The following is a 288,358-nucleotide window of genomic DNA, read 5'->3' as shown; positions in this document are numbered from 1 at the left end:
TTCATCAGCTGAAAAATCATAATTCCACATTTGTTCTTTAACTGGAACTAATCTACTTATTCTAGCAATCTAAAATCAAGAATTTAAGATGGTCTCCAATTAACTTTGCAAGATAGAACTGCAAAAATTAAGATCCACACATAACATACCCTGTTAGGCTGCAGATCCCCCACAAATTTGGCAACCCCCACGAATTTGTTGCTATAGGCTGCAGATCCACTTGCACTGCTGGAATTCAGAAAGGATTTAGGAGAAAACAGTGAGCATACACAATAAGTAGATGGGGATTTAGGGATTGGATTGGGAGGGGACTCACGTAGTTTATCAGGGAGCCGGGGAAGTAGGGGACTAGTGGAGATGGGAGGATCCAAGGAGGAAGAATACCTAGCCAGTCAGGGGAGGAGGCGAGGAGCAGTAGCGGCAGAAGTCACCATGGCCCATGGGGGCGACCGGAGGAGCAGTGTGGAGGAGGTGAGGAGCAGTGGAGTGCGGAGGGGGAACAGGCGAACAGAACAGGGATGGGGCGGCTGCTCCCACGTGACGCGCTCACGATCGTTCAGGTAGCGCTCGGCGCCTGGGCCTCTCAGTTTCCGCTGCTACTGGGCCACGAGATGGGCTGTGAGTCCTATAAAAAGATATTTGGGCTTTTGGAAGGGGTGGCCACAGCCCGGAATTGTCCCTACAACGCTCCGCCAGTGGTTAGCTGGAGTTGAACATACTATTGCGGCTCGTATTCAGATTGGAATATGTGCGCTTTTGTGGGCTATATGGAACTTTCGGAATGATTTTATTTTTAACAGACAATACAATGTAACTTTCTTCCAGGTAATCTTCAGAGCTACTGCTTAGATCCGTACGTGGTCCTTACTCACTCATATGGACTCCAGGGAGCCTTTGGTTACAGGATGCAATCAATGAGAGATGATAGCACAGATTATTTTCAACCGGTTCGGATGGCGGTCACATAGCAGGATAGGACTCTAGGGGTCTTATCATACACATTATCGGCCCGGTTGTGATTGCCAGCATGTACTTTTCTCTTTTTCATTTGCGTTTCTTCGCTTGCGAGCTGTAATACTTTTATGACTTTGTGCTACTTTATGAACTTTTAATAAGATGTCTGCATGCATCATTATGATGTAGAGGCCGGGGTTAAATCTCCATTTTCAAAAAAATGTGTACTTGTAATATACAAGTTAGTTTGTGGTACGCATATTTTTTTTATTGGCCAACTTAATTTAGTAGACTGGTTTTGTTTGCATTTTCAATCAACTGAACGTTTTTGAACATGATAATAGTAAGAAACTAATTTGTTGTGTACCAACTGGCTAACAGTCTAGAAATTTGCATAGTATATATACCAAGACCCGTGACCTCACCTATTATTCCAAAACGAACAATTATAAATTGTTTTTGCCTAAACAAGGGCATGAATTCTCGCACTCTTTTTTTGTGAGTGAATGTGCTCTTGCATTGAATATATGTAGAAGTTAGTTGTCTAGTTATTTTCAGATAAAAGGGCCGAAAAAGCATTAAAACATGGGGAAAATAATACATGCAAGACTTTAGCGACAAAGTTTATGCTAGAAGTAAATAAAAAAATCATGTACATCATCCAAGCATCCATTATAGTTTATAGAAGTAAAATTGATGAGAGAAAATAAATCAAATTATGAAGCCAGGTAAATTTGCATAAGCACCTAGACTCCCACATGAGTAGCGGGAAAGGAAACATCGTCTTATAATCTACCCCCTCCGTCCCATAATATAAGAGCGTTCTTGACACTAGTGTATAAGTGTGTGTTTTACACTAGTGTCCCTCCATCCCATAATATAAGAGCGGTTTTGACACTACAGTAGACACTGTCTACTGTAGTGTCAAAACCGCTCTTATATTATGGGATGGAGGGAGTATTTACGTAGATGACTACTCCCTATAACGATGTGTTTATTTGAATTAAGCCATGTTGCCTGAACTTTGGGACTTTGACGGGCGGATGGCGGCGCTTCTTCTTTGAGTTTGTCTTCCTAGAGCTCTAGTGTAGACTCATGCCGTTTTTTTGAGGCGGTGAGGTTAGGGTTTCTCATCATATGACAAGATTTGGTGTCAGGTGCTTCATATCCACGCAAGGGTTCAATAGCGACAACTTTGGCTCGAAGACTTCCTAGCTGTAATCGACAATGTCAAGCATGCTTCGGTAGGGAAGCGGCCACAATGGCTCGTTCTGACAGTAGTAGTGGTCGTTTGGTGGCCTCAGAATCTTGACGTAATTTTTATTATGTTTGAGCTGCTTTGATGAGCTTTTAGAAGTGTTGACGAAGAAGCATGCCTTTTCCGTAGCCGAAAACAAAAGAGATGATGATGTAGATTCAAGCAATACTAAAAATATGGGCGACGTGACTTAATTGCCTCCAACAGAACTAACAATTTTTTTAAAGATATTCACTGATTCATTCATCACAAGTCGCGATACAATGCACACACATGGAATCACCCAGAGAGAGCGAAGAAAGGTATGAGTCCAAAAAAATTGCAGAAAATCCCCCCCAGTAAATAGAAACTACAAGAAAGTTCCTAGAAATCACCGTAATTGCTGTCTTCGCCACATGCCATTGTCGGAGTTGAGGAAGTTCCATTGCCAGTTTGGGCTTTGTGAGCCGATTGAGAGGATCACCGTTGGCGGAGCCGAAGTCACTGTGGCGCATCGACCGGGGGACATATCCCTGTACTCCTCGCATCCTGGAACCACTGCTTGCCATCGACATCGTCGAGGCACAACACATGAACCATCATCCATGGACCACCATCCCAGTTCTTGGATCATAGCCTTCTAACACAAATGAATGGTGCCACTTAGGGCAACCATGCACCACGAGCCCACTAAAGGAGAACAGATCCGTTGCACCAAAAGAATAACAGAAGACAAATTCCCACGAATCCGTCGACCTCATTGCCATGGCACCGTCAAGATGGAGCCGGGATCGGGGAAATTTTATTCCAACTGCCGAGGTCGCTGCCATCCAAACGACGACGAGGGAAAAACATATCTAAATCCTAACTACTCAATCGAGGAGAAGGACCGGGGTCCCCTCTCCCATCCATCGCCGGAGCGGTGGAGGGGGAGAGAGCCCACGGCCTCGCCGGCAGATGAAAGAGAAAACCGGGTCGCACTCCTTTCGCCTTACAGGGAGGAGAGGAAGGAACCGCTCGTGAGAGATTGGAAGGGCCATTTATCAAGCGCTCCTATAATATACTCCCTCCGTTCCGAATTATTTGTCTTGGATTTGTCTAGATACGGATGTATCTAGACTCATTTTAGTGCTAGATACCTCCGTATCTAAACAAATCTAAGACAAGTACTCCCTCCGTTCGGAATTACTTGTCTCGAATATAGATGTATCTAAAACTAAAATATATTTAGATATATTCATTTCTGTGAAAAGTAATTCCGAACGGAGGGAGTAATTCGGAACGGAGGGAGTAAAACCTCCCAATCTCCATATACCATCTTTCATCATCTCAACTTAATTGCGTGGTACTTCTAACCAAGATGGAGAGCATGGTCAAGTGCATTAAAAATTACTAGAGTCGAATTGCTTTTCGGTGAGTACCCAAATGTTTACCGAGACTGAACTGATCTTCCATGCAGTGAATGCGCCAGCAATACATAACGAAACAATTAAAGAAATACTCCTACGATCAGATCTTAACGAACGAACTTTAATTAATAACGAACTTCAGTTGGTAGGGTGGCGTGCCAGCTGGCCCCTCCCCGTGTAAATCGGCCGGGTGTCCTTTTCTCGGCCGCCGCGTCTCTTCCTCCACTATATAAACAAACACACAGTGCAAGCTCTCGTCCAATTCATTCAATCTCCATTTCCCCAATCCCAGCCATCCGAATCCAAAGAGCAATCGCAACTAGTACAAGCCATGGATCCGAGCAAGCCGTCGCTCCCCGCGCCCTCCCACGCCGGTGGCCGCGCTGCCAGCCACGGGGAGGCCTCGTCGTCGTCGTCCCCGCGGCCGCCGCAGCAGCAGGGGTGCGCGATTCAGCCCGTGCCGCCGCCACCGCAGCAGCAACAGCAGCAGGGGCACGAGATTGAGCCCGTGTGGATGTGGGTGTGGCGACGAGGAGATGCACAAGATGGTGCTCCACGGGTTCACGCAGTGCGGGGACGCGATCATGGGGAGCAGGCAGGGGCATGCGGTGTTCCAAGCGCTGCTGCGCAGCATCCAGGCCATCGTAGTCAACGACAGGCAGTACGAGGAGCTCCAGATCATCGTGGATGCCGCCGTCACGCCAGAGCTCATCTCGAGGTCCAAGGACGGGTACGTTCACAGATCAACGACTCCCAGCCATTTCAGTACTGCCAGTTTGAACCAAACTAATTTACCACTGTGATTCGCATGTCCAAATTACAGACTACTATGCTAAATTAACATCTCCATAGCATAAACAGCTAGCTAGCTAGCTGATCAAACAAACAGTTTCGATAGTCTTACCCGCTGTGATTATTCTGTCTGTCGTGAGATTATTATTATGGTGGGTACTAGTACTACTAGGAAAAGGGCTATAGATGAAATTGACACTAATGACGCACCAGAGAAGTGGTGCGCCACTACTATATACTAATGGCGCATCATGTGGTGACGTGTCATTAGTGTAGAAGACACTAGTGGCGCACCAGGCACAAGGTGCGCCACAAGTAACAATTTTTTTTCATTTTTCTAAACATACTAATGGCGCATCCTGAAAAAGTGCGCCATTAGTAGTACTAACTAGTAATGGCGCACCAGCCATGGAGTGCGCCACTACTGTATTTTTTTATTCTTTTTTTTACAAAACTGCTAATGGCGCACCGTTGCAAAACTACTATGCCACGGTGCACCATATATATATATATATATATATATATATATATATTACTTTTTTTACAAAACTACTAATGGCGCACGGCCAGGAGGTGCGCCATTAGTATGTTGGGTTACTAATGGCGCATGGCTGTGTGGTGCGCCATTAGTAACCTGGGACTAGCTAGATATTTTGGACAGCCACACCTACACACTCACTTTCCCCACTTCATTCCCTCCACCTCCTCCAAGCTTGTCGGCTGCCTCCTCCTCCTCACCTCATCTGCACCATATATTCATCAAAATTAAGTGGTGAAATTACCTTTTTTATAGGTAAGTAAGGGAAAAGCTATCTTCATGTTGTAGATCTACTTTTTTTCTCCCTAACTCGCTCCAACAACGTGCACATGCATTTTTTTATGGCCTAGCTAGATCTATGTATGTTTGTGGTGTTGCATATGTTTGTGGTGTTGCATATATGTTTGTGTTTGCAGGTACCGGTATTTGAAATGCGATAGTTGCCAATATTTTGCCGGAATGTTGATTCATTTCCGTTTCGGCGAGAATTTTGGCACTATGCATTCTTTTTGGTCCTATTTTTAGGGGAAGTCATGCCAAATTTTTTCTTGGTTCTAAATTATCATTTTGCTCTACCCCACAGGCGACCATGGTCCGCACGATGACCGAAGGCATCGTGAATAGGTTTTTGAGCTCCGCGAAGGCCGAGATGCTTCAAAAGAACGAGACGGAGATAAGATGTCCGTGTCGAAGATGCAAGCTGAAGAGCCTTATTGCGGACCCGGATTCCGGGCAGGTGCGGGACCACCTGCTCTTGCGTGGTTTCATGGATGGCTATCGGTGGCAAGGTGATGAAGATGACTATGAAGTTGTCCATGGGGGCCGGGCAAGAAATGAGGAAGGGCAGCAAGACAACCACCACGGCTCGGGCGGGCCAGAAGACGAAGAATCTCCAAGACACGATCACGACGGTGATGCTGTACACATTCATCATGTAGAAGATGCCGGACATGATGATGAGGAAGATGTCGGAGCAGACGAAGGGCATGATCATGAAGATGAAGATGCCGGCGGAGCAGATCACGATGGACCATCGATGGGCTGGGTGCAGGACCCTCATATTCAAGAGCTGCTTCTCAAGCAAACGAATAACGCAAGAGCTGCCACCCGAGAGAAAGCCAAGCTGGATCAACTGGAGATAGACGCGGTTACTCCATTATATGAAGGATGCAGACCCGAGGATACCCGCCTGAAAGTAACGCTCATGGCTCTGGAGATGAAGGTAAAACACAAAATGACCGACGCATGCTTCGACGAGAACATGTCATTCTGGCACGAACGTCTTCCTAAGGGGAACAAGTGCCCGACCAGTTTTGAGGAGGCGAAGAAAGTCATGTGTCCTCTGGATTTACCGCACGTGAAATACCATGTGTGCATGAACAATTGCATCATTTATCGGGACGAGCACGCGGAGTCTACCATATGTCCAGTGTGCGGCGTCACTCGATACAAGAAGAGGAAGAAAGCTCCTCGAAAAGTGGTGTGGTACTTTCCGATCACTCCTCGTCTGTAGCGGTATTTCACGGACCCTAAGGTAGCAAAGCTCCTGCGTTGGCACGCGGATAGGGAGGAGAAGAAGCGAGAAGATGACACAAATGACCCGGAGGTAAATAAAAAAGACAAGATACTGAGTCACCCTAAGGATGGGAGCCAGTGGCAAGCGTTGAACTTCGAACACCCATAATTTGGGAAGGATCCAAGGAACATCGTGCTGGGTGCGAGCACCGATGGAGTCAATCCGTTTGGCAGCGAGAGAAGCACACATAGCACATGGCCTGTGTTTGTGTGGATGTACAACCTTCCCCCTGGTTGTGCATGAAGAGGAAGTACATTCACATGAGTATGCTAATTGAAGGGCCGAAACAACCAGGGGACGACATCAATCTGTATCTGGGGCTACTGAAAGAGGAGCTAGACACGCTGTGGAAAATGCCAGCCAATATGCGGGACGCCGCAGAGAAAGAATATTTCCCTATGAGAGCCGCACTGCTCACGATGGTGCACGACTATCTCGGTTATGGATATCTCGCGGGGCAGGTGGTCCACGGATTTTCTGGATGCGTTAGGTGCATGGATGACACAACGTATCGCCAGTTAGATAGAGATCCCGGGTCTTCACAAACCGTGTTCATGGGACATGGAAGGTGGCTTCACGACGATGACCCGTGGAGGAAACGCAAGGATCTGTTCGATGGTGAAACCGAACCCCGAAGACGCCCGCGTACGAGGAGCGGCGAGGAAATAGACGTGCTGTTGAAAAATTGGAAAGATTGCCCACTGCCGGGAAAGAAGTAAAAGGCGCCAGAGCCGGGAAAGAAGCGAAAGGCGCCAGAGCCGCTGCTGAAGGTATGGAAAACGAGGTCTGTTTTCTGGGACTTGCCGTACTGGAAGATCCACCGTGTGCCTCACAACCTTGATGCCATGCATATCACGAAGAATGTATGCGAGAGTCTGCTTGGTACCCTGCTCAACATGCCAGAGAGGACCAAAGATGGGCTGAAAGCAAGGGCAGACTTGAAATAAATGGGCATCAGGCAGGAGCTTCACGCTAATGATGATAATGATGATGATGATAAGGCGAAGCAGGACACAGAAAGTCGTCGCAAAGGCAAAAAGGCCAAGAAGACGGGAAATGACTACCCTCCCGCGTGCTTCACTCTAAGTCAGGAGAAGATCGAGCAGTTTTTCACCTGCCTCGTAGGAGTAAAACTTCCTTACGGTTACGCGGGGAAGATAAGCAGATACCTAGACCCAGCGAAGCAGAAGTTCAGCGGGATGAAGTCTCACGATTGTCACGTGCTGATGACGCAGATACTTCCAGTTGCAATCCGTGGGATCATGGACGCGCACGTCCGTGAAACGTTATTCGGCATATGCAACTTTTTCGACGTCATCTCTTGGAAGTCGGTTGGCGTGAGGCAACTCAGAAGGCTACAGGAAGAGATCGTGGTGATACTATGCGAGCTTGAGATGTACTTCCCGCCCGCATTCTTCGATGTTATGGTGCATCTGCTGGTCCATATCGTGGAGGATATCATCCAACTCGGGCCGACGTTCCTGCACAGCAAGATGCCATTCGAAAGGATGAATGGTGTCATCAAAGGATACGTTCGCAACATGTCACGTCCAGAGGGAAGCATAGCCAGGCGCTTTTTGACCGAAGAGTGCATCTCCTACTGCACGAATTATCTAGGCATCGAACCCCGTTGGTCTGCCCGTCAACAGGCACCTCGGCAGGCTCGCTGGATGGGGTCACCATGAGGGTCGCCGCAAAATGCATGTCAACTTCGAGGGTTGACTCGCCGACTTTGAAAGAGCAAACCTAGTCGCGCTACAACACATAGACATGGTCGATCCTTGGGTGGTAGAGCACAAAACCTTTATTGAGAAGACGTACAATGACCGAGGCCAAGAGAGGACGGACGGAGATATAATCAAAGAGCACAACTCATGTTTCACGCGTTGGTTCAAGCAGAAGCTTCTGTCGTACCCTTTACATGAGGATTCTTCTGCGGAAGAACAACTCATATTCGCCTTGTCATAGGGCGCCGAGCACAACCTGATGACCTATGAGGCGTACGATATCAACGGCTACACATTCTACACCGAGGACAAGGACATGAAGAGCGATGGTTATCAGAACTCCGGGGTAACGATGGAATCCTACACCGGTAACGACAAGGACAAATACTACGGAAGGATCGAGGAGATCTGGGAGCTGAGCTACGCTGGAGAGAAGGTCCCGATATTCCGTGTCAGATGGGCCAAGAGCGTCCTAAAAGAAGACCGGTATTTCACCACCATGGTTATACCCGAAGCCAAATCCAAGACCGCGGGCGGAAACGTCACCGCGAAAAATGAGCCATGGGTACTGGCTTCCCAAGTGGACCAATGCTTCTTCATTACCGACCCGTCAAAGCCCAGTCGTGTTGTCGTGAGGAGAGGCAAAAGGAAGATCATCGGAATGGATGGAGTAGCCAATGAGCAAGACTTCGACAAGTACGGCGACCCGAAGATCGAACATGACGACGACGATGAAGTAGCAGCATACACCACAAGAAGAAGCAGGACCACCCTACCTAAAGGACGTCCGTTTCACAGAAGAACTCCATTTGCAAAAAAGAAGGGCAAGAAGATTGTGAACAGATAGCTAGCTAAGATCGATTGTATTTAAATCGTAGCCTTCATTTCTCGATTGTATTTCATGGGCACTTTAATTTTGAACTCATGTATATTTTTAAAATTTCATGGACACTCGATCTCGACCCCCCTCCATCTCGATCGCTATCCCACCTTGCCAGATCCGGCCCCCCTCGCCGCCGAGCACCCCCCGCACCCTCTCCCCCGCTCCATCGGCCGCCGCCGCCGACCCCGCGCACCCTCCCCGGCCCGCTCCACCATCACAAATGAATGCAACTAAAATTGCAAAAAAAACAAATTTAAACAAGTTATTACTGTTTTTTTAAAAAAATATTACTGTTATGATTTAAACAAGTTTGAACATATTTAAACACAAATAAATATCAAACAACATTTAAAATGTTGTTAACATGGCAACAAACTGCATATTATTTTTCTACATGAAATTCTGAGCATCTAGCATATGTGACATGTTATATTTGGATGCATGGATAAAAAGATATGTGCAAAGAAAAAAATGCATAAAAACAAAAATTGGGGAGCCTGGGAATCGAACCCAAGACCTCCTAGTGTGTGTGCTACGTGCTGACCAGTCGGGCTAGTGTGTGTGTTGTGATGGGGATACGGTTAGGGGGAATATAACCTGAGTGCTCGAACTGTAATCAAAACAAAATTCTAATGGCGCACCAGGGGGAGGTGCGCCATCGCTATCGTCGTACTTATGGCGCACTAGGGGGAGGTGCGCCATTGCTAACCCTCCCCACTCCACCTATTCCCCTCCCTCGCCAGATCCCCACTCGACCTAACTTTGCCCCCTCCGCCCCAACCGTACGCCACCGCCCTGCGTTGCTCCGCCCCCTCGGTCCGCCGCGCCTGCACGCCGTCGGCGACGCCGCCGCCTCTCCTTCTCCGCCTTCTTCTTCCCTGCCTTCCCTGCCTCTCCTTCCCCGCGAAGAAGCCGCCCGTCCGGGCCCAGATCGAGCCCACCCCGTCGCCCCCGTGCCCCCCACCACCGCAGCTCCCCCGCGCCGCCGCCCCCGCGCCCCCTTCACCGACCTCGCCGTCCGCGCGCGGCTGCGCCTCCTGGCTGTGGTCTTGCGCAGGCCCCGATCCCTAGGGTTCCGGCTCCAAGGTGGGTGGCAAGCTCGCCGGCGCAACCCCGGCGCCGTGTACGACCTCGACTACATATTCGCAGGTGAGCCCCTCCCCTCTCCTCCCCCTTCCCCTTCCTTCTTCTTCGGGAACAATCAGTCATTCGGGAACAACAGATAGGTTTTTGGTGATAGGTTTTTGGTGATAAATCAGTCATTCATGAACCGTGCAGTACCTGGATGAGAACAAGAAGCTGATCCTGGCCATTGTCGACAAGCGGAGCAAGGGGAAGGTGGATAAGTGTGCATGGTGAGCCCGATCTCTGATCTGATCTAGTATCCTTGTGAACTAGTAGCAACTGTGCTGTTGTAGCTGTGCACTCATGATGGAATGCTGCAGTGCTTTATGTAGTTTTTGCTATCTTAGCTCTTATGGTAACATCAGTTAGGAGTAGTGTTAGCAACAACTAGAATATGCTAGGAGTACTATGTTTGGACAATCAAATGTGTTCACAAATGAAATGATCCACGTAGGTCTTAATGGTGACAATACTAATTTTAGTATGTTGGTTGAGACCTGAGTTGATTTGTGCTAGTTCTAGGCTGATGAAAAAGTATCCTTCTGATATACACGTGATTACTGTGTAGAAAAGTACTACTGTTTCTTGTTCAGTGAACTTCTGATATATATCTGTCAAGGTGTTCGCGGTAGTGCCCAAACAACAGATAATGGGCTGTAGTGCTTTCTGTTCTACCTTAGTATGCTGTCACTTAGCATGGCAGATTAATCTGCCCTATGTATGTGTTTAATTATATTCATGGTTGCTTTATGTGTTTGTTGATTATGCAGGTACCCTGGCTAGGCCTCTGGGTGAGTGCATCATCGGCTCCTGCTGTAGCTGCTCCTGCTGCTTCCAAGGTTTGCTCCTACATGTCCCTTTGAGAGTTTGAGCACTTGAACTGTGGCTTTATTTGCCCCTTGAAGGCTTTTATTGTTACGTTAATAACTTCTATAGTGGCTGCAGCATGTGCTATAAATCCAGATTGTACTTTAGTTCCAGATTTCTATGCATGCCACCTTGTTGTGATTAGTTAGGTTAGTTTAGTTCCAAATGTCTGAAATATACTTATTGTTCAGGGTTGATTGCAAATTAGTTTTGGTGCCTCCAGTGGAGTAGAGTGTGGAGAGCCAAGAAGCTTTATCTCTTTAAATTCAGTTAATTTCCTTACTGAAATTAGGTTGTTGCCTTGATACAGTATTGTACACTGGCTCTGCCTCTGGAAATTTTATTTGATTGTGAGATGATTGGATTTTGAAATGTAGGCATATGGTACTGAACTATAGTACTGCTATTGTATATAAATGGGCTGCTGTAGAACTGTTCTTCATCTTTACAGTGCTGCTGTATAGAAATATGCTGAATTCTCTGCTCTGATTGTTGCAAAAAATGGGGTCCTGGGAGACGCCACTGCTGCTTGAGGCCCTTGAGAGGCCCTTCGTGTCGTGATGAATTTGTAGGTACCCCGAGAGGCCCTTGAGTTTGCCGGAATGTCGATTAACTTCTGTTCCGGGAAATTCGGGTACTCCATATGTCCTATTTTCAGCAAAGGTCATGCTGAAATTTTCCGTGAATTTTAGCATTACTTTGCTAAAAATCGGACATATGGGGTACTTGCGACTAATGCATGGGCCGGGGTATCTTAGTACTTAGTTAAGTAGGATCAACTGCCCCGCCATTCTTGCTGCATTAAACCGTAGGTGGCAATAGAGCCAAGTGATTAGGCCCAACTTAGAATTCTCCTTAGCATCGATAAACCCTAGATGATAAACCCAACATAGGTGGCAATAGAGCCAAGTGATTAGTGCCAAGTGATTAGGCCTAACCTAGGGTGCCTCAACATCGATAAACCCTAAATGATGAAAACTTAACTTGGCTTCTATAGGGTGCCTCGGCGTCGATGAGAACCTAAATGATGTACGCTTAGGCTTTTAGGGTGCCTCGGCGTCGACAAACCCTAAATGATAAAAGCTTAGCTTTTAGGATGTCTCGGTGTCGACAAACCCTAAATGATGAGACCATGATCTTGTTCCTTGACAATAACCAACTTTTTGACCAATTTTTTTCCTATTTAGAGCGAAACATGGCCCACAACGATGAGGCCGGCGATTCGGGTGGCAAGCAATTCTGGGAGCTGTCCCAGGAGTTGGAGGAAGAACCTCACCGCTATGAGGACGCCGCAGAAGACACCGATCCTGACTACACAACCCCTAGTGGCGTCGGGGATGACACCACTGATGATGGCGCCGCGGATGCCACCACTGATGATGGCGGCGCACGCACAGATGGCAGCCAACCGAAGAGGCAACGGAAGGACCAGCGCCCGAACGTGCTCGGCACCGTCAGGGAGGAATTTACTGAAGTGAACTCCGACGGGCATCCGACGGCGCCCAAACACGTAGTCAAGGGGTACTCGGTTCAGCTCGGGTGCATTCTCCGGAGCACCGTCTCGATCAACACCAAGAACCTAAGGCATAAGGACCGAGGGAATTTGCACAGCCTCCTCTTCACAAAGCTGCACGAACGATACAAGTTCCCCGCTGAGTTTGCAAACACACGCCTCTCGGGGAATAAAGTGAACGGTGTCGCCCTCACGAGGATGAGCACGGCCATGTCTACTTGGAAAAGCACGGCGAAGGCAATGATTGACAAAGGTGATAGTTATGAGAAGATCAAGGCGAAATATCCTTTGATGAGCGAAGATGACTACAAGGAGTTCAAGATCAAGTGCGAGAGCCCCGCAACCTCCGAATCAAGTCAGTGGGGGAAAGAAATGCGGCAATTGAACTTAGGGGTCCACCAACTCGGTCCCGACGGTTACAGAGTGGCGGAGCCTATATGGGACAAGGAGGACGCGGAGCGTGCCGAGCAAGGCCTACCGCCCCGCTTTGAGAAATACCGTGACAAGCAGACCAGGAACTTTCTCAAGGCCCAGTACAAGGAGGACCCGGTAATAAAGGAGCTTACCACGGATCTGAAGACCAAGGCGCTTGAGCTTGTTTTGGTAAGGAATACACCCCCACGTAATTAGCTCCATATGGTTGCATTCTAATTAATCCCCAATATTTCTAAATGATTCACGTTCCTTCCACAAGACAAAGAAAGCAGTAGCGCGGGGTCGTCTTAGAGCTCCCCTTTCGACACCCCTTTGAATAGGGCGTTGAACGTAATGAAAAACAAGGATAAGCTCAGTAAGCCGACGTCAGCTGGTCGTGTGGCCGGCAAAGGCTTGTCCACAAAATGGTCGTCATACTATACCGCTGGTGGGCGAAAGGGGAACAAGACCAGCTCGGAAAGCCAGTCGCGCGAGGTTGAAGCACTCAAGGCGCAAGTGGCGCGGATTCCGGAGATGGTCCAAGAGCAAGTGCAACAACAACTGGGATCGACGCTCACCGGCATTATGCCTACCTTGATTCATGGGATAACGACGTGGATTACGGGTGGCCAACAGGGGCCGCCCCCGATTCCCAGCTTCACGGCCAGCAACTCGCACAACGCACAGGCGGCGCCATTGGTGTCTCCGGCGGCAGCGGTATTGGTGTCTCCGACGCCGACATTGGAGTTTAATGCACCCGGGTGTACGCCGGCCCGCACCTCGCCAGCAAGCGGCCCCTCCGTCAGTTGCACGCCCGCCGTTGGCGGTGCCTCGACATTAGCCGAGCTCGACGCCATCATCACGGTAACTAATTAAGCCTCTCGGCCGAGGACTTCATCTCCTTGCCTTTGATTGGGCATCTCTGACGCCCTACATGTTTTCGCAGGGCGCCGCCGACGTTCCGTGCACTCTCCTGCACTTCGTGAACAACGAGTTGGTCGATGTCGTCAAGGGCAAAATCGTTCAGCCGAGCAACCCCGTGTTCCACGGTAAACCGATGCCACCCACCGTGTATAGGGTTCAACTGGTTCGGGTGCTGCCAGGATGCGACGAGTTGTTACCTCCGATTCAACCCGCCGGGGCCGACGAAGATGATCTGATGACCCTCAGCACCTGCCTAAGCTGGCCCCTGCTTTGGCCGAAGAGCCAGATTCGTTTGGGGGCGGGGGACACCACCCAAAAGACAACACCGCCAGTCGTGCCGGCGCCAAGCCATGGCAAGACCGCCGCAATGCTATCGGACATGCCGAACATCCCTATGGCACAGGATCCGAACATGCATATGGCACAGGATCTGGACGACGACGACAACGACGACGGCCGTACATTTAGCAACGTCGATAAGTACTTTGCCGAACATGGGTACGATGACGAATTCTGCGGGCCTCTTTCTCAAGAACCCAACCAAGACGACCGCGGTCTAGCTGGTATGGCGGAGAAACCCAGTTGCAACAGGCGTCGTCTGGCGTTCAGTTCTCAGGAGACGCCTCCAGCTGCCGACTTCACCGAGCCTCAGATAGCCGAGGTGCCAAATATTATCAGCTCCAACACACTCAAGAAGGCGGTCTGTGAGCAGAACTCGGTCCCATTACAACAGAAGAAGAAGGGACGAAAAAGAAAGAGTAACAAGGCTGCGAGCCAGCCGGCACCGAGTACAATCCATGCTCAGGACGGGCCACCTTCACCTAAGGATATCTCGAGGAGGGTGCATGTGGTGGGTAGGGCGATGCTACCGACAAATATGCTCAATGATGCAACCGGTGCTATGCAGAGTCTGTATGACAGTGTTCTTTCTTTGGAGAAGCGGCGTCTCAGAGAGAATGATGTGGCATACCCGGTTTTCGTGGCCAAGGTGCCAGAGGGCAAGGGCTTTGTGGATGGCGCCATCGGGGGTACGATCGTCCTGCGGTTTGATGACATCTTTGCTATGTTTAACCTTCATCCGCTGCACTACACCTTCGTTCGGCTGTTTTCGCTGAGTATGGCGATGCGGATCATTAGAGACAAGACCCTGGACATCGTGATAGTCGACCCCTTCTACATGCGTGCCAAGCTCTTGGGCAGCGCTGGGGACCGCCAAGTCGCGAGTTCACACCTCGAAGGCGTCATTCTGGCAAACCCAGATAAGGATAACTTCCTCGTGGCTTACTTTCCCGAGTAAGTCATCCCTTAACCGCCCCGTAACATATGATTTCTTAGATTTCGATCGTTCTTTTTTTTTCTAACATTCTGTGTTCTGTGCAGTGACACACATTGCACACTCATCCTCTTAAGCCCGAAATATTTCATGGCCACGTATTTCGACCCGAACCGTGACTCCAAGATGGACTACACAAATATCAAAAAAGTTCTTGATGATGTTCTCCCCGGCTAAGCCAAATCTGGAGGCACCTTCACCAGGCCAGTTCGTAGGTACGGCAAGCACGTGTTTGCCCACAATACTAAGTTCTGCTGCGTCAAGCAGCCGCCTGACGGTCAGAAGGATGCCTACTACGCCCTCCATCACATGCGGGCGATCATAAGGGACCATCATCACCTTCTGCTACCAGATAATCTCAAAGATTGGGTCGCGAGCTTGTCGGCAATCCAGGACGCGGACATCAGACAAGAATTCTTTCGCATCCAGTCGGAGTTTGCGGACATCATCCATCAAGATGTCCTTCATACCTCGGGGCAGTTCTACCTCAGATATCAACCGTCCAACAGGGAGATAGACCGAACGCTACAAATGCAGGCTGACAACGCCCGCGATTTCATGACCATCACGACAGACGGCGGCTTCATCCACGCTCCGGTCCCATGAGTCGAGTCGACAGTAGTGATGCTATGTGTAGTTCTGAAACATTGATTGGCTCATGTTGTAACTAAACTTTAATGAACTTGTATGTCTCTTTGGTTTGGACAGTCGTTCAACTTAGATGTAATCGATGCTATTTATTAGTAGGACCATGAATCATGCTATTAATGTCATGTCTTGCTTTTCTCTTCCGATCCTTTTGTTGCATACTTATATATTGCTTATGTATGTATTGTATGTTGTTTGGCTTGTGCATAGAGATGCCGTCGTATGTCGTGTACAAGGGTAAGGTTCCCGGAGTCTACGACGACTGGGAGGAGTGTCGGAGACAGGTTCACCGTTTCAGTGGTAACAGTTACAAAGGGTACACCACTAGGGCGGAGGCGGAATCTAGATACGCCCGCTATCTAGCGGGAGAGAGGAGGGAGCGTTGGAGGAACCGGATGAAGACCAGTTTCATCGCGATGATGCTCATCGTGATGACCGCAGCTCTCTTCTATGTGATGGTAGTTTAGATGATCGATATCGACTTGTAATGTGAAGACAAACTCGATACTCGCGGTCTCGAGACTTGTAATATTTTATCTTTGTTCGGTCTTTTGAATTCGGAGACTAATATGATGAATTGTATTCGGAGACTAATCTTCTATTGTATTCGATGAATCTGCTATTGCTGTGTGCTGTTGTCTATATTCTGTCAAATAATATATTTTGTAACCTGTGCAAAAATCAGAAAAGTAAAAAAGAATAAAACCTAATATTCATACTAATGGCGCATCACTTCAGAGTGCACCATTAATATGCCAAAGTATACTAATGGTGCATCACACAACAGTGCGCCATTAGTATGCCAAAGCACATGGTTAAATATGGCCCCCTGGGACGGAAGTACCTTTCTACACCCAGGAGCAAATGCTCCTGGTATGAATAGTAAAATTTAAAAATAGAAAAAATGTTCAAAAAATTCAGAGATTTTTTTGTGACATGCTTTCACAAATGTTTGTTGTGCATGCAAAATTTCATTGCGAAATCACATTGGTGGAAGGCATGCCAAAAAAACAAAATCAAAGCTCTAAAATGCTTTTGTAAGTAACATTTTCATAGCATTGATTTTGTTTTTTTACCACGCCTTCCACCAATGTGATTTTGCGATGAAATTTTGCAGGCACAACAAACATTTGTGAAAGTATGGCACAAAAAAATTCAGAATTTTTTGAATTTATTTGATTTTACTGTTCACACCAGGAGCATTTGCTCCTGGGTGTAGAAACTCTACGTCCCCCCTGGGAGGCATACTAATGGCGCATGGTGTTCTATACTAATGGCGTACTAGTGGTGTGCCATTAGTAAGAAATACTAGTGGCGTGATACTAATGACGCACCAGTAGTGTGCCATTAGTAGGCAAAATTGATGCGCCATTAGCAGGCCTTTTTCTAGTAGTGTAGTGCAGTGCCCTCTGTGTATTGTGGCCTGCTGCTGAATTTGTTTTGAATTCATCTGTGCGTATGATGCAGGGTGACTTCTCTTATGCTGCTCATCACGGCGGTGGCGTGGAACCCGGTCCTGTGCACCAGGCTCGTCAACTGCTTGGTGCGTGATCGCGTGATGGACGACTTCGGAGGGGACGAACTGATTACCCACTGTTTCACCAGGATGGATTACGATGTGACCAAGGTAAGTGCTGTGCTTGGAATGTGGGATCACCGACAGTGACACTGAATTTTGTATGCATGCATGGATGCATCATATGCATGTTTGGCTCCCTATTTTGTAGTACCGATCGGTTTAGAATCCTTTCAGGCTCTGGTCACGGCTAATTTTTTTAAATAATACACTTTTTTATGAATTTTTAGAAATATTACGCTGGATATAATTTTTTTTAAATAATACACCGTCGGCCCTCTGCTGACCGACTGGGCCTAGTCAGCCCACAGCTGGCCGACTGGGCCTAATCAGCCAACAGCAGACCGATTAGTAGCCTTTCGGCCTAGGGGTGGCCGACAGGCCTCTCGACCGCAGGCAGGGGGCCCAGTCGGCTTATGGGAAGCTGACTGGGACTAATCGGCCTCCCGTAAGCCAATAAGTGCATGGCCAATGCAATCGTACATGGGTTCGAGTCATGCGCTGGTTAGCGTGGCTTGTGAGGCCAGCTAGGTCGACCGACGAAAAGTAATCGCGAGGAGCGATCGGGACCTAGTCAACAACGACATCAGGCCACGCACGGATAGCCGCGCTCATGCACTCGTCCTTGATCCCCGTCGCCGCATGCACCATATGGTATTGCCAGCTTTTTTTATTGTTTGCCAGCTAGCTAGCCTCACAAGCCACACTAACCAGCGCAGGACTCGAACCCACGTACGACTGCATTGGCCATGCACCTATCGGCTTATGGAAGGTCGATTAGTCCCAATAAGCTTTCCATAGGCCGACTGGATCCCCTGCCTGCGGTCGAGAGGCCTGTCGACCACCCCTAGGCCGAAAGGCAATCGGCTTGCTGTTGGCCGATTAGGCCTAGTCGGCCTGCTGTGGGCTGACTAGGTCCAGTCGGCCAGCAGAGGACCGACGGTGTATTATTTTTGAAAATTTTGTATACAGTATAATATTTCTGAAAATTCATAAAAAATGTATTATTTAAAAAAAATTAGCCTGGTCACGCACGCCATGGACACCATCGATGACAAGCTGAACTCCCCGTACGGGGTTGCGTGCTTGGGTACATGCTTCAGGTACGCGAGAGGCGAGGAGCTCCACCTTTTCCAGGATACCCTCGTTGAGCGAGCCGTGCCTATGGCCGTGGGACGAGACAGGTAATTAAGTTGTCGATCGTTACACAATTCTCGCCTCAACTAGCTTCTCGATCGCTGATTTTACTTACCCAATTTGCATGATCGCCTCGCCACCACATGCAGCAACCGCTTGGTGCAGAGCCTCCTCGACCGCGACCCCGAGATGGACAGGATTGACTTCAGGCGGCGGCTCCTGTCCAGGCTCATGCAGCACGTCGTTAGCCTGTCCAACGACTGGTACGGGAGGTTCGTCCTGCGGCACTGCTTCACGAGCGAGGACAAGGAGCTGCAGCCCATCGCGCTCACGGCCTGCGCTGACCTGCCCCGAGGAGACTTCCAAACGCTAGCGAACCACCTCCTGCCCCTCCACAGGGTGCTCCAGGGAGGCAACACTGTAAGGGCATCTCCAGCCGTTCGGCACCCTAGGGCGTCTAAATAGAGCGGTCTGGGGGCGTGCCGGCGCTAGTTCGGCCCCTGGGGCGACCTAGCTCCCAGTTACGCCCCCAAGCGCCGGTCCCAGGATGCGGGAAATTTAAAACTTGTCGTTCCCGTCGTCAAAAGACATCACAAATCCGGCGATCGGACGTAGTCTGGCATTACAAAAAACAGAGCGTCGCACGCCGCAAGTTCGCGTGCATGATTCACTCGGCGGGGTCGGCTCCAGGCGTTGGCGGAGTCGGCGTGCTCGGGCTCAGCGGTGTCGGAACTGCTTCGGTGCTGGGCTGTGTAGGCATGGCTTCGGCATTGCTGGGCGGCGACGTAGAGGCGTCGTTCGGGTTTGGCGTCCGTGTGGTCGTGGGCGCGGGAGCTTGCGTCGTCGGCGTCGTCGGCGTTGCCGTCCGCATCTGATTCAAGATGAGGCCGTGCTCCGCCATGTACCACGCCCTGAGCTCCTCGTCGTCGCTCTGAAGCATGTCCGCCCCGCCCATCAGAAAAGCCATGTCGGTGTTCCTCTTCTTCGCGGCGACGTTCGTCCAGAGCAGGTCGATCTTGATGGCGCTGTTCTTCATCAGCGACGACCACCGCGCCTCGGTCTTCTCTTCACGTAGGACGGCCCGGGCCTGGGCGTCGGCGAGGCAATGCTCGATGGATTCCTGCACTCGCGCGGTTGCCGCGTCGGCGTTTTTCCCCTTCTTTGCCAATTTGTGACCGTCCGGCCGCCCCTCACTCGCGCCCGGAGTCGTCGCGTCCGGCTTGTATGTCTCCTTGGCCTTGTCGAGGGCACGTCGGACTTCCCCCCACTTCTCGCACTTGTCAATACGCTTGTAGACGTGGAGGTGCTTGAAGTCGGCGTCTTGGTTGTCGCCCCGATACATGGCGAACATACGCAGCAGCTGCGCGGAGGAACAAACAGTTGGCGGGCGGCGGGCGTAGCCGACGAAGATATGCGGGCGAACGGCGTGCGTACCTGATCCTCAACGCTGGCGCCGCTCTCCGGGCGAGCCGCGACCTCCTCGACGATTACATGCCATTTGTTGCACGCCAACTGGATACGCCCCCAATGGTTCGCCATCGCCTTGGAGCCGCGCTGCATGTAGACGCCTTTGAAGTACGGGTCGACGAGCTTCCGCTCGTCGAACTCGGCCTTGATGCGGTCCCAGTACGTCTCCAAGCTCTGGTTCGCGCCGGTGGTCGGGTCGAGGCAGACGACTTTCCATGCTTCGGCGAGGCATTCCTCCTCCTTGGACGTCCACTTGATGCGCGGTTCGCCTGACCTAGCCGCCCGCTTCTTCTTCTTCTGGCGCCCCTTCATCGGAACATGAGCCGGCTCCTCCTCCTCATCCTCCTCGTCCTCCTCCTCCTCCTCGGGCTCCTGCGCTTCGTGCGCGTCCTCGCCGTAGAAGTAGCCGAGCTCGACCTCCATGTCGCCGTTGAGATCCACTACCTCATCCTGGGTGGCGAGCCCGGGAGACACGGCGGCCGCGGTCGATCCTGTCGTGATGATGTCGTCCATGTCGGCTCCTGTGTCGTCGGCGTCGCCGAGGTGCGAGAAGGGCAGCGGACCACGTCGGAGATGGGGCGTCGGTGTGGACGCGTAGGCGGCGGGCGGCGAGTAGTTGTATGGAGGGTACTGCACACCGACGAAGGCGGGCGAGGGTGTGCGCGTCGCGGGGTGGCCATGGGGGAAGGTCACGTTTGGGTTGAACCCCCCGTGCGTGTCGCCATCGGCGTAGCCGGGCGACGACGATCCCCATGGAGAGCCGACGCCTTGCTGTCCCCAGGGCGCGTACTGGGCGTGGCTGACGGCGGGTGGATTCATCATCCCCGCGTGGTCGACCGATGAGGAAGATGCCGCCGCACGCGCCGCGTTGTCGCGGGCCTTCTTGGCAATGGCCCTGTTCCGCCGGTCGGTGGTGACCGCGTCGCGTCGCTGAACTTCCACCCTCCACTCGGCGCTCGACATGCCCGGTGGCTTCGATGGCGGCGCCCTCGGCTTCCTCTGCTTCGGCTGGGCCACGGTGCCAGTCGTGGTTGCCGCCGCGCGCGGCATGGCGTACTTCTTCGGCGGCATGGCGGCGACTGGAGGGCGAGCTGGAGGGGGTTTGGCGGGAGAAAGGGAGAGAATGGTGGGAGGAAGGCGAGCGAGCGGGAGAGATGCGAGGGAAAAGCGTCAAGAAACGGCGGGAAAAGGCCCTCGGGTCGCCGCCAGAGCGGGCCCACGCACCTTTTTCGCTTGCGCCGGCTTCCCAAGCGCCCCCCAAGGCGCCGGGTTCGGCCTGGGTCCGCCGGCACCAGTTTTTGCCCGAGCCGACGAAAAACGGGCTTCTGGAGACGCGACTGGTCCGTTTTTTTGGCGCCGGCGCGATAAAATTGTCTGAGAAGGGTCTGTTGGGGATGCGGCTGAAGATGCCCTAAGTACCCAGCTGCTCTCATATGACTTATCTCGACCTCTTAGTCTCTTATCCTAGTTGAAGTACAGGACACATACGTCTCTCCGTTGCCCGACTTTGTTCGGTTTGATACTGACATGCTGTGAGGATGCCCGACGTTGCAGGACTACCCGGTGACGGCGAGGAGGTTGGCGCGGAAGATTCAAGCACTGCCTCCATATATCCGGGAAAACCGTGACATTCACATGAGGCTGGCGATGTCGGCCGTCAGGAGGGTCCTCGCCGATAACCTGGTCGACTTGGCCAATTAGCTTCTCTTGATCAAATTAACCTCTACGTACATATGTGTTGTCGTTGCGCCATGCTTGGAGTTGTTTTCGGTCGATTGGATAGATGTGCATGACTGATAACTTGCATATATGCATGGTTGTGGATCTGGAGCTGGATAGCTGTCTCGGATGGATGCATTGTTATGCATGTTGCTGCAAGTTTTTGGCGTCTTATATGGCCTCATTGAAACATGGTCACTTATATCTCTTTTGTGTAGTGTGTCTGTGTACCGGATAAAAAGTCGGTTCGTGAACAATATTTGCAGCATATGTCAAAGTTTACCTCCCTTTGCATGAATGCTTATCTGAAGGATAAAATGCTGTCTTATAACATTTAAAATGCATAGCTGTTTGGTCTATATTTTGGAAATCGGGATCAAACTGGTCGTCAGTTCTTCCCCTTCTTGTCAACATTTGATTACCTCATGACAATATGGCTTGCTTAACATAATCAACGGCTCCACTACTCTTCTTTTTTTTCAGGGGAAAAACTTCTGATCTATTCAAATTCAATCATGGTAGTACAACGAATACTAAAAATAATAAAACTTACATCCAGATTCATAGACCACCTAGCGACGACTAGAAGCACTGAAGCGAGCCGAAGGCGCGCCACTGTCATCGCCCCTCCCTTGCCGGAGCCGGGCAAACCTTGTTGTAGTAGAATGTCGAGAAGTTGTCGTCCTAAGAACCCATAGAACCAACGCACCAGAACAACAACCGCCACCGGTTAAGAGTGTAGATCAAAAGGATCCAAGCTGAAGACACAAGAACATAGAGGAACGACAAACAGATCCGAGCAAATCCGTCAAAGATAGGTCCGCTGGAGACACACCTCCACACGCCCACGGACAATGCTAGACGCATCGCCGGAACAGGGGCTAGGCGGCTAACGAAGCTATGTACCTAGGGTAGGATCATGGACCTGTCCCAACTGCCCTACCCAAGGACATCTCTAGAAGAAATCACCTTTCAATTGACTTGGAGGTGTTCCACTCGACAGACTCGAAGACACTCGACCAAGAAGCAATCACTCGACCAAGATCCAACCACTCGATGGCCAGGAGACCTAAAGTCACTCCGCACGCTAACGGTCGGTCATTAAGTAGCTTTTATGGTTATCATAGCACTTTATTAGGGGCGTTACCAGTAATGCCCGACCTTAATATATTTAAAACCCTGCATAACTGAGGGCCGGAGGGGTCCGGTGAACTCTATATAAGCCACCCCCTCCTCAGTGTAAAGGGTTCGCACCCCTGTAATTCATACACACATAATCCAGTCGACCGCCTCCGGGCTCCGAGACGTAGGGCTATTACTTCCTCCGAGAAGGGCCTGAACTCGTAAACCTCATGTGCTTACAACTACTCCATAGCTAAGATCTTGCCTCTCCATATTTACCCCCCTACATTACTGTCAGACCTAGAACCACGACATTTGGCGCCCACCGTGGGGCAGGTGTTTTAGCGATTTGTTGGAGGAGTTGCGATCTTTTTCGATCCAAATCATCATGGTTTCTAGCGGAGTTTTGGTGGAGGGCCGCGAGATCCGTCTCGGCGCGCTCACGTTCATCGCCGACGACTCCGCTTGGCTTCAGGAGGCTCCGCTCGACGTGGACGCACTCCCTGTCCGCGGGGCAACGCACTTTCGCGCGTGCGTCCGCGGCGTCCTCTTGCGGCAACCGTCGACCCATTATCGGTCGGATCCTGTGTTGTCCTCCTATGTTGTCCTCCCTCCCTGTTTCCCGCCGGCGCAAGCGCTCCGGTCGGTCGAGACTTCAGCGGTGGGTGAGACACGCGGTGGCACGCCAGTCGGCCACCCTTCAAGTCGCGGCGATCGAGCCCGACGAATCCCTCTACGGCCTGTTCGACCTGTCGACTGGCTCCGCAGAGACCGCATCCGAGTGCGACAGCAGTGATCCGGCGGCGGAGGTTCTGATGGTCGATGGACCGCCCAGTCCTCCCGGTTTTCCCCGCACCGATGGAGGCGCAGGTGGAGGCGACCCGTCGCGTCCCCATAAGGAATATCTCCCCGAGCCTCTCACGTCGCTGCAGAGAGAAGAACTTCGTCGCCGGAACATGGATGCACTGCACACTCCTATCGTTGGAGAAACCCCCGAGGCTCGTGCCTTGGAGGACGCGTGCCTGGCAAACTTTGCCGAGCGCACTCGACTGGAGAACCTCCAGCGAGCACTCGACGAGCGTGCGCGACAACGGGTTCCAGAATCCAGTCGACGTCAGCTCTTTCCGCCCCCGCAGGTATATCGAACTCCGATTCAGAATTTAGCAGCTGCAGCCCGTATAGCAAAGTCGATTCAGCCTTTCCAGTCAGAGGCTGGCAGAGGCTTGATGCAGATCATAGCATTACTTCGGGCAGCAGGAGACCAGAATTCCGCTGTTTCTCAGTCGCGGAACAAGATTCATAGCAGATCCATTGCTGCAGACATAGTCCAGTCGGCTCATAGCCCTAGATCGCCCCCGAGGCGTGAGGGACGTGGGGACCGGCGTAATCAGTACGGGAACCGTGAGCAGTATGATCACCGATTCGATCATGACGATCGGCGTCGAGTGCCCACCCCTCCCCCGAGGAGTGGATCGTATGTGCCTCGACAGCAGGATGACAGGCTCCCTCATAGTGTTGGGTGAAGGTTTCCAGTCGACCCCAGGGAACCAGGCTTTGATGCGAGATCCATTCTCGTTTAAGGTTTGGTCGACAGGAACAGAGCTCACTGAGAAGGTCACGACAGAGATGCACCTACCAGCAGCAGAGTACATGTATCGGGGCCAGAGTGCTTTAGTAGAGCCATCAGGGCCGCTGTGATTCCTCCCAACTTCAGGTTGGCGACTGGAGTCAGTAAGTTTACTGGTGAGTCCAAGCCCGATACTTGGCTTGAAGACTACCGAGTGGCTGTCCAGATTGGCAGTGGCAATGATGAAGTGGCCATGAAGCACCTGCCTCTCATGTTGGAGGGTTCGGCCAGAGCGTGGCTGAATCAGTTAGCACCCAACAGCACTTACACTTGGGAAGATCTCGCCCGAGTGTTTGTCACCACGTTTGAAGGAACATGCAAGCGACCGGCAGGGCTGACGGAACTGCGGTCTTGCGTGCAGAAGCCGAATAAAATTTTGAGGGATTACATCCAGAGATGGATCACGTTATATCACACGGTAGAGAATGTACCTGATCACCAAGCAGTCTATGCCTTCAAAGAAGGCGTCAAGTACAGAGAACTGAATCTGAAATTCGGTCGAACCGGAGACATGTCTCTGAATCGGATGATGGAGATTGCCACCAAGTACGCTAATGGTGAAGATTAGGATCGACTCCGGAGTGGCAAACACAAGTCAGTCGCCCAAGAAACCGGAGGAGGAAATTCCAATCGGAAACAGAAGCGAAAAGCCGAGCCAGCTGCTCCTGGGGAGGCCTTGGCTGTGACTCAAGGAAAGTTTAAGGGGAAACCCAAAGGGCCTTGGAATCCCAAGAAAGTTAAAGGCCAAGACGGAAATGATGTGTTCGATTTGCCATGTCACATCCACACCAAGAAAGATGAAGAGGGTAAGTTCATTTATCCGAAACATACCACTCGACAGTGTCGTCTCTTGATGCAGCAGTTCCAGGGCAAACAGCCCAAAGATAAGGAAAAGGAGTCGGACAAAGTTGAGGACAAGGAAGACAGTGATGATGGATACCCCCAGGTCAATTCCACCTTGATGATTTTTGCTGATGTTGAAAGAAAAAGTCGACTGAAAGTTATCAACCGTGAGGTGAATATGGTTGCTCCGGCGACACCCAGTTATCTGAAATGGTCTCAGACTGCCATCACATTCGACCAGTCCGATCACCCAACGCACATTGCCACCCCTGGGAGGCAAGCTTTGGTGGTCGACCCAGTTGTTGAAGGCACTCGACTGACCAAAGTCTTGATGGACGGTGGCAGTGGTTTGAACATACTATATGCTGAGACACTGAAAGGGATGGGCATTCCGATGTCCAGACTCAGTACCAGCAACATGAGTTTCCATGGAGTCATTCCTGGGAAGAAGGCTGAGTCGCTCGGCCAAATTGCTCTTGATGTGGTTTTCGGTGATTCCAAGAATTACCGCAAAGAAAAGTTGACGTTCGAGGTTGTGGATTTCCAAAGTGCTTATCACGCTATTTTGGGCAGGCCGGCTTATGCCCGCTTCATGGCTCGACCATGTTATGTGTATCTCAAATTGAAGATGCCTGGTCCCAAAGGTGTGATCACTGTTACGGGCAATCAGAAGAAAGCAGAAGAGTGTTTTCAGAAAGGTTCAAAGATCGCTGATGCTCAGATGGCAGTGGTGGAGTTGCAGAAATACCAGAAGACTGCAGACCCGAGTGATTTGTTGCGAGCCAAGAAGCCCGCTACAGAATCAGCTTTTCAGTCGTCTGGCGAAACGAAGCCGGCTCACATTCACCCGACCGATCCCAGTGCTGCTCCGACTCATATCTCAACAACACTCGACTCCAAATAGGAAGAAGCGCTCATCCAGTTCCTCCGTGAGAACTGGGACATTTTCGCATGGAAGCCTTCTGACATGTCGGGTGTTCCCAGGGGGTTGGCTGAGCACCGCCTACGAGTCGACTCAAAAGTAAAACCTGTCAAAGAACATTTCCGATGGTCCGCCGTCCAGAAGAGAAAGGCTATTGGTGAGGAGGTGGCTCGGCTCTTAGCAACGGAGTTCATCCGAGAGATCTACCACTCCGAGTGGCTCGCCAACGTTGTCATGGTCCCCAAGAAGGACAAGTCACTTTGCATGTGCATTGACTTTAAACATATCAATCGGGCCTGTCCGAAAGATCATTTTCCTCTCCCCCGCATCGACCAGATAGTCGACTCGACTACGGGATGTGAGCGACTGTCTGTTTTAGATGCCTATTCCGGGTACCACCAGATCCGTCTGTACGGACCTGACGAGATCAAAACAGCTTTCATCACTCCATTCGGGTGCTTCTGTTATGTTACCATGCCGTTCGGCCTCAAGAATGCCGGAGCCACATTCATGAGGATGATTCAGAAGTGTTTGCTCACTCAAATCAGTCGGAATGTGGAAGCATACATGGATGATATTGTGGTCAAGTCACGGAAAGGTTCCGACCTGCTGACTGACCTTGCTGAAACCTTCGCCAACCTCAGGAGGTATGATATCAAGCTTAATCCATCAAAGTGCACATTCGGAGTTCCTGGCGGAAAGTTACTCGGTTTTCTCGTTTCCGAACGGGGAATCGACACCAATCCAGAAAAAGTCGGTACTATACTCCGAATGAAAAGTCCTGTGCGAGTGCACGACGTCCAGAAGCTTACTGGTTGCTTGGCCGCTTTAAGTCGATTCATCTCTCATCTCGGTGAAAAGGCATTGCCTCTTTACCGATTGATGAAGAAGTCAGACAAGTTCGAGTGGACTCCTGAAGCTGATGCAGCGTTTGCAGAGCTCAAAGCTCTGCTCTCCACCCAGCCGGTGCTTGCTGCCCCGATCAGCAAAGAGCCTTTGCTGCTTTACATCGCAGCCACGGGACAAGTCATCAGTACAGTACTTACAGTCGAGCAGGAAGAAGAAGGAAAAGCCTTCAAAGTTCAGCACCCAGTATATTATATTTCTGAAGTCTTGACCCCGTCGAAGCAAAGATATCCTCATTATCAGAAGCTTGTATATGGGATTTATATGACCACGAAGAAGGTTGCACATTACTTCTCTGACCATTCCATTACAGTCGTCAGTGATGCTCCATTGTCAGAGATTCTGCACAACAGAGATGCAACTGGTCGAGTGGCAAAATGGGCGATTGAACTCCTTCCTCTAGATATCAAGTTTGAGGCAAAGAAAGCTATCAAGTCCCAAGCAATAGCAGATTTCGTTGCCGAGTGGATTGAACAACAACTACCGACTCAGGTTTACTCGGAGCATTGGACCATGTTCTTCGACGGTTCCAAAATGCTGAATGGTTCCAGTGCCGGGGTAGTATTGGTCTCCCCCCGAGGAGATAAGCTCAGATATGTTCTTCAAATCCACTTTGATTCCTCCAATAACGAAGCAGAATATGAAGCACTTTTATATGGGTTGCGCATGGCCATTTCACTCGGCGTCCGTCGCCTCATGGTCTATGGCGACTCAGATTTGGTGGTTAATCAAGTGATGAAGGAGTGGGACATCAGAAGTCCGGCCATGACTGGTTATTGCGATGCAGTGAGAAAGCTGGAGAAGAAATTCGAGGGGTTAGAACTTCATCACATACCCCGACTGAAAAATCAAGCAGCTGATGATTTGGCGAAAATAGGTTCCAAAAGAGAAGCCATCCCTAGCAATGTGTTTTTGGAACACATCCACACACCATCAGTTCAGGAGGATCCCTTCACTGAAGAAGCCCCGCAGCCAAAAAGTGCCACGGATCCGATTGAAGTTGAAGTTCCAGCTGTGGTCGACCTGATCATGGAAGTTTTGGTCATCACTCCCGACTGGACGGTACCGTACATCACGTACATCCTAAGGAAAGAACTCCTAGAAGACGAAGAAGAGGCTCGACAGATCGTCCGTCGATCCAAGGCCTTTATAGTCATAAAGGGATAGTTGTATAGAGAAAGTGCGACTGGAGTCAGTCAGAAGTGTATAACACCGGAAGAAGGTCAGATAATCCTTGATGATATCCACTCGGGGACCTGTGGTCATCATGCGTCCTCTCGGACCATTGTGGCTAAAGCATACCGAGCGGGATTCTACTGGCCAAGGGCGAATGAAATGGCGAAAGAGATAGTCGACAAGTGTGAAGGATGTTAGTTTTACTCCAATATGTCGCACAAACCCGCGTCAGCCCTAAAAACCATTCCACTCGTCTGGCCCTTCACTGTTTGGGGACTGGACATGGTTGGACCACTGAGAACGGGCAGAAGCGGTTTCACTCATGTGCTAGTGGCAGTCGACAAGTTCACAAAATGGATCGAAGCTAAGCCTATCAAGAATCTTGATGCTTGCACTGCTATCAGTTTCATCAGAGAGTTGATATTCAGATATGGAGTTCCGCACAGCATCATCACTGACAATGGGTCAAACTTCGATTCTGACAAATTCAAAGCCTTTTGCGCCTCTCAAGGCACACGAGTCGACTACGCTTCAGTCGCTCACCCCCAGTCGAATGGACAAGCGGAAAGATCAAATGGCTTCATTATCAAAGGATTGAAACCCCGACTGATGCGCGACCTCAAGCACGCAGCAAGTGCATGGGTCGACGAGCTTTCGTTAGTTCTTTGGGGATTGAGGACAACCCCGAACCGATCGACCGGAAGAACCCCATTCTTTCTGGTCTATGGAGCCGAAGCAGTTTTGCCGAGTGACCTGCTTCACAACGCACCCCGAGTCAAGCTCTACTCTGAAGATGAAGCAGAACAAGCCCGGCAGGACGCAGTCGACCTCCTGGAAGAAGAAAGAGAAATGGCCATGATCCGATCGACCATCTATCAGCAAGACTTGCGTCGATTCCATGCCAGAAATGTGAAGAGTCGAGCCTTCCAAGAAGGAGACTTGGTCCTCCTAGTGGATCAACAAAAACCACACAAACTCGCTCCTACTTGGGAAGGTCTCTTCATAGTCACCAGAGTCCTCCACAATGGAGCGTACCACCTTTATAATGTCGATCGCCAGATTGATGAGCCACGAGCCTGGAATGCGGAGCTGCTCCGCCCCTTTTATACTTGAATTCTCACTCGGATGAGATGTAATAAGAAAAACTTCTGTAGTTTATTTATCAAAGACAAGAGCGTTATAATTTTCCCAGTGATTGTTATTGTTTTTGTTTGCGTGAGAAATCCCCCAGCGGGTGGCTTAGCTGCGAATCCGTTTCGCCTAAGTTTGTAAAAATAATTTCCTACCGAGTGTTGAGCCAGCCTCCCACTCGGGGGCTTAGCTACGAACCCGTTTCGCCTAAGTGTTTGAAAATCCTACCGAGTGGTGAGCCAGCCTCCCACTCGGGGGCTTAGCTGCGAACCCGTTTCGCCTAAGTGTTTGAAAATCCTACCGAGTGGTGAGCCAGCCTCCCACTCGGGGGCTTAGCTGCGAACCCGTTTCGCCTAAGTATTTGAAAATCCTACCGAGTGGTGAGCGACCCTCCCACTCGGGGGCTTAGCTGTGAACCCGTTTCGCCTAAGTGTTTGAAAATCCTACCGAGTGGTGAGCGACCCTCCCACTTGGGGGCTTAGTTGCAGTCCAGTACTCGCCTAAGTATTTGAAAATCCTACCGAGTGGTGAGCGACCCTCCCACTCGGGGGCTTAGCTGCAGTCCAAGTACTCGCCTAAGTTTGAAAAATCCTACCGAGTGGAGAGCGACCCTCCCACTCGGGGTCTTAGCTGCAGTCCAGTACTCGCCTAAGTATTTGAAAATCCTACCGAGTGGTGAGCCAGCCTCCTACTCGAGGGCTTAGCTGCAGTCCAGTACTCGCCTAAGTATTTGAAAATCCTACCGAGTGGTGAGCGACCCTCCCACTTAGGGGCTTAGCTGTAGTCCAGTACTCGCCTAAGTATTTGAAAATCCTACCGAGTGGTGAGCCAGCCTCCCACTCGGGGGCTTAGCTGCAGTCCAGTACTTGCCTAAGTATTTGAAAATCCTACCGAGTGGAGAGCGACCCTCCCACTCGGGGGCTTAGCTGCAGTCCAGTACTCGCCTAAGTATGAAACACATCCCAATCCGCAAGGACGACGAGGTGCAGGTCGACTGCCACCTTCTCCTTGGGAGATTCGCCACAAATACAACGTGCGCTCCATCTCAATCCGCAAGGACGACGAGGTGCAGGTCGACTGCCACCTTCTCCTTGGGAGCTTCGCCACAAATACAACATGCGCTCCATTTGAAAAATCCTACCGAGTGGAGAGCGACCCTCCCACTCGGGGGCTTAGCTGCAGTCCAGTACTCGCCTAAGTACGAAACACATCCCAATCCGCAAGGACGACGAGGTGCAGGTCGACTGCCACCTTCTCCTTGGGAGCTTCGCCATAAATACAACGTGTGCTCCATCTCAATCCGCAAGGACGACGAGGTGCAGGTCGACTGCCACCTTCTCCTTGGGAGCTTCGCCAAAAATACAACGTGCGCTCCATCTCAATCCGCAAGGACGACGAGGTGTAGGTCGACTGCCACCTTCTCCTTGGGAGCTTCGCCACAAATACAACGTGCGCTCCATCCCACTCCGCAAGGACGACGAGGTGCAGGTCGACTGCCACCTTCTCCTTCGAAGCTCCGCCACAAACACAACGTGCGCTCCATCACCGACCTGCAAGGACGACGAGGTGCAGGTCGACTACTACCTTCTCCTTCGGAGCTGTGCCACAAATACAAAAGTTGTCTCGAGTGAAGAACGAGTTCCACTCGACGGAGGATTCATGAAGATATTCAATGATAAACCAAGTTCAGATAAATCCTAAAGGTTCCAGACCACAGATCGAAGTGCTCGGGCATTCATCCCGAAAGAGTTTAACGGTTACAAAAACCACTCGGCATTCCGAGGCAAATTTAAGGTGGGGCATAAAAGTTTGTTCACTCCGCAGGAGGAGGACTGGCAGGCTCGACAAACTCGTCCCGGTCGACGCCGTCGGTGATCCGAGTGGCTGCAGCAATAAAAGTCTCCATAAAAGATCGGAAGTCATGCCTCTGGGTGTTGGCGACCTTGATTGCTGCCAGCTTATCTTGTCGCACCTCCTTGCAGTGGACACGAACCAAAGACAGAGCCACATCAGCACCACACCGGGTAGAAGATTTCTTCCACTCCTGCACTCGATCAAGGATCTCGTTAAGTCGAGTCATCAGGGACTCAAGATCATTCTGGAACGTGGCCTCTGGCCAAAGTGCCGTGTCAATCCGTGACGTGGTGACCTTCAGTCGAGCCAAGTAGTCCACAACACCGTTGATGCGGGATTCCAGTCGGAGCAGATTCATGGCAGTTTCATCTTTCACGGAAGAATTGATTGGGTCCATACCTGGCTCAATCCGCCCAGTCTCCTCCTCGAAGTTCTGGCAAAACTCTGCATTCACGATCCAAGGATAAGTCAATTTTCGTATGTTGAGTCGACAAAAAAAACATCAGCCGGAACAAAATGTATACCTTCAAGCTTGATGAACAACTTCTTGGCAAGGCTCCTCAGATAGCTCTCCAAATCGTCCCTCCTACGAGCGATGCCTTCCATCTTCTCGTACAGGTTGAGATTGTCCTTCTTCAAGCGCGTGCACTCCTTGTTGGCTTCGTTCAGGGCAGATTTCATCTTGGTGTTCTCTTCTTCCAATTGGCCGACTGAAGCCAGTTTCTGTTCAGCCAGAGCGGTTCTGTCGTCAGCTTCCTTTTGAGCAGCAGCCAAATCCCGATCCTTCTTCGCCAGAGCTTCTCTCAGTTTTTCTGCAAAGAAATGGTGCTTGATTCAGAAAGAGCAGAAGGGTACTCAATCCTAAGACAAACCAGTCGACAAGCTCGTCTTACCATTGGCGTCATCCTTGGCCTTTTGTAGCTCTGTCTTGGCCAATTCCAAGTCAAGGTTTAGTTGGATCTGCTGTTTCTCCAAGTCAGCAAAGCGAGCTCCAAGATCACAAGATTTCTACAATCAGGGAGGAGAAGTTATTTTACAGTGAAAAATGACAAAGACAATAAATACTAAGACTACGGTCGACTGCCCACAGTCCACCATAGTCTCGGGGACTACACCCAGTGGGTGCACTTTGCGTGCCCCCACCAGTTCTGATCCCACTCAACCGGCCCGCCGGAGTCGAGTGCAGGGAGTAAAAAAAGAGAGAAAGAAGAACTCAGACCATGGAACTCAGACCATAGTCGACTGCCAGCAGTCGACCGCGGTCTCGGGGACTACACCCAGTGGGTGCACTTGGCGTGCCCCCACCGATTCTGATCCCACTCGCCCAGACCGAGTAGAAGAGACAAACTACCGGTTCGGTTTACACTCGACGCGGCCAGACCAGATCGAGCGAAAGAATCAAAATACAAAGACTACAGTCGACTGCCAGCAGTCCACCGTAGTCTCGGGGACTACACCCAATGGGTGCACTCAGCGTGCCTCCACTAGTTCAAAAATTCAATCGACGCACCCAGTGGGTGTACAGATGCAAAGATTTTCAGAAAGAGAGTCTTCAGATAGCATATCCTAACAGAACAAGCGGTGACCAACTAACCTGAATGTTGCTTTGGAGAGCCGAGCTGGCGTCGTAGGCGGCCTGACTGGCGTCCCGCACCGTCTTCATCTTCTCCATCATAATGCCCGCCTGGCGTATGGCTTCCTTGGCAGCATTCACTTCGTCCTCTGGGACATGATGGGTCACAAAAACTGAAGGTGGGTCGGCAGGGGCCTGAGCAGTCGACGAAGAAGGCAAGGCACTCGACAATGGTACGGCAAAGGTAACAGAACCCCGATTGGCATCACTGGCGTCCTGAACGACTGGTTCCTCCCTCGGCGTCGACTGTGGCACCTTGCTTGCAGGAGCTTGCCTATTTTTCCTCGTTAAAGGCCTCTCAGGCTCTTCATCATCATCATCGGGGAGGTCAATAATGTTAGGAGCTGTTCAAAGATCAATCGCCAAAATCACATCACCCAATGGTACACATTGTAGTTGAGTCGACCGAATAAAGACAGAATGTCAGAAATCATACCCAGATTGGAAGTGACCACATCCTCCATTACCTCATCCTCGTCCCTATAAGCTGAGGTCCCGGAAGTAGCAGCACTGCCAGTTCCAAACTTCGTCTGGTTAAATCAAGAAAAAACAAACAGCACGGGGCGTCGAGTGAATACAAAGGGAGACACTCATGCAGAAGTGACAGGGATGTCAATCTTAATCTTCGACAACGCCTTCCGAGGCTTCTGCTCTGCAACTTTGGGATGCTTTGACGCTTTTTCAGTTGGGGTTGGTGAAGAGGTCTGAGGACGCTTTGAAGACTGACCAGCCTGAGCAATCGCCTTTTCACGGGAGCTCGGTCATTCTTGGTCAAGCTTGGATCGCCTCTCCCTGCGAGGAGGCGACTCGACTTCTTCTTCGTCACTTGGGTCATCACTTTCTTCATCCCCTTCACCGTCAGAATACCATTCGCCACTGTCGCCGCCGCTCGCCTCTCCTTCCAGGTCTTGCTCTTGCTCTCCGTTGGGCATTGAATACATTTCAATAAGGGCCTAAAAGAAAGCAGGAAGAATAAAGTCAGTCGACGCAGTATAGACAGCTACGCGAGTGAATTCAGATTACAATCAAAAGCTCAGAATTGGACCTTTTCTGGTTCATGGGACTGGTCAAATGGAGGAACTCTCCTGGCTCCCCTGGGGTTGTCCTTGTTTCCGGTGATGCCCGACAGGCACTTCTCCAGTGTGTCGTCATCGACCTCCTCCAGGTGAATCCGAGTGGTGTCGTCAAGACCCGAATACATCCACATCAGATGGTCTCGGGCTTGAAGAGGCTGGATGCGCCGCCGAAGGAAAACCTCCAAGAGATCCATACCGGTGAACCCGTCACGGATAGGCTGTACCACTCGTTCGACCAGCACCCTAACCTGCGCCTTCTCCTCCGGGAGCACCTTCAAAGAGGAGGGTTTCCTCACTCGGTCCATGGTAAAAGGAGGGAGGCTAGTCGACTGCCCTGGCATCGGCTGGTCTTTGCAGTAAAACCAGGTCGACTGCCACCCGCGAACCGAGTCGGGAAGAATCATGGCTGGAAAGGAACTTTTCCCTCTCATCTGAACACTAAGACCCCCGCACATCTGAATCACTTGTGTTCTCTCGTCACTCGGATTGGCCTTTTTCACCGTCTGAGAACGACAGGTGAAAATGTGCTTGAAAAGACCCCAGTGAGGCCGACAACCCAAGAAATTCTCGCACAAAGACACGAAAGCAGCGAGATACACGATTGTGTTGGGAGTGAAGTGGTGGAGTTGTGCCCCAAAGAAATTCAGAAATCCCTGAAAAGAAGGGTGAGGAGGCAAGGAAAATCCACGGTCGACATGGGTGGCAAGGAGAACGCGCTCCCCCTCCCGAGGTTGCGGCTCGGATTCCTTCCCCGGAAGCCGCGCCGATCCATGGGGGATCAGCCCTCCGTCGGCTAGGTCATCGAGGTCTTCTTGGCGGATCGCCGAGCGGTTCCAGTCGCCCTGGATCCAGCCCTTCGGCAGGCCGGCTCGCGAGGAAGATCCACCCCGACTGGTCGCCTTCCCCTTCGCCTTTGCCGTCGCCTTCTTCGCCGCTCCAGAGCCGCCGTCTTCTCCTTCCCCATCGTCGCCGGTGAGACGCGTACGGAGCGGCGGCACTGGGGTGAGAGCGAGCGCGATGAAGAAGCCTGAAGAAGGAAAGAGGAAATGAGAACGCACTGTTCAAGAAACCCCGGTCCGACGCCTTATATGAGGTCGCTTCCGAGTGGCTGACTGGTAGGCCCGGACGGTCCTGTCAAATCCTGTAACAATCGCGCGCGTGATACGTGGCGAAAAAGGTGGCGCGGAGATCGAGGCAGCTCCACCCTGTCCCATCCGATTACTGCGGCCTCCCCCGTCCCGCGCGCTTCCCAAAATTCGAATCCCGCGAAATCTGCGAGTAGCAGAACAACTTGTCAGATGGAAGATCTCCTCCACACCGTCACTCGGAGCTTTTCAAGTAAAGAAACTCACTCGACAAAAAACTAAGAATGGATCAAGGCGACTGAAAAGGAAGTTGCTGTCATCACTCAGGTTCATTGATCCGAAACAAGATATGCTCATGGCATGAAAAATGAGTCGGAGAAGTTCTCAACTCCTTCCCCACTCAAACCTTGATCCATTCGGGGGCTAATGATGAAGCTATGTACCTAGGGTAGGGTCATGGACCTGTCCCAACTGCCCTACCTAGGGACATCTCTAGAAGAAATCACCTTTCAATCGACTTGGAGGTGTTCCACTCGACAGACTCGAAGACACTCGACCAAGAAGCAATCAGTCGACCAAGATCCAACCACTCAACGGCCAGGAGACCTAAAGTCACTCCGCACGCTAACGGTCGGTCATTAAGTAGCTTTTATGGTCATCATAGCACTTTATTAGGGGCGTTACCAGTAATGCCCGACCTTAATATATTTAAAACCCTGCATAACTGAGGGCCGGAGGGGTCCGGTGAACTCTATATAAGCCACCCCCTCCTCAGTGTAAAGGGTTCGCACCCCTGATATTCATACACACATAATCCAGTCGACCGCCTCCGGGCTCCGAGACGTAGGGCTATTACTTCCTCCGAGAAGGGCCTGAACTCGTAAACCTCGTGTGCTTACAACTACTCCATAGCTAAGATCTTGCCTCTCCATACCTACCCCCCTACATTACTGTCAGACCTAGAACCACGACAGCGGTCGCCGCCTCCCAAAAAAGCTAGGGTTCCTCTGCCTCCCGCCAGCCCTGTCACCGGTCTGCCCTGTCTCCGGTGGCCTTAGGGCCATGGGGGCGGAGTGGATCCCGGCTCTTGCCGGTGGGAGGCCTTCATTTTTTATCTTATTTTTAGTTCTGTTAGGGTTTGTGTCTTTCTCAAGAAGGCGAGATGGCAGCGGCTTCCTGAAGATGGAATAAAGGCGCCACTACTCTTCTGAAGTAAAAAATAAGTACAATAAAGGCCATCTTTATCCTTGGTACCATCACCTAGAAATTGAGAAATTACGAAAGGCTAGACTTTTTATATCGCCCCGTCGTTCATCATGAATAAAATGTCAGCCCGGACAAGGATGGTCAGCTGTGGCAAATGATTGTACAATCATGACGACGTGTTTTATAACCGTTAGGAACGTGTGCCACCATCTAGAAGGTAACACCCTGTCCGTGATGGCCTCTATCTGTATTACAAATCATTTTTCACGCTAACAGGAATATATCCACGATAAGTCGCTGGTTTTGGGGGTGATTTTTCACTCACGAGGAATAAAACATGCCAAATTATTGACTCGGATGGTTTTTGCACCAGTGTTGTGCCTTGATTGTGATCTGGATCGCGCCATTATCACGAGAGACCAGCCAAAATCCTTAAACTACTGAGTTCAACAGGTAGCCCTCTACATCGATTCTTTCCATCGTAGTTCGCATCCCCATGATGGCCGCCACACATAACGACTCATCCCGTCCGATGCCGCCTCTTTCCCCGTACATATCGTCTAATTTTGACTTACGCCCCCTTACCTTCAGGCCTAACTCCCTCCCCATCGAGCGTCACCAACATGTCCATTAAGTGTCTCCCCTTTCGTCGTCGACATCCAGGAGGGCTGTGATGCCTCCGATTCGACCGTACACTAATTATACACGCAAACGTGTACGATTAAGATCAGGGACTCACGGGAAGATATCACAACACAACTCTACAAATAAAATAAGTCATACAAGCATCATATTACAAGCAAGGGGCCTCGAGGGCTCGAATACAAGAGCTCGATCATAGACGAGTCAGCGGAAGCAACAATATCTGAGTATGGACATAAGTTAAACAAGTTTGCCTTAAGAAGGCTAGCACAAACTGGGATGCAGATCGAAAGAGGCGCATGCCTCCTGCCTGAGATCCTCCTAACTACTCTTGGTCGTCGTCAGCGGGCTGCACGTAGTAGTAGCCACCTCCGGTGTAGTAGGAGTCGTCGTCGACGGTGGCGTCTGGATCCTGGGCTCCAACATCTGGTTGCGACAACCGGGTAGAAGGGAAAGGGGAAAAGAGGGAGAAAAGCAACCGTGAGTACTCATCCCAAGTACCCGCAAGCAAGGAGCTACACTACATATGCATGGGTATATATGTGTAAATGGCCATATCGGTGGACTGAACTGTAGAATGCCAGAATAAGAGGGGGATAACTAATCATGTCGAAGACTACGCTTCTGGCAGCCTCCGTCTTGCAGCATGTAGAAGAGAGTAGACTAAAGTCCTCCAAGTAGCATCGCATAGCATAATCCTACCCGGCGATCCCCTCCTCGTCGCCCTGTTAGAGAGCGATCACCGGGTTATATCTGGCACTTGGAAGGGTGTGTTTTATTAAGGGTGTGTTTAGTTTTTGTCATTGGGTGGAATGTAATGGGTCGGTTCCGTCCCGACGGCCCATTCCCGTGTTTAGTTGGTCGAAGGAACCGGAACCCCTCCGTTCCAGAGAACGGCATATTCCGTGTTTATGCGGAACCAGGTAGTTCCTCGAAAACGAACGGACAACGCGGAACCACCTCTGTCGCGCGTCTCTCCCTCTCAGCGCCGCCACCCTCTCGCGCCTTTCCCTCTCAGCGCCGCTCCCTTTCGTGATCTGGGCCGCCGCCGGCCACACCACCTCGCGCTCCGGCGCCAGCTGTCCCTCGCGTCCCCGTCGTCTCCCCTCTTCCATGGCGTGTAGCAGTAACTTGGTAACGACCTAGCAGCGGGCGACGGGCTAGCGGTGAGTTATCGGCGGTGTGGCTACGACCTAGCAACGGGCGGCAGGCTAGCAGCCAGCGGAGCAACATCATCAGAGAGCGGGGCGCGGTTGCCGCTGTTCCTGTTCCTCTCGTCGTGGCTGACCGCCGCGTCGTCCCGACAGGCTGGTGGATCTTCTTCTCCTGCGCCTTGTTCCTATCGTAGCTGCCGTTGATGCCTGTCGATTTCCTTGAGCAGCAACCTTGATACTAATTGTTAGTACTAGTTTATTGATTTGCCTGAACTGATACGAGTACTTTTGAATTTGACGGCGAGAGCATCGCAAGAAATCAATTCCTCGCTTCCTTCCACCCTGATTGATACGAATTATTACTACTAGTTGATGATGCGCCTCTGTTGGTGCTTACTACAGTTGCTAAATGATGTTACCACTGGTACTAGCACTCGGAAATAAGTGATATTTAGTGGTACGTATTACATCCTACTCCTCTAACCAAACACCGAGATGGAACCATTCCATTCCATCTCATTAGCTCTACCAAACACGAAGACGGAACCATTCCATTCTAGTGGAATGGAACCATTACATTCCATTCCACTTGGTTCTACAACCAAACACACCCTAAGTATTCGGTTATAGTTGTCATAAGGTCAAGGTACAACTCCAAGTCGTCCTGTTATCGAAGATCACGACTATTCGAATAGATTAACTTCCCTGCAGGGATGCACCACATTTCCCAACACGCTCGATCCCTTTTGTCCGGACACACTTTTCGTGGTCATGCCCGGCCTCGGAAGATCAACACGTCGCAGCCCTACCTAGGCACAACAGAGAGGTCAGCACGCCGGTCTAAATCCTATGGCGCAGGGGTCTGGGCCCATCGCCCATTGCACACCTGCATGTTGCGAGGGCGGCCGGAGAGCAGACCTAGCCTCCCTTATACAAGAGCAGGCGTTCCAGTCCAACCCGGTACATGCCGCTCAGTCGCTGACGTCACGAAGGCTTCGGTTGATACCACGACGTCGAGTGCCCATAACTGTCCCCGCGTAGTTGGTTAGTGCGTATAGGCCAGTAGCCAGACTCAGATCAAATACCAAGATCTCGTTAAGTGTGTTAAGTATCCGTGAACGCCGACCAGGGTGAGACCCACCTCTCTCCTAGGTGGTCTCAACCTGCCCTGTCGCTCTGCCACAAAGTAACAGTCTGGGGCCGTCGGGAACCCAGGGCCACCTCTACCGGGATGGAGCCACCTGCCCCTTCAGCCCCCATCTCCGAACAGTATCATAAGTAATGTAACAGTATAATGTATATAGCATATGCCCGAGATCACCTCCCGAAGTGATCACGACCCAGTAGTATAGCATGGCAGACGGACAAGAGTGTAGGGCCACTGATGGAACACTAGCATCCTATACTAAGCAGTAGGATAGCAGGTAAAGGTAACAACAGTAGTTGTAAGGACAGGCTATGCAGCAGTATAGGATTAACTGAAAGCAGTAACATGCTACAGTACTCTAATGCAAGCAGTATAGAGAAGAATAGGCGATATCTGGTGATCAAGGGGGGGCTTTCCTGGAAGCTTTGTTGTACAGGAAGAAGGGTCGTCGGTGACGTAGTCGTACTCAGTGTCATCAGCAACGGTCTCGGGGTCTATCGGAGAAGAAGAGGGGGAAGAAACAGTAAATACGGAGCAAACAAAGCATCACAAAACATAACGAGGTAATACACGGTGTTAGGTATGCCCTAATGCGGTATTAGGTGATACCGACGAAGGGGGAAAACATCCGGGAAAGTATTCCCGGTGTTTCGCGTTTTCGGACAGATGAACCGGAGGGGGAAAATTGCGTGTTTGTTATGCTAGGGATGTGTGGCGGACGAACGGATTGCGTAACCGGATTCGTCTCGTCGTTCTGAGCAACTTTCATGTAGAAAGTATTTTCATCTGAGCTACGGTTTATTTTATATGATTTATCAAAGTTTTAGGCAATTTTGAAATTTATTTAATTATTTAAATCAAACATTATCCAGAACAGTGAAAGGTGATGTCAGCATGACATCACCATGACGTCAGCAGGTCAAACGCAGCTGACCAGAGTCAAACCTGGCCTGTGGGTCCAGTGGGACCCACCTGTCATAGACTAAGGCTAACTAAACAGGTTTAATTAGTTTTAGTTAATTGATTAGGTTAATTAAATAAGATTAATTAAGTTAATTAATTATTTAATTAATTAATTAATATTTTTTTTATTATTATTGCTTTTTGTTTCCTTTTTTTGTTCTAAATAGCACAGGGGCATGGGCCCCGTTCGTCAATGGGCCAAAGACTAATTAGGTGGGGGTTAAGTTAATCGGGATTAGCCCCCAAATTATTGGACCGGGCCCAGCGGTAGTGGCCGGCGGCCACAGCCCGCACGTAGCCACTGGCCGAGGCCAGGGCACGGCGAGGCTGGCTGGTCGGCGCGGTCGCGAGCGGGAGTGAGCAGGGGGCGGGGGGGAAGCTGGCGAGGAGGGGTGGTTGGGGCGCGGCTGCCGGCGCTAGTAGCGGTCGAAGGCGGGCTCTGGAGTGGAGCTCCGGCGGGGCTAGGCAGAGCAACTCATGCGGAAGCAGCGGCGCAGCTGGGTGGAAGCAGCGTAGCATGGGGGCGCGGTCTCGCGCGCAGGGCGTCGAGGAGCGGCGCTGGGCGCGACAGGCGAGGTGAGCGCGGGCCGCGGGCGCGCGGGAGCGCGTACAAGCACGCGTTGGGCACGGCGGGGAAACGACGCCGGCGACAGAAAGGGGGTAGGGAGGAAGCTCACGGCGGGGAGTAGGGACCGTGGTAGCGGTGCGCGAGGAGGGAGACGAAGACGACGTGCGTAGGGGTAGCAGGCCGGTAGGGAGGTGCTCCGGGCGGCGGCGACCAACGGCGACGGGCGGCGGTTGGCGCGGCGAGCGTCGTCGAGGGAGAGGGAGATGGGAGTGTGAGGTGGCGAGGGACGGAGCCGACGAGGGCGGTGACGTGCGCGTCGGGCGCGGCGACGGGACCAAGCCCTCCCCGATCCAGATCGGGGGGAGAGGGGAGCGAACGTGGGGGAGGGGGCGAAGGAGAGTGGGGGTGTCGGTGGGATGTGGGGTTTGACCGAGGGGTTTGAGGTGACCTAATAGGGCGCCGGGGTGGGCCGGCCTGGCTGGGACATGGCCCAGTTGGGCCAGGGTCTGCTGGGCCGGAGCCCGGGGGTTCCTTTTGTTTTCTGTTTTCTTTTCTTTATCTATTTTCTTTTCTATTTTATTTTTTTAATTTTTGTTTTATAAAATATAAATACAACTCCTAAATTAATGTTATAACTTATTCTACTGTCCCAAAAAGTTTGACACCTACATAAAATCGTTTGCATTATTGTAATTTCTAAAAGGCACTTAATTAATTGTCATAGCTGCTGTTTTAATTACTTTAGAGCCTTTAAATTTTTTATAAAAATGTGGTTTCTCTACTAGTATTATCCATGATTTATTTGACACATTTTGGACATTTTAGTTTTAATGTTTAAAAACTTTTATTGTTTGCCTGATTTTGAATTTGAATTTGAATCGGCTTCGAACTAACTCGAGTTTATCAACAGTAACCGAGGTGACGTGGCACCATTAGCAAAGGTTTACTGTAGCTTGATTATCCGGGCGTCACAAGGGCCACCTACTAGTACCATGTAGAGGTGCCTCCCGCGCCCGTCAAGTTTGGAATACGTGGTATTAGTTTGAGAGGTACTCTTTCTGCATGGTCATCTATTTTGGAACGGAGGAAGTACATTCTGAAAAACTATAACATTGTTTACTGATATTAAATGCATTTACTTCATTGCTTGTTTTTTATTCATCAATATTGAAAAGCTTAGATAAAAGGTGCGTGGCAAGTCACTGAGTTGAGAGATCACTATCTAAACTCTAAAGCTTACCGTATTGACGAGGCCACCAATTTTTCTCTCTAGATATTTTAAACTGAGTGTGCATTTTGGCCATCTGGGCAGCTGAGTCACGGACCAAATCACTCATGTGCGTCTAACAACGATCATATGATCAGTGTGACGCTGAGCACAATAGAATTGATACCATGAGCACATCCATACACTTAGACCATTTACTTATATTGTTGCGACCCTTTCTGGTCGAAGTTGTGAACACTAGATAAGTATTGCAGCAAAAACTCCAATTAACACAAACAGACCTATCCGGTATGCCGTAGTTGACCGACTGCGATTGCACCATAGTTCTCACACTTGTTATCCTAACTTTATCTTCTTCCATGTCTGGTCAAATGTACATGCAGCAACATCTTTTTGCAAGAAAATGTGGTCCATATACTAGGTTTTCAGGCTGCGAGAAGCTATATTTAACTTGGTAATATCATAAATGCATAAGTACATTGTAGCAAAGTAGTATCTCAAAGTGACTCTACCGGTCATACTTCTCCTATCACCATGGTATATTTTCTTTCTTGCCATTTTTCAGACAAGAACCTTCTCTACATGGCTTGTCCCATAATAGCATATTTTTGATACTTAGAACAGTTCTAACCGATCCCTATAACCGGTTCGAGGAGTAAAAATATGATTTTACTTCTCTAACCGAGACCTAGCCGATCCCTTATCCGCCGTAATGGAGTAAAAAATTTCTCTTCTCCTTAAAAATCTCCCTATAGTTACTCCACCGCACGGTGGCTGAGTAAAAGTCGCGCCTCTCGCCCACTCCTCCCGCCTTCCCTCCTGCATCGCATCTGCGCCAGCGCCGCCCCTCCCAATCCCACCTCCCCCCCCCCCCCCCCCCCCCCCCGCCGGCCGGCCGGCCGCCCCCGGGGATGCTCGGTAGGCTCCGCCACTGTCCCCTGCCACTTGGATTTGCGCAGCCTCGTCCTGTGGCCGGCAAAAAACCGGTGGATTTGCGGCCGCCGCCGCCGCCTCGGGATTTGGCGATTCCGTCCGCCCCCGGCTGCGCCTTGCCATGGATTGGCCAGGAAGCCAACCGCACAACCACGGCAATGCCTTCGGGCCGCATGCAAGTACCGGTTCCTCCCCTAGCCACTCAAATCTCTCCCGTCGGAGGTTCACCGGCAAATACATGCCCGGGCTCGGCACTGGTGCAGCGGCTTACCGGCTCGCCGATGCCGGTCATACAGCGTGATGACTGCACGTGAAAGGTGGTGCACCGAGTTTCTACCACGCCAAAACACTCCGGATGGGTGTTCTTTGAGTGCACAAATGATGGGGTATGTGCTTGTTTTGATTCGGTTGTTCACCGCATTCGACGCAATTTCGATAGCTCATTGTTTGCTCATCTAGCTATGTGTATAGGATGGATGCAAGTTTTGGTATTGGGAAGAAGAATACATCGATCCATTGATAACATGAAAATTGATAGATGTTTTGTGCACTCGTTGCTAGAATTGAGGCTAGAGATGAGACTAGAGATGAGATTAGATGTGAAACAACATCTACTTCTTTAGAATCAAAGAAGAAAGAAGTTTCGAAGCTCAAGAACTATGTAGATCAACAATGAAAGCATAGAGAAGATATTAATCCAACTAGTGAGAGCAGTTATGGAAGTTGGATATCTTCTAAAATGTCTAATTGGGGTTCTTGTCTTCTTTGGTCTTGCTCTCGTGGCAAAGAATTAGTGAATTATGTACTCCAGTATTGTTGAATGAAATAAAAAAGCAAGAAAATGTGTTTCGGTGGCCAAATATGTGATGCAAATGAAATTTTTTTACTCCACTAAGTTTAGGGGATCGGCTAGAAACGACCAAAACTTAGTGGAGTAAATTTACTCCACTAAGGTTTACCCTGTCGTTTTACTCATTTATTTTTAGGGGATCGGTTAGAATTGCCCTTAACCAGCCCACTTTTTCATGAAAACAGTTTTGTAAACCACAACTCAGATTCTAGCAAAGTTGGACGTGCTAGCTCGTCGACCATGTACACCGTTATTCAAATAGTTTTACACATTGATGAGGCTGCACACTTTACCCACAAAAGCTGAGATGCTTATCATGGCTGCCATGATAAACCAAATATCAAGATCCAAGATGTTTATCCAAGATACCTGCTCGATGGAATTGATCTCTCATACCACATATATAAATCATAGCTCCCCAATCGGGCAAAAGATCATCACATCTCATCATCTCAACTTATGAGGGTACTGTCGTTGTGTCTAGCAATGAACAGACAATCATGACCACCCCAATCAGGGATGGCTCCATCCCAAGAGAAGCTACATCATCCATTGGCATGTTGTTCCCGCCATTGCAGGCTCCATGCTAAGTCGGTCTGGCTATTAAGTCTAGGCGAGGTGAGGGTTTCTCATTGTGCGTACGCTATGATGAGATCTGGTAGCGGGTTCTTCTAATCAATACAAGGGTTCAACAACGAGAACTGCGGTTCCGAGGTGTTAATCCTTAGGGGCACGCACTCTTCTGCCATTGATAATATCACACCAGCTCCAGTATTGGGTCAACCATAGCGGCGTGGCTACGGCTCGTTTTGACGGCAACAATGGTCGTTAGGTGGCTCAGGGACCTCGATTTTATTATGTTTCGACTGCTTTGTACTTCCAATGAACTTTTATACTCCCTCCGATTTTACTTACTCCTCATATTAGTTTTGGTCAAAGTCAAACTTTCTAAACTTTCACAAAGTTTGTAGACAAAAATATTAACATATACAATAATAAATCAATATCATTAGATTCATTATTGAATATACTTCCACATCATATAGATTTGTTATGGTAAATATTTATATTCTTTTCTCTAAACTTGGTCAAATTTTAGGAAGTTTGACTTTAGTCAACTCTAATATGCGGAGTAAATAAAAACGAAGAGAGTATTAGATTTAGATCTTTTTGTAAAAGGTGTACTAAAATTATGGAATGTTTTTTAGAAGGGAATGGTTCTCGGTGAGTACCCCAAATGTTACCGAAACTGTCTGGTTGACCATGTGGTGAACGTGTCTGTCAATGACGCAATTATATGATGATCAGATCTTGGTAATCTTATAGAGCGATCCAGGTGTTTGTTCATTATGATTTCCGTTAGATCTTTATTAATTAGTAACGAACTTCAGTTGGTAAGGTGCCGTGCCTACTGGCCGGCCCCACTCCTCCCCGTGTAAATCGGCCGGGTGTCCTCCTCCTCCTCCTCCCACCCCGGCCGCCGCCTCTCTGCCACTATATAAACACGCTCGCCCAATTCATTCAACCTCCATTCCCCCCAAATCCCAGCAAGCCGAAACCCCAGAGCAATCGAAACTAGTAGTACAAGCCATGGATCCGAGCAAGCACAAGGTGGGCTCCCCAAGCAAGCCGTCCCGCCCCGCGCCCTCCCACGGCGCTGCCTACCGCGGGGAGACCCCGTCCTCGTCGTCGTCGCTGCGGCCGCCGCCGCCGCAGCAGCAGCAGGGGCACGTGATTCCGCCCGTGCCGCTGCGGGAGGCGAGCCTGCCTGTGGATCATGAGGCGGACGCGTTCCCCTCCGAGCTCGAGTCGCAGGGGCGAAGGATGCGGGAGCTGTACTTGAGGGATTCGCCGCGCCGCGTGCGGGTGGACGCGTCCCGGAGCGCCGTGTACGGCTACGCGTCGGCCCATCCCACGCCCCCGCACCCCCGCGTCCACGACGAAGAGACGACGCGCGGCGGCGGCTCGGTCGTCTCGTCGATACAGCGGCAGCAGGGACCGATCCCGCCGCTGCACCCGCAGTTTGGGTCTGCGCAGCGCCTCTACGGGGGAAGCGAGACCTCCTCGAGCGGCGCCGCTCCAGCTGGCACCGCGCGACCGTCCGCAGTCGAGCTGTTCTACGGGCGGCGCGGGACCTCCTCGAGCAGTGCCGCTCCAGTTGGCACCGCGCGACCGTCCGGAGTCGGTCTGTTCTACGCGCCGCAGACCTGGCCGCAGCCGCCGCAACGCCATGCAGGGGAGGAGACCCGGAGCTCGCACTCGGGGGCGCCAGAACCACCGATTCACCAAGACTCGAGGCTGGAGAAGATCCGATTGGAGTCGCTCCGTTCCCCGATGACGCTTGAGCAGCTGCTGATGTCCTGCTCGGCGTTCGTGGTCCAACTGCTGGAGCAGGGTGACAAGGAGATACGCCACAGGGTGCTCGGCTGGTTCGTGCACCGCGCGCACGAGATCATGGCGAACAGGCAGGGGCATGCGGTGTTCGCCACGCTGCTGCGCATCTGCCGCTGGCGGTACGAGGAGCTCCGCAGCATCGTGGAGGCCGCCGTCACGCCCAGCCTCGTCTCGAGGTCCAACGACGGGTACGTTCACCGATCAACGACTCCTCCCTGCTATTTCAGTGCTACCAGTTTGATCAGAAGTAATTTTACCATTGTGAATCGCATGTCCAAAGTCCAAACTCCAGTTACTACTAGTATGAGTATGGTACTAGAGTTGTGTCTTGTGTGTGGCGAAAACCTGCTGCTGAACTTGTGTTGCCTGGTGCAATGCAATGCAGGGTGACATCTCTGAAGATGCTCATTGCGGAGGTGGCGCGGCATTGGGACCTGTCCGAGCGGCTCGTCGGCAGCTTCGTGAATGAGCGCGTGATGGACGAGGCCGGAGGGGACGAACTGATTGCCCACTGTTTCACCACGATGCCTTACGAGGTGACCAAGGTAATTGGTGATGCAGAATTTTCATGGACGCAACATACATATGCTTGACTATCTCTGCATTTTGTTTGGCTCTGTGCACAGTGCGCTACTACTCCTACATGACATGTGTATTGATCGGGGTTTACTTTCTTTTGGTTTCAGGCTCTGATCCGGCACGCCCTGGACACCATCAATGACAAGCTGGAGTCAGAGTACGGGTCGAGGTGCCTGGCAGTATGCTTCAGGAACGCGCGAGCCGACGAGCTCAAGGACTTCGAGAAGGTGATATGTGAAGGCGCCATAGACATGGCCAAGGGCCAATACAGGTTAATTCTCAATCCTCGCGTCAACCTTCTCGATGATTCTGAACTTTCGTTCGATTACCGGCCCGCTCTGAGCTCTGAAGTCTGAACTGAATGCCAAGCTAAAACTGACAGAGGTCTCTCGATCGGTACCCCGCATGCAGCAACTACTTCATGCAGGGCGTCCTGGAGCACGGGGACATAGGTGTACAGTACGCCGTCGTGGATCAGCTCATGACGGAAGTCGCCAGTCTGTCCTGCCACCACTACGGGCACTACGTCCTGCAGTCTTGCATCCTGAAGACCGGCGATTACCGGGGCGAGCTGCTGCGGCGTCTGATCCAGGAGCTTGAACGGCTGGGCGATACACAGCTTGCCGGGCTGGTGAAGAACCGCTTCGGCAGTCGCCTCCTCAGCCGCCTGCTCGACACGGCCGAAACTCCTGTAAGTAGAGCACCCATCGCCGTGTCCATGCATCTATTTGTTTGCTCCCTGGCCGGATGCCCGTCTGATAGTGACGACGACTTGTTGTGAGCATGGCGCAGCGCTTCAGGAAGGAGCGCTGGGGGTGGGAGCTGGCCCAGAGGATCCGGCGCGCATCGGCGGCCCACCTGGGGCCTGACCTGGAGAAGACTAACGCGAAGCGGGTGATGAAGTCCGTAGACCGGATGGGGCTGTCGTAGCTATCGTTTCTGTAGTTCGGTTCTAGATATGGACATGGTGTCGAATGTCGAGTGCGAGCCTGATTTGGAACGCTGCTGTAAATAACATTCTCAAGGTCCTGATGGTCTTATAAATTTGTTAAGGAGTACTACTACAGTATTTCTCGAAATTAGGATGAAATGGCCGTCACTTTTTTGTTCTGCTGGTGGTTTAAGGATTGCCGATGATATTTCACGCAGAAGAAGGTTTCAGCTTCCTTAGCAAATTCCATTTTCGAGACCTAGCTTATACTCTCTCTGTCCAGAAATACAAGGGAGTACCGTTGTAAACGTCTTAACAGGATTCACTTTTTGCTGGCCCAAAAAGGCAAAAGGGGCGCAAGTGGGCTATTTGAGGCATTTTTCGGGCCCGCCTGGAATGTTTGAGGCAACTGCATTCGTAGCGTTTCAATGCAGGAAATTGCAGATCTGTACGACAGCCACCTGAAATGATGTCCAGAAGTGGTTTGTAAAATCATATACGATGTCTTTCCAGTATGCGTAGGCCTAATGCAACCAAAGGAGGAGCCCCACTATGGGGGGCGAATGTACCTCGGCGGCATGCCAGATTAAGCCGTAAAAATCCATGGAAAATCATACGATGCTGGAAATCCTCGGGACCTGGCACAATGTCTTCGTATGTCCCTTTTAGGGTGTGGTAAAAGTTTGAGCGCATTTCGCAGAAGCCTGACCGGAGGCCGCTTGTAAACTACGGCATCTCCGAGTAAGTATCTAGCTATCGAGAGAGAACGTGTCTGGTTTGTGAATGAAATGCGCTGCCTGTTGCTCCATTGACCTCGAAACTTCTCGTGCACTCAAAGGGGACTTTTGCATGACACGTTCTAGGACATTGCATGACACCCCCAAGGCCCCCGACCGGCCTAACCCTGCCTCCGTTGACCCGAAGATCTACGCCTTTTACTTTCATCGGATGGCCTCTGACCAATAGGCTTTTCCACCTGGTTGTGATAGGTCAGCCCATAGGAACATTCCCAAACATAGTCTGGGCCCAGCTCACCACTAGATTCCCTCCAGCTCGACCTGACACGCACGTTTCCCCCCTCCAATGATGGTGGCAGTGCCGTCCGTGATGAGGGGGGCCACACCTCGGAGCTGTGCGACGGACGTCTCTGCATGCCACAACACTTTCAGACATGTAAGAGGACCTGGTGTGATATTTTGGTGGCACCCGACCGACCAAACCCTAGCCCTGTTAACCCATAGATCTACGCCTTTGACTTTCACTGGACAGCCTTTGACCAATGGACTCTTCCACCCAATTGTGATAGGTCAACCCATAGGAGCATGCCCGAACATGGTCCGGGCCCAACCCATCACTAGATTCCCTCCGGCTCTAAATTTCTCTAGGTCAACCCATATGTAGATATAAATTTTTGTCTCATTTGGCCAAAGAATGAAAAATATACAAAAAAGTTAGAACAAAAGTGTGTTTTCTGTAAATCTGAAGCAAACATGGTTTTAGTTTGTTCAAATTTGAAAACATAGTATAGCAACAGAATCCTTTCAAGATTCCGATAAAAAACCATATAAAAGTTGTCAAAATGACGCAAGTATCAATTACTTGTGATTTTAACAAAGTACAAGGACTTATTTGCAAAATTACATGAGGTCACATTTCTAACATACTCAAAAGCAAAAACAAACCGGATACTCATAATCTATGGAAAATTCTACCCCAAATCAATATACAATTTGTATATATTTAAGTTTAGATAAGTCAGATTTAAATTAATCAAATTTCAACTAAAAAACAAATTAAAATAAAAAATAAAGATAATATATGCCGACGGCCGCTGTCAGGGCCGTCGGCATAGCTTTGACGGCGTCAGCCCATCATCAACCCCGGGATTGCCACGGCCATGTCTATGCGGACGGCCGTCCTATGCCTACGGCTGCCGTCGGCATATATGGAGATATGCCGACGGCTTTTCTATGCCTACGGCTGCCGTAGGCATATCTCCAGCTATGCCGACAGCTTTTCTATGCTGACGGCTTTCTGCGGGCCTTAGGCATATCTTCGGCTATGCCGACGGCCCCGACAAAAAGTTGTCGGCATAGACAGTTATTCCGATAGTGCTAGGTTGGGAAATTATGTGTCAATGAAAATTAGATGCGACACATGTGTGCTAACTAAATGGAAACTTATGTGTCGATGAAAGACTGAAGCATAAATATTGACAACATTTAAAAAACAAAAGGCAATTCCAATGCAGTCCTTCCATGGAACTAAAATATGAAATGTTACACATTACGGACCCAAAGCACCAAACTTCCGAGGAGCTACAACCAAGTCCAAAGTAAATGGCAGGTCCATACATTCTACTATTGCAGCAACAACATCCCAAATTATGGTGCATGAGGAGTTTAATCCTTCTCCAAGATACTAGAAACTGAACGAGAAAAAAAGGCAATTCTCATAAGATGCAGCACTACAAGCTACAGAAAACAACAAAAACATGCAATGAGATTAATAGCCAAAGAACATGAACTAATCTAAAGAATAGTATGCCAAGCAACATCAACGGGCTAGTTCAAGTTTTGAAAATAGTGCAACAATATCAAGGAAAAAACTCATCAATGGAATTTCATTTTTGACAATTTGGCATTATGATTAAAACAAATTGAGCATCGTCTCCCAAAAGGGAACAATGGTAGGATGACAGAAGTTATTAAATGAAACATGTCAGGAGCATATAGTTTCATCTCTAACAGTGCATCCTCCTTCACTGTACTTCAAATTTAAAAAACAGCCATATACGGTTTCAGAGCATTGGTAGTTGATTGATCATAAATGACACTAGTGCTTCAATGTCTAGCGAAATTTGAAATCGATTGCCCTAACACTTGATAATATGTCAATACGATGCAAACCCACAAAGTGATGGGAAAAGACAAGTTGGCAGATTTGGATCCAGATTCTAGTTGATAAACTAAAGATTCATTACCATGCAGAAACATGCAACCGTACAGATTGTAAGAATACTATAATGCTTGGACCTAATGAAACACTGAGGACACTGATGAGTAGTGAGATCAAGCATTACCTAAATCAAATTAAATTTATCTACGTACTTGATGGGGTACTCAAACCAGCAGGCGACGCCTAGCAGGTACAATATATTTCGCGCTTCCCTGGCCACACTCTCCCTTGGTCAAACCAACATCTTCTCCCTTTGCCAAACCAGCACGCACTCTTGCACCATCCAATTTTACCGGAGCAGGGCACTGAAAGAGAATCATTTCAACCACACAAAATACCAACCACACAAAATACCAACCCCACAATAGACTAACCCCACAAGATATAAAAGTACCTTGTATATACTCCCTCAATTCCAAAATATAGTGCGCCCGCGCTTCCCGAGGTCGAACTTTGACCATAAATTTAACAAACGAGACCGACTGCGGCGGGAGAAAAAGTTACATAATTAAAAACTTCTTTCGAGTACGAATTCACTGATATAACTTTTGTTCCCGCCACAATCGGTCTTGGTAGTTAAATTTAGGTCAAAGTTGAAGCACGGGGATAGAGGAAGCACTACATTGTGGAACGGAGGAAGTATATCTTAACCTAGCCTCCTCCTCTGCCAGCCTAGTCTCCTCATCCTCGATGTATGCAGGTACATCTATGCCAGGGATAATATCACACCGTAGATCAAAACCGCAACATGGTGAGCGCGAGGCAGCGTGCCCACCTTTGTATTTATCAGTATCAACAGGGTGCCTCAAATCAACATTTCCATAACTCAGGCAACCATAGCATTGGCCTTAGGCAAAAACAGTGTGTGTAAAAAGTCAATACATATGGCTGGGCATGAACTACCTTAGATATTAAAAGCTCAAAGACAACAAATAAGATGAAGGGCAGATAAATGTGACCCCAAACTGTATAACAGAACTTAATCTAAAGTGAAAATAATACCGTGATTTATCATTTAATTACCAAATAACCAACTAGGCAAAAGAATCATGTTTAGACTCTCAGTACATATGGTTGCCCACCTAGCTTATGTAATTAAACTTTAGTAAAGCCTGGGACTATGACACAAGGAGCAACCAAACAGGTCAACCAGAAAAAATGTGACCCCAAATTATATGAACAGAAGTTATCTAAGGTGGAACAAAAACCATAGAGTAGTCATTTCCTTACCAAATAATCAAGCAGGAAAAATAACAAACATTTGTAGGAACTAGAAAGTCACTACTTTATGGCTGGGCGTGAACTATTTTAGACATTAAACAGTGGATGAGATGAAGGTAAAAATGAAACAAGGAGCAACCAAACACGTCAATCAGATAAATGTGAGGCCAAACTGTATGAACAAAACTTAATACAAGGTGGAAAATATACCATTGTCAGTAGCTTTAACCATACATAAACAACTGAGTACATATACATTTTCTCCTTTAATTTGTCTGACTTCAGCAAAAAATAGATTGTTGACGCCACTGTGCAAACCATCTTCTCCTTTGGTTTTTGTAGCCAGATTGATATGATAGAACCTAGTCACTTTCCCCCCCTCAACAAATTCTCGGAAGATAACAACACCATCAAGTTCATATGCAAAATCCTGAAAAGGAGGCATGGATTTTGTCAGCAATTAGAACATGAATATAACAACAAATAAGACAATCCTGGTAAGAGGACTGGGAGTGAGAGCGGGCAAGAGGGAGAGAGAGTAAACCCCCAAAAGATGATGATCTTCATTGTATTTGTCTAGTAACGCTTGAACCAATAAGCTGATATTCCTATGTTCTGCATTGCCTTCAGAAGATTTCTTCCTTGTGCCATCAGGCCAGTGAAGGGCGTGTAATATACCAATCTCAGCATCCGAAAGCCCATCTGTGCACCTAGTTCAGGTCAGAGTATTCTATCTGTTGGTACATTGTAATTTCTATTATGATGAAAAACCATAACAAAGTTGAGAAAACTCACATCATTGGAGAGCGCAACTCATCAAGATGGCTAGTGATAGCGTTCTCAGCTTCCTGCAAGCTCTGAAATGGCCCGCCCAAACTAGGATACGTGTGGAAAGAACCCTCGACATCTATTCTGATGAAAAATTGTAGATGCCAACCAGAAGGATTGCGAGCGAAAATAGGTGGAGACGATTGCCTTGACACTGGCAAGATGTCACGAGTTAGCACCTCTGGCTGTGTGGAGGAAGAGGAAGTGCTGGTGTTCTTTGACTCTAGCACATCATAAGAAGGGTACTCGCACCTGAAGCGGACACATGGTCAGAAGGTTAGTAGAGAGGGAGCAAAAAAGAAAAAGGAAAAAAAAGTGTCGCATGCTCAAGTTTGAATTGGACGACACGCTGGACGAGTTCAAGAATAACTTAAATTATAGGAGATGCATAAAATAGAACACTGAGAGAAAGGAAAAGAAGAGTTAATTTTTCTTCAGTGCCTATCTATACACGAGAACTGGCCCTCCATGCCTTTAGACTTAAATTTATTTTCTTGATAATAATAAGATGTAGTGGGGGGGGGGGGGGGGGGGGGACGAACCACAAAGACGCAATTCTATTACAAAATATATACTTTTTCAGTAAAGAATTAGTATGGATGGCACATCTAGATGTGCTTTAACAAAACTGAATTAGTATTCTAAATGTTTTGTATTTTTTTACAGAGGGAGTAGTACATAAACACGTTAGAAAGAAAAAGAAACTAAAGCTATCGAACGAAACAGTGCCGCTATCTCGACTAGAGAAACCAAGACAGATTTAGGTTTTTCTAAAAAAAAAAGATAGTGTCGAAGAGCAACTTGATCGTGTCCATATAAGGAAATTCATGACGAAGCAATGTTCGAGAGAGGCGTACTGGGTGGGCGACGACATGTTGGCTTCCACGCACATAATAAAATAATTTAACGTGAGGCTAATACGTTTGCCCCGTGACCTCCGTATATAACCTTTTTTTTAGAGTGCCTCCGTATCCGTATATAACTTGCAGAATAAGAACAGTCAGTCCATGACTCTGAGTTGGACTTGGAAACGTTCTGCTACACGTACGTCTAGAACTAGGGAACACAAAAAAGGGAAAATATAACGCGCGGCCGTTCAGCGTGTCGTCTATAGGGCGACTGGCTCAGCACTGCATGATCAGCTGCAAGGCCCGCGGTGTTTGGAGGGGCAAAGAAAAAAAACACTATATTAGTTGTAGAGCGGCCGTTCCGCAATGATGATGGCTCAGAGTGGATGAGGCTTTTCACTGACGCCGGCATTAAAGCATCGTGCCGGCTGAGAGTGCCGTCTGTGCCGCATACCCGGTGTCCGTGTCTGTTCGATGCGAGAGCGATGTTTATTATACAGGATAGGGCGGATATCTATCACTCTTGCTCAATGCATTTCGCCTGTATAAGCCATTAAGCAGGTTCGCCGACCAAGGAACCAACTCCGGCGCGGCGCATTGACACACTTGGACGCTTGGCCTCACCGGAATCCGCTATTTAAACGCGGCCACACCCCGCTAACTCCACACCACAACACACCCTCCTCCTTTGCTCCACATCCGCCTTGACTGCGAGCGGTCACACTTTATGGGATAGTCAATCGCCGGAGATGAAGCACGAGGTGGCCGCCCTTGCAGCCGCCTGGCAGTCCTGCCATGCCAGGCGGATCGAGCAGGGCATGCCGGCCAGCTAGCCCGAGATCTTCGATAACGACCCCATGGGCTCGAACAACGACACGACGTCGTACCCTGTGCTGGTGTGTGCCGGCCTGACCATGGAGCAGGCGCAGACGCACTACGACACTGTCATGGCAGAGGAGGAGGAGCCTGCGCCGGCTCCTATGTCGGTGTTCCGGCAGGTATAGGAGGAGCATATTGATGACCCACAAGTATAGGGGATCTATCGTAGTCCTTTCGATAAGTAAGAGTGTCAAACCCAACGAGGAGCAGAAAGAAATACTAAGCGGTTTTCAATAAGGTATTCTCTGTAAGTACTGAAATAAGTGGTAGCAGATAGTTTTGTGACAAGATAAATGGTAACGAGCAACAAGTAACAAAAGTAAATAAAATGCAGCAAGATGGCCCAATCCTTTTGTAGCAAAGGACAAGTCGGAACAAACTCTTATAATAGGAAAAGCGCTCCCGAGGACACATGGGAATATCGTCAAGCTAGTTTTCATCATGTTCATATGATTCGCGTTCGATACTTTGATAATTTGATATGTGGGTGGACCAGTGCTTGGGTGCTGTTCTTACTTGAACAAGCATCTCACTTATGATTAACCTCTATTGCAAGCATCCGCAACTACAACAAAAGTATTAAGGTAAACCTAACCATAGCATGAAACATATGGATCCAAATCAGCCCCTTACGAAGCAAAGCATAAACTAGAGTTTAAACTTCTATCACTCTAGCAACCCATCATCTATTTATTACTTCCCAATGCCTTCCTCTAGGCCCAAATAATGATGAAGTGTTATGTAGTCAACGTTCACATAACACCACTAGAGGCTAGACAACATACATCTTATCAAAATATCAAACGAATACCAAATTCACATGACTACTAATAGCAAGACTTCTCTCTTGTCCTCAGGAACAAACGTAATTACTCACAAAGCATATTCATGTTCATAATCAGAGGGGTAATAATATGCATATAGGATCTGAACATATGATCTTCCACCAAATAAACCAACTAGCATCAACTACAAGGAGTAATCAACACTACTAGCAACCTACTAGCACCAATCCCGTACTTTGAGACAAGAATTGGATACAAGAGATGAACTAGGGTTTGAAGATGAGATGGTGTTGATGAAGATGTTGATGGAGATTGCCCTCTCCCGATGAGAGGAGCGTTGGTGATGACGATGGTGATGATTTCCCCCTCCCGGAGGGAAGTATCCCCGGCAGAACAACTCTGCCGGAGCTCTAGATTGGTTCCGCCTCGTGGCGGCGGAGTCTCGTCCCGAAAGGTTCCCTCTGATTTTTTTCTCATCGAAAGACTTCATATAGCAGAAGATGGACGTCGGAGACCCACCATGGGGCCCACGAGGTAGGGGGCACGCCCCCCACCCTCGTGAGCAGGGTGTGGGCCCCCTGGCCTTCATCTTTGGCGAGGATTTTTCTTTATTTATTTTAAGATGTTCCATGGAGTTTCAGGACTTTTGGAGTTGCGCAGAATAGGTCTCTAATATTTGCTCCTTTTCCAGCCTAGAATTCCAGCTGCCGGCATTCTCCCTCCTTATGTAAACCTTGTAAAATAAGAGAGAATAGCCATAAGTATTATGACATAAAGTGAAATAACAGTCCATAATGCAATAAATATCGATATAAAAAGCATGATGCAAAATGGATGTATCAACTCCCCCAAGCTTAGACCTCGCTTGTCCTCAAGCGAAAAGCCGATAACAATAAATATGTCCTCATGTTTAGAGGTAGAGGCGTCGATAAAAATAAAATACAGACATGAAGGCATCATGATTATTCTCATAATAGCAACATATATAGATTTTGTCATATGATTACTTATGTTCAAGTGATGATCTATTCGCAATGCAAAAGTATAAATCATAAACCTTATTGGGCTCCGACAAACTATAATCTCAGTCATTGAAGCAATTGCAATTTATCATAACATCGGGAAGAGTCTATGTCAGAGCTAAAAAGCAAGTCCACATACTCAACTATCATTTAGTCCTTCATAATTGCTAACAGTCACGCAATACTTGTGGTTATGAAGTTTTAATCGGACACAGAGAAAGATAGGGGCTTATAGTTTTGCCCCACAACCTTTTACCTCAAGGATAATGTCAACAATAATGGTTCATGCTCCCCTACATCCAATTAGATATATATATATATATATATATATATATATATATATATATATATATCATGTTCTTTCCAACATGCTGAGCTTGCCAAAGGATAAAGTGAAAAAGAAAAGGTGAAGATCACCATGACTCTTGCATAAGGTAGAAGATAATAATAAAAGATAGGCCCTTCACAGAGGGAAGCAAAGGTTGTCATGCGCTTTTATGGTTGGATGCACAGAATCTCAATGCGAAGAACGTCACTTTATATTGCCCCTTGTGATATGAACCTTTATTATGCAGTCCGTCGCTTTTATTACTTCCACATCACAAGATCGTATAAAGCTTATTTCTCCCACACCAATCAATCATACATATTTAGAGCAATTTTTATTGCTTTGCACCGATGACAACTTACTTGAAGGATCTTACTCAATCCATAGGTAGATATGGTGGACTCTCATGGCAAAACTGGTTTAAGGGTATTTGGAAGCACAAATAGTATTTCTACTTGGTGCTGAGAATTTGGCTAGCATGAGGGGGAAAGGCAAACTCAACAAGTTAGAGGATCCATGACAACATACTTTATCTCAGATATAAGAAAGACATAACTCATTACGTTGTCTTCCTTGTCCAACATCAACTCTTTAGCATGTCATATTTTAATGAGTGCTCCCAATCATAAAAGATGTCAATGATAATATATCTATATGTGAAACCTCTCTTTCCTTATTACTTTCTATTAATTGCAATGATGACCAAGGCTATGTCTACCAACTCCCAACAACTTTTAATCATCATACTCTTTCTATGTGAAGTCATTACTCTCAATAAGATCAATATGAACTCTTTGTTTCTTTTTATTCTTTTTCTCTTTTCTTTTATTCACCAAAGATCATGGCAAAATAATCAAGCCCTTGACTCAACACTAATCTTTATTATATATAACTCACGGACTCGATTACAAAGAGAGATCAAAAGGCAAAACTCAAAACTAGATCATGCCATAAACTTTATTCTACTAGATCAAGATACTACTAATAGGATCGAACTAAGAAAAACGGTAAAGATAGGAGATGTGATTGTGATACGATACCGGGGCACCTCCCCCAAGCTTGGCAGTTGCCAAGGGGAGTGCCCATACCCATGTGATTATGTCTCCTTGGTTGGTGAAGAAGGTGGAGGTGTTGTTGATGATGCAGGCTTGTCGTCCATCTTCCAAGGCATAGGCTCACCATCATAGAAGGATGCTCGAGTCTCCGGGATCCTCAAATCTGCAGCCAAACTCGTCCTTTTGAATCTATATTCATACTCACAGTTTTGGTTTTGCAGGTCATAGATTTGGGCTTGGAGGTGCTCGATCTTCTCATGAAGCTTGAAGATGGCCTCCCCGATGTTGTCAGCATCCAACTTGTGGTTGCTAGTGAACTCCGCGATCATCATGTGGTTGGAGTTGAGTCCACGTTCCACCATCCCTTGGCACTTGAAAACTTGTTGCTCCACTGCTTCGAGCCTCGTCTCCACGCTTCCGGTCCCCTTTGGTCCCTCTTCATCGCGGATGTGCAGCAACCCATCACGCAACTCAATGGTTTGAGGGTGTCGCAGCACCTCCGCAAGGTAAGGGTTGATGACCTTCTCGAAGAACTTGTCCTTGGAAGAACTTGGGGCCGTCATGATAACCTAGATCTGTCAGAAAAACAGCTCGAAACAAGAACAGAGGAGATTTGCGTGATACGGGAGTCAAAACCTTTGGGAGGTTATATAATGAATTTTTACCGACCAAAATACGTATCGTGCAAGAAAACGGAGTCTGTAAGGCACACGAGGTGCTCACGAGGTAGGGGGCGCGCCCAGAGGAGTAGGGCGCGCCCACCACCCTCGTGGGGCCCTCGTGTCCTTCCCGGACTGCTACTTATTTTTCTATTTTTCTAAATATTCCAAAACGGAGAAATATTGCCTTAAAAATTGTTTTGGAGTCGGTTTACTTACCGTACCACATACCTATTCCTTTTCGGAGTCTGAAACGTTATGTATTCCTCCGGGGTTATGGTTTCAATAATATTGGTTTCAACATTTATGGGATTACCTGAGATATAATGTTTGATTCTTTGACCGTTTACCACCTTCGGATTAATTTGTGCCTTCAAAGTTGTTGATCTTTATGGCACCGGAACGATGGACCTCTTCGATAACATAGGGGCCTTCCCATTTAGAGAGAAGTTTGCCTGCAAGAAATCTTAAACGAGAATTGTATAGCAATACATAATCACCTACATTAAACTCACACTTTTGTATCCTTTTGTCATGCCATCTTTTAACTTTTTCTTTAAACAACTTGGCATTTTCATAAGCTTGGGTTCTCCATTCATCAAGTGAGCTAATATCAAATAACCTCTTCTCACCGGCAAGTTTAAAATCATAGTTGAGCTCTTTAATATCCCAATACGCCTTATGTTCTAGTTCGAGAGGTAAGTGACATGCTTTTCCATAAACCATTTTATACGGAGACATACCCATAGGATTTTTATATGCAGTTCTATAGGCCCATAATGCATCATCAAGTTTCTTGGACCAATTCTTTCTAGACCTATTAACAGTCTTTTGCAAAATTAATTTGAGCTCTCTATTGCTCAACTCTACTTGACCACTAGACTGAGGGTGATAAGGAGATGCAATTCTATGATTAACATCATATTTAGAAAGCATTTTACGGAAATCACCATGAATAAAGTGTGAACCACCATCAGTCATTAAATATCTAGGGACTCCAAACCTCGGGAAAATAACTTCCTTAAGCATTTTAATAGAAGTGTTATGATCAGCACTACTAGTTGGAATAGCTTCTACCCACTTAGTAATGTAATCAACAGCAACTAAAATATGAGTATAATCCATTAGAGGCAGGAAAAGGTCCCATATAATCAAAGCCCCAAACATCAAATGGTTCAATAACAAGTGAATTATTCATAGGCATTTCTTGATGTCTACTAATATTACCAATTCTTTGACATTCATCACAAGACAAGACAAACTTACGGGCATCCTTGAAGAGAGTAGGCCAATAAAAACCAGATTGCAATGCCTTATGTGCAGTTCTATCTCCAGCGTGGTATCCTCCATAAGCCTCGGAGTGACACTTGCGTAGGATCTGTTCTTGTTCATGCTCAGGTACACAACGTCTAATAACACCATCTACTCCTTCTTTATAAAGATGTGGGTCATCCCAAAAGTAATGTCTTAAATCATATAAAACCTTTTTCTTTTGCTGGTATGTGAAGCTAGGTGGTATAAACTTAGCAATAATATAATTAGCATAATGAACATGCCATGGAGTACTACGAGAAGTACTTATAACATTTAATTGTTCATCAGGAAAGCTATCATTAATAGGTAGTGGGTCATCAAGAACATTCTCTAACCTAGACAAGTTGTCTACAATGGGGTTCTCAGCTCCCTTTCTATCAACAATATGCAAATCAAATTCTTGTAGCAAGAGAACCCATCTAATAAGTCTAGGTTTAGCATCTTTCTTTTCCATAAGGTATTTAATAGCAGCATGATCAGTGTGAATAGTTACTTTAGAATCAACAATATAAGGTCTGAACTTATCACAAGCAAATACAACTGCTAAAAACTCTTTTCAGTAGTAGCATAATTTCTTTGAGCATTGTCTAGAGTCTTACTAGCATAATGAATAACATTTAATTTCTTATCAACTCTTTGCCCTAGAACAACACCTACAGCATAATCACTAGCATCACACATAATTTCAAAAGGTAAATTCCAATCAGGTGGCTGAACAACAGGTGCAGAGACTAATGCTTTCTTAAGTATTTCAAATGCTTCTACACAATCATCATCAAAGACAAATGGTATATCTTTTTGTAATAACTTAGTCAGAGGCCGAGAAATTTTTGAAAAGTCCTTAATGAACCTCCTGTAAAATCCGGCATGACCAAGGAAACTTCTTATACCTTTGATGTCCTTGGGACATGGCATCTTTTCAATAGCATCAACCTTGGCTTTATCAACTTCAATACCTCTTTCAGAAACTTTGTGCCCCAAGACAATACCTTCATTAACCATAAAGTGGCATTTTCCCCAATTCAAGACAAGATTAGTTTCTTCACATCTCTGCAAAACTCGATCAAGATTGCTCAAGCAATCATCAAAAGAGGAACCATAGACGGAAAAATTGTCCATGAAAACCTCACAAATCTTTTCACAAAAGTCAGAGAATATAGTCATCATGCATCTTTGAAAGGTAGCAGGTGCATTACATAAACCAAAAGGCATACGTCTATAAGCAAAAGTACCAAAAGGGCATGTAAAAGTAGTCTTTGATTGATCTCTAGCCGACACAGGTATTTGAGAGAAACCAGAATAACCATCTAGAAAGCAATAGTGTGTATGTTTGCATAATCTTTCTAGCATTTGATCAATAAAAGGTAAGGGGTAATGATCTTTCTTAGTAGCTTTATTTAATTTGCAGAAATCAATTACCATCCTATAACCTGTGATAATTCTTTGTGGAATCAATTCATCTTTATCATTAGGAACAGCAGTAATACCTCCCTTCTTAGGGACACAATGGACATGACTTACCCACTGACTATCAGCAACGGGATAAATTATACCTGCCTCCAGAAGATTGAGTATTTCTTTTCTTACCACTTCTTTCATTTTAGGATTCAGACGTCGTTGAGGATCACGAACTGGTTTGGCATCTGCTTCCAAATTTATTTTATGTTGACATAGAGTGGGACTAATGCCCTTAAGATCATCAAGAGTATATCCAATAGCAGCACGATGCTTCTTCAGAGTTTTCAATAATCTTTCTTCTTCATGCTCTGAAAGGTTAGCACTAATAATAACAGGATATATCTTATTTTTATCAAGATAAGCATATTTAAGATTACCAGGCAAAGGTTTAAGCTCAAACACAGGATCACCCTTGGGTGGAGGAGGATCCCCTAAAATTTCAACAGGCAAGTTGTGTTGCAAAATAGGTTCCTGTTTAAAGAATACTTCATCTATTTCCCTTCTTTCATTCATGAACATATCATTTTTATGGTCTAGCAAATAGTGTTCTAAAGGATCACTAGGAGGTACGGCAATAGAAGCAAGACCAATAATTTCATCCTTACTAGGTAATTCTTCCTCACGATGTTATTACTAAATTTAGAGAAATTAAACTCATGAACCATATCATCCAAGCCAATAGTAACAACATTCTTTTCGCAATCTATCCTAGCATTAACAGTGTTCAAGAAGGGTCTATCAAATATAATGGGACAAAAGCTATCTTGCGGAGAAGTAAGAACAAGAAAATCAGCAGGATATTTAGTTTTCCCACACAAGACTTCAACATCTCTAACAATTCCAATTGGTGAAATAGTATCGCTATTGGCAAGTTTAATTGTGACATCAATACCTTCTAACTCAGCAGGTGCAATTTCATTCTTAATTTCTTCGTATAAAGTATGTGGTATAACACTAGCACTCGCACACATATCAGCCATGATAACAATGATCTCCTATTTTAACAGAAATAACAGACACGCCTACCACATGTCTGTGTTTATCTTTAGCACAAGGTTTAGCAATTCTAGCAGTTTCACCTTCGAACTGAATAACATGCCCATCAATATTATCAGACAAGAGATCTTTAACAATAGCAATATTAGGTTCTATTTTAACTTGCTCAGGAGGTGTATAAGTTCTAATATTGCTTTTACGAACAACAGTTGAAGCTTTACCATGATCCTTTATTCTAACAGGGAAAGGTGGTTTCTCAACATAAGAAGTAGGAACAATAGGATCATTATAAGTGACAGTCTTTTCTTCAACTTTAATAGGTGCAGCTACTTTTACTTCTATGGGAGGATGATATTTAAACCACTTCTCCTTAGGGAGATCAACATAAGTAGCAAAAGATTCACAGAAAGAAACTACTATCTCAGAGTCAAGTCCATATTTAGTGCTAAACTTACGGAAAATGTCGGTATCCATAAAAGATTTAACACAATCAAACTTAGGTGGCATACCTGACTCCTTACCTTCGTCGAGGTCCCAATCTTCAGAGTTGCATTTAATTCTATCCAATAAATTCCATCTGAATTCAATAGTCTTCATCATAAAAGAGCCAGCACAAGAAGTATCGAGCATGGTTTGATTATTATGAGAAAGTCGAGCATAAAAACTTTGCATAATTATTTCTCTCGAGATCTCATGATTGGGGCATGAATATAACATTGATTTAAGCCTTCCCCAAGCTTGAGTGATGCTTTCTCCTTCGCGAGGCTAGAAATTATATATATATAATTGCGATCACGATGAACAAGGTGCATAGGGTAATACTTTTGATGAAATTCCAATTTCAATCTTTTATAGTTCCATGATCTCATATCATCACATAGCCTATACCATATCAATGCGTCTCCCTTCAAAGATAAAGGGAAGACCTTCTTCTTAGCAACATCATCGGGTACACCTGCAAGCTTAAATAATTCACAAACTTCATGCACATATATTAAGTGCTCATCAGGATGCTTTATTTCATCTCCTGTAAAAGGGTTAGCTAGCAGTTTTTCCATCATACCCGAAGGAAATTCAAAAGGAGTTTCATTTTCAATAGGTTCAGTGGGTTGAGGAGAAACTCTTTGCTCTACTGGACGGGGTGGAGATACCCCGAACAAGCCCCTCAAAGAATTACTTTCCATAGTAGCAAGTGACAGTAAATTTCAGCATACTATATAAATTTTTCCTTACCAAATTCCACCTACCAAAGGCGCTACACTCCCCGGCAACGGCGCCAGAAAAGAGTCTTGATGACCCACAAGTATAGGGGATCTATCGTAGTCCTTTCGATAAGTAAGAGTGTCGAACCCAACGAGGAGCAGAAGAAAATGATAAGCGGTTTTCAGTAAGGTATTCTCTGCAAGTACTGAAATAAGTGGTAACATATAATTTTGTGACAAGATAAATGGTAACGAGCAATAAGTAACAAAAGTAAATAAAGTGCAGCAAGATAGCCCAATCCTTTTGTAGCAAAGGACAAGCTGGAACAAACTCTTATAATAGGAAAAGCGCTCCCGAGGACACATGGGAATATCGTCAAGCTAGTTTTCATCACGTTCATATGATTCGCGTTCGATACTTTGATAATTTGATATGTGGGTGGACCGGTGCTTGGGTGCTGTTCTTACTTGAACAAGCATCCCACTTATGATTAACCTCTATTGCAAGCATCAGCAACTACAACAAAAGTATTAAGGTAAACCTAACCATAGCATGAAACATATATATGGATCCAAATCAGCCCCTTACGAAGCAACGCATAAATTAGGGTTTAAGCTTCTGTCACTGTAGCAACCCATTATCTATTTATTACTTCCCAATGCCTTCCTCTAGGCCCAAATAATGGTGAAGTGTTATGTAGTCGACGTTCACATAACACCACTAGAGGCTAGACAACATACATCTTATCTAAATATCAAACGAATACCAAATTCACATGACTACTAATAGCAAGACTTCTCCCTTGTCCTCAGGAACAAACGTAATTACTCACAAAGCATATTCATGTTCATAATCAGAGGGGTAATAATATGCATATAGGATCTGAACATATGATCTTCCACCAAATAAACCAACTAGCATCAACTACAAGGAGTAATCAACACTACTAGCAACCTACTAGCACCAATCCTGGACTTTGAGACAAGAATTGGATACAAGAGATGAACTAGGGTTTGGAGATGAGATGGTGCTGGTGAAGATGTTGATGGAGATTGCCCTCTCCCGATGAGAGGCGCGTTGGTGATGACGATGGTGATGATTTCCTTCTCCCGGAGGGAAGTATCCCCGGCAGAACAGCTCTGCCGAAGCTCTAGATTGGTTCCGCCTTGTGGCGGCGGAGTCTCGTCCCGAAAGGTTCCCTCTGATTTTTTTTCTCATCGAAAGACTTCATATAGCAGAAGATGGACATCGGAGACCCACCAGGGGGGCCACGAGGTAGGGGGGCTCGACCCCTCCTGGGGCGCGCCCCCCACCCTCGTGAGCAGGGTGTGGGCCCCCTGGCCTTCATCTTTGGCGAGGATTTTTCTTTATTTATTTTAAGATGTTCCGTGGAGTTTCATGACTTTTGAAGTTGCGCAGAATAGGTCTCTAATATTTGCTCCTTTTCCAGCCCAGAATTCCAGCTGCCGGCATTCTCCCTCCTTATGTAAACCTTGTAAAATAAGAGAGAATAGCCATAAGTATTGTGACATAAAGTGAAATAACAGTCCATAATGCAATAAATATCGATATAAAAAGTATGATGCGAAATGGACGTATCACATATGTACAACATGTTTCTCCTCGAGCAGCACCGGCTGGCGGAGGGCCAAAATCTACAACGTGCGCGAAAGCGAGGCGGTCGTGGCTGCCATGGTCGTGGCGAGCCCGAACTTCATTGCAGAGCAACGTGCGTTCTATGAGGCCGCGCGCGCCGCTCGCAACGAAGTCCAGTGCAACCAGACGCAAACCGTGGCCACTAGCTACGTGTCCTACGCGTCGCCGTCCAACTTTCATGGCACATGTTGCAGGTGGACAATGACGAACCATCCACGTCCATCATCGATCTCATGTCCACCGTCGCTGGTGACAGACATGTGCAGACTGGTCTAAGGATGAGTAGGGCATGTGTGGCAGCAAGGCATTGTGTCCCAAGTGGGTTGGTTCGTCTCTCATGTTCTACTCTTCCTCACGTGGAGACCGCACCTCCACTTCACAAGTCTTGAACCCAGTTGCCGTTTATGAAGACGATAGATGGAGGACGTGGTCGTCGATGCGGAATACAAAGGAAGTGAACGACGACCGCAGTCGTATCATAGGTTTAGGGCCAGAACGCTTTTTTTGTTCTAAATATTTGAAATGTAATGAAAATTCGCCGTATCTGCGTGAATCTCGTCCGGTTTGTACGAAAATCTAATGTGTTTGCATGAATTTCGCCCTGTTAGTTGAAAAGCGTTTGAAATGTATGCGGGCAGCATTGGATGGCCTCCTCCGGCATCCGTGTCCGCGACGAATTTGACAAAATTTATCCAAAATAGCTCCAAACATGAACATGAAATTGAACATTTACGGTCGACGAAACTACAAACAGATCGTCTAAATGAAACCACAACATCAATGTGCATATTTTTCATGTAGACTTTATCTTAAATCGGAGCATCGTTTTATAGATTAGAAGATGAAAAAGATTAAAAAGGAGATTACACTGAAACGGTGCAAACTCACCACAGGGTGCACCCACCCTAGAGGATCATAAATACACCGGGAGTCACAAAACTAGAGGATCATAAATACACCGGGGGTCACAAAACTTACACGTGACAGTTAGTTTGATGCACAAACTTACAAAATATGTGTTTTTAGTCATTGAACATGTCCTCTTTATTCATATACGGTGCTTTCTACCGTATCCAGTCATATCCCATGCACGCGTGGTATGCCAACGTGGCGGTGGCCCATTGTCAGTGGCCGAGGCAGTGGTTAATCTGCGTGCAAATATTTTTCTTCATAAAGCACCCTTGTATTTAATTTATTTAGGCTGAAAATCCTTAAAACGAAAAAAAGAAATCTGAATGAGGGGGTAAGACTTGAACCCAGGAGATTGGCGTACATAGCACTCTGCCAATTAATGTTTGTCACTTAGTGTTAGTCCACGTATTAGATTTGTGTCAAGTCAAACTATATAAGGTTCGATCAAATATATATTTAAAATATCAACATACAATACCAAATATATATTCGATGAAACTATATTTCGTAGTGAATGTAAAAATATTGATTTCGCATTGTGAATGTTGATACTTTTTTTTATAGATTTGATCAAAGTAGAGATATTTTAACTTCGGACAAAAACGTAATTATATGCAGACTAAAAATGATCGGAGAGTATAAGATAGAGACCATACGAATTAAAGTAAAAATCAAAATGGAAAAAGTGTGTGCAAAGAACGGGATGCCCCCGTTACAACCTATGACCTCCTGATAAACCCGCCATGTATGGGGGCGCCAACCCGACCACAATGACACTAAGAGAGGTATACACAATTTATCTTAAGTATTCTCTTTCGTTTTTTCTATGTATAAGAAAATAACTTATATTCTTGATAAACTTTTCGGACAAACCAACTAATTGTTTCTTTGAATGCGAATAATTTCGAATTTCAAAATCTAGAGAAAATCAAATATAGTGCAGAATGAATATGCATAAATTTTTCAAACAAATGAACTAAATTTTTGGTTGAATTCAAATAAATTGAAATTAAAAAATCTAGATAAAATAAAATATAGTGTGGAATGAGTGAAGTAAAAAAATTGAACAAATCAATGATTTTTTTGAATTTGCATAATTTTAAATTTGAAAATCTACGTAAAAGAAAATATAGGTCAGAAATGTATGTAAATATTTTTGAAAAATCAACTAAAATTTGTTTGAATTTGAATAATCTAGATAAAATAAAATATATCATAGTGACTGTACGTAATTTCTTTCGGACAAATCAACATAAATTTTGTTTGAATTTAAATAATTTTAAATTAAAAATCTAGATAAAAACATATAGTGCAAAATGACTGAACATAAATTTCTTTCGGACAAATCAGCGAAAAGTTTGCTTGAATCCGAATAATTTTTAATTTCAAAATCTAGATAAAATAAAATATAGTTCAGAACATGTATTTTTATCCTGAAGGATATATATCTTGGAAGTCCGTGTTAAACACAAGCAAACATGTGACGCAGTAGTTAGGACACTTGCATGGTCGTATCAGATCGTCGGTTCAAAATCCCATCATCCCACTGATTTATTTTCGGTTCAAAATCCCATTGTCCCACCAATTTTTTTTTATTTTTTTGTAAAAAGTCCCACCAATTTATTTTACGCACAATGTGCCACGTACGTAGCAAATACACCAGCGTACAGAAAATGTGACCGTATTTACACATTAACGCAAGTTTGATAACAAGAAACACTTATTTTGTAAGTTTATGCATCAAACTGACCATTACGTGCAAGTTTTAAGACTATGAGTGTACTTACCTCCACGTAATGCACAGCACCTAAGCTACCCAGGTGCGCTTTATTGCATCGCTCGGGCCTGATTTTTGAAAAAACTGTCAAATCAAGGATTTTCAGGGATGCAGGCAAACATGCAAAAGTCTACCATAGCTTTCTAGTTGTATACGTGTAGCAGAGCGTTTCCAAGTCCTAGTCCAAGTCCGAGTCATGGATGGACTGTTCTTATTCTGCAAGTTATATACGGAGGTTGTACGTTGGCACGGTCGTGTATTAGCCTCAGGTTAAATTGCGTTCGTGACCGGCTGGTGAAAGCCAACATGTCGTCGCCTACCGAGTACGTCTCTCTCGATCATCGCTTCCCCATGAATTCCCTTAGTATATCGAGACGATCAAGTTTTTCTTCGACACTATTTTTTTTAGAAAAAACTAAACATAAACTCTGATAGCTGCATGTTTTTCAATCGCAAAAAAAGCTGCAGGTTTAGGGCATCAACAGCGCGGCGCTTAAACGATTTTGATCCTTGTCAACTGGCGGTTGGAAGGTCTGATCCCAGTACGGGCGATTTGATTATTTGCCATCATTTACTTCAAACTTTAACATTTTGCCACTCATTACATTGAAATTGATCTGGTGACACTTCTTAGTTTGCATTTTGATTTTGTTACTTTTCAACACAAAAAAAACTTTGTAAATGATAGACAAAATAAGTGAACAAAACAGAGAACAAAACTACCCTATTACCCGTTTAACTGAAACATAGCACAACCTCCTCCCAAATTAGAATGAACCCTAACTCATAACACAGCCGTCGCCTGCCCCTGCCGCCCTGCTGCCCCGCCGATGCCGCCTTGCTGCTCCCCGGCGGCCCCTGGTGCCCTGCCGATGTCGCCCCTGCCGCTCCCTGTCGGCCCCTGCTGGCCCGCCGCCATCGCCCCTGCTGGTCCCGGGTGTCCCCTGCAGATAGCAAATTTGGGTGAAACAGTAAAAACAGAGAGGGGGCAGCGGAGGAGTGCATGTGTGAGATGCTTATCAGTCGAGTCTAGCCCACATGGCCCCGTCGACGTATGTCTGCTCGGTCAATCAAGAACATGGGCAAATTCGCGATTTCACAGGGGTGAGGGCAAATCCTCTAAGTTCCAACTAAGAAGTAGCAAAATATCAATTGCAAAGTAGACAGTGGCAAATCGTCAAAGTCCCAAGTAAGTGGTGGCAAGAAATCAAAATCCCCTTCCAGTATTGCCCATGCCGTCGAATTTTTCTGGTTTGCGGCATGAAAAGCGGAGGCCGCCCGAGTTAGCGGCTTGCGACTTTTTTTTTTTGAGTGCTAGGGGATCGAATTGATGTGGCGCGACCTTTGTTCCAGTAGCAACGATCAATGAGTGACGGCCCATTTGAGACAACTGGTCGAGATATTTTCCCCTCGTCTCCCTTCCCAGGAAAGCTCCTTCCTTTTCCCCTCGCCCATCTTCTTCCCCTTTGCCTCCCCAAGTCGCCGGCAATTCTCTATGCCGCTCAGACGACTCCTCGCCGGCGAAAATTCCATATTTCGTCGGCCTGGCCATTCCACGATTTGTCTTCCCGATGGCCAATACATCGATGTCTACACTGACGACGATGGGACTCTCGTCACCGGCGGATCGGAGGGCCGGCCGCCACGGCCTGTCCAAGAAATCTTCGCCGACATCCGGCGCCGTCAGGCGGCCGCTGGGGACGCCTCCCGTCGCCTCCACTACCCGCAGCGTCGTCCACAACCCCGTCCACCATCAGATGCGGCCTCCACGACCCAACTACCTCCAACCCCCTCCACTCCACTCCCCTCCACCGTCAGCTGCAGCCTCCACAACCCGAACCCATCCCCTACGCTCCAGGCAAGCCTCGCCCCTTTACACTCACCGACCTGGATGCGATACGTCGACGCGTAGCAGATGCATCTAAGGAATTCGCCCACTCCGACTACGCTGTCGGGGATGGACAACTCTTCACGGACGTCGACGAGATATCTCGACGCGTAGCAGATGTACGCATGGAAGTCGCCTGCTCCGACATCCAGACGAGGCCCTACGATCGGCCGCAACCTCCACAGTATGAACTTTATCGACCTGTCCCTCTCTCGACTGTATCTCAAGCAACATGCCCCTATGGTGGTTGCTCCAGCCTCCCAGATTTATGCATGCTAGGAATACTGGAGGCAACAGTAGCCGTCTTTCTCTCTTCACACATCTAATTATCAAGAAAACAAATTTAAGTCTGATGGGATGGAGGGTTCTGGTATATAGACAGATACTGAAGAAAAAACAATTCTCTCTTTTCTTCTTTCTCTTGGGGTTCTGTTATTGATTGATTAAACATCATGTATTATGCATGCATCTCCCGTGATAAATTAAATTATTCTTCAACTCATCGAGCTTGCTCCATTGAGCATGTAGCATCTGTTAAAATGTCTATTCCTGACCCCCATTATGATGTGCCAAAGATTTTTTTTTTGTCTACTTAACTTTCTAACCATGTTTCGCTTCAGGTGCGAGTACCCTTCTTATGATGTGCCTGAGCAGTTGGAAACGCCACTGCTAGAGCCAAAGAACACCAACACTTCATCTTCCTCCACACAGCCAGAGGCGCTAACTCATGACATCTTGCCAGTGTCAAGGCAATCGTCTCCGCCTATTTTCGCTCGCAATCCTTCTGGTTGGCATATACAGTTTTTCATCAGAATAGATGTCGAGGGTTCTTTCCACACGTATCCTAGTCTGGGCGGGCCATTTCAGAGCTTGCAGGAAGCTGAGAACGCTATCACTAGCCATCTTGACGAGCTGCGCTCTCCAATGATGTGAGTTTTCTCAACTTTGTTATGGTTTTTCATCATAATGGAAATTACAATGTACTAACACATAGAATACTCTGACCTGAACTAGGTGCACAGATGGGCTTTCGGATGCTGAGATTGGTATATTACACGCCCTTCACTGGCCTGATGGCACAAGGAAGAAATCTTCTAAAGGCAATGCGGAACATAGGAATATCAGCTTATTGGTTCAAGCGTTACTGGACAAATACAATGAAGATCACCATCTTTTGGGGGTTTACTCTCTCTCCCTCTTGCCCGCTCTCACTCCTGGTCCTCTTACCAGGACTGTCTTATTTGTTGTTATATTCATGTTCTAATTGCCGACACAATCCATGCCTCCTTTTCAGGATTTTGCATATGAACTTGATGATGTTGTTATCTTCCGAGAATTTGTTGAGGGGGAGAAAGTGACTAGGTTCTATCATATCAATCTGGCTACAAAAACCAAAGGAGAAGATGGTTTGCACAATGGCGTCAACAATCTATTTTTTGCTGAAGTCAGACAAATTAAAGGAGAAAATGTATATGTACTCAGTTGTTTATGTATGGTTAAACCTACTGACAGTGGTATATTTTCCACCTTGTATTAAGTTCTGTTCATACAGTTTGGCCTCACATTTATCTGATTGACGTGTTTGGTTGCCCCTTGTTTCATTTTTACCTTCATCTCATCCACTGTTTAATGTCTAATATAGTTCGTGCCCAGCCATAAGTAGCGACTTTCTAGTTCCTACACATGTTTGTTATTTTTCCTGGTTGATTATTTGGTAAGGAAATGACTGCTCAATGGTTTTTGTTCCACCTTAGATAACTTCTGTTCATTCATACAGTTTGGGGTCACATTTTTTCTGGTTGACCTGTTTGGTTGCTCCTTATGTCATGGTCCCAAGCTTTACTAAAGTTTAAATATGTATAAGCTAGATGGGCAACCATATGTACTCAGAGTCTAAACATGTTTTTTTTCGCCTAGTTGGTTATTTGGTAATTAAATGATAAATCACGGTATTACTTCCACTTTAGATTAAGTTCTGTTATACAGTTTGGGGTTCACATTTATCTGCCCTTCATCTTATTTGTTATCTTTGAGCTTTTAACATCTAAGGTAGTTCATGCCCAGCCATATGTATTGACTTTTTACACACTTTTTTTTTTTGCCCAAGGCCAATGCTATGGTTGCTTGAGTTATGGAAATGTTGATTTGAAGCACCCTGTTGATACTGATAAATACAAAGGTGGCCACACTGCCCCGCGCTCACCATGTTGCGGTTTTGATCTACGGTGTGATGTTATCCCTGGCCTAGATGTACCTGAATGCATCGAGGATGAGGAGGCTAGGCTGGCGAAGGAGGAGGCTAGGTTAAGATATATATACAAGGTAATTTTATATCTTGTGTGGTTGGTATCTTGTGTGGTTGGTATTTTGTGTGGTTGAAATTATTCTCCTTCAGTGCCCTGCTCCGGCAAAATTGGATGGTGCAAGAGTGCGTGCTGGTTTGGCAAAGAGAGAGGATGCTGGTTTGACCAAGGGAGAGTGTGGCCAGGGAAGCGCGAAATACATTGTGCCTGCTAGGCGTCGTCTGCTGGTTTGAGTAACCCCTCAGGTACGTAGATAAATTTAATTTGATTTAGGTAAATGCTTGATCTCACTACTCATCAGTGTCCTCGGTGTTTCATTAGGTTCAAGCATTATAGTCTTCTTACAATCTGCACGGTTGCATGTTTCTGCATGGTAATGATTCTTTAGTTGATCAACTAGAGTCTGGATCAAGTGTTAGGGCAATCGATTTCAAATTTTGCTAGACATTTAAGCACCAGTGTCATTTATGATCAATCAACTACCAATGTTCTCAAACCGAATATGTTTTTTTTTTAAAATTGAAGTATAGTGAAGGAGGATGCATTGTTAGAAATGAAAATATAAGCTTCTGACATGTTTTATTTAATAACTTCTGTCATCCTACCATTGTTCCCTTTTGGGAGGTGACGCTCAATTTGTTTTTATCATCTACTACATGCCAAATTGCCAAAAAAGAAATTCCATTGATGACTTGTTTTCCTTCAGAACTGCTTGATAATGTTGCACTATTTTCAAAACTTGAACTAGCCGGTTGATGTTGCATGGCATAACTATTCTTTAGGTTAGTTCATATCCTTTGGCCATTAATCTCATTGCACGTTTTTGTTGCTTTCTGCAGCTTGTAGTGCCGCATCTTATGAGAATTGTCTTTTTTTTTTCTCATTCAGTTTCTAGTATCTTGGAGAAGGATTAAACTCGCCGTGCACCATAATTTGGGATGTTGTTGCTGCAATAGTAGAATGTATGGACCTGCCATTTGCTTTGGACTTGGTTGTAGCTGCTCGGAAGTTTGGTGCTTTGGGGCCGTAATGGTGTAATGTTTCATATTTTAGTTCCATGGAAGGTCTGCAATGGAGCTGCCTTTTGTTTTTTAAATGTTGTCAATATTTATGCTTCAGTCTTTCATCGACACATAAGTTTCCATCTAGTTAGTACACATGCTCCGCACCTAATTTTCATCGAAACGTAATTTGCCATGACGTTAGCACACAGGCGCCTCATCTAATTTTTCATGACGGTAACAAGCATGGAATGAAAGGAAGCATGCCATATGATATGGACACATGGAATGAATATTGGAACCATATGTACGCAGGGTGATTAAAGGAAGTTTGCGAGGGAACTTTGCAATTATTCTGGAAGCATGTTTTTATGGATTTGAAGCAAATTTTAGTTGTCGTCGCTTACAACTCATCTGCATGCCATGTTCGAGCAAATGAGTCAAGATGGATAAATTCAAGAAGAAAAAAGCCAATGTGGTCTCTCCTGGATCAGACGCCGCAGCAGCTCGCCCCGGTAATCGCCGGTCTTCAGGATGCAAGACTGCACCACGTAGTGCCCGTACTGGTGGCAGGACAGACTGGCGACCTCCGTCATGAGGTGATCCACGATGGGGTACCGATCGACAGACTTATGTCAGTTTTAGCTTGGCATTCAGTTCAGACTTCAGAGCGGGCCGGTAATATCCAACGGAAGTTGAGAATCATGGAACAGGTTAACGCGAGGATTGAGAATTAATTAACCTGTATTGGCTCATGGCTATTTCTACGGTGCCTTCACACACGACCTTGTTGAAATCCTGGAGCTCATCGGCTCAATGGCGGATTCAGGATTTGAAATTTTTAAACGAAACAAAAAAATAGAACCCACAATACACTTAAATAAGACAATCAAGAAAATTAATTAGCCAAGTGTATGCATTCAGGCAAGACGATCAGCGTAATAAATTGTTCAAAGTGGTTTCATTCTCAAGAACTAGGCGAAAATAATATAACACAAAAACCACATAAAGTCTAACTTGGACTCCCGCTTGCTGAATCTTCCACACTATATTGTCATCCCCCTAGACCACTTTGAGCACCTTAGCTCCAAGGGCCCATTTCATTCCCTCTTCTCCAAGAACCCGAAGTTTCTGTTCGGCCTCAGTTTTAGCCGTATGCTCAGTGATGTTGAGCAAGCTCAGCTTTCAGATCTAGTTCATTAGTCAGTTGAGTGAGTCTTTCCTTTTCTCGCTTGTAAATCCCACTTTCTTTTCTGGCCCAACCCCTCAGGAATTGTCGCAGGTGACTAATCTTATTCTGCCATCGTTCAACACTAGTGTGCCCACCAACATCCTTGGACCACTCTCTTGCGATGATATCTAAAAAAATCCTCTCTCTCGAACCACGCTAGTCCGAAGGAAAAGGTATTCTTATTACCTACATGGGTCGCTTCGCCTGAATCGACCAACAAAGGTGTATGATCTGAGACTGCACGTTGCAGCGCCTGCACAATAACAAGAGGGAACTTTGTTTCCCAATCAGCACTGGTAAGGACACAATCCAACTTCTCATAAGTCAAATTTGGTAACGAGTTCGCCCATGTGAACTATCTACCCGAAAGATCAATCTCCCTCAAATTAAGACTCTCAATAATCGCGTTAAACATAAATGACCATCTTCCATTGAAGTTGTCATTATTCTTTCTTCCCTTCTCCTGATTATGTTGAAATCCCTCCCACTAGGATCGGTAACCTCTCATCCCCGCAGACCCTTACAGGGTCCGCTAGGAAATCAGGTTGCGCCACTCCATAAATAGCCACCAAAGGCCATCAAAACCCATCAAGTTTCGAACGGACCCGAAATTTAACGGTAAAATCTCCTTGAACGATGTTCATGACCTCTAAAGTCTCGCATTTAATCCCAAGTAAGATCCTTCTGGATCGTCCACGTGGGGGTAAATAGTACCAATCGAAGTTGACACCACCTGATAAAGTGCCTAGAAACTGTGAGTGAAGTTGTCCCTGCCGGTTTCCAGTAAAGTAACAAAGTCTAGTTTGTATTCAAGTGACGCTTTCGCAAGAAACCTTCTTTTAGCCAAGTCAGCTAGACCTCTGCTATTCCAAAAGATTCCTTTCATTTGTCATCATGGATTTTTTTCTTGAATTTGACTCTCGCACTTCTATGCACTGCCGATGCAGGATAAACCTTCCTCTTACAGGAACGTTTTGGTTTATCCTGCACCTCCTCCATGTCCATATGACCTGACATAGTTTGTAAAGTGTCATCCGGCTGTAGAGGAGCCACATACCCATCGTGCCCCGATTCATCTACCTCATCTTCTTGTCCCGAATTGGGCACAACATCCTCACAGAGACTCTCAAGAGCATTAATTCCTAAGTTTTTAATCTCCTCATCGTTCATAGGCTTCACAACCGCAATGTTACGAATAAACTCTAAAGCCCTCCCAGGTTGTAAGTCCAACAAGTCATTAACTAATTTCGCAATTTCTTTCTCGTTAGTACCGAGAGAATCCCCAGGTTGCTCACATGATCAATAATATCTTGTTCAGGAAAATGAAGAATGGAACAACTCGTGTATTAGATGTGTCAATCATTAGTTGCAGTGGTGTGAGAGCTAAATTTTCATATTGAAAATTTTAGGTTCTTACCTGCATAGGCAACTTGTGTATCTGCTCGACTATTGTGGGTGTCTTCGTTGACGTTATCATCATGCTCATGGTCCAGCACCACTCGTACCGGGAAGGGATCAACAATGTGCTTGTTATTCTGATCAGAGGGATGCCAACAGTTTTTTCGGTCATGCTCGCAATAGGTTCTCATCACTTATCTCAAACAGGTGTGTCTGGATATTCTCATCACCTTTCTCTAGTTAACGGACGTTGTGTTATATACCACTAAATTTGTTTTGAACTTTGCAAGGTGCCATCACCAAGAGAATGTTGGCCATTGAGGAAATGGCGGGAATGGATGTTCTCTGCTACGACAAAACCAGAACCCTCACTCGTAACCACCTTACTATTGAAAAAACCCTAATCAAGATCTGTTGGGGGATCTGGTGCACCCACAACAAAGTTACTTTTGATAATCATATTATCCGGTCTCCTCTTGAGGCAGTTTTTACCGCTTGTGCACTGATGAATTACTAGACAAGGCTGCTGAAGATGGAAGACAAAGCTATGTTTCAGGCCGAGATCCAGAGGGTGATGCATGTCGCAACATTGCTGGCAGATAGGTCAAGGTTGAGGATTGCCAACGGCCCTGGAGAGTCGCTCATGTGAGGTTGGCTTGCTGCTGGATCCTCACTCTTCTTTCAAGGCGTGGCGTGGATCTGGTCCGTGCCATCCCTGAAGGAAATATGCCCTAGAAGCAATAATAAAGTTATTATTTATTTCCTTATATCATGATAAATGTTTATTATTCATGCTAGAATTGTATTAACCGGAAACTTAGTACATGTGTGAATACATAGACAAACAGATTGTCACTAGTTTGCCTCTACTTGACTAGCTCGTTGAATCAATGATTGTTATGTTTCCTAGCCATAGACATGAGTTGTCATTTGATCAAAGAGATAACATCATTAGGAGAATGATGTGATTGACTTGATCCATTCCGTTAGCTTAGCACTTGATCGTTTAGTTTACTGCTATTGCTTTCTTCATGACTTATACATGTTCCTATGACTATGAGATTATGCAACTCCCGAATACCGGAGGAACACTTTGTGTGCTACCAAACGTCACAACGTAACCGGGTGATTATAAGGTGCTCTACAGGTGTCTCCGATGGTGTTCGTGGAGTTGGCATAGATCAAGAATAGGATTTGTCACTCCGATTGTCGGAGAGGTATCTCTGGGCCCTCTCGGTAATGCACATCACTATAAGCCTTGCAAGCAATGTGACTAATGAGTTAGTTGCGGGATGATGCATTACAGAACGAGTAAAGAGACTTGCCGGTAACGAGATTGAGCTAGGTATTGAGATACCAACGATCGAATCTCGAGCAAGTAGCATACCGATGACAAAGGGAACAACGTATGTTGTTATGCGGTTTGACCGATAAAGATCTTCGTAGAATATGTAGGAACCAATATGAGCATCCAGGTTCCGCTATTGGTTATTGACCGGAGATATGTCTCGGTCATGTCTACATAGTTCTCAAACCCGTAGGGTCCGCATGCTTAAAGTTCCGTGACGATCTGTATTATGAGTTTATATGTTTTGATGTACCGAAGGTAGTTCGGAGTCCCGAATATGATCACGTACATAACGAGGAGTCTCGGAATGGTCGAGACATAAAGATTGATATATTGGAAGCCTACATTTGGACATCGGAAGAGTTCCGGGTGAAATACGGATTTTACCGGAGTGCCGGAGGGGTTACCGAAACCCCCCGGGGGTTAATAGGCCTTGTTGGGCCCTAGTGGAGAGAGAGAGGGGCTGGCCAGGGCAGGCTGCGCGCCCCCTCCCCCTCTGGTCTGAATTGGACTAGGAAGGGGGGGGGGCGCCCCCCTTTCCTTCTCCTTCTCCCCCTTCCTTTCCCCACTCCTAGTAGGAGTAGGAAAGAGGGGAGTCCTACTCCTACTAGGAGGAGGACTCCTCCTCCTGGCGCGCCGAACAGGGCCGGCCGGCCTCCCCCCTTTGCTCCTTTATATACGGGGGCAGTGGGCACCCTAGAACACACAAGTTGATCATTGATCTCTCCCAGCCGTGTGCGGTGCCCCCCTCCACAATAATCCACCTCGGTCATACCGTAGCAGTGCTTAGGCTAAGCCCTACGATGGTAGCTTCATCAACATTGTCACCACGCCATCGTGCTAACGAAACTCTCCCTCGAGCTCTACTGGATCGTGAGTACGCGGGATGTCACCGAGCTGAACGTGTGCTGAATGCGGAGGTGAAGGAAATATGCCCTAGAGGCAATAATAAAGTTATTATTTATTTCCTTATATCATGATAAATGTTTATTATTCATGCTAGAATTGTATTAACCGGAAACATAATACATGTGTGAATACATAGACAAACAGAGTGTCACTAGTATGCCTCTACTTGACTAGCTCGTTGATCAAAGATGGTTATGTTTCCTAACCATAGACATGAGTTGTCATTTGATTAACGGGATCACATCATTAGGAGAATGATGTGATTGACATGACCCATTCCATTAGCTTAGCACCCGATCATTTAGTATGTTGCTATTGCTTTCTTCATGACTTATACATGTTCCTATGACTATGAGATTATGCAACTCCCGTTTACCGGAGGAACACTTTGCGTGCTACCAAACGTCACAACGTAACTGGGTGATTATAAAGGTGCTCTACAGGTGTCTCCAAAGGTACATGTTGGGTTGGCATATTTCGAGATTAGGATTTGTCACTCCGATTGTCGGAGAGGTATCTTTGGGCCCTCTCGGTAATGCACATCACTTAAGCCTTGCAAGCAATGCAACTAATGAGTTAGTTGCGAGATGATGTATTACGGAACAAGTAAAGAGACTTGCCGATAACGAGATTGAACTAGGTATTGAGATACCGACGATCGAATCTCGGGCAAGTAACATACCGATGACAAAGGGAACAACGTATGTTGTTGTGCGGTCTGACCGATAAAGATCTTCGTAGAATATGTAGGAGCCAATATGAGCATCCAGGTTCCGCTATTGGTTATTGACCGGAGACGTGTCTCGGTCATGTCTACATTGTTCTCGAACCCGTAGGGTCCGCACGCTTAACGTTACGATGACAGTTTCATTATGAGTTTATATATTTTGATGTACCGAAGGTTGTTCGGAGTCCCGGATATGATCACAGACATGACGAGGAGTCTCGAAATGGTCGAGACATAAAAGTCGATATATTGGACGGCTATATTCGGACACCGGAAGTGTTTCGTGTGATTTCGGAGAAAACCGGAGTGCCGGAAGGGTTATCGGAACCCCCCGGGGAAGTATTGGGCCTTAGTGGGCCTGAGGGGAGAGAGAGGGCAGCAGCCCAGGAGGTGGCGCGCCTCCTCCCATGAGGAGTCCGAATTGGACTAGGGGAGGGGGGCACGACCCCTCTTTCCCTCTCCCTCTCCCTCTCTTTCCTTCCCCCTTCTCTCTTCCTAGTTGGACTAGGAAAGGGGAGTCCTACTCCTACTAGGAGGAGGACTCCCCCCTCCTTGGCGTGTGATGGGGAACGTAGTAATTTCAAAAAATTTCCTACGCACGCGCAAGATCATGGTGATGCATAGCAACGAGGGGAGAGTATGATCCACGTACCCTTGTAGACCGACAACGGAAGCGTTATGACAACGCGGTTGATGTAGTCGTACGTCTTCACGGCCCGACCGATCAAGCACCGAAACTACGACACCTCCGAGTTCTAGCACACGTTCAGCTCGATGACGATCCCCGGACTCCGATCCAGCAAAGTGTAGGGGAAGAGTTCCGTCAGCACGACGGCGTGGTGACGATCTTGATGTTCTACCGTCGCAGGGCTTCGCCTAAGCACCGCTACAATATTATCGAGGATTATGGTGGAAGGGGCCACCGCACACGGCTAAGATTATGATCACGTGGATCAACTTGTTTCTCTAGGGTGCCCCTGCCTCCGTATATAAAGGATCAAGGGGAGGAGGCCGGCCGGCCCCTATGGCGCGCCAAGGAGGAGTCCTCCTCCTAGTAGGAGTAGGACTCCTACTAGGAGGGGGAAAGAAGTGGGGAGGGAGAAGGAAAGGGGGGCGCCGCCCCCCTCTCCTAGTCCAATTCGGACCAGGGGGGAGGAGGCGCGCGGCCCACCTTTGGCTGCCCCTCTCTCTCTCTCTCCACTAAGGCCTATATGGCCCATTACTTCTCCCGGGGGGGTTCCGGTAACCCTCCGGCTCTCCGGTTTTCTCCGAAATCACCCGGAACACTTCCGGTGTCCGAATATAGCCGTCCAATATATCAATCTTTATGTCTCGACCATTTCAAGACTCCTCGTCATGTCCGTGATCACATCCGGGACTCCGAACTAACTTCGGTACATCAAAACTCATAAACTCATAATATATCTGTCATCGAAACCTTAAGCGTGCGGACCCTACGGGTTCGAGAACAATGTAGACATGACCGAGACACGTCTCCGGTCAATAACCAATAGCGGAACCTGGATGCTCATATTGGCTCCTACATATTCTACGAAGATCTTTATCGGTCAGACCGCATAACAACATACGTTGTTCCCTTTGTCATCGGTATGTTACTTTCCTGAGATTCGATCGTCGGTATCTCAATACCTAGTTCAATCTCGTTACCGGCAAGTCTCTTTACTCGTTTCGTAATACATCATCTTGCAACTAACTCATTAGTTGTAATGCTTGCAAGGCTTATGTGATGTGAATTACCGAGAGGGCCTAGAGATACCTCTCCAACAATCGGAGTGACAAATCCTAATCTCGAAATACGCCAACCCAACATTTACCTTTGGAGACACCTGTAGAGCTCCTTTATAATCACCCAGTTACGTTGTGACGTTTGGTAGCACACAAAGTGTTCCTCCGGTAAACGGGAGTTGCATAATCTCATAGTCATAGGAACATGTATAAGTCATGAAGAAAGCAATAGCAACATACTAAACGATCGGGTGCTAAGCTAATGGAATGGGTCATGTCAATCACATCATTCTCCTAATGATGTGATCCCATTAATCAAATGACAACACATGTCTATGGTTAGGAAACATAACCATCTTCGATTAACGAGCTAGTCAAGTAGAGGCATACTAGTGACGTTTGGTTTGTCTATGTATTCACACAAGTATTATGTTTCCGGATAATACAATTCTAGCATGAATAATAAACATTTATCATGATATAAGGAAATAAAATAATAACATTATTATTGCCTCTAGGGCATATTTCCTTCAGTCTCCCACTTGCACTAGAGTCAATAATCTAGATTACACAGTAATGATTCTAACACCCATGGAGCTTTGGTGCTGATCATGTTTTGCTCGTGGAAGAGGCTTAGTCAACGGGTCTGCTACATTCAGATCCGTATGTATCTTGCAAATCTCTATGTCTCCCACCTGGACTAGATCCTGGATGGAATTGAAGCGTCTCTTGATGTGCTTGGTTCTCTTGTGAAATCTGGATTCCTTTGCCAAGGCAATTGCACCAGTATTGTCACAAAAGATTTTCATTGGACCCGATGCACTAGGTATGACACCTAGATCGGATATGAACTCCTTCATCCAGACTCCTTCGTTTGCTGCTTCCGAAGCAGCTATGTACTCCGCTTCACATGTAGATCCTGCCACAACGTTTTGTTTAGAACTGCACCAACTAACAGCTCCACCGTTTAATGTAAACACATATCCGGTTTGCGATTTAGAATCGTCCGGATCAGTGTCAAAGCTTGCATCAACGTAACCATTTACGATGAGCTCTTTGTCACCTCCATATATGAGAAACATATCCTTAGTCCTTTTCAGGTATTTCAGGATGTTCTTGACTGCTGTCCAATGATCCACTCCTGGATTACTTTGGTACCTCCCTGCTAGACTTATAGCAAGACACACATCAGGTCTGGTACACAGCATTGCATACATGATAGAGCCTATGGCTGAAGCATAGGAAACATCTTTCATTTTCTCTCTATCTTCTGCATTGGTCGAACTTTGAGTCTTACTCAATTTCACACCTTGTAACACAGGCAAGAACCCTTTCTTTGCTTGATCCATTTTGAACTTTTTCAAAACTTTGTCAAGGTATGTGCATTGTGAAAGTCCAATTAAGCGTCTCGATCTGTCTCTATAGATCTTGATGCCCAATATGTAGCCAGCTTCACCGAGGTCTTTCATTGAAAAACTCTTATTCAAGTATCCCTTTATGCTATCCAGAAATTCTGTATCATTTCCGATTAGTAATATGTCATCTACATATAATATCAGAAATGCTACAGAGCTCCCACTCACTTTCTTGTAAATACAGGCTTCTCCAAAAGTCTGTATAAAACCAAATGCTTTGATCACACTATCAAAGCGTTTATTCCAACTCCGAGAGGCTTGCACCAGTCCATAAATGGATCGCTGGAGCTTGCACACTTTGTTAGCTCCCTTTGGATCGACAAAACCTTCCGGCTGCATCATATACAACTCTTCTTCCAGAAATCCATTCAGGAATGCAGTTTTGACATCCATTTGCCAAATTTCATAATCATAAAATGCGGCAATTGCTAACATGATTCGGACAGACTTAAGCATCGCTACGGGTGAGAATGTCTCATCGTAGTCAATCCCTTGAACTTGCCGAAAACCTTTTGCGACAAGTCGAGCTTTGTAGACAGTAACATTACCGTTAGCGTCAATCTTCTTCTTGAAGATCCATTTATTCTCAATTGCTTGCCGATCATTGGGCAAGTCAACCAAAGTCCATACTTTGTTCTCATACATGGATCCCATCTCAGATTTCATGGCTTCAAGCCATTTTGCGGAATCTGGGCTCACCATCGCTTCTTCATAGTTCTAGGGTCATCATGATCTAGTAGCATGACTTCCAGAACAGGATTACCGTAGCACTCTGGCGCGGATCTTACTCTGGTTGATCTACGAGGTTCAGTAGTATCTTGTTCTAAAGTTTCATGATCATGATCATTAGCTTCCTCACTAATTGGTGTAGTTGTCACAGAAACTGGTTTCTGTGATGTACTACTTTCCAATAAAGGAGCAGGTACAGTTACCTCGTCAAGTTCTACTTTCCTCCCACTCACTTCTTTCGAGAGAAACTCCTTCTCTAGAAAGTTTCCGAATTTAGCAACAAAAGTCTTGCCTTCGGATCTGTGATAGAAGGTGTATCCAATAGTTTCCTTTGGATATCCTACGAAGACACATTTCTCCGATTTGGGTTTGAGCTTATCAGGTTGAAGCTTTTTCACATAAGCATCGCAGCCCCAAACTTTCAGAAACGACAACTTTGGTTTCTTGCCAAACCACAGTTCATAAGGCGTCGTCTCAATGGATTTTGATGGTGCCCTATTTAACAAGAATGCGGCCGTCTCTAGAGCATATCCCCAAAACGATAGCGGTAAATTAGTAAGAGACATCATAGATCGCACCATATCTAGTAAAGTACGATTACAACGTTCGGACACACCATTATGCTGTGGTGTTCCGGGTGGCGTGAGTTGCGAAACTATTCCACATTGTTTCAAATGTACACCAAACTCGTAACTCAAATATTCTCCTCCACGATCAGATCGTAGGAATTTTATTTTCTTGTTACGATGATTTTCAACTTCACTCTGAAATTCTTTGAACTTTTCAAATGTTTCAGACTTATGTTTCATTAAGTAGATATACCCATATCTGCTTAAGTCATCTGTGAAGGTGAGAAAATAACGATATCCGCCACGAGCCTCAACATTCATCGGACCACATACATCTGTATGTATGATTTCCAACAAATCTGTTGCTCTCTCCATAGTACTGGAGAACAGTGTTTTGTCATCTTACCCATAAGGCACGGTTCGCGAGTACTAAGTGATTCATAATCAAGTGGTTCTAAAAGCCCATCAGTATGGAGTTTCTTCATGCGGTTTACACTGATATGACCCAAACGGTAGCGCCACAAATAAGTTGCACTATCATTATCAACTCTGCATCTTTTGGCTTCAATATTATGAATATGTGTGTCACTACTATCGAGATTTAATAAGAATAGGCCACTCTTTAAGGGTGCATGACCATAAAAGATATTACTCATATAAATAGAACAACCATTATTCTCTGATTTAAATGAATAACCGTCTCGCATCAAACAAGATCCAGATATAATGTTCATGCTTAACGCTGGCACCAAATAACAATTATTTAGGTCTAATACTAATCCCGAAGGTAGATGTAGAGGTAGCGTGCCGACTGCGATCACATCGACTTTGGAACCATTTCCCATGCGCATCATCACCTCGTCCTTAGCCAATCTTCGCTTAATCCGTAGTCCCTGTTTCGAGTTGCAAATATTAGCAACAGAACCAGTATCAAATACCCAGGTGCTACTGCGAGCATTAGTAAGGTACACATCAATAACATGTATATCACATATACCTTTGTTCACCTTGTCAAGTTGGTGCTGTTTTAACCTTCGCAAGGACCGGGCGTAGCCACACTCGGTTCAACTAAAGTTGGAGAAACTGTCACCTGCTAGCCACCTTTGTGCAAAGCACGTCGGGAGAACCGGTCTCGCGTAAGCGTACGCGTAATGTCGGTCCGGGCCGCTTCGTCCAACAATACCACCGAACCAAAGTATGACATGCTGGTAAGCAGTATGACTTATATCGCCCACAACTCACTTGTGTTCTACTCGTGCATATAACATCAACACATAAAACCAGGCTCGGATGCCACTGATGGGGAACGTAGTAATTTCAAAAATTTTCCTACGCACACGCAAGATCATGGTGATGCATAGCAACGAGGGGAGAGTATGATCTACGTACCCTTGTAGACCGACAGCAGAAGCGTTATGACAACGCGGTTGATGTAGTCGTACGTCTTCACGGCCCGACCGATCAAGCACCGAAACTACGGCACCTCCGAGTTCTAGCACACGTTCAGCTCGATGACGATCCCCGGACTCCGATCCAGCAAAGTGTAGGGGAAGAGTTCCGTCAGCACGACGGCGTGGTGACGATCTTGATGTTCTACCATCGCAGGGCTTCGCCTAAGCACCGCTACAATATTATCGAGGATTATGGTGGAAGGGGCCACCGCACACGGCTAAGATTATGATCACTTGGATCAACTTGTTTCTCTAGGGGTGCCCCCTGCCTCCGTATATAAAGGATCAAGGGGAGGAGGCCGGCCGACCCCTATGGCGCGCCAAGGAGGAGTCCTCCTCCTAGTAGGAGTAGGACTCCTACTAGGAGGGGGAAAGAAGTGGGGAGGGAGAAGGAAAGGGGGGCGCCGCCCCCCCTCTCCTAGTCCAATTTGGACCAGGGGGGAGGAGGCGCGCGGCCCACCTTTGGCTGCCCCTCTCTCTCCACTAAGGCCCATATGGCCCATTACTTCTCCTGGGGGGGGGTCCGGTAACCCTCTGGCTCTCCGGTTTTCTCCGAAATCACCCGGAACACTTCCGGTGTCCGAATATAGCCATCCAATATATCAATCTTTATGTCTCGACCATTTTGAGACTCCTCGTCATGTCCGTGATCACATCCGGGACTCCGAACTAACTTCGGTACATCAAAACTCATAAACTCATAATATATCTGTCATCGAAACCTTAAGCGTGCGGACCCTACGGGTTCGAGAACAATGTAGACATGACCGAGACACGTCTCCGATCAATTACCAATAGCGGAACCTGGATGCTCATATTGGCTCCTACATATTCTACGAAGATCTTTATCGGTCAGACCGCATAACAACATACGTTGTTCCCTTTGTCATCGGTATGTTACTTGCCCGAGATTCGATCGTCGGTATCTCAATACCTAGTTCAATCTCGTTACCGGCAAGTCTCTTTACTCGTTTCATAATACATCATCTTGCAACTAACTCATTAGTTGTAATGCTTGCAAGGCTTATGTGATGTGAATTACCGAGAGGGCCCAGAGATACCTCTCCGGCAATCGGAGTGACAAATGCTAATCTCGAAATACGCCAACCCAACATTCACCTTTGGAGACACCTGTAGAGCTCCTTTATAATCACCCAGTTACGTTGTGACGTTTGGTAGCACACAAAGTGTTCCTCCGGTAAATGGGAGTTGCATAATCTCATAGTCATAGGAACATGTATAAGTCATGAAGAAAGCAATAGCAACATACTAAACAATCGGGTGCTAAGCTAATGGAATGGGTCATGTCAATCACATCATTCTCCTAATGATATGATCCCATTAATCAAATGACAACACATGTCTATGGTTAGGAAACATAACCATCTTCGATTAACGAGCTAGTCAAGTAGAGGCATACTAGTGACGTTTGGTTTGTCTATGTATTCACACAAGTATTATGTTTCCGGATAATACAATTCTAGCATGAATAATAAACATTTATCATGATATAAGGAAATAAATAATAACATTATTATTGCCTCTAGGGCATATTTCCTTCAGCGCGCCACAAGGGCCGGCCGGCCTCCCCCTTGCTCCTTTATATACGGGGGCAGGGGGGCACCTCTAGACATAACAAGTTGATCTTCGTGATCGTTCTCTTAGCCGTGTGCGGTGCCCCCCTCCACCATAATCCTCGATAATATTGTAGCGGTGCTTAGGTGAAGCCCTGCGACGGTAGAACATCAAGATCGTCACCACGCCGTCGTGCTAACGAAACTCTTCCCCGACACTTTGCTGGATCAGAGTCCGGGGATCGTCATCGAGCTGAACATGTGCTAGAACTCGGAGGTGCCGTAGTTTCGGTGCTTGATCAGTCGAGCCGTGAAGACATATGACTACATCAACCGCGTTGTGCTTCCGCTTCCGCTTCTGGTCTATGAGGGTACGTAGACAACACTCTCCCCTCTCGTTGCTATGCATCAGCATGATCTTGCGTGTGCGTAGGAATTTTTTTGAAATTACTACGTTCCCCAACAGTGGCATCCGAGCCTAGGTTTTATGTGTTGATGTTATATGCACGAGTAGAACACAAGTGAGTTGTGGGCGATATAAGTCATACTGCTTACCAGCATGTCATACTTTGGTTTGGCGGTATTGTTGGATGAAGCGGCCCGGACCGACATTATGCGTACGCTTACGCGAGACTGGTTTTACCGCCGTGCTATGCACATAGGTGACTAGCGGGTGTCAGTTTCTCCAACTTTAGTTGAACCGAGTGTGGCTACGCCCGGTCCTTGCGAAGTTTAAAACATCACCAACTTGACAAACTATCGTTGTGGTTTTGATGCGTAGGTAAGAACGGTTCTTGCTAAGCCCGTAGCAGCCACGTAAAACTTGCAACAACAAAGTAGAGGATGTCTAACTTGTTTTTGCAGGGCATGTTGTGATGTGATATGGTCAAGACGTGATGAGATATAAGTTGTTGGATGAGATGCTCATGTTTTCTTGAAGTTATCGGCAACTGGCAAAAGCCTTATGGTTGTCTCTCTATTGCATAAGATGCAAGCGCCAAATAATTGCTTTACTTTATCGCTATGCGATAGCAATAGTTGCAAGAGCAATAGTTGGCGAGACGACCATGTGACGACACATTGATATAGATCAAGATGATGGAGATCATGGTGTCATGCCGGTGACGATAGAGATCATGACGATGCTTTGGAGATGGAGATCAAAGGCACAAGATGATGATGGCCATATCATGTCACATATTATGATTGCATGTGATGTTTATCTTTTATACATCTTATTTTGCTTAGTTCGGCGGTAGCATTATAAGATGATCTCTCACTAAATTTCAAGATAAAAGTGTTCTCCCTGAGTATGCGCCGTTGCCAAAGTTCGTTGTGCCCAGACACCACATGATGATCGGGTGTGATAAGCTCTACGTCCATCTACAACGGGTGCAAGCCAGTTTTGCACACGCATAATACTCAGGTTAAACTTGACGAGCCTAGCATATGCAGATATGGCCTCGGAACACTGAGACCGAAAGTTTGAGCGTGAATCATATAGTAGATATGATCAACATAGTGATGTTCACCATTGAAAACTACTCCATTTCACGTGATGATCGGTTATGGTTTAGTTGATTTGGATCACGTGATCACTTAGATGATTAGAGGGATGTCTATCTAAGTGGGAGTTCTTAAGTAATATGATTAATTGAACTTAAATTTATCATGAACTTAGTCCTAGTAGTATTAACATATCTATGTTGTAGATCAATAGCTCGCGTTTAGCTTCCCTATGTTTATTTTGATATGTTCCTAGAGAAAAACTATGTTGAAAGATGTTAGTAGCAATGATGCGGATTGGATCCGTGATCTGAGGATTATCCTCATTGCTGCACAGAAGAATTATGTCCTTGATGCACCGCTAGGTGACAGACCTATTGCAGGAGCAAATGCAGACGTTATGAACGTTTGGCTAGCTCAATATGATGACTACTTGATAGTTTAGTGCACCATGTTTAACGGCTTAGAATCGGGACTTCAAAGACATTTTGAACGTCATGGACCATATGAGATGTTCCAGGAGTTGAAGTTAATATTTCAAGAAAATACCCGAGTTGAGGGATATGAAGTCTCCAACAAGTTCTATAGCTAAAAGATGGAGGAGAATAGCTCAAGCAGTGAGCATGTGCTCAGATTGTCTGGGTACTACAATCGCTTGAATCAAGTGGGAGTTAATCTTCCAGATAAAATAGTGATTGACAGAATTCTCTAGTCACCATCACCAAGTTAGTAGAACTTCGTGATGAACTATAGTATGCAAGGGATGACGAAAACAATTCCCAAGCTCTTTGCGATGCTTAAATCGACGAAGGTAGAAATCAAGAAAAGCATCAAGTGTTGATGGTAAACAAAACCACTAGTTTCAAGTAAAGGGACAAAGGGAAGAAAGGGGAACTTCAAGAAGAATGGCAAGCAAGTTGCTGCTCAAGTGAAAAACCCAAGTCTGGACCAAAGCCTGAAACTGAGTGCTTCTACTGCAAAGGGACTGGTCATTGGAAGCGGAACTACCCCAAGTATTTGGCGGATAAGAAGGATGGCAAAGTGAACAAAGGTATATTTGATATACATATTATTCATGTGTATTTTACTAGTGTTCGTAGCAACCCCTCGGTATTTGATACTGGTTCAATTGCTAAGAGTAGTAACTCGAAACGGGAGTTGTAGAATGAACAGAGACTAGTTAAGGGTGAAGTGACGATGTGTGTTGGAAGTGGTTCCAAGATTGATATGATCATCATCGCACACTCCCTATACTTTCGGGATTAGTGTTGAACCTAAATAAGTGTCATTTGGTGTTTGTGTTGAGCATGAATATGATTTGATCATGTTTATTGCAATACGGTTATTCATTTAAGTAAGAGAATAAATTGTGTTCTGTTTACATGAATAAAACCTTATATGGTTACACACCCAATGAAAATGGTTCGTTGGATCTCGATCGTAGTGATACACATATTCATAATATTGAAACCAAAAGATGCAAAGTTAACAATGATAGTGCAACTTATTTGTGGCACTGCCGTTTAGGTCATATTGGTGAAAAACGCATGAAGAAAATCCATGCTGATGGGCTTTTGGAATCACTTGATTATGAATCAATTGATGCTTGCAAACCATGCCTCATGGGCAAGATGACTAAGACTCCGTTCTCCGGAACAATGGAGCAAGCAACAGATTTTTTGGAAATCATACATACTGATGTATGTAGTCCGATGAATATTGAGGCTCGCGGCAGGTATCATTATTTTCTGATCTTCACAGATGATTTGAGCAGATATGAGTATATCTACTTGATGAAACACAAATCTGAAACATTTGAAAAGTTCAAAGAATTTCAGAGTGAAGTGGAGAATCATCGTAACAAAAATAAAAGTTTCTACGATATGATCGCAGAAGGAAATTATTTGAGTTACGAATTTGGCCTTCAGTTAAAACAATGTGAAATAGTTTCACTACTCACACCACCTGGAACACCACCGTGTAATGGTGTGTCTGAACGTCGTAACCGTACTTTATTAGATATGGTGCGATCTATGACGTCTCTTACTGATTTACCGCTATCATTTTGGGGTTATGCATTAGAGACAGCTACATTCACGTTAAATAGGGCACCATCTAAATCCGTTGAGACGACACCGTATGAACTATGGTTTGGCAAGAAACCTAAGCTATCGTTTCTTAAAGTTTGAGGTTGCATTGCTTATGTGAAAAAGTTTCAACCTGATAAGCTCAAACCCAAATCGTAGAAGTGCATTATCATAGGATACCCAAAAGAAAATGTTGGGTACACCTTCTATCACAGATCCGAAGGCAAGGTATTCATTGCTGAGAATGGATCCTTTCTAGAGAAGGAGTTTCTCTCGAAAGAAGTGAGTGGGAGGAAAGTAGAACTTGATGAGGTAACTGTACCTGCTCCCTTATTGGAAAGTAGTTCATCACAGAAATTTGTTCCTGTGACTCCTACACCAATTAGTGAGGAAGCTAATGATGATGATCATGTAACTTCAAATCAAGTTACTACCGAACCTCGTAGGTCAACCAGAGTGAGATCCGCACCAGAGTGGTACGGTAATCCTGTTCTGGAGGTCATGTTACTTGACCATGACAAACCTACAAACTATGAGGAAGCGATGATGAGCCCAGATTCCGCAAGATGGCTTGAGGCTATGAAATCTGAGATGAGATCCATGTATGAGAACAAATTATGGACTTTGATTGACTTGCCCAATGATCGGCGAGCCATTGAGATTAAATGGATCTTCAAGAGGAAGACGGACGCTGATAGTAGTGTTACTATCTACAAAGCTAGAATTGTCGCAAAAGGTTTTCGACAACTTCAAGGTGTTGACTACGATGAGTGTTTCTCACTCGTATCTATGCTTAAGTCTGTCCGAATCATGTTAGCAATTGCCGCATTTTATGAAATCTGGCAAATGGATAAACAAAACTGCATTCCTTAATGGATTTATTAAAGAAGAGTTGTATATGATGCAACCAGAAGGTTTTGTCAATCCTAAAGGTACTAACAAAATATGCAAGCTCCAGCGATCCATCTATGGACTGGTGCAAGCATCTCGGAGTTGGAATATACGCTTTGATAAGTTGATCAAAGCATATAGTTTTATACAGACTTGCGGTGAAGCCTGTATTTACAAGAAAGTGAGTGGGAGCACTACAGCATTTCTGATAAGTATATGTGAATGACATATTGTTGATCGAAGATAATGTAGAATTATTCTGCAAAGCATAAAGGAGTGTTTGAAAGGACTTTTTCAAAGAAAGACCTCGGTGAAGCTGCTTACATATTGAGCATCAAGATCTATAGAGATAGATCAAGACGCTTGATAAGTTTTTCAATGAGTACATACCTTGACAAGATTTGGAAGTAGTTCAAAATGGAACAGTCAAAGAAGGAGTTCTTGCCTGTGTTACAAGGTGTGAAGTTGAGTAAGACTCAAAACCCAACCACAACAGAAGATAGAGAGAGAATGAAAGTCATTCCCTATGCCTCAGCCATAGGTTCTATAAAGTATGCCATGCTGTGTACCAGACCTATTGTATACCCTACCCTGAGTTTGGCAAAGGAGTACAATAGTGATCTAGGAGTAGATCACTGGACATTGGTCAAAATTATCCTTAGTGGAATAAGGATATTTTTCTCGATTATGGAAGTTACAAAAGGTTCATCGTAAAGGGTTATGTCGATGCAAATTTTGACACTGATCCAGATGACTCTAAATCTCAATCTGGATACATATTGAAAGTGGGAGCAATTAGCTAGAGTAGCTCTGTGCAGAGCATTGTTGACATAGAAATTTGCAAAATACTTACGGATCTGAATGTGGCAGACCCGTTGACTAAACTTCTCTCACAAGCAAAACATGATCACACCTTAGTACTCTTTGGGTGTTAATCACATAGCGATGTGAACTAGATTATTGACTCTAGTAAACCCTTTGGGTGTTGGTCACATGACGATGTGAACTATGGGTGTTAATCACATGGTGATGTGAACTATTGGTGTTAAATCACATGGCAATGTGAACTAGATTATTGACTCTAGTGCAAGTGGGAGACTGAAGGAAATATGCCCTAGAGGCAATAATAAAGTTATTATTTATTTCCTTATATCATGATAAATGTTTATTATTCATGCTAGAATTGTATTAACCGGAAACATAATACATGTGTGAATACATAGACAAACAGAGTGTCACTAGTATGCCTCTACTTGACTAGCTCGTTGATCAAAGATGGTTATGTTTCCTAACCATAGACATGAGTTGTCATTTGATTAACATGATCACATCATTAGGAGAATGATGTGATTGAAATGACCCATTCCATTAGCTTAGCACCCGATCGTTTAGTATGTTGCTATTGCTTTCTTCATGACTTATACATGTTCCTATGACTATGAGATTATGAAACTCCCGTTTACCGGAGGAACACTTTGTGTGCTACCAAACGTCACAACGTAACCGGGTGATTATAAAGGTGCTCTACAGGTGTCTCCAAAGGTACATGTTGGGTTGGCGTATTTCGAGATTAGGATTTGTCACTCCGATTGTCGGAGAGGTATCTCTGGGCCCTCTCGGTAATGCACATCACTTAAGCCTTGCAAGCAATGCAACTAATGAGTTAGTTGTGAGATGACGTATTACGGAATGAGTAAAGAGACTTGCCGATAACGAGATTGAACTAGGTATTGAGATACCGACGATCGAATCTCGGGCAAGTAACATACTGATGACAAAGGGAACAACGTATATTGTTGTGCGGTCTGACCGATAAAGATCTTCGTAGAATATGTAGGAGCCAATATGAGCATCTAGCCTCTATTGGTTATTGACCGGAGACGTGTCTCGGTCATGTCTACATTGTTCTCGAACCCGTAGGGTCCGCACGCTTAATGTTACGATGACAGTTTCATTATGAGTTTATATATTTTGATGTACCGAAGGTTGTTCGGAGTCCCGGATATGATCACGGACATGAGGAGGAGTCTCAAAATGGTCGAGACATAAAGATCAATATATTGGACGGCTATATTCGGACACTGGAAGTGTTTCGGGTGATTTCAGAGAAAACCAGAGTGCCGGAAGGGTTACCGGAACCCCCCGGGGAAGTATTGGGCCTTAGTGGGCCTGAGGGGAGAGAGGGAAGCAGCCCAGGAGGTGGCGCGCCCCCTCCCATGAGGAGTCCGAATTGGACTAGGGGAGGGGGGCGCGGCCCCTCTTTCCCTCTCCCTCTCCCTCTCTTTCCCTCCCCCTTCTCTCTTCCTAGTTGGACTAGGAAAGGGGAGTCCTACTCCTACTAGGAGGAGGACTCCCCCCTCCTTGGCGCGCCCCAAGGGCCGGCCGGCCTCCCCCCTTTCTCCTTTATATACGGGGGCAGGGGGCACCTCTAGACACAACAAGTTGATCTTCGTGATCGTTCTCTTACCCGTGTGCGGTGCCCCCCTCCACCATAATCCTCGATAATATTGTAGCGGTTCCTAGGCGAAGCCCTGCGACGGTAGAACATCAAGATCGTCACCACGCCGTCGTGCTGGCGGAACTCTTCCCTGACACTTTGCTGGATCGGAGTCCGGGGATCGTCATCGAGCTGAACGTGTGCTAGAACTCGGAGGTGCCGTAGTTTCGGTGCTTGATCAGTCGAGCCGTGAAGACGTACGACTACATCAACCGTGTTGTGCTAACGCTTCCGCTTCCGGTCTACGAGGGTACGTAGACAACACTCTCCCCTCTCGTTGCTATGCATCACCATGATCTTGTGTGTGCGTAGGATTTTTTTTGAAATTACTACGTTCCCCAACAGGAGGTGCCGTATGTTCGGTACTGAGGATCGGTCGATTGTGAAGACGTACGACTACATCAACCGCGTTGTCATAACGCTTCTGCCTAACGGTCTACGAGGGTACGTGGACGACACTCTTGTTGGAAATATGCCCTAGAGGCAATAATAAAATGGTTATTATTATATTTCCTTGTTCATGATAACTGTCTATTGTTCCTGCTATAATTGTGTTATCCGGAAATCATAATACATGTGTGAATACATAGACCACAACATGTCCCTAGTGAGCCTCTAGTTGACTAGCTCGTTGATCAATAGATGGTTACAATTTCCTAACCATGGACATAGGATGTCATTGATAACAGGATCATATCATTAGGATAATGATGTGATGGACAAGACCCAATCCTAAGCATAGCACAAGATCGTGTAGTTCGTCTGCTAAAGCTTTTCTAATGTCGAGTATCCTTTCCTTAGACCATGAGATTGTGCAACTCCCGGATACCGTAAGGGTACTTTGGGTGTGCCAAACATCACAACGTAACTGGGTGTCTATAAAGGTACACTACGAGTATCCCCGAAAGTATCTGTTGGGTTGGCACGAATCGAGACTGGGATTTGTCACTCCGTATGACGGAGAGGTATCTCTGCGCCCACTCGGTAGGACATCATCATAATGAGCTCAATATGATCAAGGAGTTGTTCACGGGATGATGTGTTACGTGAACGAGTAAAGAGACTTGCCGTAACGAGATTGAACAAGGTATCGGTATACCGATGATCGAATCTCGGGCAAGTATCATACCGATAGACAAAGGGAATTGTATATGGGATTTATTGAATCCTCGACATCGTGGTTCATCCGATGAGATTATTGTGGAGCATGTGGTAGCTAACATGGGTATCCAGATCCCTCTGTTGGTTATTGACCGAAGAGTTGTCTCGGTCATGTCTACGTGTCTCCCGAACCCGTAGGGTCTACACACTTAAGGTTCGGTGACGCTAGAGTTGTAGAGATATTGTATGTGGTTAATCGAAAGTTGTTCGGAGTCCCGGATGAGATCCCGGACGTCCCGAGGAGTTCCGGAATGGTCAGGAGGTAAAGATTTATATATAGGAAGTCCAGTTTCGGCCATCGGGAGAGTTTTGGGGGTCACCGGTATTGTACCGAGACCACCGGTAGGGTCCCGGGGGTCCACCGGGTGGGGCCACCTATCCCCGAGGGCCCCATGGGCTGAAGTGGCATGGGAACCAGCCCCTGGTGGGCTGGTGCGCCCCACCCAAGGGCCCAAGGCGCCTAGGGTTCGAAACCCTAGGGGGTCGTTGCCCCCCGAGGGGGCATGCGCCCCTTGGTTGGAAACCCTAAGGGGCCGTTGCCCCCCAAGGGGCCGCCGCCCCCCCTCTAGATGGGATCTCCAAGGGGGCATGCACCCCCTAGACCCTATATATAGTGGAGAGGAGGGAGGGCAGCCGCACCCTAAGCCCTGGTGCCTACCTCTCCCTCCTGTGACACTTCTTCCTCCTTCAATAGCACTTGGTGAAGCCCTGCTGGAATCCCGCTGCTTCCACCACCACGCCGTCGTGCTGCTGGATCTCCATCAACTTCTCCTCCCGCCTTGCTGGATCAAGAAGGAGGAGACGTCTCCGCTCCGTACGTGTGTTGAACGCGGAGGTGCCGTCCGTTCGGCGCTAGGATCATCGGTGATTTGGATCACGATGAGTACGACTCCATCAACCCCGTTCTCTTGAACGCTTCCGCTCACGATCTACAATGGTATGTAGATGCACTCCTCTCTCTCTCTCTCTCTCTCGTTGCTAGATGACTCCATAGATTGATCTTGGTGATGCGTAGAAAATTTTAAATTTCTGCTACGATCCCCAACAGTGGCATCATGAGCTAGGTCTATGCGTAGTTTCTATGCACGAGTAGAACACAAGTTGTTGTGGGTGTTGATTTTGTCAATTTACTTGCCGTTACTAGTCTTATCTTGATTTGGCGGCATCGTGGGATGAAGCGGCCCGGACCGACCTTACACGTACACTTACGTGAGACAGGTTCCACCGACTGACATGCACTAGTTGCATAAGGTGGCTAGCGGGTGTCTGTCTCTCCTACTTTAGTCAGATCGGATTCGATGAAAAGGGTCCTTTTTAAGGGTAAATATAAATTGGCATATCACGTTGTGGTTTTGGCGTAGGTAAGAAACGTTCTTGCTAGAAACCTATAGCAGCCACGTAAAAATTCGCAACAACAATTAGAGGAAGTCTAACTTGTTCTTGCAGCATATGTCATGTGATGTGATATGGCCAAAAGGATGTGATGAATGATAAATGTGATGTATGAGATTGATCATGTTCTTGTAGTAGGAATCACGACTTGCATGTCAATGAGTATGACAACTGGTAGGAGCCATAGGAGTTGTCTTAATTTATTGTATGACCTGCGTGTCAATGAAAACGCCATGTAATTACTTTACTTTATTGCTAACTATTAGCTATAGTAGTAGAAGTAATAGTTGGCGAGACAACTTCATGAAGACACGATGATGGAGATCATGATGATGGAGATCATGGTGTCATGCCAGTGACGATGATGATCATGGCGCCCCGAAGATGGAGATCAAAAGGAGCAAAATGATATTGGCCATATCATGTCACTATTTGATTGCATGTGATGTTTATCATGTTTTTACATCTTATTTGCTTAGAACTACGGTAGCATAAATAAGATGATCCCTCATTAAAATATCAAGAATTGTGTTCCCCCTAACTGTGCACTGTTGCTAAGGTCCGTTGTTCCGAAGCACCACGTGATGATCGGGTGTGATAGGTTCTAACGTTCGCATACAATGGGTGTAAGCCAGATTTACACACACAATACACTTAGGTTGACTTGACGAGCCTAGCATGTATAGACATGGCCTCAGAACACGGAAGACCGAAAGGTCAAACATGAGTCGTATAGAAGATACAATCAACATGAAGATGTGCACCGATGATGACTAGTCCGTCTCACGTGATGATCAGACATGGCCTAGTTGACTCGGATCATGTATCACTTAGAGGACTAGAGGGATGTCTATCTGAGTGGGAGTTCATTAAATAATTTGATTAGATGAACTTAATTATCATGAACATAGTCTAAAACTTTGCAATATGTCTTGTAGATCAAATGGCCCACGCTAATGTTGCCCTCAACTTTAACGCGTTCCTAGAGAAAACCAAGCTGAAAGACGATGGTAGCAACTACACGAACTGGGTCCGTAACCTGAGGATTATCCTCATAGCTGCCAAGAAAGCATATGTCCTTGAAGCACTACTAGGTGATGCACCTGTTTTCCCAGCAACTCAAGACGTTATGAACGCCTGGCATTCACGTAGTGATGATTACTCCCTGGTTCAGTGCAACATGCTTTACAACTTAGAACCGGGGCTCCAAAAGCTTTTGAGCAGCACAGAGCATATGAGATGTTCCAAGAGCTGAAAATGGTTTTCCAAGCTCATGCCCGGGTCGAGAGATATGAAGTCTCCGACAAGTTCTACAGTTGTAAGATGGAGGATGTCGGTGTCAAAACCGGCGGATCTCGGGTAGGGGGTCCCGAACTGTGCGTCTAAGGCGGATGGTAACAGGAGGCAGGGGACACGATGTTTTACCCAGGTTCGGGCCCTCCTGATGGAGGTAAAACCCTACGTCCTGCTTGATTTATTCTTGATGATATGGGTATTACAAGAGTTGATGTACCACGAGATCGGAGAGGCTAAACCCTAGAAGCTAGCCTATGGTACGATTGTATGTTGTCCTACGGACTAAAACCCTCCGGTTTATATAGACACCGGAGAGGGTTAGGGTTACACAAGGTCGGTTACAAAGGAGGAGATATCCATATCCGTATTGCCTAGCTTGCCTTCCACGCCAAGTAGAGTCCCATCCAGACACGGGACGAAGTCTTTAATCTTGTATCTTCATAATCCAACAGTCCGACGAAGGATATAATCCGACTGTTCGGATACCCCCTAATCCAGGACTCCCTCAGTAGCCCCCGAACCAGGCTTCAATGATGATGAGTCCGACACGTAGTATTGTCTTCAGCATTGCAAGGCGGGTTCTTCTCCAATTTCCAAGTGTTTGTAAGCAGTGTCCGGCCCCACAAATGTTGAATCTCTTGGCTTCTGTGCCCAATAAGGGCTATCTCCCACGCGTCGAATGAATACGAGGCGCCAGGGTGTTTTTACATTCGCCCCCTAGACAGATAAATAAATTGTCTATTAAAGGGATAGGGATTCTTAGATCTGATCCACACCATCCTCCCCTCAGCGAGAATCCATCAGAGCGCGTTTCAAAAAGATCCATTCCAGCATGGCCGACCTCCGCAGCTCCTCCTCCCGCCCCCGTAGCCCTAAGCCCGGTGATTGGGAGAGGTGTTCAGTCCCACACAGTCGATTGGTCGAACTGCAGACCAAGGGATTTCTCCCTCCGGCGTATATGGTGCCCGTTCGAGCCGGGCTTGCCACCTACAATGGCGGGGAGCAAGCGGAGAGCTTTCCCTGTCCCTCCATGGGGGAATGGGTCTGCCTTGTTCCTTATTTACTAAGGGGACTCGGATTTCCAATTCATCTGTTCCTCCGCGGGCTCATGGAGTTCTACGGCCTCCAATTACACAATTTCACCCCTGCCTCCATTCTACATATCACCGGCTATGTTGCTCTCTGCGAGTTGTTCCTGGGCTGCTAGGCTCACTTTGAGCAATGGAAAAGGCTATTTTGCCTCGTCCCTCGCACACAGAGGGGGTCACTATATCAAGTGGGCGGAGCCAAAATATGGCGCATCGCCGGTACCGGATACCTGTTCGGTACCCCGAAGATGTCGTCCGAAGACTGGCCTTCAGAATGGTTTTATATGGAGGACGTTCCCCTTCCGGACCCTGTTCGGGGGGTCTTCCCGAGTTCAACAATGCTTCTCTGAAGAAACGCCGAAGTTGGCACCCACGGAGCCCCCAGGTGGAAGACAACAGAGAAGTCCTCTATCTGATTAACCAGATCAAAGCACTGGCTGAATCAGGATTGACAGTAATCGAAGTTATGTCGATTTGCATAATGCGGGGAGTGCAACCACTTCAATACCGTGGGCACCCCTTGTGGTGTTTTAACGGGGCGGATGATGCCACCCGCTACGGGCGTAAGGGTCCGGGCAATGCTGTCGCTTTAGCAAAAATTCTGTCCGAATTGTTCAAGGGAGAGGAGGAGGAGGAGGAGTTCACCCGCATCAAGCCACGGGATGGATTCTCCATGTATAATCCTCCAAGCTGGGTAAGCTATATCCCCTTACTCCCATTTTTCCCGCATTCTTTGTCGTAAGTATTCACCTTGCCAGTTTGCGGCAGAAACTGCGAAAAGCCATAAAGGAGGTCAGCAGCCCCTCTCCACAACCAGAGGACCCTGACCGGGCCCTCGACTCCGGACTTGAAGAAGATCCGGTTATCTTCGTGGAGCTGATAGACCGGCAGTTCTATCAGTTAAGCTGCGATGATGCCATGGTGGCCATTACGGCAGACTATCCCGGGCTGCTCCCTGCATCGCATGTAAGAAAAACCAAAAATCCCAACTCCAAAAACTGGGATCCCCTTTTAGAGACTTCACCCACCATATACACATGGCATTTTTACAGGAAAGGCATTCGGGACGCCCTGCCGAACCCGCAACAACTCGCCAACAAGAGGCACCAAGGCCGGGTAGGCCAAAAAGGAAGGCGGTCAGGATGGAGACGCCGGCGCAAAGGTATAACAAAAACGCCGCTCCGTGGTTGTCGTCTTTCTCAAAATGTAATGACGCCCGTGTTTCTTTAACAGAAAAAACACTTGCCGGAATATGTCCGACGATGTTGCTAATCACGCTTCAACCAGTCGGGTGCCAGGACCGGACATAGAGGCGGAAGCCGATATGGGGCGGGTGCTGGATAATCCCCCTACAGAGGATGCGGATAGATTATCCGCTACAAACTCAGAAGTGGAAAGCGCCATGAATCATAGGCGCTGCCGGGCCATACTCTGTGACGCTTGTTTCTCACCAGAGGCATTTGATGCCTTTAATTCTGGAGAGGCGTACCTCCGTGATGCTCAAGATGGTCTAGCCAGAGCCGCGGATCAGTATGTAAAGGATGTACGGGCAAGTAAACTGACGATTTATATGTATCAGTAGCCCCTGAGACTTGAAACAGTTAGCAGAACTGATTTAAGGATCATCTTTATTGTGCAGGTTTCTTACAGAGAAGAATACTAGGCTGTCACAGGAGCTGGAGGAATGCAAGACCCAACTGTGGGCCGTTGTTACCGCATTGCAGGAGCCAAAAAAGTCTCCCGCTGGTAACATTTACTTTAAAGAATGATGGTTACCATATAGTGTGCGGCGTGACTGCAGATCTAACAATAGATTTTGTAGATGAATTCGGAATAAATCCTGAGGACCAGCATGTCGTGCGACAGCTAGAGGTTGGCAAACACGTGCTGACCGAGGTTAGGCGGGAGAAAAAAAATCTCCAAAATGCCAATGTCAAGCTGAGCGTGGAACTAAAAGACGTTCGAGCCCAGCTTGCAGACTCTGAGAAGGAGAAAAAGCGGCTTCGGCGCGGCATTTTCAGTAAGTGCTTGAACGAATCCTTTTGAAGGAGTTCGGCGCAGAAGCCGACTAACAGCGTTATGTCTGTAGGTATGCTGACGGGTCGTCCCGCGGAGGAAATGCCCGGGTCTGCGGGTGATCTTCTATCTGAGCTCTCACATCTGCACGAACAAGTTCGGCAGGTGATGCAAGGTGTTTCCCAGGCCTTGTGGCCATCCACCTCCCTGCCAGAAGGCGTTGCAGAGCTTACGGAGAAGCTCAAGGGAGCACAGAGGCGCTTCCGATTATGGAAGATATCGGCCTGCCGACAAGGTGCCAGAGAAGCCTGGGCCATGGTGAAGACGCGGTACACCAAGGCTGACCCAAATCACATGGCCGAGGTCGGACCTGTGGGGCCCGACGGAAAAGAGATCCCCGTTAGCTTACCTTATGGGCAAGTAGAATTAGCCGCAAAGTATTCCCAACAGGATTGTAGGCTAGACCGCCTGTTGGATGGTATAGAAGAGGAATTTAGTCAGTCTGCATGACTATGTAATTAAAGTGACATGTATAATGCCTTCTAGCCGGATTGTAGATCATTTGTCATGGCGGACCTTTTTGCTTCAACCTCGGGACCCAATAGTCTGGAGTGTATCCGAATACCCGATCAATTATATAAGAACTGGGGTATGCGTGGAGACCAGGCATAGGGGTCATTAGTGCTTGAACAGACAAGTGCCCAACTAGTTATGTTATATTACATGGGTAGTAAGAAACATCTTCTAGGGAGAATAGTTCCATTAAGGGTTCCTTTCCCTAGGTAAGCATGCCCTAAAGTGCATGTCAGGACAACGATAGGAAACGCAGGAAAAAACATCTGGGGGCAGATATGGAAAATAAATAAAAATCATCTTTTGTTCGCCGACCGAATATTCCCTTAAGAACGCTAGCTTTCGGCTTCACCCAGTCTGAGGTATACATCCGGCTGACCTGGCAGTAATAATCGCAGAGGTGCTCCCCTTATGGCCTAGCCGAATTAACGGGAACGTAGGGCATAAATACAAGAGCCAGGCAACCCAGCTTGGCCAAAACTTAAGTCATATCGATGCATATAATGGCGAAAAAAGGTACATGTGGAAGCGTAACACATGTGCGGGGCATGAGGCCCAGATAAATAATCAAGCTTCTGTGAAAGAAGCCCCCAGGTATGATGAGCGCGGCTAGCGCATCTGTAATGTGAAACGAGGTGCAAGTTGGCCTTTGAAGGCCTAGAGAAAGAATAAAAGAAAGAAAGAAAAACAAGACAGATAATGTATATGCAAAAAATGGACACAGGAAGGGGACGAACACCGAGTCCGGCGCTAGGCGTAGAATCTTCGGAGCCTGGCCGCGTTCCATGGGTTCGGCTCGAGTCGATTAGTCGATGCATCCCGCAGTCGGTACGCTCCACCGGTCAGAACTTGGTCAATAATGAAGGGACCTTTCCATTTGGGCTAGAGCTTGTTCTTTTTCTTATCCGACAGATGTAGAACTAGTTCGCCAACGTTATAAGTTTTGGCCCGTACTTCTCTGCTTTGGTATCTGCGAGCCTGTTGCTGATAAAATGCGGAACGAGCTTTTGCCACGTCGCGCTCCTCCTCCAAGGTGTCCAGACTGTCCTGCCGATCAAGCTCGGCTTCTCTTTCTTCGTACATGCGCACTCGAGGTGAGTCATGAATTATGTCACAGGGCAAGACTGCCTCTGCGCCGTACACCATAGATAACGGTGTATATCCGGTGCTACGGTTCGGCGTGGTCCGCAGCCCCCAGAGTACGGAGTCGAGCTCCTCTACCCAGTGCGTGTTAGACTCCGTTAAGGACCGCACTAGCCTGGGTTTAATGCCGCTCATTATAAGACCGTTCGCTCACTCCACTTGAGCATTGGTTTGTGGGTGATAGACCGAAGCATAATTGAGCCTGATGCCCATTTTATTGCACCAGAGTTTTACCTCATCGGCAGTGAAGTTCATGCCATTGTCAGTGATGATACTGTGAGGGACGCCATAACGGCGTACGACCCCGGATATGAAGTCTATCACCGGTCCGGATTCAGCTATTTTAACAGATTTGGCCTCTATCCATTTGGTGAATTTATCCACCATGATCAGTAAGTATTTTTTCTTGTGGGTTCCCCCTTTAAGGGGTCCAACCATGTCAAGCCCCCAGACCGCGAAGGGCCACGTAATGGGGATTGTTTGGAAGGCGGTGGGTGGCATGTGGCTTTGATTTGCAAAGAGCTGGCAACCGGCACAACGTTGGACCAAGTCCTGTGCATCTGCCCGGGTCGTTGGCCAATAGAATCCTGTACGGAAGGCCTTGCTGACAAGAGCCTGGGCTGCGACATGGTGACCGCCGTGTCCGGCGTGAATTTCTGCCAAAAGGTTCCACCCTTCCTCTTCGGAGATGCACCTTTGAAGGACTCCGGTAGTGCTTTTCTATACAATTCTCCCTCATGGACCTTGTAGGCCTTAGATCGCCACACTATGCAGCGTGCCTCATTTTGGTCCTCCAAAAGTTCCTGCCTAGTTAGGTAGGCCAGGAATGATTCTGTCCTCGGGGCTATGATGGCCATTATTACGTGGGCTGAAGGTGTTATTTCGGTGGCAGAGCCTCCGATTGTGCCAGAGTGTTCGGTATCAGGTATTTTGGCCGGGTCCGGACTATTGTTACCGGTGTCCCCTTCCCATACTACGGATGGCTTGAACAGCCTCTCCAGAAATATGTTGGGGGGGACCGCGTCGCGTTTTGCGCCGATGCGGGCGAGGATATCCGCCGCCTGATTGTTTTCCCGAGCCACATGATGAAATTCGAGCCCCTCGAACCGAGCTGACATTTTGAGGACGGCGTTTCGGTAGGCCACCATTTTCGGATCCTTGGCGTCGAAGTCTCCATTTATTTGGGATATTGCGAGGTTTGAATCCCCACGCACCTCCAGGCGTTGAATGCCCATGGAGACTGCCATCCGAAGACCATGCAACAGAGCTTCGTATTTAGCTGCGTTGTTGGAGTCTGTATACAATATTTGCAGTACGTACTGAACGACATCTCCGGTCGGGGACGTCAGGACGACGCCAGCCCCTAGACCAGCCAGCATTTTAGAACCGTCGAAGTGCATGATCCAGTTGGAGTATGCACCGTACTCTTTAGGGAGTTCGGCCTCCGTCCATTCAGCGACAAAGTCGGCCAATACTTGCGACTTAATGGCCCGTCGAGGTTTGTGTGTTATGTTGAACGGGAGGAGCTCAATGGCCCATTTAGCAATCCGACCCGTAGCGTCGCGGTTGTTTATAATATCATTAAGTGGCACTTCTGAGGCTACTATAATCAAACACTCTTGGAAGTTGTGTCACAGCTTCCGGGATGCCATGAATACCGCATAGGCTATCTTTTGATACTGTGGGTACCGTGATTTGCATGGAGTGAGGATAGTGGATACATAGTATACCGGCTTTTGAACAGGGAATTTATGTCCGTCAGCTTCTCGTTCGACGACAAGCACTGCGCTTACAACTTGATGAGTTCCCGCAATGTACAACATCATTGGTTCGCCGATGTTTGGCGCGACCAGGATTGGGTTGGTTGCCAAGATGGCCTTTATTTCCTCCAATCCGGCTGTGGCAGCGTCCCTCCACACGAAGTGTTCGGTGCGCCGAAGGAGGCGATAAAGGGGTAAAGCCTTTTCTCCTAAGCGGGAGATAAAGCGGCTTAGAGCCGCCACACATCCAGTTAACTTCTGGATTTGTTTCAGGTCCGTTGGGGTAGCCAACTGTGAGAAGGCTCGGATTTTGGCCGGATTAGCTTCAATACCTCTACTGGAGACAATGAAACCCAGGAGCTTTCCGGCTGGTACGCCGAAAATGCATTTTTCCGGATTGAGCTTGATGACGTATGTTCGGAGATTGTCGAATGTGAGCCTCAAGTCGTCTATCAAAGAGTCGACGTGTTTGGTTTTGACGACCACGTCGTCTACGTATGCCTCTACTTTTTTGCCGATTTGTTTCTCCAGACATGTCTGAATTATGGGCTGATATGTTGCGCCGGCGTTTTTGAGCCCAAAAGGCATTGTGTTGAAACAGAAGGGACCGTATGGTGTTATGAATGCCGTTGCGGCTTGGTCAGACTCCACCATCTTGATTTGGTCGTAACCGGAGTATGCGTCGAGGAAACACAATGACTCGTGTCCTGTGGTAGCATCAATAATTTGATCGTTGCGGGGGAGGGGGAAGGGATCCTTTGGGAAAGCTTTATTGAGGTCTTTGAAATTGACACAAAGGCGCCAGGATTTATCCTTCTTTGGTACCATCACCAGGTTTGCTAGCCAGTCCGGGTGTTTTATTTCTTTGACGAATTCGGCCTCCAATAACTTGGCTAGTTCCTCTCCCATGGCCTGTCTCTTAGGTTCGGAGAAACGTCGAAGAGCTTGCTTGACCGGCTTGAATCCCTTTAGGACATTGAGGCTATGCTCGGCCAGCCTGCGAGGGATTCCTGGCATGTCTGAGGGATGCCAGGCGAATATGTCCCAATTCTCGCGTAGGAACTCTCGTAGTGCGGCGTCCACGGCGGCATTTAACTATGCCCCAATGGAGGCTGTTTTTGTAGGGTCCATTGGGTGGACTTGGAATTTGACTATTTCATCCGCTGGTTTAAAAGAGGTGGACTTGGATCTCTTATCGAGTATCACGTCGTCCCTGTACATTGTGGAGCGTAGCGTGGTTAATTCCTCGGCCGAGAGGGCTTCAGATAATGCCTCGAGGGCTAGTGCGGCTGTTTTGTTTTCAGCGCGGAGTGCTGTGTCCGGATCACTAGCGAGGGTGAGGATTCTGTTGGGCCCGGGCATTTTTAGCTTCATGTACCCATAATGGGGTACGGCTTGGAAGATCGTAAACGCCTCACGTCCTAAAAGGGCGTGGTATCCACTGCTGAACGGGGCCACCTGGAATGTAATTTTTTCGGACCTGTAGTTCACTGGCGTACCGAATACCACATCTAGTGTGATTTTCCCCGCGCATCGTGCCTCCTCACTAGGTATGATTCCCCTGAAGGTTGTGCTACTTTGCTCAATGCGGTTCCAGTCTATTTCCATTTTTGAAGAGTTTCCTTATAGATGAGGTTTAATCTGCTGCCGCCGTCCATGAGTACTTTGGTGAGTAGAAAGCCGCCCACGATTGGACTGAGGACCAGTGCGGCTGGTGCTCGGGCTGTTCGGAATTTAGGTTCGTCACTGTCATTGAAGGTAATAGCCGTGTCACTCCATGGATTTATTGCTGCTACGTGGCAAATTTCGGCCATGCTGCAGAGTGTTCGCTTGCACCTATTATTTGACGCGAAGGTCTCAAAGACTATTAACACCGTATTGTTATTCACGGGATGGTGCTCTGTGGCATTTGTGATAAGAAGATCCTCACCACTTTTGGCCACCTGCCGGAGTATCCAACATGCTCTAAGGCTGTGCGTTGGTATTGCATCCGCTGTACTATGAATTTTGCAGGGTCCGTTAAGCCATCCCTCTAGTACGGTTCCATGCCCTGTAGAGGGTTTTTGTTTCTTTGCAACTAGCTCGGGTGTCTTATGATAGTGCATCCTTTTACTTCGGACTGGGTGTATATTCGGAGCCGGATTATCCCAAAATTTCGTTTCGGTTTTCCAGGCGCTTTCCATCGCACAGTACTTTCGTACTATGGACGCCAAGTCAGCGAAGCATGATATGTCACGGCGACTTAAGGCGTTAAGGATTCCCTTGTCCGTGCAATTATTGCAGAAAAGTGAGACTGCATCTTCCTCACGACAGTCCTTAACCTTGTTCATCACAAGGAGGAATCTGGCCCAATAATGATGTACTGTTTCATGGGGCTCTTGTCTGATGTGGGAAAGATCGTTTATGTCTGGGTGGGTGGGAGGATTTAAGTCCGAACCCCTACCCGATCTGAGACCCAGGGGCCGAGGAGTTTCCAATCTTGGAAATTCAGGTTCCGGAGTGTTGCCCGATAAGTCTAGCCTACTGCCCGATTCTAGGTTCAGGGCTTGGGTGCTGTCCTCCCGTAACCGGGTATACGGCTCGGAGAGCTCAGGAATCCGGACATAGTTGGCCCTCAAAATAGAGGAAGAGTTGCCGCATTGTTCCTCCACCACCGCAACATGATGGGTGACCGATGGAGAGTTAATCTCCCTTTGATCGGGTTTAAGCCCAATACGATCATAGTCCGTAGCGACTCCCAATACAGCAATGCGATCCAAGAGTTCATTTACGGAAGAGAGCTCCATTGGATCCATCTGCTCGGGGAATTCCGAGTCGACGTGGAGGCTGTTTTTGATGACCCGAGAAGTCATCGTCGGTGCAGCGGCCGAATAGGCAGTCATGACGAAACTGTCTAGCCGGAGAGTTTGGCCGACAGCCAGAGCTCCGCCGGCGGTAATGTTGTCTTTAACAACGAGATGAGGCATCCTTCCTTACGGCGACATCACAGAGGAACTCTCAATGAAAGCAACAATGTCGGTGTCAAAACCGGCGGATCTCGGGTAGGGGCCCCCGAACTGTGCGTCTAAGGTGGATGGTAACAGGAGGCAGGGGACACGATTTTTACCCAGGTTCGGGCCCTCTTGATGGAGGTAAAACCCTACGTCCTGCTTGATTTATTCTTGATAATATGGGTATTACAAGAGTTGATCTACCACGAGATCGAAGAGGCTAAACCCTAGAAGCTAGCCTAGGGTATGATTGTATGTTGTCCTACGGACTAAAACCCTCCGGTTTATATAGACACCGGAGAGGGTTAGGGTTACACAAGGTCGGTTACAAAGGAGGAGATATCCATATCCGTATTGCCTAGCTTGCCTTCCACGCCAAGTAGAGTCCCATCCAGACACGGGACGAAGTCTTTAATCTTGTATCTTCATAATCCAACAGTCCGGCGAAGGATATAATCCGACTGTTCGGATACCCCCTAATCCAGGACTCCCTCAGTAGCCCCCGAACCAGGCTTCAATGATGATGAGTCCGACACGTAGTATTGTCTTCAGCATTGCAAGGCGGGTTCTTCTCCAATTTCCAAGTGTTTGTAAGCAGTGTCCGGCCCCATAAATGTTGAATCTCTTGGCTTCTGTGCCCAATAAAGGCTATCTCCCACACGTCGAATGAATATGAGGCGCCAGTGTGTTTTTACATTCGCCCCCCTAGCCAGATAAATAAATTGTCTATTAAAGGGATAGGGATTCTTAGATCCGATCCACACCATCCTCCCCTCAGCGAGAATCCATCAGAGCGCGTTTCGGAAAGATCCATTCCAGCATGGCTGACCTCCGCAGCTCCTTCTCCCGCCCCCGTAGCCCTAAGCCCGGTGATTGGGAGAGGTGTTCAGTCCCACAAAGTCGATTGGTTGAACTGCAGACCAAGGGATTTCTCCCTCCGGCATGTATGGTGCCCGTTTGAGCCGGGCTTGCCACCTATAATGGCGGGGAGCAAGCGGAGAGCTTTCCCTATCCCTCCATGGGGGAACGGGTCTGCCTTGTTCCTTATTTACTAAGGGGACTCGGATTTCCAATTCATCTGTTCCTCCGCGAGCTTATGGAGTTCTACAGCCTCCAATTACACAATTTCACCCCTGCCTCCATTCTACATATCGCCGACTATGTTGCTCTCTGCGAGTTGTTCCTGGGCTGCGAGGCTCACTTCGAGCTTTGGAAAAGGCTATTTTGCCTCGTCCCTCGCACACAGAGGGGGTCACTTTATCAAGTGGGCGGAGCCGAAATATGGCGCATCGCCGGTACCGGATACCTGTCCGGTACCTCGAAGATGTCGTCCGAAGACTGGCCTTTAGAATGGTTTTATATGGAGGACGTTCCCCTTCCGGACCCTATTCGGTGGGGTCTTCCTGAGTTCAACAATGCTTCTTTGTAGAAACGTCGAAGTTGGCGCCCACGGAGCCCCCAGGTGGAAGACAACAGAGAAGTCCTTTATCTGATGAACCAGATCAAAGCACTGGCTGAATCAGGATTGACAGTAATCGAAGTTATGTCGATTTGCATAATGTGGGGAGTGCAACCACTTCAATACCGTGGGCACCCCTTGTGCTGTTTTAACGGGGCGGATGATGCCACCCGCTACAGGCGTAAGGGTCCGGGCAATGCTGCCGCTTTAGCAAAAATTCTGTTTGAATTGTTCAAGGGAGAGGAGGACGAGTTCACCCGCATCAAGCCACGGGATGGATTCTCCATGTACAATCCTCCAAGCTGGGTAAGCTATATCCCCTTACTCCCATTTTCCCGCATTCTTTGTCGTAAGTATTCACCTTGCCAGTTTGCGGCAGAAACTGCGAAAAGCCATAAAGGAGGTCAGCAGCCCCTCTCCACAACCAGAGGACCCTGACCGGGCCCTCGACTCCGGACTTGAAGAAGATCCGGTTATCTTGGTGGAGCTGATAGACCGGCAGTTCTATCAGTTAAGCTGCGATGATGCCATGGTGGCCATTACAGCAGACTATCCTGGGCTGCTCCCTGCATCGCACGTAAGAAAAACCTAAAATCCCAACTCCAAAAACTGGGATCCCCTTTTAGAGACTTCACCCACCATATACACATGGAATTTTTACAGGGAAGGCATTCGGGACGCCCTGCCAAACCCGCAGCAACTCGCCAACAAGAGGCACCAAGGCCGGGTAGGCCAAAAAGGAAGGCGGTCAGGACAGAGACGCCGGCGCAAAGGTATAACAAAAACGCCGCTCCGTGGTTGTCGTCTTTCTCAAAATGTAATGACGCCTGTGTTTCTTTAACAGAAAAAACACTTGCCGGAATATGTCCGACGATGTTGCTAATCACGCTTCAACCAGTCGGGTGCCAGGACCGGACATAGAGGCGGAAGCCGATATGGGGCGGGTGCCGGATAATCCCCCTACAGAGGATGCGGATAGATTATCCGCTACAAACTTAGAAGTGGAAAGCGCCATGAATCATAGGCGCTGCCGGGCCATACTCTGTGACGCTTGTTTCTCACCAGAGGCATTTGATGCCTTTAATTCTGGAGAGGCGTACCTCCGTGCTGCTCAAGATGGTCTAGCCAGAGCCATGGATCAGTATGTAAAGGATGTACGGTTAAGTAAATCTGACGATTTATATGTATCAGTAGCCCCTGAGACTTGAAACAGTTAGCAGAACTGATTTAAGGATCATCTTTATTGTGCAGGTTTCTTACAGAGAAGAATACTAGGCTGTCACAGGAGCTGGAGGAATGCAAGACCCAACTGCAGGCCGTTGTTACCGTATTGCAGGAGCCGAAAAAGTCTCCCACTGGTAACATTTACTTTAAAGAATGATGGTTACCATATAGTGTGTGGCGTGGCTGCAGATCTAACAATAGATTTTGCAGATGAATCCGGAGAAAATCCGGAGGACTAGCATGTCGTGCGACAGCTAGAGGCTGGCAAACGCGTGCTGACCGAGGTTAGGCGGGAGAAAAACAATCTCCAAAACGCCAATGTCAAGCTGAGCGTGGAACTAAAAGACGTTCGAGCCCAGCCTGCAGACTTTGAGAAGGAGAAAAAGCGGCTTTGGCACGGCATTTTCAGTAAGTGCTTGAACAAATCCTTTTGAAGGAGTTCGGCGCAGAAGCCGACTAACAGCGTTATGTCTGTAGGTATGCTGACGGGTCGTCCCGCGGAGGAAATGCCCGGGTCTGCGGGTGATCTTCTATCCGAGCTCTCACATCTGCACGAACAAGTTCGGCAGGTGATGCAAGGTGTTGCCCAGGCCTTGTGGCCATCCACCTCCCTGCCAGAAGGCGTTGCAGAGCTTACGGAGAAGCTCAAGGGAGCACGGCGGCTCTTCCGATTATGGAAGATATCGTCCTGCCGACAAGGTGCCAGAGAAGCCTGGGCCATTGTGAAGACGCGGTACACCAAGGCTGACCCAAATCACATGGCCGAGGTCAGACCTATGGGGCCCGACAGAAAAGAGATCCCTGTTAGCTTACCTTATGGGCAAGTAGAATTAGCCGCAAAGTATTCCCAACATGATTGTAGGCTAGACCGCCTGTTGGATGGTATAGAAGAGGAATTTAGTCAGTCTGCATGACTATGTAATTAAAGTGACATGTATAATGCCTTCTAGCCGGATTGTAGCTCATTTGTCATGGCGGACCTTTTTGCTTCAACCTCGGGACCCGATAGTCCGGAGTGTATCCGAATACCCGCTTAGTTATATAAGAACTGGGGTATGCGTGGAGACCAGGCGTACGGGTCATTAGTGCTTGAACAGACAAGTGCCCAACTAGTTATGTTATATTACATGGGTAGTAAGAAACATCTTCCAGGGAGAATAGTTCCTTTAAGGGTTCCTTTCCCTGGGTAAGCATGCCCTAAAGTGCATGTCCGGACTGCGATAGCAAACGCAGGAAAAAACATCTGGGGGCAGATATGGAAAATAAATAAAAATCATCTTTTGTTCGCCGACCGAATATTCCCTTAAGAACGCTAGCTTTCGGCTTCACCCAGTCTGAGGTACACATCCGGCTGACCCGGCAGTAACAATCGCAGAGGTGCTCCCCTTATGCCCTAGCCGAATTAATGGGAACGTAGGGCATAAATACAAGAGCCAGGCAACCCAGCTTGGCCAAAATTTAAGTCATATCGATGCATATAATGGCGAAAAAGGTACATGTGGAAGCATAACACATGTGCGGGGCACGAGGCCCAGATAAATAATCAAGCTTCTGTGAAAGAAGCCCCCAGGTATGATGAGCGCGGCTAGCGCATCTGTAATGTGCAAACGAGGTGCAAGTTGGCCTTTGAAGGCCTAGAGAAAGAATAAAAGAAAGAAAGAAAAACAAGACAAATAATGTATATGCAAAAAATGGACACAGGAAGGGGACGAACACAGAGTTCGGCGCTAGGCGTAGAATCTTCGGAGCCTAGCCGCGTTCCATGGGTTCGGCTCGAGTCGATTAGTCAATGCATCCCGCAGTCGGTACGCTCCACCGGTCAGAACTTGGTAAATAATGAAGGGACCTTTACATTTGGGCTCGAGCTTGTTCTTTTTCTTATCCGACAGATGTAGAACTAGTTCGCCAACGTTATAAGTTTTGGCCTGTACTTCTCTACTTTGGTATCTACGAGCCTGTTGCTGATAAAATGTGGAACGGGCTTTTGCCACGTTGCGCTCCTCCTCCAAGGTGTCCAGACTGTCCTGCCGATCAAGCTCGGCTTCTCTTTCTTCGTACATGCGCACTCGAGGTGAGTCATGAATTATGTCACAGGGCAAGACTGCCTCTGCGCCGTACACCATAAAGAACGGTGTATATCCGGTGCTACGGTTCGGCGTGGTCCGCAGCCCTAGAGTACGGAGTCGAGCTCCTCTACCCAGTGCGTGTTAGACTCCGTTAAGGACTGCACTAGCCTGGGTTTAATGCCGCTCATTATAAGACCGTTCGCTCGCTCCAATTGACCGTTGGTTTGTGGGTGATAGACCGAAGCATAATTGAGCCTGATGCCCATTTTGCTGCACCAGAGTTTTACCTCATCGGCAGTGAAGTTCGTGCCGTTGTCAGTGATGATATTGTGAGGGACGCCATAATGGTGTACGACCCCGGATATGAATTCTATCACCGGTCCGGATTCGGCTGTTTTAACAGGTTTGGCCTCTATCCATTTGGTGAATTTATCCACCATGATCAGTAAGTATTTTTTCTTGTGGGTTCCCCCTTTAAGGGGTCCAACCATGTCAAGCCCCTAGACCGCGAAGGGCCACGTAATGGGGATTGTTTGGAGGGCGGTGGGTGGCATGTGGCTTTGATTTGCAAAGAGCTGGCAACCGGCACAACGTTGGACCAAGTCCTGTGCATCTGCCCAGGCCATTGGCCAATAGAATCATGTATGGAAGGCCTTGCTGACAAGAGCCCGGGCTACGGCATGGTGACCGCCGTGTCCGGCGTGAATTTCTGCCAAAAGGTTCCGCCCTTCCTCTTCGGAGATGCACCTTTGAAGGACTCCGGTAGTGCTTTTTTTATACAAGTCTCCCTCATGGACCCTGTAGGCCTTAGATCGCCGCACTATGCAGCGTGCCTCATTTTGGTCCTCCGAAAGTCCCTGCCTAGTTAGGTAGGCCAGGAATGGTTCTGTCCACGGGGCTATGGTGGCCATTATTACGTGGGCTGAAGGTGTTATTTCGGTGGCGGAGCCTCCGATTGTGTCAAAGTGTTTTGTATCGGGTATTTTGGCCGGGTCCGGACTATTGTTACCGGTGTCCCCTTCCCATACTACGGATGGCTTGAACAGCCTCTCCAGAAATATGTTGGGGGGGGGGGGGCGCATCGCGTTTTGTGCCGATGCGGGCGAGGATATCCGCCGCCTGATTGTTTTCCCGAGCCACATGATGAAATTCGAGCCCCTCGAACCGAGCTGACATTTTGAGGACGGCGTTTCGGTAGGCCGCCATTTTCGGATCCTTGGCATCGAAGTCTCCATTTATTTGGGATATTGCGAGGTTTGAATCCCCACGCACCTCCAGGCGTTGAATGCCCATGGAGACTGCCATCCGAAGACCATGCAACAGAGCTTCGTATTCAGCTGCGTTGTTGGAGTCTGTATACAATATTTGCAGTACATACTGAACGGTATCTCCGGTCGGTGACGTCAGGACGACGCCAGCCCCTAGACCAGCCAGCATTTTAGAACCGTCAAAGTGCATGATCCAGTTGGAGTATGCACCATACTCTTTAGGGAGTTCGGCCTCCGTCCATTCAGCGACAAACTCGGCCAATACTTGCGACTTAATGGCTCGTCGAGGTTTGTATGTTATGTCGAACGGGAGGAGCTCAATGGCCCATTTAGCAACCCAACCCATAGCGTCGCGGTTGTTTATAATATCATTAAGTGGCACTTCTGAGGCTACTGTAATCAAACACTCTTGGAAGTAGTGTCGCAGCTTCTGGGATGCCATGAATACCGCATAGGCTATCTTTTGATAATGTGGGTACCGTGATTTGCATGGAGTGAGAACAGTGGATACATAGTATACTAGCTTTTGAAGAGGGAATTTAAGTCCGTCAGCTTCTCATTCGACGACGAGCACTGCGCTTACAACTTGATGGGTTGCCGCAATGTACAACATCATTGGTTCGCCGATGTTTGGCGCGGCCAGGATTAGGTTGGTTGCCAAAATGGCCTTTATTTCATCCAATCCGGCTATGGCAGCGTCCGTCCACTCGAAGTGTTCGGTGCGCCAAAGGAGGCGATAAAGGGGTAAAGCCTTTTCTCCTAAGCGGGAGATAAAGCGGCTTAGAGCCGCCACGCATCCAGTTAACTTCTGGATTTGTTTGAGGTCCGTTGGGGTAGCCAACTGTGACAAGGCTCGGATTTTGGCCGGATTAGCTTCAATACCTCTAATGGAGACAATGAAACCCAGGAGCTTTCCGGCTGGTACGCCGAAAACGCATTTTTCCGGGTTGAGCTTGATGTCGTATGTTCGGAGATTGTCGAATGTGAGCCTCAAGTCGTCTATCAAAGAGTCGACGTGTTTGGTTTTGACGACCGCGTCGGCTACGTATGCCTCTACTGTGTAGCCGATTTGTTTCTCCAGACATGTCTGAATCATGCGTTGATATGTTGCGCCGGCGTTTTTGAGCCCAAAAGGCATTGTGTTGAAACAGAAGGGACCGTATGGTGTTATGAATGCCGTTGCGGCTTGGTCGGACTCCGCCATCTTGATTTGGTGGTAACCGGAGTATGCGTCGAGGAAACAAAATGACTCGTGTCCTGTGGTAGCATCAATAATTTGATCGATGCGGGGGAGGGGGAAGGGATCCTGTAGGCAAGCTTTATTGAGGTCTTTGAAATCGATAAAAAGGCGCCAGGATTTATCCTTCTTTGGTACCATCACCAGGTTTGCTAGCCAGTCCGGGTGTTTTATTTCTTTGATGAATCCGACCTCCAATAACTTGGCTAGTTCCTCTCCCATCGCCTGTCTCTTAGGTTCGGAGAAACGCCGAAGAGCTTGCTTGACTGGCTTGAATCCCTTTAGGACATTGAGGCTATGCTCGACCAGCCTGCGAGGGATTCCTGGCATGTCTGAGGGATGCCAGGCGAATATGTCCTAATTCTCGCGCAGGAACTCTCGTAGTGCGGCGTCCACGGCGGGGTTTAACTATGCCCCGATGGAGGCTGTTTTTGTAGGGTCCGTTGGGTGGACTTGGAATTTGACTATTTCATCCGCTGGTTTAAAAGAGGTGGACTTGGATCTCTTATCGAGTATCACGTCGTCCCTGTCCACTGTGGAGCGTAGCGTGGTTAATTCCTCGGCCGAGAGGGCTTCGGATAATGCCTCGAGGTCCAGTGCGACTGTTTTGTTTTCGGCGCGGAGTGCTGTGTCCGGATCACTAGCGAGGGTGATGATTCTATTGGGCCCGGGCATTTTGAGCTTCATGTACCCATAATGGGGTACGGCTTGGAAGATCGTAAATGCCTCACGTCCTAAAAGGGCGTGGTATCCACTGCTGAACGGGGCCACCTGGAATGTAATTTATTCGGACCTGTAGTTCTCTGGCGTATCGAATACCACATCTAGTGTGATTTTCCCCGCGCATCGTGCCTCCCGACTGGGTATGATTCCCCTGAAGGTTGTGCTACTTTGCTCAATGCGGTTCCAGTCTATTTCCATTTTTTGAAGAGTTTCCTTATAGATGATGTTTAATCTGCTGCCACCGTCCATGAGTACTTTGGTGAGTCGAAAGCCGTCCACGATTGGACTAAGGACCAGTGCGGTTGGTGCTCGGGCTGTTCGGAATTTAGGTTCATCACTGGCATTGAAGGTAATAGCCGTGTCACTCCATGGATTTATTGCTGCTACGTGGCAAATTTCGGCCATGATGCAGAGTGTTCGCTTGCGCCTATTATTTGACGCGAAGATCTCAAAGACTGTTAACACTGTATTGTTATTCACAGGATGGTGCTCTGTGGCATTTGGGATAAGAAGATCCTCACCACTTTTGGCCACCTGCTGGAGTATCCAACATGCTCTAAGGCTGTGCGTTGGTATTGCATCCGCTGTACTATGAATTTTGCAGGGTCCGTTAAGCCATCCCTCCAGTACGGTTCAATGCCCTGTAGAGGGTTTTTGTTTCTTTGCAACTAGCTCGGGTGTCTTATGATAGTGCACCCTTTTACTTCGGACTGGGTGTATATTCGGAGCCAGATTATCCCAAAATTTCATTTCGGTTTTCCAGGCGCTTTCCATCGCACAGTACTTTCGTACTATGGACGCCAAGTCAGCGAAGCGTGATATGTCACGGCGACTTAAGGCGTTAAGGATTCCCTTGTCCGTGCAATTATTGCAGAAAAGTGAGACTGCATCTTCCTCGCGACAGTCCTTAACCTTGTTCATCACAAGGAGGAATCTGGCCCAATAATGATGTACTATTTCATGGGGCTCTTGTCTGATGTGGGAAAGATCGTTTATGTCTGGGTGGGTGGGAGGATTTAAGTCCGAACCCCTACCCGATCTGAGACCCAGGGGCCGAGGAGTTTCCAATCTTGGAAATTCGGGTTCCGGAGTGTTGCCCGATAAGTCTAGCCCGCTGCCTGACTCTAGGTTCAGGGCTTGGGTGCTGTCCTCCCGTAAGCGGGTATACGGCTTGGAGAGCTCAGGAATCCGGACATAGTTGGTCCTCAAAATAGAGGAAGAGTTGCCGCATTGTTCCTCCACCACCGCAACGTGATGGGTGACCGATGGAGAGTTAATCTCCCTTTGATCAGGTTTAAGCCCAATACGATCATAGTCCGTAGCGACTCCCAATGTGGCGATGCGATCCAAGGGTTCGTTTAGGGAAGAGAGCTCCATTGGATCCATCTGCTCGGCGAATTCCGAGTCGATGTGGAGGCTTTTTTTAATGACCCGAGAAGTCATCGTCGGTGCAGTGGCCGAACAGGCAGTCATGACAAAACTGCCTAGCCGGAGAGTTTGGCCAACAACCAGAGCTCCGCTGGCGGTAATGTTGTCTTTAACAATGAGATGAGGTATCCTTCCTTATGGCGATGTCACAGAGGAACTCTCAAAGAAAGCACCAATGTCGGTGTCAAAATCGGCGGATCTCGGGTAGGGGGTCCCGAACTGTGCGTCTAAGGCGGATGGTAACAGGAGGCAGGGGACATGATGTTTTACCCAGGTTCGGGCCCTCTTGATGGAGGTAAAACCCTACGTCCTTCTTGATTTATTATTGATGATATGGGTATTACAAGAGTTGATCTACCACGAGATCGGAGAGGCTAAACCCTAGAAGCTAGCCTAGGGTATGATTGTATGTTGTCCTACGGACTAAAACCCTCCGGTTTATATAGACACCGAAGAGGGTTAGGGTTACACAAGGTCGGTTACAAAGGAGGAGATATCCATATCCGTATTGCCTAGCTTGCCTTCCACGCCAAGTAGAGTCCCATCCGGACACGGGATGAAGTCTTCAATCTTGTATCCTCATAATCCAACAGTCTGGCCGTAGGATATAATCCGGCTGTCCGGATACCCCCTAATCCAGGACTCTCTCAGAGGAGAATGGTTCTATCAGCGAGCACATACTCAAAATGTCTGGGTTGCACAACGCTTATCTCACCTGGGAGTTAATCTCCCGGATGATGCGATCGTTGACAGAATCCTTCAGTTGCTCCCACCTAGCTACAAGATCTTTTTGATGAACTTCAATATGCAGGGGATGGAAAAGACCATTCCTGAGGTGAATAAAAACACTAAATTCAAGAAAGGCAAGGGTAAGAAGAACTTCAAGAAGGACAGCAAGGGAGTTGCCGCGCCCGGTAAGCCAGTTGCCGGGAAGAAGCCAAAGCATGGACCCAAGCCTGAGACTGAGTGCTTTTATTACAAGGGAAACGGTCACTGGAAGCGGAACTGCCCCAAGTACTTAGCAGATAAGAAGGCTGGCAATACCAAAGGTAGATGTGATATACATGTTATTGATGTGTACCTAACCAGTGCTCGTAGTAGCTCCTGGGTATTTGATACCGGTGCATTTGCTCATATTTGTAACTCAAAACAGGAGCTGCGGAATAAGCGGAGACTGGCGAAGGACGAGGTGACGATGCGCGTCGGGAATGGTTCCAAGGTCGATGTGATCGCCGTCAGCACGCTACCTCTAGATTTACCTACGGGATTAGTTTTAAACCTCAATAATTGTTATTTAGTACTAGATCTGAGCATGAACATTGTATCTGGATCTTGTTTAATGCGAGATGGCTACTCATTTAAATCTGAGAATAATGGTTGTTCTATTTATATGAGAGACATGTTTTATGGTCATGCCCCGCTGGTTAATGGTTTATTCTTATTTAATCTTGAGCGTGATGTTACACATATTCATAGTGTGAATGCCAAAATATGTAAGGTTGATAATGATAGTCCCACATACTTGTGGCACTGCCGCCTTGGTCACATTGGTGTCAAACGCATGAAGAAACTCCATGCAGATGGACTTTTGGAGTTTCTTGATTATGAAGCATTTGACACGTGATAACCATGCCTCATGGGAAAAATTACCAAGACTCCATTCTCCGGAACAACGGAGCGAGCAACCAACTTATTGGAAATCATACATACTGATGTGTGCGGTCCAATGAGTGTTGAGGCTCGTGGTGGTTATCGTTATGTCCTCACCCTCACTGATGACTTAAGTAGATATGGGTATGTCTACTTGATGAAACACAAGTCTGAGACCTTTGAAAAGTTCAAGGAATTTCAGAGTGAGGCTGAGAATCAACGTGACAGGAAAATAAAGTTCTTACGATCAGATCGTGGAGGGGAATATTTGAGTCACGAATTTGGCACGGACTTAAGGAAATGTGGAATTGTTTCAAAACTCATGCCGCCTGGAACACCTCAGCATAATGGTGTGTCCGAACGTCGTAATCGCACTCTATTGGATATGGTGCGATCTATGATGTCTCTGACCGATCTACCGCTATCATTTTGGTGTTATGCTATAGAGACTGCCGCATTCACTTTAAATAGGGCTCCATCGAAATCCGTTGAGACGACACCGTATGAATTGTGGTTTGGGAAGAAACCTAAGATGTCGTTTCTGAAAGTTTGGGGATGATGCTTATGTCAAGAAACTTCAACCTGAAAAGCTCGAACCCAAATCAGAGAAATGTGTCTTCATAGGATACCCTAAGGAAACTATTGGGTATACCTTCTACCTCAGATCCGAAGGCAAGATCTTTGTTGCCAAGAATGGATCCTTTCTAGAGAAAGAGTTTCTCTCAAAAGAAGTAAGTGTGAGGAAAGTAGAACTTGATGAAGTATTGCCTCTTGAACCGGAGAGTAGCGCAGCTCAAGAAAATGTTTCTGTGGTGCCTGCACCGACTAGAGAGGAAGTTAATGATGATGATCATGAAACTTCAGATCAAGTTGCTACTGAACTTCGTAGGTCCACAAGGACACGTTCCGCACCAGAGTGGTACGGCAACCCTGTCCTAGAAATCATGTTGTTAGACAATGATGAACCTTCGAACTATGAAGAAGCGATGGCGGGCCTGGATTCCAACAAATGGTTTGAAGCCATGAAATCCGAGATAGGGTCCATGTATGAAAACGAAGTATGGACTTTGACTGACTTTCCCGATGATCGGCGAGCCATAGAAAATAAATGGATCTTTAAGAAGAAGACAGACGCGGATGGTAATGTAACCATCTATAAGGCTCGGCTTGTCGCTAAGGGTTATCGACAAGTTCAAGGGGTTTACTACGATGAGACCTTCTCACCCGTAGCGAAGCTGAAGTCTGTCTGAATCATGTTAGCAATTGCCGCATTCTATGATTATGAGATATGGCAAATGGACGTCAAAACGACATTCCTTAATGGGTTCCTTAAGGAAGAATTGTATATGATGCAGCCAGAAGGTTTTGTCGATCCTAAGAACGCTGATAAGGTATGCAAGCTCCAACGCTCGATCTATGGGCTGGTGCAAGCATCTCGGAGTTGGAACATTCATTTTGATGAGATGATCAAAGCATTTGGGTTTACGCAGATTTATATATGGAGAAGCCTGTGTTTACAAGAAAGTGAGTGGGAGCTCTGCAACATTTCTCATATTGTATGTGGATGACATACTATTGATGGGAAATGATATAGAACTCTTGGAAAGCATAAAGGCCTACTTGAATAAGTGTTTTTCAATGAAGGACCTTGGAGAAGCTGCTTACATATTAGGCATCAAGATCTATAGAGATAGACAAGATATTGAAGAAGTTCAATATGGATCAGTCCAAGAAGGGGTTCTTGCCTATATTGCAAGGTGTGAGATTGAGCACGGCTCAATGCCCGACAACGGCAGAAGATAGAGAAAAGATGAGTGTCATCCCCTATGCCTCGGCCATAGGGTCTATTATGTATGCCATGCTGTGTACCAGACCTGATGTAAACCTTGCCATAAGTTTGGTGGGAAGGTACCAAAGTAATCCCGGCATGGAACACTGGACAGCGGTCAAGAATATCTTGAAGTACCTGAAAAGGACTAAGGATATGTTTCTCATTTATGGAGGTGACGAAGAGCTCGTCGTAAAGGGTTACGTTGATGCTAGCATCGACACAGATCTGGATGACTCCAAGTCACAAACTGGATACGTGTATATTTTGAATGGTGGGGCAGTCAGCTGGTGCAGTTGCAAGCAAAGCGTCGTGGCGGGATCTACATGTGAAGCGGAGTACATGGCAGCCTCGGAGGCAACACATGAAGCAATCTGGATGAAGGAGTTCATTACCGACCTAGGAGTTATTCCCAATGCGTCGGGCCCGATGACTCTCTTCTGTGACAACACTGGAGCTATTGCCCTTGCCAAGGAGCCCAGGTTTCACAAGAAGACCAGGCATATCAAGCGTCGCTTCAACTCCATTCGTGAAAATGTTCAAGATGGAGACATAGAGATTTGTAAAGTGCATATGGATCTGAATGTCGCAGATCCGTTTACTAAACCTCTTCCACGTGCAAAGCATGATCAACACCAGAACTCTATGGGTGTTCAATTCATCACAATGTAACTAGGTTATTGACTCTAGTGCAAGTGGGAGACTGTTGGAAATATGCCCTAGAGGCAATAATAAAATGGTTATTATTATATTTCCTTGTTCATGAGAATTGTCTATTGTTCATGCTATAATTGTGTTATCTGGAAATCGTAATACATGTGTGAATACATAGACCACAACATGTCCCTAGTGAGCCTCTAGTTGACTAGCTCGTTGATCAATAGATGGTTACAGTTTCCTAACCATGGACATAGGATGTCATTGATAACGGGATCACATCATTAGGATAATGATGTGATGGACAAGACCTAATCCTAAGCATAGCACAAGATCATGTAGTTCGTCTGCTAAAGCTTTTCTAATGTCGAGTATCCTTTCCTTAGACCATGAGATTGTGCAACTCCCGGATACCGTAAGGGTACTTTGGGTGTGCCAAACGTCACAACGTAACTGGGTGGCTATAAAGGTACACTACGGGTATCCTCGAAAGTATCTGTTGGGTTGGCACGAATCGAGACTGGTATTTATCACTCTGTATGACGGAGAGGTATCTCTACGCCCACTCGGTAGGACATCATCATAATGAGCTCAATGTGATCAAGGAGTTGTTCATGGGATGATGTGTTATGGGAACGAGTAAAGAGACTTGCCGTAACGAGATTGAACAAGGTATCGGTATACCGACGATCAAATCTCGGGAAAGTATCGTACCGATAGACAAAGGGAATTGTATACGGGATTGATTGAATCCTCGACATCGTGGTTCATCCGATGAGATTATCGTGGAGCATGTGGGAGCCAACATGGGTATCCAGATCCCGCTATTGGTTATTGACCGGAGAGTTGTCTCGGTCATGTCTACGTGTCTCCCGAACCCGTAGGGTCTACACACTTAAGGTTCGGTGACGCTAGAGTTGTAGAGATATTGTATGCGGTTAACCGAAAGTTTTTCGGAGTCTTGGATGAGACCCCGGATGTCACAAGGAGTTCCGGAATGGTCCGGAGGTAAAGATTTATATATAGGAAGTCCAGTTTCCGGCACCGGGAGAGTTTCGGGGGTCACCGGTATTGTACCGGGACCACCGGAAGGGTCCCGGGGGTCCACCGGGTGGGGCCACCTATGCTGGAGGGCCCCATGGGCTGAAGTGACGTGGGATCCAGCCCCTGGTGGGCTGGTGCGCCACACCCAAGGGTCCAAGGCGCCTAGGGTTGGCAACCCTAGGGGGCCGTTGCCCCCGAGGGGGCATGCGCCCCCTGGTTGGAAACCCTAAGGGGGCCGCCGCCCCGGGGGCCGCCCCCCTCTAGATGGGATCTCCAAGGGGCCATGCGCCCCCTAGCCCCTATATATAGTGGAGGGGAGGGAGGGCAACCGCACCCTAAGCCCTGGCGCCTCCCTCTCCCTCTCGTGACACCCCTTCCTCCTTCAGTAGCGCTTGGCGAAGCTATGCTGGAATCCCGCTGCTCCCACCACCACGCCATTGTGCTGCTGGATCTCCATCAACTTCTCCTCCCCCCTTGCTGGATCAAGAAGGAGGAGACGTCTCCACTCCATATGTGTGTTGAACGCGGAGGTGCCGTCTGTTCGGCGCTAGGATCATCGGTGATTTGGACCACGACGAGTACGACTCCATCAACCCCGTTCTCTTGAACGCTTCTGCTTGCGATCTACAAGGGTATGTAGATGCACTCCTCTCTCTCTCATTGCTAGATGACTCCATAGATTGATCTTGCTGATGCATAGAAAATTTTAAATTTCTGCTACGATCCCCAACAACTCTCCCCTCTCGTTGCTATGCATCACCATGATCTTGCGTGTACGTAGAATTTTTTTTGAGATTACTACGTTCCCCAATAGTGGCATCCGAGCCAGGTTTATGTGTAGATGTTATATGCACGAGTAGAACACAAGTGAGTTGTGGGCGATACAAGTCATACTGCTTACCAGCATGTCATACTTTGGTTCGGCGGTATTGTTGGATGAAGCTGCCAGGACCGACATTACGCGTACGCTTATGCGAGACTGGTTCTACCGACGTGCTTTGCACACAGGCGGCTGGCGGGTGTCAGTTTCTCCAACTTTAGTTGAACCGAGTGTGGCTACGCCCGGTCCTTGAGAAGGTTAAAACAACACTAACTTGACGAACTATCGTTGTGGTTTTGATGCGTAGGTAATTACGGTTCTTGCTCAGCCCGTAGCAGTCATGTAAAACTTGCAACAACAAAGTAGAGGACGTCTAGCTTATTTTTGCAGGGCATGTTGTGATGTGATATGGTCAAGACATGATGCTATATTTATTGTATGAGATTATCATGTTTTGTAACAGAGTTATCGGCAACTGGCAGGAGCCATATGGTTGTCGCTTTATTGTATGCAATGCAATCGCCCTGTAATTGCTTTACTTTATCACTAAGCGGTAGCGATAGTCGTAGAAGCAATAATTGGTGAGAGAACAACGATGCTACGATGGAGATCAAGGTGTCGCTCCGGTGATGATGGTGATCATAACGGTGCTTTGAAGATGGAGATCAAAAGCACAAAATGATGATGGCCATATCATATCACTTATATTGATTGCATGTGATGTTTATCCTTTATGCATCTTATTCTGCTTTGTTGGACGGTAGCATTAAAAGATGATCTCTCACTAAATTTCAAGGTAAAGTGTTCTCCCTGAGTATGCACCGTTGCCAAAGTTCGTCGTGCCGAGACACCACGTGATGATCGGGTGTGATAAGCTCAACGTTCATCTACAATGGGTGTAAGACAGTTTTACACACGCAGAATACTCGGGTTAAACTTGGCGAGCCTAGCATATGCAGATATGGCCTCGAACACTGAGACCGAAAGGTCGAGCGTGAATCATATAGTAGATATGATCAACATAGTGATGTTCACCATGTTGGGAAACGTAGTAATTTCAAAAATTTCCTACGCACACGCAAGATCATGGTGATGCATAGCAACAAGAGGGGAGAGTGTTGTCTACGTACCCTCGTAGACCGGCAACGGAAGTGTTGACACAACGTAGAGGAAGTAGTCGTACGTCTTCCCGATCCGACCGATCCAAGTACCGAACGTACGACACCTCCGAGTTCTGCACACGTTCAACTCGGTGACGTCCCTCGAATTCCGATCCAGCAAAATGTTGAGGGAGAGTTTCGTCAGCACGACGGCGTGATGACGGTGATGATGTTCTACCGACGCAGGGCTTCGCCTAAGCACCGCTACGATATGACCGAGGTGGAATATGGTGGAAGGGGGCACCGCACACGGCTAAGGAACGATCACGAGGATCAACTTGTGTGTCATGGGGTGCCCCTTGCCTCAGTATATAAAGGAGGGAGAGGGGGAGGTGCGGCCAGCCCTATGGGTGCGCCTGGAGGAGTCCTACTCCAACCGGGAGTAGGACTCCCCCCTCTTGCCTTGTTGGAAAAGGAAGGAGGAAGGGAGAAAGAGGAAAGGGGGGCGCCGCCCCCCTTCCTTGTCCTATTCAGACTAGGGGGGGGGGAGGGGGCGTGTGGCCTGTCCTGGCCGGCCCTCCTCTTCTCCCTTATGGCCCATGTAGGCCCAATAACCCCGGGGGGGGGGGGGGGTTCCGGTAACCCCCCGGTACTCCGGTAAAATCCCGATTTCACCCGGAACATTTCTGATATCCAAATATAGGCTTCCAATATATCAATCTTTATGCCTCAACCATTTCGAGACTCCTCGTCATGTCCGTGATCACATCCGGGACTCCGAACAACCTTCGGTACATCAAAACACAAAAACCCTAATTACGATCTTCACCGAACGTTAAGCGTGCGGACCCTACGGGTTCGAGAACTATGTAGACATGACCGAGACACGTCTCCGGTCAATAACCAATAGCGGAACCTGGATGCTCATATTGGCTCCTACATATTCTATGAAGATCTTTATCGGTCAGACCGCATAACAACATACGTTGTTCCCTTTGTCATCGGTATGTTACTTGCCCAAGATTCGATCGTCGGTATCTCAATACCTAGTTCAATCTCGTTACCGGCAAGTCTCTTTACTCGTTCTGTAATACATCATCCTGCAATTAACTTATTAGTTGCAATGCTTGCAAGGCTTGAGTGATGTGCATTACCGAGAGGGCCCATAGATACCTCTCCGACAATCGGAGTGACAAATCCTAATCTCGAAATACGCCAACCCAACAAGTACCTTCGGAGACACCTGTAGAGCACCTTTATAATCACCCAGTTACGTTGTGACGTTTGGTAGCACACAAAGTGTTCCTCCGGTAAATGGGAGTTGCATAATCTCATAGTCATAGGAACATGTATAAGTTATGAAGAAAGCAATAGCAACAAACTAAACGATCAAGTGCTAAGCTAACGGAATGGGTCAAGTCAATCACATCATTCTCCTAATCATGTGATCCCGTTAATCAAATGACAACTCATGTATATGGTTAGGAAACATAACCATCTTTGATTAACGAGCTAGTCAAGTAGAGGCATACTAGTGACTCTCTGTTTTTGTCTATGTATTCACACATGTATTATGTTTCCGGTTAATACAATTCTAGCATGAATAATAAACATTTATCATGATATAAGGAAATAAATAATAACTTTATTATTGCCTCTAGGGCATATTTCCTTCAGTCTCCCACTTGCACTAGAGTCAATAATCTAGATTACACAGTAATGATTCTAACACCCATGGAGCCTTGGTGCTGATCATGTTTTGCTCATGGAAGAGGCTTAGTCAGCGGGTTTGCAACATTCAGATCCGTATGTATCTTGCAAATTTCTATGTTTCCCACTTGGACTAAATCCCGAATGGAATTGAAGCATCTCTTGATGTGTTTGGTTCTCTTGTGAAATCTGGATTCCTTCGCCAAGGCAATTGCACCAGTATTGTCACAAAATATTTTCATTGGACCCGATGCACTAGGTATGACACCTAGATCGGATATGAACTCCTTCATCCAGACTCCTTCATTTGCTGCTTCCGAAGCTGCTACGTACTCCGCTTCACATGTAGATCCCGCCATGATGCTTTGTTTAGAACTTCACCAACTGACAGCTCCACCGTTCAGTAAAAACACGTATCTGGTTTGCGATTTAGAATCGTCCGGACCAGTGTCAAATCTTGCATCAACGTAACCATTTACGATGAGCTCTTTGTCACCTCCATATACGAGAAACATATCCTTAGTCCTTTTCAGGTATTTCAGGATGTTCTTGACCGATGTCCAGTGATCCACTCCTGGATTACTTTGGTACCTCCCTGCTAGACTTATAGCAAGGCACACATCAGGTCTGGTACACAGCATTGCATACATGATAGAGCCTATGGCTGAAGCATAGGGAACATCTTTCATTTTCTCTCTATCTTCTGCGGTGGTCGGACATTGAGTCTTACTGAACTTCACACCATGTAACACATGCAAGAACCCTTTCTTTGCTTGATCCATTTTGAACTTCTTCAAAACCTTGTCAAGGTATGTGCTTTGTGAAAGTCCAATTAAGCATCTTGATCTATCTCTATAGATCTTAATGCCCAATATGTAAGCAGCTTCACCGAGGTCTTTCATTGAAAAACTCTTATTCAAGTATCCCTTTATGCTATCCAGAAATTCTATATCATTTCCAATCAATAATATGTCATCCACATATAATATCAGAAATGCTACAGAGCTCCCACTCACTTTCTTGTAAATACAGGCTTCTCCAAAAGTCTGTACAAAACCAAATGCTTTGATCACACTATCAAAGCGTTTATTCCAACTCCGAGAGGCTTGCACCAGTCCATAAATGGATGGTTGGAGCTTGCACACTTTGTTAGCTCCCTTTGATCGACAAAACCTTCTGGTTGCATCATATACAACTCTTCTTCCAGAAATCCATTCAGGAATGCAGTTTTGACATCCATTTGCCAAATTTCATAATCATAAAATGCGGCAATTGCTAACATGATTCGGACAGACTTAAGCATCGCTACGGGTGAGAAGGTCTCATCGTAGTCAATCCCTTGAACTTGTCGAAAACCTTTTGCAACAAGTCGAGCTTTGTAGACAGTAACATTACCGTCACCGTCAGTCTTCTTCTTGAAGATCCATTTATTCTCAATTGCTTGCCGATCAACGAGCAAGTCAACCAAAGTCCACACTTTGTTCTCATACATGGATCCCATCTCAGATTTCATGGCTTCTAGCCATTTTGCGGAATCTGGGCTCACCATCGCTTCTTCATAGTTCGTAGGTTCATCATGATCTAGTAGCATGACTTCCAGAACAGGATTACCATACCACTCTGGTGCGGATCTTACTCTGGTTGATCTACGAGGTTTGGTAGTAACTTGATCTGAAGTTTCATGATCATTATCATTAGCTTCATCACTAATTTGTGTAGGTGTCACAAAAACCAGTTTTTGTGACGTACTACTTTCCAATAAGGGAGCAAGTACAGTTACCTCATCAAGTTCTACTTTTCTCCCACTCACTTCTTTCGAGAGAAACTCCTTCTCTAGAAAAACTCCGAATTTAGCAACAAAAGTTTTGCCTTCGGATCTGTGATAGAAGGCGTTCCCAAAAGTCTCCTTTGGGTATCCTATGAAGACACATTTCTCCGATTTGGGTTCGAGCTTATCAGGTTGAAGATTTTTCACATAAGCATCGCAGCCCCAAACTTTCAGAAACGACAACTTTGGTTTCTTGCCAAACCACAGTTCATAAAGCGTCGTCTCGATGGATTTCAATGGTGTCCTATTTAACGTGAATGCAGCCGTCTCTAAAGCATAACCCCAAAACGATAACGGTAAATCAGTAAGAGACATCATAGATCGCACCATATCTAATAAAGTACGATTACGACATTCGGACACACCATTACGCTGTGGTGTTCCGGGTGGCATGAGTTGCGAAACTATTCCGCATTGTTTCAAATGTAGACCAAACTCGTAAGTCAAATATTCTCCTCCACGATCAGATCGTAGAAACTTTATTTTATTTTTACGATGATTTTCAACTTCACTCTGAAATTCTTTGAACTTTTCAAATGTTCCAGACTTATGTTTCATTAAGTAGATATACCCATATCTGCTTAAATCATCTGTGAAGGTGAGAAAATAACGATATCCGCCACGAGCCTCAACATTCATTGGACCACATACATCTGTATGTATGATTTCCAAAAAATCCGTTGCTCTCTCCATAGTACCGGAGAACGGCGTTTTAGTCATCTTACCCATGAGGCACGGTTCGCAAGTACCAAGTGATTCATAATCAAGTAGTTCCAAAAGTCCATCAGTATGGAGTTTCTTCATGCGCTTTACACCGATGTGACCTAAACGGCAGTGCCACAAATAAGTTGCACTGTCATTATCAACTCTGCATCTTTTGATTTCAACATTATGAATATGTGTATCACTACTATCGAGATTCATCAAAAATAGACCACTCTTCAAGGGTGCATGACCATAAAAGATATTACTCATATAAATAGAACAACCATTATTCTCTTATTTAAACGAATAACGGTCTCACATCAAACAAGATCCAGATATAATGTTCATGCTCAACGCTGGCACCAAATAACAATTATTTAGGTCTAATACTAATCTCGAAGGTAGATGTAGAGGTAGCGTGCCGACCGCGATCACATCGACTTTGGAACCATTTCCCACGCGCATCGTCACCTCGTCCTTAGCCAATCTTCGCTTAATCCGTAGCCCCTGTTTCGAGTTGCAAATGTTAGCAACAGAACCAGTATCAAATACCCAGGTGCTACTGCAAGCATTAGTAAGGTACACATCAAGAACATGTATATCACATATACCTTTGTTCACTTTGCCATCCTTCTTATCCGCCAAATACTTGGGGCAGTTCCGCTTCCAGTGACCAGTCTGCTTGCAGTAGAAGCACTCAGTCTCAGGCTTAGGTCCAGACTTGGGTTTCTTCTCCTGAGAAGCAACTTGTTTGCTGTTCTTCTTGAAGTTCCCTTTCTTCTTCCCTTTGCCCTTTTTCTTGAAACTGGTGGTCTTATTGACCATCAACACTTGATGCTCCTTCTTGATTTCTACCTCCATGGCTTTTAGCATCGCGAAGAGCTCAGGAATAGTTTAATTCATCCCTTGCATATTATAATTCATCATGAAGCTTTTGTAGCTTGGTGCCAGTGATTGAAGAACTCTGTCAATGACACTATCAACAGGAAGATTAACCCCCAGTTGAGTCAAGTGATTATGATACCCAGACATTTTGAGTATATGTTCACTGACAGAACTATTCTCCTCCATCTTGCAGCTATAGAACTTATTGGAGACTTCATATCTCTCAATCCGGGCATTTGCTTGAAATATTAACTTCAACTCCTGGAACATCTCATATGCTCCATGACGTTCAAAACGTCGTTGAAGACCCGGTTCTAAGCCATAAAGCATGGCACACTGAACTATTGAGTAGTCATCAGCTTTGCTCTGCCAGACGTTCATAACATCTGGTGTCGCTCCTGCAGCAGGCTTGGCACTTAGCGGTGCTTCCATGATGTAATTCTTCTGTGCAGCAATGAGGATAATCCTCAAGTTACGGACCCAGTCTGTGTAATTGCTACCATCATCTTTCAACTTTGCTTTCTCAAGGAACGCATTAAAATTCAATGGAACAACAACACGAGCCATCTATCTACAATCAAACATATACAAGCAAGATACTATCAGGTACTAAGTTCATGATAAATTTAAGTTCAATTAATCATATTACTTAACAACTCCCACTTAGAAAGATATCCCTCTAATCCTTTAAGTGATCACGTGATCCAAATCAACTAAACCATGTCCGATCATCACGTGAGATGGAGTAGTATCAATGGTGAACATCAATATGTTGATCATATCTACTATATGATTCACGCTCGACCTTTCGGTCTCCGTGTTCCGAGGCCATATCTGTTATATGCTAGGCTCATCAAGTTAAACCTGAGTATTCCACGTGTGCAACTGTTTTGCACCCGTTGTATTTGAACATAGAGCCTATCACACCGGATCATCACGTGGTGTCTCAGCACGAAGAACTTTCGCAACGGTGCATACTCAGGGAGAACACTTATACTTTGATAATTTAGTGGGGGATCATCTTATAATGCTACCGTCAATAAAAGCAAGATAAGATGCATAAAAGATAAACATCACATGCAATCAATATAAGTGATATGATATGACCATCATCATCTTGTGCTTGCGATCTCCATCTCCGAAGCACCTTCATGATCAACATCGTCACCGGCGCGACACCTTGACCACCATCGTAGCATCGTTGTCATCTCGCCAATCTTATGCTTCCACGACTATCGCTACCGCTTAGTGATAAAGTAAAGCATTACATCGCAATTGCATTGCATACAATAAAGAGACAACCATATGGCTCCTGCCAGTTGCCGATAACTTGGTTACAAAACATGATCAGCTCATACAATAAAATTTAGCATCATGTCTTGACCATATCACATCACAACATGCCCTGCAAAAACAAGTTAGACGTCCTCTACTTTGTTGTTGCAAGTTTTACGTGGCCGCTACGGGCTTAGCAAGAACCGTTCTTACCTACGCATCAAAACCACAACGATAGTTTGTCAAGTTGGTGCTGTTTTAACCTTCGCAAGGACCAGGCGTAGCCACACTTGGTTCAACTAAAGTTGGAGAAACTGACACCCGCCAGCCACCTGTGTGCAAAGCACGTCGGTAGAACCAGTCTCGCGTAAGCGTACGCGTAATGTCGGTCCGGGCTGCTTCATCCAACAATACCGCCGAACCAAAGTATGACATGTTGGTAAGCAGTATGACTGATATCGCCCACAACTCACTTGTGTTCTACTCGTGCACAACATCAACGCATAAAACCTAGGCTCGGATGCCACTGTTGGGAAACGTAGTAATTTCAAAAATTTCCTACACACACGCAAGATCATGGTGATGCATAGCAACGAGAGGGGAGAGTGTTGTCTACATACCCTAGTAGACCGGCAACGGAAGTGTTGACACAACATAGAGGAAGTAGTCGTACGTCTTCCCGATCCGACCGATCTAAGTACCGAACGTACGACACCTCCGAGTTCTGCACACGTTCAACTCGGTGACGTCCCTCGAGTTCCGATCCGGCAAAACGTTAAGGGAGAGTTTCATCAGCACGACGGCGTGATGACGGTGATAATGTTCTACCGACGCAGGGCTTCACCTAAGCACCGCTACGATATGGCCGAGGTGGAATATGGTGGAAGGGGGCACCGCACACGGCTAAGGAACGATCACGAGGATCAACTTGTGTGTCATGGGGTGCCCCTTGCCTCAGTATATAAAGGAGGGAGAGAGGGAGGTGCGGCCAGCCCTATGGGTGCGCCTGGAGGAGTCCTACTCCAACCGGGAGTAGGACTCCCCCCTCCTGCCTTGTTGGGAAAGGAAGGAGGAAGGGAGAAAGAGGAAAGGGGGGTACCGCCCCCCTTCCTTGTCCTATTCGGAGGAGGGGGCGCGCGGCCTGTCCTGGTCGGCCCTCCTCTTCTCCCTTATGGCCCATGTAGGCCCAATAACCCCCGGGGGGTTCCTGTAACCCCCCGGTACTCCGGTAAAATCCCGATTTCACCCGGAACATTTCTGATATCCAAATATAGGCTTCCAATATATCAATCTTTATGCCTCAACCATTTCGAGACTCCTCGTCATGTCCGTGATCACATCCGGGACTCCGAACAACCTTCGGTACATCAAAACACAAAAACCCTAATTACGATCGTCACCGAACTTTAAGCGTGCGGACCCTACGGGTTCGAGAAGTATGTAGACATGACCGAGACACGTCTCCGGTCAATAACCAATAGCGGAACCTGGATGCTCATATTGGCTCCTAAATATTCTACGAAGATCTTTATCGGTCAGACCGCATAACAACATACGTTGTTCCCTTTGTCATCGGTATGTTACTTGTCCGAGATTCGATCGTCAGTATCTCAATACCTAGTTCAATCTCGTTATCGGCAAGTCTCTTTGCTCGTTCTGTAATACATCATCCTGCAATTAACTTATTAGTTGCAATGCTTGCAAGGCTTGAGTGATGTGCATTACCGAGAGGGCCCAGAGATACCTCTCCGACAATCGGAGTGACAAATCCTAATCTCGAAATACGCCAACCCAAGAAGTACCTTTGGAGACACCTGAAGAGCACCTTTATAATCACCCACTTACGTTGTGACGTTTGGTAGCACACAAAGTGTTCCTCCGGTAAACGGGAGTTGCATAATCTCATAGTCATAGGAACATGTATAAGTTATGAAGAAAGTAATAGCAACAAACTAAACGATCAAGTGCTAAGCTAACAGAATGGGTCAAGTCAATCACATCATTCTCCTAATGATGTGATCTCATTAATCAAATGACAACTCATGTCTATGGTTAGGAAACATAACCATCTTTGATTAACGAGCTAGTCAAGTAGAGGCATACTAGTGACTCTCTGTTTTTGTCTATGTATTCACACATGTATTATGTTTCCGGTTAATACAATTCTAGAATGAATAATAAACATTTATCATGATATAAGGAAATAAATAATAACTTTATTGCCTCTAGGGCATATTTCCTTCACACCATTGAAAACTACTCCATCTCACGTGATGATCGGTTATGGTTTAGTTGACATGGATCATGTGATCACTTAGATGATTAGAGGGATATCTATCTAAGTGGGAGTTCTTAAGTAATATGATTAATTGAACTTAAATTTATCATGAACTTAGTACCTATTAGTATTTTGCTTATCTATGTTGTTGTAGATAGATGGCCCGTGTTGTTGTTCCGTTGAATTTTAATGCGTTCCTAGAGAAAGCAAAATTGAAAGATGATGGTAGCAATTACACGGACTGGGTCCGTAACTTGACGATTATCCTTATTGCTGCACAGAAGAATTATGTCCTGGAAGCACTGCTAGGTGCCAGGCCTGCTCCAGATGCTGCTGATGACATTAAGAACGTCTGGCATTGTAAAGTTGATGACTATTCGATAGTTCAATGTGCCATGCTTTACGGCTTAGAACTGGGACTTCAACGACATTTTGAACGTCATGGAGCATATGAGATGTTCCAGGAGTTGAAGTTAATATTTCAAGAAAATGCCCAGATTGAGAGATATGAAGCCTCCAATAAGTTCTACAACTGCAAGATGGAGGAGAATAGTTCTGTCAGTGAACATATACTCAGAATGTGTGGGTACCATAACCACTTGACTCAACTGGGAGTTAATCTTCCTATTGATAGTGACATTGATAGAGTTCTTCAATCACTGCCACCAAGCTACAAGAGCTTCGTGATGAACTATAATATGAAAGGGATGAATAAGACAGTTCCCGAGCTCTTCGCAATGCTAAAGGCGGCGGATGTAGAAATCAAGAAGGAGCATCAAGTGTTGATGGTCAACAAGACCACCAGTTTCAAGAAAAAGGGTAAAGGGAAGAAGAAGGGGAACTTCAAAAAGAATGGCAAACAAGTTGCTTCTCAGGAGAAGAAACCCAAGTCTGGACCTAAGCCTGAGACTGAGTGCTTCTACTGCAAACAGACTGGTCACTAGAAGAGGAACTGCCCCAAGTATTAGGCGGATAAGAAGGATGGCAAGGTGAACAAAGGTATATGTGATATACATGTTATTAATGTGTACCTTACTAGAGCTCGCAGTAGCACCTGGGTATTTGATACGGGTTCTGTTGCTAATATTTGCAACTCAAAACAGGAACTATGGATTAAGCGAAGACTGGCTAAGGATGAGGTGACGATGCGCGTGGGAAATGGTTCCAAAGTTGATGTGATCGCCGTCGGCACTCTACCTCTACATCTACCTTCGGGATTAATTTTAGACCTGAATAATTGTTATTTGGTGCCTGCGTTAAGCATGATGCGAGATAGTTATTCATTTAAATCTGAGAATAATGGTTGTTCTATTTATATGAGTAATATCTTTTATGGTCATGCACCCTTGAAGAGTGGTCTATTTGTGATGAATCTCGATAGTAGTGATACACATATTCATAATGTTAAAGCCAAAAGATACAGAGTTGATAATGATAGTGCAACTTATTTGTGGCACTGCCGTTTGGGTCATATTGGTGTAAAGCGCATCAAGAAACTCCATACCGATGGACTTCTGGAATCACTTGATTATGAATCACTTGGTACTTGCGAACCATGCCTCATGGGCAAGATGACTAAAACACCATTCTCCGGAACAATGGAGCGAGCAACGGATATGTTGGAAATCATACATACTGATGTATGTGATCCGATGAATATTGAGGCTCGTGGCGGGTATCGTTATTTTCTCACCTTCACCGATGATTTGAGCAGATATGGGTATATCTACTTAATGAAACATAAGTCTGAAACATTTGAAAAGTTCAAAGAATTTCAGAGTGAAGTGGAAAATGATCGTAACAAGAAAATAAAGTTTCTACGATCTGATCGTGGAGGAGAATATTTGAGTTACGAGTTTGGTCTACATTTGAAACAATGCGGAATAGTTTCGCAACTCATGCCACCCGGAACACCACAACGTAATGGTGTGTCCGAACATCGTAATCGTAATCTACTAGATATGGTGTGATCTATGATGTCTCTTACTGATTTACGGCTATCATTTTGGGGTTATGCTTTAGAGACGGCTGCATTCACGTTAAATATGGCACCATCTAAATCCGTTGAGACGACGCCTTATGAACTGTGGTTTAGCAAGAAACCTAAGCTGTCGTTTCTTAAAGTTTAGGGTTGTAATACTTATGTGAAAAAGTTTCAGCCTGATAAGCACAAACCTAAATCGGAAAAGTGTGTCTTCATAGGATACCCAAAAGAAAATGTTGGGTACACCTTCTATCACAGACCCGAAAGGCAATATATTTGTTACTAAAGAGTGGATCCTTTCTAGAGAAGAAGTTTCTCTCGAAACAAGTGAGTGGGAGGAATGTAGAACTTGATGAGGTAATTGTACCTTCTCCCGAATTAGAAAGTAGTTCATCACAGAAATCAGTGCTAGTGATCTCTACACCAATTAGTGAGGAAGCTAATGATGATGATCATGAAACTTCAGATCAAGTTACTACCAAACCTCGTAGGACAACCAGAGTATGGTCCGCACCAGAGTGGTACGGTAATCCTTTCTGGAAATCATGTTACTAGACCATGATGAACCTATGAACTATGAGGAAGCGATGATGAGCCCAGATTCTGCGAAATGGCTTGAGGCCATGAAATTTGAGATGAGATCCATGTATGAGAACAAAGTATGGACTTTGATTGACTTTCCCATCGGTGAGTCATTGAGAATAAATGGATCTTCAAGAGGAAGACGGTCACTGATAGTAGTGTTACTATCTACAAAGCTCGAATTGTCGCAAAATATTTTCGACAAGTTCAAGGTGTTAACTACGATGAGATTTTCTCACTCGTATCGATTCTTAAAAGTCTGTCTGAATCATGTTAGCAGTTGCCACATTTTATGAAATCTGGCAAATGGATGTCAAAACTGCATTCCTTAATGGATTTCTTAAAGAAGAAGTTGTATATGATGCAACCAGAAGGTTTTGTCGATACTAAAGGTGCTAACAAAGTGAGAAAGCTCCAGCGATCCATCTATGGACTGGTGCAAGCATCTCGGAGTTGGAATATATGCTTCCATAAAGTGATCAAAGCATATGGTTTTATACAGACTTGCGGTGAAGCCTGTATTTACAAGAAAGTGAGTGGGAGCACTACAACATTTCTGATAAGTATATGTGAATGACATATTATTGATCGGAAATAATGTAGAATTTTCTGGAAAGCATAAAGGAGTGTTTGAAAAGAGTTTTTCAAAGAAAGACCTCGATGAAGTTACTTACATATTGAGCATCAAGATCTATAGAGATAGATCAAGACGTTTGATATATTTTCAATGAGTACAACCTTGACAAGATTTTGAAGTAGTTCAAAAAGGAACAGTCAAAGAAGGAGTTCTTGCCTGTGTTGCAAGGTGTGAAGTTGAGTAAAGACTCAAAACCCGACCACAACAGAAAATAGAAAGAGAATGAAAAGTCATTCCCTATGCCTCAGTCATAGGTTCTATAAAGTATGCTATGTTGTTTACCAGTCCTATTTTATACCTTAGCATGATTCTGGCAAGGGATTACAATAGTGATCTAGGAGTAGATCAGTTGACAGCGGTCAAAATTATCCTTAGAGGACTAAGGAAATATTTCTTGATTATGGAGGTGATAAAAGAGTTCATCATAAAGAGTTACGTCAATGCAAGCTTTTTACATCGATCTAGATGACTCTAAGTCTCGATCTGGATACATATTGAAAGTGGGAGCAATTAGCTAGAGTAGCTCCATGTAGAGCATTGTAGACATAGAACTTTGCGAAATACACATGGATCTGAATGTTGCAGACCCGTAGACTAAACTTCTCTCGCAAGCAAAACATGATCACTCTTGGGTGTTAATCACATAGTGATGTGAACTAGATTATTGACTCTAGTAAACCCTTTTGGGTATTAGTCACATGGAGATGTGAACTAATCACATAAAGATGTGAACTACATTATTGACTCTAGTGCAAGTGGGAGACTGAAGGAAATATGCCCTAGAGGCACTAATGAAGTTATTATTTATTTCCTTATATCATGATAAATGTTTATTATTCATGCTAGAATTGTATTAACCGGAAACTTAGTACATGTGTGAATACATAGACAAATAGATTGTCACTATTTTGCCTCTACTTGACTAGCTCGTTGAATCAATGATGGTTATGTTTCCTAGCCATAGACATGAGTTGTCACTTGATCAACGGGATCACATCATTAGGAGAATGATGTGATTGACTTGACCCATTCCGTTATCTTAGCACTTGATCGTTTAGTTTACTGCTATTGCTTTCTTCATGACTTATACATGTTCCTATGACTATGAGATTATGCAACTCCCGAATACCGGAGGAACACTTTGTGTGCTACCAAACGTCACAACATAACTGGGTGATTATAAAGGTGCTCTACAGGTGTCTCTGATGGTGTTCGTGGAGTTAGCATAGATCAAGAATAGGATTTGTCACTCCGATTGTCGGAGAGGTATCTCTAGGCCCTCTCGGTAATGCACATCACTATAAGCCTTGCAAGCAATGTGACTAATGAGTTAGTTGCGGGATGATGCATTACAGAACGAGTAAAGAGACTTGTCGGTAACGAGATTGAGCTAGGTATTGAGATACCGACGATCGAATCTCGAGCAAGTAACATACCGATGACAAAGGGAACAACATATGTTGTTATGCGGTTTGACCGATAAAGATCTTCGTAGAATATGTAGGAACCAATATGAGCATCCAGGTTCCGCTATTGGTTATTGACCGGAGACATGTCTCGGTAGTGTCTACATAGCTCTCGAACCCGTAGGGTCCGCACGCTTAAAGTTCTGTGACGATCGATATTATGAGTTTATATGTTTTGATGTACCAAAGGTAGTTCGGAGTCCCGGATATGATCACAGACACGACAAGGAGTCTCGAAATGGCAGAGACATAAAGATTGATATATTGGAAGCCTACATTTGGACATCGGAAGAGTTCCGGGTGAAATCGGGATTTTACCGGAGTGCCGGAGGGGTTACCGGAACCCCTCGGGGGTTAATAGGCCTTGTTGGGCCCTAGTGGAGAGATAAAGGGGCCGGCCATGGAAGGCCACGTGCCCCCTCCCCCTCTAGTCGGAATTGGACTAGGAAGGGGGGGGGGGCGCCCCCCTTTCCTTCTCCTTCTCCCCCATCCTTTCCCCTCCTAGTAGGAGTAGGAAAGAGGGGAGTCCTACTCCTACTAGGAGGAGGACTCCTCCTCCTGGCGCGCCCTACAGGGCCGGCCGGCCTCCCCCTTTGCTCCTTTATATACGGGGCAGGGGGGCACCCTAGAACACACAAGTTGATCATTGATCTCTCCCAGCCGTGTGCGGTGCCCCCCTCCACCATAACCCACCTCGGTCATACCGTAGTGGTGCTTTGGCGAAGCCCTGCGACGGTAGCTTCATCAACATCATCACCACGCCGTCGTGCTGATGAAAATCTCCCTCGAGCTCTACTGGATCGTGAGGTCGTGGGACGTCACCGAGCTGAACGTGTGCTGAACGCGGAGGTGCCGTATGTTCGGTACTGAGGACCGGTCGATCGGGAAGACGTACGACTACATCAACCGCGTTGTCATAACGCTTACGCTTAACGGTCAACGAGGGTACGTGGACGACACTCTCCCCTCTCATTGCTATGCATCACCATGATCTTGCGTGTACGTAGGAATTTTTTTGAAATTACTACGTTCCCCAACAATCCCCCCACTGAGGTTTGATGCCTGCTGGGGGTTCTCGTTAGATCTGGTTGTTGTTGGTTGGTCTTATCTCTAGTTCGTGGGCTTAAGGCGTACTCCCTCCGTCCACGAATAAGTGTACATCTAGCTTTTGTCCTAAGTCAAGGTTTTAAAATTTTGACCAACTATATAGAAAAGAATAGTAACATATATGACCTCAAATTGGTATATTATGAAAGTACATTTCGAAACAGGTCTATTGATACTAATTTAGTTTCATAAATGCTGCTGTTTTTCCCTATAAAGTTGGTCGAAGTTTTAAAACTTTGACTTAGGACAAAAACTAGACGTACACTTATTCATGGACGGAGGGAGTATAGTAGTGTTATCAGGTTTTTGCCCCATAGTAGATGTCCGTTTTGCATCTGCGGCGGGTTTCCTGGTAGTGCTCCAACTCGCTAAACCCCTTTCCCTCTCATATTCGGGTGTGTGTTTTTTTGTTTCCTAGTTGAACCTGGTCCTATGTACTAAAGTTTATATTTCCGTTAAGCAATTAATGGAAAGGGGTGATAGTCTGGTTGGAAAAAAAGAAAGAGAACACTACAAAAAAATACACTTCTGTGATGATACGTGTTTGCCACAGTAGGTCACGTTTTCTGTCATGCATGTACATCCATGACAAATTTATGACAGAATCAAGATAGTTATACATGTGCTATCGTAGAAGTGTTCCATGACATTACCAAAATTATCATCACAAAAGTGTCCACTTCCATGATGATAAATCACGCGTCACAGAAGTCTTTCGTCAAGTGTGACCGACACGTGGCATCCACCGTAACAGGAACGCCGTTAAGCTATCGGGTCCGGTTTTGGATCCGATAACCTGTTAACAATCCAGACCAATTGGGATTTTCCACATGTAAAATTCTGATTGGCTGACGGAAACATGTGTCAGCTCCATGTTGGCACAGGTGTCACTCATCCAATGGGCGAGATGCGCCTATGATATGTTGACACGTGGACCGGCCAAAAGCGGCCCATAAAGTTTAAATGGGCCGGCCCAACTAAAGGCCCACAAGATTTTGTGGTCCATAATGGGCCGGCCCAGCAAAAGGCCCATGAGATTTTGTGTATCATAATGGGCCGACCCAGCTAAATCCCATGAGATTTTGCGGGCCATAATGGGTCAGCGCAGCTAAAGGCCCAAAAGATTTTGCAGACCATAATGGGCCGGCCCAGCTAAAGGCCCAACATTCTCAATTAAGGCCCGTACGGCTAGTGTCAAATCGGCCCATCAACGACCTATCCTAAACTTGTCATCATCGCGGCCCATGGTCACTTCTGGCCCGTTAATAGTCCGCTAAGTATATGGGCCGAATTACGGCCCGGTGTATTTCTGGCATGTTAAGGTCCTGCTTCATTTGGGTCCATTTACAGACCATTGAAACTTTCGGCCCATAAACGACCGTGAAGGATTTGGGTCATATTCGGCCATGTCTGACATTTGGCCTATTAGAGGGCCACTATAGATTTGGGCCACTTTCGGCCTATTGTGATTTTCGGCCTGTTAACGTCGGACGAAATCCATGGGCCATATGTGGCCCAACGTCACATCAGGCCCATTAACGGCCCATATAAAAATGACGATAATCTAGCCCGACCGAACTTCCAGCCTATTAAAGGCCCATGTATTAGGTCTGCGCATTTATGGCCCGTCCGAATTTCGTCCTGTGAAAGATCTGCATCGTAAATGGGCCACCATTTTGGCCTGCTAAGACCAGTGGGTTATTTGGCACAATCAGGGCCCAATCTCACTTTCGATCTTTTAAAGGCCCATGTTTTTTATGGGCTCGAGATATTTAGACATGTAAATGGCCTATTGTTACTGAGGGCCCAAATTATGTTTAGGCCTATTAAAGGCCCACTATGGGCACAGGCCTACCAGAAAAATATGAAATCTTATGCTGATTTAGGCCCAGATATTTTTAGTGGGCTACATGCAAATTTCGGCCCATAATCGTTTTTAGCCCAATTGGAATGGGCCCGACGAATGTTGGCATGTTGGGCTCCTATGAAGCTTTTGGCCGAATACATTACTAAGATAAACCTACACTATACAAAAATAGCGTCGTAATTATTGCAGCCTTTGGCAGCATCATAAATGTTGTATCACAACAAAATAAATTCCAACCATACAACAAAAGGCTTGTTGGCATAAAGTTTATAGTCCTTGCAGATAAAAGCACCATCAGATGTATAGAAGCACAGATCATTTGGCCTGAGTGCTAATGTTTCAGGCTGTAGAATCTGATGGAGCAGCACGATCTTCACCTTTTTCCGCCATTGCTCTTGAACAACGAAGCGAATGTCTGATAGTCTGGTTTCAAAACCATTCATATCTTGACGACATTTGTCAACCACTATTCTTGATTCCAAAACGACGCCCATTAGGGATTGGACTTGTGTCTGGAGCATAGATATATCACTCTGTCTAGCAGGAAGATTTTTTTCAATAGGCGATTTGGACGAGGTTACCTTGACAACCAACCCAGAATTATGTAGGAAGGTGCTTTTTGCACTGTTAGTGGAGAGATACTGACGCACTGCAGCAAGAGGTGACATTGTGCCTGTGGTAGCCTCATCACCTTCAGGTGGTTGTGGTTGTTCAATCATTTTTTTCCATAGCTTCCTGAAAGTTTGAACTTGTAGATTAGTGTACCAGATAAGTTACTAATGAGACAAAAACAAATAAAATAGGTTACACGTTTATACATAACTTATTTTGGTGAACTACTGTAATACATTAGCGTGTATTGTAGTGCCAACTACATAATTAAATCACTTTCGGAACATATGTCCATGTAACATGCCTACTATATTGTCTATTTCCTCACATTCGTTGACATCTAAGGATAAAGAGACATGGTTTAAAGTAGGATGAACATAGTATGACATCATTCATATCATGGGAAAACAGATATAAAACAAACAAGCTATTTTATCATTGTGTGCGCATGTGAACATAACAACTAGAATACAGATGAAGACCAAAAGAATATCCTTCATCTCTTTTAAACCATGTAAGGTGAAATGATACGTTAAGACAACTGTGTATAAAAGTGAACATAGTAACTGACATTGGCTGCAAACCAAGTAGTTAAATGAACACACCACAGTACCAATCAGTTCAAAGGCAGGAGGAGTAAGGACTTACAACAGCGGCTTGAACTGGTGTGCTCATGCCCTTCATCTTGCTGGTGTGGAAATCCTTGAAGATTTGCACTGCATTCGGTTCAGGTTCTTTTTGGTCCGCACAGGCTTTCCTCTATATTTGGAACAAGTCAATATAGATACGATAATATGGCACAAAAAAGAAGAAGGAAGTAGCAGCTATTTACAAGAGCCTCGCAGTGTGCAATATAGCTACGAGATCCTGTTGTCTGTTGGAATTTCACTTTAGACCGGTTGGTCTTGTTCTTTAAACAGTTAGCCTAGAAGAAGATACACTTGTAAGGCACATACATAAATACAAGTTCAATATGTGGTCTGATCAAATACATATAGCCGACCTGATACTTTGGATCAAACCAGTGTTTAACGAGGGTTGTCCAGTCTTCATCTGTAATATATTCCAATGGAGATGTTTGGGCGATTTCATTGTTAGCCTTGCCTTCAAAGTGAGATTTTCTAAGGTGGTACCAATACTGTCGCAGAGCAGACTGAAAAACATGAGTGCATGCTTGTTTAGTTGCATCATCTTTCGGATCCAACTTGAACCTTATCTGTTGAAAAAAGAATGTGAGTCTTATTAGGAGGAAGCTAGAAAGTATGGGACAGAGCAAGACAATATTACTAATTGTGATGAATAACATTACTTACGGATAAATTGTCAAGGAAGGTGTTAAACTGGGTATTGTCTTTCTCATTCCTGTACTGGATCCACATTGGGAGGATGCGTGCATGGCACCTAACGGCAATGGTTGCCTCTAATACTAACTTGGCTGACTCTATAGCATCACGTGGCCTTTTTAAACCTGCCTCAAAATGGATCTCCATTCTTTCTCCTTTAGATTTTGTTAATATGTCAAGCATTATCCCTGATGTCTGTTTCCGCTTGCGTCGTGGTGCTAGTTCAACAACGAATATGGAAAGTGTTAGTGTATATCAAAATGTGAGAGTACATATAAAGGAGCAGGCAACTGCAACTTGACTCGGTCAGGTACCATCTTAGTGTTGATGCTCATGAGGTTCATCTGATCTTGCCAAGTCCTGTCGTGTCAGCAGTGCTTCGGAAGTAGTGTTAGGTGTGAAGGCAGCTCGGGAACTGGCCAGTTCCGGAGCAAACGAACGAGTAACTCGTTGAGATGCTGGTATAGTTGAAGCAGATGTTGTAGCTAGTGGAGCAAGTGATACTGTGTTTGTAGATTTAGCCGGTGGACTTGGACCTTCTACTGCACTATAAGTACCAACATAATCTGGACGGCAGATCCTTTTCCATTTCTCCCGATGAGTAACACCACTCCCTACTATATTATTTTCCTTGCTCTTTTTTGACTTTGCCATGTGAAGCCGTACCCACAACACAAAAGAATAAAATCGCTCTTCAGAACTCATTGATGCATGATACAGACAAGCAATACTTTGATGTAAGACAACCGTATGAGGATGGAATATGTAAGAAAAACAGGACGGCATGACATATTCACAGGTACGATGTGTAAACTAAGCAGAAGGATTTTCAAGAAAATAGAAGTAATGCAAGTTAGACACCATATGAAAGATGCAACCAATATTACTCTACCAAGTTAAAAGTGTCTTGTCATAAGTGGCACTTCAAAAAATTAGAAGCAGTACAACATAGAAATCAATGCAAGATGCATCCACTATCAAACTGCCATGTTAAAAGCATCCAATCATGAGTGACTTATGCGGGATACACAACAGCAGTACTTTGATGTAAGAACATGGTATGATAGATAGATGCAGTGTATTCTAGACACAGAACGCCATGTCATATGCACATGTATAACGTATAAACTCAGCAGGTGCAATTTAATCAAAATAGAAGAAATACAGGCTAGACAACATATGCAACATGAAACCAATTATCACACTGTCAACTTAGAGCAAGCACCTGCGATGGTGGAGTATGGGAGATGAACTCATCATATAGACTTGGCACTTCAACTTCATTAGCAATAGTAGTGGCAAATCTAGAGTCTCTGTTTGCGTCGGTGCGGAGGACCACCAACATCCCCTAACTTACTCTTTTCCTTCCTATTTTCCGATATTGCCTTATGAAGTCAAAACCACAAGAAGATGAATAAAATTAGCTCTGCATAACTGGTTGATGCATGATACAGACGAACACTACTTTGATGTAAGGCAAGCGCATGATAGGAGGATGGAATATATACAAAAAAGACAATGTTTCATATTCACACGTACGATAGGAGGATGGAATATGTATGAAAAACAGTAAGTGGAAGGCATTTCAACAAAATTATAAGAAATGAAAGCTAGGCACCATATGAACATGCAACCAATATCACTCTATCAGGTAAAAAGTGTCTCGTCATAAGTTCCATTTCAAGAAATTAGAAGCAGTACAAGCTAGAAGACAATGCAAGATGCAACCTACATCACAGTCCCAAGTTAAATGTGTCTTATGGGTAAGTGATCGTTGCAGGTATAGGTTGTAAGCTACGCAGATGCAATTCAACATAATCAGAAGCAATACAAACTAGACATCATACGGAAAACGCAGCCACATATAACAATTCCAAGTTAGAGCAAGCACCTGTGATGGTGGAGTAGGGGAGATGTGCTCATCATGTACATGTATGTTCTAGAAACAGGAACACGTGTCATATTCACAGGCATTATGTGTAAAGTAAGCACATGCAATTCAACAAAGTTAGAAGCAATACAAGCTAGACATCATACGCAACATGCAACCACATATAATAGTGCCAAGTTAGAGCAAGCACTTGTGATGGTGGAGTAGGGGAGATGTGCTCATCATGCACACGTATGTTCTAGAAACAGGAACACGTGTCATATTCACAGGCATTATGTGTAAAGTAAGCAGATGCAATTCAACAAAGTTAGAAGCAATACAAGCTAGACATCATACGCAACATGCAACCACATATAATTTGTGCCAAGTTAGAGCAAGCACCTGTGATGGTGGAGTAGGGGAGATGTGCTCATCATCTACACAGCTACACTGACTGTCTAGCCTTGCGTTGTCTTGCGAATCTTGTTGGGAGGATGGCGGAGTAGAATCTGTAGAGGACCTTTGTTTCAGTTGCTCGGAAGGACCACCAACATCCAATGCCTTGCCAATTTCCTTCAGCTTTATTGATTTTGCATTGTGAGGTCAAACCGACAAGAAAAAGGAATATAATTCGCTCTTCAGAACCCATTCATGCATGATACTAACGAACACTACTTTGATGAGAGGCAAAGTCATGATACGAGGATGGAATATGTATGAAAAAATGGATGGCTTGACATATTCACACCTATGATGTGGTAACTAAGCAGAAGGCACTTCAACAAATTAGAAGCACTGCAAACTAGACACCATATGAAAGGTGCAATCAATATCACTCTGCCAAGTTAAAACTGTCGCGTCATAGGCGGCGTTCATCAAACTAGAAGCAATACATGCTAGAAATCATATTCAAGATGCAAACCAATATCACACTGCCAACTTAAAGGTGTTCCATCATAAGTGACTGATGCAGGATACACAAGAAGAGTAGTTTCATGTAAGAACATGGTGTGATAGACACATATAGTATGTACCAAAAACAGGAAAGCATGTCATATTCACACGTATCATGTGTAAGCCAAGCAGATGCAGTTTACACTAATTAGGAGCAATACAAGCTAGACACCATATGCAACATGCAACCAGATATCACACTGCCAAGTTAGAGCCAGCACCTTGGATGGTGGAGTAGGGGACCGGAGACTTGGACCTTGTAATGCACTATCAGTACAAGGAGAATCGCTACGGATGCTCCATTTACGTTGCTGCAGAGGACCACCATCATCGCCTTCCTAACTCTTTTCCTTCCTCTTTCTTGATTTTGCCTTGTCAAGTCAAACCCACAAGAAAAAGGAATAAAATTTGCTCTTCAGAACTCATTAATGCATGATACTGACGAACACTACTTTCATGTAAGGCAGCCGCATGATAGGAGGATGGAATATGTATGAAAAACAGGACGGAGTGACATATTGACATGTATGATGTATAAAGTGTAAACTAAGCACAAGGTGCTTGAACTTGTTAGAATCAATGCAAGCTAGAAACCATATGAAAGATGAAACCAATATCACTCTGCCAAATTAAAAGCCAAATTAAAAGGGTGCCCTAACAAATGTATTTGACCATATTAGAAGCAATATCACTCATCGTAAGTGATTGATGCAGGATACATAAGAGAGGTAGTTTCATGTAAGAACAAGGTTAACACATAGATGTAGTGTGTACCAAAAATAGGAAGGCATGTCATATTCACAGGTATAATGTGTAAACTAAGCAGATGCAATTTACCCTAATTAGAAGCATTACAAGCTAGACACTGTATGCAACATGCAACCACATATCAACTACGAAGTTAGAGCAAGCACCTGTGATGGTGGTGTGGGGGAATTGCGGTCATCAACTAGAGAGCTACGTTGACTATCTTCATTTAGCCTTGCTATTTCTTGAGAATCATGTGGGGAGGATGACACTGCACTCTTTAAACGAGTATGGCGTCTCACAGTAACCCACTCGGGTGACTGTCTCATCATAAGTGATTGACGAGGGATACAAAAGAGCATTAGTTTGACGTATGAACATGGTTAATAGACATATGTAGTATGTATCAAAAACAGGAAGGCATGTCATTATCAAAGGTATAATGTGTAAAGTAAGCAGATGCAATTTAACCAAATTGGAAGCAATACAAGCTAGACACCATATGCAACATGCAACCACATTTGACAGCTCGAAGTTAAAGCAAGCACATGGGATGGTTGTGTGTGGCAATTGAGATCATCAACTATAGAGCTACGTTTACTGTCTCCAACTGCTGACACTGCATCCTTTAGAGCGCTGAAAAGCTTAGTGCTTATCTTCGAATTAAACTGGAGCGACTTCTGTCTTTTCATTTCAGCATTCATCAACACTGCGTCAGAGTCTGAAATACCCATGCATAAAAAAACAATAGTGTGAGTACGGGTGAAGTGTGTGCACAATTAGTATAGTGTAAAGGTAGCAGATAGCAGGTCGGTGAGAAATAAATGACGGGAGACATATGAAAGCTCTACAACATGCATGGCACACTAAATTACTACATGATTCTATGAAAATAACATTCGACTGAAAACAAATAGGTCAGTCCATTTTTTCTGCACCGTCCGATGTACAAAGAACGGGCAGATCGCCTTCATCTACCTCCAGCTAGTCAGTGTTGACGATCTTCCTTGAAATGGCAGCGACCACCGGCCCAGTGCCCTGCCTGCACCCTCCCCTCGACCTCACCGCACCGCCCCCGGCCATCCATTCAAGCCCCGCTGACCTCCAGATCGGGCGCAAGCAGCTCCTGCACCCTACACCCCTATGATAAACACCGATGCGCCGCTTCCCCGGTGAACATGGGACTAGGTGCTCTGCGCGCCTAAGAGGGTGCTGCTTCTTTTAATTGCGGTTCGACTGACCCTGAATTGAAATTCAGGCGGGCTACTGACCTCTAGCAAAGGTGAAATAGTAAAGGGAGGAAACTGTAACACCCCGGACGCAACTTGCCATATTTGTAACTCCGACTCTTGCCATTTTCGGCTTTAAGTTATGAGATTCCCTTCGTGGTTGGGTTTTGTCTTCGTTTTTCATTTTGTTCATGTCATGCATTTCATATCATGTCATCATGTGCATCGCATTTGCATACATGCTCGTCTCATGCATTCTAGCATTTTCCCCGTTGTCCGTTTTGCAATACGACACTCCCACGGGCACCGGTGCCCCCTCTTGTCTCTTTTTGTGAGTGGGTGTAAACGTTCTCGGAATGGACCAAGATTTGTCAAGTGGCATTGGTACACCACCGGTAGACCGCCTGTCAAATTTCGTTCCATTTGGAGGCCGTTTGATGCTCCAACGGTTAACCGGGTAACCGCAAAGGCCTCTTGTGTGTTGCAGCCCAACACCCATTCAAAACAGCCCAATAACCCATCTAAACCACTCCCATGTCCTCCGTCGTTGTATCACAATCGTGTGGGCGAAAACTACACCCCATTTTGACACTCCTACCTCCTCCTAGCTATAAATATGTGCACCCCTCAAAATTCAGGTCCCGAAACCCTAAAATCCTCCCCCGTCGTCGCTGGACACGTCCGGATCCTGCCGGACACATCGCGCCGCCGCCCCGCGCCTATCGCATGCCACCACGTGGCACCTCCACCGGCACCCGCCGCCGCGGCCCGGCGAGCCCGTAGCGGGCCCGCCCGGCCCATCCGCTGGCGCCGCCCGATGGCCCCACGCCCTCCGCCCGCGTGCTCCGGCTCCGCCATGCCGTTCGCCGCCTCCGGCCGCCGCCCCACCATCGCCGACCGTCGACCGCCGCCGCTCCGCAACCTCGCCAGCCGCTGCTCCTCCTCGTCCGACCCCGCTGCATCGGATTCGGCGAGATCCGGCCGGATCCGCCTCGGACCGACCTCGCCGGCGCCTCCCCGCGTCTCTCCGGCGACGTATCCAAACTCCGGCCGCCTCTCCGTTCTATCTCCGGCGAACTCCGGCAAGATCCGCCACCGCATCATTTTCCGTGCAAGCCCGAGGTTGACTTTGTTTTTCCTCTAAGTCCCAAATCTGTGAGGTTGTATGCCCCTGTTCATGATGCCATATCTCCGTGACCGTAGCTCCATTTCAGGCATATGATATATCAAAATGTTCATTGTGAGATGCTCTTCATTTCATTCCATTGTTGCATGCTTGTTGGAGTTCATCTTGATGCCCAAATCATTGATGCAAGAATGCTATAAAATGTTTATTGCTGCTACTTATCAGTTTATGGTGATTTGTCATTTTTGTCACATTTGATGTGTGCTTCATATGGGCATGAGCTATACATGTGTTTTGAGATATGCCATGCCATCTTTACAGAGGTTCTTGTCTTGTATTTTTGTGATCTATCTGGTGACTAGCACAAGCATGCAAACTAGGCTTCGTGATATTGTTGTTTTCAGTGACTTAGAATTTTGCAAAGACATTTTCCTGCTGTTATTTTGATGCCATGTAAACTTGATGCTACAGTGATATACATGCTTATTTTGAGATGCTTCAGTAAGGATGTTTTGAACATATGGTTATGCTATATCAATCCATGCCCTTGTTTGCAATTATGGAGTGCCCTAGCATGTCTTCTTCTTGCTCTAATTTTGCTATAAAATGTTCCTGGCAGAATGTTAACATGTTAATCAATTTAGCCATGGTTGTTGCTAATGATCCATGGATGCTATGAACTTGATCTTGCCATGGTTAGCTTCATAACATGTCATCTTGTTGTGGGTATGCTTATTTTGTCATGCAAGGCATTGCGATGAGTGGTTTGAGCTTGCAAAGTTACCTTCATAATTATGTTTATGCCATGCTCTGTTTTTTTGTTAAGTCTGAAACTGCTAATAAAACTTGCTATGTTTACATGGGTGTCATCATATCTTGTGTGCCTTTTTGGCTCATAATCAGTATGGGAATTTTGTTCTATGCATTTAGTAGAATCATGCCATGCCTTTGTTTGCTATGATATGTTCCTGTAGCATGTTGTTTGCTTGCTCTAAACATGGCTTCCTGATGTTATTTCTGGCATGGTAGTATTTTTACTAAGTCTGTGAAGCTGATATATTTTGCACTTTTGCCATGCTTGTTTGAACCTGCTCTTGTGTGATTTAGCCATAGCTCAATGTTCACGTTTTGTCAAGCATCTTGAGTACAACACTGCCGTATGCTTTGTTGCTATGTTGGAGTGCAGTATCTTAGTTTCTTGTTGCATTCTAGATGGCATCGTCGTGTTAATCGTAGAATTGTGCCATTCTTGTTTTGCTTGCCATTTGCAAACCGTGCACCAGTTTCCAGTGATCTTTATATCAATTTCAACCGAAATCATCTCATCTATCTAGCGGCACACTTGGTTTGCCAAGTTGATGCCTTGATCATTCTTTCCCTTCTGGAGCACGCATATGCATTGCATATCACATCTCGCATATCATGCCATGTATTGCATCATGTTGCTTGTGCATTGCACCGTGATTGATTATTGGTCCTTTGCTTGTGTTATTGCTTTGGGTAGAGCCGGGAGACGAGTATGTGAACGAGGAACCTGTTGAGTACGCTAACGAGGATTAAGCTTTCGACAACTCTGAGAACTTTGCAGGCAAGATGACCATACCCTCGAAATCACTTCTATCTTTGCTTGCTAGTTGTTCGCTCTATTGCTATGCCGCGCTACCTACCACTTGCTATATCATGCCTCCCACATTGCCATGTCAAGCCTCTAACCCACCATTCCTAGCAAACCGTTGTTTGGCTATGTTACCGCTTTTGCTCAGCCCCTCTTATAGCGTTGCTAGTTGTAGGTGAAGATGAAGTTTGTTCCTTGTTGGAACATGGATATTGTTGGGATATCATTATTATCTCTTATGTACTTTAATGCATCTATATACTTGGTAAAGGGTGGAAGGCTTGGCCTTATGCCTGTTTTTTTGTTCCACTCTTGCCGCCCTAGTTTCCATCATACCGGTGTTATGTTCCTTGATTTTGCGTTCCTTACGCGGTTGGGTGTTATGGGAACCCCTTGACAGTTCGCTTTGAATAAAACTCCTCCAGCAAGGCCCAACCTTGGTTTTACCATTTGCCACCTAAGCCTTTTTCCCTTGGGTTCGGACTCAAGGGTCATCTTTATTTAAACCCCCGGGCCAGTGCTCCTCTGAGTGTTGGTCCAAAACAAAGCCACTTGCAGCGCCACCTCGGGGAAACTTGAGGGTTGGTTTTAGTTGTATGTAGTGTTCATCCGGTGTGCCCTGAGAATGAGATATGTGCGAATCCTATCGGGATTTGTCGGCACATCGGGAGGCTTTGCTGGTCTTGTTCTACCATTGTCGAAATGTCTTGTAACCGGGATTCCGAGACTGATCGGGTCTTCTTGAGAGAAGGAATATCCTTCGTTGACCTTGAGAGCTTGTGATGGGCTAAGTTGGGACACCCCTGCAGGGTTTTGAACTTTCGAAAGCCGTGCCCGCGGTTATGGGCAGATGGGAATTTGGTAATATCCGGTTGTAGTAAACTTGACACTTAACTTAATTAAAATGAATCAACCATGTGTGTAGCCGTGATGGTCTCTTTTCGGCGGAGTCCGGGAAGAGAACACAGTCTTGTGTTATGCTTGAACGTAAGTAGTTTCAGGATCACTTCTTGATCACTTATAGCTTCTCGACCGTGCGTTGCTTCTCTTCTCACTGTCATTTGCTTATGTTAGCCACCATATAAGTTAGTGCTTGCAGCATCTCCACCTCACTACCCTTTCCTACCCTTAAGCTTAAATAGTCTTGATCTCGTGGGTGTGAGATTGTTGAGTCCTTGTGACTCACGGATACTTCCAAACAGATGCAGGTGCCGATGATGCCAGTGCAGGGGACGCTACCAAACTCAAGTGGGAGTTCGACGAAGACTTGGGTCGCTATTATGTTTCCTTTCCTGGTGATCAGTAGAGGAGCCCAGTTGGGGTGATCGGGGATCTAGCATTTGGGGTTGTCTTTCTTTATTTTGGTTCCGTAGTCGGACCTTTGATTGTACCTTGGATGGTGTATGGATTATTTATGTATTGTGTGAAGTGGAGATTGTAAGCCGACTCTTTATCCCTTTCTTATTCAGTACATGGGATGTGTAAAGATTACCCCTCTTTTGACATGCCTACCATGCGGCTATGCCTCTAAGTCGTGCCCCGACACGTGGGAGATATAGCCGCATTGTGGGTGTTACAAGTTGGTAATCAGAGCCTTCCCCGACTTAGGAGCCCCCTTCTTGATCGAATCGCTGATGTTGTTGAGTCTAGAACAAAATGTTTTGAGTCTTAGGATTATATAGCGGAGAGTAGGATTCTTTTTACTCCTCAGTCCCTTCGTCGCTCTGGTGAGGCCTCCTGACGTAGAGTTTTGACTCTTCTCTCCTCAAATTTCACAAAAAAAAATTAGGATCACACGGGTATCTTGGAATCGTTCCGATGGTTTTGTGACGAGAACATTGTTCTTGGTGCCTCCTGACATTTAGGGATTGTGGCAGTGTCCCAGGGAGTTGAGCTTCGCGGTGTTTTCGTCACAATTTTATCGTTGCAGTTCTGGAATACCCGAGTTCGCCGACATCAAAAATCTCTTTTATGCAGTTGTTGGTGAGATAACCTCGACGCCACCCAGTACTAGGGTGGGAGTTTGGGAGTATTGCCATAACTCATATAACGGATGCTTTTCGAAGGTTGAGGTAAATGATTTCCGAAGGTTTCTTGGTTATGTGTTGATGGATGGATACAGCTGGATGTAGGATTTGTTAGTTTTGGGTGAGATATTATGCTTCCCCTGTATCCCCAACACCTGATTGCATAACAAGAAAGTTTCGGGAGTTTTATAGGTGGGAATTCATGTAGCTCTAGTATTTCTTCCCACAGATATTGGGTTTGTGATTGGGTAATCCTTACCACTTATTTGTTCATACCCGTACCTTGTTGCTTTATTCATATACTTTTATCTAAGTGGCTTCTCAACCTTAATAGAAGTGTGATGATTTACTTTGGAATTCATTCGTTCATCCTTGTTCGAATGTTAAGGCTATATGTTGCAATTTCGATCCATTGATTCAGCTTGAATATCTGTTTTTCAAGATGCTAACGGATGTCAACCTCTTCAGGATGGCTCCTCCAACGCGTCAGAATCCGCCACCACCTCCACCTCCGGAGGCATGGCAAGCTAACATGGCAGCCACCAACGCCAACACTCAGATGCTTTTGCAACTCTTACAAGAGCGCAACCAAGGGCAAGGCAACCAAGGAAATCAAGGCCAAGGCAACAATCAGCCTCAGTTTGCTACCCTCAACCAGTTCCTCGCAAACCATCTGAAGTCCTTCAGCAACTGTGTCGAGGCCACAGACACCAATGATTGGCTCATGGACATTTGCAAACATTTTGAATGTAGCCATGTCAAACCTGAGGACTTTGTCAAGTTTGCTTCGTTTCAACTCAAGGATCAAGCTGCTGAGTGGTATCAACAATACAGAGATTCCAGAGGAGGTCGTGTGATTACCTAGAATGATTTCCGCCGAGACTTCAAAGCTCATCACATCCCACCAAGTGTTGCTGAGAGCAAGCGTGAGGAGTTCCACAATCTCAAGCAAGGCAACATGTCCGTGTATCAATACAATATCCAGTTTCAGAAACTTGCTCGCTTCGCTAAACAAGACGTTCCTGATGAAAAGGGTATGATTTACCAATTCAGAGGTGGCCTCAGAGAAGATCTGCAATTAGATATCGTGCTTCTTGAGCCGACTGAGTTTGATCTATTCTACAACATGGCACTAAAGCAAGAAGCTGCTCAGCTCAAGTGTGAGGCATCTAAGAAGAGAGTCAGGGATGTAGTTCAATCTTCTTCTTCATCACAAGTGGCAGCTAAGCAACATAAGTTCTGGTTGCCTCCTCCTCCTATATTTCGTCAGCCTTATCAGTAGAAGAGCAAAGGTGGCAATGGATCTTCCCACCCACCCAACCCAGGCTATCAGAACAAAGCTTCGTCTCATACTCCAAGGTCAGGTGCTCCTTATCACCATCCGCTCTCAGAGGTTACTTGCAACAAGTGTCAGCAGAAAGGGCACTATGCAAACAAATGCTTCAACCAAAGGCGCCTTCTGCCTCCTCCTCCTGTGAGATCTTCCAGCAATGCAGTGGTCAAGCATAATCCCAAGCATGCTAAGGTCAACATGATGAACGCAGCTCAAGCAGAGGATTCTTCAGAGATCATGGGTAACCTTCCAGTTAACTCCTTTCCTGCAAAAGTATTGTTTCATACTGGTGCATCGCTTTCTTTCATTTCAAGACCTTTTGTTGCCAAGCATGAGTTTGTGACCGAAAAGATTCCTTTCCCGTTGAAGATTGTGTCCCCGGGTAAGCAAATGACATCTAATAATTGTGTCCCGGATGTGTATATCGAGATGGGCGACTATAAGTTTTTGTCTTCTCCAATTGTTCTTGGTGACTCGGATATTGATCTAATTCACGACATGGACTGGCTTTCTAAGCACAAGGCTCAGCTTGATTGTGCTGCCAGGAAGATTCAATTGACACACTCTTATGAGGATGTGATCATCTATGCCGCTCAGGATGATACCATTCAACTGTTTTCTCTCAATGAGAAGGGCGAGTTAAATGCCATCTCTTAGATTCCAGTCGTTTGTGAATATCAAGACGTCTTTCCAGAAGAGCTTCTGGGAATGCCTCCTCACTGGCCAATTGAATTCGTTATCGATCTGGAGCCTGGCACGGAACCTATTTGCAAACGTCCTTACAAGCTTGGACCAGAGGAGTTGAAGGAGTTGAAGAAACAACTCGATGAACAAGAGCATATGGGTCTGATCAGACTGAGTTCATCTCCATGGGGTTGTGGTGTCCTTTTGTCAAGAAGAAGGATGGAACGGAACGACTTTGTGTCGACTACCGTCCATTGAACAAGGAGACAATAAAGAACAAGTATCCACTTCCCAATATCAATGAGCTTTTCGAGCAACTTAAGGGTGCCAAAGTATTCTCCAAGCTTGACCTCCGTATGGGTTATCATCAGATTCGCATTCGTGAACAAGATATCCCCAAGACAGCATTCAGAACAAGCAATGGTTCTTATGAATATACTGTCATGTCTTTCGGCCTTGTCAATGCTCCTCCAACATTCTCTCGCATGATGAATTTCATCTTCAACCCTTACACAAATGATTTCGTCCTGGTATATCTCGATGATATCTTGGTCTTTTCCAAGAATAAGGAGGATCATGCCAAGCATTTGAGATTGGTACTCGACAAACTCAGAGAGCATCAATTCTATGCGAAGTTTTCCAAGTGTGAGTTCTGGCTTGACGAAGTTCTTTACCTTGGTCATATCATCTCCGCCAAGGGCATCGCTGTTAATCCCAAGAAGGTGTCTGCAATTGTGAATTGGGAGCCTCCTTAGAATGTCAAGCAGCTCCGTAGTTTTCTTGGGCCTGCAATCTATTGTCGAAGATTCGTTGAGAATTTCTCTAAGATTTCAAAGCCTCTTTCCAACCTCCTCCAGAAGCATGTCAAGTATGTCTGCACGCCTGAATGTGAGTTGCTTTCAACACCCTCAAAGAGAAGCTGGTCACAGCTCCTGTCTTGACGCCTCCTAATGAATCCAAGCCATTTGAAGTTTTCTGTGATGCCTCCCTGCAAGGTCTCGGTGTTGTGTTAATGCAAGAGAAGAAAGTTGTGTCTTATACCTATCGCCAGTTGAAGACCAACAAAAGGAACTACCCCACTCACGACCTTGAGTTGGCGGTAGTCGTCCATGCATTATTAACATGGAGACATCTCTTGTTGGGAAGGAAAGTGGACATCTTCACTGATCATAAGAGCCTCAAGTACATCTTCACTCAACCCAACCTCAACCTCAGGCAGACTCGTTGGGTCAAAATGATTCAAGAATACAATCCGAGTATTGAATATACTCCAGGCAAGGCCAATGGCATTGCAGATGCTTTGAGCAGGAAGACTTACTGCAACAACTTAATTCTCAAGCCCTTCCAACCGGACCTTTGTGAAGCTTTCCGCAAACTGAATCTCCAAGTTGTTCCTCAAGGCTTTCTTGCCAACCTCCAAGTCTCTCCTACTTTGGAAGATCAAATTCGTGAGGCGCAACTTCTTGATTCCATGGTGAAGAAGGTGAAAAATGGGATTGCCAAGAGCCAACCCAAGTACAAGTGCTATCGCATTGATGACAAAGATACTCTATTCTTCGAGGATCGAATTGTGGTTCCTAAAGGTGATCTATGGAAAGTCATTATGAACGAGGCGCACAACTCCCTCCTATCCATTCATCCTGGAAGTAAGAAGATGTACCATGACCTCAAGCAGTCGTATTGGTGGACTCGAATGAAGCGAGAAATTGCTCAGTTCGTGAATGAATGTGATGTCTGCAGAAGAGTGAAAGCAGAACACTAACAGCCAGCTGGTCTCCTCCAACCTCTTGCTATTGAAGAATGGAAGTTTGACCATATTGAGATGGACTTCGTGACTGGATTTCCTAAGTCCAAGCGTGGAAATGATGCTATCTTCGTTGTCATCGACAAGCTTACTAAAGTGGCTCATTTCCTTCCAATCAAAGAATCTATCACAGCAGCTCATTTGGCAGAGCTATACACTTCCAGGATTGTCTCCTTGCACGGCATTCCACAATTGATATCTTCAGATCGTGGAAGCATATTCACTTCTAAGTTCTAGGACTCCTTTCAGAAGGCCATGGGCACCAACATTCGCTTCAGCATAGCTTTCCATCCTCAAACTAGTGGCCAAGTCGAGCGAGTCAATCAAATCCTTGAAGGTATGCTCGGGGCTTGTGTCATTTCCTTCAGTATGAAGTGGGAAGATTGTCTTCCATATGCCGAGTTCTCCTACAACAACAGTTTCCAAGCAAGTTCGGGCAATGCCCCATTCGAAATTCTCTATGGCAGAAAGTGTCGTACTCCTCTCAATTGGTCAGAGACTGGTGAATGCCAACTTCTTGGCAATGACTTAATCACAGAAGCTGAAGAAATGTGCAAAGTCATCCGTGAAAATCTCAAAGCCGCGCAATCGCGCCAGAAGAGTTACTATGATAGCAAGCACCATGAATTGGCTTTCGAGATCAGAGACCATGTCTACCTCCGCGTCTCTCCAATGAAAGGTACTCATCGCTTCGGTATCAAAGGGAAGCTTGCCCCTACATACGTGGGTCCTTTCAAGATCATTGGCAAAAGAGGCGACCTCACCTATCAACTCGAGCTTCCGTCCAACTTCGCAAACGTGCACGATGTGTATCACGTGTCACAGCTTCGCAAGTGCTTCAAGACTCCTGAGTGCACCATCAACTTCGAAGAGATTGATCTCCAAGAAGATTTGTCTTATCATGAGCATCCCGTTGCTATTCTTGAAGAAACCGAGCGCAAGACTCGCAACAAGTCTATCAAATTCCTGAAAGTGAAGTGGTCACACCATTCCGACCGAGAAGCCACCTACGAATGCGAGGACCACCTCCGTTCCGAATATCCGGAGTTCTTTCAGTCCTAGATCTCGGGGCGAGATCCTCTTGTAGTGGTGGAGTGTTGTAACACTCCGGATGTAACTTGCCATATTTGTAACTCTGACTCTTGCCATTTTCGGCTTATTGAGATTCCCTTCGTGGTTGGGTTTTGTCTTCGTTTTGCATTTTGTTCATGTCATGCATTTCATATCATGTCATCATGTGCATCGCATTTGCATACATGCTCGTCTCATGCATTCGAGCATTTTCCCCGTTGTCCGTTTTGCAATCTGACACTCCCACGGGCACCGGTGCCCCCTCTTGTCTCTTTTCGTGAGCGGGTGTTAAACATTCTCGGAATGGACTGAGATTTATCAAGTGGCCTTGGTACACCACCGGTAGACCGCCTGTCAAATTTTGTTCCATTTGGAGGCCGTTTGATGCTCCAACGGTTAACCGGGTAACCGCAAAGACCTCTTGTGTGTTGCAGCCCAATACCCCCTCAAAACAGCCCAATAACCCATCTAAACCACTCACATGTCCTCCGTCATCGGATCACGATCGTGTGGGCGAAAACTACACCCCATTTGGACACTCCTACCTCATCCTAGCTATAAATATGTGCACCCCCTCAAAATTCGGGTCCCGAAACCCTAAAATCCTTCCCCGCTGTCGCCGGACACATCCGGGTCCTGCCGGACACATCGCGCCGCCGCCCCGCGCCTATCGCACGCCGCCACGTGGCACCTCCGCCGCCACCCGCCGCCGCGGCCTGGCGAGCCCGCAGCGGGCCCGTCCGGCCCATCCACCGGCGCCGCCCGATCGCCCGCGCGCCCCAGCTCCGTGGCGCTGTTTGCCGCCTCCGGCTGCCGCCCCGCCATTTGTCGGGTGGTGGGTCCGACATATGCCAACGGGTGGCTTATCATTGTGGGAGCCAGTAAGACATCGCCGGTGCCTGGAAACGGGATAAGGCGAAGACATGCACGCCGGTGGATCTTACCCAGCTTCGGGGCTCTCCTTGGAGATAACACCCCTACTGCTGCTCTGCGGGGTCTCCGCACGTTCACTAGTTGAACAAGTAGCTACACAATGCTCCTCGAGCTATTTGGTGGGAGGAGGAAGAAGGGCACGGCTAGCCTGCTTCTTCTCCTTGTGGGGTGTCTAGAACTAGCAAGGGGTCGAACCCTTTGCATGGGTGCCCCGGGGGGTTTATATAGGCCTACCCCCCGGGGGTACAATGGTAATCCGACTGGGCGCGGGGCCCAGTCGTCTGTGACTGCACTCGCCGGGTTCAGCGCCGGTTGCTGGGGCCCACCGACTGGTGGGTCCCGCCGGCTGCCGGCCCCTTGGTCGACAGGCAGGCCCCACCGTCCAGGGCCTGGTCGGCGGCTGGTTACTGTGGCTCCATCTTGGTGACGTGCGCTTCGTCGTGGTAGGCGCGGCTATAGTGCCGCCGCCCGTCAGGCGATCGCTGTAGCCTCACCGCGTCTTGTCTCCTTAATGGGGCGTCTTCTACGAGGGAGGCGGCAAGCCGGCTGCGGGGAGCCGGCTCTGTCTTGGGCCGACTGGTTGGAGGCGTGGCCACCTTTGGGTGTCTCTCTGCCCGAAGGGGCCCACCATCTGTGGGCCACGCTGGCGGCCCGTCGTGGGTGACACCAAGGTCAACATGGCAATAGTGCCGCGCCAGACGGGTCATGCCTACTCCGTACAGCGCACTGTGCCAGGCGTGCTCCGGGATTCGGGGGTGGCAGGCTTCACTGTAGCCACGCCCCGTCGCACCACCGTTAGGTGGGTGCAAACTTTGAGGGTACGGTCTCGGCCGCTTTATGGGAGCCGGCTTCTTGGAGTCGGCCTCCTCATGGCCGGCTTCTTGGAGTCGGCATCTTGGAGCCGGCTTCTTTGAGTCGGCCTCCCACGGTTTTCTTTATGAAGGGGTAAAGTCGGGCCGCCTTCTTCGAGCTGGCCTGGGTGACAGCCAGCAAGGGGAAGGCGGCCCCATGTCTTGGATTCCTAAGAGCCGGACGGGCTCGTAATTTTTTCAGAAGGGCCAGTGGAAGCCGGCTAGGCTACCCATGGCTATTTACTCCGACAGTAGTCCCCGAAGCTGATCGAGCCTCGAGGCGAACAGAGGGACGAGAAGCTTGGTCAGCTTCCTATCCTGAAGAGCCGGCTTTGCTTGTGCACGCCGACTTCAGAGAGCTCCGGTTCTCGCAGGCGGGGACGCGGACCACGTGGCGAGGAAATCCTGCCAACGCACGCGCGTGACGGGACGTCGCCGCAGGCCCGGGCCCGCCACTCGCAGGCCTCGGTCCGAGCGCGGATCTTCCGTGGCCCATGTGGGCCGCTCGCCTTCCCGTGGCGGTTTTTATTCCACCATCATGGCACAGTAATCACGGGACGTGGGGGAGTGGGCACGATTGATCCTCACGCTTCCCCATGCCGCGCCTCCTCGGTCCCGCCACGCGAGCCTATAAGTAGGGGGAGGAGGGGGAGCGACAGAGGTTCGCACGCTCTCTCTCGCTTCGCCCCCTCTCGTCCTCGCTTCTTCCTCTCGTTGCCGCCGCAGCCTCCCGTCTCAGTGCCGCCGCGCCTCCACATCGCCTCGCTCCCATGGCGCTGTCAAGCTCGTGGGACGGCTCCAACGTCCATGAGGATCACGTGGAGTTCCTCCGCCAGACTCGGCGCCTGCCCGACGCCAACCTCGTGCGGGTCCGTCTGGCGCCGAAGACGGAGATCTCGCCGGCGCCGGAGGAGGGTGAGCGGGTCGTCTTCCGCTCGCACTTCCTGCGCGGCTTCGACTTTCCGGCGAGCGGATTTCTACGCTCCTTCCTCGAGTTCTACAACCTCCAGCCGCTTCACCTCACACCCAATGCGGTGATGCTGCTGTCGGCCTTTGTCTCCCTCTGCGAAGGCTTCTTGGGGCTGCTCCCCACGCTGGAGCTCTGGGGAGAGTTCTTCCAGAGCAAACTCGGCACCGTCGTCGCGGGCGTGCCCGCCCCCTGCGGGGCCTTCATCGCCATGAGGAGGGCGAGCGAGAACAACCCGTTCCCGCCCATCCCCCTGATCCAGTCGGTGAAGATCTGGTAGAAATCATATTTCTACGTGAAGAACGTCGCCGAGCAAGGAGACCACATCAACCTGCCGGCTTACGTAGCCGGCCCGCCGGCTGGGAGGCAGCCCTCGTGGAGTTTCCGGTCCCGGTCACTGTCTCAGGCCGGGAACGCCGCCGTCTCCTGGCTTCGGGTGATGATCCAGTCGGAGGGCCTGAACGGGGCCGACTTGGTGGACGCCTTTGTTGAGCGCCAGATATCTCCTCTCCAGAGCTGGCCCCACATGATGTGCCAGATGAGCGGCCGCTTCCACCCAAGCCGGCTGAGCACCAGGGAGATGCCTCATGCGGAGGTATTGTATATGGTAAACTACATCTTAAATTGCAAGCTCGCCGAAGACTGGCGATACGGCAAGGCGCCGTATTCTCGCGCCAACCCTCCGCCCGTGGTAAGTTTTTCTTCTCTTTCTCCTTTTCATGGGTAGCCGACTTTATGATGGCCGGCTTCTAATCAGTCGGTCCTTCTTATGCAGAACCCCCTTCTCCCGCCGACGACCGGGACAGCGGTGATAGAACATCTGTATGCCCCCGACCGCACGGCGGACGACGTCGACGATCCGGACTTGGGGGCGGCCGCCATGGAAGACGCCGTCGTGGGGGACGACGCCGAGCCCGGGGGCACAAGGCTCACCGCCAGCTTCGAGGACTGGCCAGATGATTTCGAAGCCGAAGTCGCCCCGCGTCGCCAGCCGGCAGCCGACCATCAGGGCGCGGGCTCGTCTATCGCGCCGGCTGCCGGCGGCGGCGCATAGAAGCGCCGGGCCGCTTCAGGCCTCTTCGGCAGTCGGCCGAAGAAGTCCAAAGCCTCCACCGCGGCGACCAAGCGAGACGAGGCGGCTGCGAAAGCGGCCCACTTCTGCAAGGCGGTGAAGCAGCCTCAGGCGGTCTCAGCGTAAGTCTTCAATTGCCTTGCCGCATGCTCTTCGTCATTCTCTTCTTGTTCGAGCATTCTTCTTAACTTCTTCCACTTGCTGGACAGGGCGCCGCTTTCCCTTGAGCGTGGTCTGGGCGGCTCCGTAGTGGGGCCGACTGGAGGTTCTTCAAGCTCCCGCCGCGTGGACCCCCGCGCCGACCTTAGGGAGGCCACAGAGCGGAACGCTCGTGAAGCGCGGGAGGAGCGCGAGGCGGTGGAGAAAGCGGCCGCCCAGGCGGCGAGGGAGCAGGCCGACGCGGCAGCCAAGGCCCAGGCGGAGGCGGCGACCGCAGAGACGGAGGCGGAGAGTTCGCGCAATCAGCCTCCGCTGCTCGCCATTCCCCTCCGAGCCGTGGCCCCCGACACCCCATTGCCCTTGGCGCAGGAGACCGTCCAAGGCCCGCCGCTGATGGAGAGGGGGGAGGACCCCGTGGCCTTTGCAAGGAGAACGCCGCCAGCAGCGCCAACCGGAGCGGGCCAAGGCGGCCAGTCGTCAGCGGCGCCAGAGGGGCCGGCCAGGGGCGAGCCGGAGGACAGAGCTGGCCTTGAGGTGCAGCCGGTGACGGGCCGGCGCGCAGGGGGAGGCGCCGCTCCGCCGGAGTCGCACCGAGTCGCGGGCGCAGGCCAGTCGGCGGAAGATCTGGAGGCGGCCAGCACTGCCACGTCCAAGTGGACTCCCAGCGGGGGCACTGGCGAGCTGAATGTGGCGGCTCAAGGGGTCCGGAGCCGGCTACAAGCTCAGGCCGCCCTGCTGCAACAGTTCACCCAGGAGTTCCTGTCGACGCAAGCCACCATCCGGGTAAGTCCTTCATTCTTGGCCGCTTTGCTCTCTTGATTTCTTCCGTGGGGGCGCGTCAGCGCACCCACTAGGTGTAGTCCCCGAGATTCGGGCCGACTGCTGCGCAGTCGGGTCGGATCTTTCTTGACGGCTACCTTATTTTTGCCTCTTGTCTGAACTTCCAGGAATATCACAACCTCCGTGCTGCCGCCTTCAACTCCCAGGCTCGGGAGTTGAGCCGGAGGACCGATGACCTGGCCGACAGCCGAAGTAAGTACTCAATCTTGTCTGTCTCCTGTGGGGGCACGTCAGCGCACCCACTGGGTGTAGTCCCCGAGATTCGGGCCGACTGCTGAGAAGTCGGGTCGGATCTTTCTCGACGACTCTTCCCTTATTGATTTTTTCTTTTTCTTTGTCTTCAGGGGCCAACGCCGACTTGAGGAAGGAGCTCGGCGAAGCGAAGGCCGCCCTTCATACCAAGGAGGCCGAGTACGCCGCCTTGGTCCAGGAACGGGATCGCCTAGCCAAGAAGCTGGCCAACCAAGAGGAGAGCCACAAGGCGGCCCTGCAGGCGGCGCAGGATAGCGAAGCCGCCCTGAAGGCAGAGTATGAAACCGAGGCGGCGAGCTGGGCTGAGACCCGGCGAGCCCTGGATGAAGGCTTCGGCCGGATCGAGGATTTGATCGACGGTAAGCCGCCTTCCTCGCCCCTCTCCTACCCCTTGCCGCCTGGGTTTTTGGCTTAACTTGAGCTGCTGCTTGTTTTTTGGTGCAGACTACTTCCCCGGCTACTCCACCTTCGCCGCCCAAAGCATTGAGGCCCATCGCGAAGCACGCCGTCAGGCGGGGGCGTGCGAACCGGACGCTTGAGGAGCAGCTCTTGGCTGTCCAGGCGCGGCTGCAGCCGGCTCATCGGATGCTTCGCCGGCTACAACGTGCCAGGGCACAAGTGTTGGCGGCCCTCTGGCCCGTTGAGACGATCCCCCGCACCCCAAGCCGAACTGCCGATTGGCTAGAGGTCGCAGTCGGTCGCTTTGAAGCTTGGAAGGCATCGGCGGCCCGCCTCAGAGCCGGGCGGGCGTTGGAGTTCGTTCGGGCTTGGTACCCAGGGCTGAGCCTGGACCAGCTGCGCACTTGGCTGATGGAGGCCGATGCGGAGCTGGAGGAGGTGAGGCCGGTTATCGCCCAGCGAGCTTCGACGATCGCCGAGTGCACTGACATCAGCATTTTTGCACCCGAAATCGATGATGACGGTGTTGCTCAGCCGGAGGAGTGGTTCGGGCTGAACCCGGCGGTGGGCGAGGACTCGGCGGAGGAGATTGCCTCCAGCGACGAGGGCGAGGATGACGAAGAGGAGGACGGCGAAGACGTCGAGCCGGCTGGTGGAACAACCGGCGGACCTCAGGCCGACCGTGCCTCCAGCAACGAGGCGCGTGGAAGCGCGCCCTCTGCGGGAGGCGGCGACCAAGCCGAAGTTCGCCAGTCGGCCGCTCCTTCAGCCGGCACGACCGTCTCCGCCAACCAGTCTGGCTCGTCGGTCGCTCCGCCGGCTTGACCTGCCGTCTTTATCTTTCCTGCTTGTTGTCTTTTGAACAATCTTCATTAAGTTTTCGCAGTTCCACCCACTGGGGGTGTATCCAAACTATGTTGAATGCTGGCCTCTCGGAGGTCTTTTATGTAAATATTATTATGTGCATGTTTGGTTTCCATTCGCGTATGCTTTTTATCCTTAGGCTTTTTCCTTTGCCGCCTTCCCTCTTTGGGGAGGCAAGTACTTGAGCTTTCTTGGATTGAAGTGAAGTGAATGGAAACCGGCCGGCCGGCTACTCTGGTAGCCATACGGCGGTGGGAGAAAAACCGGCTTTTGTTATATTAGTCCGTTAGTCCATAGCCGTTTTTTCGTGTGGGCGCCCGTTCCTGCCTTTAACCCTTGCCAGTCGGACAGCCGGTTCTTCGAACTGCGACTTTTGGCAAGAGAAAGCTTGGGAGCCGGCACACTACTTATCTGACTGCGGGTAGGCCTTCTAATATAACTCCAGTCAGCCAGTCCCCGAGCCGACTAGTCGAACCCGGTGCCGGACGGAACAAGTAAATGAAATGAAAAGGTCATAAGCATGATACTTTTCATTCATAGATAAGGGATGGCAGTCCCCGAGCCCTCCTCGGGGAGCCTATTGTTTTGTACTTAATACAAAAGTTAGCGTGGTACATACTGCATTTCAACTGTAAAATCTTCGAAGGAGGTTGGCGTTCCATGGTCGTTCCGACTCCTTGCCGGAGTCGTCTCTCTTGCGTGCCTTCGGCTTCTGTGCATCGATCAGGTAGTAGGAGTCGTTGCCTAGAGCTCTGCTGATGACGAAGGGGCCTTCCCAAGGGGCTGAGAGCTTGTGCTGGCCGGCTGTTCGCTGGATCAGCCGGAGCACAAGATCGCCCTCTTGGAAAGATCTTGGCCTGACCTTCCGGCTGTGGTAGCGGCGCAAACCCTGCTGGTAGATGGCAGACCGGCTGAGGGCTAACAGCCGGCTTTCTTCCAGCAGGTCGACGCCGTCTTCTCATGCTTCCTTGGCCTCCGCTTCCGTGTACATGGTTACTCGAGGTGAGTCGAACTCGATGTTAGTTGGGATGACCGCCTCGGCACCATATACAAGGAAGAAAGGGGTGAAGCCGGTTGACTTGTTTGGTGTAGTGCGCAGACTCCAGAGGACAGCCGGCAGCTCATCGAGCCAACAGCCGGCTGAGCGCTCCAGAGGTACGACCAGTCGAGGCATGATGCCGGAGAGGATGAGGCCGTTGGCTCGCTCGACCTGGGCGTTTGACTGCGGGTGGGCGACGGATGCTAAGTCCAGTCGGATACCTTGGGCTGCGCAGAAATGTGCCAAGGCTCCTTTGGCAAAATTCGTGCCATTGTCGGTGATGATGCTGTGTGGCACGCCGTACCGAGTTGTTATGTCTGCGATGAACGTCACAACAGTCGGCCCATTCAGCTTCTTGATCGGCTTTGCCTCAATCCACTTGGTGAATTTGTCCACGGCGATGAGCAAATGCGTCATGCCGCCGCGCGCCATCTTGAATGGGCCCACCATGTCCAGCCCCAAACGGCGAAGGGCCAAGTGAGGGGAATGGTCTTGAGTGCCGAAGCCGGCACGTGTTGCTTGGAGCTGAAGAGTTGGCATCCCTTGCAATGTTTGACTAATTCTTTGGCGTCATCCAAAGCAGTCGGCCAGAAGAAACCATGGCGGAAGGCTTTGGCGACAAGTGATCTTGAGGCCGCATGGTGGCCGCATTCTCCTTGGTGAATGTCTCTGAGGATTGCAATGCCATTCTCTTGCTCGACGCACCGTTGGAGGATTCCAGTGACACTGCGCTTGACTAGTTCTCTGTTGACGATTGTGTATGCTCTGGCTCGACGTTGGACTTGTCTTGCTTCTGTTTCGTCAGCCGGCAGGTCTTGGTTTACTAGGAAGTTGAGGATGGACTGAGCCCATGATGGAGCCGCAACTTCTTCTACTGCCAATGTGGCTACTGCCATCAGGGTGGGCGAGCTGGGTGGTGAGATGCTGGAGTCGGCCGCCGGCTGTTGTGCTGGTGCAGTCCCCGGGCCGGCTATCGCAGTCCCCGAGCTGGTTGCCGAAGTCCCCAGGCCGGCTGCGGGAGTCTCGGGGTCAGGCGGCACGAAGATGGAGTCGGATTCTGGAGACGGCTTGATAGATGGCTTGAGGAGGCGTTGTAGAGCGACGCCGGTTGGTATTGCTTGCCGAGTAGAGCCTATTCGAGCCAGGGCATCGGCTGGCTCGTTGTCGGCTCGCGGTACGTGGAGGAACTCGCATCCTTCAAAGTATCCGCTGAGTTGTTGGACCAGGAAGCGGTAGCTCGCCATATTTGCGTCCTTGGCGTCCCAGTCGCCGGATGATTGCTGGACCACCAGGTCCGAGTCGCCATAACATAGGATCCGGCGAATGCCAAGTTCTTTGGCAAGCCGGAGCCTGTGTATGAGCGCCTCGTACTTGGCCACGTTGTTGGAGGCGGCAAAGTGGATCTGTAGCGTGTATCTGAGCTTGTCGCCTTTGGGAGAGGTAAGGACGATGCCGGCTCCCAAGCCGGTGCGCATCTTGGACCCGTCGAAGTGCATGCGCCAGTGGGTGGAGTCGAGAGCCGGCGGCAGGTACTGGGTCTCGGCCCAGTCGACGAGGAAGTCGGCCAGTGCTTGGGACTTGATGGCGGTGCGGGGTTGGTAGAAGATCGTGTAAGGGGCCAGCTCGATGGCCCATTTCGCCACCCGGCCGGATGCGTCCCGGCTGCCTATGATATCGGCCAACGGGGCGGTGCATACGACCGTGACGGGATGCTCTTGAAAGTAGGGCTTCAGCTTCTTGGCGGTGAAGTACACGCCGTAACACATCTTCTGGTAGTGCGGGTAATTCTGCTTTGAGGCGGACAACACCTCGCTCAAATAATACACCGGCCTCTGGACCGGCTGGGCTCGGCCTTCTTCTGGGCGTTGGACTACGATGATGGTGCTGACCACCCGGCTGGTTGCGGCGATGTAGAGGAGCATGGGCTCTTTCTCAGTCGGCGCCGCCAGAACGGGCAGCGTGGCCAGCATCTTCTTCAGCTCATGAAAAGCTTGGTCGGCCTGGTCGCTCCACTCGAAGTGAGTGCTCCTCTTCATGAGGCGGTAGAGGGGGAGAGCTTTCTCTCCGAGCCGGCTGATGAAGCGGTTCAAGGAGGCCAAGCACCCGGTGAACTTCTGAATGTCTCGAAGCTTGGTGGGGATCGCCATTCTCTCGATGGCCTTGATCTTCACCGGGTTGCATTCGATGCCGTGTTCGGAGACCATGAAACCTAGGAGCTGGCCGGCTGGCACTCCGAACACGCATTTCTCGGGGTTGAGCTTGATTTGAAATCGGCGCAGGTTCTCAAATGTTTCCTTGAGGTCTCCCAGCAAGGTGCCGCGCTTCTCCGTCTTCACCACGATGCCGTCCACGTAAACGTGAGCGTTTCTGCCGAGCTGCTTGAGGAGGCACTTCTGCATGCAACGCTGAAAAATGGCATCGGCATTTCTCAAGCCGAATGTCATAGTCAGGTAACAGAAGGCTCCAAATGGCGTGATGAAGGCGGTCTTCAGGCGGTCGTCCGGATCCAGCTTTATCTGGTGATATCCGGAGTAGGCATCCAAGAAACTTAATAGCTCGCAGCCGGCTGTGGAGTCTATCACTTGGTCTATCCTTGGCAGGGCAAAGGGATCTTTGGGGCAGGCCTTGTTGTTCTTCTTTAGCACGAGGACCGGGTTGGCGAGCCACTCTGGGAAGAAAACTTCCATAATGAAGCCGGCTGCCAAAAGCCGGGCTATCTCCTCCCCTACAAACCTGCGTTTCTCCTCCGACAGTCGGCGAAGGGGTTGTTTGACTGGCTTTGCGTCTTCTCGAACGTGTAGTTTGTGCTCGGCGAATTTCCTCGGAACACTCGACATGTCCTTGGGGGACCATGCGAAGATGTCCAGATTCTAACGGAGGAAATCGGCGAGCTCGCCTTCCTATTTGCTGTTCAGGTTTGCCCCGATGACGGCAAACCTCTCTGGGTGCTCGGGGTCAAGAGGTATCTTCTTCGTCTCCTTGGCCGGCTGGAAAGATCCTTGAGCATCATGCTCCTTGGGGTCGGGGGACATGGCCGACTGTTTGCCGGCTATGGCCACGACTCGGTCCAACATCTTCTTTTCCTCAGCAATCACAAGGGACTCGGCCAGCCGGCTGCTGGCTACCGCGCACTTAAAGGACTACTTGTAATCACTGGCTATGGTGATGACGCCTTTGGTGCTTGGTATCTTCATCTTGAGGTATGCATAGTGGGGAACTGCCATGAATTTGGCCAAGGCAAGTCGGCCAAGCAATGCATGGTAAGGGCTCTCCAGGTCCACCACTTCAAACCAGATCGCTTCCCGGCGGAAATGCTCCTTGTCCCCAAAAAGTACATCGATCTTGATCTTGCCAATGGGGGCGCAGGACAGGCCGGGTACGATGCCATGAAACACTGTCCGGGTAGGCATGAGCTGCTTCGTCTTGATGTTTAGCTTCTCCAGGGTGTCACGGTACAGGATGTTGATGCTGCTCCCGCTGTCTATCAACACACAGGAGAAGCGGGCGGCGCGTCTGTCCGTTGCAAGGGTGGCTTCCAGGACCAAAGCATAAGAGCTGGGAGACGGCATCACCTCCGGATGGTCGGCCCGGCTCCAGCTGATGGGCTTTTCTGACCAATGCATGTGTCCGGCGGGGTTGGCAGTGACCACGCTGACTTCCTGGTGCTCTCGGTGTTTGCTGCGCCGGTCTTCGGGCTGGCTGGTAAAGATGATGTAGGTTGCTTGCTCGTGGGGGAATTCGTCGTGCACGGCTCTGACTGCGGGCCGAGCGGCCGGAGGCGGCGGGCTGGCAGGTGGAGGCGGCACGAGCCCCTCGCCTTTAGAGATTCGGGTGAGCCAATGGCACTTCCGGGTTGTGTGGTTGGATGGCTTCGCACCGCTGTGGAACTTGCACGGGGCGTCGAGAGTTTGCTCGTAGGAGAAAGCCGGCTGCCAAGCCGGCCGGCCGCCCTTGGGTTTCTTGGGCGCGGGCCGCCCTTCTGGCGGCACGTCTTCAACTGTGGCCATCTGCCGACTGGCGGGAGGCGGCGCGGGGCCCTTGCGCTTGTGGTCGTTCGAGTGGGGGCATCGGCCGGAATCCCCAGCCGGCGTCTTGGGCGCCGGGTTAAGTACTTTCCCGGACGCGTCTACCCGAAGCTCGGTCTTCATCGAGGAGTCGGCGGTGGCGTACTTGTCCGCTATGTCCAGGAGCTCGTCGAGGGTAGTCGGCTCATCACAGAGGAGCTTGTGCTTGAGGAGGGTGCCTTCTCGGCATCCGGCTGCGAAGTATTCTATGGCTTGCACCTCGTGCACCCCTTCGAAAGAGTTGCGGAGCTCGGCCCAACGCGTGAGGTAATCGCGAGTGGACTCGGCGGGGCCTTGTACGCACAAGGAGAGCTGTCTGGGCTTGGGGGCCCGCTTGTAGGTGCTGGTGAAGTTGCGGATGAAAGCTTCGGTGAAATCTAGCCAGCTATTGATGCTGAGAGGCTTGAGGCTGTTGAGCCAGGTCCGCGCCGTGCCTTGTAGTATGAGGGGCACGTACTTCACGGCAACGCGCCGGTTGCCGTTGGCTATGTTGACCGCCGTGGAGTAGTCGATCAACCAATCTTCCGGCTTCACGGAGCCGTTGTACTTGGGCGTGTCTCTTGGGAGCGAGAACCCTTTGGGGAAGGGCTCGTCGCGGATGCGGGGGCAGAAACAAGGCGGGCCGACATCGTCTTCTTCTTCCAATGCCAGGGATCGCGCCAGGCGGTCGATCCGATGGCGGGCGTCGTTCTCGCTGACTCCTTCGCGGCGACCTAGTCGGCCGCTGAGAGTCGGGTGCGCCACTGGCGGCGGGGTGGGATATCTCTCTCCACGGGGTCGAGGCGGAGGCGGGTTGCCCCGGCATTCCATGGCTCGGGGATGGCCGTCCGCGTCTCGCTCGATGGAGATTCGGGTCCGGCTGCGGCTGGCAGTCGGCTCTTTCTCGCGCCCCGCGCGGGTGTTGCTCGTAGCCGGCGTCCGGGACGTCGCGCCGTGATCTCGGCGCGGGGGAGGGCTTCCCGCGCGGGCGTCTGCTTCATGCCGCTGCGCGGCTGCGTCGATCAGTTGCTGGATGCGCCGGGTCATGTGGGGGAGGTCTTCGGCCTCCAAGCCGTCCAACTCGTCTACGGCCGCCTGGGCGGCACGCAAGTTCTCGAGCGGAGTGGCATAGACCGGACGGTCAACTCCCAGCGTGTCGGCGATGACGGCGCCGCGTTGCTTGACAAGGCCGGCCCGGCTTGGCCCGCCTGGGGCCGGCGTGCCAAAGGCGGCGCGGTCAGCTTCGCGCTGGTAGGCCTCAGTGAGGCGTCTTACGGAAGCCAGCCTCCGGCCCTCTGCGAGGAGGGCGAGGCGGCGTGCCTCCAGTGCTTCATCGTCGGCATCAGCCGGGAGGGGGGTGGACAAGTCATGGGCCGCCGCGTGCGGGGCGTCGTGGGCGCTCTCGCCGGCCGGGCCGCCGTGGCCGACAACCATCACTTCGGTGGTGACAACGTCGCAGCCACCGGCTTGGGGAAGCGGGTCGTCGTAGATCGCGACGTTGGTGGGGAAGGCGTCGAACGAGGCCGTGTCGGAGTCGACAGGCATCGGGTCGGTGGAGCCAACCGACTCCAGGTCCACAGCAGGCTCGCTGGAGACATGGAGCTGGCCGAGAAGGTTGGCGAGGTGGTCGGTGCCCGCATCGGAGGCGAGCTCGTCGGAGGTGAGGGTTTCGTCGAGGAGATCGGCGAGGCTGCTCACCGCGCAGATGCTGGTGACGCCTTGCAGCGCGTCGTGGCAAGCGCCATCGGGCGTGCCGGGCTGGCTACGCTCGCGGGGGAGGAAGAGGGTTCCCGTCCAGAACAGGTCTCCGGACGATGGTGCACCTGGCCCCACGGTGGGCGCCAAATGTCGGGTGGTGGGTGCGACATATGCCAACGGGTGGCTTATCATTGTGGGAGCCAACAAGACATCATCGGTGCCTGGAAACGGGATAAGGCGAAGACATGCACGCCGGCGGATCTTACCCAGCTTCGGGGCTCTCCTTGGAGATAGCACCCCTACTGCTGCTCTGCGGGGTCTCCGCATGTTCACTAGTCGAACAAGTAGCTACACAATGCTCCTCGAGCTATTTGGTGGGAGGAGGAAGAAGGGCACGGCTAGCCTGCTTCTTCTCCTTGTGGGGTGTCTAGAACTAGCAGGGGGTCGAACCCTTTGCATGGGTGCCCCGGGGGGTTTATATAGGCCTACCCCCCGGGGGGTACAATGGTAATCCGACTGGGCGCGGGGCCCAGCCGTCTGTGACTGCACTCGCCGGCTTCAGCGCCGGCTGCTGGGGCCCACCGACTGGTGGGTCCCGCCGGCTGCCGGCCCCTTGGTCGACAGGCAGGCCCCACCGTCCAGGGCCTGGTCGGCGGCTGGTTACTATGGCTCCATCTTGGTGACGTGCGCTTCGTCGTGGTAGGCGCGGCTACAGTGCCGCCGCCCGTCAGGCGATCGCTGTAGCCTCACCGCGTCTTGTCTCCTTAATGGGGCGTCTTCTTCGAGGGAGGCGGCAAGCCGGCTGCGGGGAGCCGGCTCTGTCTTGGGCCGACTGGTTGGAGGCGTGGCCGCCTTCGGGCGTCTCTCTGCCCGAAGGGGCCCACCATCTGTGGGCCACGCTGGCGGCCCGTCGTGGGTGACACCAAGGTCAACATGGCAACAGTGCCGCGCCGGACGGGTCATGCCTACTCCGTACGGCGCACTGTGCCAGGCGTGCTCCGGGATTCGGGGGTGGCAGGCTTCACTGTAGCCACGCCTCGTCGCACCACCGTTAGGTGGGTGCAAACTTGGAGGGTACGGTCTCGACCGCTTTATGGGAGCCGGCTTCTTGGAGTCGGCCTCCTCATGGCCGGCTTCTTGGAGTCAGCATCTTGGAGCCGGCTTCTTCAAGTCGGCCTCCCATGGTTTTCTTTATGAGGGGTAAAGTCGGGCCGCCTTCTTCGAGCTGGCCTGGGTGACAGCCAACAAGGGGAAGGCGGCCCCATGTCTTGGATTCCTGAGAGCCGGACGGGCTCGTAATTTTTTCAGAAGGGCCAGGGGAAACCGGCTAGGCTACCCATGGCTATTTACTCTAACACCATTGCTGACTGTCGGCCGCCGCTCTGCGACCTCGCCGGCCGTTGCTCCTCATCGTCCGACCCCGCCGCGCCGGATCCGGCGAGATCCAGCCGGATCTGCCCCGGATCGACCTCGCCGGCGCCTCCCCGCGTCTCTCCGGCGACGTCACCGAACTCTGGCCGCCTCTCCGCTCTATCTCTGGCGAACTCCGGCCAGATCCGCCGCCGCATCATTTTCCGTGCAAGCCCGAGGTTGACTTCGTTTTTCCTCTAAGTCCTAAATCTGTGAGGTTTTATGCCCCTATTCATGGTGCCATATCTCCGTGACCGTAGCTCCATTTCAGGCATATGATATATCAAAATGTTCATTGTGAGATTTTCTTCATTTCATTCCATTGTGGCATGCTTGTTGGAGTTCATCTTGATGCCCAAATCATTGATGCAAGAATGATATAAAATGTTTACTGCTGCTACTTATCAGTTTATGGTGATTTGTCATTTTTGTCACATTTGATGTGTGCTTCATATGGGCATGAGCTATACATGTGTTTTGAGATATGCCATGCCATCTTTACAGAGGTTCTTGTCTTGTATTTTTGTGATCTATCTGGTGACTAGCGCAAGCATGCAAACTAGGCTTCGTGATATTGCTGTTTTCAATGACTTAGAATTTTGCAAAGTCATTTTCCTGTTGTTATTTTGATGCCATGTAAACTTGATGCTACAGTGATATACATGCTTATTTTGAGATGCTTCAGTAAGGATGTTTTGAACATATGGTTATGCTATATCAATCCATGCCCCTGTTTGCAATTATGGAATGCCCTAGCATGTCTTTTTCTTGCTCTAATTTTGCTATAAAATGTTCCTGGCAGAATGTTAACATGTTAATCAATTTAGCCATGGTTGTTGCTAATGATCCATGGATGCTATGAACTTGATCTTGCCATGGTTAGCTTCATGAACATGTCATACTGCTGTAGGTATGCTTATTTTGTCATGCAAGGCTTTGTGGTGAGTGGTTTGAGCTCGCAAAGTTGCCTTCATAATTCTGTTTATGTCATGCTCTATTTTCCTGTTAAGTCTGAAACTGCTAATAAAACTTGCTATGTTTACATGGGTGCCATCATATCTTGTGTGCCTTTTTGGCTCATAATCAGTAAGGGAATTTTGTTCTATGCATTTAGTAGAATCATGCCATGCCTTTGTTTGCTATGATATGTTCCTGTAGCATGTTGTTTGCTTGCTCTAAACATGGCTTCCTGATGTTATTTCTGGCATGTTAGTATTTTCACTAAGTCTGTGAAGCTGATATCTTTTGCACTTTTGCCATGCTTGTTTGAACCTGCTCTTGTGTGATTTAGCCGTAGCTCGGTGTTCACCTTTTGTCAAGCATCTTGAGTACATCACTGCCGTATTCTTTGTTGCTATGTTGGAGTGCAGTAGCTTAGTTTCTTGTTGCATTCTAGATGGCATCGTATTGTTAATCGTAGAATTGTGCCATTCTTGTTTTGCTTGCCATTTTGCAAACCGTGCACCCGTTTTCAGTGATCTTTATATCGATTTCAACCGAAATCATCTCATCGTTCTAGCGGCATACTTGGTTTGCCAAGTTGATGCCTTGATCATTCTTTCCCTTCCGGAGCACGCATATGCATTCCATATCACATCTCGCATATCATGCCATGTATTGCATCATGTTGCTTGTGCATTGCACCGTGATTGATTGTTGGTCCTTTTCTTGTGTTCTTGCTTTGGGTAGAGCCGGGAGGCAAGTACGTGGCCGAGGAACCTGTTGAGTATGCTAATGAGGATCAAGCTTTCGACAACTCTAAGAACTTTGCAGGCAAGATGAACATACCCTCGAAGTCACTTCTATCTTTGCTTGCTAGTCGTTCGCTCTATTGCTATGACGCGCCACCTACCACTTGCTATATCATGCCTCCCACATTGCCATGTCAAGCCTCTAACCCACCTTTCCTAGCAAACCGTTGTTTGGTTATGTTACCGCTTTTGCTCAGCCCCTCTTATAGCATTGCTAGTTGTAGGTGAAGATGAAGTTTGTTCCTTGTTGGAACATGGATATTGTTGGGATATCATTATTATCTCTTATTTACTTTAATGCATCTATATACTTGGTAAAGGGTGGAAGGCTCGGCCTTATGCCTGGTGTTTTGTTCCACTCTTGCCGCCCTAGTTTCCGTCATACCGGTGTTATGTTCCTTGATTTTGCGTTCCTTACGCGGTTGGGTGTTATGGGAACCCCTTGACAGTTCGCTTTGAATAAAACTTCTCCAGCAGGCCCAACCTTGGTTTTACCATTTTCCACCTAAGCCTTTTTCCCTTGGGTTCCGCGGACTCAAGGGTCATCTTTATTTAAACCCCCGGGCCAGTGCTCCTCTGAGTGTTGGTCCAAAACAGAGCCACTTGCAGCGCCACCTCGGGGAAACTTGACGGTTGGTTTTAGTTGTACATAGTGTTCATCCGGTGTGCCCTGAGAATGTGATACGTGCGACTCCTATCGGGATTTGTCGGCACATCGGGAGGCTTTGCTGGTCTTGTTTTACTATTGTCGAAATGTCTTGTAACCGGGATTTTGAGACTGATCGGGTGTTCCTGGGAGAAGGAATATCCTTCGTTGACCGTGAGAGCTTGTGATGGGCTAAGTTGGGACACCCCTGCAGGGTTTTGAACTTTCTAAAGCCATGCCCGTGGTTATGGGCAAATGGGAATTTGTTAATATCCGGTTGTAGTAAACTTGACACTTAACTTAATTAAAATAAATCAACCGTGTGTGTAGCCGTGATGGTCTCTTTTCGGCGGAGTCCAGGAAGAGAACACGGTCTTGTGTTATGCTTGAACGTAAGTAGTTTCAGGATCACTTCTTGATCACTTATAGCTTCGCAGACCGTGCGTTGCTTCTCTTCTCGCTCTCATTTGCGTATGTTAGCCACCATATAAGCTAGTGCTTGTAGTAGATCCACCTCACTACCCTTTCCTACCCTTAAGCTTAAATAGTCTTAATCTCGTGGGTGTGAGATTGTTGAGTCCTTGTGACTCACGTATACTTCCAAACAGATGCAGGTGCCGATGATGCCAGTGTAGGGGACGCTACCGAACTCAAGTGGGAGTTTGACGAAGACTTGGGTCGCTATTATGTTTCCTTTCCTGGTGATCAGTAGAGGAGCCCAGTTGGGATGATTGGGGATCTAGCATTTGGGGTTGTCTTTCTTTATTTTGGTTCCGTAGTCGGACCTTTGTTTGTACCTTGGATGATGTATGGATTATTTATGTATTGTGTGAAGTGGCGATTGTAAGCTGACTCTTTATCCCTTTCTTACTCAGTACATGGGATGTGTAAAGATTACCCCTCTTTTGACATGCCTACCATGCGGCTATGCCTCTAAGTCGTACCCCGACACATGGGAGATATAGCCGCATTGTGGGTGTTATGGAAACCTTGTGCATTTAGTATCACAAAGAAGATGCAGCCAATGTTGCGGATATCGCTTATCGGGAACTTATCGGCCCACCCATGATAAGGGGTAAATCGGCCAGTTTATCGGCATATCGGCCGATTTATCGCCATATCGGCTGATTTATCGACCGATTTATCTTATCGTTCTAACAGCGGTAAGCGATAAATTGGCCGATTTATCGGCATATCGGAAGATATCTTGAACAGTGGATGCAGCAAGAAGAGCTCAACTAGTTTCTTTCATGGGATGAATACGGTGTGAGCAGGGACGTAAGGTTTGCACGAATAAGGGAAGAGGAGTACCTCTTTCAGCTGGCAGTGTTGTGTCCTCCTGTTTTTCCAACGATCTTCTAATTGTTTGCTTCAAACGAGAAGTTGTGGAGGATGGTGCAGCCTTGGACGAACCCATGGCCAAGTTGTTGAGTGTGGTGCGGTGGCCGTCTGTCGGCGGCGGGGAAGCAGATCCGAGGCGGCGAACGACGGCGTAGCGGGAACAGCTCCGATGTGGTGGACGGTTGCGACAGTGGAGCGGCAGCAGTGAGGCGAAGGACGGCGTGGTCGGAGTAGTTCGGGTACGGCACACGTCGGCGTCGGTGTCATGGAGGCAGCTCTACCTCGGCTTCAGCTGCTAAGTCCTTGAGGGCGTTGCGGTTGCGGTTGCGTTGGACGACAACGTCGGGGTACCGACTCTGGCGTGATGGAGGAGGGCGGCGGTGGAATGGCGCTATGGAGTGGAGGACAGAGGAGGCTGGGGTTTCGCGGCTGGTGGAGAGGGTGTTTTGGCGCCCATGAAGTATGAATGGGGAAACGGAGGGAGGCGGGGAACTTAAGGGGGAACAATGTTTCGGTTTGGGACGCACTTGTTTGAAATTTGGGAAAAGTTACAAACTTTGCCCCCATCTAAAATTTTGGACATATTGCGGGTTGGGGGTAGGACAGTATCTCAGGTGTCCCAAATGTGGGCGGGATAGATTTCGGCCGAGCGCATGGGTGTTTAGGTACCCACGGCGTATGAATGCCTCTCGGAGGCGGTTGAGACTGGTGTGTTGGTGAAGTTACAAACCTACCTCGGTTTAGACCTTTCGACATCGGGCCGATAGGCTACACGGGCCAGAGTCTGGACAGTAATTTCCTACCACCAAACATTAGTCTCGCGTGGTTTCGGGTGACCAGAGGCCTATTTGGCGCTTCGTTCAATATTTGAGAGCAGAAGCATTAACGTTTTCGGTTCTCTTGAATTGAACATTCAGGATTTGTCAAACTTCACAAATCTTTACTCTTGAAAATCCTAAAGCTACGATTATTTTGGAATGGAGGTGGTACATTTGAATATACATTATACACGAGTATATATTAAAAAATATGCAACTTACCTCGGTTCATGCATGGTTTCAGATATAATCTCCTTGGTTGCAAAAATAAAAGTTAGACATGCGTATGAATATATATAGCATGTTCAAATGCACAACAAAGATTGATGCCCGCTTTTACATCTGATTTACAAATGCCATTATCTCGGGTTCAAATAGATGAATGCACTTCCTATGAATTCGAATCTTCGAAACCCTTTTTATGTTGAATTTGACATGTATTCTATTTCGTAGCTAGCAATTTGGAATGTATCCATGCAAGTGACAAATGTATAAAGTGCTTCACACTAACAACATGGAGTGCACGAATTAATGTTTATATATGAATTACAAAAGCATCCATTGCCTGTATTTCAAACTGCTCTCGCTCTATGGGTCGATAATATGAAATAAACACATGCACATGCTAGAATTCAATATAGTATGGGTGTCTGATAGACCGATTTTCGTCCATACGCAATTTGCAAAATTCATGATCTCATCCAAAAATAATAATACCATTTATATTTTAATTTAATGCGTAGAACCGCCTTTTACACGTTGATGCACTATGCCTCGGCCCGTTCTCACAAACGCGCTATATACCTCTCTATCTACCGCATAAGTGCACACACTTTATATGCATCGGCATTTCTCTTTCACACATGCTCACAATCTCTCTTGCGGTGTCGGGGAGTCTCACGCACATGATCTCTCTGTATCTCTCTCTCTCTCTTTCTGACTACTATGTACCACTCTTTTCACTAATCTCAGTTGGAAAACACTATTTCTCTCACATGCATATATACACACGCACGGTCTCTACTAGCCCTCTATACGCACACATATATATATATATATATATATATATATATATGTTCCTACGTGTCTCCCGCATGCACATTATCTTTAGGCCTCTCTCGCACACATTGCCCCCCCCCAGACACACCTCTCTCTTAGTAGTTGGCATATATGATTCCATCATATCATTCGGTAGGATATCCCTGACTGTTAGGCTGGATGGTAATACGAGGCAAAGTTTTACCCTAGTTCGGACCCTTGCAGTTGAGGAAAAAGCCTACTCCTGGTACTGTATATTAGTGATAGGGGTGTATACAAAGTACACGTGAATACCAGACATTGTGCGTGTGTGTATACTATCGACAAACTAGCCCCCAAGCTTCTATAACATACTGGGGGCCTAGGGTTACAAATCTTATATAGTCGGCTTATCACCAGTGGGGATAGAGTCGCCCGCAACTCTGGTAGCTAGCTTCGTGTTGTACGCCGAGTCCTCCACATGGGTCTTCGTATAACGCGTCTTGATCCAACCTATGTGGTGTAGGATGGAACCGACCCATGAGTCCTCATGTTGACCCACCACAACTAGAAATGGTGTGCCCACCACACCACACACGCAATTGGCCACTAAGAAAATAAGCATATACAATAGTACAATGTTATACATGAAAGTTAATTGCATGGTACATCCAAAAAAATTGTTCTGCATTGTGAATGTTTATATATTCTCCTAAAATATTAGTCACGGGAAAGATAAATGAAGGGCATATCTCTCCTTGTCTCCACCGTACATCCCCTCTTTCTACACCACTTTCATGTACGCACACAAACTATCTCTCGGCCCTCTAAAAGTATGCATGCCCATGACACATTCACGCATGACGGTCACTGTATTTCAAGCTAAAGCACTATACGGTCACTGGAGTTCAGAATATGCTCATTACGGTCACCGTATACATTCTCGTGGTGATCATACGGTATCTAGCTCACGATACGTCTCCGTATTTTCTTGATGACACTGCCAGACTTTGCATTTAATGTGTGCTCCGTATTTTGTTGACAACACTTATGGTCATTGTATTTGAAGCGAAAGCACGTTATGTTCACTGGAATTCAAAATAAGCTCATCACGGTCACCACATACATTATGTCGTGCTAACCAACATGTGGTTGGATGGTTAGGAGGACAATGGTTTCTCGAGCCCACCAGGGTTAAAGTCCGGGTGCTCGCATTTATCCTGGGTTAATTTCAGTATTTTCCGACGATGTGCGTTCAGTGGGAGGAGACGTTCCACTCGACTACGAGGCACCTAAGGTGACTTCTTAAAATCTCAGGATCATATGTTGGCTCACTCTCTTGAAGGTGCTCATAGGGGTAGGGTGTGCGTGTGTGCGCTTATAGCGGTGAGTGCTTGCGCGTATATATGAGCCCTTGCATTTGTACCGTGTTAAAAAAACATGTCATGATTATACGGTCACTCGCTCACCCGTACAACTCCGTATTTTGTTGATGACACAATCAATTGACCAGTTAAATGTTCCACATGGCGCAACTAGTGTTGCACCATCGGGGCGCGTAACCGTGGGGCCCACTTGTCAGCCCATATATGAAAGAAAGAAATGGTAGTTTGAGTCTATACTGTGTTAATAAAATACATTTTAGGGTGATCATACGGTCACTGGCTCACCATACAGCTCCGTAATTGTTGATGACACGATCAATTGACTAGTCAAACGGTCCACATTCAGCAGCGCACATTACCATAGGGCCCACCTGTCAGCGCGTATATGAAGGACATAAATGGTAATAAATTAGTGGTTGGTGGGTACTCGAAGTCGTGAGACCTTTGGTTGGCAGTCGCCGGCGGTGGGGGCGCGTTGATTGGGCGGTGGGGTGGGGATCGCCGGAGAAAAAGCTCGGCGCGGGGGGCCTAGAGGGATGGCCCGTGCGGCAGCGGACCGGCGGTGGGGAGTGGTTTCGGGGTGGGCGGGGTGGCGTCGCGGCGCGGGCCGGCCGCGGGCGGCGGGGGCCGGCGGTTCGGCCGATGGTGGCGGGTGGCTCAGGTGGGTGGAGTTTGGTGATAAACTTCAGGCCCTTGATTTCATATCCAACGGCTGGAAAATCTAATGACCAGAGATGAAAAAGTCAGTCGACTGACGTGTAGCCTCACCCCACATGTACACATGCACGCATGCAAGACACGCACGCATGCAGGTGTGCAACACTGACACGTACACATAACGAACATACGCACGCATGCAGGCGTGCAACACTGACACATACACATGCACTCACGAACACACGCACGTATGCACACATGCATGCAACACTGAAACGTACCCTTGCACACACGCAACACTCGCACGCCTGCATGCACACAGCACACGACGCAAGACACACGCTCAACCTATACGTGCATGCACCCTTTGTTAAGGACATGGATTGTTACGGGTATTAATCAATCTTATCTGTGATAAACAGAACATTGTTGTTTGCAGCGGTCTTTATGAATCACAACGTATCGAACGGGCTATCAACATAGTAGGCTTATCTACATGAAAAGGACGACGTCACACTCAATGAACAATCATTGATTTATGAAATTCCCGCTTCTGACCGCCCTAGCCCACCAAAGGTTCCTCTGTTGTGCGCTGCCTGCGTTGGGTCACTGACATGTAGGCCATGTACCCAAAGAGCCCACACGTCAGTGGAAGAACGGCCCGGTGTCCTACGTCAGAGTCGAGGGCGCCACTCGCTGCACGCCCGACTGAACACGCCCCCTTGCCGCATTCAAACGCCTCCATGAAACCCGCCCGTGTGGAAGCCGAGAAACCCACTCTGGACACACGTCCGTTCTTGACTGGGCTGGCATTAAACGCAACGCCGACCGAGCTCCTTCCGTCCGCCGTCTATTTAATCTCCTATTTAAATGAGGCCAAACGCCGGCCAAGAATAGCACACCTCCGCCGCTCCCCTATCTCCTCCTTCACCATTTTGTCCACTCTTACAATGGCTTACGAAGAGTAGTTATTCCGCACAAGCCATTTGTCTAGGTTTGTATCTCTCACACACACCCACGTAGGTGGGGGACGTGCACGAAGAGAAGAGGTGCACACAGGATGCACATACTCCCGTCTCTTTCCCAACCACAACCGGTCGGGTACACGGTGGAGCTCATTTCTGTATGAAAAGGCAGCCCACATGGTAATTTGACCGTGTATTGGTTGTCCACTTGGTGGAGGGAGGATCGTCTACCACGGGTGAACAAACAAATTGCGACCTGACGCGTTATGTTAAAAAAGAGGCAAACCATGTGGGGCCTACCTTAGAGGCAAGGCTCTATACTCTGGAGTACTTTTGATGTGTCCCGTCAACTCGCAGAACGAGGAGAAGCTTGCTTAGTACGCCGTCTGCCCCGCCCACGGACGCGGTGGTTCACAGGATGAGGTGAAGCTTGCTTACTAGTAGTAGTACTGTATGCCTTACGCTCGCTCCCTCGCCCACGCGCGCGGTGGCTCACGGGACAAGGAGAAAATTTTACTACTCCCTATGTTTACTCCTTGTCCCTACTACCTTGGTTAGAGAGATTATCATATTATTTGGAATATATATGTTCTTTAGTACTCCCTCCATTTACTTATACAAGGCCACTATAAAAAAATACATTTTGCATCTATACAAGGCCACAAATAGTAATCGAGACAAAAGTTACTACTCCCTCCTTTCCAGTCTATGGCTCAATTTCAAAATCTCTCCAACCAAGGTAGACGGTGAGTGGTCTAATTAATTTCGTACTCCTAGTTTGCACAAGTAATTAGTACGCTCGTTTTTCTCAAGAAGTTATGTTTACCGAGGCATTAATTAGAATGAATGCATGAATGACCACTAAATTTCCATGAACTTCTACATGCATTGGTGAGTTTTTTCTTGACACTGCTTGCATCGGGTGATCTAACGCACCTCGAAATCCAACATGTGATGGTACTACTACTAGTAGTAGAACTGAGACTTATAAAACGGAAAAATGAATGTTTTTTAGATGAGCCCTATAAACCCTAGTGGGTACGTACTCCGTAAAATCAGATTTTCCCAAAACTAAGTCACTCAACCTTTATTTCCTTGTTTCCCTTCCTGCCTCCTTGCCTCGAACAAACTATGCCAAACTCCCCTGCCTGCTGCGCAGGAAAAGACCCGCCCTCGCCTTTTTTTAGTCCGGGTTTGTATCGATGGATCACGTGTAGCAGCAAAAACCCAAGCCATGTCTTGTACTCCTCCGTCGACGCTCGCTTTCATGAATTTTGTACTTCCTGTCGCTAACATGCGGGACATATAGCAACCTGGTCGACGTGTCAAGCACCAAATAACAGTGCAGAAGAGCAGGGGGGACGCACCCCAGTCGTACCACCCCAGTAGTAGTAGTAATGAGCAATGAGACGTCAAATCACAATGGCACACCTTCCCAGACGGACGAAGCAACCATTATTTCACACTTCGGTTCGCCATCATCTCAAACCACGTAGTATTGCTTCTGCCTCAAGAGGGACACGCGCATCGCCTTGGTAAATCATGACACGTGGGACCGCATGACAGGCCATGCTCCCTCGTCGATCGCTCGGTAAAATCACCTCATTTTTACTACTATACTTCCTCCGTATCGGTTTACATGGCATGCATGTCGTTCTAGGTTGAGAATTTAACTGGCTATATATGTGATGAACAGTATTTGTTTAGAAACTACATTCACTTAATAATTCAATGATATACTTTTTGTGACATAGTAACTCAGATTTAGTTAGTCAAATGGATGACCTAGAACTATGTGCACGCCCTATAAACCGAGACGTCTAGAAAAACGAGATGGAGAGGGTAGTTCAGTATGTATCTTTTTAGATCAATATAGTCGGGATTCACCAAGGAGCAAAACCAAGTGGTAGGTTGCACCTGTCGTGTTGGCATAGCGACTCAAGCAGGGTCAGTCTGCACATGAAATGATGACACACTTAACAGGACCCCTTTGGCCGACATGTGGCTCATCCACTGTCTTGTTCCACGTGCGATGCACCAAATTACAGTTCGGAGCAGCGGTTGGAATTGGAGGCACCCCGGTTGTAGCGTCGCAGTAGTAGAAAATGAGCGATGAGGGGTCAAATCACAAAGCCCCACCTTTCCCGCATTAAGCTGGACAGACGAAGCAACCATCATTTCACTCTAGGGCGCAAGAGCATAAAGAGAAGAGAAAACCAATGATGTGTGCGGCAGCTACCTAGGGCACCCTAGGGTAGGGGTCTCCACTACAGATCTTTTTTTTGAAAATGCCTCCACTACAAATCGGCTTCTCCCTCGTCCTCTTGAAGAAAACCGATGATGCGTGCGGCGGTAGTGTTTGTAGGAGTACTACTAGGGCGTGTGGGGCCACGTCGTAGTAAACGGGAGAGGGATTGAGTTCGAGTCGACGCCTTATATATGTGTGGGCCGCTTGGTTTTAGGGGAACGAGGCAGCATTTTGGGTTCGGGGACTAGTTGAGATATAGTACGTACAAAAAATTGTGGACGTAGGTTCGACCGAAAGGCAATGATGCATGGACCCTGCATTTTGATATACCCGGGGCCGCGTGAAATTTTCTACTCTACTCAAAACTAGTAAGGTACACATGCATTCAACGCATGAGATTTCGAAACCAAATTATGAATAAATACACACTATAGCATGTAAAGCTTTGAGTCATATATGCATGATGTAGATGTTCGTTTAGTTCTTATAGTTCATCTCATTCAAAATCAATTAGGTTTATAAAAATGTTAAGATTCATGGGGTTGTGCATTGTAAAGCATAAAGTAAAAAACAAATAATGGCAATTCATTTAGAAAAAAAATCAATTATGATACGGAAGATTCTAGAACAAAGGAGAAGTGCTTGTATTTTGAGGTTTGTGCATTATGCTTAAGTTCAACCATGGAGTCTTCTAAATTGTACATGTGGCAGATCTGGCAGAATGTTGATGATATCCAACGGCCAGTAGTGCTCAGATTTGCCATCTCTGCACTGTCGGATTAGCTTCATCCAGCGACCATCTTTCAAGTTATTTGCACACTATATAGTTCTTGTGCCATAGTTGCATGTCTTGGAAAAAAGCTACTAGTGGGTTGTACTAGCTATTTAGGAATAGAAGATGTATACATGGAAGTTATAGGGAAAGAGATGACATGGAGTATCTCAATTCCTATGAGCAGGGATTAGAAAAGAGATGTCATTTGGTTGACATCATAGGAACTTTTCTATTGAATCTAGAGATGCCATGTATCTCAATTCCTATGAGGAGGGATTAGAAAAGAGATGTAATTTGGTTCATATCATAGGAACTTTTCTATTGAATATACGCTAATGTTTATTTTACTTTGAAATTATGGGAGTATAGGAATCCATTCATATGAACCAAGTGGCTCTAAAGCTATAGAAATGATATCATGTTTATTTCCTTTGAAATGTGGAGTATATGAATCTATTCATATGAACCAATTGGCTCTAAAGGAAAAAATCCTATAAAAATCATATCATATAGAGTTCCTATGATATTCCTCCACACCAAAGGATGGTTGAAATTGCTGCAGGTGATACGATGTTCTTTCTTTGTAGACTCCTCCCCCATCTTTATAGTTACCTCTCGAAGATGAATGAAATGATATATACAGGGTATTCTACATGTGCAATTTGGTACACGAAAACTCGGTAAAAGTTTGCGAGTTTCGAATTTTCAATAAAGCTATATGCACTGCATTTTGGAATGGAGGGAGCATACGGCAGTTGCTAACACTCACATGGAAGATTTGTGTGCAGGAGGAGTGGCTGTTCTGTTAAATGACATGGCAAAACTGATACTGTCGGATGCCGATCTAACGGTTCTTACGGTGTTCGTCGGGTAAAGGCTTGTGGCGAACGTTTGTCGGATAATGATTTACGGACACATGCATTGCATTGATACGTGCCACCCTCTCTCTCACGCACAGGCACCCTCCAGAGTCCTCTCGCACCCACCGTCTATCTACAGGTAGACGTCACACACATATGTGCTCTTCACACCCTACCCTGAGAACTTCTAAAAAACAAAAGACGTCGCGCACATTTTATTTTAGCTCACACGTCACACACTTATACTATTACTCTTGTGGCGAACGTTCTTTGGGCATAGTATATTGTAGTCTCACAAAGAGAAGCGGTGCACGCACGCACTAGTTCTCTCACACCCACTCGCGGGTACACGTAGGAGCGCATTTTTTGAAGCTGGTACAACAAAATCACTCCACTATATATATAAGCAGGAGCCTTAGCGCTTGCTTTACTAGGGTTCCTCTCGTTCACTCTCTCATGCTCTCCAGATCTAAGCAAGACATAGGTGGCCACACTCTCTCTCAGCTCACGGCTGGTCACAAATCCGGCCGGACAACCTCGACCGGGGCAGGGGTGTAGGTGCATCGTTCACGCTGTCGTCGGCGGCGAGGGAGGAGACCAACGGCTGCCCGCGCGTCCCGATCGGAGGCCATGTCGTTCTCTCCGAGAGAGCGCCGGCTCCGCAGGGCCTCCGACCCCTTCTTCCTCGCTGCGGTATTGTGGCCAAGATGCGGCCTCCCGACGTCGTCTTTGCCACATGCCAACGACCCTCAGGTATATATTCCTTCGAAACCTGCCTTGCTCTACTGCCCCAGCTCCCCACTTGGCTTCGTGTGGATCTTTTTCTACTTCCGTCCGCTGTTCCAAAGCCACCTAGACTTTTACTATTATTAGAGGTAAAGCTAGTTCATACAGTCGACTCTAAGAGTTGGTTCAAACAGGGAAGAAAGTGGGAAAGCTGTAGCATGAATCTAGGACTTGGTTCTAAGAGGAAACGGGCTAAAGTAGTAGGTACTGGCTACCCAACCGGTCTCTTGGTTGAAAAGATGGAGAAAGCATGGTGGATGGCGAAGGGTGGGGGGAAGTGGACCTATCTCTTGGTTGAAAAAGGAAAGAAAGTGACGAGTGTTGGGGGGCAACGCAAATGAGAATGAACAGGTCTAGATTTCCTATGCTCACATAGGAAAATATCGCTGAGGAGATAAAAAATGGGACAAATGCAGACATGCTGCCTGAGTGTTTGCCGCTCTCGGCAACCACATCTGCCTCACCACTTTATGCCCCTGCTGTCCCTACGCCCATATTGCTATTGTTAATGTAAAATCACACGAAGCATTAAGAAATGCCACCTAATGTCACTAATAAGTAATGGTCTAGTGCCGTCGATAAATTGTAGCAATGCCACCACCATTTTATGAAGTGCTTCTGTCTTGCTTTATTTCTCATGAATTGTGTTTTTGCAGTTACACTGAAATCTCACACCACTAACATTGCTTCATCTCAGTAGAACTGCACAAATTTGATTGCACATTTAGTGACCATGTGCTACTCTCATGACAGTAATACTAATGCTATTGTTTTGCATGTTAATCTAGTGGCAGTGTTGATGTGATGTGATGCTACTTACTTAAGGACACTTTCATACTGTCAATCTAGTGCCAATTATAACACAATAGATGTTGTTGTTAATCATACACCACTGCAAATATCTGTCTGTTGGGTAACGTAGCAGAAATTCAAAAAAATTCTACGCATCACCAAGATCAATCTATGGAGTAATCTAGCAACGAGGGGAAGGAGAGTGCATCTACATACCCTTGTAGATCGCTAAGCGGAAGCGTTCAAGTGAACGGGGTTGATGGAGTCGTACTCGTCGTGATCCAAATCACCGATGATCCTAGTGCCGAATGGACGGCACCTCCGTGTTCAACACACGTACAGCCCGGTGACGTCTCCTACGCCTTGATCCAGCAAGGGCAGAAGGAGAGGTTGGGGAAGACTTCATCCAGCAGCAGCACGACGGCGTGGTGGTGGTGGAGGAGCGTGGTACTCCAGTAGGGCTTCGCCAAGCACCGCAAGAGACGAGGAGGGAGAGGGGTAGGGCTGCGCCAAGAAGGAGATGTTCTCGTGTGTATGACAGCCCAAAACCCCACTATATGTAGGGGAAAGGGAGGGGCTGCGCCCCCACCTAGGTTTCCACCCCTAGGGGTGTCGGCCAGCCCTAGATCCCATCTAGGGGGCGGCCAAGGGGGAGAGAGGGGGGCACACCACTAGGTGGGCCTTAGGCCCATCTGAGCCTAGGGTTTCCCCCTTTTCCCTTCTCTCTTCGCCTTGGGCCCTGGTGGGGGGGCGCACCAGCTCACCTGGGGCTGGTCCCCTCTCACACTTGGCCCACGCAACCTTCTAGGGCAGGTAGCCCCACCTGGTGGACCCCCGGGACCCTCCCGGTGGTCCCGGTACGTTACCGATAGCACCCGAAACTTTTCCGGTGACCAAAAAAGGACTTCCCATATATAAATCTTTACCTATGTACCATGCCGGAACTCCTCGTGACGTCCGGGATCTCATCTGGGACTCCGAACAACATTCGGTAACCGCGTACATACTTTCCCTATAACCCTAGCGTCATCGAACCTTAAGTGTGTAGACCCTATGGGTTCGGGAGTCATGCAGACATGGCCGAGACAACTCTCCGGTCAATAACCAATAGCGGGATCTGGATACCCATGTTGGCTCCCACATGCTCCACGATGCTTTCATCGGATGAACCACGATGTCAAGGATTTAATCAATCCCGTATACAATTCCCTTTGTCTAGTGGTACGATACTTGCCCGAGATTCGATCATCGGTATCCCGATACCTTGTTCAATCTCGCTACCGGCAAGTCTCTTTACTCATTCCGTAACACATCATCCCGTGATCAACTCCTTGGTCACATTGTGCACATTATGATGATGTCCTACCGAGTGGGCCCAGATATACCTCTCCGTTTACACGGAGTGACAAATCCCAGTCTCGATTCGTGCCAACCCAACAGACACTTTTGGAGATACCTATAGTGAACCTTTATAGCCACCCAGTTATGTTGTGATGTTTGGTACACCCAAAGCATTCCTACAGTATCCGGGAGTTGCACAATCTCATGGTCTAAGGAAATGATACTTGACATTAGAAAAGCTTTAGCATACGAACTACACGATCTTTGTGCTAGGCTTAGGATTGGGTCTTGTCCATCACATCATTCTCCTAATGATGTGATCCCGTTATCAACGACATCCAATGTCCATGGTCAGGAAACCGTAACCATCTATTGATCAACGAGCTAGTCAACTAGAGGCTTACTAGGGACATGGTGTTGTCTATGTATCCACACATGTATCTGAGTTTCCTATCAATACAATTATAGCATGGATAATAAACGATTATCATGAACAATGAAATATAATAATAATAATAATAATAATAATAATAATAATAACTAATTTATTATTGCCTCTAGGGCATATTTCCAACAGTCTCCCACTTGCACTAGAGTCAATAATCTAGTTCACATCGCCATGTGATTAACACTCACAGGTCACATCGCCATGTGACCTACATCCAAGAGTCTACTAGACTCAATGATCTAGTTCACATCACTATGTGATAATCACTCAAAGAGTTCTGGGTTTGATCATGTTATGCTTGTGAGAGAGGTTGTCGTCAACGGGTCTTGCCATATTCAGATCCCTATGTATTTCGCAAAACTTTATATCGTAGATGCTGCTACCACGTTCCACTTGGAGCTATTCCAAATTGTTGCTCCATTATACGTATCCGGTATCTCTACTCAGAGCTATCCGGATAGGTGTTAAGCTTGCATCGATGTAACTCTTTACATCGAACTCTTTATCACCTCCATAACCGAGAAACATTTCCTTATTCCTCTAAGGATAATTTTTGACCGCTACCCGGTGATCTACTCCTAGATCACCTTTGTACCCTCTTGCCAGACATGTGGCAAGGCACACATCAGGTGCGGTACTTTAGCATGGCATACCATATAGAGCCTATGACAAAAGCATAGGGGACGACCTTCGTCCTTCCTCTTTCTTCTGCCATGGTCAAGCTTTGAGTCTTACTCAACTTCACACCTTACAACTCAGGTAAGAACCCCTTCTTTGACTGATCTATTTTGTACTCCTTCAAAACATGTCAAGGTGTGCGTTCTTTGAAAGTATCATCAGGCGTCTTGATCTATTTCTATAGATCCCGATGCCCAATATGTAAGCAGCTTTATCCAAGTCTTCCTTTGAAAATCACTCTTCAAACAACCGTTTATGCTTTCCAGAAATTCTGCATCATTTTGGATCAACAATATGTCATCCACATATACTTATCAGAAATGTTGTAGTGCTCCCACTCACTTTCTTGTAAATAAAAGTTTCTAGCAAACATTGTATAAACCTAAAAGCTTTGATCACTCCATCAAAACATATATTCCGATTCTGAGATGCCTACTCCAGTCCATAGAAGGATTGCTGGAGCTAGCATACCTTTTAGCATTCTTAGGATCGTCAAAACCTTTTATTGTATCACATACAACTTTTCTTACGAAAACTGGTAAGAAAACTTGTTTGGACATCCATCTGTAAGATTTCATAATCGAAAAATACAGCTAATGCTATCATGATTCCGACGGACTTAAGCATCGCTACGAGTGAGAAATTCTCATCGTAGTCAACTCCTTGAACTTGTGAAAAGACTCTTTCCCACAAGTCGAGCTTCATAGACAGTAACATTACCGCCCACGTCCGTCTTCTTCTTAAAGATCCATTTATCTCAATGGCTTGCCGATCATCGGGCAAGTCCACCAAAGTCCATACTTTGTTCTAATATATGGATCCTATCTCGGATTTCATGGCTTCTAACCATTTGTCGGAATACGGGCCCACCATCGCTTCTCCATAGCTCGTAGGTTCATTGTTGTCTAACAACATGATATCTAAGACAGGATTACCGTACCACTTAGGAGTAGTACATATCCTTGTCGACCTATGAGGTTCGATAGCAACTTGATCTGAAGCTTCATGATCACTATCATTAACTTCCTATTCAACAGACGTAGGCGCCACAGAAAACATCTTTCTGTGTTGCGTCACTCTCTGGTTGAAGTGAAGGTTCGACAACCTCATCAAGTTCTATCTTCCTCCCACTCAATTCTTTCGAGAGAAAACTCCTTCTCGAGAAAGGACCCGTTCTTAGTGACAAACAATTTGCCCTCGGATCTGAGATAGAAGGTATACCCAACTGTCACCTTTGGGTATCCTATGAAGATGTGTTTGTCCGCTTTGGGTTCGAGCTTCTCCGGCTGAAGCCTTAAGCATCGCAGCCCCAAACATTAAGAAACGACAACTTTGGTTTCTTACCAAACCAATGTTCATACGACGTCGTCTCAACGGACTTATATGGTGTCCTATCTAAAGTGAATGCAGCTATCTCTAATGCATAACCTCAAAATAATAGCGGTAGATCGGTAAGAGACATCATAGATCGCACCATATCTCATAAGGTTCGATTACGACGTCCGGACACACCATTACCTTGTGGTGTTCCAGGTGGCTTCAACTGCGAAACAATTCCACAATGTCTTAAGTGATTGCCAAACTCATAACTCAGAAAATCCACTTTTGATCAGATCGTAGGAACATCATCTACTTTGTTATGATGATTCTTAACTTCACTCTGAAATCGCTTGAACTTTTCAAACGTTTCAGACTTGTGCTTCATTAGGTAGATATACCTATATCTACCCAAATCGTCAGTGAAGATAAGAAAATAGCGATATCCACCGCACGCTTCAATTCTCATTGGATCACACGCATCAGCATGCATGATCTTCAACAAGTCACTTGCCAGTTTCATTGTACCTGAAAACGGGGTCTTAGTCATCCTGCCCATGAGGCATGGCTCGCATGTGTCAAGCGATTCAAAATCAAGTGACTCCAAACATCCATCGACATGGAGTTTCTTCATGCATCTTACACCAATATGACTTAAGCGGCAGTGCCACGAGAAAGTGGTACTATCATTATTAACTCTACATCTTTTGGCGTGAACATGTGTATTACCACGACCGAGATTCAATGAACCATTCACATAGGGTGCATGACCATGAAAGGTATCATTCATGTAAACAGAATAACCATTATTCTCTAACTTAAATGAATGACCCTATTGCAATGAACATGATCTAATCATATTCATGCTCAACGTAGACACCTGATAACATTTATCTAGGTTCAATACTAATCCCGAAGGCAGATGGAGCATGCGATGGTGATCTCATCAACTTTGGAAATACTTCCAACACACATCGTCACCTCGCCCTCAGCCAGTCTCCGTTTAGTCCGTAGCTTTTGCTTCAAGTCACCAATAATAGTAACTGAACCGGTATCCAATACCCAAGTGCTACCAGGAGTACTAGTGAGGTACACATTAATGACACATATAAACTTTGAAGTTGCCAGCCTTATTATCTACCATGCATTTGGGGTAATTCCGCTACCAGTGACCGTTCCCCTTACAATAGAAGCATTTAGTCTCGGGTTTGGGTTCAACCTTGGGTTCCTTCACTGGAGCGGCAACTGGTTTGCCATCCATGAAGTTTCCCTTCTAGCCCTTGCCCTTCTTGAAAGCAGTGGTCTTGTTAAAACATCAACACTTGATGCTCCTTCTTGATTTCTACCTATTGCGGTCTTAAGCACCGCGAACAGCTCCGAGATCAACTCCATCCCTTGCATGTCATAGTTCATCACGAAGATCTAGTAGCTTAGTGATAGTGGCTAGAGAACTCTATCAATCACTATCTTATCTGGAAGTTTAACTCCCACTTGATTTAAGTGATTGTAGCACCCAGACATTCTGAGCACATTCTCACTAGTTGAGCTATTCTCCTCCATCTTGTTGGCAAAAGAACTTGTCAGAGGTCTCACACCTCTCAACACGGGCATGAGCCTGAAATCCCAATTTCAGCTCTTGGAACATCTCATATGTTCTATGGCATTCAAAACGTCATTGGAATCCCGATTCTAAGCCGTAAAGTATGGTGCACTAAACTATCAAGTAGTCATCAGGATGTGTCTGTCAGGTGTTCACAACATCCACAGACGATGTTGTAGGGGTTTGCACATCGAGCGGTGCATCAAAGACGTAAGCCTTCTGTGTAGCAGTGAGGACACTCCTCGGACTACGGACCTAGTTTGCATCAGTGCTTACAATATCTTTCAACTTGGTCTTTCTCTAGGAACGTATTGAAACAGGGAGCTACAACGTGAGCTATTTATCTACAACATATTTGCAAAGACAATTTAGACTATGTTCATGATAATTGAGTTCATTTAATGAACTCCCACTCAGATAGACATCCCTCTAGTCATCTAAGTGAAACATGATCCGAGTCAACTAGGCCGTGTCCGATCATCACGTGAGACGGACTAGTCAACATCGGTGAACATCTTCATGTTGATCGTATCTCCTATACGACTCATGCTTGACCTTTCGGTCTTCTGTGTTCCGAGGCCATGTCTGTACATGCTAGGCTCGTCAAGTCAACCTAAGTGTTTCTGCTGTGTAAATCTGGCTTACACCTGTTGTATTCGAACGTTAGAATCTATCACACCCGATCATCACGTGGTGCTTCAAAACAACGAACCTTCGCAACGGTGCACAGTTAGGGGGAACACCTTTCTTGAAATTTTAGTGAGGGATCATCTTATTTAAGCTACCGTCGTTCTAAGCAAATAAGATGTAAAACATGATAAACATCACATGCAATCAAATAGTGACATGATATGGCCAATATCATTTTGCTCCTTTTGATCTCCATCTTCGGGGCTCCATGATCATCGTTGTCACCGGCATGACACCATGATCTCCATCATCGTGTCTTCTTGAAGTTGTCTCGTCATCTATTACTTCTACTACTATGGCTAACGCTTTAGCAATAAAGTAAAGTAATTACATGACGTTTATGTTGACACGCAGGTCATAAATAAATTAAGACAACTCCTATGGCTCCTGCCGGTTGTCATACTCGTCGACATGCAAGTCGTGATTCCTATTACAAGAACATGATCAATCTCATACATCACATATATCATTCATCACATCCTTTTGGCCATATCACATCACAAGGCATATGCTGCAAAAACAAGTTAGACGTCCTCTGATTGTTGTTGCAAGTTTTTACGTGGCTGCTATAGGTTTCTAGCAAGAACGTTTCTTACCTAGGCGAAAACCACAACGTGATATGCCAATTTCTATTTACCCTTCATAAGGACCCTTTTCATCAAATCCGATCCGACTAAAGTGGGAGAGACAGACACCCGCTAGCCACCTTATGCAACTAGTGCATGTCAGTTGGTGGAACCAGTCTCACATAAGAGTACGTGTAAGGTCGGTCCAGGCCGCTTCATCCCACGATGCCGCCGAATCAAGATAAGACTAGTAACGGCAAGCAAATTGACAAAATCGACGCCCACAACAACTTGTGTTCTACTCGTGCATAGAAACTACGCATAGACCTAGCTCATGATGCCACTGTTGGGTAACGTAGCAGAAATTCAAAAAAATTCTACGCATCACCAAGATCAATCTATGGAGTAATCTAGCAACGAGGGGAAGGAGAGTGCATCTACATACCCTTGTAGATCGCTAAGCGGAAGCGTTCAAGTGAATAGGGTTGATGGAGTCGTACTCGTCGTGATCCAAATCACCGATGATCCTAGTGCCGAACGGACGGCACCTTCGTGTTCAACACACGTACAGCTCGATGACGTCTCCTACGCCTTGATCCAGCAAGGGGAGAAGGAGAGGTTGGGGAAGACTTCATCCAGCAGCAGCACGACGGCGTGGTGGTGGTGGAGGAGCGTGGTACTCCATCAGGGCTTCGCCAAGCACCGCAAGAGACGAGGAGGGAGAGGGGTAGGGCTGCGCCAAGAAGGAGATGTTCTCGTGTGTATGGCAGCCCAAAACCCCACTATATATAGGGGAAAGGGAGGGGCTGCGCCCCCACCTAGGTTTCCACCCCTAGGGGTGGCGACCAGCCCTAGATCCCATCTAGGGGGGCGGCCAAGGGGGGAGAGGGGGGCGCACCACTAGGTGGGCCTTAGGCCCATCTGAGCCTAGGGTTTCCCCCTTTTCCCTTCTCTCTTCGCCTTGGGCCCTGGTGGGGGGGCGCACCAGCCCACCTGGGGCTGGTCCCCTCTCACACTTGGCCCACGCAACCTTCTAGGGCAGGTAGCCCCACCTGGTGGACCCCCGGGACCCTCCCGGTGGTCCCGGTACGTTACCGATAGCACCCGAAACTTTTCCGGTGACCAAAAAAGGACTTCCCATATATAAATCTTTACCTATGTACCATGCCGGAACTCCTCGTGACGTCCGGGATCTCATCTGGGACTCCGAACAACATTCGGTAACCGCGTACATACTTTCCCTATAACCCTAGCGTCATCGAACCTTAAGTGTGTAGACCCTATGGGTTCGGGAGTCATGCAGACATGGCCGAGACAACTCTCCGGTCAATAACCAATAGCGGGATCTGGATACCCATGTTGGCTCCCACATGCTCCACGATGCTTTCATCGGATGAACCACGATGTCAAGGATTTAATCAATCCCGTATACAATTCCCTTTGTCTAGCGGTACGATACTTGCCTGAGATTCGATCGTCGGTATCCCGATACCTTGTTCAATCTCGTTACCGGCAAGTCTCTTTACTCGTTCCGTAACACATCATCCCGTGATCAACTCCTTGGTCACATTGTGCACATTATGATGATGTCCTACCGAGTGGGCCCAGAGATACCTCTCCGTTTACACGGAGTGACAAATCCCAGTCTCGATTCGTGCCAACCCAACAGACACTTTCGGAGATACCTGTAGTGAACCTTTATAGCCACCCAGTTACGTTGTGATGTTTGGTACACCCAAAGCATTCCTACGGTATCCGGGAGTTGCACAATCTCATGGTCTAAGGAAATGATACTTGACATTAGAAAAGCTTTAGCATACGAACTACATGATCTTTGTGCTAGGCTTAGGATTGGGTCTTGTCCATCACATCATTCTCCTAATGATGTGATCCCGTTATCAACGACATCCAATGTCCATGGTCAGGAAACCGTAACCATCTATTGATCAACGAGCTAGTCAACTAGAGGCTTACTAGGGACATGGTGTTGTCTATGTATCCACACATGTATCTGAGTTTCCTATCAATACAATTATAGCATGGATAATAAATGATTATCATGAACAATGAAATATAATAATGATAACTAATTTATTATTTCCTCTAGGGCATATTTCCAACACTGTCACTGTTTAAATAACCGTATTTCATATTTGCACAAATAGGGATGTCTGTCTCCGTATCATTTCGGGATGTCTATCTCCGTATCGTTTCTATCCGCGCAATTAAAAGCACACACCTCAGTTTTAGTAGAACTGCGCAAAATGAGATGGCTATCCCTCGTTGCCGTCGTCTAACCACCCGTCTTCCAGGTATTCCTACATTGGTAGTTACTAGGTAGAATGACCAACGCGATATAAAAGAAGTTGATTCATACGTTTTACTTCCTGATTGCAGTGTAGGGACGAGCGAAAACAACTGCATCCTAGTCCGAAATGCACTTTCTACCAGTTCATCCATGGACCGAGGACTAGCTGGCACGGCTGCACGGCGGTTTTTTAGACAGGTGCGCGGACAAGATGCATTGTGGTCTGCTTATTTCTGCAAATAGCAGTGCTCAAATTTAGTGGAATGCACAAGAATTTCAGCTGGTCAGTACACTACATGGTTCAGTTCAGCATTCCAGCTGAGAACACAATTATAATTGGTTATTCTGGAATGATAGAACCTAACCCTGGATGGTGGAAACAAGAAAAAACCAGAGTGAACTCCAGGAAATTTAAGCCTGCCGGGAGGCCCTTTGCTCAGAGAAGCCTTGCTTGTTTTTTCCTGATTTGTAAACCTTCTCACAACTTTTTCTTTTGTTGTGAACTAGTATATGTTTGTTATGTTCTATGAATCATTGAGATGTATAAAATTGCTTAACTTATGCTTTTCAAGTTTTCTATGAAGCCGAGTTTAATGTGAGTGTTCCACATGAACGCTGGACTAGTGTGTGAATGTTTGGAATTTACATTGTGGCCTCAGTTAACTGCATGAACCACTGTAACAAGATACATAGTTGCTTATATGTCAGATAGCAGATTGTTGATTGTTAGTTGGTCGATAGCCTAGTGTTGAAGCGAGCTGAGCCAATGTGTCGTGTTTTGCACAACTTCTTACAAGTGGGGTAGCACCAACAGTGTTTACAAGTACTTATGTATACGTCGGCGCACAGTTCTCAAACGAGTAATCTATTTCATCAAAACATGCACCGCTCGTATGATAAAACTAGTGAGGACGCATCTGTTTCGGCAACAATTACGATGATTCACGGGCACACAAAAGTAGCAGCAGTTCCCATAGATGGATTCAAATAGAGTACTAGCCCCAGAGGGCTCGATAACAGGAAAGGTTCGGATAATTAACAGAATCCAAACTACTATTAAACACTAGCTGGGGCAAGTATTTCATGCCTCGGTCTAATTTGGGCTGGACACAAGATGGACCTTGCCATGAACATCATCGAGGACGTCTGGCAGCAGCTCAATCCTGCGAACCTTCATGAAGACAACCTTGTGGCCTTGCCACTCATAAACTTGTTTGTGGACGCATGCCATGTCATCTTCATGCGTAAGCTTGACAAGAACAGTATGCCTCACAAACGAAGGAGTAGCTTTGAACTTCTTGTGCTTCAGTACACCCTGGACAACACGCCAGACAACAGTGAGGCTGGAATACAACTCTTCATTGGTATAAGCGCAAATGGATTCCAGGATCCAACAGCCTAAAAACTCTGTTTTCCCAGTGCGTATATTCAGGTCATCCGCCCCATAGCGAGTGACATGTACAACCACACAATCCTTATCTGCATCAGGGCTCTAATTGAAACAGAAACAAATTCTGAATTACTTTCCAGTATAAGAAATACAAGTTATTTAAACCACTATGTATAGCATGGCATCGAAGCTAATAAAATTTTGCATTATTCATCACCACATACTTAGGGGAAAATTGCTCCTGCAGTGCCACGGGGGCTGTAACCTCAAACTGGGCATTGACCATCTCAATAGTGGCCGTGAGCGTATCTGGGGTCGGCTCGGTGGCTGCCTCCATCTTCTTGGAGCTCTTTGTCTCATGGGGATCAGCCTCCCGCATCTGCTCCAATTCGGCAGATCTTTGCCTGGTTCTCCTTGGTCCATCATGAAACTGACGAATACTAGGAGACCACTGAAAGGAAAACACAATCGCAATGACTATGAAACAAAAAAGAGAGTGAGGATCGGTTACTGCTTTGCAAAAGTTCTTTTTTTTCTCTGAACAAAAATATACCAACATCACGGATCCGCTTACCTTCCCTTCGTTGGGAGAGAAGAACAATGGCAGATGTGAGTGTTGCCTTTCTTGAAGACGGTGAGGGAGAAGGGGATTCAGCGAAGAGTGAAATGATGGTTGCTTCATCCGTCAAACTTAGACTGTGGGGAGGTGGGGTTTTGTGATATGATGTCTCGTTATTGCCGCGCTATGACCGGGTGACTCTCCGCCTGCATACTGCCTTCTAATTTGGTGGATGGCATTTGGGCCCGCGCGCTACATGGCCCGCATGTCGGTGAACAAAAGTATAACGGCATTCAGTAGAGGGAGACGTTTCGATGACCTAGGAGGAGCCAGAAGCGGTATTGTATCCACTGTACTAGTAGTAATTGTTTTTCTAGGTAGCTGTAGAGTGTCTCCACTGTACTAGTAGTAATTATTTCTCTGGGCCCAAGAAAAAGTAGCCCATCCACCCAAGTAAATAGTAAAATCAATTCAAAAGTCCATATATTTACTAAATGAGAGGCGCTACCCACACCCAGCACACCGCCCCCAAAAAAACCTGGGTGTTCTTCTTCCTCCTCACTCCCACCCACCTCACGTCAGCTCGCTCCACTCGTACCCCGAAATTCCTCCTTCACTCCTACATAAAACCCCAGCTCCCCTTCTTCCTCACTACTACAGAAAAACCCCCAGCTCCCCTTCTTATTCACTCGCACTACAACTAGGCTCATCATTCGTTACTCTGCTCAAATCCGTGAGCGCGACGCGACGCTCTCGAGGAAAATTGAGTCGGCTAACCCCAGCGCCAAGAAGATGCGGCTCCCGCCAGCGGCGACGCTTGTTGTAGATCTCGCACCCGGCAGCATGGGGAGAAGCAGGGACCCCGCCCCCACCGGATCCCAGGAACCCGTAGAATCTTGGGTGGACCACATCAGGGATCTCCTGGACGCCGTCCTTGGGGAGATCATCTCGCTTCTCCCCACCAAGGATTGCTGCCGCACCCAAGTCCTCTCAATTCGGTGGCGCCCTCTTGTTGGGTTTCGTAGTGATTTCAAAAAATTTCCTACGCACACGCAAGATCATGGTGATGCATAGCAACGAGAGGAGGAGAGTGTGATCTACGTACCCTTGTAGATCGACAACGGAAGCGTTAACTTTGGTTGATGTAGTCGTATGTCTCCACGGCCCGACCGATCAAGCACCGAAACTACGGCACCTCCGAGTTTTAGCACACGTTCAGCTCGATGACGATCCCCGGACTCCGATCCAGCAAAGTGTCGGGGAAGAGTTCCGTCAGCACGACGGCGTGGTGACGATCTTGATGTACTATCGTCGCAGGGCTTCGCCTAAGCACCGCTACAATATTATCGAGGATTATGGTGGAAGGGGGCACCGCACACGGCTAAGAATATGATCACGTGGATCAACTTGTGTGTCTAGGGGTGCCCCTTGCCTCTGTATATAAAGGATCCAAGGGGGGGTGCGGCCGGCCCTAGTAGGAGGCGCGTAGGAGGAGTCCTACTCCTACCGGGAGTAGGACTCCCTTCCCTTTCCTTGTCCAAGTAGGAGAGAGGGAAGGAGAGAAGGAAAAGGGGGGGCGCCGCCCCTCCCTTCTTGTCCAATTCGGACTAGGGGGAGACGGGGCGGGTGGCCTGCCCTGGCAGCCCTTCCTCTTCTCCACTTTAGGCCCATGAGGCCCATTAACCCCTCGGGGGGTTCCGGTAACCCCCCGGTGCTCCGGTTTTATCCGAAACTTCCCCCGGAACACTTCCGGTGTCCGAATATAGCCGTCCAATATATCAATCTTTATGTCTCGACCATTTCGAGACTCCTCGTCATGTCCGTGATCACATTCGGGACTCCGAACTAACTTCGGTACATCAAAACTCATAAACTCATAATATAACTGTCATCGAAACCTTAAGCGTGCGGACCCTACGGGTTTGAGAACAATGTAGACATGACCAAGACACGTCTCCGGTCAATAACCAATAGCGGAACCTGGATGCTCATATTGGCTCCTACATATTCTACGAAGATCTTTATCGGTCAGCCGCATAACAACATACGTTGTTCCCTTTGTCATCGGTATGTTACTTGCCCGAGATTCGATCGTCGGTATCTTAATACCTAGTTCAATCTTGTTACCGGCAAGTCTCTTTACTCGTTCCATAATACATCATCTCAAAACTAACTCATTAGTTGCAATGCTTGCAAGGCTTATGTGATGTGCATTACCGAGAGGGCCCAGAGATACCTCTCCGACAATCGGAGTGACAAATCCTAATCTCGAAATACACCAACCCAACATGTACCTTTGGAGACACCTGTAGAGCTCCTTTATAATCACCCAGTTACGTTGTGACGTTTGGTAGCACACAAAGTGTTCCTCCGGCAAACGGGAGTTGCATAATCTCATAGTCATAGGAACATGTATAAGTCATGAAGAAAGCAATAGCAACATACTAAACGATCGGGTGCTAAGCTAATGGAATGGGTCATGTCAATCACATCATTCTCCTAATGATGTGATCCCGTTAATCAAATAACAACTCTTTTGTTTATGGTTAGGAAACATAACCATCTTCGATTAATGAGCTAGTCAAGTAGAGGCATACTAGTGACACTCTGTTTGTCTATGTATTCACACATGTATTATGTTTCCGGTTAATACAATTCTAGCATGAATAATAAACATTTATCATGATATAAGGAAATAAATAATAACTTTATTATTGCCTCTAGGGCATATTTCCTTCACCTCTATGGTGCGTCGTGCCCCTTAATCTCGACTGTCGTCAGCTATCTCTCTTCAATGATTTTGAAATCCCCATAGCCATCATCTCCTCCCACCAGGGCTCCCTTCAAAGCCTCTGCATCCCGTCATGCTACCTGAGCAAGCATACCATGCCCTGCACGGTGGACGCCTGGCTGAAATCCCCTGAATCCATAGAACTACAGCTGCTTGAGTTCTACTATTCCCCTGGAAATCACCTACCAGATACTGAACGCCATCTACCTGTGCCCTCAGCACCGATGTCCATCTCGCAGTTTTCGCCCTCTCTCCACACCGCCATCTTTGCGCTGTGCGACCTACCAGACAATCTAGTACTAAACCTTCGACTCCCATTTCTCAAGAAACTTTCACTTGTGCGGCTTCGTATATCGGAGACCTCATTGCACAACATCATCCACTCCAGTTGCCTTGCCCTGGAGTGCTTGGTGCTTGTTTTCACAGTTAGAATCGGTTGTCTCCAAATAAAGTCGCCTAACCTTGTAAGAATTGGAATTTGTTTTGATGGAAGGCAGCTCATCATCCAAGATGCCCCTTCACTTCAAAGGTTGATCCTTGATTCTAGTTATTCACCGTTGCAAATAACCGTCCTCTCTGCGCCTAAACTGGAGACCTTGGGTGTAATACATGATCTCTGTGCTCATTTCAATATGGTGTTTGGCTCCACAGTTCTTCAGGTAATTTACATTATCATCTACACTTGTAACCATAAGCTGCATTTTAAATTTCTGCGCATAAGTTATATGTCATCTTGGAGTACACATTTTGTACTAATATTATGTTCTATGCTCAATGAAGAGTTTCTCCATGGATGGCCTATCAATGGTGCTGGATTCTGTCAAGATCTTATATATCCAAATGAATAGTTTTGATCTGAACAAGATTATTGTCTTGCCGCAATGCTTTCCATGTCTGGAGAAGTTGTATATAAAGGTGGTAATTACACACACATTGGAAGCCCGCATATAGTGTACTAGAATAACCGTTCAGCTGTTGCTCTTTCAACACTCTTTTTTAGACCTTAACTGTTTTCAATCTTAATGTCTATTTAGGCAACAGGATGGAGTAAGAAAGTTATAACCAATTGGTGGATTCGTAAGCATCAGGATTTTCTCACTTCTCATGAGATTCGATTGAAGACAATAACACTAGAACGATATGTAGCCAACCGTGCAAACACTAGATTTGTCACACTCTTCCTGCTGAATGCGAGGTTACTATTGTCCATCAGGCTTAAGTTTATCAGCAGCATGGTTTTGACGGATGGGTATGTGGAAGAGCAAAAAAAGGAGTTTCAGGTGGGCAAAAGAGCTTCTGAACGTGCCAGGCTTCTATTTATAACATATTGTGGTCATAATCCAGTAAATTTTACGACCCAGGATGTTCATTCTATGGACCTGACCGATCCATTTGACTGTGACTGCCGAAAACAGTGGTGGAGTTAGATGTTGTTGCCCTTTTCAACCTGGTTTTTTTGTAAACCTGATGAACAATTAACCCTGGTGCTTTTGTACAGTTTGTAAGCTGGAGTTAGATGTTCTTACCCTTTCCAACTCGGCTGTGACTGTCATATTTTCTTTGAAGCTAGGAAAATGGCTTGCCAGTCTTTTAATTTAGAGTGAAATATTGTAACAACTAACAAATCCCAACCAAGGGAAATAACATCACTCTCGCCGGCTGCTTGAGCTCAATGTGCATTACAGAAACCAAGTGATTAGCCCCCACCAGCACCCACAAACTTATTTCAAACTAGCACATCAAATGGGCTGTAAATTTTCATAGGAAAGGCTGCATGACCGTGACAGATTTGGATTCTGACATTTGGGACCCGTGAGGAAATAGCCTATTCAAGGTGGTGTCGACTTACTAGCCAGTCAACAAACGATTCTGCCTACCAGCCGTTGGATTGACATCCAACATATGTCATGTATTTTCTATCTCTTGTCTTCTTCTTCCTCCAGCCACCCAATCCAAACCACCCCGTCGGCTCCGCCTGCTCCCGCCTCCCATGGCTGGCTGAGCCTCCGCCGCCCTACCGTACGTACCCTCCAACGTTGGACAGTACCTCCCTCTATTCCCCCACATGTCCTGTTATTCTTTCGCGATGTCAGCCCCAACACGCACCCGCACCCGAACCAGTCAACCCTTGCATTCCCCTCCGCCTGCGACTGGACCGGCGCATCTTCCACGGCTCCTATTCGTTCTGTCCGAGGCTTCGTCGTCGTCCTCCGCCTTGCGGCCTTGGTTCGCTCACCGTGCGCGGTGCGCCGCCCTCTTGCATTGTCAACGTCGTCAACAACCGAGAAGAACAAGGAGATGATTGTATGTGGAGAGGATGACAGTAGGGACTGTTGGGTTTCGTAGTAATTTCAAAAAATTTCCTATGCACACGCAAGACCATGGTGATGCATAGCAACGAGAGGGGGAGAGTGTGATCTACGTACCCTTGTAGATCGACAATGGAAGCGTTAACTTGGTTGATGTAGTCGTACGTCTCCACGGCCCGACCGATCAAGCACCGAAACTACGGCACCTCTGAGTTCTAGCACACGTTCAGCTCGATGACGATCCCCGGACTCCGATCCAGCAAAGTGTCAGGGAAGAGTTCCTTCAGCACGATGGTGTGGTGACGATCTTGATGTACTACCGTCGCAGGGCTTCGCCTAAGCACCGCTACAATATTATCGAGGACTATGGTGGAAGGGGGCACCGCACACGGCTAAGAATATGATCACGTGGATCAACTTGTGTCTCTCGGGGTGCCCCGTGCCTCCGTATATAAAGGCTCAAAGGGGGGGCTGGCCGGCCAAGAGGTGGCGCACCAGGAGGAGTCCTACTCCTTCTGGGAGTAGGACTCCCCCCCTTTCCTAGTTGGAATAGGATTCGCGGAGGGGGGGAAAAGAGGAGAGAGAGGAGGAAGGGGGGCCGGCCCCCTCTCATTGTCCTATTCGGACCAAGGGGGGAGGGGCGCGCGGCCCATCTATGGCCACCTCTCCTCTCTTCCACTAAGGCCCATATACCTCCCGGGGGGTTCCGGTAACCTCCCGGTACTCCGGTAAAATCCCGATTTCACCCGGAACACTTCCGATATCCAAACATAGGCTTCCAATATATCAATCTTTATGTCTCGACCATTTCGAGACTCCTCTTCATGTCCGTGATCACATTCGGGACTCATAATATAACTGTATTAACTCATAATATAAACTCATAATATAACTGTCAAAATGTATAAACTCATAATATAACTGTCATCGTAACCTTAAGCGTGCGGACCCTACGGGTTCGAGAACAATGTAGACATGACCGAGACACGTCTCCGGTCAATAACCAATAGCCGAACCTGGATGCTCATATTGGCTCCTACATATTCTACGAAGATCTTTTATCGGTCAGACCGCATAACAACATACGTTGTTCCTTTTGTCATCGGTATGTTACTTGCCCGAGATTCGATCGTCGGTATCCAATACCTAGTTCAATCTCGTTACCGGAAAGTCTCTTTACTCGTTCCGTAATACATCATCCCGCGACTAACTCATTAGTTCCAATGCTTGCAAGGCTTCAGTGATGTGCGTTACCGAGAGGGCCCAGAGATGCCTCTCCGACAATCGGAGTGACAAATCCTAATCTCGAAATACGCCAACCCAACATGTACCTTTGGAGACACCTGTAGAGCTCCTTTATAATCACCTAGTTACTTGTGACGTTTGGTAGCACACAAAGTGTTCCTCCGGCAAACAGGAGTTGCATAATCTCATAGTCATAGGAACATGTATAAGTCATGAAGAAAGCAATAGCAACATACTAAACGATCGGGTGCTAAGCTAATGGAATGGGTCATGTCAATCAGATCATTCAACTAATGATGTGATCCCGTTAATCAAATGACAACTCTTTGTCCATGGTTAGGAAACATAACCATCTTTGATTAACGAGCTAGTCAAGTAGAGGCATACTAGTGACACTCTGTTTGTCTATGTATTCACACATGTATTATGTTTCCGGTTAATACAATTCTAGCATGAATAATAAACTTTTATCATGATATAAGGAAATAAATAATAACTTTATTATTGCCTCTAGGGCATATTTCCTTTAGTCTCCCACTTGCACTAGAGTCAATAATCTACATTATACTGTAATGATTCTAACACCCATGGAGCCTTGGTGCTGATCATGTTTTGCTCATGGAAGAGGCTTAGTCAATGGGTCTGCTACATTCAGATCCGTATGTATCTTGCAAATCTCTATGTCTCCCACCTGGACTAGATCCCGGATGGAATTGAAGCATCTTTTGATGTGCTTGGTTCTTTTGTGAAATCTGGATTCCTTCGCCAAGGCAATTGCACCAGTGTTGTCACAAAAGATTTTCATTGGACCCGATGCACTAGGTATGACACCTAGATCGGATATGAACTCCTTCATCCAGACTCCTTCGTTTGCTGCTTCCGAAGCAGCTATGTACTCCGCTTCACATGTAGATCCCGCCACGACGCTTTGTTTAGAACTGCACCAACTGACAGCTCCACCGTTTAATGTAAACACGTATCCGGTTTGTGATTTAGAATCGTCCGGATCAGTGTCAAAGCTTGCATCAACGTAACCGTTTACGATGAGCTCTTTGTCACCTCCATATACGAGAAACATATCCTTAGTCCTTTTAAGGTACTTCAGGATGTTCTTGACCGCTGTCCAGTGATCCACTCCTGGATTACTTTGGTACCTCCCTGCTAGACTTATAGCAAGGCACACATCAGGTCTGGTACACAGCATTGCATACATGATAGAGCCTATGGCTGAAGCATAGGGAACATCTTTCATTTTATCTCTATCTTCTGCAGTGGTCGGGCATTGAGTCTGACTCAACTTCACACCTTGTAACACAGGCAAGAACCCTTTATTTGCTTGATCCATTTTGAACTTCTTCAAAATTTTGTCAAGGTATGTGCTTTGTGAAAGTCCAATTAAGCGTCTTGATCTATCTCTACAGATCTTAATGCCTAATATGTAAGAAGCTTCACCGAGGTCTTCCATTGAAAAACTCTTATTCAAGTATCCCTTTATGCTATCCAGAAATTCTATATCATTTCCAATCAGTAATATGTCATCCACATATAATATCAGAAATGCTACAGAGCTCCCACTCACTTTCTTGTAAATACAGGCTTCTCCGAAAGTCTGTATAAAACCAAATGCTTTGATCACACTATCAAAGCGTTTATTCCAACTCCGAGAGGCTTGCACCAGTCCATAAATGGATCGCTGGAGCTTGCACACTTTGTTAGCTCCCTTTGGATCGATAAAACCCTCTGGTTGCATCATATACAACTGTTCTTCCAGAAATCCATTCAAGAATGCAGTTTTGACATCCATCTGCCAAATTTCATAATCATAAAATGCGGTAATTGCTAACATGATTCGGACAAACTTAAGCATCACTACGGGTGAGAAGGTCTCATCATAGTCAATCCCTTGAACTTGCCGAAACCCTTTTGCGACAAGTCGAGCTTTGTAGACAGTAACATTACCGTCGGCGTCAGTCTTCTTCTTGAAGATCCATTTATTCTCAATTGCTTGCCGATCATTGGGCAAGTCAACCAAAGTCCACACTTTGTTCTCATACATGGATCCCATCTCAGATTTCATGGCTTCAAGCCATTTTGCGGAATCTGGGCTCACCATCGCTTCTTCATAGTTCGTAGGTTCATCATGATCTAGTAGCATGACTTCCAGAACAGGATTACCGTACCACTCTGGCGCGGATCTTACTCTGGTTGATCTACAAGGTTCAGTAGTATCTTGTTCTGAAGTTTCATGATCATTATCATTAGCTTCCTCACTAATTGGTGTAGGTGTCATAGAAACAGTTTTCTGTGATGCACTACTTTCCAATAAGGGAGCAGGTACAGTTACCTCATCAAGTTCTACTCTCCTCCCACTCACTTCTTTCGAGAGAAACTCCTTCTCCATAAAGTTTCCGAACTTAGCAACAAAAGTCTTGCCTTCGGATCTGTGATAGAAGGTGTATCCAATAGTCTCCTTTGGATATCCTATGAAGACACATTTCTCCGATTTGGGTTCGAGCTTATCAGGTTGAAGCTTTTTCACATAAGCATCGCAGCCCCAAACTTTCAGAAACGACAACTTTGGTTTCTTGCCAAACCATAGTTCATAAGGCGTCGTCTCAACGGATTTTGATGGTGCCCTATTTAACGTGAATGCGTCCGTCTCCAAAGCATAACCCCAAAACGATAGCGGTAAATCAGTAAGAGACATCATAGATCGCACCATTACGACGTTCGGACACACCATTACGCTATGGTGTTCCGGGTGGCGTGAGTTGCGAAACTATTCCGCATTGTTTCAAATGTACACCAAACTCGTAACTCAAATATTCTCCTCCACAATCAGATCATAGAAACTTTATTTTCTTGTTACGATGATTTTCAACTTCACTCTGAAATTCTTTGAACTTTTCAAACATCTTAGACTTATGTTTCATTAAGTAGATATACCCATATCTGCTTAAGTCATCTGTGAAGGTGAGAAAATAATGATATCCGCCACGAGCCTCAATATTCATTGGACCACATACATCTGTATGTATGATTTCCAACAAATCTGTTGCTCTCTCCATAGTACCGGAGAACGGCGTTTTAGTCATCTTGCCCATGAGGCACGGTTCGCAAGTACCAAGTGATTCATAATCAAGTGGTTCCAAAAGTCCATTAGTATGGAGTTTCTTCATGCGCTTTACACCGATATGACCTAAACGGCAGTGCCACAAATAAGTTGCACTATCATTATCAACTCTGCATCTTTTGGCTTCAACATTATGAATATGTGTGTTACTACTATCGAGATTCAATAAGAATAGACCACTCTTCAAGGGTGCATGACCATAAAAGATATTACTCATATAAATAGAACAACCATTATTCTCTGATTTAAATGAATAACCGTCTCGCATCAAACAAGATCCAGATATAATGTTCATGCTTAACGCTGGCACCAAATAACAATTATTTAGGTCTAATACTAATCTCGAAGGTAGATGTAGAGGTAGCGTGCCGACCGCGATCACATATTAGCAACAGAACCAGTATCAAATACCCAGGTGCTACTGCGAGCATTAGTAAGGTACACATCAATAACATGTATATCACATATACCTTTGTTCACCTTGCCATCCTTCTTATCCACCAAATACTTGGGGCAGTTCCGCTTCTATGACCAGTCTGCTTGCAGTAGAAGCACTCAGTTTCAGGCTAAGGTCTAGACTTGGGTTTCTTCTCTCGAGCAGCAACTTGCTTGCTGTTCTTCTTGAAGTTCCCCTTCTTCTTCCCTTTGCCCTTTTTCTTGAAACTAGTGGTCTTGTTGACCATCAACACTTGATGCTCCTTCTTGATTTCTACCTCCGCAGCTTTCAGCATTGCGAAGAGCTCGGGAATAGTCTTATTCATCCCTTGCATATTATAGTTCATCATGAAGCTCTTGTAGTTTGGTGGAAGTGATTGGAGAATTCTGTCAATGACGCTATCATCCAGAAGATTAACTCTCGGTTGAATCAAGTGATTACAATACCCAGACATCTTGAGTATATGCTCACTGACAGAACTGTTCTCCTCCATCTTGCAGCTATAGAACTTATTGGAGACTTCATATCTCTCAATCCGGGCATTTGCTTGAAATATTAACTTTAACTCCTGGAACATCTCATATGCCCCATGACGTTCAAAACGTCGTTGAAGTCCCGGTTCTAAGCCGTAAAGCATGGCACATTGAACTATCGAGTAGTCATCAGCTTTGCTCTGCCAGACGTTCATAACATCTGGTGTTGCCCCAGCAGCAGGCCTGGCACCCAGCGGTGCTTCCAGGACGTAATTCTTCTGTGGAGCAATGAGGATAATCCTCAAGTTACGGACCCAGTCCGTGTAATTGCTACCATCATCTTTCAACTTTGTTTTCTCAAGGAACGCATTAAAATTCAACGGAACAACAGCACGGGCCATCTATCTACAATCAAACATACATAAGCAAGATACTATCAGGTACTAAGTTCATGATAAATTTAGGTTCAATTAATCATATTACTTAAAGAACTCCCACTTAGATAGACATCCCTCTGATCCTCTAAGTAATTACGTGATCCAAGTCAACTAAACCATGCCCGATCATCACGTGAGATGGAGTAGTTTCGTTAGTGAACATCACTATGTTGATCATATCTACTATATGATTCACGCTCGACCTTTCGGTCTCCGTGTTCCGAGGACATATCTGTATATGCTTGGCTCGTCAATTATAACCTGAGTATTCCGCGTGTGCAACTGTTTTGCACCCGTTGTATTTGAACGTAGAGCCTATCACACCCGATCATCACGTGGTGTCTCAGCACGAAGAACTTTCGCAACGGTGCATACTCAGGGAGAACACTTCTTGATAATTAGTGAGAGATCATCTTATAATGCTACCGTCAATCAAAGCAAGATAAGATGCATAAAAGATAAACATCACATGTAATCAACATAAGTGATATGATATGGCCATCATCATCTTGTGCTTGTGATCTCCATCCTCGAAGCACCGTCATGATCACCATCGTCACCGGCGCGACACCTTGATCTCCATCGTAGCATCATTGTCGTCTCGCCAATCTCATGCTTCCACGACTATCGCTACCGCTTAGTGATAAAGTAAAGCATCACAGCGCGATTGCATTGCATACAATAAAGCGACAACCATATGGCTCCTGCCAGTTGCCGATAACTCGGTTACAAAACATGATCATCTCATACAATAAAATTTAGCATCATGTCTTGACCATATCACATCACAACATGCCCTACAAAAACAAGTTAGACGTCCTCTACTTTGTTGTTGCAAGTTTTACGTGGCTTCTACGGGCTTAAGCAAGAACCAATCTTACCTATGCATCAAAACCACAACGATAGTTTGTCAAGTTGGTGCTGTTTTAACCTTCGCAAGGACCGGGCGTAGCCACACTCGGTTCAACTAAAGTTGGAGAAACTGTCACCCGCTAGCCACCTTTGTGCAAAGCACGTCGGGAGAACCGGTCTCGCGTAAGCGTACGCGTAATGTCGGTCCGGGCCGCTTCGTCCAACAATACCGCCGAACCAAAGTATGACATGCTGGTAAGCAGTATGACTTATATCGCCCACAACTCACTTGTGTTCTACTCGTGCATATAACATCAACACATAAAACCTAGGCTCAGATGCCACTGTTGGGTTTCGTAGTAATTTCAAAAAAATTCCTACGCACACGCAAGACCATGGTGATGCATAGCAACGAGAGGGGGAGAGTGTGATCTACGTACCCTTGTAGATCGACAACGGAAGCGTTAACTTGGTTGATGTAGTCATACGTCTCCACGGCCCGACCGATCAAGCACCGAAACTACGGCACCTCCGAGTTCTAGCACACGTTCAGCTCGATGACGATCCCCGGACTCCGATCCAGCAAAGTGTCGGGGAAGAGTTCCGTCAGCACGACGGCGTGGTGATGTAGGATCAAGAAGTAGATGTGTCTAGAGGGGGGGTGATTAGACACTTAGTGCTAAAGTTGCAATTTTTAAGCTTTTCCGGTTTAAGTGGAGTTTAGGCACAATTTCAACACACACAATACATATCAAGCAAGCATGCAAAGAGTATATGAGCAGCGGAATGTAAAGCATGCAACTTGCAAGAATGTAAAGAGAAGGGTTTGGAGAATTCAAACGCAATTGAGACACGGATGTTTTTCCCGTGGTTCGGATAGGTGGTGCTATCCTACATCCACGTTGATGGAGACTTCAACCCACGAAGGGTAACGGTTGCGCGAGTCCACACAGGGCTCCACCCAAGGGTAACGGTTGCGCGAGTCCACACAGGGCTCCACCCACAAAGGGTCCACAAAGAAGCAACCACCCACAAAGGGTCCACGAAGAAGCAACCTTGTCTATCCCACCATGGCCATCGCCCACACAGGACTTGCCTCACTAGCGGTAGATCTTCACGAAGTAGGCGATCTCCTTGCCCTTACAAACTCCTTGGTTCAACTCCACAATCTTGTTGGAGGCTCCCAAGTGACACCTAGCCAATCTAGGAGACACCACTCTCCAAGAAGTAACAAATGGTGTGTAGGTAATGAACTCCTTGCTCTTGTGCTTCAAATGATAGTCTCCCCAACACTCAACTCTCTCTCATAGGATTTGGATTTGGTGGAAAGAATATTTGAGTGGAAAGCAACTTGGGAAGGCTAGAGATCAAGATTCATATGGTAGGAATGGAATATCTTGGTCTCAACACATGAGTAGGTGGTTCTCTCTCAGAACATATGAGTTGAAATGGTGTGTGTGTTCTGATGGCTCTCTCATCGAATGAGAAGGAGGTGGAGGGGTATATATAGCCTCCACACAAAATCCAACCGTTACACGGTTTTCCAATCTCGGTGGGACCGAATTAATAAACTCAGTCGGACCGAAAATGCAAACCTAGTGACCGTTAGAGATTTTCGGTGGGACTGACATGCAACTCGGTAGGACCGATATGGTTAGGGTTTGGGCATAACGTAATCTCGGTGAGACCAATTACACAAACTCGGTGAGACCGAATTTGGTAATTAGCTAACCAGAGAGTTGGTCAGGCAAACTCGGTGGGACCGATTTGCTCTTTCGGTGAGACCGAGTGGAACTCGGTGAGACCGAAAAGTTACAAAGGGGAAACACTGAGTTTACATTGCAATCTCGGTGGGACCGATTCGCTCTTTCGGTAAGACCGAAAAGTTACGAAAGGGAAATAGAGAGTTTGCAACCCCATCTCGGTGAGACCGAGATCCTTATCGGTAGAACCGAATTGCTAGGGTTTGGTAGTGGCTAATGACAAGTGAAACTCGGTGGCGCCAGATAGGAAGAATCGGTAGGACCGAGTTTGGCTTAGGGTTTAGGTCATATGTGGATATGGGAAAGTAGTTGAGGGTTTTGGAGCATATCACTAAGCACATGAAGCAAGAGGCTCATTAAGCAACACCTCATCCCTCCTTGATAGTATTGGCTTTTCCTAAAGACTCAATGTGATCTTGGATCACTAAAATATAAAATGAAGAGTCTTGAGCTTGAAGCTTTAGCCAATCCTTTGTCCTTAGCATCTTGAAGGAGTTCCCACAACCTTTAGTCCATGACACTCCATTGTTGAACTTATCTGAAACATGCTAGATCGAAATGTTAGTCCAACAAGAGATATGTTGTTATCAATTATCAAAACCACCTAGGGAGCACTTGTGCTTTCAATCTCCCCCTTTTTGGTAATTGATGGCAACATACATCAAAGCTTTGGATAAAGATATAAAGAACAGCAAGTAAAGCTTTGGAAGGACATGTAACAAGCATAGGCTCCCCCTTCATGTATGCACTCATGTAAATGTGAAATAGAGAGTCATGTGAGAGCATAACCATGACAGAGTAGGCAAAGTGTTACATGCATCTTGGCCATATGCATCAGAGCATAAGATTATCAAGGAAAATACCTTCATGCTCATGAGTCCTTCTTGCAAACAGTATGTACATAAGCAAGAACTCCTCATACTCATGATTTTGATGCATATACTTACCTTGTGGTCTTGAGTTGGCTTAGGATGGAATGAACCTGCACAAACAAGGTTAGATAACACAGGTATATCCACTAGCCAGAGCAAACAAAAGAAACCACAAGAATACCAAGACTGGGATGACATGTAGAGAGTGAGTACAAGGTACCACATAGAATTCAACATGTCCCCAAGAATAAAGATATGCAATGAATTTGACTGATTTCTTTTCCTTAGGTGTCTTGCTCCCCCTGAATCTGACATGGGATATTGGGAGAAGATAGGAAACAGAAAATCAGAGCTGAAAGATATGAATAGAACTAAATTCAAAACATGTCTTTCCCCCCAAAGAGACATGTGGCATCTCTCCTCTTGAACATCAAGCATCTGGGATCCTTGAGTGTTCTCTCCCCCTTTGGGGATTTCTTTCTCCCCCTTAATATATGGGATCCTTGAGTATTCTCTCCCCCTTAGTACTTTCTCTCCTTTGTAGGTGATAAGCTTTTGATGTGATCTCTCTCTCTCCCTGATGATAAGCTTTGATGTGATCTTTCTCTCCCCCTTTGACATCAATTTCCAAGAAGGTTTTTCCTGGAATCCATCGAATAGGTTTGGTCCTTGAGATTCAGTACAAAGAAGGGAATAAAACTGTGATGCTTGTGGAGGACAAGATTCATTGAGTGGAGCTGGATCAGAAGAAATATAGAATATGTGGCAAACTATTTTTCCTGTTGCAAAATCGGTGGCACCGAGTGGCATGTTTCGGTAGTACCGAAGGGATTCGGTTGGACCGAAAATGGCAATTCGGTGAAACCGAGTTCATCACAGAGAAAAACACTTGTCACCTCAGCTCACTAGTCAAGTAAGATCTCACAAAGATTTGCAATGAATTAGCTGAAAGATTTGCAAGGAATTTGATGCAGAAATATGCAGAACAAAAACAAAGAGAAAAGAGTGAAAGTTTCTAGATGAAGTTTTTTTTGAAAAAGAAAGAGACAAATATGCAAGGGACAAATGCAATAACTCAGAAAAGAACACAAGAGAACTTCATCTAGAATTGGGCGGTGACATAGTCACCTATGTATATTGACTTAGGAGTCAAGTGAGAACACTTGATCGTAGGTCATACTCATCATTTAAGCTCAAAATGGGGTTACCATTTTTCATTTAAGCATTTTGATGTATTCACATCTTGTTGAGTTGCTTTGACTCATGTCTTGGAGTAAAGCTTCTCTAAGATGGAATAACATACCTTGGGTGGTGATGTGGTTCTTGCTCATGTAGTTGAACTTGTGTGGGTGCTCAAGGTTGATGTAGCTCATCGAGAGTTGGGAGCGCCATTTGGAGTTTGAGTTCATCTACCTACATGGGTTAGTTCTTGCAAGGAAAAGCACTTGTGCATCCAAAAATGACAATCATGAAGCTTAATATAGAGTTTGTCAAAGGATATGTTTGAATGGTTTTGTGCTTCCTTGTCTTCAACCACTATTGTATAGAGTCTTGGTGATGTAGAGATTGCTCAAGATATGAGTGAGTCGCAATCTCATGGAATTAGATTCAACCAAGCACCTACATGGGTTAGACAACATGCAAGGTGCAAATATATCCAAGACATAGGATAGTTATCATAAGAGATATATCATGGATTAGTCATAAGCTCATGTCTTGCATGTATCCAGTGGAGTTTCTACTCCAAGTTCAAAGCATCAATGATGTTCAATTCTCCTCTCAACCTGCAAAACACTTTCTCATCAAGCGGTTTAGTGAATATATCCGCTAATTGCTTATCGGTGCGGACATGCTTAAGATTGATGTCACCCTTAGCAACATGATCTCGAATGAAATGATGACGAACTTCAATATGCTTAGTTCGAGAATGTTGTACGGGATTATGACCAATTTTGATAGCACTTTCATTGTCACAAAGCAGTGGAACATGTTTCACATAAATCCCGTAATCTTTAAGAGTTTGGGTCATCCAAAGTAATTGAGCACAACATGAACCAGCGGCAATGTATTCCGCTTCGGCGGTGGATAAGGATACCGAGTTTTGTTTCTTGGAAGACCAAGACACAAGAGATCTACCAAGAAATTGACAAGTACCCGAAGTGGACTTTCTATCAACCTTGTCTCCGGCATAATCCGAGTCGGAATAGCCAACAAGCTCGAAAGAAGACCTCTTAGGATACCAAATGCCAAAATTTGGTGTATGGATTAAGTATCTCACTATCCTTTTCACAACCTTAAGATGACAATCTTTAGGAGCAGCTTGATATCATGCACACATGCACACACTTAGCATAATATCGGGACGTGAAGCACATAGGTATAACAATGAACCAATCATAGAGCGATAAACCTTTTGATCAACCGGTTCACCATCTTTGGTTAAATCATTATGTCCACTAGTAGGCATGGGTGTAGACATACCTTTGCATTCTTGCATATTGAACTTCTTGAATAAGTCCTTGGTGTACTTTGTTTGAGAGACAAATGTACCTTCCTTAGTTTGCTTGATTTGCAACCCGAGAAAGAATTTGAGTTCACTCATCATAGACATCTCAAACTTCTCTGACATTAGCTTTCCAAACTTTTCACTAAAGAGAGGGTTAGTTGAACCAAATATGATATCATCAACATAAATTTGGCATACGAATAGTTCTCCATTGACCCTTTTAGTAAAATGAGTAGAATCAATTTTACCAATTTCAAAACCACTTGTAGTAAGGAATTTGGTCAAGCATTTATACCATGCTCTAGGAGCTTGTTTAAGACCATAAAGAGCTTTGTGAAGTTTGTAAACATGATTTGGTTTCTTAGGATTGATAAAGCCGGGAGGTTGTTTGACATAAACTTCCTCCTCTATTTCACCATTTAGAAAAGCACTTTTAATGTCCATTTGGTACAAGGTGATATTATGGTGATTAGCATAGGCAAGTAAGATGCGAATGGACTCAAGTCTAGCAATGGGAGCATACGTCTCACCATAGTCCATACCTTTGACTTGTGTGTATCCTTGGGCGACGAGACGTGCTTTGTTGCGAACCACTTGTCCATCTTCATCTTGCTTGTTGCGAAACACCCATTTGGTACCAATGATGTTGTGGTTGTTGTCGGGCTTCTCGACCAATGTCCAAACTTGGTTTCTCTCAAAATTATGTAGCTCTTCATGCATAGCGTTTATCCAATCTGGATCTTCCAATGCTTCTTCAACCTTCATAGGTTCAATGCTAGAGATGAATGAATAGTTTTCACAAAAGTTAGCTAAACGAGTTTTTGAGCGAGTGATTCTCCCGGATTGTATATCATTGAGGATTTGCTCGACGGGATGATCTTTGGCAATTCTTGCTCGAACTCGTGAGAGCTTTTGCTTGGGTCTTCGTTGAGCATCTTCTTCATCTTGTTCTTCTTCTTGGCCTTCTTCATTGTTGACGTCGTCGTTCTCTTGTCGTGGTGGAGAAGGAGTTTGTTGATGTTCGTCTTGACGTATTTCCTCGTTTTCTTCATCTTGATGTGTCCCACTTGTGGATGCTTCCGTGTCGATTCTTGGTTCACCTTGTCGTGAAGTAGAAGCTTCCACTTGGACGGATGAAGTACTCTCCTTCACCTCCGTTGGACGAATTTTGCCAATGGACAAGTCTTGAATTGCTTCTGAAGGGTCTTTGTCTCCTACATCAATTGGCAATTGCTCTACTTGCGAGCGATTAGATTCATCAAACTTCACATCTACCGTCTCTTCAACCTTTCGGGTGAAATTGTTGTAGACACGGTAAGTGTGAGAGTTTGATCCATAACCAAGTAGAAAACCTTCATGAGATTTAGGAGCAAACTTTGAACGACGATGCTTATCAAGAATGTAGCACTTTGAGCCGAATACTCGAAAGTATCCAACTTGAGGCTTGTTACCGGTGAGGAGCTCGTATGCCGTCTTGCCGAGTAGCTTGTGAAGATATAAGCGATTTGTTGCGTGACAAGCTGTCTCAACCGCTTCTGCCCAAAAGTGCTTTGGCGTCTTGTATTCATCAAGCATCGTTCTTGCCATTTCGATGAGCGTCCAGTTCTTCCTCTCAACAACTCCATTTTGTTGAGGTGTGTACGTAGCCGAGAACTCGTGTGAAATCCCTTCTTCGTCAAGAAAGGTGTCCACATTTGCGTTCTTGAACTCCGTTCCGTTGTCACTCCAAACCTTCTTGATCTTCACATCAAACTGATTTTGGGCTTTCCTAGCGAAGTTTCTGAAGATCTTCTGGACCTGTGACTTGTCATTAAGAAAGAACACCCACGTAAATCTTGAGAAGTCATCAACTATAACTAGACCAAAAGAATTTCCACCGAGACTCTTGTAGGCGTTGGGACCAAAAAGATCCATGTGAAGTAGCTCGAGTGGCCTCCTTGTGGTCATGATGTTCTTCACGGGATGTCTTCCTCCAACCTGTTTACCTGCTTGACAAGCACTGCAAAGTCTATCTTTATCAAATATGACATCGTTGACTCCAAGGATATGATTTCCTTTAATAAGCTTGTCAAGGTTTCTCATGCCAACGTGACCTAGTCGTCTATGCCACAACCAACCTTTTGAGGATTTAGCAACAAAGCAAGTTTTAGGTTGTGCCTTTTTAGAGAAATCGACAATGTAAAGATCACCTCTACGCATACCCGTAAAGACCATTTTATGATTGTCTCGACGAAATACTTGGCAATCTACCTCAGTAAATAGGACATTCAAACCGAAATCAGCAAGTCTAGATACTGAAAGTAAGTTGTAGCCAAGAGATTCAACGAGCATGACATTTTGAATGGAACTATCATGTGAGATGGCCACCTTACCAAGGCCAACCACTTTACCCTTTGAATTATCACCAAAGGTGACATATTTTCGAGGGCCGTCATTTTCAGCAAGCTCACGAAACATCTCTTCATCTCCGGTCATATGATCAGTACATCCACTATCAAGAACCCATTCCTTTCCTCCTGATTCATGTCCCCGAAGATTTGCCATAAGACCAAAATGTCTCATTGCATCATCAAGATCGAATTCACTATCATCATCATCATCATAATATTCATGTTCATCATGATCTTGTGATTCATCATTTCCTAGAGAGGGTAATTCATCAGATAAATGATCATCAAAGTGGTCACTTTTATGAATTCTTATAGCTTTGAGTATGATATCATTAATGATTCCAACATCTCCTTTAGCATGCTTAAGATTGGCAAGTTCAAAAAGACATTTACCAAAACTAGGATCACTAGAGTTCATCTTACTCAAGGCAATAGATTTATGGAGAATTTCATCCAAAGTTTTCAAGGAATAATCGGGAAATCGTTCCTCAAGAAATTTCCATATGGTATAGGCACAATTGTGAGTAGGCAAACTAGCAATCAAATTTTTGGGCAATCCTCTAATGATGAGCTCAATAGTTCTAAGATTGCGAATCATGTCAATATCTTCATCTAGGGTAGGATGCAAGGGATCAATATGGGGTGCACAAGGGCTAGCAATATACTTGTTCAAATGATATTGATTGAAGATTACAAGCATCTCATTTTTCCACTCATGAAAATACTCTCCCTCAAGAATAGGCACTCTATGTCTAAGACTCCCTAATGTAGACACATCCATCTTCCTCCAATGGTGATTAAACCAAGGCAATGGAGACCAAAGCTCTGATACCACTTGTAGGATCAAGAAGTAGATGTGTCTAGAGGGGGGGTGATTAGACACTTAGTGCTAAAGTTGCAATTTTTAAGCTTTTTCGGTTTAAGTGGAGTTTAGGCACAATTTCAACACACACAATACATATCAAGCAAGCATGCAAAGAGTATATGAGCAGCGGAATGTAAAGCATGCAACTTGCAAGAATGTAAAGAGAAGGGTTTGGAGAATTCAAACGCAATTGGAGACACGGATGTTTTTCCCATGGTTCGGATAGGTGGTGCTATCCTACATCCACGTTGATAGAGACTTCAACCCACGAAGGGTAACGGTTGCGCGAGTCCACACAGGGCTCCACCCAAGGGTAACGGTTGCGCGAGTCCACACAGGGCTCCACCCACGAAGGGTCCACGAAGAAGCAACCACCCACAAAGGGTCCACGAAGAAGCAACCTTGTCTATCCCACCATGGCCATCGCCCACACAGGACTTGCCTCACTAGCGGTAGATCTTCACGAAGTAGGCGATCTCCTTGCCCTTACAAACTCCTTGGTTCAACTCCACAATCTTGTCGGAGGCTCCCAAGTGACACCTAGCCAATCTAGGAGACACCACTCTCCAAGAAGTAACAAATGGTGTGTAGGTAATGAATTCCTTGCTCTTGTGCTTCAAATGATAGTCTCCCCAACACTCAACTCTCTCTCATAGGATTTGGATTTGGTGGAAAGAAGATTTGAGTGGAAAGCAACTTGGGAAGGCTAGAGATCAAGATTCATATGGTAGGAATGGAATATCTTGGTCTCAACACATGAGTAGGTGGTTCTCTCTCAGAACATATGAGTTGGAATGGTGTGTGTGTTCTGATGGCTCTCTCATTGAATGAGAAGGAGGTGGAGGGGTATATATAGCCTCCACACAAAATCCAACCGTTACATAGTTTTCCAATCTCGGTGGGACCGAATTAATAAACTCGGTCGGACCGAAAATGCAAACCTAGTGACCGTTAGAGATTTTCGGTGGGACTGACATGCAACTCGGTAGGACCGATATGGTTAGGGTTTGGGCATAACGTAATCTCAGTGAGACCGATTACACAAACTCGGTGAGACCGAATTTGGTAATTAGCTAACTAGAGAGTTGGTCAGGCAAACTCGGTGGGACCGATTTGCTCTTTCGGTGAGACTGAGTGGAACTCGGTGAGACCGAAAAGTTACAAAGGGGAAACACTGAGTTTACATTGCAATCTCGGTGGGACCGATTCGCTCTTTCGGTAAGACCGAAAAGTTACAAAAGGGAAACAGAGAGTTTGCAACCCCATCTCGGTGAGACCGAGATCCTTATCGGTAGAACCGAATTGCTAGGGTTTGGCAGTGGCTAATGACAAGTGAAACTCGGTGGCGCCGGATAGGAAGAATCGGTAGGACCGAGTTTGGCTTAGGGTTTAGGTCATATGTGGATATGGGAAAGTAGTTGAGGGTTTTGGAGCATATCACTAAGCACATGAAGCAAGAGGCTCATTAAGCAACACCTCATCCCTCCTTGATAGTATTGGCTTTTCCTAAGGACTCAATGTGATCTTGGATCACTAAAATATAAAATGAAGAGTCTTGAGCTTGAATCTTTAGCCAATCCTTTGTCCTTAGCATCTTGAAGGAGTTCCCACAACCTTTAGTCCATGCCACTCCATTGTTGAACTTATCTGAAACATGCTAGATCGAAATGTTAGTCCAACAAGAGATATGTTGTTATCAATTATCAAAACCACCTAGGGAGCACTTGTGCTTTCAGGTGACGATCTTGATGTACTACCGTCGCAGGGCTTCGCCTAAGCACCGCTACAATATTATCGAGGACTATGGTGGAAGGGGGCACTGCACACGGCTAAGAATATGATCACGTGGATCAACTTGTGTCTCTAGGGGTGCCCCGTGCCTCTGTATATAAAGGCTCAAAGGGGGGCTGGCCGGCCAAGAGGTGGCGCGCCAGGAGGAGTCCTACTCCTTCTGGGAGTAGGACTCACCCCCTTTCCTAGTTGGAATAGGATTCGCGGAGGGGGGGGAAGAGGAGAGAGAGGAGGAAGGGGGGCCGCCCTCTCTCCTTGTCCTATTCGGACCAAGGGGGAGGGGCGCGCGGCCCATCTATGGCCACCTCTCCTATCTTCCACTAAGGCCCATATACCTCCCGGGGGGTTCTGGTAACCTCACGGTACTCCGGTAAAATCCCGATTTCACCCGGAACACTTCCGATATCCAAACATAGGCTTCCAATATATCAATCTTTATGTCTCGACCATTTCGAGACTCCTCGTCATGTCCGTGATCACATCCGGGACTCCGAACAAACTTCGGTACATCAAAATGTATAAACTCATAATATAACTGTCATCGTAACCTTAAGCGTGCGGACCCTACGGGTTCGAGAACAATGTAGACATGACCGAGACACGTCTCCGGTCAATAACCAATAGCGGAACCTGGATGCTCATATTGGCTCCTACATATTCTACGAAGATCTTTTATCGGTCAGACCGCATAACAACATACGTTGTTCCTTTTGTCATCGGTATGTTACTTGCCCAAGATTCGATCGTCAATATCCAATACCTAGTTCAATCTCATTACCGGCAAGTCTCTTTACTCGTTCCGTAATACATCATCCCGCGACTAACTCATTAGTTGCAATGCTTGCAAGGCTTCAGTGATGTGCATTACCGAGAGGGCCCAGAGATACCTCTCCGACAATCGGAGTGACAAATCCTAATCTCGAAATACGCCAACCCAACATGTACCTTTGGAGACACCTGTAGAGCTCCTTTATAATCACCCAGTTACGTTGTGACGTTTGGTAGCACACAAAGTGTTCCTCCGGCAAACGGGAGTTGCATAATCTCATAGTCATAGGAACATGTATAAGTCATGAAGAAAGCAATAGCAACATACTAAACGATCGGGTGCTAAGCTAATGGAATGGGTCATGTCAATCAGATCATTCAACTAATGATGTGATCCCGTTAATCAAATGAAAACTCTTTATCCATGGTTAGGAAACATAACCATCTTTGATTAACGAGCTAGTCAAGTAGAGGCATACTAGTGACACTCTGTTTGTCTATGTATTCACACATGTATTATGTTTCCGGTTAATACAATTCTAGCATGAATAATAAACTGTTATCATGATATAAGGAAATAAATAATAACTTTATTATTGCCTCTAGGGCATATTTCCTTCAGGGACCCACCAGCGTCATGGCAGTACGCAAGCAAGTGCCTCTATATTACAAGCCCAAAAATATGGTTCCTCCTAATGGTTGGACATCTGGGGCTCACGCCATTGTCAACGTAGTCAATAAACGAGAGAATTACACTACGAGCGGCTGACACCAGGGACCCAGCAGGTAGCGCAGTTTTTTTAGGAACAAGCAGTTGTTATTTATACTAGTTTTAGCGACGGATCAAGGTAACAATGGGGCTGTGCGAGGGATGTGGCCCGTCTAGCCAGGGTTTTATTTATGTTTACCACATCATGAGCCCAGTTGTGTTTTTTTCTTGCTGAAAATGGCTAGCCTAGTTCTATTTAAAAAAATTACCCAAACGAGGCCTATTTGCTTTATCAGCCATGCTGGGCTGCAAATCTTTCAAGATGAGGAGAGTTTCATTCGGTTTGCCCAGAAATGGGCTGTACATTTTTAAAACACATCAAACTGGGAATTAGTTTCAATTTTTTTCATTACAAGATTTTAAATTCCATTGATTTTTATGTGTGGACAATTATTTGGATTTATATTTATATAAATTATTTTTCAAAATAGTTTGAATGTGAATCGATATTTCGGGATTAAAAATAGTGGACCGCACCGAAATATGCAAAAATTCGTATACTTTTTAACCGTGACCACAATATGGGGTGTTAATGCTAACAAAAAGAAGATGGGCTACAAAAAATTCTTAAGAATTAGCAAATGGGTTGTACATTATTAGAAATAATGCACACGAGAGCAGTGACTGTTGGATGTCCATCCAATGGCTGTCGTGCTTCTCCAATCTCCGCTTTTCCTGCTCCAACCGCTCAAACAAGCGTCGGCGGGACTGCCTGCTCCCTCCTCCCACGGCCGGCTATGCTACCGCGCAGGCCTCACCGCCCCACCATACTTCTATCACTGGCCTAGCCATCCCTCTACTCACCCACACCTACTATTATTCTCCGGGGACGGCAGACGAACCAGTAAACTCTCGTACTCCTCCGTGTGTGAAACAACTGCCGAGTCTTCCCTGGCTCTGTGTCGTTCCCTTCCTAGGCCTCGCCATCGTCCACCGCCCTGGTGCTCTCGGCGCGGTCTGGTCAACATGGTCAATGAACGACATCCATCAGAAGTGGACTGTACGTGGAGAGGCTGACAGCTGGGTCCACTGCCGCACGCAAGGAAATGCCTCCTTATTACACGCAAAATAATGATTCCTCCACCTGTCAGCTAGGACCCACAAGAAGGGCTTCTGTATTTTGCAAAAAAAAAAGTTCCTCCCGCTGACAGGTCGGACCCACCAGCTATATCTTCGCATGCAAGGAAGTGCGTCCTTATGACACACAAAAAATGAATACCCCCTGCTAGCTGGGACCCACCATAGTGGGTGGCTGACTTGTGAGCCTACTAAGTTGACGGGGACAGAGGGCTCTGTCAACTTAGTCAATATGAACGATTCTAGCTCCAGTGACCGTCCGATGTCCATCCAATGGCCATAGTGCTTCTTCCACCTTTGGTCTTCTTGCTCCAGCCGCCCAAAGCAGCGCCGGTCGTGTCGCCTGCTCCTGCCTCCCGTGGCCGGCTGTGCTGCCGCGGAGGCCTCACCGTCTCCATACTACTCCCACCACTGACCAGGCCATCCCTCCACTCACCCACACCCATTGTTATTCTGCGGCGACGGCAGCCTCACACCGCAGCCGAACCAGTGAACCCTCATACTCCTCTCCGCGTGGGCATCCACTGCCGTGTCTTCCCCGGCTCCGCGTCATCCCCTTCCTAGGCCTCACCGTCATCCACCGCCTTGGTGCTCTCGGCGCGGCATGGTCAATGTGGTCAACGACCGACTTCCATCGGAAGAATACTGTATGTGGACAGGCTGACAGTTGGGTCCACGACCGCGGCTGGGTCCACGGCCACAGCCCAGTTTTTTTGTGATTTGCCAAGTAAGTCGCTTTGTCAGGCCTGTTGGGCTCCAAATCTTTCAAAACGAGGAGAGCTTCATTCGGCTGGCCGAAAAAATGGCCTATCAGTAATGAGAAATGGGTTGTACATTTTTAAATCAGATCAAACCGGCAATTAGTTTCAAATTTCTTTTTTTTCATTTCGAGATTTTAAATTACATTGATTTTTATGCATGGACAATTTGTTGGATTTTATATTGATATACATTTATTTTTAAAATCAGTTTGAATGTGACTCGAAATTTTGGGATTAAAAACAGTTCGGACCGCACCAAAATATGCAAACTTTCGTATAATTTTTTAACCGTGGCCACAATATGGGCTGTAATGCTAACAAAAAGAATATGGGCTCCAAAAAAACCTTAAGAATTAGCAAATGGGCTATAAATTATTAGAAATAATGGCAGATGGCTTGTATGTTGTTTTCCACATATTTGAGGCTTTCCTAAAAAAAGAAGGTTGACGCACAAGCAGTGACTGTTGGATTTTCATCCAACGGCCATCGTGCTTCTTCAATCTCTGCTCTTCCTGCTCCAACCGCTCAAACAAGCGCCGGCGGAACTGCGTGCTCCCTCCCTTCGCGGCCGGCTTTGCTGCCGTGCAGGCCTCACCGCCCCACCGTACGCCCATCGCTGGCCTAGCCATCCCTCTACTCACCCACACCCGTTGTTATTCTCCGGCGACAGCAGACGAACCAGTAAACCCTCGTACAGTTGTACTCCCCTCCGCGTGGGAAACAACTGCCGAGTCTTCCCTGCCTCCGTGTCGTTCCCTTCCTAGGCCTCGCTGTCGTCCACCGCCCTGGTGCTCTCGGCGTGGCCTGGTTAACGTGGTCAACGACCGACATGCATCTGAAGTGGACTGTACGTGGAGAGGCTGACAGCTGGGTCCACGGCCGCACGCAAGGAAATGCCTCCTTATTACATGCAAAATAATGATTCCTCCACCTAACATCTGGGACCCACCGGAAGGGCCTCTGTATTTCGCGAAAAAAATGTTACCGCCGCTGACAGCTCGGACCCACCAGCTATATCTTCGCACGCAAGGAAGTGCCTCCTTATTACGCACAAAAAAATGAATACTCCCCCTGCTAGCTGGGACCCAGTATAGTGGGTGGCTGACTTGTGGGCCTACTAAGTTGACGGGGACGGAGAGCTTTGTCAACTTAGTCAATATGCACGATTCTAGCTCCAGTGACCGTACGATGTCCATCCAACGGCCATAGTGCTTCTTCAACCTTTGGTCTTCTTGCTCCAGCCGCCCAAACCAGCGCCGGTCGTGCCTCGTGCTCCTGCCTCCTGTGGCCAGCTACGATGCGGCGGAGGCCTCACCGCCCCCTACTACTCCCACCGCTGGCCAGGCCATCCCTCTACTCACCCACACCCCCTGTTATTCTGCGGCGACGGTAGCCTTACACCGCAGTGAACCAGTGAACCCTCATACTCCTCTACGCGTGGGCATCCACTGCCACGTCTTCCCTGGCTCGCGTCATCCCCTTCCTAGGCCTCGTCGTCGTCCACCGCCTTGGTGCTCTCGGCGCGGCGTGGTTAATGTGGTCAACGACCGACTTCCATCGGAAGAGTACTGTACGTGGAGAGGCTGACAGCTGGGTTCACGGCAGCCGCAAGGAAGTGCCTCCTTGTTACGCGCAAAATAATTATTCCTGTACCTGATAGCAGAGACCCACCGGACGGGCCACCGTATTTCACAAAAAAATGTTTCCCCCCTAACTGCTGGGACCCACCAGCTACATCTTCGCACGCAAGGAAGTTCTTCCGGACAAAAAAACGATTCGCCCCCCTGACTGCTGGGACCCACCAGCTATATCTTCGCATGCAAGGAAGTGCCTGACAGTCGGGACCCACCTGGTCGAAGCGTACGTAGCGTTGTCATTCTAGTCGCGAACGTGTACGTACATACTGGTCGATGTAGAGCGTGCACGTGTCGTAGTTGAGGCGCGCATGTAGCATGTACACGTACGTACATCGGCCAGTGTGCAAGAAAGAAAATACGGCCACGTACGTACATACGGGCGGGGTCTCGAACGCCTACTCGCGCATACGTACGGCCAGGGCTCGTGTACATGGCTGGGTCAGAACGGAGAAACTGCGTCGCCGTCATGTTCATGGGGAGGCAACGGAATGCGTCATGTTCATCGGGAGGCAACGGAACACGTGGGAGCCAACCGGCTTGGACGTAATAGCCGATGGAAACGAGGCCCGGCGTACCGCAGAACGGAGGAAACGACCTTGTGTTCGACCGGCCACGTTCGAAACGGGATCCTGTTCATCGGGAGGAGTCTGGCGTACCGCAAAACGGAGGAAACGGACCTCCTACGGTCGGAACGGGGTCCTGTTGATCGGGAAGGGTGTGGCGTACCGCAAAATGGAGGAAACGGACTTGTGTTGGAGCGCTACGGTCGAAACGGGGGTTCTGTTCATTGGGAGGGGTGTGGCGTACCGCAAAACGGGACTCCACGGGATACTGTTCATCTCCACCGTCGACCCCCTCCAGCCTCCACGGGCTACTGTTCATCCATCGTCGACCTCCTCCAGCCTCCACCTGCGATTGCTCATCTACAGGCTCTACGGGGTCCTGTTCATCCACCCTACTGGGAACTATTCATCCACCCACCCCCCCAGCAACGCTCAGTGTTCATCAAGAGGCAACACCACGGGGTCCTGTTCATCCACCCACACCGGGAAGTGTTCATCCAAACCCCCCCAACAACGCTCACTGTTCATCCAGAGGCAGCATCGATCGGCTTCAGTTAGCAGTAGTAGCGAAGGAATCGCTCGATCGGGTTCAGTTAACAGCCATTGATCGATCGCTCGGGTTCAGTAACGCGTAGCCTGCAGTGCAATCGCTCGGTTTCAGTTAGAGCCCAATGCCTTGCACCCACGCGCGTGCGTGTATGAGAGAAACGCGCATCACTCGGCCCCGACCACCCACCGTAACCTGGAACACCCCGATATTTTCCTCGCCCTCGCTTCTACCACGGTTTTTTCCATCATGGACGGCCCAAAGAATGTCATGCAACTGCGTCTCCGGCCCGCCCAGGATGAAAATCCCATTTTCTATCATAATTTTTTGTCATAGAAGTAGGACCCCACCACATCTATGATGATACCGTGTTTTGTCACAATTGTCATAGAAGTGTCATAAGTATGACAGAAAAAATTCGTTCGGCCCAAAATGTCACGGATGTGTCTTTTTTTGTAGTGGAATATCCTGAGAATTCTGAGATTTATTAGCAGTGTAACACTGCGTGCAAGCTTCCTTTTGGTAATTTCAAGTTTTTAGCAGATGAATGGATAAGGACATGATTATCTTGTTGACTGCAAGAGCATCAAGCGATGATAATCAAGATGCAATTGATATGGCCATCATAAATATGCTTTCTGATCCCAAAGAGATTTCTGAATCATCTCACCTGATTTGAGCCTGCACATTAATAATGGATCACAAGGACTACCTATTGGAGCTACTGGAGGAGCTGGGATTCAGTGCCATATGGCAGGACTGGATCGCCTGGTTGCCGTCGTCTTGTAGTTTTGAATTCCTACTCAATGACGCCCCAAGGAGCAAGATAAAGCACCAAAAAGGTCTTCGACAGGGGGACCCGTTATCTCCTCTCCTGTTAATCATTGCAATTGATCCGTTGCAGCGGCTGATTGATGAAGCAGTCCAGCAGCAAATGATTCAACCCCTACCTAGGAGAGAGCTCAAGTTGTAGGTCAGTCTTTATGCAGATGACACAATCATCTTCATGAACTCAGACAAAGAAGAGATGGAAGCATTTCTTATAATTCTGAACCTGTTTGGAGAGGCGACAGGGCTGAAGATCAACTGGCAGAAATCAATGGCAACTCCAATTCGTTGTGATACATCAACATTCAGCAGGGCCTGCATAGTTTGGGGGCCAAATCACTGCCTTTCCACTCAAATATCTAGGCTTGCCACTCACACTGACTAGAACTAGGCTGGTGCACCTTCAATTTGTGTTAGATCGCATCAGGGCGAGGTTAGCCGGTTGGAAGGGCAAACTATTGAGTATAGCAGGGTGATGGATATTGGTCAGAGCTGTACTAAGTGCCATCCCAACCTTTTGCCATGAATGTGCTTCGTATGCCAAAGAAATTTTTCAAAGAAATCGACAAAGTAAGGTGGCGTTTCCTTTGAGCACAGGAAGAAGAGCTTACTGGTGGAAAGTGTAAAGTAAGCTGGACTAAGGTGTGCTCCCCTCTCGACAAGGGAGGGCTCGACATATTGGACCTCGAACGGTTTGGCCGTGCACTCCGGCAAAGATGGATGTGGCTGGCATGGAAACACCCGGACAGGCCATCGGTGGGCATGGAGGTCCCATGCTCAGAGACTGAAAAAACCTTCTTCAGCACAGTGACACCAGTGACACTTGGGAATGGCCGAACTGCAAGGTTCTGGACCTGCTCTTGGCTGGGAGCAGGTACCCTGAAGGTGTTGTTTCTGATGTTGTACAAACACTCTAAAATAGAGAACAGAACAGTTGCTGCTGCCCTGCAGGGAGACACCTGGATCATGGACCTGGCGCACGGGAAAACGGACCAGCTCGTCCGAGACTGTGTGGCAATGGCGAGGCTCATACGCTCAGCGGCAATCAGCCTCAGCCTGGACACACATGACGAGATTAGGTGGAACCTAGAAGCCAGCGGCTGCTACTCCGCTTCCGCTGCATACACATCGTAGTTCCAGGCGAACTACACCACCAGTTTGAGGCAGCTTATCTGGAGGATCTGGGCGTCGGGGAAGTTGAAGATCTTCTACTGGCTAATGCTACTTAATAGGCTATGCAGCAATGATAGGCTTCATCGTCAAGGATGGGCAAAATCCTATTTCTGCCAGTTTTGCTGCAGAAACCTCGAGACCGCTGACCACATCTTCTTGTCATGCCCGTTGACAAGGAGAATCTGGAGCACTTTGTCCACTTGGGCGGGCTGTGAGGCTCTGAAGCCAAATGATGACAGCGCCGCCCATGGAGCCGTTGATCAGGTCCTGAGGATTGTGGAGAACACCAAACCAGAGCACAGAAAGGGCATCAAGTCTGTCACAGTGCTGGCCTTGTGGGAGGTTTGGATGGAGCAGAATCAGTGCTCTTTCAGAAACAAGGAGGCCTCTGTCCAAGAGGTTCTGCAGGCGATACGACAGGGCATTGACCTTTGGTGTTCAGGCTGGTGCAACTTGTCTATTGCACCCGTTCGCAATGCCGCTAGAGAGGATCGGCTGATGGGCTGAGATTTAGAACAAGTTCCCCCCTTTTTATGTTTTTTTCCTGGCCTCTTGTTTTTTCCTTACTGATCTTAGGATCACCACCATGTATTCTTTTCCCCATTGCTTCCTACTATGATCAACATGAAAAGCCAACATCATTTTGGATCTTACAAAAAAATCACAAATGTTACCTGTTCTTTCTTAGGCACGTGCAAACATCATTGAAGTTCACTTTGTCCCGTTCAATCCAGTCGACAAGACGATGGCCATTGCATACATTGATTTTGGCGGCAATTGGTTCCGAGTCAGCAAAGGTGCTCCTAAGGAGGTTCTCCCTCTCATTTACTGAAGAAGTTCATTACTGTATATCATCAGTGCTGCCGATTGTAATCTAACAACATGGAACTTAATAATATATATACTTTTGCGAAATGGGACTTAATAATTTACAGTGACAAGTCATACTAACTCAAAACATCTGATCTGATGGTGGTCGTCTTACAAATCCTCAAACCTGTGCTAGAACAACAACAATATCGCCAAGAAGGCACAATGGGTCCTGGACAGCTTCGCCGAGAGGGGCCTCCGTTCACTATAGCAGTTGCTTACCAGGTAATCCTAGTAACATTTTTCACGTCAAAAAAATCCTAGTAACATTTTTTGGAAAAGAAGATTAAGACCCGCCTCTACAGCAATCGATGCATAGGGTCATCTTTATTTATTATTCAACATAGGTTAACAAGAACATTCATCAAGCCACCCGAGGCCACCACTCACACCTACAAAACACGATAATGTGGAGTGCTCTCACTCCTCATATCTAAAACTGGTGTCGTCGCTGATCCATCCACATAATGTATCGGAACCCACAGCCGGTGCAGCAGACTTATACACCACATGCACACGTTTTAGACGCCGCCATCATCATCGAACCGCTGACCCATCTTCAGAAGAGAAATCTGCATCATCCTTGCCAGTCCGTCCATCCGTCGACGCCACCAAGGCGCCCAATGGGGCCACCGTGTTGGGGAACATTGCATGGAAAACAAAAAAAATCTACGCACACGTAAGATCTATCCATGTAGATGTATAGCTACGAGAGAGGGAGAGCATCTACATACCTTTGTAGATCGCTAAGCGGAAGCGTTTATCAACGCGGTTGATGTAGTCGTACACCTTAACAATTTGTCTCGATCAAGTACTGAACGTATGGCACCTCCGCGTTCAGCACACGTTCAACTCGATGACGTCTGATTCGTCTCCAACGTATCTATAATTTTTTATTGTTCCAAGCTATTATATTATCTGTTTTGGATGTTTTATATGCATTAATATGCTATTTTATATTATTTTTGGGACTAACTTATTAACCCAGAGCTCGGTGCCAATTTTTGTTTTTTTCCTTGTTTTTGAGTTTTACAGAAAAGGAATATCAAATGGAGTCCAAATGGAATAAAACTGTCATGATTATTTTTTTTGGACAAGAAGACACACGTAGGACTTGGAGATGAAGTCAGAGGAGTCCCAAGGAGGCCACAAGCCTCAGGGGCGTGCCTCAGGGGGGGCGTGCCCTGAGGGATGGTGGGCCCCTCGGAGCTCCTCCAACCCTAATTCTTGGCCTATAAATTCCCAAATATGCCCAAACAACCAGAAGCATCCACCAAAATACTTTTTCACCGTCGTAACCTTCGGTACCCATGATATCCCATCTAGGGACCTTTTTCGGCACCCTGTCGGAGGGGGATTCGATCACGGAGGGCTTCTACATCAACTCTATTGCCCTTCCGATGAAGCGTGAGTAGTTTACCACAGACCTACGGGTCCATATATAGCTAGTAGCTAGATGGCTTCTTCTTTCTCTTTGATCCTCAATACTATGTTCTCCTTGATGTAATATTCTTTTGCGGTGTGTTTATCGAGATCCGATGAATTGTGGATTTATGAACAATTTATCTATGAATATTATTTGAATCTTCTCTGAATTCTTATATGCATGATTTGATATCTTTGTATTTCTCTTTGAATTATCGGTTTGGTTTGACCAACTAGATTGGTTCTTCTTGCAATGGAAGAGGTGCTTGGTTTTGGGTTCAATCTTGTGGTGATCTCACCCAGTGACAAAGTAGGGGTAGCGAGACACGTATTGTGTTGTTGCCATCAAGGGTAAAAAGATGGGGTTTTCATCATATTGCTTGAGTTTATCCCTCTACATCATGTCATCTTGCTTAAGGCGTTACTCTGTTCTTTTGAACTTAATACTCTCTCCGTTTTTATTTACTCCGCATATTAGAGTTGACTGAAGTCAAACTTCGTAAAGTTTGACCAAGTTTATATAAAAAAATATAAGCATTTACTATAACAAATCTATATGATGTGAAAGTACATTGAATAATAAATCTAATGATATTAATTTATTATTGTAAATATTAATATTTTTGTTTATAAACTTGGTCAAAGTTAATAAAGCTTGACTTTGACCAAAGCTAATATGCGAACTAAATAAAAACGGAGGGAGTACTTTATATGCATGCTGGATAGTGGTCAATGTGTGAAGTAATAGTAGTAGATGCAGAACAAGAGTCGGTCTAGTTGACACAGACGTGATGTCTATATTCATAATCATTGCCTTGGATATCGTCATAACTTTGCGCTTTTCTATCAATTGCTCGACAATAATTTGTTCACCCATCATATTATTTTCCTTCAAGAGAGAAGCCTCTGGTGAAACCTATGCCCTCCGTGTCTATTTTCCATCATATATTTTTAGACCTATAAACCAAAAAAACCAAAAATATCTCACTGCAATTTATTTATTTTTACTTCGTTTTACGTTTTAGTAATCTTTTATATCTGTCTCTATCAGATCTTACCTTTGCAAGTGACCATGAAGGGATTGACAACACCTTTATCGCGTCGGGTGCAAGTGTTTGATTGTTTGTGCAGGTGCATAGATTGGAGACTTGCATGTATCTCCTACTGGATTGATACCCTGGTTCTCAAAACTGAGGGAAATACTTATCTCTACTTTGCTGCATCACTGTTTCCTCTTAAAGGGAAAAACCAACGCAATCTCAAGAAGTAGCAGGAAGAATTTCTGGCGTCGTTGTCGGGGAGGTTCTGCATCAAGCCTACCAAGTACACATCATAAACGCGCATCTCTTACATTACATTATTTGCCATTTGCCTCTTGTTTTCCTCTCCCCCACTTTTAAAACTTTTTCAGAAAATACAAAAATATGTGTCTTCTTATTCGCATTTCTTTCGTTTGCCTTCATGTCTTACTTGGCTTGTTTGCTTGGTATAATTGTGTGTTTATTAAAAAATCAGAAACAAAAAGGTTTATGGATCCACTTATAGTTTTCTACTTAGATTATCTTTGATCCATATGTGCTTATGCTGAAACCCCAACTAGTTTAGTTGAGGGAAAATCTTTAAATGAGCATGCTCATTTTATGCGTCATCGTTTGTCTGAAAAAGGAAGACTCTTATGGAATCAGATAAATTGTTTGCTATGTTATGCTTGGAATCTTTGTGAACTTTGTGATTTTACTTGTCGCTCTAAGAACCCTAAAAAACACCTTCCCTACCTATGTGAGTTTAATGATAATGAAATCTTATCTATTTATGAAAATGGTGTTTATAGTTATTATGATATCGAACAAACTGAAGAATTTGTTATTTTTAAGGGTGCTCCACCTCCTACCTCTGTCTTCAGCTCTTCTCCATAAATGATGCTCCCAAGAGAGAAAACGACACCACAGTACCGCCATCGTCCGATCCAGATCCTAGGGTTTCCCCTAAAGCAGCACGAGTGGGTCGACAGTAGTTACGCGACGATGCCTTCATCAAGGTAACAATGCAGAACGCCGGCATCTCCTGCCATCGGCTTGGTTTTTATCGGCAACTATGTCTTCCCGACTCACAGCGCGGAACTAGACGGCGGATCTCGAGATCTGACCATTCAGCCTAAGGCCAACCACCCCTGACGAAGGAGATGGCCACCACCGCCAACGGCACCGGCCAGAGCAGATCTGACCGGAGGCGCTGCCGACCAGTCAACCATGGCCACATCCCTCCTGATCCGCCTCCCTGCGAAGCCACCAGAGCAGCGCGGAACCGCCGGGAAAGATGAAGACCGAAGGTAATGCTAGTAGCATACATTCTGAATTCTGAAGACTGGTGGATGTACACTGCATTCTGAATTCTGAAGCAGATTGCCTTGATGCCTGAGGTCAGGAGGTCCATGAGAAATCGAGGCACGGCGATGGCAGGCCATGGGTCTTCTGCGGCGTGCAGTGCTGCCGCTGTTCGACTCGCCGCAGCACGAATGATAGCGCCGACACCATCCGCAAGGCCCTGGATCTCGGCGTGTGCCTGAAGATGATCACCGGCAACCACCTGGCGATCGCCAGGGAGACCGGCCGGCAAGGCACCTCGGGATAGGGACCGACATGCACCCGTCGGCGGCGCTGTTCGGCCGCCGCGGCAGCGGCAGCGACAGCGACGGGGCGGCGGCGGTGCCGGTGGTCGGTGGAGGAGCTAGTCGGAGAACGCGGACCGGTTCGCGCGCGTGTTCCCGAAGCACAGGCACGAGATCGTGCGGCTCCTTCAGGCCAAGGGCCACGTGTGCGGGATGACGGACGACGGCGTTGAAGAAGGCCGACATCGGCATCGCGGTGTCGGAAGCGACGGACGCCGCCAGGGCCGCCTACGACATCGTGTTCACGTAGCCCGGCCTCGGCGTCATCGTCTGCGCCGTCCTCACCAGCCGCGCCATGTTCCAGCGCATGAGAAACTACACGGTGAGTTTGGCTCCACGATGCCATGACAACACTGCAAAAATTCAGTTCAGTTACTTGTGGTAGTTTCTACCTCGTCGATACAGATTAATGATGTGTGCATCATGGTGGTAAGAATGCAGCATATCAACGATGTATTATGGGATACGTAATATAATCTGGTGATAGAATTTGCACTAATCTGTGTCTGCTGTATGGTTGCAGGTTGGGTTTGTTCCTCTGGCATGGATATGGGAGTACTACTTCCCTCCATCCATGGCTCTCATCATAGCCATATTGAACGACCGTAATGTACCATTTCTGTGTTTCAAACCGTCTATCACCATTATCGATTGAGCTGTGATCAGGGATGATCATGGCGATATCGATACTGGTGATAGACGGTCAGCGGGTGGCTCTTGGCTAGCGTCATCTGGCTCTACAGCAAGGTTGCAAATAAGTAAACCAGCTCCACTAAGCATGAAGCAAAGTTGAGCATTCTTGCAAGTAAAGGCAACATAGTCCTGGTAGGCTGTAACAGTTGTCTCAAACAAATATTCGAGGCATGAAACAGAGTGACACGGATCGATAGTGCAAATAAGTGCCCCCTCCGTTCCAAATTATAAGATGTTCAAACCTAAATGTAAACTTAGTAATCAGAGTTAAAGCAGGTTAAAAACGTCCTGCTCCTGGCACCGCAAATTGCTTGTTCTGCGTTCTTTCCTTCGGGCTCAAGTGGCCGCCTGTGTCAGTTAACATTTGACATGACTCTCTGCAATTTTAAAAAAAGTGTCATAGCTCACACAAAGAAAGAAAAGGTATTGTTGCATATCGATCTAACAGGAGTATTGACCTAAAGCAGTTTCACTAGTGTTTGTCATGTGGATGTGTGACTATACCATCATTAGCCATTGACAGTGTTAAACAAAACTATTTTTAATTTACCGTTGGACATCCATCAGGGCTGTTCTGATCGCTTTAAATGGCTCAATGGAACCGGCCTCCAGCATATCGGCATATTCACCTGGTAGGGAGATCAGTTTAGATATGATTTCCACGTTTCTAACTCCCAATAAATCAGACAAGGAATAAACTTGGCGCCCTACCTTTGGCAGCATCATATGCCAGGCCAGTATTGTTCTGCTCTAAGATCTTGCTAAGAATGTCATCACCATCACGACCAGCACTTGAAGCATTGGTGTGAAATGGTATCTGCAGAATACTCTATCCATGTAACGATGCAAAAATGTGAGGAGTTAATTGAAAAGTAAAGAAATCCATACCTTCAAGACATTTTGAATAATCTGAACACCGCTCTTTTGGCCAACATTTACAGTGTCCAGCTTATCCAGGTCTTTTGCCGCATAAACCAGGGCAACACACCACCTATGTACATACAGAACACACTTTCAGCCATGATTTCCTGATATTTAATAACACAAACACTCGACGGCAGAGTTTCAGTATGGTACCTGGTACAATGCCCTCCTCAACTGCAGCTCTCGTGGCATTTAGCGCATGTGTCACTCGGTCTTTCTTCTCACCAATCTCCAGTTCATCCATTCCACCAATCTAAATGAAATATCCTATCAAAATACTGATCATGTTTACGTATTCAAAATGATAATAAGTTTTACCTTCATAGTAATAGCACAACAATACATTTCTGCCAATCCCGTGCTTTTCTCAGTTGCAGATCTCAGCTGTTAAAAATGAATTTCACAGAGATGATTATGTAACATAAAATGTTTCATCGAAACTTTAAATTGACAAAAACAAGATTGAACCTGCTTAGTTCTGTTCTCGATAGTATTATCATCAGCGGCTCCACCAAAGATTGTGCAGTCATCCTCAGATACTATGACCTACAGACACACATTTCATCACTTTGATTTAACCACATAAACAGCTCTTATCAACCTTGAACATAATGCAGATATACAATCTCCTATACAAGAATCAAATTAACAGTGTCCCTTCTATGTGTACAAAGAACGTTCCTCATGTAATTTGAATGGCACTATCCCTGCTAGTCTACAAAAGTATAATATTCAGTGCCAACAAAATTAAACCTTCTTCACAAGAAACTAGGATGGAAAATTTTAATTTCACAAGTTTATACTTTCCAATAAGGTTCTTTGTTGTGCTATTGGATGGTTTGATTGCTAAGATCCAAACCAAAACATACAGTTCACCACCAGTAAAAACGACTTACCTTCTTACAAGTGCCAAGTGTGTGAGGCAAAAGGTTCATTCCATTTTCTTCAGTAAAGATCTGATCCCAGCAAGGTGCAAAATTTAATATAATCTGATAATTTGGAAATAGAATAAATAAAAAAGGTATTGGGTGTTGACATACTTGCCCGCCTGTAACGATAGCAAGTAAATTGAGTTCCATGTTCTCTCCATGACCAGGAACTTTGACCGCGCAGACCTAAATTTTGTATCCAGTGAAATTAAGAAATTATGTACACGGTTAGATATGACCAGACCTGTGCCAGTGCGGTAACTCCTGATTTTTTACTGAGATAAATGCCTAACAAATAAAAATGACTTAACAGCTGCAGCTTGAGGAAGTCATTTCCAAAAAATTTACTGCTGTAAAAGTAGCTTTTAGTCAGGTTCATGCACTAGCCACTATTGCCAACTAGCTTCCACACCTTAGTAGGCCTGTAGTACAAGTTTGTGGGTCCTATAAATAGAGGGGCACCCTCATATGTAGGGAGGGGGGTTTTGAGTTTGGATGTTTTGTTTATAAAACCCAAGACTGGGTGTTATTCTGCTGAGCACTAAATCAGGAAAGTATTAGCTCTTGTAGGTGGCTTGAAGAGCCTATTCTTCAATCCATTTAGAATCCTTGAGGTTCTTACTTGTGGTTCCTCTTAGGTTCACAAGTTTTATGGTTTAGGGTTGTGACGTTGTGTCCTTATAACCCAAACTGGCTATCGTATCACTATATTGCTACTATTTTAGCTAACTACTTTTTGCTGTTGTTCTTGAGTTCATGCTTGTATATTTGCTATTACCATGAAAAATCTCCATATAATCGCGCATCATTTGGTAATCAGTGCTCAAGGTTGATCACGGTACTATTTCTCCCCTTTGCTGATTTGATTCTCTGGGAAGCTGCCATGGGTCCAGGAGGTCCAGCGGTGTTCCTGTTGAACATCTGAAGGAGGAGGAGGTGCCACTGCCTGTTTATGATCCAAGCTTGTCTGCAACCTTTGTTCAAGGGTTGGAGTATGTGCTGAACCAAGTGGAGAAGCGCATAACAGCTTTGCAGACTAAACTTGGTAGAGAACTCAACTCCCTAACCAATGCTGTTCTTCAATTGACACCGACGTCATGGTCACGAGGTGGAGTTGCTGCAAGGGGTGGGCATCGACAACTCCCTGGACAGCAGGGTCACCAGTTGGAGGAGGGCCCTGGAGATAATGGAGGAGAGCCATCCGACGGTGCTGAGAGCTTCTACCAGCAACCGCCAAGACGTGCCCATCATGACTGCGGAGGTGCTGCAAATGGAGGCTATGCCATGAGAGGAGTTCATGGGCGTACTCATCGTGACCATGACGATGCTGGTATTGGTAAACTCAAACCTACCATACCATCATCCAATGGAAAAGCTGAGCCCCATGACTATAAGGAGTGGGAGATACGCGTGGACCAAATCTTTGATAGCCACCGCTAGACAGAGGAGAAAAAGGTGCGAACTGCATCAATTGAGTTCACCTGTTATACTATAATTTGGTGAAACCAATTGAGCCGTGCTGGAGGACGCCCGCAAACATGGACGCAACTAGAGAACATCATGAGAAGGTGCTTTGTTCCGGAGCACTTCACTAGGACCTTGTAGACTCGACTGCAGCAATTGCATCAAGGTACTTCTAGTGTTGATAAATATTATAGAGATGGAAATCTTGATGATAAGAACAGGAGTAGAGGAGCCGGAGGAAGCGACCGTGGCCAGATTTTTTCCCATACGATTCCCAAAATGGGACCAGGTTCCACTATAAAAAAGGATAACGGAACAGAGCGTCGGACCAGCATCCATGTGCAAAAAAGAAAAATAACAAAGTTCAAAGTTAAGCTGCCGCATGCACCACTAACACCATGGCCAGATTTAGTTATGGACTCAATGAAGATCTAGAAGAAAGGGCAGACGTGGTTCCTTGTCAAAATCTACAGGAACTTGTGCATCATGCTGTCCGAGCAGAGTAACAACTCAAGAAGCTAGCTCTGGTCAGATCAATACATCAAGTCAGTGGAAGCATACCGTTCAGCAGGAAGGAGATGGGAACAGGGGTGCAAAGTTATTTTCTATAGGCAAGACAATCACCAAAGAGGCAACTCCATACAAAGTTGAACCTTCAAATGCTTCCAATTTTCGCACCAGAATGTCATAAATACAAAGAAAGAGGGCATGTCCAGAAGAAATGTCCAAATGCGAGGAAGGTGTTGTTTACGAAATATACATGTTTTCCAGTGGGTAATTACGTGGATAAGGTGCTGTGTGATGTGGATTTAATACTGACCTTCATGCCTTTAAAATATTTTTCAACGAGCATAGTTTTTATTGCTTCAGCATCTACATCTTCTGCAAGAATAAGCAGAGGCCTTCCTTCCTGTTTAAGCAGAAATATAAAACATTAGTTTTATTAGAGTTAGAGGAAACCATGGCAATCCATGATGACAATGAAAATACCGTGATAGCAAGTTCCAACACTTTGATGGCTTGAACATTGGATACCATCTTATCATGTATGAAGATTAAGGGATCATCTAGTTCCTGTAACAAAAAAAAACATAAATATAGAACCAAGAATTTAAAACTTAAACAGCAGAACACTAAGAAGAAACTAAAAACAATACTTACACATGTTTTGTTCTTTTGGTTGGTAATAAAGTGTCGAGTGAAGTAGCCTCTCTTAAGCTTTATGCATTTCACAACTTGAAGCTCGCTGCATCGAGTGCTACCATCCTATCAAATGTTCCACAAACTACTTAGAAAGACACAGGATGAATAAATAGATACTCTGAAAGAGTTTGATAATATGGGCCCAGTTGAGTGCATACAAGGCCAACATAGAGCAGAAACTGTGTAATGACCGTAAGCACAATATTTGAATCTTTGACTTACCACAATGGTGATAACTTCCTCCTTATCAACCATCACAATAGCCTTTGCAATGAGCTCGCCAAGTTCTTTCTCCCCATTAGCTGATATAGTACCCACCTTCGAAAGAGGGCAATGGATAAATTGTAGTGTGTCTCCAGAAGAAAAGAAAAGGTACAGAAGGTGACTAGTTGCAAATTAAGAGGTACCTGTGCTATTTCCTGGAAAGTGTTTATCATTCGGGCCATGCTCTTCAAGTTTCTCACGACATCATCAACTGCCATGCAGATACCATCTCTCAAATCAATTCCATTCACTCCAGATGCCATAAGCTTGCAACCTTGATCAAATATTTCCTTCGTTAAAACACGGAGACAGGTTGTACCTGGAAAGGTTCAAAGATCAGCCCAGGGCCCTTAAATGAGACAAAAAGGTGCATATATTTTCTAGCTCACAGTAAAGAACAGTACTAACTCCTAACGAAGTGGTGTCAGCAGGAAATAAAAAGAACTGGTATCTAATTTACACAGAAATCAATCAAAACTCGGTAAACTAGAAGCTTTTAATTTGTAACAGGTCATACCATTCCAAGCAGTACCATTGGTCACCTTAGTAATCTGCTGGGGCATGTCAAGACGCCAAGAGGAAGCAGCGTCAGCTCTTCCAGGTGCCTGCATTTGTTTCACTGCTCCATTATCACACTCAGGCCGCCTCCATGGTTTATCGAGGTTTCGTCGGTTATCACATTCAGGCCGCCACCTTCGTATGTCAAGGTTTGGTCGATTATCACACTCGGGCCGCCGCCTTAGTTTGTCGAGGTTTGGTCGGTTGAGTGCATTAACTTTAGGCGGCTGATGTCGAAGAAGTGGTGGGTAGGTGCCCTCCAAAGTGAAAAACCACATTAGGTCCTCGAAGTAAGCACGCCCAACACCGTTCTGCCCAAACTTGTTGCTGTGGGAGTTGAGGAATGGAACAAACTTCTCCTTTGTTACTTCCGTCTCTCCATGTCCAGTCAGGAGTACCCTGTGGTACTCAAACGGCTTTTGGAGCACTCCTGACAAGAAGACAGGTTTGCATTTGTAAATTTCGTCATCGCCAAGCATCCAAAAATCAGGACCCATGATCATCATAGCAAGCACCGGCTTGCCCTTATCAAGCAATTCCACGACCTGATCAAATGCAATCGTGTCGCCTAGATAGGTGCAGCTTTTCATTGCAAGGCGAGTAGTGCCTTTCCAGTCAGAGCTTGTGGCTTCGACACCATACTCTCGAAAGATATAGCTAGCTGTCAAGGACATGTGCAGAGAGTCCTTGTTCTGACAGAACAATGTCATATCAATTCCATCCAAAGCAAGATAATCTTCCACCATCGACTTGGGAAATAAACAGATGTCGCATGGAATGCCCTTGTCCGCAAATATGCGATGGATCTCCATTTGACCCTCTTTTGTAAAACTGCAGAATACGCAGGTTGGATCCGGGCCTTGGTCCACAGCTTCAGGCACAATGTTACGGTCCTTGTATAGCAAAGTATGCCATGACTTCTCCACGGACCGGCCAATCTTCTCAAAGTTGACATCGCTCTTATCATCCCTGAAACAGACAAAAAGTTCAGCATTTATGGCAAGCTGGTCTTTTTACATCAATCACAGAAATAGATGTATCCAAAATAGAAACTGCCATCTGGCAATCAATAATCACGAGAACAACATACTGTTTTATCTATTGCAGTTCATCAATAGATATCTTAAGATGAAGAAACAAATATTACTTTTCATCTATTGCAGTTCATCAACTCTATGTATGAGAAACCAAATACTCCAGGTCAAACCTGTTTGTCTTAATTTTCTTTTGTAATCAACTTTCATACTGTACAAGGACATCGACTATCCTCATGTGCATCAATCAACTTGCAAAGGAATATACTGCATTTCTAGCAAACCAAAGAGCAGAATTTTATTTGTTGATGCAAAATTTAATAATACTGCTCCCAACACAGTTAATGAAGAGTATTCGTTAATGATTGAAGAAAAATACAATAACAGGCATATAACTGAACCTACATATCTGAAGTCTGACAGCGATGGCCCAGTCTGAATTCCCAAAATTCCCTCCAAAACCCCTGCAGGCCGCGACCCAAAAACCCTCAACCCGGGGGTCGAGGGTGACGCGACGGGGACGGGAAGGGCGACGGCCGACGGCAGACGGGGACAGCGAGGCCCTAAACTTCGACTATCTGACAGCGCGCCCAGCCCGATTCCCCAAATTTCCTGAAGTTCAAACCCCCTCTAACCCCAAAGCTTCGAACCGGGCGTCACTTACATTGTGGCGGGGTGCCTGTCGGGGACGTCGAAGGGGGCGAAGAGGAGCAGGAAGGGGGCGACGGGGCCGAAGCGGAGGAAGGCGTCGGGGACGGCGAGGCGGCGCCGGCGAGCGACGGCGAGCGGCGCGAGGTGCCCGACGATGGCGCGGGGATGCTGCGAGGCTACGAGGGCTGGAGGCGTGCGACCGGCGATGAAGACGGGGAGGCCACGTCGCGCCGGCGAGCTAAGAGGGAGGGAAGCGGGGGCGGAGGGACGGCAGCGCGTTCCGTACAGCTACCTCTAGGGCTTGCAGTCCATTTGGAATGCGGGGCGTGCGTGCGGGCTGAGCGCGAGAGGTGGAGCGAAGTGGAGGTTTTTCGTTTCGGCCGTGTGCGCGCTTGTGTTTTGGTCCGTTCCGTGAACCGCGCCGCGTGTCTTGTGTTTTGGTCCCAGGGCCCGGCCCTCTGCCAGAGTAGAGCGAGAGGGGCGACGCCGCGAGCCGGCGCCGGTATCTCCAAGGCTCTCAGCCTAGTGCTGGCTGACCCAGTTACCAAGAGGGCCAAGGTGAGGGAGCAATGAACACTCAGCGGAGCAACCAAATCTAATGTGTACTTTCTCCGGCAACCAAAGAAACTTTGATATTGGTTGTAATAAGGGACTCCAACCGGCCGATCCATTTCGACTGTCTCGTCCGTCTGGATCCCCGCGGACAAAAAACATGGCTCAATACACCAAGAGCCATCCAGGTCCGTCGGTGTCTCACTCCGAAGGGATCATGGCGGCTAGCTCGGATGAGATCCTCTCCGCACTTGGCTACCCAGTGTTTACCGTAGGCACGATAACTGGTACATCAGTGGTGCGTCCTTCCCGGTCCTTTCGTTTTTTATACAATAACATCATATGTTCATCATCGTCCAAAAATCGTCTGACGATGAGAGTGATGTTGTGGTTGCTACATTGATCATCAGTGAGCACATTTCGAGGCAGCGACCATTGTTTAGGGGATCGATACAGAGCCATGCTCCTGGGTTGAATCATAACAAAGAAAACGTCTAGATCCTAATCTTTAACGATTATTTTCATCGCCCGGACCCACTATTCAAGGCCAAGTATTTCCAAGGACGCTTCCGGATGGCGAGACCACTGTTCAACCATATTCGGGAGGGAGTGATGGGTTATGATGATTACTTCAAATGCAAGTACGATGCCCTTGGAAAGGTTAGCTTCTCCTCTTATCAGAAATGTGTTGCAGCTGGTCGGATGCTTGCATACGGAGTTCCCGGTGATCTAGTTGGTGAGTACATACGCATGAGTGAGTCCACATGCCATGAGTCATTATACAGGTTATGCAAAGCTATGTTAGAGTGTTTGGCCCAGAGTACTTGAGAAAACCAAATGTTAACGATACAGCCCGGTTGTTATCGACCAATGAATCAAGAGGCTTTACGGGGATGCTAGTAAGCATTGATTATACACACTGGGAATGAAAGAACTGTCAATTTGCTTGGCAGGGGCAATATAGTAAGAGATATGTTGATGGTTGCATGGTCATACTTGAAGCTGTGGTATCACGAGATCTTTGGATTTGGCACTCTTTTTTGGCATGGTGGTTCTCACAATGACATCAACATGCTTCAGTGCTCTCCAGGGTTCTCGAGACTTTCAAAAGGTAATTCCCTAGAGGTCAACTATGAGACCAATGGCCACCAATACAATAAGTGATAATGCGTAGCTGATGGTATCTATCCTTGGTCGTCTATGTTGTGAAGATAATCTCCGATCCCCAAGTAGAGAAGAGGATTAGGTTTACCAAAGAACAAGAGAGTGTTAGGAAGGATGTGGAGCGTGCTTTTGGTGTGCTCCAATCTCGATGGGCTATTGTGCGGCACTCTGCTAGAACATGGAGCTCAGAGACTATGTGGGAGGTGATGACTGCTTGTGTGATTATGCATAACATGATCGTAGAGGATGAGCGTGATGACAACATCTATGACCATGGGTGGCATTACCATGGTGAAAACCTTGAGCTTGAGAGTGGGGCGGCAAATTTTGCACAGTTCATCCAATTTCATCATGAAATGTGTGATCCGGTAACTCACATTCAACTTTAAGATGATTTGGTTGAGCATATGTGGACTCATAAAAAACCAATAGTTGTATATGTTATATTTTTTCAATGTATTTGCTATAATTTTAAATTCATTTGTTTGTAAACGATGTGATTTTATATATTTGGTTGTAACTATGTGACTTATTTATCTAATAATGTGCAATGTTTCATTCATTTGTTTGGTTGGTTGTAAAAATGTATAGAATGTCCAAATGGACAACTTAAGAAAAAAACGGATGAGTGGGTCGCCTTGTTGGGTGTTACAGACAACGGACGGATGCATGTCCATTTTCCACCCAAACAAACAACAAGTGGACAAAATCTGTATCCATTTGGGTCGGGCCGGTTAGAGTCGCCCTGATATCTTATATTATGGGACGGAAAGAGTATGTGCAAACAAGTTCTTTTTTAACTAGTCGATTGGCCCATTGTTCGGGGGGGGGGAGGGTATATTAAATCAAAATAGAGCTATCAACCGGACAACAATAGGCACAGTGCCAGGGCCAGACAGCCATGCGACCCTTCCTTCTACCCAAGCTAGCTTCCGGACCAGTTGGTCATCCGAGGTTGGCCCTATGACGAGGTTTGTAAGCTCTGCCTCACTGTTATAACGCCCCGAGACCAATGTGCCAGGTGTCCTCCAGTTATTTGCTGTTGTTGTCTTGTCATTGCTTGCATGTCATGCATCTCATATCATGTCATCATGTGCATCGCATTTGCATACATGTTCGTCTCATGCATCCAAGCATTTTCCCCGTTGTCCGTTTTGCAATCCGACGCTCCTATGTCACCCGGTGTCCCTTTCTACCTCTTTTCGTCTGCGGGTGTTAAACGTTTTCGGATTGGACCGAGACTTTTCATGCGGCCTTGGTTTACTACCGGTAGACCGCCTGTCAAGTTTCGTGCCATTTGAACTTCGTTTGATACTCCAACGATTAACCGAGGGACCAAAAAGGCCTCGTGTGTGTTGCAGCGCAACACCCCTCCAAAGTGGCCCAAAACCCACCTAAACCTCCTCCTTGAGCTAGATCGTTCGATCACGATCGTGTGGCCGAAAACCGCACCTCATTTGGACTCTCTTAACTCCCTCTACCTATATATATGTGGTCTCCACCAAAATTTTCGCGGACAAAACCCTAGATCCAACTCCCTCCGCACCGCCGGACATGTCCGCCCGTCACCGGACGCGTCCACCGCCGCCGCCACGTCGCCTCGACCAATGAAGAGCTGCCACGTCAGCGCTCCGCCTCCCGCGCCCACTCACGGCGCGCCACGTCGCCACCCCGGCGCCGCGCGAGGCCCGCCCGGCCCAGGGAGGGCCCCCGAGGGCCCGAAGCCGCCGCCATCTCCTTCGTTTGCCGCGCCCGGCGCGTCTGTTCATCCCCGCCGCCCTGCTCGAGGCGCCGCCTCCGCGCTGGAGCGCCACGCCGCTGTGCGCCTCCCGCCGGTGACCTCCGCCGCCTGCCAGCCGTCCCGTCGCCGGACTTCGTCCGCCTTCGCCGTCATCGCCTACCGCCGCCGCCCGCGGACCCGCTCGCCGGAGTGCGCTGTCCCGCTCCTCGCCTCGCCGGAGACGGCCTCGAGCTCGCCGGAGTCAACTCCGGCCGGATCTACTCCGGGTGGATGAGATCCACCGGGAGATGAGCCAAACACCGCCCCCGCGTCCCGGATCCCTCCGTCCCGTTGACTTCTCGGAGGCCTAAATTTCGTCTAAGTCCCAGTATTTTTATGCATACTTCATCGCATCATAACTCTGCACCCGTTGCTCTGATTCGTGCGTGTAGCATATCAAAATGTTCGCCTCGACGAGTATATCATTTCATCTCATTGCATCATTTTCATTTGAGCTCATCTTGATGCCCGAAATGCTGTTGGAAGAGGGCTATGTGATGATAGTTTCAGATCTGTTTCAGCAAATGCCCTTTTGTCATTTTTGACATGATTAATGTGTGCATGCTATGATCCCGAGCTCTACATGTGTTTTGAAATATGCCATGCCATCTTTACAAGGGTGTATGCGATGTATTTTTATGATCTTTGTGGTGACTAGCACAAGCATGCAAAGTAGCTTACTCAATGATGCTGATTTCAGGGACTTAGAATTTCACTAAGTCCTTGCCCTGTCCTTATTTTAATGCCATATGTTCATGTTGTTTCCTAGTGATCCGTGCCTATTTTGGACATGATCAGTAAGGATGTTTTGTAGATATTGTGGTGCTCTATCCATCCATGTCTTTGTTTGCATTTATGGAGCACCCTAGCTTGAGTCAATCGAGCTCTACTTTTACTATAAATTGTTCCTGGCAGATTGTTAACATGTTTTGCAATTTTGCCAAGCTTGTTGTTGTTGATCCGTGCATGCTATTTTGTTGTTCTTGCCATGTATAGCTTCTATGCCATGTCTACTTGCTATTTATATGCTTACTTTGTCATGCAATGCCTCGTAGTGAGTGCATCGAGCTCGTAAACATGCCTACTTGTTAACTGTTTTGCCATGCTCCAGTTTTTCACTAAGTCTGAATCTGTTTATGTTTTTGCTATGTTCACATGCTTGAAATTGTATTTTCTGATCCCTTTTGGCTCTTGGTCACTAAGGGACTTTTGTTATATGCTTTGAGTAGCTTCATGCCATGCATTGCTTTGCCATGATATGTTCCTGTAGCATGTAGTTTTCATGCTCTAAAGATTGCTTCCTGATAATAAATTCCTGACATGCTGTCAATTTCACTAAGTCTGAAACCAGTAATCTTTTGCACTTTTGTCATGCTTGTTTGAACCTGTTAATGAGTGAATTAGCCGTAGCTCAGTGTTCATCTTTTGTCAAGCATCATGAGTGGACCCCTGCCATGTATTTTGTTGCCGTGTTTGAGTGAGGTAGCTTATTTATCTTGATGCATTTATATGGCCACTTGCTGTTAATCGCAGCCCGGTGCCATATTTGTTTTGCTTGCCATTTCCAAACCGTGCATCCGTTTTCGGTGATCTTTATATTGATTTCAACCGAAATCAACTCCTCTTTCCAGTGGCACTCTTGGATTTCCAAGTTGAGGCCAGGTCCAATCATTCCTTTGCAAATCATGCATATGCATCACATATCACATCCCGCATATCATATCATGTTTGCATCATGTTGCTTGATCATTGCACGTGGTTGATTGTGTTCCTTTTGTTTGTTGTTCTTACTTGGGTAGAGCCGGGAGACGAGTACGTGAACAGGAGCCCGTTGAGTACGCTTACGAGGATCAAGGCAACTTTGAGAACTTTGCAGGCAAGATGACCATACCCTCGAAATCACTTCTATCTTTGCTTGCTAGATGCTCGCTCTTTTGCTATGCTATGCTACGATACCTACCACTTGCTTATCATGCCTCCCCAATTGCCATGTCAAGCCTCTAACCCACCATGTCCTAGAAAACCGTTGTTTGGCTATGTTACCGCTTTGCTCAGCCCCTCTTATAGCGTTGCTAGTTGCAGGTGAAGATTGGAGATCGTTCCTTGTTGGAACTTGTTTATTGTTGGGTTATCACCATATTATCTTGTTTATCTTAATGCACCTATATACTTGGTAAAGGGTGGAAGGCTCGGCCTTATGCCTGGTGTTTTGTTCCACTCTTGCCGCCCTAGTTTCCGTCATATCGGTGTTATGTTCTCGGATTTTGCATTCCTTACACGGTTGGGTTATAATGGGAACCCCTTGACAGTTTGCCTTGAATAAAACTCTTCCAGCAATGCCCAATATTGGTTTTACCATTCGCCACCTAGCCTTTTCCCTTGGGTTTTGCGGACTCAAGGGTCATCTTTATTTTATCCCCCCGGGTCAGTGCTTGTCTAAGTGTTGGTCCGAAATGGGCAGCCTGCGGGGCCACCTCGGGGAAACTTGAGGGCTGGTTTTACTCGTAGCTTGACCTATCCGGTGTTGCCCTAAGAACGAGATATGTGCAGCTCCCATCAGGATGTCGGCGCATCGGGCGGCTTTGCTGGACTTGTTTTACCATTGTCGAGGATGTCTTGTAACCGGGATGCCGAGTCTGATCGGATTGTCTTGGGAGAAGGAATATCCTTCGTTGACCGTGAGAGCTTGTGATGGGCTAAGTTGGGACACCCCTGCAGGGTTATGAACTTTCGAAAGCCGTGCCCGCGGTTATGGGCAGATGGGGATTTGTTAATGTCCGGTTGTAGAAAACCTGAAACTTAACCTTAATTAAAATGCATCAACCGCGTGTGTAACCGTGATGGTCTCTTTCCGATGGAGTCCGGGAAGTGAACACGGTGTTGGAGTTATGCTTGACGTAGGTTGTTCTAGGATCACTTCTTGATCATAGTTTCTCGACTGTGCCTTTTCCTTCTCTTCTCGCTCTCATTTGCGTATGTTAGCCACCATATATGCTAGTCGCTTGCTGCAGCTCCACATCATACCTTTACCTTACCTAAAAGCTTAAATAGTCTTGATCGTGAGGGTGTGAGATTGCTGAGTCCCCGTGACTCACAGATTACTTCCAAAACCAGATGCAGGGACCGATGATACCGCTCCAGGTGATGCGATTGAGCTCAAGTGGGAGTTCGATGAAGACTCTCGTCGTTACTACGTGTCTTTCCCAGATGATCAGTAGTGGTGCCCAGTTGGGGCGATCGGGGACTTTGTCGCATTTGGGGGTTGATCTTTATTTTGGTTCCGTAGTCGGACCTTGAGTGTATTGGATGAATGTAATGACTTATTTATGTATTTGTGTGACATGGCGAGTGTAAGCCAACTATGTACCTTTCCCTTTATTTATTTACATGGGTTGTTGTGAAGATTACCTCACTTGCGACATTGCTTTCAATGTGGTTATGCCTCTAAGTCGTGCTTCGACACGTGGGAGATATAGCCGCATCGAGGGTGTTACAACTGTGTACCAAAAATGAGCATCTCGCATGAGAGTGCCTTTTTCCCACGTGGTGTGTGGGGGCATTGGCACCACTTGGTTAGACTAGCCACAATGGAGAGTAACATACACTAGTAACATACACGTATTCCTAGACTATGTTACTATCTTCATAGTGGGTAGTAACATAAGTGTGGTAACATGCATAGCTTCATTTATTAGGTCATAGACTCATGTTGCATTGGGACATGTGATGTTACACTAACTAGCTAAGTTACTACTACTACCTCTCTCCTCATTAACTCATTGCCACATAAGCAAATTTGCTGAGTTGGACTCAATGTTACTGCTGAAGTTACTCCCACTATGGCTAGTCTTATCCATTCCCCACAGGGCAACGTTTATTTTCTCCTCTCTCAAGGACTGGTGAAACTCTTATACCCCGGGGCGTGATGTGACTGCTTGCATGAGGTTCGGTCAAGCTACCACCTACATGTTTTGGAATGTTTGGAAGAAGCTGAATAGATGTATCGTTAATGATGTCTCACACACTATGCTGGAGGTGGCCTATCTACTCATGGAGGATTTAAATCAAGTGTGGTTGCCTTTTTGCGCCGGTCGTGTAGTTGCTACCTAGGAGATGTAATACACCTTTTCACCTTTTCCTATCTATATGAAATGGGAAGGTCACTCGCCTTTCACGTCAGAAAAAATATAGTGCATTTTCCTATCTAAAGGAGGGGTGGCTAACCACCTCACCCCCACCTAACTACCTCGTGGCAGGGCCCCCTGGCAATAGGCCGTATCGTGCCGGGGTAGGCCGCGGCAGGCATAGTTGTCACAGGCTAACGTAGGTGGTGTCAGGGGTAGTTGTCTTGCACTGCCATAGGTTGCCCCTAGAAGGGTTACCAGGACAATGACATGGAGGAAGCCGTTGCGGGGACAATGCCAACAGAACAACAGTTGGTGGGGTGGGATGCACGATCGCGTCAATGGTGTTAGAGGAGTCAACCTCAAGGGTGATGGTCTTGCTGGTGGGAGTCTTAACAAACATATGCATGCCACCATGTTGATGGAGGACAAGGTGAAGGATGGACTCCTTCTCGATGTTGTAGTTAGCAACTTCTAGATGTTGTAGTTGACAAGGGTGTGACCATCCTCAAACGGCTTGCCAATAAATATGAGATGTTGCTGGTCAGGAGGGATGCCCTCCTTGTCCTAGATCTTCGCCTCGACGTTGTCGGGAAGTGCAACTAGTGCCAACGCGCTAAGCATCACTGTCATGGCCCATCCTTGACGGGTCCGTGAGACCCTGGTTCTCACTGGGTCAACACTCTTCGATTATTGTGAAGGAATTGTGAGTTTGTACAAGGCCAAGTGGTCGCCTTCTCCGTGCAAGATCAAGCAGTCCGAGGTTTTGACCTATGTGATATCAAGCCATGGGTGGGCATGTGTTTTGTGGAATCTTTGTGTGTGACATTGATGAGATCTATGTGGTCTTAGGACTTTTTTTGCGACCCCCACCAACAAGGAGTAGGATAGTTCCAACTATCCAAACCTCGGGACACATCACCATGTTTGCATGCATTCTCTTTCCCTAACTCCTGCTTTGTTGCAAGTTTTATTTCAGAATTCATATTTTGATTTAGTCTTGTGTGATTAGGTGTTTTTAAGGCTTGGAGTAGAGAAGGCTAAAATTTGACCAACTAAAAATTGAAGTAGCTTTCATTTTTTATAGGACTATTTACTATCATCTAGTCCATAGAACTAAGCCCAACACTTGTCAATGAACATATTGCCATATCAACCATAGCCAAGAAAATAATTAATTTAAAAGCCTTCTTAACTTTCAGGTTTCTTCATCACAATTAATTTCATCAAACCGCTTCTTCATAACTGCACAACAGTTCACTGAAAATCATTGCTCTACACCCATTTGATATGCAATACCTTTGGAAATGGTCACATTAGAAGCAAACCCTTCATTTCTACTGGTGTCAAAATTCTTGCTTATACCTTCTATTTGCATCAAGGTAGATCCAATGCACAAGGATGTTGGTGAAACTTCTTGCTTATAGTGTTTACAACAAGTAAAGAATCATGTCAAATAAACATACCAAGTATAAACTAAGACTGAGTATCATTTCCAATATTTTTACATCACTCGTGCCTTGGGTTTGGTATCAGTAAATTCAGTTCTTCACTCAAGCAGGGTTGACCTTACTTGAGGAGCTAGAAATATATTTACTCTGACACTTTTGATTTGACCATTTTGACGAGTAGTACAAACACTTTTAATGTTTGATGTCATATATATACCCTTAATGAATTTCTTGGCAGTTTTAATGTTTCACATAACACCATTAGCTGAAAAAATGGATGGAAGCTTCACATTAGGATTAAAACTTAGACTGGCGGTCAAGATTGGAAGAACCTATCCAGGGCCGCATTTTATCTATTGTCAAGTAAGGATTATTTTTTTCAAACACCATACAATCAAAGTCGCTCACATACATGACTATACACTCACCCTTATGAAGACGCGCACACACACACCCTACCCCTATGAGCATCTTCGAGAGACTGAGCCGGCATAGCATCTTGGTATTGACGGAGTCACCACAGGCGGCTCGCAGTCGACGGAACGTCCTGTCCCATTGAACGAACATCTCCAGAAAGCCTGGAATAACTTCAGGAAATTGCGAGCGTCAACGTCAAGTCTATGATTTGAACTCTGGTGGGTTGGGAATACCACTGTCCTAATCATCCAATCATAGGTTGGTTCATGAATTCTCTCTTTAATATACAACAGTTACACGTGTGTACTTGTAATATACAAGTTGGTTTTTGGCGCGCAATATTTTATATTGTCCAACTTAATTTAGTTGATTGGTTTTATTTGCATTTTTGATTGACTAGATGTTTCTTAACATGCTATCAGTATGAAAATACTGTAGTAAGAAAATATTTTGTTGTGTATCCATGAGCTTACAGTCTAGAAATTTGCATTGCATACCAAGATCCTTGAACTCACCTATTATTCCAAACCGTGCAATTATAAATTGTTCTTCCTAAGCAAGGGCATGAACTCTTGCACCTTTTTTTGCGAGTGAATGTGCTCTTGCAGCTTGCACTCAATATAAGTACAAGTGATTTTGTCCTGTTATCTTGAAATAAAAGGGTAGAATGGCATTAAAACACGGGAAAAATAATACATTCAAGAAGTTAATAGAAATGCAATCAATGAGAAAATAAATAAAATTTTGATGCCAGGTAAAACTGCATAAGCTCCTGAAATCCCACTCAAGTACTTCCTCCGTCCGGAAATGCTTTTCGGAGGAATACATGTGTCTAGACGTATTTTAATTTTAGATAGATCCATTTTTATCCATTTATACGACAAGTAATTCTGAACGGAGGGAGTAGAGAAGGAAAGAAAACATCATCTTATGGTCTATCTATGCAGACCACTACTCCCTAGAATGACGTGTTTATTTGAATTAAGCCATGTCGCCTGAACTTTGGGACCTTCATGTGGACCTTGTCATGTATTAGGAATAAACTTGTAGTTGAGCATATTCACCTTACTCGTAGCATTGATGTTATACAAGCACTGTGTAGTTTTATGCAGCTATGGGAGCCCCTAAGCAAGTGGCGTGATTGACCGGCCATCGACAGGTTGACGAGCAACTACAAGAAGTTGGCCTCACGTTTTATTATCGTCACTTATCCACCTTGAGGCTTGGATGTTTTTTGAGCTGATGCCCCAGCATGCATCCTGTTTTTTTTTTCTTGTTCATGTCTAAACCCTTGTTTTTTCTTGTAGACCTTTTGTTTATCGGTTGTGATCGATTAGATCGTGGTTGGTGTCTTATTTATAAAGTGGTGGAAGATCCTTTTCAGTAAATTACACACTAAATTTGTAGTTTTTGTATCGCTAGGTGCTCTATGAATCTGAATATAATCTTCTCTTCTACTCCTTCCGTTCCGAATTACTTGTTTTGGATTTGTCTAGATACAGATGTATCTAGACTCATTTTAGTGCTAGATACTTCCGTATCTAGACTAATCTAAGACAAGTAATTCGGAACGGAGGGAGTATATCACTATGCTTGCTAGTTTTAACGGACTCACATCCAATTGAGACTCTGATTTTGGATTCTGCCCCCGATTTTGACTCAGTCGTCGCTTAGTGGGTCCCTCTGTCTGCAAAGGCGTCTGGGTCGAGGCTTCCGGCGAGGCGAGGGAAGGGCAGGTTTCACGGTTAACCGCACGTCGCGGGGCTCCAGTGATGAGGAAGTGGAGGCAGCCATGTAGCCGAGCCATGGAAGTTGTGGACGATGGCAAGCAGGTGGAGGCCTCCTCTCCTTCCCGCATGGTGGAGGAAGCACGCACCGATGAGCTCCTCTCCTTCCCGCAGCACCGACGGAGAGGGGCTCGAGCATCGGCCAAGTGGGGCGACGAGAGAAGGGGCTGAGCGATAGGATAAGCAGCCGAGAGACGGGAGGGCTAGCGGGCGGGGAGGGTAGCAGGCTAGTTGGAGCTCCCGTGCGGCGGCGACGACCCTGGAATCCAAGCGGCGCTATGGGGGATCGAGCGGGGAGAGATGGAGCGAGCCGGGGACTCCTTTGACCGCTTCAGGCATGGGAATGCCAGTGTTGGTTTGCCTGTAATTTGCTAAGAAAATAGGGGTACTATCCTAAACTACAGAAGTAACTATAACTATGTATGTGAACAATTCAAACTTCCAATATGATTGCTACTGAAATTTGTTGCAGGTAAAAAGTATCTTCGTTTTTCAATGTGGACTAGATACTTTAGGAAAAAAGACTATTTCTTTTGAGCAAGACGTTGTGTGGTGGTGAAGTTGTCTCCCTGTACCCATTCATGTTGTGTTGTGGAGAAACTGGCATTTTCTTGTGGAAATTTTACGGTGCATTATAATACACCAGATCACATGTATTATATGGCCGATCTAATGGATAAGAATAATTGGGCCTTTTTAAGCCCAAGGGTATTTTTGACCTAATTTTTTTACCTTTAATCGGCCCAATTTGGTCCAGGGGTATTCTCGTCCTAAATTTTTCGATTAAATTAATTGCATTAATAAAGCACTTCATTATAGAGGTCCCATCATCGTGCGTACTCTTTTGAATTTCGGTTCGAGCGGTTCGTCCTCTCTCCTCTCGAGCCCTAACCTCGGGCGCCCTCGATCGCTGTCGATCGCACTCGGCGTGTCTACCCCTCCTGCTCCTACTCCCCCTCACTCCCTCCATCGCAAGCCACCCCAGTCGGGTCGCGGCGCCAGATCTTCCGACGAGCCGCTAATCCACTCCTTCCCCGAGCGGACGCCACCTTCCCCAACCCGAGAGGCCACATCATCCTCATCGACGTGCATCAACTTTTTCACGCCAGATCTTCGCTGTAAGTGCCTAGCCATCTCAAATCTTTTCTGGTCCCTTCTGCATATAGAACCAATAGGGGTCGGATTTGATTCGGGTTTAGGATATGTCATGTGAGGTTTAGGGTTTATCGTTTCAGAAAGTTGTGAGGAGATTTTGGTCGGATTTGGTTAGGGTTTAGGATATGTCATCTGAGGATTAGGGTTTATGTTTTCAGAAAGTTGTGATGAGATTACATTGAAAGGAAGTGTAAGTCGGATGTAGCTACGACATATTGAAGGACTTAGTTAGGATTATGTGGCATGAGAAAGTTGTCAGCAGATTTGGATTCAAAGAAAGTTATTTTGGATTTAGTTAGGAGGTACCTTTGAATTGAGTTTCGAGATATTTTGGATTTAGTTAGGAGATAATTATTTTGTATGGAGTTTGGACTTATTTTGGATTTAGTTAGGAGATAATTTAGATTTAGTTAGGACATACTTTTGGATTTTGTTACGAGATAATTTGGATTTAGTTAGGAGATAATTTTGAATGGAGTTTGGAGATAATTGATCTATCAGGGTGGATCTATCAAGGCATTTGAAGGACTCGTGGACTTTGGATTTAGTTAGGAGATCATCAGTTAGAGCTAGTACAATCAATTACAAATTTCTGGATTTAGTCAGGGCATATTTACTTATAGCTTTTGAAAGACTGAGTTAGGTACATGAATCCGATATGAAAAATTAAATCAATTATTTAAGCAGAGTAGTGCATATTTTCGGTAACGTATGCTATCCATCTGTAACATTGACTATCTGTTTTCGCTGGCGGCACAACGACATGGATGATAAAGGCAACGATGGCAAAAACTTGGGTGATACAGGCAAGGACGACAAGGACATGGGTCATAGAGGCAGCAAAGGCAAAGGCATGGACCCCAAAGGAATGGATGGTATGTGCATGGATGATAAGGATAATGAGGATGCAGGCAAGGATGGCATGGACATGGATGATGTACACATACAAGGTAAAGGAATTGATAATAAAGGCATGGCTGGTTCAGACCTGAATGAGTGTATGGAATACTTAGAGATTGTGAAGAAGACGTTCAGGACTGAGGAAGAAGCCTACATGTTCTACGTAGGCTATGCGAGAAAAAAGGATTTGGTGTTAGAAACGATGATCTGAAGTACATGGGTCCGGGTCCGAAACAAAATGCATACAGAAGGACATACAAGTGCTGCAAACAAGGATGGCGGGCCCTTAAGCACTTTAACATAACTGAAAGAAAAAGAACACCGAGGGGTCTTTCTCGGTGTGGGTGTCCCGCTCTTTTTCAGGTTGAGCTACAAGATAGTAGTGGCCTCTAGTTCGTCAAGAATTTTGTGGACAAGCATAACCATCTGTTTGTCCATGCTGACCTGACTCCGTACTTGTCGGCTCATCGTAGAATGACTGACGCACAAAAGGCCGATGTCATCGAGTATGCTGTCGGTGGACTTCGAACACATCAGATTATGAATGTAATGGAGAAGAATGGCGGAGGTCCCAACAAGCTTGGATTTATAGATCGAGATCTATACAACCATGTTTCAGTCCAGAAGAAGCGCAAGATAGAAGGTTGTGACGCTAGATATTTGCTCACCTATATGATTGCACAGAAAAAAGCAGACCCGTAATTCTTTTTCAAATACACAAAAGACAGCGAAGGCCATTTGAGGAACATATTCTGGGCTGACTCACAATCCCGCATTGACTATGTTGCCTTTGGTGGTGTCGTGGTGTTCGACAGTACATATCGGTCTAACAAGTACATGCTTCCGTTTGTTCCATTTGTTGGTCTGAACCATCACCGCAACACAGTTTTGTTTGGGGTCGGTCTAGTGTCAGACGAGACAGGTGCATCATACCAGTGGCTTCTTCATGTATTTTTGGAGGCAATGTCCCAGACGGCACCAATTTCAGCAATCACCGATGGGGACGGTGCAATGGTTAAAGCAATAGCTACTGTCTGGACCGGAACAGATCATCGTTTGTGCACGTGGCATATCGAGGAGAATATGGTGATGCACCTCCGCGAGGAAAAGCTGGAGCAATTTAGGGAATTCATTTACCGTCGTTGGGATGTTGATGAGTTTGAGAAAAGATGGGAGGTTTATAAGGTTCGGTTCAAAATGAAACCAACGGGCAAGAGGTCATCATGGCTTAACAGGATGTACGAGCTGCGACACAAATGGGCTGCTGCGTACACAAAGGGTGGATATTTCCTAGGCATGATGAGTAATCAGAGGAGTGAGTCTCTCAACTCAAGGCTTCATGTGCACCTGAACAGGAAGATGCAGCTTGTTGATTTGTTGCAGCATGTTGAGCATTGTGTATCCATAATGCGTAAGACTGAAGCAGCATTAGACGCAGTAGCAACACATACGATACCCTTCACTAAGCTGAATGCACACCCTCTGGAGATTGCTGCCTCTTATATTTATACAACTGTAATGTTTCCAAAGGTAAAACGTCAGATTGTCGAAGGGACAAATTGGCAGGTCACGGACCGGGTAGCATGTGATGGTTTGGTCGTGTTTGGAGTTTTGCGCAAAGCCCCATATGATAAAGTCGCATATGGCAGGGATGCTAGAGAATTGCAAGGTAAGGAAGGTAAGTATGCTGAGGACTTGCATGCAAAAAAATTGGATGCTAAGGATCCCAATGACTTGGAAGGTAAGGATGCTGAGGACTTGCATGCAAAAAACTTGGATGCTGAGGATCCCAATGTCTTGGAAGGTAAGGATGCTGAGGACTTGCATGCAAAAAACTTGGATGCTGAGGATCCCAATGACTTGGAAGGCAAGGATGGTGTGGACTTGCATGCCAAAAACCTGGATGCTAAGGATCCCAATCACTTGGAAGGTAAGGACAGTGAGGAGTTGGAGGCAAAAAAGTTGGATGCACAAGGCGTGGATGCTAAGCCTGTGGATTTTATATATCACGTGACTTGTCTGTTTAGAGGAGCAAGACTGGATGATGCAGCTTGTAAATGTAAAAAGTTAGAAAGTCAGGATTACCCATGCGCACATATATTCTGCGTTCTAGATCATCTTGGTGTACGCACATTTCCAAAAAAATTGTCAAGAAAAGATGGACAATGCAGGCCAAGCCAGCGTTCCCTTCTTCGAGGACTGCGAATACTCATGTATGGTCTGATCACATGAATAAGTATCATCAATTACGCAACATGGCTAGTGATGCTTTATTCACAGCCGCACCTAGCGATTCACAGTCAGAACAGGTGATGGAGTTCCTCCGGAGTATATTGGTTGATGGAGAAAAAACTGATTTGGATGAAGGCCATAAACCGTTTGTTCCTTTGCCGGCATACTTCTCTGCTGCTCGCGAATGCTGCACTGATGACGTGGAAAATCCAATCAAAATAGTTCCAAAAGGGAGACCAACTACCGAAGAATCGAACAAGAGGATTAAATCCAAGCGCGAGCGAATGAGAGGGAAAAAAGCAACAAAGTTAGTGCACATGTTTATCTCATTGTTCATTTCCATACATGCTTACAATGTTAATATGTTCTCTCTTTTTCTTCAATTTACTCAGGAACAAATCGGGGAAATCAAAGGTCACAAGGAGGAAGAAGCGAAAAGACAAAGACTCAGAGACAGAAGAAGACACAAATTCAGATATAGAAGAAGAGGAAGATTCAAAAAAAAGCAACAAAGTTAGTGCACATGTTAATCTCATTGTTCATTTCCATACATGCTTACAGTGTTAATATGTTCTCTCGGAGAGTGTTCACATGTTTTTCTTCAATTTACGCAGGAAAAAAATCGGGGAAATCAAATAGCACAAGGAGGAAGAAGCAAAAAGAAGAGACAGAGTCAGATACAGAAGAAGAGACAGAGGCAGATACAGAAGAAGAGGAAGATTCAGGTACAGAAGAAGAGGAAGATTCAGATGCAGAAGAAGAGGGAGATTCAGATGCAGAAGAAGAGGGAGATTCAGATGAGGAAGAAGAGGAAGATTCAGATGCAGAAGATGGTGGGCTGAGTAGGGCTAGAAAGAGACCATTGGAGGTTGCAGAAGAGGATTACGCAAAACCAAACAAGTGGGCATTAGCACAATTGTGCGTACTTAAACATGTTTTCGAATGCTGGCTACAGATTCATCTATTTCATTTTTTGCAGGAAATGCGAGGGCGCTCCAAATGTCAATGCTGGGAGGACGAAAAAGAACAATGACAAGGGTGCGCGGGGAAAACCAGTGAAGTTAGTGTCTATACTTACATGTCCACTCTAGAAGTCGGGTATTTGCTAATACTGTGTTGATGTTTCTTAACTTTTTCAGGAAAGACTCTAGTAAGGGCGGTAAAGAACAGGCCAAAGGGGTGATGAAGATAAAAAGGCCTGATAGGAATGTACCACAGGCTGAGCGAATAAGAGCTGTCAAGTTAGCTTCTGTAGCTATGAAGAGAAAATCAGTGAAGTTAGTGTTTTTTCTGTTATAGTGTACTGTACATGCTCAAATCTTCTTTGCTATCCTATTAACAAACGTTGTTTCATGCAGGAAAGCTAAAGTGAAGTCGAGACAGGATGTTTAGATGCACAGGGTCAAGCAGAGAAAACAAAAGGATTTCAGGGGTCGAAAAATTGAGAACAAACTAAAGTAGACAGTTTTCCATGCCGCGATCTTTCTCATGTATTTGACCTATTTGATGGACTGCCACTATTTTTCTGAATTCCTCTTTTGATTGGTACACCCTCATTTTATTATGGACGGGTCGACATGGTAGGCTAGTTATGATTTATCAACATCGATGAAGCAATGCATTTTTAGTGCAGTTGGTTTTCTGTATTTTTTTCACTTTTCACATAATATATTGCTGAAATTTGTTCAAAGTGTAGTCAAATTTCATACTTGAAATATAAAATAGAAACCAAAAATTTATATATATATATAAGAAAATAGAACGTTAATAGAAACCTCATTTTCAAATAACATTGAAAATCGTTTATTTTCAAATAGAAAATAAGCATACAGATATTTTAAAAATAGCATGCTCATTTGAAAAAAACATGTTCAATTGAAAATAAAATATAATGAATATGCTGATTTAAAAATATCATGCTAATTTTAAGAATAGCATGCTGTTTTTAAAATTATGCTACTTTTAAAATAACATGCTAATTTCAAAAATAGCATGCTAATTTCAAAAATAGCATGCTAATTTTAAAAATAGCATGGCACTTTTAAAAATATAATGCTCTTTTCAATATGCTACTTTTAAAATAGCATGCTGTTTTTGAAATCAGCATGATATTTTTTAAAAATAGCATGCTTATTTTAAAAATATAATGCTTTCAATATGCTACTTTTAAAATAGCATGCTGATTTCAAAAATAGCATGTTGATTTCAAAAATAGCATGCTGATTTCAAAAATAGCATGTGATTTAAAAAAAATAGCATGCTGATTTCAAAAATAGCTTGCTGATTTCAAAAAAATCATGTTCTTTCAAATATGTTGTTTTTAAAAATAGCATGCTGATTTCAAAATAACAGCCTCATTCTAAAAATACAACGCTGTTTTTAAAAATATAACGCTGTTTTTAAACTGATTTAAAAAAAATATATGCTTTTTAAAATATGCTGTTTTGAAAGCAGCGTGCTGATTTTGAAAACATCATATTTTTAATTACGCTTTTCAAAAGATAGCATGTTTTTTAGTATATACTATTTTTCAAATTAAAAAAACATCATTTTGAAAATAGCATGCCATCTCGAAAGTAACAGAAACAGGTCCTGCTCTTTGTTTTGCATTTCATTTTTTTGTGCGACACACATACAAACTACATTTTCAAAATAACTCGAACTAGCCAACACAAAAACCTCGTTCAAAAATGAAAGTAGTGTCTAATCCATTTGAAACCCGGTTAGATTTGATTCTAAAAATACTAGCATCACTGTGGCAAAAAAAGGAAATATAATTGCAGTCCATAAAGGTAATTATATCAGGAGGGTACCAGGGTGCGTTATATATATAGACTTGCATAGCAAGTACATTACGCCACATAGGGTTCATACTACCACCAAGTTACTGCCAAATTCCACTTACTGGACGATCTTCATATCCAGTCGGACCCAAAAGTTATACCACCAAAGTACCAGTTACTACCAAGTACCAATTACTACTAAGTTGCACTTACTGGACCCTAAAGCTGATACTACCAACTTGCAGTTACTGGCTAGTACATACAGATTATAAAACTAGCGTCAAACTACTGTGGCGGGTCAACGAATCCTCATGCCACTAACCATGTTCACCCTAAGCCCACCTCCACTCCTTTCCATGAACCTGAAGATAGCCATTTGATCTTCTTTCATTCTGGCGCCCTCAACGACTTCTCTCCAGTTCTTCGTCATGATCGCTCGCCCGTCCTTCTTGCCCATCTTGAACAAGACCTTTTTATTACCTTCAAAATGTTCACTGGTGACACGCACAAGCATGGGCTTTCACAGATAATCTTTGAGGTAGGCCTGACTGTACTCCTTTGAGAAGCACTGATTGCACAGGGAAATAAATAATGTTACATAAAAAATGAAGTATAATTTGCACAAAAAAGTAAGAATGATTTGCACAACCACGCCCGTCCTCCTCTCTATCTCTACATGATGGCATTTTCACTAGTGAAGTATGATTTGCAAAAAGAAAAGTCCAAGTGTTTACCATCTTGCTCTTCCCTCTGATGACTGCCGAGCGAGTGACGGTGCTGACATAGTATGGTATGGGAGGTTGGCACTGCTTTACTATGGATTTGAGATAGTCCCACCGATCCTCGTTTAGCAATACATGGTTGCCGTAGAAGATGCGATCCTCGAAAGTTCCTTTTCTCACATGGTATCCCGGGCCTGTATAAAAAAAATTAAGATGACAGAGTAGTAAATAATTTCATATGTAAGATCTAGAACATCAGCACTAGGTTAATGATCAATGCCTACTCCAATGATCAAGAAATGAAGGACATAGATAACCCAATCACATCCACCCAGCAATATCTCGTAGAAACATGGGCAAATTGAATATTTGATTTATTTAAACTAACAACTAAACACTGCTCTATGTATGCTCTAGTTTAGTCAATGTTGATTTGGAAGGTCATTTAGAACCCAAACAGAGTAATGTGTGGTAATCAAGTGTCACTCAAACATCAACTTTCGATATTTCACGGTTCATTTAATATCTGACCAGCCAAATAGAACTTTACCCCGTAGTGCCAAGATAGGATCGTGGTCCACATCTCCATCTCCATCAGAACTATCATTAGTGTCATAGTCGCTAGAGGTGTCGTCATAACCGCTATAGCCGTCACCCCCACATGAAGTGCCATCTGAAGCATCATCTAAGGTGGTCCGGTGATCACTCTCTTCACTGCTAATGATGATGGTTTCCCTTGCCATTCAAACCTGTTGCATGCATTGCAATGAACAAATGTTAGTTATTGATATATGAAATCAGTCTTCCATTATGACTTGTTAGCACCATATACAATGTGAATAATCTTTTCGCATACTTCTTGCTAAGTACGTAGTTCATGTATAAACATCTACACGAAAAAGCTAGTCGACAACTATTCGCACGACTAGTCAAGACTAGTGGTTAGACTCATAATCATTGGCCAGACATAACCAATTAGGATATTTCAAGGTTACAATTTTGTGATCTGGACAAGAAAACCTGGTAACCAACCAATTAGTAGCCATGTAAAAATGAACCATGATTGACTGCTCTCATCGAGCAATACGTGAAACTATAACTGATCTGCCTTTGATCACTGCAAATTTCCTGATGGGCTGTTGTGTGGTACCATCAGGTAATAAATATAAAGCCTTTAAATTGTCCCAACAAAACAAATAATGCATTTGCTGCTGTACATAACATTTTTAGAGGTAGCTGTGGAGGTTAATTTTCCAATTTCCAGTGAGAATAAGGACATGATAGAATCTCTCAAGCAAGATGACAACATAGTGACGGCTATGAGAACGAGGAAGGTATGCTGACCAATTGTCACCCTTTTGTATACTTGCTATTTATTTACTCATTACTACCCATACCAACAAGTAAAATCATGATTATGAAGTATAATGTCAGAAAAACCAACACTGAGGAATTTGTTGCAATGTGTACTACTAGCTCACAGGAAATTTTCATTGACCCCAACAAGCCCATACCATATCTTGGAGATAGGCTGACATAATTCAAGTAAGCAGTAACAACAATCAACAAAAATATGCACCGACCAAAAATATTACATGTGTGCACATATCATCAAAAATATGCACCAATCAAGAGCAGTCTATACTTGACAAATCCTTCAAAATATGCACTAATCATCATACTACCATCGAGTAATACATGAAACTATAACTGATCCTCATTCCATCATTACAAATTTACTCATGGACTGCTTCTGTGCTCGCCTTTTTAGTTTTTAATAAATAAGCATCAACAAATACATATACACAGTCTTCAAACTATCCCAAAAAACCAAAACATGTGTATGCTCCTGTGAATATACTTTTTCTATATCTAGCAGTGGGGGCCATTTTCCAGGGGAAAAAGTACTTGATAGCATCTGTCAAGCAAGATGATAGCATAGTGAAGGCTATGTCGACGAGCAAGGTATGCTGGCCAACACCCACCTTTTTCTCTTACTTGCATGAAAGTGTTTACCCATTACTGCCCATACGAACAAGTAAAACCATGATTACGCAGTACATTGTCAGATTATCTTGCCGTAAAATTACTTGTTGCAATATGACCTACTAGTTGACAGTAAATCTGTGAATACCCGAAACATGCAGACAAGCAAGTGTCATATTTTAACTTGGGCGGTGCTGCTAGATCGCAAAATTAAGGTCAGGTCGACATTAGAAGGGCAGAGAAGATCAATCTTACCTGCGAAGTGGTACCAGATGGGGCTGGAGTAGACTTGTTCGAAGCTGGCACCACCGGAGCTTCGGGCGGCGCGACAAGGATTGGGTAGAAGAGGTGCCGTTGTCGGACCTTGCTGTCGACGAAGCAGTGGAGAATCGTGGCCAGAGCAGGGGGAGTGGGTGGCCTCGCGGATCCGGCCGATTTGACGACGACGGGGGCGACCAAGGTGACGGCTTGGCAAACCCTAGCCGTCGCCCTCCGCGTCGCCTCTCTGTCTCTGCAAAGAACAAAGTGTGGTGGGATTGGGAATGTGGGTGGGGTTGGGGTTGGGGCCATCGCTCGCTTTTCTCTCTGCCTCCCACTTGTGCAGACCCACAAAAGGAACAAAGTGTTGGGCCGGATCAGATGCAGATTTGGCAGCTTTACCAATTCTGGCCAAACACAAAAGATCAGCATGACCACAGGTGTTCTTTTAAAGAAACCCTAAAAATACACTGCTATTCATATTGCATGTGGATGAGTCTTTCATTACCAATTGATCTTGAATAATTTTAAGCACTCCACAGTATATATATATATATATATATATGAAAATAATGGTTAATCAATAAAATGGTAAACTATTAGATGCAAGGTTGCAAATATTTGAAAAAATGAATAATTGAATTGTATGCATTTTTATGATTAAATTTAATAAATGTAACATTTTTGCAAAAACTATGATAAATTAAAGTATTCATTGGTATTTTAAAAAAAACCACGAATGACTACTTATGCCAACCAGAACTTCTTCATGGTTTCGTTTATTCATCTATTCTTTGGCATGCTGGTTCTCATAACGCCTTCTTCGGACATTCTCTTTGTCCGACAAATTCCTGAGATATTGGGCTAGCGCCTTGTGTTTCGCCCTCACACCATGCTTCATTTGGTATCCTTTGGCAACTCCTTCGGCGTGCTCAAGAATACTAACGAAAGCCGGGTCCAGATATTTGCCACAGAACGCGCAACGATATGCCATACGGTTAAGCACGTTGCACTGTCCATTCTGCAATTCTTCAAGGGTTTTCTGAGTGTGTGCATCCATCTCTCCTTCGGAAATGTCCGCATAATCATGAGAATAAGGCTGCAAGTTTAAATTATGTATGATATAAGCTGCACCATTGTTTACAATACCTAATATTCCCTAAGTTTCATACTGTAGTGCCTATAAATTATTTTTAAAGTAAATATTTATTAACTTTGAAAATTTAAGGAGAAAAAAGCAATATAAAATCCATATGAAAGCATAAATCATATGATGTACTTTTAAAAAAATTGTCAATAAACATGCACAACCTTTATGATGTCTGACTTTTAGCATAAAACCAAAACGCACTAAATTGTGAAGTGGATGAACCATTAATTTCTCAAAGATTGAGTGAATAAATAATGATCATTATGTACTGATGATCAACATTATATTTAGATCTAGATTCCATTATGCCAATTCAACAATGTATTGATGGTTTAATGATTAACCTCTAACCTTAAACTTGAAGACAAATCTAGGGTTAAAAAATTAAAATTACCGTAACGGAATTCCAGTCCATGCCGTGCATGTTCTGTTGCTTGTGATCGACGACGGAGTACCGCACCTCGTTGACACGATGCTTCTCTAGGTCGGACACCGAGTAGTCCAAAGCTTTCTCATGGGGATCCTCATCCATGCGATGGACGATGACGTCGGTGGTTAGCTCCTCAAGTCCACGATCTGTCACGATGGCGTCCATGACAGGCCCCCCACGTCCATGGCCCTGCTCTGTCACGACGGCCAATTGACCTCCATGAGTGGATTTCATATCCGGCGGCAGCGAGGCGGGCGTGTGAGCGGCGGCGATAGTTTTAGAGCGTGCCCTAGGGGGAGAGATGCGGGGAGTAATTGGTAGTTACCTACTATAGCGGAAATACTTCGCAGTTGGGCACCTACAATGCAACCGGCTTATTTAGGCGCTTAATTAGGATCCTGGAAAAAAATCACAATCGTAGGCGCTTGGGGCAGGCGCTAGGAACTGGATTTTGTACATCTACGTGATGCAATCCAAAGTTCGTGTCCAGGGTGGATGGGTTGGGGATTGAAAATTTTGTACATAAACCCTAATGCTCAAGACTTGTGAAAACATCAGATCAAATTCTCATCAAGTGATCTAGTATTACTTGGATTGAGACTTTGTGATCATCATGTAGCCATGCCACAAACACGATGGTTCTAGTATTACTTGGATCAACACCTTAGGCAGCAAACTAGTGCATTTCCTTTTTGAGTCACCATCTTCCTTCTTGAAAACCACATGTACACACTCATGATGTATACCATAACACATCAGAATCTGTTAACGAGCGCTCACAAGCTTAACTAGCTTCAAATGAACCTAGCCAATCAGGGTTTTATGCTACTTAATCTAAATGAGCCGATGATTAATGAGCACGAGTTTAACAAGAAGAGATGCCAAACCACACACCAATTAACATACTTCTACCTTAGTTCAACACTTCCATATATACAAAAGCAAGCACCACTTAGTAGTACTGGTGCACATAGTTCGACCATAAACGTTCACCAACAAAGTATAGCATAGGGTAGTACTTAGCATAGTTAAAACCAAAAGAGCGTCAGTTCTAGCTGCGAGGGTGCGCACTTCCCTAAAGCCTCAAAGAAGCCGCATCAAGTACTCGGCATACGCGGCGTGCTTCACCCTGAAAGCGCAACCATTCTTGATGCTGCCTTGGGATGTTCCGACTGCATGGTTGATGGTACTTCTCAGGTCGCCTTTCATCAGCTTGTTGCAGTAAGGGCATCCATAGCCCCCCTTCCGATTCTTGGCCTGATGCGTTTCTCGAGCACACCACTGTTCAGCTCCCTCGCCTTCCGCCTCCTGTAGATCCTCTGGGTTTCTTGGTCGCTGTCGACGTCGTCACTTAGGACCTACATGTAGTACCAAATGTTGCGTAAGTATATCTAATATGAGAAATCAGCAGGCACAGAGTCTATGAAACATAATGTAATTGATGACAGCGTAAAATATCTTCAAATGATATTGAAAAAAATAAATGCATAACTTATTAGTTGGTACATAAGCAACTAAATGGGATAGTACCATATAGTAAAAAAATGAAGGATCAATCATACATGTCGAAGAGAGCACTAACATTGCCACATTTTTCCACACATTTTTCCCAAGCTTGCCTAAGGTTAGTTCATCAAAATGAGATCCACAAGTTGGCAAGCCTAAGGGAACCTTGCCACACTTTTTGTGTGTATGCCATGTGGGACCCAAGTGTGGCTGGAACCAAACACTCACTTAAGTTGGTCAAACTTGCCTAACCTTAGGTATGACAATCTTTGGCAAAGTCACTAACCAAACAACCGTTAGTGCAACAAAATTCACTTCTTACGTAAAAATGCATGAACTGATGATGTAACATGGCAGAGCAGCATACAGATGTACTAATGCAAAAAAAGACTTATAACTTACATGCATGACTAGATAAAATAGCTCGTGAGTTGCATCTATTTAGGGTTAGAATTTTGTGTGTTTATGATGATGGATATTGAAAGTCCACATGTTATCGTCGTGGAAGTTTCCCCTGTTGATCGATACCCCACCCATCAATGTTCCTGAACCATTCAACGTTCTAGGTAAAGTAGTTAATTATTATGAATTCTGACAATAAGTGATCCCAAATGTTGTACTTACAAAAAAGGGTTTTTATCATTTATGCCACCAGTTGTGTCCCACAATTAAGTATCACCACTAGGAATTTCTACTGCTAAAAAAGCCATCGCTTCTTTAGACACATGCTCAAAAATGCCACTACACATCATTTTTGTGATATCAAATCTATCTTGACATGCTATAATGGCATCAATACCTATGGACCAACATGCCAGCCCTCCCTCTATCTCACTACAATAAAGTGTGGGCCCACTTGATCCCAACAGTGTTCTTATTTTCCTGTAAAATTATTCGCTTACTTACTCCTCACAAGTGGGGCCATACTTATCATTGTGAGATAGAGAGAATTGAAATGTGGGCCTGGGCTTTTTTTGTCATATTGGATGGTCAACAAGTTTTAAATGAAAATAACAATGTCTAATTGCATTATTGAGCAAACATCTAACAGAACGATGGCATTTTTTATACATCTAATGGCATTTCTGAGTAAGCATGTCACGAATCGATGGCATTTTTGAGCAGCTGTAACTTCTAAGGGAAAAACTGAGTAGTGGGATACAACTGGTGGCATAAATGATAAAAACCCTACAAAAGAACTAATTAAAACAACTCAAGTAAAACATTGATGATATCCAATTTCCTTTTAAAATAGCCATTGTTTAGAGATAATCAATGTTTAAAATCATTGCCATAGCCACTTATGGAACATTTAAACCAAAGATCGATCAAGTGCAACCAAACATGTACTCAACATTTTAATACCTTATTTGCCTTGTACTGACCAGAGAAAACCTAGGATATTACAAAATAAATAAATAAATAAATAAAGGGGATAGATGACTAACCTCTTCTTCGTTCTCATCGGCGATGACCACAGGTGGGGGCAGGGGAGGCAACATCCGCGGCAGACGAACACCCGGCTGAGGCTGAGGAGCCACCACCTGCTCCGGCAGAGGAGCCAGAGGAGCTACCTGTTCCGGATTATTAGCAGAATAATTTATATAGGTCAAAAACTGACATATACATGCCTCAATAAATGTAATCTAGCTACACAGCTGCGGATCCAGGATTTCATACTTGGGTGTTCAAAAATTTATATTGCAAACTAAAACCACAACAATATTTTTCAAATGGAGGGAGTAATATCTAAAATTTTCATGTGAAAAGATTCTTAGTCCATCGTAATGACAGTACTGACATGAATGACAGAAAATGAAGATTATTTACTTCATGACCATACAATATGGCATTTTCATAAACAAGGCATGGTGTTGTTATCCTTAAGTTGTAGAAAATATTTTCACAATCACCTACGTAGGGAATTCAATTCCAAGGTCAAGCTACATATTTGTATTAGCACAGTCACCAAACCTAGGTGGCTTTATTAGTAGAATAATTTATCTACATCAAAATATTGCCTATATAGGGCTCAACACATGTAACCTAGCTAGTTACCTAACAAATCTACAGAATATTGATATGGAGTCCATCGATCAAAGATAAAAATAAACCCTGGCCTTCCCCAAAAATAGAGAAAAGGACTAACCAGAGCACACCTAGGATTTTACAAAAAACTAAAGGAGATAGATGACTAATGTCATCTTTGTTGACGTCGCCAGCGACCACAGGCTCGGGCACCGGAGGCGTCACCCGCGGCAGAGGAGACACCTGCTCCATCTGAGGAGCCAGAGCAGCTACCGGGGCGCACATAAATGGCTGTGCAAGGACAGTTTCATGCCGGTCAAGTACCATATATAAGAAATTTCGGCCAAAAAAATTCGGGTGCAGTACTGTACGTCTGTACCGGTGCTGCTGCTATCAAAATTTGGCATCAACACATTTTGGATGCACGAGAACCATGAGATCCGAGTGGTTCATAGATCTTAAATAAAGATAACCTATACAATGAGGAGCCGACCCCCACACCCATGCACCCATGTGGATCCGCCCTGAAACCTAACGGATCTAACGAATCTAGGTTGACACCTATGATTAACCAGAGCACAACTAGGATTTTACAAAAAATTAAAGGAGATAGATGACTAACGTCTTCTTTGTTGACATCGCCGACGACCACAGGCTCGGGCACAGGAGGCGTCACCTGCTCCGTCTGAGGAGCCAGAGCAGCTACCTGGTCCCACATAAATAGTAGAATATTTTATATAGATCAAAAAATGTCATATACATGCCTAAACTAATGCAACCTAGCAACACAGCTTCGGATCCAGGATTTCAAAGTTGGGTGTTCAAAAATTAATATTGGAAACCAAAACCACAACAATATATTTCAAACGGCTGAGATCAAGTTGGCTTTTGAGTCTAGAAGGCATTCTTCTGCCTCTGCTTCTGTTACTCAAGAAATTAAAGAGTTAGGAGTACGTAATAGCTAAAATGTTCATGTGAAAATATTATTTTTTCATCATACTGACAGTACAGACATGAATGACAGAAAATGAAGATTATTTAGTATGACATTTTCGTAAACAAGGCATGGTGTTGTTATCCTTTACTTGCAGAAAATATTATGATGAAAATAAGCAACCAAATAATATATTTCAAATAGGGATGATAACAAGTAAATAATATTATAGCCTATGGTAATTGGACTCCAGGAATCAAGCAATTGGTGTAGAGCAAATTGAACGACAAAAAATGTGTCTGCTGGATTAAGTGTAAGAGGCTAGTTTTATACAAATTGACATGAAGTTTAGTGCATAAACTACACCACTTTTAGTACATTTAAAATAAAAGAACCATATATAAGAAATTTGGGGCAAATAATTTCGGGTGGTTGGTAGATCTATCTTAAAATTTGGCATCAACACATTTTGGATGCACGAGAGCCATGGATCGGAGTGGTTGGTAGATCTTAAAAACAAGACAAGCTATACAATCAGGAGCCGACCCCCACACCCATGCACCCATGTGACCAAACCTACCTGATCTAACGAATCTAGGTACGGATTTCATAGATGGATGAAAAGCAGAAACCCTAGCCATGCCCAAAAATAGATAAGGGACTGAACAAGGAAACCTAGGATATTTCCTAAAATAGGACAGACCTCTTCTTCGTCGTCGTCGCCGTCGACGTTGACCACGGGCTGCGGCAGAGGAGGCAGATGGCATGGCAGAGGAGTCACCTGCTCCGGCGTAGGTGACACCTGCACCGGAGCCTGGACGTGGTCGATGACGTCACGGCCGCCCTGCTGCCGGCTGGACCCCTCACCGATGGGGAGGGGTTTCTCCATGTGCAGCTTCGCACGACGCTTGGATGCTTCGTGCGCCATGGCGTCGGCCCCGGCGTCGGCCCTCCCTCCCATGGTGCGCTTGGGCATCTCGACGGTGGAGGTGCAGCAGCGGGAAGGGAGCAGCGACGGGAAGGGAGCAGTGGCGCGAAGGGAGAAGCGGCGGGGTGGGCAGGCGAGTGGTGAGGCGTGGGAGGAGAAAACCCTCGAATTTTTAGATGGGGAAGAGGACGGGAAGAGGGCGGCGGCGATGAGATAAATGCTAATGGGGAAGCGGAGCCGCCGATTTCGTCGTGAGCAGTCAAAAGGAGTTGTTGCCATGTTCACACCTCCCCGTGCGTTGTTCACACCACCACGTCTTGCCATGTCAAAACATAATGCAACTTCCCTTCAATTGTGTAATGCAACTGCTCCCTCATTACACAGAACAAAGTCATACAGTGGGACAACTGAATTTGTAGGCTTGTTTCATCTGCACGTGTCATGTTTTATATTTGTCCTAAAATATGTTGTAAAACTTTACAAACAATAGAATGGAAAATGGATGTGACAAAGCTTCGTCAGCAACCGCGTGGATTCGTCTGCCATATATCCGATGTCCGGTACCGAGGAGGGGAATGTTGTTCCACGCGATGCCATGTGTTTCGTCCGGACCCATATCATGCACCCTGAGCCAACCGGGCCAAACCATGCGCCGCTAGCCTTCTGGATCCAAACAACGAGCTAGTGTCCACCATGCGTAGAGATGCTCATGCGGACAGGTTTGCTAGCACTAGTGAATGACGTCGGATCTCAGTGTGCAATATGTGTAGCCGCGTGTCTCTTTGGCGTGCCTGGCATACCGAAGGGACTCATCGAAGGTCCAACGAACCGCGGTGGGGTCAATGCTGGATGTATGGTGTGGGTCAACCTGGCTAATGGTGCATGGTTTGAGTTTAGGTGGCTAGGTTTGCATGGCTGGGGGGCTAGATGGCTAATGAGTGCGCATGCGTCATCTGTACATTGTCAAGGTTGAATGGTGGTTGTCTACGTGGCCATGCGTGCATGCATGGTGTGGGTCAAGTTTGCGTTCGGCGCACGGGATGTGCCTTGGTGGGTAGGGCCCACAACTTGCGACACAGAGTTCTGAAGCAGATGAAGGGGCGGGCCCCGGTCTTCGTCCACAAGCAGGACTTGTTCCCTCTCGATGGCTAGCTCCGGGATGCGTTTTGGTCTCGTTTACACACAACCTATGTGAAGGCTTATGCGTGCCGCTCTCGATGTTCGACCACACCCACACTGCGAAAGGTCCCAAGAAATTTGGATCCCTCATGAATTTGCACGGTTTATAGCGGCGGCAGACGAGACCCGGCATTTTTTGCCCTTAACAATGGCTCTGAGGCAGCCCTGCCGATTGGTCGCACATGGCACATATATGGACCAGAGCTTAGCATGGAACTGTCACCCCCAATCCCTGATGTGATTTCATGTGGCCACGGTATAGATCCTGAATTTCCGAGGATACTGCCCTAGAAATGCGGCAAATGTCCCGAATATGGCAAGCGTGGGCTCCGAGAAAGGCCGGGACCTTGCATGCGCTTTTGGATTGTTCTCCGTTGACCCGAGAGAGAGCATCGAAGAAAATGGAGGAACGGGCCTGTGGGAGTCCTGGATTAGGGGGTCTCCGGACAGCCGGACTATCTCCATTGGCCGGACTGTTAGACTATGAAGATACAAGATTGAAGACTTCGTCTCGTGTCCGGATGGGACTCTACTTGGCGTGGAAGACAAGCTAGGCTATATGTATATGGATATCTCCTCCTTTGTAACCGACCTTGTGTAACCCTAACCCTCTCCAGTGTCTATATAAACCGAAGGGTTTTAGTCCGTAGGACAACATACAATCATACCGTAGGCTAGCTTCTAGGGTTTAGCCTCTATGATCTCATGGTAGATCTACTCTTGTAACACCCATATCATCAATATTAATCAAGTAGGATGTAGGGTTTTACCTCCATCAAGAGGGCCCGAACCTGGGTAAAACTTCGTGTCCCTTGCCTCCTGTTACCATCTGGCCTAGACACACAGTTCGGGACCCCCTACCCGAGATCCACCGGTTTTGACACCGACATTGCTGCTTTCATTGAGAGTTCCTCTGTGTCGTCGCCGTTAGGCTTGATGGCTCCTACTATCATCGATAGCGATGCGGTCTAGGGTGAGACTTTTCTCCTCGGACAGATCTTCATATTCGGCGGCTTTGCACTGCGGGCTAATTCGCTTGGCCATCTGGAGCAGATTGAAAGCTACGCCCCTGGCCATCAGGTCAGATTTGGAAGTTTGAATTACACGGCCAACATCCGTGGGGACTTGATCTTCGACGGATTCGAGCCACAGCCGGGTGCGCCGCACTGTCGCGATAGGTATGACCTAGCTCTGCCACCGAACAGTACCCCAGAAGCCGCGCCCGCATCAGCTCCGACCCTTGGTTCGAAGCCAACTGCGCCAATCGAGGACGGGTGGTTAGACACCGCCTCAGGGGTTGCTGTCTCAATGGCAATCGAGCCGAATACCAGCATAAATCTCCGCACAGCCCGTGACTCCAAGGTGCCGGACTCTCTTCCGGACCCCGAACCATCCGCGCCCCTGCCAATCGAATCCGAGTGGGCGCTGATCATGGAATTCACCACCGCAGATATTTTTCAGCACTCGCCCTTCGGCGAGAGCCCTGGCCGGATTATGGCCAACAGGATTGGGATGCGGACGACGAAGAAATTCGACGCCCACCCACCACCCACTTTGTAGCCACTGTCGATGATTTAACCGACATGCTCGACTTCGACTCCGCAGACATCGACGGTATGGACAACGATGCAGGAGGCGAAGATGAACCACCGCCCATAGGGCGCTGGACGTCCACTTCATCATATGACGTATACATGCTGGACACACCAAAAGAAGACGACGACGAGGAATGGAAGGACGCACCGAAGGCTTGTTCCCTTGAGAAGCAGTCAAAGCGGCGGCGCAAGCGCCGCCCCAAATCCCGCCTCGCCAGAAATAACGATCACACAGACCTAGCGTTGGAGCAGGGCGAACCACTGCCGGACCACGGCAATATGGAGAATCAAACCGAACAAACCAATTCTGTCAAAGATAATAGTCCGGACGACACAGCGCCGGACAGGCACCCGGAGCAGCAGAATGCCCGTCAAAGGCTTGTTGCCACCGCAAGGAGTCTAAAAAAGCAGAAGCAAAGGCTCAAGGCTGCGCAGGACACACTCCAAATCAGATGGAGTAAAGTACCCAACACAACAGCGAAGTACGGCGACAATCGCCCCACCAAGAGCTACCCAAAGCGGAAGTTGCTACCTGAATTCGATGAGGAGGCCTCAGACCCCTCACAAGCAAAAATCAAAACGGCCACCTGGCCGGATAGGCGACCTCACGGCCAACATCAAGCGGCAAATAACGCCACTCACAAGCCAATACGCGACCCACGCGAGGGCTCGCACCAAAAGGACGACGCAACCAGATCCATCTATGGACCACGCAAGCGCGCCCCAGCTTATAATGTAACACAACAAACATCCAAACAACGAGGTACACCCAAATACAGGGGTGCAGCACACCCCTTATGTTTCACCGATGAGGTGATGGACCATGAATTTCCAGAGGGATTCAAACCCGTAAACATAGAGGCATACACCGGAACAACAGACCCTGGGGTCTGGATTGAGGATTATATCCTCCATATCCATATGGCTTGAGGAGATGATCTCCACGCCATCAAGTAATTACCCCTCAAGCTCAAAGGGCCAGCCCGCCACTGGCTTAAAGGCCTCCTCGAAAACTCCATTGGAAGTTGGGATGAGCTTGAAGACGCTTTTCGGGCAAATTTTCAAGGAATTTATGTCCGGCCTCCGGATGCAGATGATTTGAGCCATATAACTCAACAGCCCGGAGAGTCAGCCCGAAAACTTTGGAACATGTTTCTTACTAAAAAGAACCAAATTGTCGACTGTCCGGATGCCGAAGCCTTGGCAGCTTTTAAACATAGCGTACGTGACGAATGGCTCGCCAGACACCTCGGCCAAGAAAAGCCGAGAATGATGGCAGCATTAACAAGCCTCATGACCCGCTTTTGCGCGGGTGAGGACAGCTGGCTAGCCAGATGCAGCACCAGCGACCCCAGTACATCCGAAGTTAGAGATGGAAACGGGAAATCACGACGCAACAGCAATAACAAACGCTGGAACAAAGGAGACATCACGAAGAGCACAGTAGTAAACGCCGGATTCAAAAGCTCTCGGCCAGGTCAGAAGCCGCCCTCTAATGGCGCCAGAGACGAACTGTCCAGCCTGAATAAAATTCTGGACCAAATATGTCAGGTCCATAGCACCCCTGGCAAACCAGCCAATCATACCCATAGAGAATGTTGGGTCTTCAAGCAGTCCGGCAAGCTCAACGCCGTACACAAGGGGGAGGATACACCAAGTGAAGATGAGGATGAGCCTCTCAAGGGAGACGCTGGGGAACAAAAGAAATTTCCACCAGAAGTCAAAATAGTAAACGTGTTACACGTGATCAATGGAAGAAACAAAACGGCACTCCCAGAAAAATACGCCCGAAGGCCTATCACTGTGGAGTCCTGCCACTGGTCGTCTAAACCGATCACTTTCGACCGTCGTGATTACTCAGCAAGTATCCGACGCGCAGGATGGGCTGCCTTGGTATTAGACCCAATAACTGAGGGATATCGCTTCGCACGAGTCCTGATGGACGGTGGCAGCAGTCTAAATCTGATATACCAGGATACCATCCACGAAATGGGGATAGACCCAACAAAAATTCGCCATAGCAATATTACCTTTAAAGGAGTAACGCCAGGCCCAGGGGCTCGTTGCACGGGCTCCCTGCTACTAAAAGTTATATTCGGCTTCCCTGATAACTTCCGTAGCGAACATCTAACCTTCCACATCGCTCCGTTCCAAAGTGGCTATCAAGAACTACCCGGACGCGAAGCTTTCGCTCGCTTTAATGCAATACCACACTACGCTTCCCTCACACTCAAGATGCCCAGTCCACGTGGCATCATTACAGTGAACGGAAATATTAAGCGATTTCTGCGCGCCGAAGAGCATGCGGCTGCCTTGACAGCCGCACACTAAAAACGGCCTCACCAACTAAAACATTTAGCAGGTCGTCATGACCTCGGACACGGTTAGACGAGTCCGGTGGAGCTATACGCAATTTATACCGGATCAATGATCACACCCCTATTACAAATACAAGGTTCTCAACATGCGCAGACAAGTGGCAATTCTTACTCACCTTGAATTGTACATGGTTTATTTAAAAACTATCTTTTTGCACGACAACTTTTTTACCTAAGCTCCTCTCTTTTACAGATAATCATCGTGCTACACCCGTCCAGGATACGGCACAATGGAGACACAGGCGCAGACGTGCAGTAGGGACCCGCTCCAAGGATTCTTTTTAGATTAAGACCCTGCGTAAACCTTTTTTACTGTCTCTTGTTGATACATATCCACCGAATTCTCAGCACAATTGAGAAGGATGCTGATGTCTTGGCATGTGGCCACGTCACAATAATGCACGTATCTGGACACAAGGGGCTTCTTACAAGCGGCACTATTTCGGCCCGGTTTATACCATAAAGACCGAATACCTTCGGGAGTGTTCGGCGTCGCGATTTCGGCCTTATATGCATCAGCTCCGAATCATTGTCTTTGGTCAAATGTTGGGTTTGCCTGGCTCCTGTGTTTTGGTGCCTTACGTTCCGCTTTACCGGCTAAGGTAGCACCAGGAGAACTACTGCGATTGTGCCCTGGTTCATCCGGACGAGCGCCTCAGTAGAGAAAGCTGAAAACTGACTGTCATGATATAGCATGAGACTGGTCAACCACTCGATGACCTATCGGAATGTTAGAATTCCTCCGCCTTAACGGAGGGCCGTTTTCCAGCCAGGCATATACGCACCCCGTGATCGGGAGAGTGCGGAGCCACCAGGGGCTATCTAGTAGCCCCGCTGTCAAATTCCTATGGCTAAGTGAAAGTGTTCAAGCATTATAGTCCGGTTGCCTCGCTCGCTGCGCTATCACCTCCTTATCAGGACCAAGATGTTGGGTTAAGTGTGAACATGCGTTTTTTGTGAGCACCTCCGCATTATATGCATGGGGGTTGAAGCCGACGGCTGCAATCTTTCAGGTTATACACACGTATACATAAACGGCCGCACAGGAGGCATCATACTACTTTCAGGCAAAAGTATAAACATAGCCTTATAAAAACTTCATAAAAGCATTATGTTTACAATGAGAATACATATCACTCAAACATAATATTTTTCGAGCATTGGGCCTCTATCAAACGAGCACCCTCGAGAACTTCCTCAAAATAGTGTTCGGCAGCCACACGGCCTATGGCCGAACCTTGCGCCGCAACAGTGGTAGAGTCCATCTCCGCCCAGTATGCTTTAACACGGGCAAGGGCCATCCGCAAGCCTTCTATGCACGCCGACCTCTTCATCGCATTAATGCGCGGCACCGCATCAAGGAACTGCTGCACTAAGCTGAAATAGCTGTTCGGCTTAGGCCCTTCCGGCCATAGCTGATCCACAACAGACCTCATGGCAAGTCCGGACAACCTATTCAGTTCGGCCCATTCGGCTAGCTGGTCAGTCAATGAAAGCAGACGCTCTGGAACATGGAATTGCGTCCAGAACAGCTTGTCCACTTCACGATCTGTCTGACCTTGGAAGTACTTGGCCGCATCAGCAGCGCTCGCCGCCAAATCCATATACGCATCTGCCGAGCTCCACAGCCGATCTAGAGGGGCATACAGTGGATCTCCGAACTTCCTCCGTAACATGAAGGGTTTCCCAGCCGCAATATCCCCGGCTTCCCGCAGATCCTCCTTCTTCGCTCTCATAGCAGAACGGGTGTCTTTGTCTACCGCCGCGGCCTTATCAAGGTCCGTTGCCTTCGCTCGATTTTCTTTCTCAAGGACTCGACAACGGTCGGCAGTGTCTTTTAATTCTACGGCCATCTTGGCCATCTTCTCCTGGCCCCCGCAATGTGCGGCCTTCTCGGCTTTCAACTCTTCGGCTGCCTTCAAAGCAGCCGCATTACTAATCCTCGCTTGTTCCTTGGCTCGGGCAAGTTCCGCTCGCAAGGCTTCCACGGTGGCAGCTCCATCTGCAGTCACAACATATTAAAGATACTGGCATTATGCTGCTCTTACTATGTGGCATTCACCGGATGATAACACTTACCCTGTGCCTCGTCAAGCCTCTTGTTAACAAGCTCGATGTCAGCGTCTGCCGCATCCAGTTGCCGTTTTAATTGGGCAAACTCATTAGTCCGGCTAGCCACCGGAGCTTCCACCACCTGCACATAGAGGCAGTCTGGTTATTGCCTGGGAATATGATCCTCTGTTCGCCGCCGTTCTCGACGACAACCAGAGTCTCAGGGGCTACTATCTACACAGGGCACATCTAACATGTGCAGTACTATCACATATTATCTCACATACCTCAAAGCCTGTCAGTAGACTCATAAAGGCTTCATGTAATCCGCTTTCAGTGGACGAGATTCTCTCCATCACCGTACCCATCAACATACGGCACTCTTCTGAGATGGCCGCTCGCCCCACCAACTCCCTCAGAATGTCCGACCGCACACCAGGCGGTGTTGGACTCTTTCGTATGCTCTCTTCGGGAGCCGGACACTGGGGACTTCTGGGGTCTATGGGACTATCTTCTGGCCTCACCGGATCCGGAGAGGCCCTCCGCGACGACACTTCGGGGTCGCCCGCTTCTGGAGCGGAGGAGTCCGGGGGAGGCGTTTCGCTCTCCATCATCTCCGGAAGAAGATCCCTCGAAGACGAACTCATTTGAGAGGGGCTGAGGCCCGAACTGCAAGATATATGCGGTGGTTGTTTTCTCAGAGGAAAAAGATGGCATACTATTACTATTAAAATATTTTGGATCACTTACGACTCGTTGGAGGGCTGATCCCCACGCGGACTTTGTGCGGCAAAAGCACCCCCCGAGGCAGGACCCTCTGTGGGAGACTTCTTCTCCCGTTTGGAGGCCTCGGCTTTCGGATCCTCGGAAGCAGTCGTTTTCCTCCCCCGGTTGTCCTCCTTCATGGAAATGCTCGTTCCCTCGGTCGGAGCGGGTAGCGATGGGGGCCCGCGTTCGCCCGTATTATCCCCCTCGGTATCTTCCTTCAAGGGCTCCGGGCAAGGTGCGACCTCGAGCATCTTCTCCAATACCGGATTTTCCAAACCCTCAGGGAGGGGGGGCCAAACACCGAATCATCTTCGCCTTCGTTAGCCAATCCTAGTCAAAAGGCGAACTCTAAAAAATAACCTCGAATAAAAGACAGTGTGTTCGGCTAGAGGATTTCTTACTTGTTCGGCGGTGCGGTTACTGCTCAGGCCCACGTCCTAGGTGATATCTGGACATTCCACTTGAGGTCCGAAGAATGACTTATACATCTCCTCGTGCGTTAGGCCGAGGAAACCTTGAATGGCACGTGGTCCCTCTGGGTTGAACTCCCACAAGCGCAGGGGCCGGCGTTTGCAAGGCTGGACTTGGTGAACCAGCATAACTTGTATTACCACAACCAAATTGAAATCTCCCTTGAAGAGATCCCAGATGCGGCTTTGTAGTATAGGCATGTCCTTGGCTGGACCCCAGCTCAGACCCCTGCTAATCCATGACATCAGTTGTGGTGGGGGGCCCGAGCGGAAAGCGGGGGCAGCCGCCCACTTGGTACTTCTGGGAGCCGTGACATAAAACCACTCCCGTTTCCATAATTCGAGCACCTCTGGAAAGGAACCTCTCGGCCATGGAGCTCCTGCCATCTTGCCTATTGATGCACCTCCGCACGCTGCTTGTTGCCCCTCGATCATCTTCGGTTTTACTTCAAAGGTCTTGAGCCACAGGCCAAAGTGAGGGGTAACGCGGAGGAAGGCCTCACACACGACAATAAATGTCATGATGTGGAGAAAGGAGTCCGGGGCTAGATCGTGGAAATCTAACCCGTAATAGAACATCAAGCCCCTGACGAAAGGATCCAGAGTGAGGCCTAGACCTCAGAGGAAGTGGGAGACGAACACAGCGTTCTCGTTGGGTTCGGGAGTAGGGACGACCTGCCCTCGAGCAGGCAGCCGATGCGAAACCTCGGCGGTCAGATATCTGGCCTCCCTCAACTTCTTAATGTCCTCTTCCGTAACGGAGGAGGGCGTCCATCGGCCTTGAAGGCTGGATCCGGACATGGTTGGAGATCCAGAGCACCTGACCTGGGCTTTGGGTGTTAGAACTCGAGGCGGGGGAAGGGTTTGATTGAGCACGGGAGGGAAAAAGCGAAAACCTTGTCCCCTTATAAAGAGGGTGAATATCAAGCGTCCTCTTCGTAGCCGTTTAGGACTTACCTATAATCTAGGAGTCCTAGACACGGTTGGGTTACCCACGAACCGCATTAATGAGAATCCCGTAATTAGGGGAACACGATCTCCGCTTCGGCAAGACGTGTCAAGAAACCGCCTCGCGTTATGTGTGGAGCTGGTCAAGAGAAATGGTTTGAATAATCACCGGGCCATGACATGACGTCATGCTGTCAAAACAAGCCGACAAATTAGATCTGCGGAAAAATTATTCTCTCTGCGGTGGAATGTGGAACTTATTTTGCAGGGTCGGGCACTATCCTCGTATTCAAATTCTTCTGTGATGTATTCGGAGAAGGAACCTGCCTTGCAATGCCGAAGACAACTATGCGCCGGACTCATCGTCATTGAAGCCTGGTTCAGGGGCTACTGTGGGAGTCCTGGATTAGGGGGTCTCCGGACAGCCGAACTATCTCCATTGGCCGGACTGTTAGACTATGAAGATACAAGATTGAAGACTTCGTCTTGTGTCCGGATGGGACTCTACTTGGCGTGGAAGACAAGCTAGGCAATACGTATATGGATATCTCCTCCTTTGTAATCGACCTTGTGTAACCCTAACCCTCTCCGGTGTCTATATAAACCGAAGGGTTTTAGTCCGTAGGACAACATACAATCATACCGTAGGCTAGCTTCTAGGGTTTAGCCTCTCTGATCTCGTGGTAGATCTACTCTTGTAACACCCATATCATCAATATTAATCAAGCATGACGTAGGGTTTTACCTCCATCAAGAGGGCCCGAACCTGGGTAAAACCTCGTGTCCCTTGCCTCCTGTTACCATCCGGCCTAGACGCATAGTTCGGGACCCCCTACCCGAGATCCGCCGGTTTTGACACCGACAGGGCCCGCATTCATTGCGCAAACCAGACATGTTACCTCAAGGTAGCTAGATCCAAACCATGCACCCCCGCCGTCTAGACCCACGTGGTGCACCACTTAGACACTAGACCCACATCACTTACGCCGGCCCCCAAGCTAACCATTCCCCGTGTAGACTCATATGCCGCACCCCGCAAAATAGCTTAGCACAAGACTTCCACCCCGATTTCCACAACATGCACCACTACACGTAAGTGTCCAAAAAATGGACTACCGCATTATCAACATTTTTTTGCCAAAACAAGTAAGTTGTTTTTAAATTGCTTGAAAATAGCAAGGTTTTTGTTAAATTATAATTTCATTAATTAAACATTATAACGTGCATTTGTTGTCCCTTAAAAAGGGGTGCATTCCTTTTTGTAAACCCACAAAATTACTTCCTTTCCCTCGAAAAAACGAATCCTTCTTCACCCTCTCACGATCACGTTCACGGTGGCCTCGCCCTATAATCTAGGAGTGGTCGTTCCAATCTCCCCACGGGGGACAACTTCCACGCACTATCTATCTTGGTTGGTTGCAACCATCTCGCCATCACGGTTTTTTATGGGGAAATCACATTCTTTTGTTTTTCCTTCCAAAGATATGTGGTGAAAAAACATGGAACAAAAATTGTAGAAGGCATGGTGGGATACGTGCACATGTTGCCTTTTTGTACTACAAGTGCACTTGTTGGCAAGTTGCATGTGCATGTGTGATGTTTCATTTTTTTATTGAAAATTATGTTGTACACCTTTACATAGACGCTTGAATTATTGTTTTCGTATGTTAATAATTCCTAAATATTGAAATTCAGCATGCACATAACACATGGTTTCGAAGCTTCGTCAGCGACCGCTTGGATTCGTCTGGTATATGCCCGCTGTCTGGTATTGGGCAGGGGAATGTGGATCCATGCGATGCCATGCGTTTCATCTGGACCCATGTCATGCACCCCCAACCAATCGAGCTGACATCATGTGCTGCTAGGCTTCTCGATCCTAACCATGCGCTAGTGTCCATCATGGGTAGAGATGCTCATGTGCACAGTTTTGGCCGGCACTAGTGAATGACGTCGTATCTCAGTGTGCAATATGTGTAGTCGCGTGTTGCTTTGACATACCTGAAATGCCGAGGGACGGGACTCGTGTCGGAGGTCCAACGAACCGAGGAGGGGTCAATAATGTATGGATGGTGTGGGTGAACCTGGCAAACGGTTCACGTTTTGAGTGAAGCTGGCTAGGTGTGCATGGCTGGGTGCTAGATGGCTAATGAGTGCGCATGCGTCTTGTGTACATTGTAAGGTTGACTGGTGAGTGTCTACTTGGCCATGCGTGCATGCATGGTGTGGGTCCAGTTGGTGTGCGGCGCACGGGACGAGCCTTGGTTGCTAGGGTCCACATCTTGCGGCACGGAGTTCTGAAGCAGATGAAGGGGCAGACCCCGCACACCGTTCATAGGCCAGACTCATTTCCTCTCAATGGACAATGGCTCCGAGGCGGCCCTTCTCTTTGGTGGCACATGGCCCATATATATGGACCAAAGAGCTTAGCATGTGATTGTTAACCCATTCCCTGGTATGATTTCATGTGGCCGTGGTATAGATCCTGAATTCCTGATGATACTACCCTAGAAATGTGGCAACTTTCCCGAATATGGCACGCGGGACCCAAGAAAGGCCGGGACCTAGCATGCGCGTTTGGATTGTTCTCCGTTGACCCGAGAGAAAGCATCGATGAAAACGGAGGAACGGGCCCGCACTCAGTGCGCAAACCGGATGCGTTACCTCAAGGTAGCTAGATCCAAACCATGCACCCCCGCCGTCTAGACTCACGTGGCGCACCACTTTCCTAGTAGACCCACACCACTTACACCGCCCCCCAAGCCCAAGCATTCCCCCTGGGTAGACTCATATGTCGCACACCACAAAATAGAATTAGCACAAGACTTCCACCCCAATTCACCAGGTTACTACCTTGTGCACCCCTAGCCAGCATGATACACTGCATGCACCTAGAGCCACCTGGGCCCACAGCATGCACCACTACACGTACGTGTCCACAAAACGAACTAACCCATAATCAACTTTTTTTTGCCAAAACAATTTAGTTATTTTTGTAATGGCTTGAAAATAGCAAGGTTTCTGTTAAATAATAATTTCCTTAATTACAGTAAGGTCCATTTTGTAACCACACAAAATTCCTACCTTCCCTCGAAAAAAAGATTTCTTCTCTCACGATCACGATGGCCTCACCCTATAATCTAGGAGTCGATCCAATTTCCCCACGGGGGCCAAGTTGCACGCAGTAGATATTTTTGGTTGGTTGCAAATTTCTCTCCAAAACGGTTTATTATGAGAAAATCACCTTATATTTTTTTACTTCCAAAGACATGTGGTGACAAAAGCAGGGAAAAAAATCGTAGCAGGCACGGTTGGATACGTGCACATGCTGTCTTTTTCTACTACAACTGGACCTGTTGGCAAATTGCATGTGCACGTGTGATGTTTCAATTTATCTTGAAAATTATGTTGTACACATTTACATAGGCGATCGAATTGTTGTTTTCATATGTTAATAATCCCTACATATTGACCACGTGACACATGTGGTAAGCAATCCAAACAATTCAAAAAATCCCTAAATATTGAATTTAAGCATGCTCCTAGAAATTATCAGTCATAGAACCAACATCTCATTTGTAGAGATTAAGGTACTTCCACATTAAATCTAATACAATAAATTCAAAGGATCAACATAATACATTAACATCACATAGGGATGTAGTCCAGGAATCCAATGAGTAGAGAGAAAAGGAGGAACAAAAGCTGGAAGAAGAAGGATCAGCCAGCAGCAGCGCCATCAGCCTCCTAGCCTCACAACTGCAAGTCTCCAGCCTTGTGAACTCCAGTTTTTTCCTGCGAAACACGAAAGGCCAAGTTGTTGTTACAGGTTAGGACTTAGTGAAAATTACAGTTATGTTGAAATAGTTATAATGACAAATAGTGTTGACATGATGGTTACAACAAGCAAACAAAACCAAGCTCACAAGTGCAACTTACTTTTAGCATCAAACAATTATATTAACATGGCCACTTTAGAGCAAGATTTTACCATGCAACATAAACTTGTCATAGCAACAAAAGGCATGGCATGAAAGTATTGACAACATAATGCAAATAAATTTTAGGAAGCATGGCCATAGAAGTTATATTTTTAGTGGAAACCTTCAAGCAAAGTTGCATAGTTGTATAACAGAAAGGGTTGCTGTTATTGGTAGAGGCACACTGAGGTTGGCTAGCCATCGAGGATGACCAGTGGGCCAGGGGCCACATGACTGGGAGCATTTGTGTGTGCGTGACTGCCGTGGGACCCAGATGTCAGTGGCTTACTTTGAAAACAAAAGGGGGTTTTATAGTTTAGTGGGAACCATCAAGCAAATTCGCAAAGTTTTATAGCTGACAGATTTATACTTGCTGAGATGGACAGAGTAAAATGATGGCATGTTGGAGGCAATAAATAAATATGCTACATGGCTTGTCATGGCATCTAATTGCACAGAATGCTAAGTACAAATAATGGAGAACAAGACATACAACATGAGCATCTCCATAAGAGCTGGTAGCTCTACCAAAAAGAAATCAACAAATCAAAAAAAGGTTCAAATATAGTATCAAGCACTTAATAATAGAAAGACACATAACAAATTTTTGGAGTAGAAGTGCAGGTGAACATCAAATACTATCACTACAATAGTACAAATTTAGCCTAGGGTTCATATACATCATAATCCAGCCCCCAAAAGCATGTACTCAATCACTACCACCGCAACTGTAAGCACGAGCAGTAGGAAGATTAGGAGTGGGGAAGCTTACCCTAAACAACAGTACCGCTGCCGTTCAGACGAGGAGAGCGGCGAGGGAACCGTGGAGAACGGCGGGGAAGCGATGTCGTGACCACTGTCCTCCTCCTCATGCGCTTCGGAGTCATCTCCGACTCGGTTGGAGGCTCCACAATCTGCAACGGCACCTCGTGCACCGTGGGTTCCTGATCCAGTGGATGTTCTACCCTGGATCTGAACGCCCACCACCTGCGCCTGTCCCACGGGCTGGACGAATTGGCCTGCTCCATTGCCCACAGGAGGATCTTGATGTCGTGCCTGGGTTGTGCGGGCGGGGGAAACAGCCTTTTCTTCTCCCTAGTTGTCATTTCCCTCAAAGTGGCCCTTGCCGTCTAGTGCAACTACCTTATGTTGTTAAACCAAGAACGGATCTCCATCAACCTGGCCATCTTTACCTGGTCGCCACCGGCGATCTCCACGAAGTCGGCGTTCTCGCCGCCGGCGATCTGCTCCTCCATCGAGGTTCTTGCGTGGATGGAAGAAGGGGGTGGGATGTGGAAGATGAGACAAGCAAAGTTGCGGCCGCGAGAAGGAGGAGAAGGAGAGGGAGGAGATGTCGCGGTTATAATGGCGATGGGTGAGAGGAAGGACGATGGCGGCGGCGGTTCTGCATTGGATGAGAGGGGAGGCGGTTCTGCATTGGATGAGAGGGGCGACGCGTGATTGTTTTCTTCCTATGACTTTTTTTGAGACAATTTTTTCCTATGACTAAAATGCCAGAGATTAAAACAGTTCCAAAAAAGCCCAACCACTATAAAACTTTGTATAATAAATATAGATAATTCGGACCAACCAAAGCCCACAACATGAATTAATAGTACGCTTACAACTTAAATAACACCAAGTCAAATGTAGATACATAGATTTTTTAGCTAGAAAAGATAGATAGATAGATGGCCGCCGCTTCTCCACTAGGCTCCTCCTTGCTCCTCTCCGGGCGCCCTTCACTGCTCCTCTGCGGTGTTGTTGATGGGGTATGGCAGAGTGTGCATGCTCTCGTCGGTGGGGAAGACATTGTCGTAGTCCGTGAAGATGTTATTGGTGGTGAAAGCTATGAACTCGCAGCCACACCAGAACACGCGGCCGAGGAGGTAGAACGCGTCGAAGGGGTTAGTGAAGTGGGCAATGATAGCAACCACAACCCCGTTGTGGATGACCTCCTCGACTCGGTACATCCTTGGAGATCCCCGAGGGAGGTGCCCGTAGCCGGCCCCAAGGAAGAAGTCGGTGAGCCCCCTTGCGCCCCTCCACCTTGACATCTCCCACACACGAAGGGTGCTCTCGACGTACACCCCGGCGGGGTAGAGCATCTCCGGCACGGTGGGGGGGGGAAGCAGTAGGTTGGCCCGGTGTACTGCATGGCTGCGGCGGGCTGGTTCTTGGGCTGTTTGTGGTGAAGAAGAAGAAGGGAAGGCGCAAAATGCAGGTGGGAGAGTATGGGAGATGGATGAAGGGTGTGAGAGGAAGAGGAACATGATAGGTGGCTTAAATAGCTACCGTGGCAGTAATGGGGTCAAATGTGAACAAATTTTCCACCCACCATGGCATCGGGAGTGTACACGCGTGGGAAACTATAGTGTGAATCAAAATGCGAAGTTTAAGTGCTGGCCTATGTGCCGTCGGTCGGGTCAACCGGGGACGGCTCTGCGGCGCGTGCTCCTTCGCGTATGTGCACGCATGCAACGTAGGCTGAAGCGGACGCATGCATGCAACCGCATGCAATGTAGGCTCGCTCGGGCGCATGCAACGGCGGAGGACATTGCTCGGTCCAATGGGTGAGCTTCTTTACATAGCCCAACGACACAATGCATGGAAGCCCACCCTCGAGCGCAGAAAAAAAACAGGCGCATAAAAAAAGTAAGTATTAGTATGATTTATCGACGCGAAAGCCCTAGATAATCCTTACAATGTCAAAAAGCTACGAAACTTGGCAATGATGCTAGTCATGTTGGTACAAGGTTGTTGGTCCACTTCAAGGATGTCGACAAAAACATGCTTCGAGACGGACCCTTCCCGTCCCGAAAGGCCTCCCATGAAGCAGGTTCAGAATGACACCGAATTTTGCCAGGATGTAAGTCCAATGAGATCAACACTTGTTCATGTTGGCCAATGTGGGACTGACCGTCGAAGGAGATAAAGATTGATACTTGTTCATGTGGGCCCATATTTTTTTTTTACATTTGGTGTCGATAGAACACAAAAAACAAACATGACTATATGCTTTTAGGTCTTCACCCTCCCCAATTTGTTGGCCAACTCAGCAGGTTTTGCCTTAAGATGCCACCTCTTTCTGTAAGCTGCAATTGCTGTGGTTTTGGAATGCTGGTTCTCTTTCCTGCAGACGGGCATTTATAGAGACCGTTACGCCGGTACACAATCTTTGCAGCCATGAGCCACTTGAATACTTTCTTTCTGAAAGCTTCCCTCAGCTGTAGGTAGTTCTCCCATTATTCCAAATCTGCAATCTGGTATTAGAAGAAAAAAATCTCATGCCAGCGAATTGTACATTATATCAAAGGCAGGTAATAGATTGTTTTTCCTTTGTATTGGTTTCCTAAAACTTTGGTTATATGAAAGACAGGCATAAAATGGAATACAAATGATCCATTCATCTAAATTTGCAAACCCTAGGACTGATAACCATACGATTAATAAAAAAAAGGCGAACAGTACGATTGTCTATACGAATAGCGAGGAATAACAAGAGAGCAATTTCTAGGGTTAACCTCGAGAAGGCAAATTCTAGGGTTAATATCTGCAGACACTAACCGATTCGTCGTCGTTGGTGCTGTGTTGGACCAGCTGCGGCTGCGAATCGGCGGCGACGACGTCCTTGTCGACTAGTTCCTTCATGGGGTCCACATCCGCCGCACGGAGCGCGCCACGCACCCTCTCCCGGCAGGTAGGATCATCCTCGCCGGCAAGAATGTGGGCTTTTTGGCGGCGGCGAGTAGTGGGCGGCGATGAAGACGTGGGTGGATAGGCAGAGGCGATCGAGCGCTGGAGGCGGGAGTGAGATTTGGGGAGTGAAAATTCAATTTGATTGGGAGAGAGAGGTCAAGGCCGCGCACAATTCGTCACTTTTGAAATTTAGGTACAAACATGCATGTATACGGCATCGTGCACACCCAGAGATTTGCCCGAACCAACCAATCAACCAACCAAGTAAGAGAAAAAGTGCACAATGTCGGTCCACAAACGTGGCAACATAAACCGAACACCAAAATAGTGTGTTAAAAACAGCAAAATAGGAGGGACGTTTTTTTTGTTTTGCGCAGTACTACTAAATAATAGAAGGGAGAACTACTGAAAAAAAAATACTAGAAGGGACAGTTGGCACATTTAATTTCACATGGCATCTACTAGCTTTTCTGTTCATTGCTAGCTATGTTGTACCGATTAGGTAAAATGAATGGATAATTATTAAACCCTAGCTAACATACAGGTGCGCCATTAGTAGTTTTGAAAAAAATAAAAAAATTGTTACTAATGGTGCACCATGGGATAGTGCGCCATTACTAGTTGACATAGTAATGGCGCACCACACCCACCGTGCACCATTAGTAGTTTTGAAAAAAAATAAAAAAATTGTTAGTAATGGCGCACCAGTTTTTTTTCAACAAAAAATTCATTTTTTTTATTTTTTTCTCGAAACTAGTAATGGCGCACCGTGGGTGTGGTGCGCCATTACTAGTTTAACTAGTAATGGCGGACCACTCCCACGGTGCGCCATTACTAACTTGGCCCAAAAAATCCACCGAATGCACCCCCCCTTGGACCGCCTTTTCAGTTAAAAAAAATAAAACAAAATGATGGAAATGTAAAAAAATAAAATAAAATAAGTTTCCCATGTGATATGTGGTCTACTTGTTGGGAAAATTTACAAATATGAATTTCGACTTTATTTGCAAAATCTCTCTAGAATTTGTAAAATGGGCATAACTTTTGCATACGAACCCGGATTAAAAAGTTTTTTATATGAAAAATCATCTACTCGAAAAGTTACACCCGAATTGAACTGGGGGATCCTCGTTCAACATCTTCAAAATCCCCAAAAACCTAACAGAACGAAAGATACAGGGCTTTTAAGATCTAGAGGGGAAAATGAAAAAAAATCAAACTTACTAGTGGCGCACCATTTGCTAGGTGTGCCACTAGTAACAGGAAAAAAAATTGGTTTAAAAAAAATTGGATTTTTTTTTCAAAATATGATACGTAATATGACCTGGAAGTTTGAAATATTTTTTCAAAATTTCATCATACTCATGAACATGAACAAAGTCCTAGACATCAACAAGGTTTAATAGTATTGATATGATAGATATATCAACAAGTGCCTGTGAAGTGAGCTGGTGCTGGGGTTGGATAGAACTGCGAAGTTAAGCGTGCTCGGGCTGGAGTAGTGTGAGGATGGGTGACCTTTCAGAAAGTTTGACCACAGAGTGCGATTTGACTTGAGATTAAGCATATTGACCCGAGGTTAAGCCATAGTGACCTGAGATTAAGAAAAATTTGGAAAAAAATTTGAAATTTTTTTCTAAAAAAAATTAAAAAAATTTGTTACTAATGGCGCACTTCTATGTGGGATACTAATGGCGCACCTGTGGTGCGCCATTAGTAAAAAATACTAATGGCGTGGTACTAGTGGCGCACGTGTAGTTTGACCACATAGTGCGATTTGACTTGAGATTAAGCATATTGACCTGAGGTTAAGCCATAGTGACCTAAGATTAAGAAAAATTTGAAAAAAAAATTCAAATTTTTTTTCTAAAAAAATATAATTTTTTTTGTTACTAATGGCGCACTTCTATGTGGGATACTAATGGCGTGGTACTAGTTGCGCACCTGTAGTGCGCCATTAGTAGCGAAAATAGGTGCGCCACTAGTAGGCCTTTTCCTAGTAGTGACCTTCTCGAAGAAATTTTCATTGGGGGCACTTGAAGACGTCATGGCGATCTAGATCTATCAGATAAACAACTCGAAACAAAGACAGAAGATATTTGCGTGATACGGTGGTCAAAACCTTCGGGAGATTATATAATGAATTTTTAAGGACCAAAAGAAGTATCGTGCAAGCAATCGGAGTCCGGAGAGCACACGAGGTGCCCATGAGGCAGGGGGCGCGCCCAGGGGGGTAGGGCGCACCCTCCACCATCGTGGAAGCCTCGTGTCCTTCCCGGACTGCTTCTTATTTTCCTATTTTCTTAAATATTCCAAAATGGAGAAAAATTGCTATTAGAACTGTTTTGGAGTCGGTTTACTTACCGTACCACATACCTCTTCCTTTTCGGAGTCTGAAACGTTCTGGAAAGTGTCCTTTATGTATTCCTCCGGGGTTATGGTTTCAATAACATTACTTTAAACATTTATGGGATTACCTGAGATATAATGTTTGATTCTTTGACCGTTCACCACCCTTGGATTTGTGCCTTCGAAGTTGTTGATTTTTATGGCACCAGAACGATAGACCTCCTCAATGACGTAAGGACGTTCCCATTTAGAGAGGAGTTTTCCTGCAAAAAATCTTAAACGAGAGTTTTATAGCAATACATAATCACCTACATTAAACTCACACTTTTGTATCCTTTTGTCATGCCATCTTTTAACTTTTTCTTTAAACAGTTTGGCATTCTCATAGGCCTGGGTTCTCCATTCATCAAGTGAGCTAATGTCAAAAAGCCTCTTCTCACCGGCAAGTTTGAAATCATAATTGAGCTCTTTAATGTCCCAATATGCCTTAAGTTCTAGTTCAAGAGGTAAGTGACATGCTTTTCCATAAACCATTTTATATGGAGACATACCCATAGGATTTTTATATGCAATTCTATAGGACCATAATGCATCATAAAGTTTCTTTGACCAATTCTTTCTAGATCTATTAACAGTCTTTTGTAAAATTAATTTAAGCTCTCTATTACTTAATTCTACTTGACCACTAGACTGCACGTGATATGGAGATGCAATTCTATGATTAACATCATACTTAGCAAGCATCTTACGAAAAGCACCATGAATAAAATGTGAACCACCATCAGTCATTAAGTATCTAGGGACTCCAAACCTCGGGAAAATAACTTCTTTAAGCATATTAATAGAGGTGTTATGATCAGCAGTTCACCACTACTAGTTGGAATAGCTTCTCCCCACTTAGTAACGTAATCAACAACAACTAAAATATGTGTATACCCATTAGAGGAAGGAAACGGTCCCATATAATCAAAGCCCCAAACATCGAATGGTTCAATAACAAGTGAATAATTCATAGGCATTTCTTGACGTCTACTAATATTACCAATTCTTTGACGTTCGTCACAAGACAAGACAAACTTACGGGCATCCTTGAAGAGAGTAGGCCAATAAAAACCGGATTGCAATACCTTATGTGCAGTTCTATCTCTAGCATGGTGTCCTCCATAAGCCTCAGAGTGACACTTGCGTAAGATCTGTTCCTGTTCATGCTCAGGTACACAAGGTCTAATAACACCATCTACTCCTTCTTTATAAAGGTGTGGGTCATCCCAGAAGTAATGTCTTAAATCATAGAAGAACTTTTTCTTTTGCTGGTATGTGAAACTAGGTGGTATAAATTTAGCAACTATGTAATTAGCATAATCAGCATACCATGGAGTAGTACGAGAAGTATTTATGACAGCTAATTTTTCATTAGGACATCTATCATCAATAGGTAGTGGGTCATCAAGAACATTCTCTAACCTAGACAAGTTGTCTGCAACGGGGTTCTCAGCTCCCTTTCTATCGATAATATGCGAATCAAATTCTTGTAGTAGGAGAACCCATCTAATAAGTCTAGGTTTAACATCCTTCTTTTCCATAAGATATTTAATAGAAGCATGATCATTGTGAACAGTTACTTTAGAATCAACAATATAAGGTCTAAACTTATCACAAGCAAATACAACCGCTAAAAATTCCTTTTCAGTAGTAGCATAATTTTTGGGCATTGTCTAGAGTTTTACAAGATATTGGATAGCATTTAATTTCTTATCAACTCTTTGTCCTAACACAACACCTACAACATAATCACTAGCATCACACATAATTTCAAAGGGTAAATTCCAATTAGGAGGCTGAACAATAGGTGCGGAAATCAAAGCTTTCTTAAGTATTTCAAACGTTTCTACACAATCATCATCAAAGACAAAAGGAATATCTTTTTGTAAGAGATTAGTCAGAGGCCTTGAAATTTTAGAGAAGTCCTTAATAAACCTCCTATAAAAACCGGCATGACCAAGGAAACTTCCTATACCTTGAATGTGTTTAGGACATGGCATCTTTTCAATAGCATCAACTTTAGCTTTATCAACTTCAATACCTCTTTCAGAAATTTTATGCCCCAAGACAATAAATTCATTAAACATAAAGTGGCACTTCTCCCAATTCAAGACAAGATTAGTTTCTTCACATCTCTCCAAAACTCGATCAAGGTTGCTTAAGCAATCATCAAAAGAAGTTCCATATACGGAGAAATCATCCATGAAAACCTCAACAATGTTTTCACAAAAGTTAGAGAATATAGCAGTCATACATCTTCGAAAGGTAGCGGGTGCATTGAATAAACCAAAAGGCATACGTCTATAAGCAAAGGTACCGAAAGGGCAAGTGAAAATTGTCTTTTCTTGATCCTCTTTTGACACAGGTATTTGAGAGAAACCAGAATAACCATCTAGAAAGGAAAAATGTGTATGTTTGGATAATCTTTCTAGCATTTTATCAATAAAAGGTAAAGGGTAATGATCCTTTTTAGTAGCTTTATTTAATTTGCGAAAATCAATTCATCTTTATCATAGGAACAACAGTAAAACCTCCCTTCTTAGGGACACAATGGACATGACTTACCCACTGACTATCAGCAACGGGATAAATTATACCTACCTCCAGAAGCTTTAGTATTTCTTTTCTTATCACTTCTTTCATCTTAGGATTTAACCGTCGTTGGTGATCAACAACCGGCTTCGCGTCTTTCTCCAATTTTATTTTGTGCTGGCATAGAGTGGGACTAATGCCCTTAAGATCATCAAGAGGATATCCAATAGCAGCACGGTGCTTCTTCAGAGTTTTCAATAGTTTCTTTTCTTCATGCTCTGAAAGGTTAGCACTAATAATAACAT

The 288,358-nt window shown here is 46.6% G+C and overlaps 6 protein-coding genes and 1 pseudogene across 7 annotated transcripts; 5 read left to right on the top strand and 2 right to left on the bottom strand.

The window, feature by feature from the left end:
* Positions 1 to 518: 518 nt before the first annotated feature.
* On the top strand, positions 519 to 21,821 carry LOC147976502 (uncharacterized). The gene is made up of 7 exons (XM_087520883.1): positions 519 to 618; positions 826 to 947; positions 3,924 to 4,330; positions 17,408 to 17,587; positions 18,539 to 18,700; positions 18,803 to 19,073; positions 21,675 to 21,821. The coding sequence occupies exons 1-7, from the start codon at positions 519 to 521 to the stop codon at positions 21,819 to 21,821; spliced, it is 1,389 nt and encodes a 462-aa protein (XP_087377009.1).
* Positions 21,822 to 45,404: 23,583 nt separating this feature from the next.
* Positions 45,405 to 47,926, top strand: LOC147976501 (uncharacterized). The gene is made up of 5 exons (XM_087519796.1): positions 45,405 to 46,487; positions 46,685 to 46,844; positions 46,986 to 47,149; positions 47,290 to 47,569; positions 47,671 to 47,926. The coding sequence occupies exons 1-5, from the start codon at positions 45,496 to 45,498 to the stop codon at positions 47,806 to 47,808; spliced, it is 1,734 nt and encodes a 577-aa protein (XP_087375922.1). The 5' UTR covers positions 45,405 to 45,495; the 3' UTR covers positions 47,809 to 47,926.
* A 3,005-nt stretch (positions 47,927 to 50,931) lies between these two features.
* On the bottom strand, positions 50,932 to 68,627 carry LOC147976500 (uncharacterized). The gene is made up of 6 exons (XM_087520882.1): positions 68,500 to 68,627; positions 52,784 to 53,068; positions 52,533 to 52,698; positions 52,199 to 52,418; positions 51,400 to 51,614; positions 50,932 to 51,072 (listed from the first exon to the last, which is right to left on the bottom strand). The coding sequence occupies exons 1-6, from the start codon at positions 68,625 to 68,627 to the stop codon at positions 50,932 to 50,934; spliced, it is 1,155 nt and encodes a 384-aa protein (XP_087377008.1).
* A 959-nt stretch (positions 68,628 to 69,586) lies between these two features.
* LOC147976499 (uncharacterized) lies at positions 69,587 to 73,072 on the top strand. Its single transcript, XM_087518832.1, has 7 exons — positions 69,587 to 69,780; positions 70,217 to 70,525; positions 70,611 to 70,776; positions 70,891 to 71,110; positions 71,704 to 71,918; positions 71,992 to 72,144; positions 72,788 to 73,072. Exons 1-6 carry the CDS (start codon positions 69,722 to 69,724, stop codon positions 72,130 to 72,132), a joined length of 1,110 nt encoding a protein of 369 aa, XP_087374958.1. The 5' UTR covers positions 69,587 to 69,721; the 3' UTR covers positions 72,133 to 72,144; positions 72,788 to 73,072.
* A 2,537-nt stretch (positions 73,073 to 75,609) lies between these two features.
* LOC147976497 (ATPase 10, plasma membrane-type-like) lies at positions 75,610 to 230,709 on the top strand (annotated as a pseudogene).
* Positions 126,666 to 132,858, top strand: LOC147976498 (uncharacterized). Its single transcript, XM_087519390.1, is given in 3 exon segments — positions 126,666 to 126,678; positions 131,892 to 132,640; positions 132,844 to 132,858. Coding segments are annotated over 3 exon segments (777 nt in total).
* Positions 230,707 to 238,100, bottom strand: LOC147976496 (chaperonin CPN60-1, mitochondrial-like). Of its 2 annotated transcripts, XM_087518831.1 has the most exons (16): positions 237,788 to 238,100; positions 236,049 to 237,058; positions 235,675 to 235,850; positions 235,490 to 235,585; positions 235,226 to 235,330; positions 235,055 to 235,138; positions 234,885 to 234,974; positions 232,712 to 232,786; positions 232,568 to 232,627; positions 232,140 to 232,217; positions 231,990 to 232,055; positions 231,819 to 231,924; positions 231,636 to 231,733; positions 231,459 to 231,564; positions 231,298 to 231,376; positions 230,707 to 231,124 (listed from the first exon to the last, which is right to left on the bottom strand). In XM_087518831.1, coding segments are annotated over exons 1-16 (2,331 nt in total). In that variant the 5' UTR covers positions 237,790 to 238,100; the 3' UTR covers positions 230,707 to 231,024. The 2 variants fall into 2 exon arrangements, with proteins under 2 accessions (XP_087374957.1, XP_087374956.1); XM_087518830.1 differs by lacking the exons at positions 230,707 to 231,124; positions 231,298 to 231,376 and having other exon boundaries at positions 231,463 to 231,564; positions 231,636 to 231,738; positions 231,825 to 231,924.
* Between the last annotated feature and the right edge of the window lie 50,258 nt (positions 238,101 to 288,358).

The sequence above is a fragment of the Triticum urartu genome, chromosome 4A, assembly GCF_056163025.1.
Source record: "Triticum urartu cultivar PI428250 chromosome 4A, HENAU_Tu73, whole genome shotgun sequence".
Taxonomy (NCBI): domain Eukaryota; kingdom Viridiplantae; phylum Streptophyta; class Magnoliopsida; order Poales; family Poaceae; genus Triticum; species Triticum urartu.
Note: the sequence above shows the minus strand (reverse complement) of the source record. Positions and strands in the feature narration are given on the sequence as shown.

Coding starts and splice junctions, on each gene's coding strand:
- LOC147976502 (XM_087520883.1), top strand. CDS start 519: ATGGGGCGGCTGCTCCCACGTGACGCGCTCACGATCGTTCAGGTAGCG. Junction 948..3,923: donor GCACAGATTATTTTCAACCG/GTTCGGATGGCG, acceptor AATCGCAACTAG/TACAAGCCATGGATCCGAGC. Junction 4,331..17,407: donor ATCTCGAGGTCCAAGGACGG/GTACGTTCACAG, acceptor CGTATGATGCAG/GGTGACTTCTCTTATGCTGC.
- LOC147976500 (XM_087520882.1), bottom strand. CDS start 68,627: ATGGCGGCGGGCCAGCAGGGGCCGACAGGGAGCGGCAGGGGCGACATC. Junction 51,615..52,198: donor GGTTAAAGCTACTGACAATG/GTATATTTTCCA, acceptor TTTTTGCCTAAG/GCCAATGCTATGGTTGCCTG. Junction 51,073..51,399: donor GGTTAAGATATACTTCCTCC/GTTCCACAATGT, acceptor ATTCTCTTTCAG/TGCCCTGCTCCGGTAAAATT.
- LOC147976496 (XM_087518831.1), bottom strand. Junction 235,586..235,674: donor CTTTCCAGGAAATAGCACAG/GTACCTCTTAAT, acceptor CCTCTTTCGAAG/GTGGGTACTATATCAGCTAA. Junction 232,628..232,711: donor CTATCGTTACAGGCGGGCAA/GTATGTCAACAC, acceptor TGCTGGGATCAG/ATCTTTACTGAAGAAAATGG.
- LOC147976501 (XM_087519796.1), top strand. CDS start 45,496: ATGGATCCGAGCAAGCACAAGGTGGGCTCCCCAAGCAAGCCGTCCCGC. Junction 47,150..47,289: donor ATGGCCAAGGGCCAATACAG/GTTAATTCTCAA, acceptor CCCCGCATGCAG/CAACTACTTCATGCAGGGCG. Junction 47,570..47,670: donor TCGACACGGCCGAAACTCCT/GTAAGTAGAGCA, acceptor AGCATGGCGCAG/CGCTTCAGGAAGGAGCGCTG.
- LOC147976499 (XM_087518832.1), top strand. CDS start 69,722: ATGGAAGTCGCCTGCTCCGACATCCAGACGAGGCCCTACGATCGGCCG. Junction 70,526..70,610: donor GAGCTGCGCTCTCCAATGAT/GTGAGTTTTCTC, acceptor GACCTGAACTAG/GTGCACAGATGGGCTTTCGG. Junction 71,919..71,991: donor GGTTAAGATATATATACAAG/GTAATTTTATAT, acceptor ATTCTCCTTCAG/TGCCCTGCTCCGGCAAAATT.